Genomic DNA, 240,651 nt, shown 5'->3' on the forward strand with positions numbered 1-240,651 from the left:
ACTGCAAAGATTCATCTGGCCAGGACCAGACAGGTTCAGGGAAGTTCAGAAAGAAGAGCTCACTGCTGGGGTTGTGCTTGCTCCTGGCCTGCTCTGAGTGAAACACCTCTTTGAGGCCACTGGACTGGTCATTATATCCACCCAAGGGCTCACTGATGCTTAGGAATATCACCATGTTCGGTTCTCCAAACTCTCAAGAAGACAAAACTACTCCACTATCTCTGCTAGCTGGGATTATCAGGCCTGCATATATATCTTACCACACCCCATTACCTCGCCCTCTGGGCAAACCAGCATCCAGCACCCTCTGGAAAAGTTGCTTTCACAGTCCTGGAGCTTTGTCTCCCAGCAGCTGAATGATTTAAAATAGCTCTCTGTTGGTCCAGCAGTCAATATCTCTGAGGACATTCAGATTTAAATAGGACATCACCAAAGGACAGATTAAGGGTAAGAAGACCTGTGGTCATGTGTCCAAACAACACAAACAGGTAAAATCAGCTTTGAGAAATGCACCTGATAAAAACATCCCCTGCACAGATACAGACTGCACCAGGCAAGTCCACAGGCATGAGACACAGAAACACTCCTCACAGTGGTATTTGTGCACAAAGGGGTTTTGGGAGGTAGAATTCCCTCCTGCCTTTAGACGTAAGGGTATGGGAAGACAGGGAGGGTGACATCAGGGTGTATTCCCTGTGCTCTAGGTCCAGAGACCAGCGCTCCCCCAAGAGCCCCTGCAGGTGTCCCCTCCTGTGCTGTGCACACACAGACCCTCATACACGTGAGCTGCTCCAGGACACGTCTGCTGGGCTCCTGGCTAGTGAGCAGCGTGGATCTTCATGTGGAAGTTGTAATCGTCCTGCTCGGGGAAGTGCTGGCCGCACTGGGGGCAGGTGCCGCCCTTGTCCTGGCCGTGCGTGCGCCGCACGTGGCTGTCGTGGGCCGCGTGCGAGGCGAAGGCTTTGCCGCAGTGCTTGCACTTGAAGGGCTTCTCCCCCGAGTGCTGCCGGATGTGAGTGCGCAGGATGCTGGATGCCGTGAACGCCTGGAAGGGCAGGGATCATCGGAAAGGAGAGGGAGTTGCAGGTAATTTGCTTTCACATGTGCAGTCCCCGATTTCAGCTAACCCAGACCCCATCAGAAGCATGTTAACCTGAGAACTGAGTCCTGAAATAGCTCACATCTCAGGTAAGTGGAAAAAATAAAGAAAACTCCTACCAAGAGGAATCAGAAGGCAACAGCTACTGCTATACAGATATGGTTGAGTCCATGGAGATAGATGAAGCTCAGAGAAAGATTTCTGACCAAAGACACCGGTAAATATCTTCCATATTTCAGAGGGAAGAAGTCAATACTGCCCTAATTAGCTGTGCAGCTTCTTTATGTTTGGGAAACATAGTGCAGGCTTTCCTTCCAGTTTTTGTTCTTAAAGTGAAAGCCTTTGACTATTTTGGGATTCAGCTGCTAAAACTCATCCATGCAGTTCACTATACACCATTTACAGGTTCATTCTCCCTGCTCCATCTCTTCTCTTTCTGCAGGCAGAGTTTTCAGCCTGTTCCTCCACCACTAACACATTTGAGTAGTAAAGACAAAAAGACTTCTCCTCCATTTGGGGATAAAATTCTGTTATTAAAATTTGAACAGGAATGTTGTAAAGTTGCCCGAGTTTCCCCCATTTTTCTTATCCAAAGAGAGACAATTTCAGGCCCTTCACTATTTGCCGACCACACAAAATAAATACTCTCTAGTAAGTTTTCACAGCAAACATCAATTCATTTTAGATACCCTTTCATTAGAACCTTAGAGTGCAAAAAGATCACAGACTCCTATACATAAGTCTTTTGAGGTGTATGTCAAGGGCAAAACTATGTTTTGGGAAGAGAATGGTGATGTTGACCCAGCACTGTTCCTTAAATCTCACAGTGTTCTTGAAATAAGTGATTACTGATTTCCAGCAAAGGAGCTGGAAAAGCGAAGCCACTGTTAGAGGTAGAAGAGGAAAAGAATTGCAATTGCATAGGAGGAGCTGGAGAGGATTCATTAAAACAGACCCTGGTTTTCCAGCCTCAGAAATGATGGCTATGTCCTAGGATAGCTGCATCCTGCAGCCTGAGGACTAATAGTTTAATCTGATCCAATCCACAACAGTCCAACCAGAACTGACTGGGGACTGGTCAATTATCCCTAGAGATCTCTTTACAGAGCAACCCATAAAACTCTGCTACCTCCTTTTGTGAACAGAAGATTAAGGATGATAGTCCATCCTAATCTCTGCAAACAAGTATGTTCAGGATCATGGGGAGATAAAAATTTACAATAGCCAAAAGGAGTTTCCTCCGAGATTCTTCCCAGCAGGATATTTCAGCTTTGTGTTAGTCTAGCCAGGCATAAACAAAACTTCTCTCTCTACAGGATCAGGAGCATGTTACCACTGCTGATGGGGCTTCTGCATTGCATGGATACTCCACAGCACCCGGAGCCCTACCAATATTCACCCTCCAACAGCCTGTGCAGCCACATGCTGACTGCTGTGAAAGCTGTCAGCACTGTCACAGGGAGAGTTCACCTGAATCATCCCTGCTGTGATGAGCAGTAACAGCAGAGCACATCTTTGATCAGGGCTGTATGGTTCTCTTTGTGCTCTTTTTTAAGTCGGACTCCCATGCCCATCTGGTCATCAATAGCCCTGATATTTCAAGGTAAGCATGTACAAATTCATATTGTGCAGGTTCAGTTTATAGACCAAATCTGTTTATTGCAGTCCAGAAGCAGTGTCAATAACACCAAAAATTACCTATCTGATAAAAAAATAGGATACTGGATGTAGCTGCATGCTTTGGATGGTATTTGAAAAGCTCTCAAGCTTGCCTAGACCTTATTTCTGCAGCAGATCACTGAGCTGGGACCAACCACAAATTCCATGTCAGAGGGAGACCAGACCCTGTTTCTTCAGCCTCATCCAGCCCTGTCACCTTACCTCACCACTGCCCAGAATATACACCCACTTGTCTGCTCACCAGTCAAATACAAAGCATTTTCTTGAAAGAAAACGGAGAAGAAACCAAGAACAGCAGAGGGAGGGATGGGGCAGGGCTTTGCCTTACCTTGTTGCAGTAGACACATTTGTAGGGGCGCTCCCCAGAGTGAACCCTCATGTGTTTGTTCAGGCTGGAGGATTGAGAAAAGCTCTTCCCACACACAGAGCACTGGGAAAAAAAAAAAAAAAGAAAAAAGAATAAAGTTAAAAGGAAGCATGTAACTGCATAGTTAAAAGGAAAAATTAAGTATGTGGATGATGTGTACAGTTCTTATGTATAATCTAGATATACACATGCATTTATTTATGTGTAAACACAACGGTAATTTTAAGGTGCAATGAATTGAAATACCCAGAAATTTAGTCTGGTTTTAAGAACTGACTTACGTACTTATATATATATATATATATATTAAAACCATGCAAAATTTCAAAAAATTTGTATTAAAATCATTTCAAGAAAAAATCTTTATTTTTCAGAACAGACAACATTGATTTTCAGTAATAAAAATCTGAAAATTTCTGTAAAATAATTTTTAAAAATGTAGAAAATCAAGCCCCAGTTTTAATTTTTTCCCTGAAAGATAAACTATCTAAAGAATAAAATAATCTCAAGTTTACCAAGGCAAGGGAAAGGAAAAGGAATTACATGTTATTTAATACCTCATATTTAATGGAATATTTTTATCTGCTACTAATTCCATGCAGATATTCTGACATCATAATAATGCCATTTTAGCTATAGAATATTTTTCTGAAAAAAGTACACACTGTAGGATGATCTATAAAATGGGTATTTGGAGAATTTTGAGGACTGATTTAAGTGTGCCATTTCAAGCACTAGAACTTGCCCTTCCCAAGCTTTTAGAAAAAGTCTGAATTTTCCATTCCAAATGCTGCTAGAAAAAACTGATATAGAAGCAAGTTGTTTGGCAGAGATGAGTAAAGCATCTCAAAGATTTGCTTTCATCAATTGAAAATCTACTTCACACCAAATGTAAAACTTTTAAGCCCTGTTTGGTCCAACAGACACAGATAAAGTTGTGGTCAGTTCTCAGACTAAAGGGTGGGGTGTGGGAAGCAGACATGAGACATCTATCTCTCTCCTGATCCTGGAAAACCCAAGTGCCTTAAAACACAAGTCAACACCACAACACCACACTGTGTAAGAAAAGGAGCAGCATTCCTATACAAACATCCGAAAAGCCCATGAGAAATTTTGTTCCTTTTTAATCTCTCACTGAGGTTGTGAGGTTTATTTTCCCCGACTTAAATCCATTAAATTTCTTTAACCAAGCTTTGCTGCACATGACAAGCTCTTCCTGGGCAGTCCCACCAGGAAATTGTCAAGAAAACTGGAGGAGGAGAAGGAACGTTATCACCATCCTATCCGGACCAAAAAAGAAAATTTATAAAATAATTTTTATAGAGGCAGTGACTGAGAAGAGACCCGGGAGCAGGCTCACCTTGTGAGGTCTGTGCTTTTCGTGAACGTGGAGAATATGGATCCTCAGCCTGTCTCTTTTCTCAAAGGATCGGTCACAAAGGTGACAGGGAAATTTGCGGTCCCCCTGGTCCACGCAGCGGGTGTACTTGAGGTGTTTGTCCCGGTAGTACTTGTAGGCAAAAACTTTGCCGCAGCGCTCACACTTGAAGCTTTCCCCGGCTTCTGTACAGCAGAATGGAAAGTGCCACCTCTCCGTTACACCACGGCAAAAGGGATTCAGATCAAATCTGCATCCTTGACACAGCTGGGACCCCTAGGGGGAATTTTAAGTCTCTGAGAGACCGTAAAGGATGCTCTCAATATCTTTAACAAAATACATGCCGTGTCTCCTGAGCGTCCGCAGTGCTCCCCTCGCCTTTTTAAAGAGGGGAACAAAATAAAGCCCGCAGTCTGCTAAAATTATTCGGTTTAGCTACTAACTTCAGCAAAAACAGGGTTTCATCCTTGTATATCCATAAATAGCAAGAAACCATGTGAAAAAACAACTCAAGAGTCCCACTTAAAAACTTCTCCCCTTACGGAGCCATTGTGAGATATTGCTTATCAAGAATTGTCCGCAAATTTTACCTGCCATCCCAAAAGGAAAAATAATTTTGCACACCTTTTTCTGTCGTTTGCAAATAACTAGTGAACAAAATAACACGTTTATTTGGCTTTTTGTTTGTTTGTTGTTTGTATTTCAATTAATTTTTAAGCACTGAATTTAGGAAAAACACCAGAATTTTTTCAGAAGTTTATACAGCCTTTTCTGTCTTTAATAAAAGTAGCTTTAGCTTAAGAGTTAAGATGAAATGAGTAGTTTAGCATCTCTCTGAATTAGACACTTCAAGACAACAGGTACAAAATTTTCCATGCCAAATTTTCATGCCAATTTGCTTCTCTGCCTTTGTGCCGCACCCGGCCAAACCACCTCTTCCTTGCTCCAGCTCTTCCCTCACGGGCACAAATCTCTTTTTTCCATACATAAGTTTTGCTAATAAGAACATCATACTTTCTGTACATTACGAGTAGAACTACCATCTCCTCCCCTCACCCTGGCGTAAGTGCATTTGCCATTTCTTTTGCAAGCAATATTGGCATTACGGGATCGGAACGACTTCAGCCCGTCTCATTTACTGAGAGCATTAATTACACAAAAATCAGGTGTGCAATCCCAAGATAAAACAGGATCAAAACTGGAAAAACCCCGAAAAGCCCGTCTCCTCTCAGAACGGGACCCTGAACAGCGGCGCTGCGGGGCCGAGGCAAGCTCAGCCCAGGACCACCAGATGTTTTACAGTCAGACCAAACAGCACTTAAAATCCCCGAGGAACCGCGGACTGGGAGCGGGCTGCCGGAGGAGGAAAGGGCAGCTTCTTGTCGGCAGCCCTCGGTGACACCCCCGGACTCCCCGGTGCCGGGGGAAGCTGCTGCTGCTTCGAGGTGCTGGATACTGAAGAAGGGATGGCCAGGCATCGGCTCCCCGAGAGCGGGGCACACCCGAGGGACCCGGCCCGGGGATCGGCTCCCCAGGAGCAGGGTACACCCGAGGGACCCGGGCACACCCGAGGGACCCGGCCCGGGGATCGGCTCCCCAGGAGCAGGGTACACCCGAGGGACCCGGGCACACCCGAGGGACCCAGGCTGCGGGGCCACTGTTCCCACACAGGACCAGTCACCCACCGCCCCGTCGCAAAATCTGGGAAGCCTTGAAAGTAAAACATCTGGACAAAGGTGATGCCTGGGCTTCTTTACCTCCCTTCGTGTGGATCTAATCCAGGCCAGGCACAGGTCCGTGGGGAAAAGGGGCCGTGTCGCCCAAGGAGATGCTGGCAGGCTCACCTTCGGGGTGCTGCGGGGGTTTCTTGCCCTCTGCCATGCCCTTCAAGCTGATGGGGATGCCCAGAAATTGCACGTAGCAATCGCCGTACCACACCAGCAGCTCCTGCTTCGGGAAGATTTCCTTGCAGGTCTCGTAGAAGATTTGTCCCTGGCACTGGATAGCAGTCAAATTCTGCTCCTCGGGGAACCTGGCACAGTTCACCAGGGACATCCAGTTGCCAGCGGCGCCCTTCCCGTCTATAAAGTGGCTCAGGCCACCGTATTCAAAGATCTGGAGAGCAAAGGAAAAAGGGTCAGGTTTGACCGACCTTTCCGCACACGTCCCGCTCTCACCAGTCCCACCACCCAGACTGGGCCGAGCCCCTTTTGCAGGCTGCGGGAGGGGGGACGCCGAAAGCCTCGCCCGGCCCCGCGCTGGGGTGCGGGGTGAGCCCGACGGCGCCTCCGCTACCTCCCACATCAGCGAGTTGTCGTCGTAAGTCTTGATCTCGCTCGTGTTGACCACTTTGCCTTGGAAGGGGCCGAAGCGGACTCCTTTCGGGATGGGGTCCGTACAGAAGACTCCGAGCTGGGACACGTCCCCGTAGGCCACCCGGAGCACCGAGAGCCCTGCGGGTGACAGGGGGCTGAGCGCGGCGCGGGCGGGCGGGCGCAGCGCGGCCGGTCCGGTCCGGGCCCTACCTGCGGGCAGCTGCAGCGAGTCCCGGTCCGGCAGCGGGGCGGCCGAGTCCGCAGCGCCTGCAGGAGAGGAACCCCTTTTTCAGCACGGCACCGGCCCTACAGGAGCGGTCCTACCTCCCCGACAAAGGCCGCAGCCCGAATCATCCCCCGGCTTTTTGCAGCTGTGAACTCGTAACGCAAGAAAACCACAGGGAAAAACGTCCGACGTTCCCCCGGCAATGTTTGAGCTTGGCTACCCCTTTTGGGACTGTCCCCGAACCGTTCCGCACACCTGGCTGCAAGGAGCAACCTGCCGCCCAGTGTCACCCTGTGCCCCTCTCTCCCGTCGAATGCCTCCTTACCTGAGCTGTCGGGGGACACCCGGAGCCCCGAGATGGCGTGGAGGTTCCCGGCGGACTGGCTGCTCCGCAGTGTCCCGTAGAGCACGGCGTTGAGCTCCTCCTCGGTGAAGTGGTACCTGCAGCTGTGCCCCGCCGCCCTGTCTGCCCCCGGGCTGCGGGCAGCCCTGCGCGGGGGGCTCGGGTACGGCGACAGCGACTCCGGGCCCCCCGTCCCGAGGGCCGAGCCCTCACTGGGAGGGAAGGGGGCCGGCAGCCCGGGGTAGACGGGCAAAGGAAGGCTGGGGAAAGGGTCGGTGAGCAGGGCGGGCGGCTGGCTCAGAAAAGCGGGGACCCTGCTGAAGGTGAAGGGAGGCAGAGGCGGCTCGGGGGAAACCAGCCCGCCCAGGGGTTTCAGGGGCTGGAAGAAGTCGGGGGCTGTCTCGAAGTAAGGGGCGGGAGGGAGGAAAGAGGGGTAGTAGGAGGCGAGCCCGGCGGGGCTTATCCCGAGCGCGTCTCCGCCGTCTGCGGGGACCGACTCGCCGGGCAGGGACAGAGCCATGTCGGGAAGAGCCGGGCCGGGAAGGAGAAGAGGGATCTGCTGGGGGCAGACAGACACCTGGGTCTGCCTCTGTGCGGGGCGGGCCGGGGGCCGGGAGCCGTCGGGGTTAGCGGGCGGGGCCGCTGCCGGCTCCCGGGGCTATATCGGCCCGAGGAGCAGGGCGGAGAGGGTGGGCACAGGTGGCACACAGCCCTGGGGTCGCACAGCCCCGGGGGAGGGCGGGGGTGCTGCCCCGACAGGCACGGCTACCCCGGGGTGGGGCCACGGCTACTCATGGAGCGGCAGGGCCGCCCCTCCCCGCGTCGGGGCAGGGCAGGGCAGGGCAGGGCAGGGGGTGGTCCAGCCCTCCGGACCCACCTTCCCTGCCGCCGGCTCTGCCCCCCGGGCCGGGACCCGCCCGCAGTGCCGCGGCTCTGCCTCTCCGGGAGCGGGAGCCCGGGCTGCTCCCCATGGACCATCCATCACCTGCTGCGGAGGTGAGGGTCTGGGGCAGGACACACGGATCCCACACGGTGTCTTCGGGGGTTGCAGCGGTGTGGTTTGAGCATGGAAAGGCAGAAAACACCGCTGAAACTCCAGTGACCCGGACACACAGGAGCATTCACGGGCACTGCTGAGGTGCTTTTATTAGCCTGGGGCTTCCTGTGACGTGCTGAGCAGAACGTGGCTCCTGCTGGGGTTTTCATGGCTCCACGACCAGGTCTGTGCTAACCTGCCCAGGATGGGACCAGAAGAAGACATCTGGCCCTTGCCTCCTGCTGAGGTGTTGGGTGATCCCCCCGTCTGTGGTTTCATCCTGGGTTTTTACAGGGTTTCTCCCGCCTTCCTTCCAGGTGGATACATGGCAAAATTGCAATGGAAAGGGAACTTGGGGCTGGAGGATCCTAGGGGCCCAGGTGTTCACTCTGCAGAGTGTCATCCCTGCTGGCACAGGGAGATCTCTCCATCAGCCCAGGACAAAACCCCATACAGCATGTGTTACTGCAGAGCTGCCTCCAAGTAGCTCGTTCCAGCCTGGTGACACTGCACCTGCAGGCGTGGAGGGAAGGGGCAGGATAGGCTCTGCTGCACTGCAGAGAGCTTGGGGACCTGCAGCCATGGGTCTCTCTCAGAGAAAGGCAGCACAGAGCTTCCTGATGCACAACAGCATGAGCCAAACTGCACAAAGACACAGCTGGAGTGGGGAACACAGCCAGGCTTAGCTCCTGGAATTTTAAATGCCATTTCGGTGGTTACATTTGGTGGGCTATAAAAGTTAATTAGCATAGCTCCATGTGATCCTTCGTAAAATATTGTCTTTATCCCAAAGAAGGGATGTGTTAGGAAGCACTTGAAACAGCCCCAGACAGAGAAACCTTGGCTCTAGACACAGTCACTTGACAAGAGGAAGCCTTCCTTTCAATCCTGATTTCTTATCTGGCCTGAATGAAGTGCTCTGGAATAGAAAGTTTGAGAAAGAATCACTGTCTGCCCGGGGCAATAAGGGTGTTCAGCCCTCATTCCTTTAGGCACTGCAATTCCTACTTACCACAAGCTTTCATTTGCAATTCCCTTTATTTTTTCACTCAGGACATAAACACTAAGACTGCAAACACAAGCACACAACCCCACTGGAGAGAGACACAGAGCTGATCCAGTCTCCCTCAGCTGCCAAGATCCCTTCCATATCCAGTCCAACATATCTCTGTCCCCAAAGCTGAGCAGAAAACATTTCTGTAGACTGCATTAAATGTACCGGGCTAATTCTCCTACCTACAACTTCATTTTCCATCCCAGCCTCTGCAAGACAAAAGTACTGAATACACCAGGGAAGCTAATAAGCACAAGTCTTAGGGAGAAAGAAGGAATGCAGCCTTCTAAGACATACTTGAGATAGTCCCTTAGCTTAAATGGCCTGATTTTTCTGTTGTCTTTTCAGTTTTAATTTTTTTTTCTAATTTTCTCTGCTTTGTGCCAAACCTATGTTATTTGTAAAAGAGAATTGATGCTGTACTGCTTTAGGAAACAGTTTCAGCCAGGCATTTCAACATGACTTTATAGATGCATCAGTAGTATAAAAGTAGTACCAGCACTAATCTGATTTACAGGAACAAGTCTTTGAACTTTGATTGCACAGAAACATTTGAGTTACATTTAGAATTTCAGTATTGCCAGATTATCTGGAATCTTTTGACCATGCTGTATCCAGGTATCACAGCAAAGGGAGAGGGACTAGGACAGACATGCTCACACTACAGGTTCAGAAGAAATGAAGTCAAATAAGTGCAGCATGAAATTTAAAAAAATCTCATAATTAATTAAATTGTAGACATGACCAGAAACAAAAAGTTTCCTTTTCCTAGAAGCCTGATGACACAGAGTCCAGGAAAGGAAAAGGGCTTGAAGCACCATTGCCACTATATTGCAGATTAATCTTTAGATGCTTTAACATCCCCTAAGAGGTTAAAGGCATTTAGTGCATTAAAAAAGTCATGACCTCGGGGAGACACATGGGGGAAGCAGAAGGGCAGCCTTGCAGATGCTCCCCCAACAGTCCAGTCAGCACTGAGGACAGCCCCAGCCTACAGGGACTCCCTTCCCTGATTTTCTGTCTTATTACACAGAGAACTCTATTAGGTTCCCTTCCATACTGCAGGATTTTAGAGTGAATTCCTTTATTGCAGTGATGTGGGGATGAATGTTAAAGACAAGCACCAGGCTGCTTGCATAGCATTTAGTCAGTTTGGACATGAGTGAGTTCTTCATGAATCTTACACCCACTCTACATCTCCCTTACTCCAGGTTTTACTCCAGCCTGCCTCCTACACATTCCCAAACACACAAGTTACACCTATGAGCATCCTTGTGATGCTTCAAAGACCACAGTGCCACAGCACTCCCTGATTCTCATCTTCCCACACTGGGCTCCCTGTGCCCCAGCACCTACACCGACATCCAGCTGCAGAAGAGACATGGGAACCCCAGTGATGGCACCAGATGCTGCCATGGAAATAACCTGAATTGCAATTTAGATGAGGTCAGAGCAGAAACAGCTTATTGCTATGGCTATAGAAGAGGATAGATAGCAGAAGAACAACTGAATCTGCTCGTGGAATATTAAAAAAAGGGGAAAACAAATTAAGGTGATTCAACTTTTCCTGCATTAGCTGTATCTTTAGATACAGCAACATTTTAATGGTATTACCATTAGCCCTGTTACTTCACGAAAGTAATTAATTGCTCATTTCAAGTACACTGAGAATAGACAATTAACTGAAAAATACATGCACATGAAAAAGGTGGGGAAGCCAGTCTAAAATTTGGATCAAACCATTCCTGTCACAGGCATGCAATCCTCTTCCCTTTGTTGGGGTGGGCCAAAAATTAATAAACAAGCAAGAGCAGGAATATCTGTTGTTCTTGTGTTTCAAAGACACTTCACCAACAGTTTGCAGGGAGCTGTATCACAGTCAGGATCACTGTGGGACTTTGCAGCATCCTGACTAGTTGTGGAATTAAGTAATAAAGTATAGCCTGAAAATTGGATGGGAAAGACATTTTTCAAGCAATAGGAGAGTTTTCCCACATTTCCTCTTCTGTCTTCTCAGGAATATCTCCTAGGGAGAAATTGCTGGGCACATCACAGAAGTTGGAGCACCTTCACCTCCCCAGCAGTTGTATGGGACTGGGGGAGTGTCTCAGTTTGCCCAGTCTTTGCTACCTTCTTCATTCTAAAATGAAGTCTCAGTGAGTGGCAGTTGAATAGTTTAGAGCATTTTCAGTATGAACTGAAACACTCCAAGCAGAGTTCCTGCTGCTGTGTGAATGAACTTTGGCTGTCTGGTGGAAGGAGGGTCTGAATGCTCTCTCAGCTCCTTCCTTTGCACAGAGCCCCCCTTTCATCATGGACTGTTTCTGCCTTTACTGCCTAACTTCAGGGCAGTTGGGGGAAACACCAATTGGATGGCATTCAAACTGTCACTTGGCCTGTCCCCTGTGCCCAAACTGCTGTTGTTCTTAAAGCCAGAACCCTTTAATGATTTACAGAAGGATTCCAGCTCCTCAAGATTGGAGCAGTAACATTGATCCCATTGGAGCAGGGCGTTATCCGAGCATCCTTGGACACGCTGACCTCTTGTGCTCCTGACAATCACACTGGCTGACTCTGGGTTTTCCTGCCCACTCTCCCTCATGCCTAGGAACGATGGCAGCATTTGTCTAACAGCAGGTGCCATGGTTTGCAGGTTCACCCAGCAGCAAAGCTGAGCACAAATGCCAGAGACACACAGACACAGGATGCACACGTAGAGTACACTGACATGTTCAGTCACACAGACTGCCATGAACAAGGTGCTACCCACTCATGGCACCCATGTAAGACATAAACACAGCTAAGTTTCCATCTCTCCTTTAACTGGTAGAGCTCTATGTTCCCTGATGAAAGCTCGTCATGACCCCTCTAGGTTCACAAACACTGGTTCATGAGTGGCCTCGCTCTGGGCACAGCCCTTTTTCCTGCCCAGTACCCCTGCCCACAGTCCCAGCCCTCACACAGAGGGTCCTTTACTTGCTGGCTGGTGCAGCTGGATGCACCAAACATGAGTGCTCACACAATTGTCCCTTGGGCACTCTGTGTTCTGGTCATACTCCAGTGTACAGTTGTCAGATTTCACCCTTTCAGGCAGAATGTTCTGTTTCAGCCACCATCAAATTTTTCTCTAACTGTCCTTTAAGATCCTCTACTTGATCTTAATTTTTTTTTTTTTTTTCTCCTGAGGGTCTCTCAAACTTCTGATTAGGGATTCTGTTTTTCTTTTGCTGGTGTCCTTACACCAACTGAAAACTACAACCCACTGAAACTGGGGAATTACAGCCTCTGGACTCCAGGACGGTCCTTAAACTTAAACTCTGTAATGCAATCAAGTGTGTTCTTTTCATTCCCAAGGTCAGTACACAGAATGAGAGACTGAAGAGAAGAAACAAATATACAAGGGCTCCCTCCTGATCAGAACATCCGGCTTAAGCCCACCATGCTGGCTGAGGCTGGAGTCATTAGCAGCAGTAGCAAAGGAGTCTCAGGCCTGAACCTGAGTCAGAGAAGGGTTAATGTGGTCCATCACACCACCTGAGTCTTTAACTCTTGGTATGGTTTCTTCTTCAGCTGAGGGATGTCCCAAGAACCTGTCCTGAAGTGGCAATGAGCTCAATGCCTGAAGGACCACTGTTCATACAGGTTCCCTCACACTGTAATTCCAACTTGGACCTTTCCTGACCTACATCTCCTAAGGACTTCATCAATTTGTGTTCATTCTTTCTTCTTTTAACGGATGAAAGAGTAGGACCTCTTACTGTGACTCTGGACTGACCTGTGTTAAAGGCTGGAATTCAGCTGAAGTGCCACCAGGGATTGCAAAAATGTGGCATTACACACATACACACATACACATACATATATACACCCACCACATGCACAAAGCCAACAGAATCACTCAAGGCTGCTCTGAGTTCTGCTTTCTTCAGGACAAGAACCACTCCATGAGGAAGGTTTCACTGTTTCAGGAGACAGGGTGTGAGTTTGGTCAAGAGGCCCACTCAGGCTGTACTTGGCATCTCTATCTCCACATTCCACAGTCCAAGAACCAAGGCAGAGGGCTGATACCACTGGCTGCTCTCTGCCCTTGCCTGAGCCTGAGCCCAAGCACACATGACACAAGCCCTCCTTTTATACTGGAACAACACATAAAGAACTGTGAGTGGCAAGCAACAAGCTGGGGAACAATTCAGAACTGCCAGGCACCCCTGTTCTATCCCTGTGAAAAGTCAGGCTGCAAGACTCAACACACAGTTTACCATGAGAACGACCTTCAAAAGGCAGAGTCACTTTTTCTTTGGTCATGACATCAGGTGAGAAGAACTTGACAATATGTCATATGCACTGGTCTCTGTTAACAAAGCCTGATCTAGAAAGTAAAAGGCAGCACTTCTCTTTCATAAAGCCAGTTACATCAGAGGTCATCATTAGCTCATCATATTTTGATGCCAGGACTCTTAGCTAAAACTGTTCTATCTTCTTTTCAGTATTAATTAACTCTAAAAATGTCCAAAGGCAAGGTTCCCATTGGAAACATTTTGCCTCTTACTACATAGATGTTTTCTCTACTTGCCTTTGACTCCACATTGGGAAGACACTTCCTTGCTTTCTGTAATGCGGCATCGATTTCCTCTTATCACCACCATTTTGCTGAAAATAAGAGAACTGCAGTGTAAGTCATATTTTAGTAGGAATGGCAGGTTACCAGTGTTTGAAGGTCTTTAAAATAACTTTAACTTCTAAAATGTCTTAATAATAGTTTTTCTGCCTCATCCATTTCCCAGAGACAACATAAGATCATTCTTGTACATTACATTCTTGAATGCTACAAGCATTCTTGTAGCTCCTTTTTATTTTTTTTTTAATTGACCAATCAAACCTTTTCAACTGTCTTAAATCCACCATTTAGCATAGCAAGGAGAACAAGCCCATAACTCATCTCCACTCCACATTTGAGGTCTGCCTCTGCTGACAATGCCATGAAAGATGCCCATTTCATTCTGACCAGTAAAAAAAGTACTCACAATGAACTGCTCTCATATTAAGCCATGAGATAAATATTTTCAGTCAATATAGCCCTGAAAAGATGAAAGGACTTGCAAGTAACAACTAGCTGGAGTATAAATTCATTACCAAAGCCTGGTTTCTTTTTAAAACCTAGCAATCCATCTACCCTTCAGTGGTTTAGTGCTATATCTTACACCCTTCTACGAACAAATGAAGACACAACAGAAACATGTTGAAATCTCTAAAGCCATGTAAAACCCGAAGGCATTAAAATTTATTAAATGATGCAATAACAACAGAATTCTTTATTTACAATAGCATTATTTAACATCAAATAAGCAAATAGCATCAGCAAAGCAATATTAACTTGCATAAATGTATTTAAAATTTCTCTGAATATATCTACCTTTGCATAAACTGCTAACACTAGAAATACAAACATCAATGCAGGTGAACAAAGTGATGTTCAGAGTCAACTCCGTTTTGAAAATAAATCACAACCTGAAACACTGTAAGCTTTCTCCTGAAGAACCATAGTTTATATATTGCTTAATTTTACCCTTGTATAATCTTTTCATATACACACATCTCAGATGCAACTTCTTGATGAACTGTACAAATAAAACCCACAAATGACATAAAGGGAAAAAATTAAATGACAGTAAATGTTTGAAGAAATGTGTCCATCATCTCTATTGAACAACATAAAGATTAAGTGATGATGCACTTATTCCAAAATTGTACACAATTCACTATACAAATATAATACATCAGACAGCTATGTAGGAATATACAAGACTTAAAAACAGATCTAAGGCATTATGCTAGATTTTAGCATTTTGAGGTTCTTGCACATAGCTTTTACCTGTAGTAAGAAACTTAAAAGATTTTGTTTTAGTCTACAAAGAAACACCAGGGAGAAAATTCTAATTAAAATCAAAGCCACTACAGTAAATTTTCTTTTGTGCAGAGAATGCTTTTGCTCTTAGGCAGCATACTACCATACAAATACTAGAAAACTTTTAAATTCACACCAACAATTAATGGCTTAAGTTGCATTTCAAAACTGATTGTGTATCTTTGGGTTCTGCAAGTGGAGCTGTGCCACCCATTTCGTCTGTTAAGCCCATATGAATTCTGCTTTTAAACAAAGATTAAAAAATGTATTGTATAAACTGCAAAAACATTGCTTTTAATTAATACAGGCCCAAAGGGATACCGGTGTGGGACAATATTTTAAGGATTGAGTACAAATTAACTCCTTGTAGCAAAACAGCTCACTTCACTTTTTAAACTCACCACATTACATGAACACTTAAACAGGTCGTACGACCATGTATATATGCTTATTTTTCACATTATGCGCCTTTCACATTTAATAATGTAAATAGAACACTGATTAATTGTTCTCTTAAAACAAAATCCAAGTACTTTCTCCGACAAATTTACTGTATACAGGATGAAAAATACTGATAATGAAGGGAATTGATTTGGCTTTTTTGTTTCTATAGTGATCAATATGATCAGAAGATTCCTTCACTCGCTTTTCTCTTTCATTACTTAGAAGACGACAAAAGTCACAATGAACCCAAACGGAGCCAAAGTGATAGGTACAATCTCCTTTCTTTCAAAATGGCAATGGATGATGAAGTATCATAATCACTACAGATAAGGGTTTGCAGGTCTGTTATGAAATGGGACAAATTTAAACTGTTTTTTTCCACTGTGAAAAAGAATAATCTATCTGCAGAGGTTACGGTTAAGAACCAAAAAAGAATGGAATAGCAACAAAATTATTTTAAAACTCATTTACACTTTGTGGTGCATGAAATTAATTCCTTCAAATTTATACATTTCTCATGTAAGTAACTTTTTGTCAGATATATAATGCAAGTTCAACACCAATGTTGTAGTAATGAGGCTGTGGAGGTTAGGGCTGATGGTTATTTTTGTTTCCCATCAGCAGGTCAAAGAACGGCTCAGCTGACTAAACATTCTGTTTGAGTCTGGCAACAGAATGGCGACAGCTGAAAAAGTGTTGCTTCTCCAGAATGGTGGCTCTCTCTTCTTTAGAGACAAACACAGAAACAGCCTTTGTCATATTTTCCTCAGCCTTAACGTAGAGTAGCTGCTATTTTATTTGAACTCCCACCTGAATACCAAAACAAATTAAATGACAAGAAGACAAACCTTTCAATCCCAAAAGGCAGGGCTGATGAGATATTATAAAATGCAGTGCATTTTACATTACATCCAAAAATTTGCGTTCCGGTTAGAAAGTTTGTGGATTAGTGTCCTGGTTCCGGCCAGGATAGGGTTAACTTTTGCAGTAGCCAGGAGAGGGCATGGCTGGGACCCAGAGGTTATTCTGTAACACCTCACATCATTGCTGGCGGGAGGAGGGAGTCTCTTCCCAGGAGAAGGGCTCTCTTCTGGATCAGCAGTGGTGGAGGGAGCATCGGGCATGTCCTGGGTTTCCGTGAGAATCATTTGTCTTTTTCTTGTACCCTCTGTCACTAATATTGTAGTTGTTACTGTTTTCTTATCTCATTGCTGCTTCCAGTAAATTGTTCTCATCTCAACCCATGATCTTTACCTTTTGTGCCTCCAATTCTCCTCTCCAGCCCTCCACAGGGAAAGACGGAGGGGGAACAAGCGGGCTCATGGTTTGGAGAGTCTCAGTGGGAGCTCTAAATTAGGGAGTACCATTCCTAAACAATTAGGAGTCAGCAGAAACAAAACAGGTCAAACTCATCAATTTCTTAATATTCCAAGTCCTCAGAAACTGATGTCAGTATAGTAAAAGATTATTCAAACCACAGTGGGCAAGGAAAAAAACCAACATGCCTTAACAGTGGCCTGCTTAGTAACAGTTTTTCTAAGATTTGTTACGAAAGGATATAAACATACAAAAATCAAGAACTGGTTCCTACAGTGGCTGCATATAATATAGGTTAATTAAATGGTATTATGAGCAGAATCACAAGGCTTAGAAAATGAGAAGTCTCAAGCCTACAAATTAGGTCTAATCAAGGCATTGTGATCCTTTACAAAACACTTTTCCAGGAGACACACACGGCTAAGAAGATATCTAATTTAATACTGAAGTACCTCATTTGGAATCAACTTCACAACATGTATATCTCACAAAAATTATACAAGTAAAACACTTAAGTTTTCAACTTAAATTATTGCTTGTTTACATATAAACTGGATTTTATGTACCTTACAAAACATCCTTGTAGTCCACACTGCTTTAAAATAATCAGAAACATGATAGTGGTGAAGTCTGTAGTGATATCTGCTATAGGTATTACAGGAATTGTTATTGTCCCAGCTAAGGGGATGGGAACCAGAAATTATCATGCTTTAAAGCAGGTATCTTTGATATTATGCACCAATTCTGCCACTACCATAATCATTACATGCATTACCATTGAACTCTGCTGTTCAGCATCCAGTAACTGGCTGTGCAGATTGCTGGAAACACACCTAAGGAAATAACGGAGTAACCTGTTTTTTAATTCTATTAGAAAGAGTAAGATGACAGAGGTCAGGAGAGCCAGGTTAAAAAAAACGGATTTGCTGATTGTTAGGAATTTAATTAAATGAGAATGTAACCAACTTGTATGTTTGGATTCATGACTTGCATCATAAACACTACCACAAAACCCAACCAAATCACCCCTTATAAACAGCCCTCTCACAGAGTAATTTTCATCTGTTTTACAACTTTAACCCCATTCAAAATTGGTCTGTATAGTTTTCTGCATCAGTTGATCTTCTCTGACTTGCTGTCAGTAGAACATGCTTGTTGGAGGTCTCTAAATGTACCAGACGTTGCTTCTACGCCCTCCTCCACGCCTCCTCTCCGCCCCAAAATGCAGGCCTTAGTCTAAAACACCAGTTTTCAGACAGAACTGAATCCTTTGCACCAGACTGTGTAAGCCAGGGAAAACAAAGCAAAAAAAACCCCAAGGTCTAGAACTAAACAGAAACAGAACAAGAGCATGGTTGTTTTTTCCTTAAATACATACATTTAAATACATTCAATCTTGACATGGTTTATGAAAATTGCCTGTCAACATTTACTTTGCAGGAGAGATCTAAGTTGCACTAAGGTGAATGCAGTGAACAGACTGAGCAATGTCTGTACGCTAGCTTCAGACTGTCAAAGAAGAGGCTGCTCTTGGGCAACGATCCCCGGCTCCCCTCGGGAAGGCAGGGCTGAGTCCTGTTGGCAGCAGGCAGCCGCCGGCGCTGGCAGCTCCGCCGGGACAGACAAACAGACACAGCTCTTCAAACTGGTATGGGTTTGGGGCCGTAAGCCCAGTCAGCTGAAGAAAGGAGCAACCAAACCACCCTCAGGGTCAGCAATATTTCTGCAAAAGAAGAGAAATGGGGGAAAAAGAAATGAGTTCTTTCTGCTGGGATAGTGAAGATGGATAGGTCAATGAGATCTGGGATGCTGGAGTGCAACATCCACTGTTTTACACCTGAAATTTAATTGGAATTTATAAAGTTAAACTATTCTTTATGTACACTGATACAACTGACCAGCAATTTAGTTTAATTTCACTGCATTCTTAGATCCTTAATTCATTCCAATTATCCTGGATGTTGTTATAACTCAGGATCATCTGCCTCCTGTAAACTCCTGCTGAAGGCATGGCAATAGGGTTTAAAAGAAGTCTCATTCTCAGAACATGTGCAAAAACCTCTCTTAGTGCTGCATCACTGTCAAAGGAAACAACTGCCCTGGCTCACTTTTCCTTCCAAGACTCATAATGAAAAAGGGAATAAAGCTGCGCAGCTGCGCATCCCTAGAGATGTTTTTTACATCATACTTAATACCCTTGCAATGTCTTTACACAAATATAGTACAAACTGGTTTCAGCTGAGTTGATTACGCTCTTCCTTATTCACAAAAACATCAGGATGTGGTTTTCACAGTTGTTTTAAGACTACTCCTTCCAGTGGCTGCAATCTGTGCCTTTCTGTCTTCCTCTCCTTGTAAATGCCTGCTCCCATGGGGTGCTGTGGTCAGTTAGGTCAGAGAGTCAATCCAGCCAAACCCATTTTCCTCCTCCCCTGGGGTTGCTTTTCACTCACATCCCGTGGCTCTGGCCGTGGAGCAGCTCTTTGCTCACACTTCCTGCCATGCATGAGGAAGGCCTTGTGTGCTCAGGGACAGTGCTGGTGGCTAAGCAGCTTTCTCACCAGTCCACGAGCACACTGCTAGGCTGCCTTCTGGAAATTGCCTACACTGTGTTTGGACCTTACCACACCTTCCTCTGCATCCACACAAGGCCTAGAAACGTAGCTTTACTGACAAATAGTCAGTGTCAAGAACTATCCTGCAATGCAGGAAAGCAAGGTCTTATGTACATCCTATGTATGTCCTTTTGTACATCTCCTATTCCCAGTTTAGCTAGTGCAGCTGGAGCACTTTGGGTGTGACCAGCCACGGGCAGCACTGAGTCCTGATTGTGGCTCCTCCTTCCTTCATCACAGCACAGAGACACCACACTCACATCCCTTAAGCCCTCACTAACATGGACAAACTAAACTTTGACTCTTTCTAACATGCTGAGAGGCAATTCAGGGACCCTATGAGTGGTTTTTGAAGTGGAAACAAAAGTAAAAATTCAAAGATGTCCTTATTTCCAGGGTGAACATTTAGGAAACAGTATCTCCAGAGAGATACTAAATAAACACTCCCACTATACCAGGACTAGAAAAAAATTAAGTACTGCAAAGTTGCACATTAATTACACAGCTTGACCCTTTCTTTAAAAAAAAGAAGTTTTGCAGGAGTAGTTTATGGCTCAGTTGCATGAAAAAAACCCAGCTGTTTAACCTCTATTACAGTTCAAGGTATTTATAGTGCACATAAACTCCATTTTCATTTCAGTCAGAGGTACATTAGTAGAATAAATGTAAAATCATGAAGTGCAGTCTGATGTACCTTTCCAAAATAAACTGAGAGGCTTGAAGAAGTTGCTTTTCTTCCCTTATGCATTGCTACTGTCCCTTCCATTATCATGGCACTGACTCCCTTACTGTAATTTTACACCCCAGAGATTCCCTGCCGAAAGTCATGCCACTCATTTCTTTCCACCTGCACCCTGACTTCCCTCCACGATTGCCTCTACCCTTTCTGTCACACTCACTCTCTTTTTCTTCCCTCTTCAACAATTATTTAAAATCTACCCCCTCCTTCAGTCTGCTTCTGTTTCAACACCCTTATTCCCTTTCTTTCCTCAGCAGCACCTGGTATTTTCTACTTTGACAGCCAGGCTTCTCTTAGCACATTAAATTTAACTGGTTAGGGAATGCACTAAGTAGGAGACCTTCGAGCAACCTCCCAGTACATAAAAAGGCCCATAAGCAAGCTGGAGAGGAACTTTTAACAATGGCATATAGTGACAGGATAGTGGGCAATGGCTTTAAAGTGAAAAAGAGTAGGTTAAGATGAAATATAAGAAGAAATTCATTACTGTGAATGTGATGAGGCACTGGAACAGGATGCCCAGACAAGCTACGGGTGGCTCATCCCAGGAAGTATTCAGTGTTGGATGGGGCTGTGAGCAAGCTGATCTACTGGCAGGGGGTATCTCTGTCCATGGCAGAGGGTTGGAAGTAGATATCTTTAAGGTCCTTTCCAACCCAAACCAATTTATGATTCTGCAATAATGCCTTGGTATATAACAACTTCTGCTAGAGCAGAATACACTGCATCTTTTAATTAATCAAAGTGACCATGACATGGCTGCAGAAGAAACTCTTTACGTGCAGATCTCCCACTCTTGGAGACAGATATTTTTATGTTTATATGAGCAATGAAGGTGTGAGGAGAACTGGCATCCTCAAAGTTTTAAACACATATGAATACAAAAAAGACAGGGATACAATAAAATATCTGTATGGTTAGTTCTGCCTCGGTACTTTCACATTCTTAATTTTCATTCATGTTATTAACTTTTCAGAGAGATGTTTCCAGTCTCCCCTATTACTAAAATTCCTCTTTAACAGCAGGGAACATCACCGTGCCCTGACCCAGGAGCCACCACTAGGTGGAGCCTCCCCCGCGCCGCTCAGCCGCGCTCCGTCTGTCCATCCGTCCGTTTGTCCCTCCCTTCTCTGTGTCTGTAGAACCATCCTCCCTCACATTAGGTACTATTATCCAGGGCACTTGTAACTTTGTACGTAAAAAGATTCCATATCTGCTCCAGCTGCAGTATAGTCCCAGTTCTGCCGCGCCTGTACCCCATTTCTTACCCGTGCTGCATCTCCATCCTGCTTTATCATATCCATTCCAGGCAGCTGGTTTGGAAAGAGATTGCCTCCCCTCATAGCAGGATCATTAACCTGTTGGCAACAAGATATTAAGGAGAATGAATCAAAAAATATATTGGGAGGAGGGCTGGGAATTAAGAAGAAGCATTACAGATCATTACACTAGTTGCATGTACCAATGCCCACTCCTGAGATGATGCTAAAGTCAGGGATTGACAGGAGCCAGGCACTCCTCTTGCACAGCATCTGTCTCACATTATTCTGCTCCACAGTCAATAACAAATATTTCATTCTTGGTACTATGCATAGTATATATATTCCTGATGCTATGCATGTTTTACAAAGCAGGTTCCATAAATCAGGTCAGTGTTATCTGAAGAGGACATCTCTGCTATCAAAATTCTGAAAGCAGAAACATGTAACTACCTTCCTAACCTCAATGACACAATGTTTGCTGCTTGCAAACCATCACACACCTTTCTCAAAGCCCGATGAGATAGCATGTAGGCTAAATTATACCAACCACTGACTTAGTTTCAACAATACTTGTCTGTTTGTAAGCAATGGGAGAAAGATAACATTAAATGGCAAAATGTACAGTGGCATGCTTTCCCAAAGGATGGTCTCCACAGTTTTCTGAACACAGTCACACAGTCACAGAAAGTATAGAAGCTGGGCATTTCTGCACAACCAAAAGGTCTGTCATGTTTCGTTATGTGGAAAGAGTAGTTTGCCAAATTAACAGCATTGCTTTCTCAGTCAAAGGATTAATCTCACCATGTAGGAACTGGCCTAAAACACAGAAAAGAGCCCTTCAGCAAGATTCTGAAATATTAGAAGAGACAGCTTTCCTTAGAAGTTTTACAGGGAAGGAAAGAAACCTCTTTCTAGGAAGACTTTCTAGAGTCAATTCTCTCTGTTACTTCCCTCTTGACACCCTCACTCCTGACATATATATTAGTAAGATCCTGTCTCAGCCTTCTCTTGTCGAGGAAGACTGTCTTGAATTTACCACACAAAGTCTTCTCATTTCAGGTCCTTCTTACTGTTATTTCTGTTGCCATTCACTAATTTTGAAAAATGCATTCATATGCAGCCACCTAAAGATTTGTTTCCAATCCTGCCAGAGACAAGACTGCAATTTGATGGAAAAGATTGAAAACTTTAAATATTTTTGCCATAGGAATTTTAACTCCAAAGAAATTGATTAAGTGCTGCAAGCCTCCTAGTGATGCTTTCTGCTGTTTGGAGAGATTTTTAAACCTGAATGTGAAAATTTAAATTAGAAGGGTAGAGAATCACATTATTTTATTCAGAAAGAAAGATAATAGACAGCTTTGCAGCTCTATCTGCCTACATTTGATGAATCCATGTTTAAAAAGTGTTTTCTGTTACTAATCAACATTCATTAGAATGTGCAAGCACAAATACCTCTTCTGATTGTTCAGCAGACAAAGGGAGGTAAAAATGAAAGCAGAAATAAAAAATTTGTGTTCTAATTCAACAGCAGTTTTGGAACCAAATGATGACTGTATGATTTGCCTCATGGCACTTAGGACAGGTATGGAAAAGGAAGGTTTTCCAGGCCACTACAAAAGGAACAAAGGCATCAATGAAATTTCTACTGAAGAATCTCTTTCCCAGTGATGATGCAAGAATCCTGATTGATGTGGTATCAGATACAAAAAAATCCCAACCCAAACTTAAAAAACCAACAACCCCCCCGCTATTTTGTTACATGAATACATTTGCTTCAGAAGACCTTAAATAAAAACACCTCATATTAACTTTTCTGACTGAAAAAAAATTCAATTAGAAAAGTATGGAGAAGGACCAAGAAATGGGAAGGTTTTTATAATTTTCTGAAGAAAGGTAAAGTGGAGTTATCATATATGAAATCTGACCAAAAAAGAACAAATATGTTTTACAATTCCATTGCAATTAAGCAAAATAAATAATCAATCTCCTGTAAACCAAGTTAGGTACAAGGTGTCTAACAAGTAGAGTTTCCTACCACTCCAGAGCTCCTTTAATCTGGTATGCTGAACAAAATCAGAACATCATTTCAAGATAACTCTTCTTAAATGCCATGATAATTTTGGCCTGGGGAGTACTGCCCTGCGCAGATTATTACATAACTACTCTGAGGACTTCTAAATAGGGGCTTACTTCATACAGTGAAAAATCTCTTTACTTGCACAGGTTTCAAACTGCTTCTTTGATAGCTCAGTAAATAGTACAGATCCATGATGCAAAATATGTAACAGGTAAAACCATGGCAATAGTCCACTGTGCAAACAAGAAGATGAGGACAAGGGCACAGTAAGATCTCTGTATGGTGCAACACCAGGAAGGTTTACTTTCTTGATGCCTGGGGAAGCTGTTTTGGATATGAGAAACCTGCACACCTGGCACCTAGCATTTCAGCATTCCTGGTAGCAGCCTCCTAGAATAAACACCAGTAAGAGCAGCCCGAAGAGATTTAACTTAATTATAAGAGAGAAGATGCTAATGAGACATGATCTCATCCCTCAAATATAGACAATATATAAAAGATCCTGTAAGTATGTAATAATTACCAAGCCCATTTTGGCCACAATCTTTCTGCTTGGTGATGTTGGGAACCTAGGTGGTAAACAAAAGTTGGAGATAACACAAGTATGATCAGATAAACACCAAGCTTAGTATTTCTGAGCTCTGGATATATCTGCATGATACAGCATAGCGCCACAACAAGAGAGGAGAGAGAGCCAACAAAATCTGTCTGGTACCAGGGGTAATATACCTGCTTCTCACCAGGCACAGCTGTTTATTGTTAGGTAATAAGATCTAGCTTCCAAAATCATCCAACAGTAATAACGTTGAGTTTTTTTCAAAAGCGAGAACACGTTCGCACAGAGTTAACAGTGAATCACTGTTACTCTCACTGCGGTTAGAAAGAGGCAAGCATGTGAAGTTGAAATGATGTATTATGGAACAAAAAGTGACACTTAATAAGTAAACAGAAGTGTAGGTGACAGTATAAGAAAACCCCAAAGAATGAATGAAATGGCATCAGTCAGCAGAATTACAGAAAATACAGTCACTTTGAAAACCACCAGTTACAAGAAAAATTTCAGCAGAGTCTAGCTCAATTGCTAAATAAAGATGCACACACTAAAACACTGTGCCCTGAAAACAGGAAAAGAAGGTGTCAATTTTAGTATTCAAGTATACATTTTTAGTTATTCATGTTTCTCAAGAACGAAAATGCAAAGCAGTACAGCACGTTCCTGAGGACTACAAAGTACTGTCTCGTGGCCCAGAAATGGCCCCTCAGCTGTCAGATGGCCACCTCTGACCTAGACCAAGCATAAAACATTTGCCTGCAGATGACACAGTGCTGAGGTTGTAAATCAGGAGGAAAACAGGTTACTGTTACAGAATGAGGCACAGCACTTCCCTTTAACAAACATGATCTAAGAAATGCAATTTGATGGAGACAGGAGAGAGGCAATACTTTTGGGAACAAAGAATGCAGATTTCATCCATGTAAAATGTGTTGAGGAGAATTTGGGGGACGATCATAAGGGTTCCAGTGTGACATTGTCAACAAAAGAACCAAGGCAACCCATAGACTGGAAGAGAAATTACAAGCAGGATTTGACTCTACACAGCTTTGGTGCAGTCACTGTTCAATCATTGTCTCTGGCTACTCCATTCACATTTCTAGGAGGAGGTAACAACAACAGAGTTTAAAGCAGATCCAAAAAAGGGACTGATGGGCTGAAACCCAAATGTTGAGATGGATAAAGAACCTCAGCCTATTCAGCTTACTAGAAGTTACATAAATGCTATCTTGAAACAAGATTTTGTAGTCTAACAGGAAGGAAAAGCAGTGTGATAGCTGGCCCAGGGGAAACAGTAGCCTGCACAGAAATCTTTGAAATAAAACCAGATCTGTTTCTCCAATGCAGTTTGTCAATTCAACTTCCTAGGAAAAACTGGTTAGCATGGGTATGCTGAGAAATCAGACCATGTAATCACCTTTAAATCCCCTCTCTTTTTTGGTTTTACTACTGTTTTATTACAGTAAATGTGTGCAACTCTATTAACTTGGGAACTACAAATAAACAAAGTCTGTTATAACTGGGCCTAGCAACTGGGAATATCAGAGAAGGTGACAGATTTGGGAGTATCACAATTACTTTGGGTCACCAGTATGTAGCAGCTGTAAAAGACAAATGTGATGTGCAGCTATATCTGTCAGAGTATTCCAAGAGAAATGGGGAAGAACTGGTGTCATGCACATGGCTCTGGTGCTTGGGAAATACTGATTCAAACTAGAACAGCTGCAGGAAAGGAAAGGGAATTTAAAACCTAAGAGTCTGAAAAACTGTGGCTTGTTTGGCTTACAAGAAAAATCCCCAACTCCAAAACTAAACAATTCAACAATCTCAAGCTAACAAAACAAAGTTGAATGTCTAAAATAAAAGAAAATAGCTATTTAAGTTATAGAACAAACTCAAAAAAATGAATACTCTGTTTTCAAATTCAGGCTGGAAAAAAGTAATACATTAACAAGCAATCATCATAACCAGCTTTAAACTGGAACATTATGGTAACAGAAAAAAGTTTTAGCAAGAGATGTCCATAGTAGAAGATGTTTCCTGAAGACACAGGAAGTACTTTCCTGCCAATATTTCAAATAAAAGTCCGTAATTTCAAGCCTGTGTTTTTGAACAAGCTGTGTTTTGAACAAGCTGAAGGTTAGCTTTGAAACAAATATATGTTAATTAAGAGGATTTGTTTGTCAAACACTTATTAATGTACTGAGGGAGTTTAACTGCAGGTTGACAAACAGAAATGTTATTTTTTCTTATTTCAGATATCCTAAGTAGCAGTATCAAATCAGAATAAGTAAACATCCTCTCAGCAGAAAAGAACAGGTTACTTACCTATTGATTCAGCAACCTGTTTTATATGCACCACATTAAAAAAGTGCATTTAGTGCTTGTAAAGTTGCCACATGGATAGTTCTGAAAGCTGATTGAATATTCATTGTCTGGGACTACAAACACTGTGGCAGTTGAAGCATCTTCCAAACCCTGCCCATACTGGCAGCTTCCACTCTTCTCTCTAGGAAGCAGCTGCTTGCCATCCAGTTCTAGCCTCCACTGCAGGGAAAATCAGCAACTGCAACTGCCTACAGACACTTACCTACTGAGCACAGGAGCTACCATCAGCAGCACGTGCTTCCCATGGAAGTCCAGGAGCTACCTACAGTGTTCTCTACCTCACTGGTCACTTTGGGTATTTGAGTGCAGAGCTAAAACCAAACCCTTTTAACATCATCATTTCTCAGGACAACTAGTAAGAGAAACATAATGCAGTGGACCTGAAAAACTGTTGGAAGTAAAAGCAAATCTTCCAGCTGTCAACTCACATCCTTAGATTCTCACCTGCTCAGGACCCATGGAGGACAACCCTGATGTAGGCACAGAGGTCGCTGAGGTCATGCTGATCTGCCCTGTCATCTGGTTCATGTTGTTCATACCACTTGTGTTGGTTGCCATGGATACACTGATGTTCATGTTATTGTTGTACATGCTGGTGCTTGCTTGCTGCCCAAAATGTGGTGGGGACTGTTGTGAAAACATGCTATAGCAAGGAATGGAAAAAGCAATGTGTCAGACCTAGAATGCTGAAGCCACTAAGAAACTCTTTAAAATATATCTTAAGCTAGGATTTGTATATACTGTCATTTATTCCAACTTCAAAGGAAAAACTAGTTTTCAGCTGTATTAATATCTAAGGAGTAGATTTTCAAAATTTAAGGTCCCATGTCTGTGTACAAAAATGCATGCCTTTGCGTGTGGAACTATGGCAGAGTACAAATCTGTTATGCATATGCAAGAACAGCCAATTAGCTGTCTAAAGGAACTTTGTAGGTATTTTAAAGCAATGTTTGGAGGGAGAGGAAAACACCTTTAACCTCCAGTTTAGCACAGCACAGGACTGTTGAGCTGAAATTATAGACAGGGTAATAAACTTTCTTTTTTGCAAACTAGGCTATTTGCATATATGAATACCAGATTTGCACATACAATTATGGCAAGTGGGTCCACAAATACAGACATGCAATTGTGCAGAAATTTATTTACTGGGTCTTAGCATCAGGTTTTGAAAATGTGGCACTGTAAGAAATAACAAAGTCTAAGACAATTACCCTCTATGTTTCTTTAAGGGCATATCTGAACAACTTAAACAGGGGTAACTGGAAAACTTCATTCAGATTTTATTCAGTCCAAGTGCTTTCTGGACAGTATCTTCCTTCTCATTATATTGAAAGCCATATGAGAGACTTACTTACATTTCCTACAATGCACTTCACTGTTTACACATCAGTCTTTTCTAGTCTTTGAGCATAATTCAATAGCCAATGAAGGAATTATTTACTGACAATGTGTCTGTTTAGAGGATGTGCATTAGACTGAAATACTGGAAGGGCTGCTGTGTCTCAGTATCATGGCTGACTTTCCCTTCCCTGTGAAGCACTGCTCCCACAGCTGAGGACACATTTCAGGGTTAACACTCAACCTTGCCCTCTGTTAGGCTATTGCTGTGCACTCTGAGACCTGGTGGAGTGCAACAGCATTCTGGGCACAGGACCAAACCCGGAAAATCCCACCATTCTCCTCCTTCCCATTCCCTGTCTTTTCAGGCCACCTCACCCCATTTTTAAGTTGTTATCTGGATGGCTGAAACAGTACACTACAGATCATTGTGCATACTCAGTGGCTTGTGTAAGCACATTTGACACATCTCTGCTGTAGAGCTGCAGTTCAGCAAAGCCAACCATTGGACTTATGGAGCTACTCCTGCTGTCACTTTTGGCAGAAGCCACGACAGCGGCAGCTACGCCTCCTGCAGATGCTTCAGGAAGACCATGAGCAACAGGCATGGACAAGGATGAGGATAAATCAGCTGCTTTAGGGGAAACTTTACTTGGATTAGCCTCATCAATAAAATACTGGTGTTTTGGGTTTATTAAATCTTTGTCAACTAGCAGGAAAAAGATTTGTTGCTGTGCTGGGACAGTAAGTCTGAGAACTTCAGGATGACAAAAGCACCTGTGCTAGAGACAGCTGTGTGTACCCAGCGCCAAGTGATACAGGCTTCTCCCATCTGATAGCTTCTCCCATCTTCCAAGGAAAAGCTCAGATCATTGCCATCTGGAAGCTCATTGCTGCCTACTGATGTTGTTCAACATCCAACCCATTTGATTTGGACAGACTGATTATTGGAGCTACACCCACTGGGGTAGGGGCCTCAGCTGAAAAGGTGACTGCATGCATGAGGCATTGCTACAATGCTGTCAGGGAATGACAGCTCTGTGCTGACCCCCAGCATGTGCAAGCACTAATGGGCTCAACCTGGTTACACTCCAGCATTTAAAGTGGGAGGTGATAATCCAGTCACTGCAATTCCAGAGCAGTAGGGAATGCACAGGCTCTGGCTTAGCTGATCCAGCCATGTGGAAAGCAATGTGGGATGAAAGTCATATGCAGAAGAAATGCATCCACACAAACATTAGGGGCTGGAATTCACTGTGTAGCACAGGTGCTTCTTAAGGGCACACAGTGTTTGATCAGTTGTAACAGACAAAGCAATGCATTGAGTGGATGCAGGTCTTTTAGCTGTGCACTCACTTTGGCTTGTAGGAAGATAGAATTTAAACCAACTCGTCAAGCCAAATTGAAAAGAAATCTCTTTTAGGATAGATAGTTAACAACAAACAAACAAACATGCAAACAGTTACATAAAATGAGCCCATAAATAAGTGTAGACCATAAATGACCCCATTACTCCGTGTGTTCATTTTGGTTTTCTTCTGGATTTACCTGTTACCACCCATATTCCCTTGTGCCCACCCATTCATCTCCGTAGAGGACTGATAGGCAGGATTAGCCTGAGACTGCTGAATCATGGGGCTTTGAGTGTGAGCCAGCCTTGGTGACATCAGTGGACTCTGAGGAGTGGTGGCCCCTGTGAAGCCTGGATCGGGCTGCTGACTAATACCTGAGGAAGAAAATGAGAAATTACCCACTGCACATTCAGAGTTAAACAAACCAAGAGCTCATACCGGCTGATGTCTCTTTACACACACTTTTATCATCTGGTAAGTGCAGACAGCGAATTTTCTTTTGGATGGATATAATTTGTTATATCAGCGTAACTTTCACATAACATATTATTTAATATAATTATAACACATACAGTAGGTATAGATAAAAAAACTGTATAATAATAACCATATGGAGGTAACTGCCCAGAATAAAGTGGTTTGTGGCTTTGTAAAACAAAGAAAGGAAACGGTATTAATTATCATATTACACATTGGGTTAGGTGTAGGAATTCGAATGCTTTATTTAAAACTGATTTATATTACTTAAATTGAAAAGGTATTTGTTTAGCTCACTCAAAATTCAGAGTCCATCAAGCAAATACATACACATATATGTGTGTACACATATTTATCTGCATATATATATATATAAACAAACACACACACTGCACTTCTGCTGCTGCTCAAAGAAAGAGCAGTGCTTGGAGAATAACTTGTACTAGAGCGAGGAAAGCGGAACCTCCAAGGGGTCCAAAATGCCCTGCTTACCACTGTTCCCAGGGAGCCAGGCAAGAGCCTGTGGACCAGGGGCTCGGACCCAGCACTGAGGGGAGGGAACATGGGAGAGTAAGGCCTGACAAAACACATGGAGAGGGAGTGGAACCAGTACCGTAGTTCGGAGGAAATGGGAACTGCTGTGCATTTGCCTGCGGCATGCGTGGGTTGCTCATGGTTGCTGGGATGCCACCGGTGGCCACCATGCTGGGGGTCATGCTCAGGCTTTGCCCTCGCATCATCAGCGTCCGCTGCTGCACCTGCTGCTGCTGCTGCTGCATCTGCCGCTGCCGCAGGTGCTGGCTCAGGATCTCCCGCTGCCTCTGCGCCAGCATCTGCGCGTTGATGGGGCCCTGGGGGAAAACCACCACCCCCATCAATAACCCTTCCAAGGTAACCCAACCAGCAGAGGCATCTCCACTAGAGCAACCTCAAAGATTCCAGCTTTTTCCCCCCTCATCACACAAGTAACAAAAAATATAAAGCAGGAGAGAATAATCTTGCTAACATTTCTGCTGGGAAAGACTTCCAACAGTGCAAGAGTCAGTAACGGAAATAATACCAGTGTTTAAAGCTGCAGTGATTTGTACTTGCAAATAGAGCAGCTCATTAAAACCACACATCTTTAGGAAATGAGAAGCATGGTTAAAAATGCAGTTATATCAAATCTTTATTAAGCACTCATCCATCCCATGTAAAAATGGGAATGACTCTCACAAATAAAACAGTAAAATACTCCTGATCTCACAGATCGCAATATTTGTATTGAAACTGTACTTGCCACATAGCATTACTATTGTATTATATTGGGGCGAGAAAGCAAAAAAGGAAGCAACTGTCTTTTGTAAAAGGTATTATTTTTCTCACCTGTGTTGGCACTCCAGTTCTCAAAGACAGATTCATATTGGAGACACTGCTGATCTGATTTATCAGTGGCTGCCGATTCTAAGGAGAAGAAAAACAGAAACCACCCCAACACCAAAACCCAAAAGTTTTTAGAAGGAAAGGGAAAATAGAAGTATTACATATAGACTCATATGTATCTATTCCCCTGATCAGCTGGTCTGTAGACCGAGTTCTACATATCCAAGCAGTGACTAATTTTCCTCCTCAAATCCTACTACCATTCACAGAATACTGTTTCTTAAAGAGATAATACAGCATTAAAATAAGAACATAGGCACTATGCTGTTTATACCAAACATGCTCCCTTCATAGTTCCTGCTCTATTTCACTTTGGGACTGGACTGTTGAGGTTTACTCCAAATTAGATAACTAAAGGAGAAGTTATCTTTCCTCCTTAAATACAAAAAGCATTGATATCTCACTGATAGTACTAGAAACCTATGTATTTAAAAAAAACCCAAGAAAGTAGAACTTAAATTCTCAGAAGCAGAGCAAGGCCAAGGAAAAAAAAGGATGAGGTAACAGGCAGCAATAAAAGCAGTTAGATTGGCAGAATGATCAAAATACAACAAATAGAAAAAGACGTAGTAACCTTGCTCAAAGACTTGGTGAGATCTAGCCTTAAATACTGGTCATGTTCTTGCATCGTACAAAGAATAACATGAAGACGCCAAAAGAGAAGATCAAAAAAGAGAATGTGCAAGGCCCAATCTTGTCAAAACTCATAGTGGCTCCTGTTAAATTTTAGCTTACAAGTGGAACGAAGCAAGACCTGGTCTATTTGGAGCAAGTGTTAGCTTGCTCCGAATAGACCAGGTCATGCTTCGTTCCACTTTTACGTTGGTGACAGGTGGGCACGGCGGGGCAGTACCTGCTGGGCCTGGAGGCGGTGCTGCAGCTGGAGCCTCAGCTGGTTGGGCTGGTTCTGCACGATGCCCGCGGGCCGCAGGCCGGGCCGGGGCTGCATGCGCAGGGCGGTGTAGCCAGGGCGCTGCCCCATGGCATGGAAGCTTGGGTCCTGCATGGGCGCGTAGCTGCCCTGCGCCATCTGCGCCTGCGCCGCGTACTGCTGCGAGAACACCGGAGCCTTCTGCTCCATCAGCATGCTGGACTCCTGGCTCGGGAAGGTCTCGGGGTCGACAGCTTGGCTCTGCAGGAACACACAAACAATAGCAACAGTTGGTGGGACGCGGCTTCCCAGAGGATTATATGGGACTAATACGGACAGCCTGCGAAAACAACCTTCTGGGATGTGAATGTTTTGAAGCAGCTTTCTTTACCTCAATATAAAACTTAAAAACAAGCAGAATTGTATATTTTGCTATCAAAATATATTAACTGAGATAAATTCCTCCTCTCTCGTTTTCTTTGTTTTGCTGTTTTTTTTTTTTAAACAAACCTGACAATCTTTGTTGTGTTCTTTACACCGAACATTGTATTACTCTTCTAATTAATAAAACCCTGAAATGACAAATGCTAGATCAAAATCTGTAAATTAAGTGATGCCAGGGCATTTTTGCCATTGAATCTGAGATAAATTCAAATGTATTACAAATGAATAAGTAGATTTTTATCAGTATCTTTAAGCAAAGTAACGACTTCAAATAAAGATGCCTGAAACTATTACAGAATGTAATGTGAACAGAGTGCCTAATTCTTTCAGGGTGCTTTTGCACTAACTGATTATCCATTAGCATAAATAAACTAATACAATTCTAAATTCTATTCTAGATACTTCCCTAATACTTGCTTTAGCCAGAATAATTTTATAGCTTATTCCATACTGACCTTGAAAATGAAGTTAATCTAAATTTCAGTGCCCTCATGAAAGTCTTTAAGCTGCTGTAAAAAATGTTCCAAGGCTATTTAAAAAACATGTTTTAAAATGAAGCAGTTCTCTTATCTGCAAGATCCTTTAACTGTTTCCACTGAATTATTAATTAAATAGAAACATATTTTTTGCTTAGTTTGAAAAAAACCATTATTCATAATTTCTGGTGGTGGTATTCAAAAACCTAAATAATATTGCATGAAAGTTTCATACCACAAAATTGAAGTTCACCAATAAATTGTATCGCCAGTTCTACACCTCAGTGACTTCTGTGTTGTACCAAATAGGTTTGGAGATAGCTTTCTCATGTTCAAAGCAGAATTCCATTGGTCCTATTTCATATCTAAAATGCAGAGCTACTTCAGAAGTTATGCTCTCGGTGCTGATGAGTGCTGGGGAATGTAATGGGTATTGCAGACTCCTCTGAGAATATGAAGTCATTATACAAACATATACTGATTTTGGAAATAAAATTCTGATGCCAGAAATGTCAGGAACTAACTTTTACTCAAAATACCTTTATTTTTCTCACTTTTTTTTGCAGCATATAAGACTAAAACAGGCAAGAACTACATGGAAGTCAACAAAAATAACTGTGGGGAAGAAAGAATGAAAAAGCATAGAACAACGTGTAGTAAGCATGCTCGTAATTTAAAAAAAAATTGTTTAAGTGTTTGGAGTGAAATCAGCTGCTTCAGATAAAACTCATCCCTTAACACATTAATCAACTAAAGAAAAAACCACAGGTGAATTTACACATCTCAGATTTGCTAATCCAAAAGCTTGTTGCCCCCGTCACACTCAACTCTTGATCCTGCTCCTAGGTCTTCATGCTCTTATTTTCCTCTTTCCTATACTCTGTTGCTGGCCATGATCTTACCTTTGTCCCCCTACAGCTGTTCCTCTGATCACCAGTTTTTTGTTTTGGTCAGTTTAGTTGCATAAAGCAGGTCAGAAGAAGGAGATCTAGGTGAGGAGAGGAAGACTAAACCAGGCACTGAGGGAAGGTTTTCAGGTGATACTGAGCCATTAAATTACCTCCACCAGCCTAGCTCGCAAGAAGTGTTTTATAATGCCCTTCTTCAAATCCACCTCGACAACATAGCCTATAAAAGCAATATCTAATATATGCAAAATACCATGTCCAGTATACCTGGCTCACTAGTTCTGGTATTCCTAGAGCCCTGTCGATTTCTTCTAAACCATCAAAATTCCTTAATGCCATGTAAAGCTGATCCAGGAGAGCGCCCTCATCACTTGGTGACTCTGATGAAGGATGATTACACAAGAGATCATCTGGTGAGCTGCCAAACGGTTGCCTGTGAAAACATGAACACAGGGTTGGTTGGCAAACAGTTGCTGGAAAACATGAAATAATATCAGAGGATTAGTACTCAAACTGAACTAACAAGTGGAGACAGAAATTATTTTAATCGCTGCCAATTTTATTTAGAAAGTTATTCTGGATGGAAGTTATGCTACCCAAAGAAGTAACTATACAGTGTGATTAATGCCTGTCAAGGCCCTACAATGTGTTATATCTGACAAGAAAGAGAGCCCACCAAAGGTAGCCTGAGTGCTGACTGCATATTACAGGGTCAGCAGAGGAACACAGATGTCAGTATAGAATATAGTCACTGAAGACAGAAGGCTAAATAACTGTTTTAAAAAACTAGTTGTAACTGCGAATGTCCCATGTCAGATCAAGTATACTATCACAAGTAGTATTCATTCCATACACTCTGCCCTTAGCTGGTTTTCTATCAGGCTAAACAGCCAAAGAGGTCACAGACAGGTCTGTGGATTGTCTGAGCTCACACAAACTGAACATCTGGAAGAGCTGGGCAGGAGCATGAGGGATCAGGGAGAAAAGAGCATTCCCCTTTTTGTTTGCAGCAAAACACTGCTCACCCTAAATGCACACTTGGGTACCAGTTTATATACTCGGTTATGTGCCTTGGAAGGACATCAGCAAGAATTTGGGTACTGTCAGGCAGCATGTGATGGCTCTATAAACCCCGCTTACCTCACCCCTGAATTTATATGCGAAGCACACTCACAGTTACAAAGGCAGAATAAAGGTTTATTATAAACCCAAAGGACAAAACTTCCCAAGTAACACACTAAATCTGAAATAACACCTTATCTGCAGGCAAATGACATGTTTTTGTTCTGCTGTTCACACACCTGCCCTGCTTCACACATGCTACCACAAAACTGCAATAGAAAATATAAAGAGCAGAGCATTCTGCAGGCAAGGGCAGCTACAATATGCACATCACGGAAGAATCCCATCCCAGGTAATTACTCAGAGACAACAAAAGCTGTCACCCACGGAAGGAGGAAAAGCACTATATGTGAACCCTTTTTACATGTCTGTTTAGAAAAAACAAAGAAACATGTTTGTGTATTTAGTTTCCATAATGAGATATATGGTTGCCATGGAAGTCTAATCTCTATGTCAAAGCTAAGCAGGAGAGCTGCATCGTCAGGCTACACACTGAATGAACTCAAAGAATGGCAGGCAGGAAAACTAATAAAAATATATTCTTTTTAACTGGATCCCAGACAGTGAGAAAAAAAAAAGAATATGACACACCTTTAAAACATTGCACAGTATTAATCAAACTCACATACAGAGAAATTTCTTCAACTCTCATAGATGAAATTATAAATCAGTAAAATAGAAGTGTAAAAAAAATCCTTTGAGTCAAATTGCTTACAAACTCTGAAGATAACTTATAAGAAGGGATCTATTATATGGAAAAACAATCGATGAGGCTAGGAAAAAAACCCTTCCTGAAATTCCAAATAAGCATGAACATCCATGATAAAAAAACCATTAAAACATTTGTCAAATTCTGTATATTAAAAAATGACAATTACTTACAATTTCTCAATTTCTTTTATATACCCCAGTGACAATTTTAATTTTTAATTTAAGAATTATTTTTACTCATTTAATACATGGCAACAATCAGATTATAAAAATACCAGTATTGGAGATTAATAAAGCAAAAAATGACAGCATCTCCCAATTAATCACCTCCAGCTGGGGTGTAAATGATCAAAGTATTGTTACTTTCAGATGCAATGTAATGGGAATTTTCTCCACTATCTCAGCTATCAGGAAATTATGAGAAATGTAAATGTAAAAAAAAATTGAAGAATTAACTGCCTGGTTTGCTGACCAGACATGATCCTGTATTTTCCTTTAAGGTGCAATTTTTGAAGTGAATAATTACGCATTTTGCATATGATATGCTAAATGACGGAAAAACCAGGAAACAGCTTGAAAAATATGGAATATAACAAAGAAAATGCCACATATATGTATGGCTAATATTTTCTGACATCCTAATGAAAACTAAGAGAATGTAGTCAGAAGATTAACATTTTTTTCAAACACACTTCTTTTCCCCACATGTATCCACTTCATTTTCTTTTCAGTGATCCCCCAATTTACTACTCACACAACTGAAAATATTTTCAACATTTTTGCACTTGCTTGTCCCTTTTGCATTCCTTAGACATTCCATATATACATAGTCTCTCTAAAGTAAGCTGCAAACCTTTTGGAGAAGACATGGTTCTTTTTAAAGAAGTGTAAGCTGCTTATGACAGTTGTGCCATCATTTAAAAGTCGTGATGATGAATGAAGTTATTAATACATTACATATGAGTCAATGAGTTGTGACCAAACTGCAGTTCTGATTACCTGAGGAGGAGCTAACTTCAGGGAAGAGGCAGCCTTCCTTTCACTTCAGCTTTCCTTCCTCCTCTTTTATAGAATTTAGGTCAATTAAAAAAACCCAAACAAAACATAATTAACCATGCCCTCCATCACTTAAAATGCTACCCCGCTGCAGGAAGGGACAGACATTATGACTGCATAGTTGTGGCTAGTACTACTGGCACTCTTCCACATTTAGTGTTAAGTGTAATTGTTAACAATGAGAACAGCAAACTCAGACAGAATCATGCCCACATTAATGCTCCAGAGGTGAAAAATGGTGCAACTATACCTCAAGTGCTGGCAGCATTCACTGTGATACAGAACTTTCAATTCATTCAACACATTACATGGCAAAGAGAGCATTTATAAATATTATTGGAACACACATACATTTCATGAGCACAAAATAATACAAAAATTAAATTGATGGACATTTGGTGAATGCAAAACTTTGTTTCTATGAGGTGTATAAATTATAGACCTACAAAATCTCTCTGTGTTCTGATGTGACACCAAGACTCACCTGTTCTGATTACCAAAAGTTGCCTGCTCTATAGGCAAGATGCTGTCTGGCCACGGTGCAGTCTGATTTGGAGGTGCCTGCTGTTGGCTATACTGAGGTCCTCCTATGTTCATTTCCAATTCAGATGGCCCTAATCAAGAAAAAGTAACCATGTAACTTTTCTGAACAGAAGCTACTTTCATGTTAATTCTTTCAACTGAGTAACCTATGTTATGGTAAAAGAAAACAAAAGCATTAAGACTTCAGCAACATTACACTTAAAAGCATTATTCTTTTGTTAAAATTTGCTTTTAAATTATGAGAAAACATGAGTATTCTGGTTCAAAATTATAAAACAGCAGATACAACATTGTAGATGCAAAAATGAATATGACAAATATATGAAAAACAGTGAACATAGAGTCAGCATTATAATGCACCTGCTGTAAAAGTGACCAGGAACGATTATCATTCCACAGGATTTCATCTAAAAAAACTTCACTGTCTTAAGTGAACCAAGCCAACTTTATACCCTCTTGCTTTGGCCACACAACTGTGGAGCTACAGAATAGCAGGAACTGTCCATCTCAAAACATGTGTTCAAATTTAGCATTTTAGACATCTTCTTTCTCATGTCCACAGGAAAATTTCACTGTAAAATACGGTTCTTATCGAATCTATAAATGAAGTGAGGATTTTTTCTTTCTTTTTTTTTCTCCTGCTTCATCTTTAACTGCAATCCAGCATGCACCGAAAGGAACAGCTCAGCGTGTGACTTACCCATATTCATGACCTGAGATGGAAGCATCTGCCTTGGGCCAGGCTGGCTGCTGGGTCTCAAGGGGATGCTGGCCGTGGGGTTGCGGATCATGCCTGCCTGCACCGGGCGGTTCATGGCGCCAGCCGTGGGCGCGCAGGTCACCCTCACCGCGGGAGCCTGGCTGCCCCAGTCTCCAGATGCCATGGCAGGCCGAGGGGCACTGCCACCAATCATTCCTGCACAGAAGCCAAACACACTCAGGTACCAGCACATGAGCAGAACAGCCCCAACACTAGTGCTGTCCGAGGAGCTGCGTGTTCAGCAATGCCAATGCAGCTGTTTCCCTCAGAGCACACTGCAGCACCACAACTGCCCATCCAGATGTGTAAAGCTGCAGAATGATGCCTTACACTGCTCAGTCAAGGGACTGGAGACTGTGATACATCTTACAAGAGGAAGACCCTGTTATCATTTCCGAAATGCTGCTCGGAGTAAGTGTTCCCACATGTAGTCTGCAACAGGTGCTGAGGGTGTGTGGATAGCCTTAACTTCCTTCCTCAGGAAATGAATCACGTTTGCTGATGTGTGTCAGTGCTTTACTTTCCAAGTGCTAAGTGAGAATGGGGACTTGAGTAACAACATGTTAACACCAAACACACTTACAAATTACAGGGATTGAGTATCAATTCGTGTTCTGCAAACATCTTTTGGCAACTTCTTTCACTTGGAACCTAGAGCCTTCAGAGCTTCAAGGCTCACCCAGATAATCTCAGACCAATGTACAGTGCAGGGAAATTACTCACAGGAACTTTCCGATAGATGTTGAAGTTCATTACCGTTATTATAGGGGAAGTCCTCCCACATCTACTGTAAACAACTCATACGTTTTATTTACACTTGGAATATACAGAACACTACACTCTAACAGTAGCCAAAAAGCCTCAAGCAAAACCCAGCACAAAAATCCCCAAGTCCCAAAGATGGCATTCACAGTATTTATACATTTCCATTTTATATCAGTCAAGAGAGTATATAAAATACTGATTTCAGGTTAGACTACTGCTACTGGTTCAGATTTGTCTTTTCAGTTGCATTATGCAACATCCCTAAATGAATACTAAAACCACACAAACAGTTATTACTTATCAGTTCAATTATTTGGTGACATATAAGCAGAGAAAAACCCTCTGAAGAGGGTATTTGTTTCAGGTGCTGTACAAAATTTGCTTCAGTGTTATATCCTCAGGTTTGGTCCATTTGTGTGCATATTCTATCAGCTGAAAGATGTGCCATGCTAGAGCAAGACAGCGACACAATAATATTCTCTAACTTGTATACATAAGATGAATAAAATCCTCTAATACATATACAGAACATGAAAGTAAGAGGACACTTGAAAGAATACAAGTTGATCTCTAAACTGCTTAAATAAAATACTTCAGCATCTGGCTGCATGTCTGTTTTAATACTGATGCCAACTAAATATAGAAATTTGACACCAAATAGCCAGCTGAGAGGATTTACAGTGCCCATTTATTTACTCAGAGCTCTTAAAGTGCTTGTTGCACACTTGCACAATCTCAGACCATGCACTAGTTGAAATAAATCCATCAGCCAGACTTTTCTTGTCAAACAGGCTACATGTTTGTTCATTATTAGCTGAACATGCTGTTAATTGCAACATCTGATGGTTCCCAAAAAGGACCTAAGGCTACTAAATAAAGGATAATTGAGGGCAAAGCCAACATTTTAAGGGCAGCAGTATTACCCATGATTTTGTTTTGAAAGACCCATCTCTACAGGTAGGTAAAAAGCACTGCATAAAAGGCAGGACTAAAAATACGCAGAAAAAGAAATTAAAAATAAATATGCCAATATGTAACATCCCACAAAACATTATTTCGTCCAGATAATACAGAAAGCAATTATCTGCACTGATATCAACCCCAATGTTAACCTACACATGCCTGTTACTCAAGTATATTATTAAAAAAAAGGAAGATCATCTTACCTGTGCTACTGTTGCCTAAAGTTCCTTGACTTCCTATCATCCCTTCATTCCTGCCCATCAGTCCCGGTTGAGGTATCACTGAGTAGGGGCTACTCGTTCTTATGGGTGGGAAGGTTCCTGCACCTGTTGGATTCTGCAGTGTTATGTCAAGTGGTAAATTCTGGTTTGGTAATAACCTGCCCAGTTGCCCTGCTCGTGGGTTATTAAAAGCTAGACAGGAGGAGGAAAAAAAAAAAAAAAAGCAAAGTTACAAGAATGGAAACTTCACTAGGTAAAAAAACAAATAAAAAAAAATAAAAGAAGAAAAGAACCTAGACACAATTAAAGCTCTTGGGCTCAGCTATCTAATGTTGCATAATTTACCCACTCCATATCTGTCTGAGAAACATGCCTTCTTAACATTTAAATGTAAATTTCAAAATGGAACATTCTGACACTAAACAAACCAGGTATGATGTATATTTTAAAAAATTTTAAATTATGCAATTTAACTGACAGAAGAGCCACTACAGCAAAATACACCACTATGTGATGTGCATACTACTGCCAATTAATTTTATACTTGGTAGGACTGTAATTGCATGCAAATGCCATCCTGAGGCAGATTGTTAGGAATTACCTCAGTTTGCAAAGTTTTCCAGGATAAGCTGTGCCTCTGAAGAAGTTTTCAAAATTAAGGACAGACTGACTCTATATTGAATTCCATAACCCCATTTCAACACGTCCCTCTTAATTTTCTGCTTTTAAAATTTTTTTTAATTAATAAAACAAAATACCTCCATGATTCAGCAACAGCAAAAAAAAGCCATCCAGAAACAGAGCTGTGCCACCCTAATATCCTGGTAAAAAAGAACCATCCTTGGTGGTTACTGCCACCTTTATCTAAATACTTTCTTCTGGGTTGTGCTTTTAAAATCAGCCTCTGCAAATAAAACAGCAGACTGCCTTAGCAAAGTGAGTTTCAGGCTGCGACTGGCAAGCATCTGGCTCAGCTGGTCTTTGGGCAATGTTCCAATGCATGAAAGCATCCTCTGTGTGTGCTCAACAAGTTCTCAAACATGAATCAAACACTGACCTTGTAGCTTTGATTCCATTTCCAATCATACCCATAAAATACATGCAAGTAAATTAAATATTTTTGTGAAAGTATTGCTTGCAGTATTTTCTGATAGCTTCCCCTAGGAGCAGCTCTGATATAACAGCATCCTTCCAGAAAGTTCTGCATTTTTGTGTTCATCACATTACTGAGAAGTTAAATTAATACTTTCTTATTTTAGGTCAAATTAGTCCTACTTTTGAATCTGAAAACTTAGATGAGGTTTAGTAAGCTTGTTAAAATGCATAAAAATATCTCAAAACAGAGGTCTCTAAGTTTTATTTTTATTTATATCCAGACTACAGGAACTTTTACAGGTATTTATTTTTTTAATATAAGTTCTCTGCCAGGTGAATTTGCTTATATGTGTGTACAGAAAATCTATCACATCACATCCACCTAATTCCTAACTATGAGATTTAAGTTTTGTCTTGTCTGCCTGTTTAACTAAGCAAACAAAACTTACTTATGAAACAAAAACTACTTTCTCAAGACTAGGGCCATCACAAAGTCTAAGGACTGAAGCAAAATTAAACTTCGGTGACAGTTTCAGAACAGTTTGGTCCAGAAGTCTGACACATCTCATAGATAAATGAGTTACTGTATGTGCAGCTATGCCAGCACCCCCTAAGGAAAAGGAATACATAAGGGAATACAAAAAGGAATTCTGGAAATGTGGCACAAAACAACAACACAGTTGATGAGCTGTGATAGTGCTGAGATCACATCCCCTCCTGTTTATTCTACTCTTTGTCAGGATGGGACTGAAGGAGGCTCCCTATCCCCCATGTAACAGACTCTAGCAATTTGGCAGATCTAGCAGCCTTTCTGTTTTTCAACAGACAAAAATATTTGTCTGTTGAAAATAAATGTAATTCACTAAAACCTGCAAAATTAAAGTTGGTTATTTCTTCAGAAAAAAACCCAGTAAAAAAATCCAAATCTCTTTTGGAATTGTGTATGATTTCACATTCATTCTACATTCCTTTTCTGTATGCATATGAGAGACCCCTCACTAGTTCTGTGGACCTGTTTTCTGTATGCTCTCCTCCTGAACACAAGGCACAAGTTCCTAGGGGCATCAGGCACCACAGACACAAGACTGAGCTGTGGGAAAATATTTTAGGATTTTAATTTAGGTGGGCAATAGGATGCTGCTTTTATGGAACTGCTGCTAATCACCAAGCCATTCTCATTTACAGTCATACTGTTACTGTGTACTGCCAGTAGCTCTGAAAGCAGATTTAAAGCTAAGCTACTCCTAGAAAGCCAAAAGGCTGGGAGGAACAGAGAAACCTTGCTTCAGGAAGAATACGCTGAAGATGTCACATACACAGAGATTTCCTTTTGACTTCTGAGGCACTGCTGTTAGGACCTCTATACTCACAAAAGTACATTAAACCTAAGCGTCCTTCTCTGAGCAACACAGATGACAAGTGATAATTTAAGAATCTGAAGGAGTTTAAACACTAATATTTATTGATAGAATATTAGTATTTGTCTAAACACTTCTAAGTAACTTGAATGAATTTGAAAGTGGCTCAGTGTTCGTTTAATACTATCCGAATGGAAAAAAATATTATCTAAACCCTGTGTTTTACAAGAAAAAAACCTAGAGCACATCTGAGGAAGTAAATAGTTGTGGCCATCCTAGCCAACAGGAGCAAAAAATGAAGCAGTGTTTTTTTATGCTATTTTATTCAACATTAGTACTCCATAAGACTCCTGTCTTCCTTGCTTTGCATTATACTGTGATGGCACACCAACGTTTCAATGCAGATTTGTAAGCTGATTAATAAGGTTAAGGAAAGCTGTTAGCTGGAAGTGACTCAACTAAAAGCCACAATCTCAAATTAAAGTTGGGCATTCTTAATCTTCAGTCCTTCTACTAATCTTGTGGTTTTAGAAGACACTCCTTTGTGAGCTTAGAAAAGCTTCCCTTGGCACCTTCCGCTGCAAGAGCTGCCAGAAAGGAATGATCTGCATCGCGAAAAAATGCACGCGCTCTCCATGCCAAAACCCTGACAAGAGCAGTGTCACACATCCCCACAGCAGGGGATGTTTGATGTGAGGGTACCCCTGAAAACCTCTCTGAGGACGCAGACTCCCAGGGGGTGTGAGTAGACACAGCTCCCGTGTGTTCGGAGCTGGGACGACCGCAGATGGCGCTCCGTCACCGCGCACCACCAGCCCAGCACTGGGAGCTGCCCAGTTCCTCCCTGGCTGACCCGGGGCTCCGAGCTCGGGCTGCACTCACTGCTCTGTGAGATCCTCATTGCTGGTTTCTGGCTGGCCACTGCCGTGCCGGGGCTGCTGTCACTGGTGAGCTGCATGAGGTCATTGATGATGGCTTGCTTGTCAACCGAGCCTGCTGGCACGCCTGGGCGGCTATCTGGGAAAAGCTGTGGTAACTGGCTGTTCTGCAGGTCATCCAGAATCTCTTCCAAGTTATCCAACTCGCTGCCCGGCTGCAACAGAGAACACACAAACCCACAGTACAGGTCGCTGCTCGCCTGCTGTTGGCGTCCTGCTTGTGCCAAGCCAGGCAGCCCCCAGTGTCACACCTGCAACACGCCTGATGTGGAGAAAGCTCACCAACCTGCTGGAAGGGGCTGTGCAGGCCTCCCAGGGCTAGCCTGCCTTGCTTTTGGGGAGCCCAGTGCGGCACTGACACCCCATCAAAAGCCCCGTGTTGGGACGCGTGATTCCATACCTTGGGCAACAGGGAGAGGCTTCCCTGTGCACTGTGATCAGCGCTGACAGCAGGGATAACAGCAGATCCAGGAGTGCTGAAGTGGGGTTTTATGTAGGTATAACCAATATTTCTTTCAGCACAGTTATATTTCTAGTCTCTTTATGACTTGATTAAAAGCGTACAATTGGAAAGTTGCTTTATGGCTGTAACAATTCCCCATAGGCCTTTTCTTTGTTATATTCAAAACCAGAACACTGAACAACTCTACATAAGTTAACTGGCAAGATATATACATAGGATTGGGAATTGATTGTGCTCCCAACTTCCCATACCATTGAAAATAACTTCTCTAGAGTATGAAAAGAGAAATCTACATAAGAATTTACATTTTAATTCAGTAGAAAATTATAATGAAATAAAGATGGGAGAAAAATTAAGTTTACCTTACACTAACATAATTACTGACCTGCGTGTTTTCCTTAAATATATTAAATTTCACTGGTATTCTCTTTTGTCAGCTTCTCTGTCCAAAACGTTCCAGAATTAAAATAATTTTCTGACTGAAATGCAGAAATCTTCCCAATTATTTTCTCCAATACTAAACTCTTGATTAAGATAAAACTTGGGTAATAATTAATAACAGGGTGTCTAGTTTCAGTTTACTACCATCTTGAACAGTAAATATATCATAACAGTATTTATAACAAATATCTACTCAGAATCAGTGTCTTCATTAGGAAATGTGCAATGACAGAGAGGCAGAGTGAGCAGCCACCCATGAAGGATGGGGAACTGAGAAACAACACCACAAACGCGCAGAACTGAAATACAATTCTTCCTGGGTTTTTGTTTTTTGCCCTTCCCTACATCATGAACTTCCTAGTGAGAGCAAGTTTACACCAAGGATCACAGGATACTGTAGAAATACCTACTGAGGCTCTCCCAGGCCTGCTAGGAAGCACTACACATTAGTCTGTACAGAACTCCTGCTGCCACATCTAACCTGCTCCTGAGAAGTCCAGCTATTTTATTCAAAGGTAGCTAAAATGCCCCAAGGTTACACTGCTACTTGCTTTTTTTTGGGTGACTGACTGCAAATAATCACATTATTTTTTATTCCTTCTACATCATCTCCTAGTCACATAAATTGTAGTATATGGTGCAAAAGAGGAGGGAACTCACTCCATTAAAAGGCAGCATGTGGGTGATCTAGAGGCTGGTGTTGCTGTCAAAATGGTAGGAAATCAGAGAATCAGAGGACTGGAAGAAATTTAAAGCCTCCAGGCAAAATCAGTGTATGCCATTCCCTATGGAAGTTCATACAGTTGCTTGTTAAAGACATCCAGAGACAGAAAATCCACAGCTTCCCTGGAGAATTGGTTTCAGCACTCTGCCATCCTTACTACTCTTTTTTTTTTTCCTCAATCTCAATGCAAAATCTCTCACACTGAGATTTAGCCCCTTCCTTCCAATCATATTTTGAATCTGGAGAACATACTGTGTTCCCCTTTATTTTTCTAACTTTTTCTGTACTTGAAAACATGTGCCTTTTCTGTTTTAAGCTGAAATTAATAAACAGTCTCAACTTGGGAATTTTCTTCAGCAAATAACCTGTTTTCTAGGCCTCTCATTACTCTTGTTGCTCCTGTGGATTGCTTTCAGTTGATCCACACTTTTGCTGAAGCCATGTCCAAGACAGGACTTAAATTGAGTCCAGAGGACTTAAAATGAAGCCTTACAGCTGCTGGGTAAAGCAGACAATTTACTCTACACATAGCACATTTTGATAGCATATTGCAGAAAAGTATGTGATTCTTTCAATTACATGACATTACTGACTCTCACTCATCTTGTTGTCACTATGACCCCTAGAACAACTCTGAAAAAATCCTATTTAGTCAGTTCTCCCCTCATATTCTTGAGTAATGATAATAAATATCTTTATTATATTAATGAAAATAATAATGAAATGATAATAAAAATGTTCTAACACTTTGTGCCTGTATTTCTTCATTGCAGCTGAGTTTGAATTGTGTCCTCCAGTGTGTTTGCAGACATTCAAGTGCCACACTCAGCTTTACTAAGCTCTTTTGTCATGTCAGGTCATTTAGCTTAACTAAAACACTGAGCAACTCTAGATGCTGCACTAGTCCTGCAGCATCTCCATTTTGACAGTGAATCCTTCAGTAGCTACTGTGTGTGGAGGGATTTCCAAACAGCTTCCTCACCACTCACAGCAATTTCATCTTGACCATGCACTTCCACCCCGCCGTAAGGAAAAGGGCCAAAGAGACTGGCTCAAATCTAAACACCTTGGCACGCTGTTTCTCTTATGCCAACAATCCTGCTACCCTCTTGCTGAAGGAAAACAAGCTGGCTGGTTCAAGATTACCTGTTCCTGACAAATCCCTCTGATGACTCACTGCTTTCCAGGCAATTACAAGCAGCTGGGTGGACCCAGCATACAGCAGAAAAGGCTGAGCCAGGAGGAATCCAATGTGATTATATGAAGCCTAAATCACTGCACGGACAGGTGCTAAGCAGATTCAAAAAGGTGCTCCAAGAGACAGCCATGAGTGATGTTTATAGGAGCTGCAGTCTGAGCGATGGGAGATCTGGTACAAGAAGACCACAAGAGCCAGGAGAAGAGACTGATATAGAGCATCATAAATTATAGAAGGATGATTCAGTACTCTTTGGGGGAATTAAGACATATGGCCTTCATTATATGTATCTGAGACAACAGCAAAGGGAAGTTTTATATGTTGCGGGGGGGTGGGGTTTGGTTGGTTTTATGCAGGATTTTGTATCATCTTTTCTTTTAGTATTCTGGCTACTGCAATTCTTTGTTCAAACACTAGATATTAAAATAACCTTTTTTTTTTTTTTTTTAAAAAAAGCCAACCTCAAAACCAAACCTAAAAAACACCAATGAAGAATATATTGATCCAAACGTGTCAGAAAACTGCACTCCCTAACATGTTTTTAATTCCTTTCAGAAGTGGCAAAGAAAGGGCAAATACAACAGATGTATTCCAACAACACAAATACATAACCTTCTCCTTTATTTTGCTTAATAATCAGTATTAAATATTTCATCTTTATATTTTTATAAGGGTACTCAACTACTACAAAAGCTCCAAGAGATTTGGAATCAACACCAACCTATGATGTTAGGCTAAGTCTTTCCAGACTCAACCTCAAATGGCACCATATGTGCAGAAAATATTTACTTGGTTAGTTTCATGGGATTTTTCTTTTATTTATATTCTATATTTATTTTGCTAATGGTCTAAATTGAATTTTATGTAAATAGAAGGCACACCCTAAGCTCCCTATAAAACAATTATTTGTCAGGAATTAAAAAAAAAAAAGCACCTGATAAAGTGCTAAGCATCACAAGAAAGTTCTTGTGTGGGTATTTTCACTATGCCTAAGTAATCCAATTATGACAATCTCTGTGGAACTTGGACACTAAAAGCCAGAAAGTGTAAGACAAATAATTCTCAGGAATATTTTTGCATTTGAAAAAGTACTTATTTTATACCGTCATATAGAGAAATATAGATGAAAGTTAAGAGCTTACAGAATTTTTTCCGCTGTACTGAGAGGCAGCTGCATTTCAACATGAAGTCTGGTTTACAAAAGTTGCTGTTTCAAAGTCTAGCTTCCATGGATTGCAAAGGACTGGATAAGGACTCAAGTCTCCAGAAATCTACTTCCTGCCATGGGCAATGCCCATTGCTTGTACTGTGACCCTGTATTCTAAGGACTTAAACAGGATGACTTTTGGTGGGGACACAGCTTGAAACTACCTGACTTGCATAAATTTGAAGTGAGCTCATCTTCTACCCCAGAAATATGGAAAAAGCATTTGACCATAAGAGGCAAACAAAACCAAATCCCTACTCCAAACTGGCAATAAATTAAAGGATTGTGAAAAAAAAAGGAAAAGGAAATTAGAAGTGGAACCAATACAGTATTTTTCTCCCTGGTAACTGCAATGAATGCAAGATTGGCTAGAAATCCTATTAAATTATCAAGCTATTCTATGACTAACATTTGAAAACAGAACTCTAATTGAAAGACATTCAGAAAATGGAATCCCCATTCTAAGGTTTTGATAGAATTTCAAGAAGAAATAAACGTTCCTCATGAACTTAATGGATTCTGGACTATTAAACCAGAAATAGGTTTTTTAAAGATGAGTGGCATGTGTAGAGAAAATATGCTAGTATTGGGAACATACTGGTTTGCACATAAAGCATGAGCACAGCAGAATTGGTACGTAAGGAACAGCAGAGCAGTTTCTGAGTTTTAGGACAAAAATGTACATATTTGAGATGATTTCTGGAACGGCATTTGTGCAGACTGTTGCACTGCAAAGTCCCTGTCAAACAGGCTGTCTTTATGGTCTACTGAACAAAAAAGAGGAGAGTACACTTGTGGAGATTAGGATTTTATTCCACACTCCCTCAAGTGTTTCTCAGTGAACAAGCTACTTTAGCAAGGCAGTATCTAACATTGCTCATGATGTTCCTCCAATGTTCCCCTGTAGTTTCACTCTCCTTCCCCTCCAAGCTGTCAGCCAGTCCTTGCCACATCTGACCACCTCCTGATCACCACAGGGGCTGCTCCTGGCAGTGGACAGTCAGAGAGAACAGGAGAACAGGTTTACTGCAGAGGGACACTCTCTTCCCTTTCTAACAGTCCTGAGCCATATGAGAACTTGTGGTGTTTGACAGCAACAGCCCTGCTATGGTTGGTGCTGTAGGAAAACCCTCTGAGTGTCCCCAGCAGGTCTCTCTCATCCTCTCCCCTACAGGGGCTGTAGCTGGAACAGCAATCAGCCTAATAAAGCCTGATAACCATCATCCCAACAAGGAAGGGAAAAAAGGTACGGTAGTGCTGGAAATATTCTCTGCCATTTGAGAAAGGCTTCCTGTCAGTTGCTGCTCTCTGCAGAAGAGTATGTTTAAACACACTACCTAGAAGACTGCTATTTTTAGTACAGTCGTGCACTTCAAAGCATTTCCTGCTCAGAAAGTCACACCAAAAGTAAAAGGAGAAAATGCAATGGCTCTGTTGCCTCCCAACACACTGATCTCCCTTGTAGAGGCCATCCCACTGCTGCTGTGCTGCAGTTTCCAAAGAAACTGCACACTCCAGTGACTAATTACTTAAAAATACAACATTCCTCAGGGAGGAGAAGTCTTAAATAAACCTGCAAAATAGGTAACACAAGCACTTGGCTAATTTTTATATATGGGAGGAAGAAGGAGGGGGAAGGATGCAGGAGGATGGAAGAATTTAGCTCAAGAATCTGTGTTCTAGTCTTGTACTAAATAGTTCCAGCTCTGATCTAAATTTAGGCAACGAGCACTTCCTGTGGGAGACCATCTTCAAAAGCTGAAGAATTTTGATGCTAAATATTTTTACTGATTTTATAATTGAGGTAAAGTGGTTATTTGTTTAAGGGCCTGGCCTTCAGACAGTTAAACACATTATTCTATATTCCCCACCATTTCCTCTCCTATTCCATGCTGGACTTCTGTTTATACAGCTCCAGGTTTCACTGCATTTTTAAGTGGGTTTTAAAGTTCTATTTACAACCAACAGGAGTAACAAAAGCCCTTCTGTCATTATCCAGCAGTCTTCCATCTCAGTGACAAGACTGGCTCCTCCACACCTTGGTGCTGAGGAAGCCCTTACCACTTTATCACGACTCCTGCACTGCTTTGTGGTTTTCTGAACAAACCCAGCTCCTGGACCTTCCTGTACCTCTGGTTTTCCCTCTACTGGGAGACAAACTCTTTCTTCAAATTTTAAGAAAAGGCAATACATCCATAGCCCACACTTCAACCCCCTCAAATCCCTCCCCAACCTCAGAAACATAAAACCTAAAAATAACAAATGAATAGGCTATTCACTTTACGAAGTTCATACTTCAGGAGACCTGATTTTCAACTGCTTGAGGCTGGCAATGCTTGTAGACACTAAAGTCTCTTTCTTGGACGCTGGTTTTAATCTCATGTTTACATTTAGGGTGAGACACAACTTGCCTATGAAAAAGCAAAGCAGCTAGTTAAAACTGTTCACCTGTGCTTCACTTGTCAATGGAGATATCAGTAAAGAACAGCTTACCTAGTCTCTTTTAGATACATATTAGGATAAGATTAAAAAAAAATCCTGAAGTGTTTTTCTGTGTTTCCATCAGCAATAAAAGGAGTCTGTAGACTACCTTGGACTAGACAACAAAACTATAGAGGGCACAAAATCTGCTCTCTGAGAACTGGCTCATAAAGTAAACTGTTTCTTGTGTACTCCACAGAGATCATGAAAGAGGTAATTTTAATTCTTTTAGAAATTTAATTCTTGGGGAATAAACCATCTGAAGGCCATGATTTTGATCTAAGGATGAAGGGCATATACTTTTTGCTGATTACCAAATGTTAAAGTTTTGTCGAGTACGTAATACTGGAGGACTGAAGATCTCTGTTTTCAATCTAGCACTGACTTCAATGTGTATGATCTGAACTAGGAACTAAGATCTATCAGACATTTTTTAATAGTATGCCATTCTCGCGAGTTTAGCTGTGAATTTCTTGATATCTGTGTTTTTTTAGCCTAATGAACCATAAGTTCTCACAGAGAATCTAAACCCTACCTCTACAGACACTAAAAAATACAGGCTTCTATTGAAAACTAAACTAACATCCAGGCTTGAGGATAAATCAGTGCAAATTTCAGTGAGGAGAAATTAGTACAGTTTGGCTTAGTTTCCCCTAAAGCGTGGGAAGGATTGAAAAACTACAATTGCTCCTACATAGTGGCAATAGTTGCCAAATTTTGTTGAAACAAAAACACCAAAGTGACCTTAGGAGCTGCCTGGATAACTGAAATTTTAACAATGATGCATCTACACTGGAGTGGCACATTTGGCCTCTATGTTTTGTGGCTATAACCACTGTTGAAAGAACTGTCTACTAGTTATAGACTGCCAAAAGAGCAAATTAAAAAAAAATAATTCAGTGTTGTGACTTAGATATAAGACAATATCATCTATCCTTCCTCAGCCTCACCATACAATATAGAAAATATAAAAATGTATGTCTTTATACTCACACAATAAAAAGATACAATAGCTCACCTAGTCTGCACATTAGAAAACACACAAAACTTTTAAAATTGAAACTTTTAAAATTAAGGATATGGCTGTGAATGAGACACATGAACGTTTGCACTGTATATGAACTGATTGTGATTTACAAACTAAGGCTTCACACACAGGGCTGCCTAGGGATTAATGACCAGCTGGGAGATTTGATTGTGTAGGACAAATCTAAGGACCATTAACTCCACCTAGTTATAACGTTCCCAGAAAATGTTTTATACTAAAATTGATATTGTGATTACCCATTTTATAAATAATATAAACAGTAATATTAAAGTAGCAGATTGTTCTTGCTGTGTCCATTTTTCCTGCAAAGTTCGGAAAACTGGAGCACTCTTGGTGATGTGGACCTGGTGCTTTTGGAAAGTGAATTCTGATGAAAGCCAGTGATATAACACTTCTTAGCATAGGTCCCAACAGTATACAATTTATTATTGTGCACAGCAACAAGTAATCTTGCAAGAAAACAAAGAAATTCTGAATGCAAAATTCAATGCAGATAACCTTGCACAAGGAGACATGATCCCTTCACTGAACGATTAATCATCCGCAAAAACTTGAGGCTGAATATAAAGAATTTTTAAGGTAACAAGAAAACCCCATCAAATCCTCCAAATTGGCACAGAGGTCTATTTGCTTTGACTTTAATTTGGAGGTCAAGCATAGCATGAAGACCAGTAACACAAAGTTGTTATCAGTCCTTTCAAACAACTCCTGTTCTTGAGCATGAACCTGTTTTCCATGGGAGGAGCGTAGCTGCTGTGCTGGGCTAGGTCAAGGACCCATTTAGCAAGCACAACAGCAGTTCAACACCAGCCTGTGGGAAAAGCTGTCAATTAGTTACCACTAACCAAGAGTCACGAGCATTTTCTCTTTGCCTGACCACCATCTGGGAAAGGAACCCTGCATTATCCATCTCCTCCCAGGCAGAGGCTGTGCTTTTACACAGTGTGAGCATCACAACCTGGTAACACCGACTGGGAAACTGAGCAAAGACTGGATTTCAAAAGACAGGTAACAGCCTCCTGGAGTGCCAAGATGCTACTCTTGGAGGAAGTCAGGTGGCAGGAATGCAGCCCTGGAATAAGTCATTCACACATAAAGCAAAAATTAACTTACCTGTTCGTTAGGCTCAAAGCTTATCTCTTCTTTTTCCGTCCTCATAGCTATTAACTTTGTGCTACCGGAAGGGTCTGTCTTACTGTCCAACCGCTCCAGTTTTGGGGGTATGTCTGGTAAACCAATATCTTTAGTATCATCTTTATCTAGCAAGTAGCGAAGTAGTGCATTATTATTCTTCTTAGGACTCGCTGGCTCCTGTTTAACAGTCACCTCTGAACCAGGAGCTGTGCTACTGGACTCCTGGTTCAGTTCTTTGCCTGTGGCCTCTGCTGTGAGCTTGGCCAAATCTACAGGAGAACTACTGTCCTGCAATAGTCTGTGCAAAATTTTATGCTTCTCCTTGAGCGAGGTTCCGTGTGCTGAACCAGACCCAGGCAACCCTCCCGTGGAGTCCTTGCTAATGTCTCCCATGGTACTGGACAAAGGTGAAGGCTCCATCTGATCTGATTTGGTGGTCAGCAACTGTAAGAGCTTTGTCTGGCTTTTTCCGTCGTGCAGTTTATTCTGTCCATCAGGTCTCTCGCCACTGACAACTGGCGGCATGTTGCTATCGCTGTTGTCTTTCTGCTCTCCTGAATGGCAGCTGCTCTCTGCCTGTCCAGTTGTACCTTCTGATTGCTCCCCATATATTCCAAAGCAGTCTTTAGAGTCCAGGCTTCCCATCTTGCTTAGCTGGGGAGGATTCATATTCACAGGGGAATTTTGTAAATTTCCCATTTTTAGGTCAGGTGAAGCCAACGACGACCCCAGAGAAACGCCGTGGCCCTCGCTGAGGGCCTGAAGCGCGTTCAGGGAACTGTTGGTGTAGTTATGGCTATTTCCTGTGCTGCTGCAGACTCCCACAGGTGAATGTAAGCTTCCTGCAGGGGAGAACTGACTGGGTGGGATGCGAGGACTTCCTGCCACTCCAGGGCTCACGCGATGCCTTGGGGAAAGCATAGAGTTTGGCTGCCCTGGGTTCATGCCAGGGCTGCTTTGTGAGGGGCTATTCATTTTTAGTGCATAGTTACTACCCTGAGGAGTGGATGCTTGTATGCTTGACACATGGTTCATTCCCCCTGAACCACCAAACCTGCCTGCTGGCATGCCCACTTGCTCCTTTGGGCCATTTATGGCAAAATTTATATTGCTACTGATGGTCATATCCTGACCTGGGTTCCCACTGCACATGGCCTGATGGGCAGGGCTGCTGGAACTAATTGGGTTCAATATCTTCCCCATTCCTTGTCCAGTCAAATCCTGATTCATTCCACAGACATTCTGCTCTCTATGTGGCAAGAGGAAGAAAAACAGCCTGTTAGCTAAATGACAGTGGCCAACTTGCAATTACATTACGGAAAAAGAAGCAAAAACCCAAACCTCACTTTGAAATAACACAAAACCCCTACAATCAAAAATAAATCAACAATTTGACAGAAGTGATATGTAACTCTCAACATGGCTGAACATTGACAGTATGGTTTTTCAAGTACCTCATTAGAAAACAATGAAAGAGAGGAAAAACAAAATTAAACCTCACTTAAATGACAGTCATTAGAAGCGCTGATATGTTACAATTTCAGACTCCCTTTAATGTATCTCTCCTCTACAATTTGGCAAGAGTTAACTTCTAGAACTGAAAGAAATCTCATCTGAAACATATGACCCAACATGTTTTACAAGACAGCTGTGGACAGCTGTTTTTTGGAGTTTTGAATTTCTCTGAGTTAGCCCCACCACAAGGCTGGAATGGGCTATTTGCCCACCAAGTTCATAGTGAAAAGAAAGTTGAAAAAGTCACATTTTTACACTGCCAGAGTATTTCAATACTGCTCCAAAAAAGCATGTGAGCCAAGGGAACTACTGGATACTGGTACAGAATGAGAACAGTCTGTTAGCAATCCAGTCCTGCACAGGCATTTAGGAAAAAGGGAGAAGAAAAACAACAAACGAACTGAAACTCGTATTTTAGAGATGCAGGCCACAAGACAGAAGAAACAGAAGAGACACACACAAACACATACACACAGAAAAAGCTCTTGTGAGAGCACCTGAAGGTCACTTTTCCTCAGTAGATTTTAATTAGTTTATGGGAGGATGTAATACACTTTTTACTCTGTGCTAAAACCTAAATTAGGAATATCAGACATATTCCCAAATGCTAAAAGCTACAAAAGAGACAGAGCCAAGTAGGTTAGGAAGGAAAAAAATGAGATTCTGACCAAAAAAATCAAATCATCTCTGGACTTCCAAAACCAAATACAAATGGAACATTTCTAATATGCATTCTCCATGAGACAAAAACCATTCCTTTTTGCACAGTACAAGTAAGTGCAGATAAACCTACACTTTTGTTAAGGCATGGTAAGTGAAATAATTGAAGAACACAGAGTAGTGAATCTTCTTACTCTGTATTTGTTACCTTATGTATAAAGGCAAAGGTGAAAAACATTAACTATAAAAAAGGGGTGTTTTTAAACCTTATTACAAATACAGTAGTAGCAGCAGTCTGCTAAAAAAAGTGCAAGAAAATATATGAGTACCATTTAAAAATTATTAGTGCTTGCTTTTGAAAATTTAAATTTTGGCACTTAATAAAATATTAGGTCTATTCAGCAATCCAAAGAAAACAAATTGCAGACAGCTTTTGGTCAGATCAATCTACAATTTCTATAAAATGGTTTCAGTTATAATTATGTTTAGCACTGTTTTCTTCCTCTCAAGAAAAATGATACAGAGGATTCTAGAAAAATGGTATTGTAATTATAGCCAGCCAATAAAACCTGAAACAAAATCTGTACAAATACACCAAGACACGCAATTACTTAATAAAAATTGTATGTTGAATTGAGTGATTACTCAACCCTGACTTTAGCATATTATTGGCTGTACTTTTTAAAAGAACCCCAAACTAACAGAAGTGACATTTCTTAGGATTGGACATATGAAAGCAACTAAGCCAAGCACCGCAAAAGACAATGTACAAAGGGAATCAAAGAATTAAATAACACTTTGTCTAAAGTGCAGTCCTAGTAATCATAACCTGTTCTTCTAAGAAGAACCAGAACCAATAACAGAATGTGAACTACAAGAACTCTATGTTTTCCATACTTAATTACAGTTGGAAAATTTCTTTTATCTACTATGCAAAATACAGGATATTAAAATACTGAAATTAAGAACGTGGCACTGAAAATCCAGCATGCCATCTTAAAAATCTGAAATAATCTTACAGCCTTTTCCTGCTGCAAGCATTGGTTTCAAAATCATACTTTGTTTCCATGAGATCAGTTCTGGGTCAACTGCAATCTATCAGCCTTAAACAATCCATTTGCTATGGCAACATGGTACTCTGTGTGTCTCTTAGCAGTTCATGGATGTAAGGAAGTAGCCAGGATTACCTGTGAAGCATATGCAAGGAGATTACAAGCTGAGGTTCACTGGTCGTCTGAGAACGGATGAGCTTGCTCTTCGTTTGGGCAGAAACGATGGTGCCATCCGACAGGGAAAAGCGATAAACAGGGCTGAAGGCCAGCCCCTGCCTCAGCACTGCAGGCAAGAACAACACAGTTAAACTGATGAGGAACCGCAGCACAGGTAGCTCAGCTGCTCAGCATCTGACGTTCAGCATCCATACCGCAGATGCGGTGCTCATTAAGCAAAACAAACAAAAAAGAACATTCTGAAAAGAGATAGATGTGATGCATACAAAATAAAGGATCCTGCACGCTGTAGGGTGATCAAATGAAAATCTGTAAGGAGTGACAGGAATAACAGGAAGATACTATGAAGTACAATGTATTTCAGGAGCAGACGTTCTTGATGTCCATTTCACTTTTCATCAAATATGTGTCTAATTCCTTTTGTTCCTCAAACACTTTTTCATTGTACCATCTACACCATGATGATTTAATATAAATGTCTTTAGTTTTCAGATCATCTGTTTCCATTAGCCTGTATATTCTCCTCCTTACTGCCGGCCTAAATTGTCTTGAAACAGTTACACTCACTACTTCTTTAATTTAAAAAATGCATAAACTCTTACATAAGAACAATTAGAAATGAGAACTGGAAAGAGACATTATTACTTCTAAAACAACAAATACAAAATATATATAGCTCAAAAAAATTACAAACACAATTACCTAAACCAAAACTGGGGCACTGCTACCCTTTTGCAGTATTGACTGCATTTCAGGTTTGGGGTTTACTTCACTGTACATATTCTTTTGTTTACATATTCTTTTACAGTTTATTTACTGTACATATTCTGCAGCCCTTTAAGTTTTTAATGTAAATCTGCACTTCAACAAATTCAGTTCTCTAACTTCCACAGATCCCCGTGACACTTCTTTAATGAAAAATTAAAACATGTTATGGAAAAGAAATTCACCCAAACATTCTACTCTTCACTCTACTATTAATGAAACAAGTGTGGTCAACTTCAAATTTCTATCCAAAAGCAATCATATTAGGATTGCAGATATGACCAAAGTAAAATAACTCAAAAATTTCATATAATAATTTAGGGGAAAAGTAGGAACAAAACACTACAAATACATTTAATTTCCTATCTTTTCATACATATATATTTCCTGTGGGGTTCTCTTTTTTCTTTTTTTTTTTAAATTAATAGTATCATGTGATCTTTGTTTCATTGCTTGTCTTTTATGTTTCCTGTTGTAATTAAACGACATGGTTTTCCATGTGTGGCCTTTATTTTTCTGGTCCACAGAGCTACCGCATTTTCAGCCCTGCAAGACTGGTTACGATTGCTTTCCTTCCCAGTCCCCCACTGTTATATATTGTTCTGCAAGGTTTCAAAGTATTATCTAGGCAGTGAGAAAACAGGAAGCACAATTTAAACAACCAGAAGGGGTTTTTCAGAGTAAAAATGTAACAAAAAACAAAAACTTACAACAGTGAAACAATGCAAAACAAAATTTCACTGTTAGGTATGTCATTGTTTCAGTTTAACCTCTGGGCACCAGAAGGTCCAAAGCTCTTAACTTTAGCATATACCACATCAGGAAATTCCAGTACTCAATGCCAACAGGATACAAGTGAAATCTCTACTTAAATCATTTTCCAAACTAATTCTTTAAGCAAACAAGAATGTTTCCATATTCCTCTTGAGGAAATGCTATTTTTCTGACTGTGGCCAATAAAAACTGACCATTCTACATTTTACACTAAGAGATAATTTTAAAGCATGTTTTTTATTGTTTATCTTGCTAATGCTGCATTTTTTCACACTGTAATGCTGAACTACATGCAGGAGAGCATTACTTTCTTTGCTTCCATTCTCAAACCACAATGAGTTGAAAACTGCAAGCACAAAGATGCTACAGTCCAAGATATGACTTGTTTTTTTTCTCCATACTGCATGGCAGGGGAGTGAAATATTTCAGCCATTATTCTTCTTCACTGCTGCATCATTGTAGGAAAGCAATTCCAGAGGTTTTTCCTCCTCGTATCACTCATACTTTTCACTCTGACAAGAAGAGAAGAACCCTCTCATTTAGACTAATTCTACAATTTACATGATGATCCCAAGCTGCAACTGCAAAATGAGACAGTGTGAACTCCAAAACACACATATTTTCACCACCTCATAGAAAGCTTAAGAGAGGACTCCTTCAAACCTTAAGACTCAGTCCTAATTTATTTGGTCAAGAATAACTTGAAGACTGAAATAACAAGTGCTGGCATGCCATAACACATACCCTTAAATCATCTCCGGCACGGATGGGTCCTTACCTGCAATTGCTCTCTAAACCCCTGGTGTAACTTTAATTGCATACTGCCTTCTTCAGGTCTGTCTGAAATCACAGCACAAGGCTGCCAACTTTTAGCATTTCTACTGTATATACTCCAAAAACTATTATCTAAAATAACACAGCATCTCTGTGATCCCACATTTCTAAAATATCACCTGAAGATTTCAGGAAAGCGGAACATATTAAAAGAATATTTAACTAATGCCTCATGACTAAATCTCTTTTTTGTGTGTGTATTTGGTGGAATAATTTGATATTCCAGTTACAATTTAGTAACCAAGATGACATGTCTGCTGCTTAATGACCATGATAACTATTTGTTACAAACCAGCTGTAAACCTTGTTCTTTAAACATGAACCCAAAGAATGATGCTTCTGTACTGGAAATGTTCCAGCTATTCCCAATTGGTTTTGAAATTACTTTCCCATGGACTAGATAGGGTTATTTGCTTTTATTAATTTGGGTCTGTGTTACTAGAATTAGAAGTATAAGGGTTTTATGAAAAATCCCCACCGAGTCACTAGCACAGAAACCCCATGGGGACCATTCCAAAGTGCAATACTTTCCTACTTCTTACCTGCCATAATCTTTTCTGAGTAGATGTGCTTCTGGTATATCCTATAACACTTATCAGCTAGATACAGTGCAACAATGTAGGTTTCCAAACAGTATGAGAGGTGAAGCTTTGGGAATTTACACTCAGTGTTTCTCACAGGAAATGTGAAAGTCCATTTTTGTAGAGAAAGGGAATACAGGCAATGAACTGCAATGTGTGAGTTGAGGTTTTGAAGAATAATGGCCAGTGAACATTTTAGCGGACAACATGCAAGGGTCTTTCTTTCCAAAATGATTTCGACATTTAGAAGATTTCAAGCACACTCCAGGATGGCACACTGGTAACAAGAAGGCTAAAACAACAGTGAGAAAGCTGAAGACCTCCCTAGAGAGCCATCAGTGTGTTAAGTAAAACAGCTTGAGAAAGGGACTGTCAGTAGCTGGTGACTGTTCCCTGAAAGCGTAACAAAGAGAGGACAACTAAGAGACACAAATTGCAAACAGGTTAAATATATAAAATGCCAAAAGTATGAAATCTAACCTTCCTGGTGATGCCTCTTGGCAAAAGATATCTCTCCCTCGTGCTGTGAATGGAACCTCTGAATGCATCTTCTCACCAAATCCTCCCAGCCAGGCTTCATAGCTGCTCGCATGGTACTTGTGTCCAGTGAAGTTATTTTGCCTGATATTAGATACATTAGAAAGTATTTGTCATAGCAGTTTCCCCACTGAGGAACACAAAATAAAACTACAAACTTCTACTCCTATTTCACAATACCTTGAAGATCCTGGCGTGTAGTAAAGCTCTCTGACGAAGGAAGAAGTGGTCTCTCCTTCATTGGAGCTCTTCTTGCAACACAAATCAAGCAAGACTGCAAATCTTAAGAGAAAAACGTTACTTCAATTAATTTTTATGGAAAGGGAAGACTTTTGTTTCCACAAAGACTTCAGAAATACTTTTTAAATGTTCTTTAAGTCTATTTCGACCAAAAAATAGATTTTGTACCAATAAACGCATAGGCAAAACTTAGTGGGTTTGTATCTTCATTACTTTCTAAAACATTAAATAAAACAGGAAAGGTGGGTTTGTTTTCTTTCAGAAGAAAAATTAGCAAGGACTCCACCACAATCCATAAGTATTGGCACATGTTTATTAAGCTACCTGTAGTAGTTCAGCCACTCAGGAGGTAAGCAATAAAAAAAGAATACACTGCATGCACAAAGAGCACATTTCTCCAACACTCACCATTTTGTACCTTCCAAACCAAATTTCTTAAACTTGCCCCAAATGCTTGCTGTTCCTGAGAACTCCTCCTCACAATAACTATTTTTACTTACCTGAACACTTACAAAATAATCTGAGGAAATTTACCTGCTGAAGTAGTAAATGGTAAAGGAAATGGTGAACCACGATTGTCTTCAAATTCTAAGAATTTTTAAAAAATTGCCCTTTGAAAATTTCTTCCTAGTCAGCTACTTTTTTCTTACAATTGCAGCCATATGAAACTAGGATATGTCTCTTTGAGGTAAACAGAATTTCTCTCAGTCCTCTCAGTTGGTTTAACAAACGGTGCATGCAACTGTATACTCTCACAGCCAAGACAAAAGTACATCTCTACAGTTAGATAAAAAAAAACCAAACCTACGAATTTTTCCAATTTTCAGGACTTAGAGGTCACTTTATCAACTGCTCTGAAAGTACATTAACACAAACTGGAAATGGTAATTACCTTCACCGTCCTCCTTGAAAGAATTTGGTTGGGAAACAGCAAAGCACTGCATAGTTTCATATTTCTGATGTGCTTCCTGGTTATCATGGCCTTCTTCAGAATCAGCAAGAGGTTTTACCAGCATCCGACAATTAAAGGTATGGCTGTTACGCCTAGGAGTGTCACCAGACCAAGATCCCCCATTGACTGAGCAAAAGCAAAATCAGATAGTGAGACAAATCTGGTACCAGGCATTTCTGCAGCTTATTCACAGGAAATAAATGAAGACGCTTTACAAACTGGTTGGGAAACAAGTTCATTTAACAACAACAACAATTTAATTTTAATATTAAAGCCCAAACCAGTACATAACTAGGTCATTAATAAAATCAAAAGATTTTAAGAGCATTGCTAATTTGTTCAGCTATTATGTTTTTTCCAAGTGACTTAAAACGACATAGTAGAAAAGCAGAATAAAAGTCTAAATATTGGTGCATGTAAAAGTTACACAGTACAGCAAAAGATGACTGGGCAGATCAAGTTGATTTCTGAGACTGCAAAAAATAAATATGTAGGATCTTTCCAGTAAACTTGAAAAGTTCTACTAAAAGACATGGCTGCATTGTATAAAAATCTCTGTCCAGATTAGAAAGGGAAAGAAATGAAACTACTATGCACTTACAAAAACAGGAAGCAATACAATAGGGAATATATTGAAACACAGCTACAGTGGGAAAGGCTGAAGGGTTGAAATGACCTGGGTGGAGCTATGGATAAAACTAAAGCCTAACACAGTGCTTAAGACAAGTAAAAAAAGAAACAAAATCCTGAGATGCACAAATATAGGTACTAGACATCAGTCAGAGCGAATTAATGTTACACCACATTAGGAAATGGCAGGGTCATATTAAAAATACTCTTTGCTTGCCCTCTTCAGTCATAAAATGCAATAAGTGTAGTAATAGATTGACTTTAGCCATTTACATTTTTGCTTCTTTAGAGTATATAAGTACAGTAATAAAAGGCTAGAGTGAATTGAGTAATACTCTTTAAACTGCTGTGAGTAAAATGAGGAACCCAGTATTGACTATCTCTTTTCATCTCCTCCAAAACTCAATGACATTCAAACTAACATTAATATGAATCTAAAAATGGCTGCAATTAACAAAAACAGTTTTTGAAAGTTAAGAAGAATAAATATTGCTAAGACTAAAAACATTGAAATAAAAATTCTAGTGTAAGGAGGTCTCTGATTTTTCTTTTATATTCCTCCTTTCCTGGGCCATTCTTGGAACAAGCAGCCTAGACAAAGAACTAACAGAGAGTTCACATAGCTAATGCTGTCTTTTAGTGATTCACTCTGGAGATCCATTAAAAAGTATCAGCTAACATGAATTACTAAAAGCAATTTTAACAAAGAAGAACTTGAAAAGAGTGGAGGATGCTTTTGAGAATAATATTAATCATTCATAGTCCATATATATCTTAAAATAATGTATATGATGAAACTGTAAATAGTGTCAGGACATTAACTTAAGTTATAGAAATGCTGACTTATAAAACTGAAGTTAAATAACTGATGGTATGATATGAGGAAAAGTTATATACCTAACGATTTTGGCAGCAGGATTTTGACGAATTCATTGTGGTCCCCTACATGCAGGATGCTGTATATGCTTGTGTTCATCAGCTCTTCTTGGTTGTACCTCAGGTACTGTGTCACATTCTCAGAAACAAACACAACATTACCTTCTGGGTTCACTACAAAGAAGAACCCATCTAGGGCCTAAAGGGGGAAAAACAGAAAACGAGAGAAAGACAATAGCAAACAATCAGATTAACAAAATACACAGAAAATAATACTCCGTTCAGAGGATGTAACTGAATCTTTCCTCATCCATCCACGTTCTTCTATTATTGTCTGTAAGAGCAAAGGACACATTGCCGATTGAGTATCTAATCTTACTTTTATGACACTAGTGCAAAAGCACAGAAAGGTACACACCTTGCAAAGTAATGAAACCCACACACGGAAACAAACTAAATCCCCCACCACAAACAAACAAACAAACAAAATGGAAGAGGCTGCCATCAACCTATCTGCCTGTGTATGAAGCAAGAAACTTGGACCAGAAGAATGGTTCTGCTAAACCCACAGCCTGTTCACTCCTCTAAGCAGTACAGAAGATTGAACCAAGGAAAACACTACAGGACATCCTGGCACAAGGCAAGGAAAACCCTGGCAGGAAGAAAGACTCTTTCCCCATCCCTAGCAGTGCATCTTCATAGAGATGAGGCCCCGTGGAGCTGGGAATGTGAGGCATTAAAAGCAGAGAAGGGCAAAGGGAGCTGAGAGCAGGCAGTGAGCAGTGAAGATGGGGGGAGTTTTAGCCTCTACTCCTAGGACTGCTTTCATTTTTTAAAAAATTTGACACCAGTTTAATTCAGTCCACACATCATCTAGGGAACAGGAATCAGATTTTCACCTCCTCAACTTAGCTTCACGATTTTCCAAAAGACTTAAAGTTTCTGTGAGGAAGTGTCTACATTAGTATTTTCTGCTGATTGGTTTCCCTTCTTATCTCTTGTGACAGTGATGACCTAGCTGCAGCATTCTCTCCAGGATATCTGCCCTACGTTATCTGAAGACTAAGCCAAATACTACAGCACTTCTACCCAATGAAGATAAAGTAAAAATTTGAGTATTGGTAAGAAACTCTCATGCAAATTTTATTTTTCTTAAGATGCAAGCATGACTGCTGATAGTAGAAATGTATCATCCCTCTAATTTTATGTCACACGAGCAGATAAGGGGGGGATACAGTCAAACGTAAAAGCACCAAAGCTTTTGGTCTAAGCATACAGTTAACAATTCACACAGACTTCTGCAGCTTTGCCTGATTTATTCACCTCTCTAAGGATTGGCAGGAAATCACTAGAGAGTTGTTAGTTATTGTATCTCCAGGGACAGAAATAAATTAGAAAAACAGGCCACCCACAATTCATTGTGGGTTAAAACCAAGTAGATCCATACTAAATCCAGGCACAGCTCAATGCAAAACAGAACACAGAGGAGCTGCTACAGCAAGCACAAAGCATTTTTGATTTGACCCAACTTGTATACTGTACAACTCCTGTGTTGGTCTTAGCAGGTAGTTCTCGAGTCCACTGGTTACAGAGAGATGTTTAAAATGTTGCACATTACTGAGAAGTTAGCAAATCCAGACAATAAGAGAGAAGGCTAAGGATGGATTTTACTTCTGCCTTCAGCTACTTGGTAGAAGGCTAAAGGGAAGACAGAACCAGGCTCTAGATTAGAGATTCACAAGGGAAGGATGAGATGCAACCATCACAGTTGCAAGCCAGGAAACTTCATGGTGATACAAGAAAAAAGAAATCCACCATGAAGGTGGTCAGATACGGGAAGAGGCTGCAAAACCCCCTCTCACAGAGATATCAAACCTTGGCTGGACTTGGATCTCAGCCACCTGCTCCACTGGGACCTGGCTGCAGTGGTTGGTAGGAACACACAAGCTCCAGAGGTTCTTCCCAAACTAAGTTAGGTAAGTTAGACAATGACTCTGCTCTAGGGGAGGGCCAGCAGCACAATGCAAGCAGAGCAGCTGAGCCAGTGACAAATGCTTTCTTTGTTCTATTTTAAAATTACAACATAATAAAAGCCCCAAATAAATGTGTAAGGGTATACTTTCCCTGACTGCCTCTAAATTAAGATAAACTAGATCCTTTTTTCTTCTGTTGTCACAAATTCTAATCTCTGACATTGTTTTTTATCATTGCCTTCTTTTTCTTTCTGGTAATTCTTGGTTCCTCCTGTTGATTTACTTTCTTTGTGAGCTCCGTCCTTTATATGTATTTTCTTAACATTTATTACATTTCCCTGCTGAGTAGTATTTAGTTTAACAAAGATTTACAAATTTATTAATAAATTGAGTCTCCAGTATAATTTTCAGCATAATAATTTCTAGTATAATAATCAACATCTCTGCTACAGATTAGTGTCTTGGGCTGCATTTCACCACCACTTAAAGTCAGTGTAAGCATGGCCTTTTTGATTTAGCACCTCCTACATCACAACAGCAACCTGTACTGTCTGAGGCTATGAAGAGCTGGACCAGAGAGCTGAGTTGGCTGAAAACTAATTGAAGAAAAAAAAAAGATGCTAGCCACGTCAGTCCCCAGCTGGCCAACCACAGAAGCCATGGTATTTAGAGCTGGCAGAAGGGCGTGGGTTTGGCTGAACCATCCTGCTTGGCAGCTGTCCAAACATTGATTCACAGGGGCTGCAAAACCAAAGCTATCACAGATGTTTCTTGGAGTCCTAAGGAGAAAATCTTCAAAGGTGGAGATGGCAAGAAAGAGATTATGAGAGTTACTGGCATCCCACAATAATCTTCAGTTTTCTCTACTGTTTCCTAGAGTGGCAACTTCTTTGGCAAAGAAGTGCTCTCTGTGCTGTTCCCTCACAGCTGTTTCTTGTGTTGATCACAGACGTGGCCATCTGGGTTTAGAGTAACAAAAAGCCTTATATTTCAGTCTCTCATTTCTTTCTATTCTCTTAAGAAAATAATCTTGCAGGTAAGCAGCAGTAGGCTTTTGAGGAAGCTAGTGTACCAAGACATTTGAATATTTTAGAAGCCTCCACTTTTGCACTAATTTCTTAATTCTGTTCCCAGATGTGAGCCACTACAATCAAAAACTTTTCTTCAGAGCTATTGGGAAAATGAATGAACAAATAATGGACAGTATGATGGAAGAGAAATCAAGAAAACACATATTTTAGATTCTATATTGGAACAGAAAATACATTTGTGTTCTTTGAGATGCTGTCATCTCTCTCTTGACTATTTTTCCACTCTTCCTATCTACTTTATGCTTGAAGCTAGAAATATGTCAAAATACTCCTCAGAGGCAACTGCCTGATGAATTTTACTCACTTTCTTCAGTTGGAAACACTCCTTATTTTGAGGATTCTTCAGTTTTATTCTTTAATAAAAACATACAATTACAATTCTAAACCAAATCAACTAATAAACTGTTCATCAGCATTACCATTTTTATTATTACTTGGCAATGAGAAAAGGTAGGGGTTTTTTAAGAGGTTGTATAAAAGGGTTCTGTAAAGATGAAATAACTGAATTGCATTTCCTTAAGGTGATAAAGACACAAAGTATCTGTAGTCTTTCCGCAGCAAATATAGAATAACTTTCAGTCCTTTTAAAGTTTCTTGGTGCACAAGGACCATGGTTCATTAATTAAGCTCCACAATGTTTCATTGTTAATATGCAAAAGAAAACTAAACTAAATTAAATGGAACAACAGAATAAATGGGTGATTTTTACATGTCATGTTTGCTGCAGTAGCCAATCACACAAGATAAGCCAGGAAAAATATAATCTTCTTCTTATTTTCTGTGTGATTAAAACAGGTCCTTACAATTAAATTAATAGAAAATTAAAGACAAATTTTAACATAGCAGTGTAAGAGATGAATGCATAACCTTGTTTGATAACAAAAACAACAACATTCAATTCAGTGAGTATGTATAATAAATATTAAACAAAATTAATTAATTAGTTACCCCACTTTTCAAAGAACAATGCCTCCAACCTGTCTAATCTTACGTTTTGCAGTATGAATTTGGAGCCTTTATTTCATACACAATATAGAAAAATATGTCTTTATTTGAACAATTATGAAAAATAAAGCAAATACTTAAAACTGTTATACATGCATTCAGAAATGACAGAATAATTATGCTTCTGCCAAAGCTGGTTCCTTTAGCTTGATTCAGAGTTTGTGTTTTATGTTACCTAAAGTAACATTTATTCTTCCTTACAGATAAGGTCCACAGCCAGAATGGGATGAGAATAAAGAGTCTGAAAGTGAGTCTAAGTAGATAAAGCAGTAGCACATGAGGATCTCTGATAGCATACCCACCCAACATTACTGCTAACACACATTTGGAAGCCAGGCTTGAATCGTACAGCCTTTTGGGGTATCAAAATAAATGCTAAAATCAGACAGGAATCTTAACTGAACAAACTGAAACACACATCTTGAAAATCTCTCCTAGATTACTTTCATATTCTAGAGGGAAGAGTCCTGCCTCGAAGCTGAAATGATAAAACATTAAAGCAGTATAGCAATGAGATGCACTTTTAGAGGAACATTATTCACTTGTATACTGCAGTACACATAAGTCAATGTTTACGTGCAACAGGTCTTCCACAGCTGTTGTGGTTCAGAACAAATAAAACATGCACAAGCAGACACCCAAGACTTGCTATCAGCTGAAGCCCCTCAGGTTGTCTGTGTTGCAAAGAAGCAGAACTCTCTGCACTTTTCCCTACTTCAAGTTAAAGAGAATTTCATCACTGAATGCAAGAGAAATAAATATGCTGCCTGCTCTTTAATGACATAATCCCAAGCAGCCAGGATGGTTTGTCTCTCTTGACCATTCCTTTACAGCGACCTCTGACCACACCTTTTCATTCCATTCATCCTAGGAGGAGCAGAACTGCCCTAAACACAGAGATTTTGTGCTCTTTACCTCAAGCATCATTGGTCCAAGTGCATCCTTGTCGATGACACTCTGACCTGTAGACGATACATCTGCCTTTTGCACTTCATCTTCATTAGCTGCTGCTGCTTTTTCTGCAAGAGAGAAAAACGATGTGTTAAGCGACAGCGGGCTGATCTCACTGATACACCAAGAGCCCACAGAGTATTGAGAAGAGCTGTGAAATGCTTACAGTGCAACAGTTCTGAAAATGAGATTAGACAGTGTCCCATAATGATTCAACGGAAGCATAACTACCCTATTTGCTTCTCAGTTTTCAGGTCTTATGACACAAATGAAATAATTTCTCATGTTCCTCAGCTAGACATTTTATCAAACTACAGAGCCTAACACTGGGCAAAGACAAGGGCTCTTTATGAAGGTGCAGTGAGCAAAAACCAGGATCAAGGTGTAGCAGGAGACTGATCTAGAAGAGCGTGCAAGCTTACAGCCACAGAGCTTTTCCATGACCGCTATATTTAGAAGGAAAAACATAAGTCCACAATCTACGGTTTCAGTACTGAGAAAGAGCGGCCTCAGTTCTGTTCCCATGTCTCCGCCCACATTCTTACTATCACGTAATTTTCATACCGCCTTATTTACCAAGGTGTTATTAGAACTACATAAAATTTCAAGTGCTGCGTTTGAAAATTACAGGCAAGAAAATAATGATTTCAGGTTCCTGGAACATAATGCTGTATGTTAAATTTTGTTGTATACAGCATCACAGGTTATATCCAACTCCAAATGCAAGGGATATTCAAAGAGCCTTCAAACCTAGCGTGTTTATAATTCCTATCCAGCAATGAACTGCATCAATTTTTCCATTTCAATAATGATATTTTAGTTTAAAGATGAATTAATAAAAGTAATAAAGCTACTAAATAAAACACATATTCTAATACAGATTGTACAGTGTAAATTAATGAAACAAGTAATGTTTTGTTGTCAGTTCTATACTCCAAACAATATTTTACTACTTTTCAAGCAGTAGTTATGCAAAAGCCAAGGGCATCCTGCAATCTAGAATATTAAAAATAATTAGGGATTTCTTATTTTTAGTATAATGTAATTGATTACTTTACTAAACATGAAAGCACACTGATATTACAACAAGAATTTATGTCTTCAACAATAAACTAGAGGAACATTCACTGTAGGAATTACTGAAAGTACCATGTACAGATGGAATAAAGGGCCTTTGGAAAATCACCATTAGTGAAAAATAAAGCATCAGTCATGCAAACTGAAATGTGTCCAAGTGTACAGTATTTTCCACTATCCGTAGATCTGCAATAATGCAGGTTAAGTTCTTCTGAACTTTCCCTGGCATAGGTTTTAAGGTCAGTGTGAATATGTGCTGCTCAGACACAGAGTAAAGGAACTGCTTTTGTAAAGCCCTGGCTGTTCTCCTGTCAGTGATCACCCACTGGCAATAAGGCTTTGGTCACTTGAGCTTTCTCATCCTAGATTTCTATGGTTTCTTCTTTTCATAAAAGGACTCACAAAAATTTTAGCTGTCTTCTTAGGTGTTATACACTATATAACACCATCGTGAATAATGATTTAGTAAATTGCTCTGAAGATGGAGTTGCAGCTAACAGACTAATTTTAAATCACTCTGATTAGCATAATCTGATAGAAATAAATTCACTAGAAATAACTATTAACATTTCCTCTGCTACTTAAATTCACAAGGACATAAAATTAGTATTTCTGGTTTAGACTAGGAGTGGGATTTTTTTTCCTTACCTTTCTTGTTTTGGCAAAAAAGCAGAAATTAGGTGTGACAGAAAAACAATTGAACAATCCTTCCCATCCTACAACACAGCAGAGTTGGCACCATATGATGACACGAAACTGAAAACATGTTCTAAAAATTCTAAAAGTACTCTAAAAATAGAGCTGAGCTTTTAATAAAGCCAGTGATGATATCTGTTTCCCATCTGTTCCTGCTAGCATAAAGTGATCTCTATTTTCACACTGCAAAATATTAGAATGGACAGGGATACCAGTTTCTTGCTCTCACTTGACCACTGCTTCAGCTATTGATACCATCTTGATTATGGGAGAACATGGGATTATTCTCTGTGAGCCGGAAATAGAAGGGTTGCAGATATGATCCAACAACGGTGTGCAAGCACATTAATTACAGTTTCCTCCTGTCACCAGTTTACAGATACTTTTACTGATTATTTTTCACGTAATACAAAATATTTGTTGCTGATTTTGTCCCTCTTACAACCATGGAGTTTACACAAATCACCCATAACACTGATAAAACCAACTGCTTTCTTTAATGCACACTGATGAGGTTTTATACAAAGGAAAAAGAAGACTTTAAAAGAAGACTTGATTATTATAATAGTAATCAACATTACTGCAAGGCCAGGTCAGACCAGGATCTCTCAAACCTCACGTCCAGTTACTGAAAGCTGCTGCTTTCCTCTCCATTCCCTGTTTTCTCCATTTTGATCCCTGACTGCTTCTGCCTTGTCACCAGCTGTCCCTCACAAGCATTTGACTTCTTCGTTTTCTTTTCCTTTTGACATTCTTTTCCTCAGAGGGTCCAACATCTTTGTGGAATCAGTAAACTCAGTGCTTTCTCAAGGAAAAAGTGCAATGAATGGTGAAAATATGAAAATGTTACTTAAACGTTGCCTTTTATGTTACGCTTTTCCCAGAGATGGTGACAACATACACTACACTACTCGTGAACTTTGGCTAGGCACTCTGAAGAGCAGTATAAATCACAAGTGCTCCAAAGTTATGGACTTCCTAATTGGTTCTGTAACTTAATTGGGTAAGAATTCAAGTAGCTGGAGAGCTCAGAAGAGGCTACACATCCAGGCCACAAGCCACACTTAAGTTTAAGTGGCATTGTATAGGAAACCTGGGCCTCAGACAGCTTCTGAGTAGGACCAGCTGTAATTTACATCACTGTTATAAACTGCAGCTACTAATAATGTTCAACCATGTAATAAATTACCCATTTCTGACTGAATTACAAAGCCCCTCGTGTAGACTTTATCAGCACATACAAGACAAGTAAGTGCGAACTCTGTCAGCACTGTCGTCCTGACAGTCAGTCATGGGGGATGTCTTGAAATGCAAATCTTTCCCTCAGCAATACAGCATGTGGGGCTAAGTGACAACAAAAATTTGTTGCAGGAAGGCTGGAAAAAACAATGATTGATACATGAATTTCTAACGCCGACAAAATAATGCATTATCACAAGTCAGAATTCTTCATTTTTCTTAACAGTTCCAGCTTCTAGTGGTGTTAAGTAATGGAGCAAAAATGTAAAGTTTACTTTCCCTTTTTAACTTCTATCTTTTTTAACTTCTCAGGAGCCCAACAAAGAAATCAAAAGCACAGAGATTTCGTAAGTTCTACACTAGATTAATGATCTTTGCATGTCCAGGCTTAGGAAAAACAGCTGTAAAGGCCCAACCTTGCAAAGCCTCTCAGAACCCTGTTTTTCCAGCCCCACAAGAATTGTTGGTGTTAACCTCTGACTAACCACAGCCATTAGATTTTGCCACTGCAGCCACATGGAGAGTGGGAGCTGGTTCCCTGACCTCACATCTTCCAGTGATGCCTCCTGCTAGATCAGGGATGTCCCTATTAAAGGTCAGCCAAGTGTCACCAAGTGTCCTACAGGCACAGTGGCCAAAGGGCAGCAGAGAAAGAGTATGGACAGAGAAATATAGCCTTTTGCTGCCAGAGGAAGTGGAGCAGGATGGAAAGGGACTTCCCATGGCTTCACCCACACACAGGGAATTCTGTACTGGAGAGGACCATTGAATTAGAAACTGGTCCCATCCTTCTGATTATGGCTACCAGGGATTGAGCACATTTTATCTGAATTACAGTAGTGTAAACTTCATGCACATGAAATAATTATTAGCTCTCTTCAATTAAGAGTTTAGCCTAGAGAGAGAGAAAAAAATTAAATAAAATACAAGTACCCCTGAGAGACATACTACAAAGAATATATACATCCAATTATGTAGTATTTTAGCGATGTGTGTAATTTAGACTTTAAACTGTGGGTATATTTACAATTGCATAAGCAGTATTGTACTAAAATACATATTAATATTTTCAATTGGGCATCTTACTAGTGATCATAAATGGTATTTACTTTTCTACATTTAACATACAGAATAAAGAAGGAAAAAAAAGCCCTCAAAAATATTTTCTGATTAATTTACGAGTGGGAAGCCTCAAGCTTTATTTAAAGCTCATTCCAGATTCTGAAAGCAAACCTTTGTGAAATCACATTAGTTTAACAGAAATTCATAAGCTGGAGAAATAGAAGCCAAAAGCAATAGTTGGAAGTCTCTTGCTACATTTTAACTTAGCAAGCCTCCTTGGTTTTCAATCCTCCCAACTCAAGCTGTGTCAGTTCTCTCTGCATTTCTGACAGCAGACTCTGAAGTGTTACTGACGGGCATCACCTTCTCTTGGTTGTGTTTCAAACCCTGCTTTCCTACAGGTGGGCAGGCAGGACCAGCTGAACCACTCAAAAAGCTCTCTTTGTCTGAATTCAAGCTCTGCTCCAACTTCCATAAGGAAACCCGCTACAGAAATATTTCCCCCTTCGTGCTCTCTGCAAAACCAAAATGCATTTTTGAATTAAAGGAGCAAAACTTAGCCTCTGCAGGAATTTCAAAAAGATAAGCATAATTTGAAAGAGAAAATTTGCATCAACATAGATTTAGCTTATTTTTCACTGGAGCAACATTTAAGGTTCTTCATAGAGCAACAAGAGTGAAAAGGGGATGCTGGTGAAATGCTGGACATGGAAGAACCCATGCTCTAAAAACCACCAAAAATAAAGGTCAAGAAAAAAAACAACCCTGTAACAGGCAAATTCAAATTTATTATCCAATGCTGTTTAAAACAGCTTTCCCAGGTGCCCTATATATAATTCCTGTTCTTTGTAATTTTCTGGAATTGCTACTGAAATGCCACACTTATCTGAAATCGCATACTCTTTTTTGTACAATAGGTAAAAAAATATAAACAAAGAGATTTGTAATAAGTGACACTAGAAAGCTCAACTCTGCACTCTTAAAAAGAAATCATACAAATCAAGTTTAAACATGTAATTTAATTTCACACTGGAACTATCATGAAAACAACTTATCTTCTCCATTTTTTGTATGTATTAGACAACTACTTTTGTCTTGCCTAATTCATATATCTAGGTTTGTCCTACGTCATCCTTCTGAATTGCTGTGCACAGATAACAACCAATACAGAAAACTGCAGAAGTATCCAAAGACAAGGGTAGATACAGTACTAAAAACTAATGCTAAAATACAATAGAAAGAATATTTAGCAAAGGTTGTATTTTAGCTGACCTTACAGTTTTGAGTATTTGATTAGATAACATTTCAAATATTAGATGAAATAACATCTGTGTATGACTACTGCTAAGTAATTGTATTGACTGTGGTAACGGACAGGAGTGTTTTAGCATGAATAGGGTTGTACAGAAAGTGCCTTCAAATGCATCAACTTGAATAAAACACAGACGAGAAAAAAACCCAAAAAATTGTATTTGGTAATGTGAGTAGTTTTGGATCACTACACATGATGAAGTAAAGCAGTGAAGAACGTGCAAGTTATTTTGATGCTTGGTTAACCACAGGGAAAGCAGCTCTGCCTTGTAGCCGTGTAATTCAAAGCACTACGATCCATGGCTCGCTTGAAACTTGATATCCCCATGCACGTTCTTACCCAGTTACCACTGCCTCAATACAAGTTGTTTTTATTCCCTGAAAGCAAGCAATTTTTCAAAACACCAGTGCCTAAGAAACAGCAACTATTTCAGCAATCAATTTTAAGACCAGCTTATCCCATCCTTGTGAATAAAGTTAGCTACTATTTTAGGGAAGTGATTATATAGTGAGGTTGCTCTTTCATCACACAGCACACATCTGTCCAGAGCAAAGAAGCTCTTAGACTCTTGAATACATATTTTCCCCCAGAAACTATAGATCAGTCTTACAGGAAAAACTATGCAACATCTCAGAAAGGTTTTAGGAGGTAAAACAAGGGAGAATTATGCATCTGCACTGAACTAAAATTAGAAAAGCTGCCATATGGCTCTGTGAAGCCAGCAGCACGTTCTTATTCATTAGGAAGCATTCTGCTAACATAAAAACACAAGGCCTTCCTGTGCTCTCCAAATGTGTTTATCTTTTCAACATTAATGCATGATATATCATCAGGCTGCTGAAATCTCCTGCAGTGCATATTAAAAAAGCACAGCTGCACTTTTTCTCAGCACGTTTATTCACTGTGAGCACAGCTTTGCCCACCTCCCTGACACAGCCCTGTTGTCAGCCCAGCTCCCCTTTGGTTGGAAAGGGCTGCACACCCACTGCACGCTCGCCTGCCCAACTCATCTCCCCATGTTCTGCTCTGCTCATCACACCCACATGGTTTAGCTTCATATTTACTACTGCTGGTGGAAGAACACTTAAATGGTAAATGACCCTAGGGCTTAAGCTAAAAGCCCTTGGAAAGCTCTAAGTGAAATTACTCACTCAGGAGTAGCAGCACTTACAATGCTGCAATTTCTTTTTTCCAGCGCAAGCTGCTCCAACTGGTGCAGCTGCCCACCTATCCCACCTTCCCATGGTAAAGAAGCAGCACTAAGGTACTAACTCTATGGAAAGCTTCACATTCTTACAAAACCATCAAATATAGGTGAACATTTGTGGAGCTTTACAAGGTTTGAGTGAAGTCCCACTCTTAGAAAATTCAGTAACAGTAGCCAGCATATAAAATTTTCATGGACACTGAAAGGAAAACAAGCACTGAAAACCCATGATGGATTTAGGAAGAGCAACAAAAGGAAGCAATAACACCTAAAATTAATACTAGTTTTGTCTCTTAATAATTTTGACATTTTGCCATCATTCTTTTCTTTTACGAGTCAGCATTTTTGTCACTCAATACACTTTCTGTAAGAAGTACTGCCTGAGAAATAATTGCCCCCAGCTCAGTTAAACTGGAACAAGGACAAAAATAATGAAATTCAACTTACCAAGGAAAATATTTAACTGCTGGAGAGAAAGAAGCCTATCATCTCTGTATGTATTTTTTGCTAAACACTTTTATAAGCATTTTACTACCTTTTCTTTGGTTTCTTCCTCCCTCTCATTTTGCCGCCTTTGCTGTCATCAACATCTGTGACCTCTTTTCCTTCTCATTATTGCAAAACTCAATGGTCTGCTTCTTGGAAGTGAGGAAGAAAACAGGGGCAGCAGTGGAAGTGCCCACTCCTTCCTGCCCTGGCCCCAAGATCCAGTTGTCTCCAAGCCCATGAGCTGGGGTATGGCAGTGCTGCATTCCTGGCACACAGCACCACTCAGAACGCCAAGGCAGAATCCCCTCCATAAATACACTTAAATAACTTCTATGAAGATTGCAAACTCTTGGATATAACAGTGAGACAGTCAAAAGGGATGTTATTCACAGAAACAGCATTATTTACAGAACTTCCTACCCATTATCTGCTTAATGCAGTGGGCAAGAGATTATTCTCAGCTGGTATTACCTCAGAAGGTCCCTAGTCTCTGGTAAGTTAAGGACTGGGGACTGAAGTAAAACCCAGTATTACAAAACTTTCACTGCTGCTGATCAAGTTCAGACTGAAGTGTCCTATCCAAGACCCCAAATCCCCAATGGCTTGATCCAGTCCCAGCACACAATAAAAATATGGAATAATGTAGCAATTAAAATAATTTCTTCAGTGATACTATCTCTAGTATTTTTATTTATCAGTAAAGACACAGAAGGACAATTGCTATATTACCCTTTAAATGAAATCTAAACTGAGACTGAAAGGAATCCAGACTGAATCCAGAAACTATTTTTCACCCCATGCCTCATTTAAACTTGTGGTGATGTGTCAAACTACCACATTGTGAGTGGAAAGTTGTTTTTCATCTCTGGAACATGGAATTAAGCTTCCATCATGACCATCACCTGTCGAATCTCTGGACATGGTGCAACATTAACCTCTTCCACTACATTTTCAAAAAGGTGGAAAGGAATAGAACTGGGTATAGTTTTATTTCTGCAAAATTTTTAGACAGGTCTTATTACTAAAATATTTGAGTATGTTCAACATATGCCTTTATATGAAATGAAAGGTTGTGTTTAACTTGCATTCAGAAAAACTAAATGTACGTGTATATATTCCTGTGTTTTAAAGATATTATCTTTTCCCCAAAAAGACCACTAACACTGTATTTCCAGTGTATACTGACTAATAAGAGAAATATCTGAATAAATTAATCATCAAAGATGCCCTGCCCAGGAAATTTCCTTATCAAAAGGGCTAAAATCCAGGATGACACTGAGAATTTATAATTTTCACTGGTTTTAAAATGCATTTTTAAATACAGGAGTCTGGGATTCTGGTTTTGCATTTACATTTCCTAAGAATGGGTCGTAACCAATATAATCACAAATATCTGATTGATCACAGTGTAATTTATAGTATTTAACAAATGCCTAAAATACAGTACTCAAACAATAAAGGAGTACACGTGTTAGATTAAGTACATTGGCTGTCAGTGCCTTACCCCAAAATACCCTCAATTTAATCAGTCACTTATTATTCTGTGCTAGAATCAGATAAGCAGATTCAAATATATGTATCTGTAGCTGTATGCACAAGCACATCCAGGAAACGGTTTTGCATCTGTTGCTATTTACATGATTTCAAAACACTCACGTAAACTACTCAACTGTGCATGATAACAAATGCCACACACCCATCAGCATTGACTTAAAATCTGTTGCATTAATATGGCTGCATTTCAAAAGAAAGAGCCAAGCTAACTGACCTCTTCACTGAAATATTAAATACAAACATTTGGTATCACTTCATTTAACAAAGTAATTATTTTCTTTGGTATGTACGGAATTAGGATAGAAAATGTTACTGTGTTTTTTGGCATTTGCAATTTTGTAAGTGTTAGATATTTACCTAATGAGTAACCTCATCTTATTTTGATAATTCATCTCTCAAAACAGTATTAATATGAATGTCTAAATGGTGGGAGTCCAATGTTCTTTAACATTTTGGCTGAGCTGATGTTTTCAAAGACAAGAAACATGGCAGAATCTGATAATGTCGTTCAAAACAGGGCTCCACCATGGTCTCAGAAATAATATATTACTTTTACAAATGTTAACAGCCCTCCAATTGGTTCTGTGACATGTGAAAACATAGGCCAGATTTTGAAAATATAGATATAAGGGTTAACACTCTTTAGACTAGAATCTGCAGACGCAGTTGCCAAGCTAATTAAACTTATAGGTTTCCAAAACTTAGGCCAAAATAACATACTAGAAAAGTGTATTAATCTAGCCAGACTCTGCTTCTTGAAGCCTAACTCTTCTGTACTCAACCAGCTGTTAAAAGGAAACAGATGACTCTCTTTCTTCAAATGCCACATCGCCATGATTACAAAATATCTGTCTTATCTTAGGATGCTGATAATAAATCTTTGTGACACACCAGATCATCCACAACAACAGGCAAAGATCTTTTTGCTTTTATAAATTGCCATTGACAACTGCATACGTTTTCAAGAGAACTAATGTGGTCCACAAAAAAGAAATATGATGGATCATGGGCTCCCTGAGAGTCCATGAAAAGAAGTTTCCATAATAAAGCATAGGCCAAAATGGAGCACAATTAATTGAAGACAGCTAAGGAAAAACAGAAACAGGTTTAATTTAATGTGTCCATGTTAACATGGATTACAGGGCTCCTACTGTTTCTAATAGTCCAGATTATGGTGGATAAATCTTTTGCAAAAAAGCTCTAAATCATTAAGGACAAGTAAAGTTTTCTTCTATAACAGCCCAGTGTTCAGAAATAGAAGTTTGGGCCCCTCTTCTTACTCGTCTAAGCCACCATCACAGGCCTCAGCCAAATCTTCAAGGCAATTTAGCAACAGAAACTTTCCTATTACTGCAAGGACAGCAGATGGAAAAACAAAACCTTCTTAGAAGAAACTGTTTATTTCTGTATGTGAGTTATTTAAAGGAATTTTAAAATCCAAGTCCTTTACAAAACCGTGTTTAAGATAAACTTCATATATTTCAACAATGGCTACATTACTTCAGGTACATTATGAATACAGTGTGGCTGTGGGAAGAAAGGCAATGATGATTAACCTGCATTGTTCAAAATATTCTCTGAAATTAAGAGATCTTTTTTCAATGCCCCAGAAAATCTTGGCTTATCTTGTTGCTATGATTTACATCCAAAGTCACTTTTAACCTCAATTGCATTAATTTGTTCTGTCACATATGAATTAGCAGACATTTTAAAATGTCTGCTAATAGCACTGATAGGTACAAACGGGCTCCCTTCAACAGACTGAACCATTCTTAAAACTTAATTAATTAGGCACTACTGTTTCTATTTCTCTAATTCAGATTCATGAAGCAGGGATCAGCACCCAGTCTGAAATTCGTCAGTATAATCCATAAACAGAAAAATGATTGAACACTAATGGCATTGTTTTTTCTCTTTTCTCAGAGAGCTTTATCAGTTCTCTGCTGAGAAGAAACCTGGAGCTGTTTTAGCAGTTCCCCATCAGTTCCCCATGGGAGCTCAGAAGAAAGGATGCTCCACGTTGTGCCAGCGAGTGCTGCCCAGCCAGCTCTGCGGTCTTGCTGCTCTTCCCAGTCCCAAGACATGGCACAGGCTGGGAGTGAGGGGCCCTTGTTGGGCAGTCTGAATATGCTGAACATATGTGGCTTTAACCAGGAAATGTTGAAGATTATGGTCTGCCTCCAGCCGTGTCCCTCCTTGGCATGAAGGCCGGTAATGCAGGTCTGCAGCCAATCCTGTGCATTAGAAGTGACAATCCAGAACATCTTCCTCCAGTCTCCAATTTACTTATTTGCTTGCAAAAAGGAACATGGGTGCCTGCTCCTCATTTTACATTTTACCCACTAGACAACCAACAGGTGAGACCTTCTACATAACAGCTGTTATTTCCATAGTATTATGTGCTCACCTCAGCCTAAACACTTAAGAATACTGGGGCCAAAGTCCTTGTTAAATAAACCAACCAACTAACCCCACCAAAATCCCCACAAAAACAATAGAAGAAACCATAACCCTTCCTTTGGAAAGCATTTAAGCTGTTGAGATAAAGGATATATGCTGCTTGTCTGAGCTTCAAAGAAAAAAAACCAATGGCAATGCCCATGACCATCACATAGCTCAGGGAAAGGAAGAGTATTCTTGTACTATAATTCACAATGACCCTAAAAAAGCCAATATCCTCCCTCAGTTATATTTAATAAAGGTTTTACAGATTGGCTTCTCTGCCTGTATCACTGATATAAAAAAGTAAGGGGGAAAAAGCTTACTGGGTATATTTACATTTTAGATTGCCAACTGCAAACACATAACTGTATTTTGAACATTAACTACAATGGCCTGACAATCTGTACTACAATGTTCACTTAAAATCAGCACCTCTTGCAGATAGACAGATGGTGGCTGAACTCTCAAACTCAAGAGTAATCACAATAATCCTTGATTTTCATCAGTGTAACACTCAACAATTCATTAGTAAGTTTTGCCACATTCCCTAAACTATTTGATGATTTCTTAGCACAGTAACTATGAGTAAAAACGTTATTAGAGGGATGACAGAGAATGGAATAAAACTGCCACAGGTATGGTGTTGCTGGTCAAAAACCTATGGCTAAAGCCACACCAAAGCCAAGAGATAGCATGACTGGGGAAGACAGGAAAAACAAAACAGAACAATTATTGAAGAGAAAACAGTACAGGCTTAAAAATAAAGCCCTACAAAAAATGGGAGGGAATTCAAAAATACAAAGAAAATCCATTCAATACGAAACTCCAGTTTTGGCAGTTAATGACAGGGAGCATAGCATTCAAAGGAGTCAATGGGAATATGAAGAAACAGCTAAAGATACAAAAAACCCCCCAAACATTCAAGTATTTCCTTCAACCCAAGAGAGTGAAAGCCTTATACAAAAGAAACAGGACAGGAAGAATTTTATGTTATTGGCACAAAATACCTTGATATTTTTCCACCAAACATCAAAACAAATAAATGAAGAAAAATCTAAAAGAGGGTCATTCTGAATTTTCCAATCTATATTTAGAAATTACAACCTTGATATCTCTTCCTCCTCTTTTTTTAAATTTTTTTTTTTTTAATTTCCAAGTAGAGTAAACGTTATATTTAAACACACTTCCTCTTCAGTGTTGAATATAGGCCCACACCTAATTTCTCTGGAAGAAATCTCCCTCAGAAGAATCATGGGAATTGTAGGTTGTTCCAAGTCTTTCCAAGAAATTGTGCCTCAGGAGAAAAAGTACCAGCATAAGGCTACTGCTCTTCATGATTACATGTCTTAAGATGTCAAGGCACCAATCTAACAGCTTAGCCAGCTCTCTGTAACACACCCCAAACTACTTCATCAACTCCTGCATCATGACAAGAAGTTCCACTGAATATTCTGAAGAACATTCAGACTTCTTTGGGAGGGTTGACAGAACCTACCAATTTCTTCATTAAGTTGCTCCTAATCTCAGTTAACTTCCCATTGACAGTGTGGCCCTTCCGTAAAAGTCGGTCACAAACTCCAGCTCTTAGGCTGTGTCCTGCCTTTGTGTGCTGGAGCTCTCTGTGGCAGGCACACTGTGGAGCTCCATTTTGGTTCATGCCAGTGAGCAATGCAAGGTGCAGGGACATGAATTTCTGCTCTGAGACGACTTGGGCCTCAGTGAAGGGAGGTACCACACAGCTGCTTCATCCAAAGAAGCATGTGGATACTTATTCAGATAACATATCTGAAGCATCTGAAGTTATGGAGTACCTACTTAATGGATTTGTGATTTATGAAGTTATCCACTTTAGCAGAATTTAAATTCTGCTAAAATTAAATTTTTCTGTCTCCCCTTTGCAAGTTACAGAAGTACAGTAATTTCACGAATACAAGCCACAGCAATTTGACAAAAATTTTGGTGGAAACCCGGAAGTGCGGCTAATAGTCGAGGGTGGCTAATATGTGAATAATTTTCTGACATTTACAACCCCAGACGTGCCAGCCAGGGTGCCGGACCAAGCACCTGCCAGTAAAAGCCGGCATTTCACAATTGTTACAAAGTGTTACTCTGTTGCCCTGGTTCCCTGCAGGCAGCACGGGGGGCGGGGAGAGAGGTGGGAGAGCTCTCTTTCCTCCTCTGCCGCAGCCCAGGGGAGAGAGGGGGGGGCCCCGCGCCGCCATTGCCGCGGCACGGGGAGGACGGGGGGGGCTCTGCGCCTGCCCTCCGCCGCTGTGGCGGGAGCAGGGGGTGCTCCGTGCCCGGTCAGCACCGCGGCGTGAGCGGCGCACTCTCTCCGTGCCCGGCCGGCGCCGTGGCGCGAGCGTGGCCAGGGTGAGCGAACCCAGAGGCGGTGGCCAGCCCCGAGTGGCAGCGCCGGGCTGGGCCACCTGGCCCCGTCAGCAGCCCCTAGCAGGCCGAGCCTGCACAGCCTTAGTTGAGCCAGTAAACCCCCCCGCCATGCCGCGGTTCTGTTAGTATTTGGCAACTTTGTTGCATGCGGGTCCTTGCTGCGAACCACAGAGCGGCTTATATTCAGGTGTGGCTTATTTATGGACAAAGAACGAAATATTTGCCAATACCCAGAGATGCGGCTTATACTCAGTGCGGCTTGTATTCGTGAATTTACTGTATGTGTGTGTTTAAGTGTGCAGTGAATGCATTAAGAGTACCCCTTGTCTGGTAGAATACACAGAGATGTCCCAACACCCCATAATGATGAAACAGAAAGCATGTGTGTACTGACTCTAGTTGGTTGGTTGAGGGCATTCACTATGAGCTCAACAATGTTCATGACGGAGCAAGCAACTGATCACTTGCTATGTCATCCTTCAATCTTCAGTGTGTGATTTACCCACTGTGGGTTTTCATAAAAGAAACTGAAAGCTGAAGGAGTAATAGCTGACTTATTACTTGTTGCTCATATCCTTGGTGATTTCACATTCAAGGACCAACTATTTCCAACTAACTGTCCATACACAGAATATTTTACAGAAATAACAAAATGCATGACTTAGAACAGATGCAATTATCTTGGTTCTAGTTTGAACACAGAGAAGCCTTTGATCAATGCTTCTTCAATGTGCTGTGAATGCACAGGTTTTCAGGATTCAAAGGTGGTATGAAAGGCATTGCATCCTATTGTGAGTAAATATTATATTACTGTTTTTCAAGCTGCAGTCTTTAAAAAGAAAAGATAAAAGCTGTGCAACAAAAGCTAGATTCCTTAAAATAGATGATCTTTTTTTGACTGAAGTATCATCACTATTCACAGTGAATTAATTTGCTATTCCATAAATTAAGCTGTAGACAGAGAGCCAAGGTAACATGAAGTCTCCTTCATTACTTGCTTTATGTACTGCTGAGATTAAGTCATAGCATTCACTAATCTAAAGCACACAGCAAGATTTGATGTTCTACAGTCAGCACCTTTTACACTGCAAACCATCCAGCAACAAGGGACTAAAAACATTATCAGTAAGACTCAAATCAAAAGGCCACAATTGCTCTTTAACACCTAAGCTCAGCATATATTGTTTCGCATCTGAACTCAGCTTTTGTTTCTGAGCACACCTCTAAAGACAGAACAGCAGGTGAAAAACACTAGACTCAAAAGCTTAGTCCATGTTGTGAAGAGATGGATTTCAGTCTACATTTCTGTATTTTATTTTCCCCTCATATAAAAATGCTAAATGAATTTATGATATTTACAGTTCATAAGAGATTACATGATAAACTGCAAAAAAAAAACCCTGAACAAATCTGTAAAGTTTTGAAGTTTAGAGTGTTCAGAGACAATTTAAACGCACTGTGAGAACAATACGCTTACCAAGGAGGCAACAAAATTTCAAGAAGAGATGTGTCCATCTCTTACAAGGGACATTCTTACTACAATCCCAGTAGTACCTAGACCATAATATGATCATTACATATTAAAGTAACTAAACCAAAACTTTAATGAAGATATTCCTGTAAAGAACAAAGAGGGAACACTTGACATATATTTTCCAAAGAAGGTTAAATACAAGAGAAGCAGCTGAGTGCTTTACAGCATTCCCCAGCTTCAGAGTTATAGATCACAACCTCTTACACTGCAATCATCTTTGCAGCTATGTAAGACAAAGTAAACAGCTACACCTCTCTAGTTTGAATTATATTTTTTGTCTTGGATATTTAGAAGTGATGAAAGAAAACAAAGACCAAAGAATAGCAAATATAAGTAAGATGCAAAACGAACAAAAAAGTTTTCCTGTAGCACTGGCCAGTAATGACTATTTCTACCTGAAAAAGACCAGTACCCTAATATCTAACAGTAACATTTAGTTTCTCTTTAACTTTGACCCATAACTTGAGTCAAAGCTTAAAATTTTTGGTCTAAGACTTCAAGTAAATTATCTCTGGCATAGAAGTCATCCATCACTGACTAATCTGAAGCCCAAAGTCAGGAGGAATGTCTTGTTAGGCGACAGCCATCACATGACACCCTGCAACACCCAACACCACCACGACAGCTGAGGGCATTTGCCCAGAGCTCAGTTATTGCTGGCACATTTGGACCTGTGTGGGAGTCGGGCCCCACCAAAGACCCATGGTGAGACAGATCCTCTACAACAGGACATTTCAAAAACACTGTTCAGGCTCACCGCACAACTGCAAAAATGCTACTGTCACAGGGAGGAAAGGGAAATGGAAACTCCTGATCAGGAGGAGAGCAGGGTGGTGAAACCAGGGCTTTTCAACAGCTGATTTACTTTCACAGGTTAGTTTGCAGCCTGTACTTGATGATAATTTTTATCAGTTTTCTTTAAGTAAGAGAATCATAGAATAATAGATTGGCTCGTGTTGGAAGAGAGCTCTAAAGATCACTTAGTCCACCCCTCCTGCCATGGGCAGGGACATCTTTCACTAGACCAAGTTGCTCATAGCCCCATCCCATCCAGCTCTGAACACTTCCAAGGATGGGGCAACCGCAACTTTCCTGGGCAACCTGCTGCAGTGCCTCATCACCCTCACAGTAAAGAACTTCTTCCTTATGTCCAATCTAATTCTATCCTCTTTCTGCTTAAATCAACTGTCTCTTGTTCTGGCACTGCAGGTCCCAGTAAGAAGTCTCTCTGTCTTTCTTGTAAGCCCCCTTCACATACTGAAAGGCTGCAGTAAGGCCTCCCCAGAGCCTCCTCCACTCCATGCTAAACAATCCCTCTCTTAATTGCTTGATCCCAATGTGGACACAGTTATAATGTTATAAAGTGTCTTCAGCTATTTATTCAGTAAGTAATATTACATTACACTGCCTATATTACATTATAACACTGCCTCCACAGAAGAATATGAATGTAGTTAAAATGCCTTATCTGTAGATAAGGTCTAAGCTAAGCTAAGTATTCTGCATGATACACAAATAAAAGTAAAATAAGCAAACACCAGGAAGCTTCCCTCTTGATGGGTCTGCTGGCCAATGGCTACTTTTCATCAGACACAAAAAAGAAACTGATTATCATTACCTAAAACCACTTTGAATTCTTCAGTGAATCAGTAATTCTCTGGAGTCACGCAAGTAGTAAAGTCAACACAAACAGTGTATTTAGACAGAAAGCTTTACAATGTACAGAGGAAGATCAGAGAGTTTCAGTTAATCACTCTCAGCTATAGGTAGGGAAGACAGAAAAGCAAATTCAATAATAGTTATTGTTTTGGTTTGGTTTTTTGGCTTTTTTTTTTGGTAAATGCTCTGCATAAATTCCTAGACTTCAAGCACAAATGCCTGTGACACTTAATTCAGCCTTAAAATCCTATCAGACTGAAAATACAGTATATACAAATAGTGATACATAGCCATGTAGAATTCCTTCAAAAAGAAAAAGATTCAAAAATTAGCATAAAATTTGAATAATATGATTAATATAAAATACAATTACAGTAAAATTGACCCAGCAAAATATTTGCAAAACAAAAACCAACAAACAAAACACAAGCCTGCATATGGTCTCTTGCCTTAACATCCTGATTTTGCAAGATATTTATGCACATAACTTTGAACCTTTAAGTAGTTCCACTGACTTAACAGGGATTACTCATCTGCTTAAAGTTAGGCAGTTGCTTAAATACCTTGTGAAATATGAATCTAAATTCAAATCTGATAAACTCAAAGTAGCAGCAGCCAAAGCAACACCTCATTACAGCATTAAGACCATGTTGCTTTCTTTCTTTTCTGATTTTACTTGCATACTGGTGCTGGAGGCAGCAACACACTCTCTGCTGGAGTGCCCCCATGATTACATAGTACTGCTACAGGGAAACAAAAACTGGTTTTGCTATCAAATGTGAAACCAGAAAAAGAAGATAAATATGATTAACAACAAGCCTTCTTTTAAAGTTCATACAGGTTTCAGTGCATGTCTCTCTTCATCGAGCATTTCTCCCTCCCCCAACACTATTTTACTTTCACATGGTGATTCATTCTGTCCAAGGTCTGTCTTTTAAGGCTATTCTGAAAACAAGATCAGTTTCACAACTCAGAAGTGTACATTAGAAGCTAGACTGGTAATTGCCACCCAATATCCCTTCCCTGAACCACTGAAAAGCTGATCTACAGAACACAAAATCTATTCAGAAACTGGTGACACATGAAAACTGGACTCTGCAGGAAAATGGAAGTGACATAAAATCATATTTGAGGATACCACAGTAGATTTTATTCCACTGTATGTGAATCTAAGTAAGACAGATGGATGCCATCTTAAAAAAATGCTACGAATGACAGAAAGGCTTGGAGAATTGAAGGAGAGAAATAAGAGATGAAGACCTGGAGTTTAAAAAAAGAAACTCATGGGACTTGGAAAAAAACAAAACAACCCCATGTTTTATACTTTTGTGAGGACACATTCCTCAGCACTCCAACCAAAGAGGTCAGAGGAGACTTATCTGGAGAAACTGCTGAAGAAGCTTAAGGTGATCTTCAGTATCCTCTGTACCTATTGCATTGCTGATATTCAGACAGGAGGCTAAAAACACAACTATATAATGAAGAAAAGGAAGTTTAAAAGTCTGAAGCAGGAGCTGTTCGAACAGCGAAATGTGACGAAGAGTCTCTGCTTTAAAAGATGAGTTATTTACCTGCTGAGACTGGGGTCAGTACGACAGATAAAAGGAGTTGCAAACTAAGGGCAAGGGTTTAATTTTTTATAACCTGCTTTATACCCAAAAGAAGGAGAAAAAAACCAAAAAACAAATCAAACAACAACAAAAAGGCCCTACAAAACCCTGAAATAAAACCCAGCAAAACAGAGACAAAGCAATTAAAAAAATAATGAGAAAAAACCCACTACTATAATGAGGAGAGTCAGGTTGGTGACAAGAGTGAAGGAAGAGGACTACTGTTGCAATCAAATGACATTGATGTGAACAGCTGATTGTCAACTAAGGAAGAAGAAAACTCAGATTACTTTTATTTGGTGTCAGAATTTTGTTGTTGTCAGAGATGAGAAAACATTTTCAGCAGTACTTATACAACAGAAATTAGTGTCTTAAATGCTGAAGTTGATCCTTAAAATAAGATTGGATCCTAAAATCAATCAGACACTATTTGACTAAGTATATTTCTTAAGCACAATCAAATGGCTTTATAGTCCCTTGGCTGTCTGGCATACAAAGGAACGTTTATTCCCAATTGTCTTTACACTTGTCTAACACAAGCTTTTTAAATTAAGCATGTGCAAATCAGAACTTACTTGCTTGTACACATCATGAACACCTCTGCAACATATATGACCATTGCTTTTTCCAAGAAACTTAACACAGACTGCAAACAACAGGAGAGTTTACACTTCAATGACCATGTAACACTACTGCTCCAAATTACTTTTAGGTTAAAAATAAAAAACTGAATGAATGTTTTCCAAAGTGCTTGAAAACACAAGTCTCAAATCCCCAATAGAGAGAGTCATTTAAGATATACATGAATACAACTTCTGTTTCATCTTCATGCTATAATCACGATTTTTCATCTCCTTTGGACATTCACAAAATCTCTATCCAATCATTGTAAGATAATATGAAAAAAGTCCTAGTAAAAAATTAAGCTTTTGTTAAGAAACTTGTCATCACTTTCCCAAGTACTAAAACCATTTCAAAAAACAGATGAAAACTCAATGCAGTGGTTGCATCCTTCAAATATCTTAAATTCTTTTAATGAATTCAGCTTTACACATGCATTTATAACTTGCCTTCAAATTGTAATAAACAGAATCTCTAACATACCACAACTTAGGAATCTTTGAAGTAAATACTGTGAGAAATGATATAAAGATAACAGATAAAGTATTCCAAGTATATATTTGCATATAAAATAGATCAGGACAACATTATATTAAATTATATAGTATTATTAAAGCAAAAGATCTATTCCATTTTTCAGCTACCAGCCCAGCTAGCTTGACATGGGAAACAATATCAATCTGCATTTCATCCTTCCTTGTTTTCATTCCTAGAACCTTGAATGAAGTTTCCTTGACAAATCTCAGTAGCAGCTATAAAACTTGTGGCTTTCAGTGGCTTTACAAGGTATTTATAACTGAGTGTGCTTTTGGAAGTAATTACACCTCCATGTGCAATTTGAATTTTTAGTATTTATTTCAAAGAAACAACCTCTTTACTAAAACTTCCAAACAATAAAACTGTAAATTAAGTTCTCACTGATTTAATCTAATCTGCTTTGGAAGAAAAGCAGAGCAGACCCACTGTGTGACCACTAAGCAATATTAATTTTTCTGTGTCAGTGTAGAATCACTGAAGAGTTTCAGGAAATTCATTTAGCTTTGTCCTACAAGTATTCTGCGTAACACTAAAAATCAACAAAACAACTGTAATAAAGTATTATTTTTAACTTGAGTCTCGTGGCACTTTGTGTGAGTATAGCATTATTTTAATGACTTTTGTTTTAGAAATAGATAATACAAGTTTTTGACTGTTTTCAAGGTGTTCTAACAGGTCTTGACAGTGAAAAACCAATCAGAAAGATCTGGAACATCCTATAAGTTAATACACTTAAATGAGGAGGTTATCTAAGTGCAGGATTCCCAATGTGAGGTGACAGACTACCTATAAAACATGAGAGAGCAATAGCAATAGCCTCACTAGGTCTTCAACCTGTTTGCATTGTTTATGTCAGGTTTTTTGTGGCACTCGACTGAAGTACAGGTATACTGTACTGTTTGTGCAATTCGGACATTTTATATATGCAAGACATTTTTGTTAATGAAATGCCTGTTCCAAAATAATACTGCATTTCAGAGTATGCTGTCAATTGAATTTTTCTTAAAAGGAAAAGCCTTTAAAATTTGCGATTACAACAAACAGAAGAGCTTCTATGTAGGAATAGGTATCAAATCTTTATCAGCTCAAAGGAATTTCAAATATTCTGATCTTTATGCCTAGATTCTGAGATGCTATTAATGATCACTTTGAAGGTCTCAGTGTTTTGCAGTGCACCTTAAAGAGGCCTAAAGTCAGTCTGTACCAGCTGTGACTTTTATGCAGATACCCAGTTACCAGAACATCTAATTGTACTCAACTGAAGAACCCTGTGTAACAAATCAACATCAAAAAGAGCAATTTCGTGTCTTTATTGCTCAAGGGTTGCAAACTACTTCTACTTGTTGAAATAAACAGTGCTTGCAGCAGTTTAGTCTGTCTTTAGAACTGTATATTCAGTTGTTTTTGCAATGAGAGTTTATGACCTTAAAAAACGAACTGCACATTCAGTTTTGGCACAATTCTGGCCCAGGATGACTTCAATATTTACATATAACCTGGTCTGGTGAGCGTGAATATTTCATAACAGTATGAAAACTGCTGTTGTGATATTGGTCCTAAACAACAACACCCTGGCTTTGACAAAATTACCATGAATTAGAGCCAAAATTTCAGACTAAATTGTCTAGAATTGCTGACAGAATTACCAAACTGGACTAGCAGATTTTCCTCCCCAGAAAAAGACAATTCTTTGTCTTTTTCTCAGGTAAAGATAAGAAGTATGTGTTGTTTGGTGACAGCAAAAAAAAAAAAATCAATTTGAGAAAACAGTGTAGAAAATAAGGGAAAAAAGACGATCTCAAAAGGCAGCAAGGTGCACAACAATGATGGATACTGTGTCAGGTTAACAAGTATACTTCTATTATGGGGCATGGCAATATCATTAGAGTAATACCCACTTTAAAAATCATAGCCACCTAACAGCAAAATGAAGAGAACAAGCTAAGAAATAGGAACACTCCCTAAGATTAATCAGTTAGAACCACTTTGGAGGCAGGTGACACAATCTGACTCTTTCCAAATTTCATTTAGCTTTGAATACACTGATGTCTAAAATTGTAGTTCTGCTTACATACTTATATATTTAGATAAATATGTGTGAAACATGCAGTCACCACTTTTATAATTTTATATACCCAGTATGGAAAAAGAATTATTTTCCCACAGAAAAGTAAAAAAGTGAAAGATGTTTGAAGTGTTTGAAAACCAAAGGAATGGCTCTCAACACAGTTTAAAAAGAAATATAAATCTTCTGCATTGAAAGAAAAACTATATGCACCCACTTTAAGAATTTCAATCTCTCCCAAACACCTGCAGTGTGCCTGCCTAGACAGACCTGTGCCACAAAACCCACTTCCAAAAAATTTAAAGTTTCTAGAAGATCTGAGTTTTCTCTTTGAATAGGAAATATATCAAAAGAAAAGAAATACAAAACTAATCTTCTAGACAAAGAACAGGAAGAAAACTGTCACGTTCTGTGGTTTACATTTATAACAGGACCCTATCTAGAGATTAGAATAGTTTCAAATCTATTGTAGTCGAGGATATGATGTCATCATTTAAAGGACGCAGATAATTTAGTCCACAATATCTATTCATACCAACAAAAGAAAGCAAAACTAGTATGCAGAACACTTCCATACCCCACTCTCCTGGATTATTTCTCTTTTGCATGGATTCATCACCCATGTAAGAGTATGGGGTTTTTTTCCCCAAAATATCTGCTAGTTTAACTTTTGTGAAAACGCAAGTGATTTCAATTCCATTAGTTATACACATCAGTCTGATCAATTTTCTCTCTTTCTAAACAATTTTCAGTGAAGCTTCTTTAAAAAATACTGAATATGATACTTAACACACTCCATTCACATGACTTTACAGCATTATTCCTTACTGGTTAATGGAAAACATGAGAACTTGCTAAAGAAAGGTTGAAGAGACTATCAGGTTAGCCAAAAACAAAATAACAATCAACACAAAATATTCAAAGTCAATCAATTAGTCTTCTTACCTTGTTCTTTTATCTGACGAATTTGCTTCACAGTTTCTTTCAAGATTGCACATTTGTCAGGTTTAAAGTTAAAGTTGTCAATATCATTAAAATTTGCAAAAATCAGCTCTGCAAGTTCTTCAATGTATTTATTCTCTTGCTCACGATTGCGTTTCTCAGTGCTTCTTTTAGGGCTGAAAGAGGAGTTTATAAAAATGCTGTCTTTAATGTCAGTTTACTTGTCTTCTGGCCAGCTCAAAGATGATTTCAAAAGGTAAGACAGTAGTTTAACAAAAACAGAGAGAGAACTGCCCTCTCTCACTACCAAAATATAACTAACAAGTTTCTCATAAAAAGGTTTCCTCTGGAACAAGGAAAGGAGCATTAGAAAAGATGTTAAAAGATGTTACTTTTTTTTCCCCAGCAGTCTTCTTTTTGTTTCAAAAGAGGATTGGGATTAGAAATTGAAAACACAAGATTATTTTTGGGGGAGGGGGCAGGATTTGAATATTTACAAGTATCCCTCCCACATGGCACTGAGAATCCAAAGGGTATTATATAGTGATTGTGTATGAGAAAATAAAACAGCTTAAATAGTTACACTAAGCAACCCATACTCCCTGCTGTCTTGTGTGAATTTTTGCCAGTCTTAAGAAAAGATGATGAATGAGTGGTTATGCTTTAAAATGCATTTGTGTTGGTAACAGAACTGCTGTAAAGCTGGAAAATATTTTTCAATATCTAGATTATAATGTGTAACAGAGGTGGTAAAAAAAAATCTCAGATTGACAAAATGAGTGACTGAAGACTTCTTGCAGTGAAAGCCAAAAACCATTTTTACATCTCTCCTAAATTGTCGCCAAAATTCTGCATTTTGGCACAACACTGGATTCAAAAATAAACAAACAAATAATAATAAAATATAATTGTTCTCATTCCCCATCCCAAACCACCAGCAACACAGAATTATTGCAATAAAGTAGTTTGGCACTGACTTCTCTCTGCAAGAATGTTGTTTGTCATCTTCTAACTGAAAAACAGAAGCACATGTAACATTTTTTAACTCATTCTCTCAATATTTCCAGAAGTAAATGGTCTAACCTGGGTCCAACTTGATCAGGATCCTTGCGCTTTCTTGACTCTGCTCTGGATGGGTCAGAGGTATTTTCTCCCATCCCACTCATCTTGAACACATATCAGCAACTAAAAGGAAGAAAGTGCAAGAAAGGGTTATGGCAGAAAAGTCTTGAGTTCTCAGTTCATATTTCCAAGTTTCTCATTCCATGCTCAGCTAAGATTTTACTTGGCAAATCTATCATTGAAATAGAGCTTGTTTGAAAGGCACCAATAAAAACACTGTGTTTATGACCTCACAAAATGCTACACAAAACCCCTTGAAAAGAAAATTTGTGGTGAGCAAGTAAAGCATTATCTCTTTGATTGTTACCAGTTATGTAAGAACAGATAAGCATATTTTGTGCCTGGTTTGATGAATTTTTTGGCAAATTTGTAAGGTTGAATGATGAAAGACAAAGGAAAAGCCATAGTTGCCATACAACAAGTAAAACACAACAGAACTGAAATATGTGAAATAAAACATGTGTCCCAGCTGCATGAAAAGGTAGCACATGCAACTTTAGTTAAAAATCAGAAGATAATGCCTGCCAAAGTACATGTACAAAACTGCAGAAACACAACATCTGTCAGTACTACAATTTGCTGAGGAACTGATAAATATTTTGTAAATATAATCTACCTCATAAGGAGAATAACTTGTCAAGCTAACACAGTAAAATGACACAAGTTTATAATGTACAGCCTGTGGAAATTCTGCCCTGCTCCCAACTTGGTTTCCCTAAGCCCTGTAGAAGCACATGAAATTTGCCTTCCTCAGCCTGCATATTTCTCAAGTACCAATATTCAGAGGCAGAAATCGCCAAAGGACATAGAGAGACGATGTAAATGATCAAAAATTCATGCAAGATGGGGCAGTCCCAGCTCAGCACCTGCCTAGTTACTGCCAGTTTTGCGAGGATGATAGCAGAGAGGTGTTGCTAGACAGTTCAGAGAGCTCCTGTATTGTTTGGGATTAGCAGAAAAATAAGCATGAGGGACATGAAAGAGGTGAGCGTATCCAGGAGATGATTCATCCCATACTATAATAAGAGCTGGAGTCTGTAACTGTATGACCACTCCACTTTGGCATTAGGTAGAAATCAGGTACCAAAACAAGGGAGTTCACCACCTCCTTCAAATCCTTCATTTCTGTCCCACCAATTCCCCACCCTCTGATGGCCTGGTCAGCCAGGTAATGAACCTAATAAGGGAGCTGCTGGGGGTTAAGGACACAGCCCCCTTCCCTTTTTCATTTTGACATTTAAAAAAATCTAGCTGCCAGTCTGTGTGTTGGTAATCAGATGTTCACACTGGAAATCTCACTTTTCCCAATGAGCCAACTGAATGAAGATCTTGCAGATATTGGCAAACAGACCAAAGACTAAGGTCTGAGCACTCAGTGGTGAGAAAGGTTACCCGCTAAAACCCGAGCAAGCAAATTATTAATTGGAGCCATCTCAGATTCAGAACTCACCACCACCTAACATTTCCCTAATTTAAAAGTTAAAAAAATAAATTCTTTTTACTAAAGGTTTTTTTTTTTCCCCCACAGAATATTTGGAGTTGGAAGGGATCCACACAGATCACTGAGTCCAGCTCTTAAGTGAATGGCCCATACTGGGTGCAGACCCACAACCTCGGTGTTACTAACTCCATGCTCTGACCAACTGAGTTGATGTCAGTGTTTTTCTAACCAGTTTGAGCAGAGAGTGGAGTAATTTCCCTTCTTCTAGATACTGTTCATGTTTCATGAGAAAGACTGTATCATGCCTGCAATGTATTGCTTCCATCTGGTCTTTGACATGAATGGTATCAGATTGCATTTGAAAGATATCTGGATTAACTTATTCTCTAGCGAGTCTATACATGCATATGCATATCTACATACATATACATGCTGCTGTTATTCTGAGAAGATCCCACTGTAAGCAGAGCAAGAAGGCTGTGGTTCTGTGGTGGAGCAGACACAACTCTCAAAGGGAAGATGTACCATCACAACCTCCACCTGACAATATTTAAACAGAAGCTCTGTCAGTGGAAAGCTGGAACTGTCCTTGCAGCTCTGTCTCAATGACTAAATTTTTCACTGACCAAGGTGAGAAAAAATCATCAGCATGACGAAAGCTGTACATTTCCAAGATCTCATCTCTGATCCAGACTCAGATGGTGACCTAAAGTTCAGACAAACAATTAGGCTGGGGAATCCCTTCATTTCTTACGATTCCCAAGTAATACCAGAGAAATGTAAATCAGCTGTTTTTCTTGAGAAAAGCAAGCATAACACTTCACGAATACCTGTCAAACCTTCAACTGTCATCTTCTCACTCCCCTTCCTTCCCAAGTAGTAAGAAGGCAAGCATTTAGGGTGGACACCAACCTGCAAAACCCCTTTCTCCTCAAGAAAGCATACATAAGCTGTTACTGACAACTTTTCTACCTACTCTGTCACACCTGCTTCAAAGGGAAGTTTTATTTTTGTGGGAACCAAAGTTTCACAGTAGCTCCACCAATGCATAAATCAATTCTTCTTGCATTCACACTGATGCTATTCTGTAGGAATCCCACTAGGGCCACACTATCAGCCTTTGGAGGATATATTAAAACTAATCTCCCACCATAAACTTTAAACTTTATCCTTCTGTATTAGGGGAACAAAAGTGGTATCATAATCAAAAAACTAGCACCTTCTTCTGTCCCTATTAAACATAGCAAATAGTTCTACACAAATAATATATGTATTTATTTTATTCTGTTTGCACTTACAGGCTATTACATCTTTTTCTCAGCAGCATTATCAGTTTATTCTTAGAATGAGTTACCCATTTCTTTCTCACTCATCATAATTTATTTCTGGAAATCGACTACCTACTACCATGTTTGCTTTCTGTTCTCCTTTATGTCTTAATTAAAAATCATGCTCTACACCTCAAAGATTTTTATAGGCCATTTTCTTGTCTTGTAGGTGACTGTGCTCTAGAGCAGAATGTAAAATCCAGAGATAGGTGTCTTGGAAACTGGAGAGTTAGATGATATTGAAGCAATCTAAAAAATCTCAAAGGTTAAAATGAAAGTCACACATCCATATAATCGTCCACACAGTACTAAAATCAAAAGGATGTGACCCCAGACCCTTGTCTCCCTATGTATTTAGGGTCTGACAGGGGTAGTGAAAAGGTCAGGTATTCTTTTAGAATTCAGAAACTAAAATCTATTCCCTAGTTAGGAGAAAGAAGGAAGAATCAACTTTTAGGAGGTGTGGATAGACTCTTCTGTAGCACTATCTTACCAACTAAAACAGGCAGAAACTGGGTGATGGAGATAGAGTTTCCTCTTCAGAGAGAGCTCCCAAGTCTGTATTTCCCACCATGCAGGACAGGGACAACCTCCTGGGTGCCAGACTACCTGCCTGCCAAAGCTGGATGTCCATGAAGCAAAGAGGGCAAGGTTGATTAACTCCTGCAGAGCTGTGTCTTTAGGGGTGTGGTCTATACCACTGAACTCAAGAGTAAGTAGTTCAAACACTGTCTGAAGACACAAGGACTGAGGTTTAACTCCCTCAGGCTGAGGAGGGTAGCAAAGCTCCATGTCCCATTTCTCAGAAATTACTCTAATGAGTCAAAGAGGAAAGCACTCTCCCAGTTTCCTCATGTCTTTTAAAAAGAAAGCAGCTGTTTCACATATTTTTCCATGAGCTAATTCACAATCAAGACCAGTGCATACCACCAGACGAAGAACTTGAGGTTTAAGTACCTCTACAAATTTAATGTGGCACAAGCAAGAAACGAAAATTACATTTTTCTGAAGAAAGTACTTCTGGGCACATATTGTACCAAGGAGTAGGGCCCTGGGAAATTTCCAAGCAAGAATCAGAAAATGTCATGAATTTTTATTGAACTGATGGATGAATTTTAGACACAGAAATAAACATCTGTGAGTCGAAGCAGCTAAACAACATATTACACTTTTTGGTTTCTGCCTTAACTTCCTCCACACATATTAATTTATCTGCACCAAAATGTCTTGGTTATTAATTATTACCAACAGTTTTATACTACACAAACATTCCTAACACTAAATCATTCAATATTTTAACAAGACAACTCAGGAACTTTTAAAACACTTTTAGATATTCCTAGGCTCCTGAACCACTCATAGAACTTCCTCAGTTCAGAAAACAGAAGTCCCACATTTGAAGTCAGAATTTTTCCAGGAAACATGACAATTCAAAACTGAAGACACTATGAGTAGAATAACAAGTCAGAGACTCAAAGTTTTGCTCCAGTAAACCTCCCCTTAAGGGAACTACCTTAGATTAGAAAGCAGCTTTTATCCTGCTCCACTGATCTTTTTGTACATCTCTACAGGAATTTTCAGAGAGAAGAAAGATAAAGAAATTAAACCATTCAATCCATTCAGTGCTTTAGAAGTAGCAGAAATGGAGTATCAGCTCTATCATATAAAAATACAAAAATCAAGAAAATGTTGTTAAGGGTTATTTAGCAAGGCACAGAAAAACTATTAACCAAATTGGGAATTAATAAAAACAAAACCAGCAGTAATCACTGCTTTGAGGACAGATAGAAACATGCTTGATAATGAAAAGGATATCATCATGATACGTCAGATACTGAACTAAATAAGCTTTATTTTAAAAGAAATAGTCTTACAAAGCTAAATTTAAATGCATGTCTCACAGAATGAGTTGTCCTGCAAAACCAGGCACTCCCTTTTTCATTGTGTAAGCTGTTTGAGAGCTGTACTGCACTCCAAAACACAAACATAATATCCTACTGTGGAATTGGTATTTTGCTTTTAGTGGTGGTACCATATTCTTCTACTATTCTTTTTCCATGTGTCCTACCCCAACAAAACATCAAAACTAGAACAATAACTACGACCTACGAACTTCTAATGCTGACTAAGATGCTACTCAAGCTTTAATTCCACTGGGCATAAATGAGCAATGGAGCAATGGAAATATAAATACACTCACTGTAGTGTTTTCCTACAAGGAAGGAGGTAATTAGAGAATCAGATATATTATTACTAAAAATATCCAAAGAACTAATTTTACTCTCATACTGATGACCTGTACCAATGGGACATCTCAGGTAACTTAACACTTTTTTCCTATTTATATTTAAGACCAGAAGTGCATTTTCCCTCTGTTTCCATTTCATTACTACAGGCCAAAGTATCCAAATTACTTGTGAAAAACACTGGCTAATTATTCCAATTGTTAAATGGAAATCACAAACACTGAAAAATTAAATTAAAAATTTGAGTATATTACGTATTAGTAACTACATTCATTGACATCTAACCAGTTTCTACCAGATGTGGGAGACTGAAACAACAGAGCCTAAAATATGCTTAAATTATTTTTTCTTTTCTTTTTTCTTTTTTTTGTTGTTTTGTTTTTGTTGTTATCAGTAATAAAACAATAGTCTCTGCTCTTGTCGTGACGGCACATCCTCCTTTACATCCTCCACCAGCAACTGCTAAAGTTGGAGTATACAGAGAGACTTAACCTAATTATAAAGCAATAGTAAACATCCATCTTTCAAATGGGAAAGAAAAGCAGAGGCACCATGAAGTGGGAGACAGGAAGATATCTAGCACAAATCACTTGTGAGAATTTTTACATCTCTTCAACCCCTCAAATGTCACGAAGGAACATGGCATGCAGAGTAAGCCTTCCAACACTGATCCTCAGCACCACTGAATTCAGTTAATCATCCAGAGTCAATGTAGAAGAAGATAATGTGCATTTTATCTCTTATCAGAGCAGGCCATCTTCCAAACAAGGACTGTTAAACTGTCAGATTTATTATAAGCCTAACAAATGCAGTTAAAGAATAAATGAGGATTACACCTTCAAAGCTGCTATTTCAACCTGAAAAGTAGCAAACAAAAGGTAAAGTATCATATAGTGGACAATCAGGTAGAGTACTATACTACCACCCCTCCAGCCCATCAACAGATGAAACTAGAGTACATGCAACTGATACATATTGAAGAGACTAACTAAAGTCAGTGTTTTATTGAGTAACAAACAGAAAAATACTGTTTACTGACCAAAAATACACCACAAGTCAGTGAAAAGTCTGGCAAAATTTTTTCTCTAACAGCTAATTTGAAAAAAACAGTTTATAATTCTGTGGTTGTTTACTCAAACATATAGTCATGATAGTTCATCCTTTTTTCCTGTAAAGCTGCCATGACTAGAAAGCCTTCTATCTCAGTTTCAAAATTAGAAATGTACTGTGCAACATTAATTCTGGTAGAAGCCAGAGGAAAGTTGGAAGTCACATGCAAATTCTGATTCTTCACATTTTTTCCTGCTTATGAACTCTTTTTTCACTGGCTTCATTTCAGAACTGGAAAATATTTAATATTGATACATACTGCAATCTGCAACCTTTTCAGCAAAGGCAATGCTTGCTAGCCACTTTCCCAAGCCTCCAAAGGAAATTGCTGTCAGAGGCAGGATAAGATACTAGATCAGAGAGGGGGGGCCGCTGGAGCCTAAGGCCAAGCTTTCCGTGCTCAGCCACGGAACTCCAGCTCAGGAGGAACTTTAACTCCCAGCACATTCCAGTGCAGCACCTGCCAGAGTCCCAGGCAGTGAATGCAGCCTGCCTGCCCCTGGAGAAGCTCAGCCTTTTTTGCATGCAAACTTGCTTGGTTTGTGCCCAAAATTTTGACAAATCCAGACAGACTGTATAAGGGTTTGAAAATGAATTAAAAAACAAGAGGTGAAAATCAAGGGAAATACAAGAAACAAAGAAAAAAAAGACTGCATTGTCTGGTAAAACAAGAACTAAGCAAGAGACCCACTAATAACTGTGACAGAAAAGAAAGTTAAGAGATATATTAAACCATCCTCCTGAATCCCTGGTATAAGTAAGCCACATGCTCTACAACCAACTTGCTCCTGTCATTCACCACTAAACATCTGGAACTCCAAATAAAACAATGCCAATCTGCCAAAATAAACAAGATGTTCAATATCTTGGTTGGTGATGCTAACCTCACATTAAAAACATACAGTAATTTATTTAAGAGTATGCTTTTGTCTCAAAACAGCACTACCACTTTTACTGTAGATGAAACTGTGTAAAACCTTTGCCACCCTACAACAGTCATACAGTATAAAGCAAAAAGGGAAAACAGTTTCTAAGAGGAAGGTGATAGCATCAAGCTGAAACACTCTAGTCACCTTTAAAGGATTTGTACTAAAATCTGACATGCACCTGTACCCTTTTCTATCTTTTCTAGTCTTTCTATTTTAAAGACAGTCTATTACAGATAACATTAAACAGTATTTTTGGCAGTATTTACCAAACTCTACTTTATTCTTCAACTCCACAAATTCTAACTAATAAAAGAAACATAATTTACTTGGAAATGCCATTGAGCCCATGTATAAAAGAACTGAAAACTGGCTCCAACACCTACTACTCACTTTTTAAGCTGAAGGCTCCTTCCTCAATCTTTTCCCTCACTCCTGTGTAATGGCTTTAGAGTGGTGTATTAGACAGCAAGAAGACGACATATTCCATTTGCAGCCTGAAAGCCAATAATGCTCATGAATTTTTTACCTGACAGACACTTCAAGATGCCACTGGGAAGATCGTCTAATAAACACATTAGGCTGCAAATGGGCGGCAGCAGCTCTTTAACACATGCTGTAACAATCAAATAAATGGCTAACATTAATGTTCAGTGTTACAGACTGGGATTTAATATGACTTTCTGTAAAATCCACCTACATCTTGACGGAGAAAGTGGTTTTTCTCAGCTACTCAAACCCACAGGTTTAAGAAACCTCCAGTTCTGCTTGAGACTTTGCCAAAACCCCTCCAGACTGACCCCAGCACTGTAGGCTGGCTCCTACCTTCTGTATTCCCATAGGCTAAGGCTCTTAACAGAGCCACTCACTCAGCTGCTTATGGATTAAGCTACGTCAGCACTCTAATATGCCCAGGAATAGCAAAACCAGGCTCTAATAAAACAACAGGGGAAAAATATCACAAGAAGGAAGTACCTTTATCTTTTTTTAATTAATATACAATAGGTTTGATTAATTTTGACTTTTAAAGAGGAAAAGATCAGTTTTCACCAAAACATTGTCAAAGATGAGACAGGTATTACTACTGAAAAAAACCTTCAAGACTGTATTGTAATTTCAGGTCTGGGATTCTATTTCTCTAGTTATCAAGATATCAAGTATCGTCCTACTCAAGAACAAAATAATGCATGTTAATATCACTAAAACTTTCCTTTAAACACCAAATTAAATAACAAAATACAATGCCACAATATATCTATGTATCAGTTACTCTTACATCTTTTTGTTTGTATTAGGTAGGTAGCTAAGTTAAAAAACCAAGTTATTCTAAATCCATTTAGTCTTCTGTGATGCATTTAATAAGTATTAAACTATGGTTGCAAAAAACACTAAGCCTGCAAGCATTTTCACTGGAAAAGGAATTCAAATTCCCACATAAGTTGTTTATTTAATCTAGATTTTGCTCTTGTAGTTCACAATTATTAACAGATTATGAGACTGATTTTGAAGCCTAGTATTTCATATCTACTGTGACTTAAAACAAAACTTTGTGAATAGCATAGCTGATAAATGAAGCAAATCTAACAACACAGGAAAGGATAATATTATGGGAAACTTTGTATTTAAACAGCTTTCATTTCCAGTTGATGATACTTCTGGAACAGTGAGTTAAGTATACTTTGACTCCTACTGAATCTTCTTTGCCAATCTCAGTTTCAAAACTGTTATTTGTGCATTTAAATTCCCACACCAACTTTCCTCCCCAGAAACCAGCAAAGAGCAAGGAGAAAATCAGACTTGAGAGAGAGAGAGGAAAAATGCAGCAACTCTCACAAGTGTAAGGCACCGTGGAAAAACTCAAATCCAGGAACATTTTCTAATCTCATAATTGACACAAACGTATACACTACTTACAACACCAGAAACTTTGTACAGTTTGGTGTGATTTTCAAGAAGCCTATCTTAGCAATGAGAAAAATATGACCAATCACATAAACAAAGGCATTTACACATCTCTGTAAAGTGGGCTTGCCTACACTAGGATCTCACTCCAATTAACTGCCTGTCAAACACCAATCTGTTTACATTAGATAAAACATTTTCCATTGATTAAAAAGCTCAGGAAACATGATTCTGTACAAGTAGAAAGCAAAAAATAGAGGGTAAGCCAAACAGAAACACAGCACATTTCCAGACAAGGTGGATACAGTAATGACACCTAGTGTTACAGGACCTACACACAGAAATATTAAACCTATCATTTCTGAATTTGAGTTCCTTCATTTATCAATTTGAGTTTTAGTGACTTCACACAGCTAGAGTTGGTCCTCCTGGCCACTAGGACCAGTTTTGCATGTCTGCACACTCAGGTGCAATGTGATGTGCAACCCAGGCTTCAGCAAAAGATGCTGAAGTTGCACGTCACCTTTCTCATCTCTAACCTGGGCATCAAAACAGTGTTCCTTAGCCCCAGAGTAGATATTGTTACTGAAAGCACATAATCTTACTGAAACTTGTGTTGGACTTCAGTAACTCCAACTCTATGCATCTTCTCTGGCCTCATCAAAAACTGAACTTATGTTTTCAATTTCACATACCAAGAAGGTTTATTTTTCTTTTCTTCTCTACTCAAACACCTAGAAAGCATGTTGGAACTTCAGGTAAAACTGAATTAAACTCTGAGTTGCAGAAAGTGTACCTAAACATTATCTGTAAAATTTCTACACTTTTGATATTGTTATCATGGTGAAGGAGTAACCCACTGCACACACATGTACAAGATACATACTTCACACTTCCTTCTATAATATTGAGATGTTTTCACAAGCATGCATTTCATTTAACAGCGTATAATAATAAACTTTCAAATTAGGAGTCAAGAATTCAAGCCACTTTGTTCCTGAAGGTTGCAAGTTAATAATAGTCTGAAGCCAAACACACCTATATTCAATCTATACAAATGGTAATACTGAGCTCCACAGTGTTGGCAAGTTTAACAGCTGCCTGAGATGCACTGGACTTCACTCTGATGTCCTCTGTGGCCCCCAGAAGTCCAGAATGCTGCACCACTTCTTTAGATTGTATTCCCAAATTATCCTGTGCAGTACAGTGCCCAGTATAGTTTATCCCCCTCTCTTCCTCTGAAATGCATGCAGAGTGTCTGTCCTGGAGAACTCAGTGCTCTCCTCAGCCTCTGATGGCTTGCTGGATCCTGGTCCCAGAGGGTGCCTGCCTAGTGGCAAGGATGTGGTTCCGGATGTTGTGGGAGAGACCAGATGGAGAGTTTGGCCTCTTCCCATCCCCTATCTGTATGAACAGGTAGATTCCCTCAGCAGGTGCTTCCTGCTGATACTGGTACACATGCCAGTGTCATCCAGTTATATTAGAGCAGAAGTGTAAGACCTGGGAAGTAGAAAAAGCTCTTTTCTAATTAAAGTTGGAAGCAACCAATTTAATACATGTTTTTTGAGAGAATACAGCTATATGCATGAAAGACTGTATTTGTATCATCTCCCAACATGCAGAATTCCAGTTGTGTACTTAGAATAAATATGTGCTAGATGGACAGTAAACTTTTGGCAAAGGTATTGTGAGTGCTAACTACGCACATTTTTACTAAGCACAAAAATTAAAGCCACCAAATTATGTCAGAGCCACACATGAGTGTCTTGCCAACACTTAAAAAGTATTATTACCTTGATGTTCTTAATACACCCATGAGTTCAAGAACTGGTCTGTGAACATGAATACTAGCTACTAGAAACTTCAAATTTCACATCCATCTTCATTTTATCTGCTTTAGTAAAAAAATGCAACCAGCAATAACAGAAGAAGATGAAAGTTTAATTGTCATTTTAAAGCACTTAAAAGTACTAAACTCATAAAAATGTTGTTGCTTTACTTAGTCAACTGCCAAGAAATAAAATCTGATGAACACCAGCTTTGCAGTCATCTGTGTCTATGTGTATACACACACACACATATATATATATGAATACAGGCTGTGACCAAATAAAATATTTAAAGAATGGCTATATGAGTCAACAAAAAGAAACATTTACTTTGTGACTAAATTCCATTAGTCATGGAAGCTAATAGCAGGTATCTTGGAAGAAGGTACAAGGCAGCTGTAGATGATCCTTCCCCCCATATTGCTCTCTTTCTCTGACAATCAAGCTTAGCTGCAGTGTTGCTGTGCCTCCTCTTCCTCTCTCTGAACCTATCTTCAGTAGTGCCTAATTCCACCTTAAATCCATATATACCTTTGGCTTCCACAATGCTTACAGGCAACACCCTATAAGCTTTACAACAGCTCTCTATAAGCTCCCCAAAGCAGAAATGACACTGTAAAAAAACTGAACCGTTCTATGGGGATGCTATGACTCAACTGAAATAAATCAGAATTTTATCACTGACTTCACTGAAGCTTCGATTTTCCTCCTAGTCTACTAGAAGAAGATGTCAAACTGTTATTTCTCTCTTTTGTAGGTCATAAATCACTTCACGGGCCTGAAAAAGCTATGCTTGTATCCTGTGGCCCAAAGAAAACAAGGTTACTCTACTATTAAGGATGAATGCTAATTTTACTCTCATTGTAAAAATAAACTGGAATTCACTTTTGTTAATAATGAACCAGTTTCTGGTAAAGAATCATCACAAGTGCTAAGAAAGAATCAATGTCTACTCCGAGTATTTTTAATTTTGGATTGTAATGGAATATAATTACTAAAGAGAGGAACACCCACTACATTCATAGAAGGAGCTGACCAGAAGTCTGCAATACACTGCCTCAAAGCAAAAAATAACATACATTTATAACTACTTGGACTGAACACCTGGAAAAACTTCAGGAAAAGGACCAAAAATAATTTTATTCCATGCAGTTCTAACAGAAGTTTCTTCATGAGAATCTAGTGTTGCTCAATCACAACAGCCCAAGCTATCAGGAATGGAAAATCACAGAAGTACAGCATCCTAATGAAGTTTGTTTAGGGACAGCATGCATAGGAGAAAATTAAATGGTAGCACCAAAGAGGACATTCAGGTACAGCACACATAGCAAATTAAATACATTTATCATAAACTTTTGGGTTGAGTCTCCATTCATAATTTTTGTCCAATTCCTGCACTGTTTCTTATGCTCTGTATCCTCAGCACCCAGCCAGCCCTCCCCAAGCCTCACCTTCAGCTCTCAGGGCAATTATGCAGGGATCACTCCTGGGTCCTGAGACCAGCCCACTTCTGACAGAGCCAGGCTTTCACATCTTACACCTCACCTCCAGAGATCAAAGCTTTACCTGCTAATAGTAAATTTTTAGTCCAATCCAGGCATCCTTCTAGGCCTGCTACAGATGAACGTGAGCAGTAAGAGAAGCTAAAGGAGGAAGGCAGGCAGTAAAATGACTCCATCGGGATTTCCTCCCAAGTACAGTGATTATCAACTTACAAACACCCTTCTCATTTACTCAGCTCCAACAGCTTGGCTTGTAGATCCAGTCCTCAGTCCTTAACTCAGCTTTCCTATTAGAATTACAGCAATGTGCTAACAAACTTACTCTACTTAATAAAGTAAATTCCGAGAATCAAAGTTGCTTTCACACCTTCCCTCATTATTTTCTACGACTAGCCTAAATAAATAAATAAATGTCATTATCAAATCTAACCAGACAGTTGACTTCCGAATGACATTCATATTAAAAATTGTTCTAAGAACTGTGGAGAAAAAAGAATAAATTTCAAAGTACACCTCTAGTTCACACTTTCCAAGAAGGGTTTTTTTCTTAAAATATTGGCATATTTTGCAATGCAGTCACTTTCCCTCCTTCCTGGCACAAGAAATTTCCCATACAGAGATGACAACAAAACAGGGGTTAAAAAACAAAAAAGAAAGTGAGTAACACCTTTTAAACATTAACAGTGTAACCCTGTTGACTACAGAAGTATACATAATTCTGAAAAGTGGGCAAACAAAATTACTCTGGTCAAAGATAGCTTTATACATGCTAGATACAATAATTCTGTAAGAAATTACTTATGAAAGCAAACATCCCAACTTGAGTTTTGTGAGAACACAGAGCCACCTGAAGAACACAGTCTATACAAAAGGTTGATTTTGTTCCAATTCCCACCCCCTCCGCCACCCCCCAATACATTCTAAAAAGGAAATCAAAACAACTGTACAAGCAGCAAATTTGTTTTTTCTACAAAACATAGGTGCCAACATATCAGAAAGCACTACTCAGCCCCCACTATCTAGTTAGATCTTCTGTAATGAAATAAAGGAAAAAAACACAAGAAGCAGAGAGGAAGTTTCATTGTTCTTGTGGCTTCGACATTTGGTGCCGCGAACGTGACAGGCTCTCAAGCCTCTACTCAACAGCACTGCCTGCCCCAGGCCTCTGGACCAAAATGTTACTATGCTGCAATTAAAATAATCAAACTGAGACCAAAGAGAACAAGCAAATAAATAGCACAAACTTGTTTATGCTTCTGGCTCTGCCCTCACAGTATGAAATAAAGTCCCTTCAAACACAAACTACATTAATTTTAAAAACAATATTTTCCTTTCTCCCTCCTATCTCAAAGTAGCATGAGTTTTTCAAAGTCCTAAATAAAATAAACTAAGGCATTTCCTGTATGTATTTAGTTAATTATTAAACCGATTTTATGCATGATAGTCACCACCACTATTTCAATATGAATCCGGGAAAACACACTTTCAGCAAACTGCCAGTGCACTGCAGTAATGACTGATCATATGCATCCTCTCAACCTTGCCCTTAACTCTGGAGGCGAAATTTCTACAGAAATGACAACCAGTACTCCTATACAAATCCAAACACTTAATTTTAGCTTCTTTTTTTTGTGGTCCGGGGTTATTATTACTGCTGTGATATAAGGAGAAACCCTGGGCTTAATGCTGTGTACGAAAAGAAAATAAAGTCAACAATCCTGCAATAACTTCCCAAGCAGGGGAAGCACATATTGTCTTCACTTTATTACAAGTAACTACCAATAACCTTTTTGAGGGGGATATTATTAGTTAATTAATCTGCAATATTAAATGCTGTCCTCCCAAGGTTAAAAGAAAGGTAAATACTGCCAAGATATTTAATGACATCATCATGCATAACCATGAGATAAATACCAGGTCTGAAGATTAACTGAATGTCATTCTGTTTACATGATCATGTACTTGTAAAGAAAACTATTAAGATTAGAGAACAGAGAAAGTTATATAACAACTACCTATGTTTCAATATGCTTTGTCTACTCAAGGTCTTGGTCAGAAAGAGAAAGCTTTATTATAAAAATGTCTCACTTTGACATACTTTGTAGTTTTTCATGTGCATATAAATTACTGAATACTGAATATTAACTACTGCAATGAAAAAGACACTCTCAGGCTCCACCTCCTCTTGACAGTTGGAAAATATAGATGGGTTTGTGTATTATTCTGGATGCCAGAAAACTTGCTTACAAAAATATTTCCTGTGCACTAAGATATATTTAGCCTCATAAACCCATAAAACTGTCACAGGCAACCACAAGTACACCTGTAGCCACTAAAATGAGGGGGGAGGGGGGAGGGGGAAACAACAGAAACTGCAGACTTGAATTTACATTATTTCTCTGCAATTGTTATTTAGAAACATTATCTTTAAACTCTCTCACTCGAGCAGAAATTATTTGTTTCTCCCCCTCCCCCAAAGCAACACCCCCCAACCCCCCTGCACCCCCCAACACCCAGACACTATGATGCACACAGAGGCACACATACGTGCAAAGAGAAAGCACCAACAATGAAGTCACAGCACTTCAGAAACACACCTTGTCGTCTTCCAGCCTTTGCAGATGAAGGCAGATCTTATTAGTTTTTCTGCGTCTTCAGATCAAGATGTAGATAAATCCCCCACCCATCACACTGTTTTTTTATTAAAAACAGGAGGGTGAAAAAAAAAAGGAAAAAAAAAATAGAGACGATTACCAGTAAATTTACAGCCTTAAAAATATCAGCTCTCCATTATCCCAAGCCAGTGTTATGTCTTGATGTAAACCAAAGCACATGCTGAGTGAGGACGTGCGCACACAGCAGCTTATCATCTCTGTCATCTGCTTCTAATGACAGCTGACAAACTGGCCACGCTAATCCTTCCCTAACTGCTGATCAGAGAGATCCCCCTTTGACAATCCAGCATGGTGGAGTACTCGAAAATTCCTCCTGCTTCTGTTCTGTTGCTGCTCTAAAAAGCAGTTTCCTTTTCATTGAGATAATAGCCTTTTCTGCAGTCACGTGGCACCCGGGCTACATTAGCAGAGCTTGATGATAACAGAGTAACTCCCCTCCCTCCCTTCTGCTGATTTTAAGTGTACGACTCCTGGAGAAACCCAAACCTGGCACACTTGAAATCATTTTGCATCTTCCTCTAAATTGTGCTGTCGATGTGGAAGAGGAATATAAGGGCTCTCTCTACTTTTTGCACCAAAACTAATTAGCAAATACATTTTTAAGCAGTGCCTTTGTTGGGGAACACACATTGGTCATAAACATGTCATATGAGACTAAACTGAATATTAAGCATGCATGCTTAATACTGAGTATCTGGCATGCTAGAATTATTCTTTTTCCCCTAGAGTACTTTAATTTTTTGCCTGTAATTTTAGTTCTACTGCAATAAATACTCTTCTCTCAGCGACAACCTATGTTTCAACTCCCCCCAGCACCCAACTCTCCTGCAAATGCAAAAAAGCACAAATAACAAATGATCCACACTACAAACTCCAGTGTCAGTGTTTCTATATATTAAGTAGCATCATTTATCTTGCCTTAACTCACTCCCACAACAAATATCTTAAGCATTTTTTAAACACACTGTCAAGTGGCAAACCTACCTAATCTTTAGCTTCAGAGTTCCCTCCTGAAAGCCAAGCCCCAGGCGGGTTTGCACCTCACTATTCAGAAGTTTTCCTGCTTGTAAAAGTCAAAGTACACAGACAAGCATAATGTTCTATCCTGCCTTCACTGAAGTAGTTCACAGACTACAGAACAAGCCCTTCCTCTTCTGCATTAGCACCATTTCCCTATTACTTTGGCACACAGCATAAACACTCCCAATTTATTCTCCCCAGCTCTGTCCCCCACTGACAGCACTGGGCAGTGCAGCTGGACACAGACCAGCATAGCCTTACCCAGATATTTAATTGCTGAGATTTGCAAACTATTTGAGAAAGCTGTGGAAGCACTGTAAAATTATTGTCAAGGCCACAGAGCAACTTTTGCAGCTTTGTACCCACTCTTTCCCTATACGATCAAGAAACAGAATTTTCTCCTTTTGCTTTAGGGTAGATATTAGAAAAAAGGTTCTTCCCCCAAGGGTGGTTGGGCATAGGTTCCTCAAGGAAGTGATCACAGCACGAAGCCTGACAGAGTTCAAGGAGTGTTTGGACAATGCTCTCAGGCACATAGTGTCACTTAGGGATGGTGCTGTGCAGAGCCAGGAGTTGGAACTGATGAGCCTTCTGGGTCCTTCCATGTAATTCCTTCTATTTCCATCTTATCCCATTACACCACTTCATTCTCCTTAAAGACAACATTGATCATTAACTTATGGTTTCTCCAGGAAACAGGAAAACGCAGTTAGAGACTGTGGCTGCACTCACAGGAAAATAAAATGGAAATTGTGAAGAAATAGTGGCTGTTCTGTACATATGATTTTTGCCAGTGCTGCCCCATCACTCTTTATGTTTACCCCTCTCCCTGAGGACAGCTCTACTCAGGAAAGCAGCCCTGCCCAAGGCTCTGGGGAAACCTGCTCCAACGCTGTGATCAACATTACGAGCTGAGGTTGAACCTTCGTGCAGGAGAGCAGCTGAAAATGAAATGAGAACAAGGCCCCTTCTGGAGCAGCATGAATCCTGTTTTCTTTTCTTTTCCATGCTATAGAGGGAATCTGTGAGAAAGATCCTCAGTCCAGGAAGAAATAATCTGGTTCCATAAGGAGAATATATTCAGTAGAAAAACATATTCACAGTAAATTGGGCGGGGGGGGAGTATTTTTCCCAGGCCTTTCTCAGTATGTCCCTCCTTCTCAAAGCAGTACACTGCACGGGGTAAGCAAAATGAGTATTATTTGGAGTTACACACATCTTTCACCCCAATAGAACAGGAACTACTTTGCAGTCTTAACTTTAACTCATTTGCATTTTCCATATGAATTCCTTATCCAACGAAGATGCATCAAACATACTGGTTCAATTGGAAAATGATACTAATGGGACAAAACCTGAGAGGAAAGCATCTCTGATATTCAAGAAAATATATTAACAGGCAATCACCACAAGGAAAATGTGCTTTCATAGGAATCCACACACACAAAACACTTCACTTGTGAAGTACAAATCTAAGGAAAACATAAAAAGTGGGAGCATCCCAGTCAGATACCACAGCTAGAACTATCTTGCTAGTATTTTTACTGGAATCAAAAAATGAGAAATTTAAAGTCAAAACAATATGGTGAGCACAAACACAATAATCACAGTATTAAAGAAAGAGTTATGTGTAAATAAAAAGAAGGTAACAGAAAGAGTCATTGTAGCAATAAGCTAGGAGTTGAAGGCTGAAAAAGCAGTGAAAATACACAGATGTTGTAAAAAAGATTGCTTAGTGAAGAATAGTATACAGATAAAGCCAATGGAGAAGTGGGAACACTCCCCTGCGTGTACAGACTAATTCTAGACAAAAAAAATACACCTGACAGAAAACACTGCTCTGACTGGGAATAAGGGAACATGCAACAGCAAAGAAGGAAAGGCTCTTGGGCATTATCAGGCAGTGAATACATGCTTCCAATGAAATGACAGAGTGGTTGCTACCTGTTAAATCATTTTACAGGAATCATACGCTTAATTTGGGGAGGAGCAGGTGACATTCAGAACTAGTTCTAGCATTAGAGACTTCTTTATGCTAGGATAAAACACAGACCTTACACAAGAGAAGACATTCACCTAAGTTTTCTCTAAGAAATATATTTCATTGATAGTTAATTTTCTTTGCCCAGCTGCATGTGACTTTGCAATAGACATGGGGAAGATGCAGCTTCACTAAAACATTTACAACTTCTGTTCCAATAATTGAAACTGATAAACAGAACACTGCTTTCACTGCATGTATTTCAGAGTTTTTAAAAGTTCGTCTTCTTTTTCTTCCTTTATTTTTTCTTAAGAAAGAGTGAATTGGGCAGACAGGACATACCACCACAATCTGGTGTTCTTTGCCCTGCTAATATACTCACACCTGAGACAAGGACTGGTAAAGCCAACACCTTTTCAGTCTTTTCAATTCCAAACCATAACTTCTTAGTCCTTTCCCTGACTCTCTATACCATACCCAGGAGGATCCAATTCCACCCTCACAATCCCTTCAATCCCATCAGTCTGGATAGCCAAGGGGGTGCCCACATTGACTGCTATAGTAACAGCTCTCATTTGCAAAACAGCAAGGCATTTCAAACTGTAAGAGTTTGCAAAGCTGACTCACTGGGCTTTACTCAAGGCACAAGGCCACTGACTTTTAGGAAAGCTGACTGGGCAGCATTAAGTCTCACTCCCTGTGAGAAAGACTGGAAGAGCACTGCACCAACATAGAGAACAACCAGAAACTATCAGGACTGACTGATACGATGCACAATAAGGATATTACTGCTCAGATAAAGAACAAAGACAGAATAGTGATTTACATGTGTTACATTTCAATAAATGTAGATGCAAACATCTATAAAATACAATTTTCAAATATTAGGTATTTTTTTCAAACTCCTCTAACTGAACATTAACAAAAACATTGGTTTTTCAAGTCAAAACTGAAAACCTGTTGACTTTAATGTCAATGACATTGGCATTTTATCAATTTAGGAACTCCTAGTCGAAACTCTTAACTGAAAACCAGGATTCCTCCTTTTACCAGCTGATGAAAAATAAATAGAATACTGTAGATAAAACTAGTTTTTCTGACCTTCACATCTCCTTTTGAAGGACACAGAAACCGTATCACTGGAATTTGCAGCATCTGGCATTGCTCACAGTCAGTCTCTGTATTAGCAGTACATGCACCTACAGTGCTAAGAACCTTTTGATTTCTGTCCATAGGAGGGCGATGAAAAGACACTCCCTCCACTCTCAACTTATTAGGTATTACTGTTGACTTCTCAGTTCTCAGATATTGCTGTCGACTTCTCCGTACTTCTTGAAGACAGCTCATCAAGGCTCTCATAACTTTGATAAACAAGCACCCAGCAATCACTCAGAGCATTCCACGTGCAAGGATCTGCAACATCGAACTGGAGAATTCAATACTGAGGTGTGTGCCATATATAGCAATTAAGATCTGTATGGGCATGTCCACTGACAATTGTGGGGTTTTTTTAAGACAAGTTAGATGACTATAGTTAATTGAAATTTTTGAGTAATAGTTGATGAGGATTTCTTTTTTTTCTTTTTTTTTTCTTTTTTTTTTCTTTTTTTTGTAAATCTGTACTGCTTCAACTCCTTTGCCTTTAATTAAGAAAAGATACAAGAGAAGAAAAAGGGGCTCTTTCAGTGCAATCTGGAAATGGTCAGCTCCTGGCTCAGTTCTTTTCTCCTCCTGCAGACTAAGAAAGGTTGTTCTCCCCTGCTCAGAGCCTCTGAAGCAGAGTGCTTGCCAGTGCTCTCTATGGGTTACTGACAGAGAGATGATCTCTGGTGGAAATGTGCCTCATCCCACAGAGTTCACGACCATGAGTTGCTTCCATCCATGCTGAGGGTACACGAGAGGAACTCAGCAAAGGAAGTTTAGCAAGCAGAGAAAAGCAGAACTAGAATGGAAGTACTAGAGCATAGAAAAAAAAAAAGTTGTATTAACACAATATGTTACATAAATGTATTAACATCTAGTGCTACCATGCATTTTTAACAGAATGTAACTAAGTTATGAAGAGTCTGGGATTTTCTAAAAAAGAAATTACTTTATGCTCTACAGAATGTGCCTTCCAGTGAATATATTTTTAAAATCAGCTCAAACTCTTTATTTCACCTCATCTCAAAACAGAAGTATTTCTAAGGACTTTTAACAGTAAAAGGTTCCCAAAATCTGCAGACTGACTGCTGGCAAGATTCAATGGCTGAGATTTGAATTAGACAAGAGTTTAAACTAGATAAAAGTCAAACATGAAAATATTTATTATTAATAGCAAAACAAAATCATACTAATTAATCCAAGGATAAGGTAGGTTTTCTTCCATGTAGTCTTATCTATAAATAAAATATTTCTAAATGACATCATATGACTCAATCAAGGTAGAGGATTAAAGATGAAATAATTTGGTGAAATTTCAAGGTTTCTGATAACCAGGCAGGGCAGAACAGTGTAACACCAGCTGTCCATAACAGCAACAGTGTGTGAACCCAGCAGGATTTGATACATTGCCTGTGTTTCCCTTGAAACAGAAACTCGCTGCTGTGCTTACTGCAAGTGGGACCTCTATCTTTTAGTTCAGGATACAACAAATTATTTTGCCATGCCTGGTGATGAATACTTAGGTCTCTGCACACAGACCTCTTTCTTAAGAAAAGACTAACATTTCCCAGGAAGTCACAAAAATCTTATCTCATCAGTGTTCAGCAGTATTCTAACTGCCAGTGGCTTCAGACATTGCCTTGCATTTGAAAAGCCAGTTCCCATAAGAAGCAAGCAGGAAGGGCACAGAAACTGTATCCTGCAGATCTTGAAATTCTGGGCTTTCACATCCTTCCAAGAGATCTCAATGAAGAAAGGAGATGCCACTGATTACAACTAGTGTCCCTTGGGAGAAACGGGAACACAAGGACAGCTGCTTTTTACAAATCTGAGAATAAATAATCAGCTAATTTAACGTTGCATCATCTGCTCTCATCAATTCTAACAAGCACCTGAAGCAGCACTTAGTGATGCTGAGTGAATGGTGACAATGAACAGCAAACATTGATGACTGACCCCTTACCTTAACCACTCAGGATGTGGTACACAGTAAAGCAGGGCCGTGCTCCAAATTTTGGTGTTATTAAACATCCAAAATATCAGTGGATGAGATGAGGCACAAAACAGAAACTGAAGAGAGTTGGGTTTTCTATCAATAGATTTCAAGCAGTAATTTCCATCAGTAGTAGACAGAACGATGAAACTTCAAAGAGCCTGAATACTCCTGAGAACTACAAGAACTGGCACTATTTGGTGAGAAAACCAAAAGCCACAGACTGCAGCCTACCAAATAAAAAGTGAAAGGAAAAGCAAGCGCAATTGAAATTAATTGGACTTACAATAAAAAATTAAGTACTCTATTATGAAATAAGTATCAACTTCAGGACAATTGGCCTACGCTAATTTTTATAATAAGGTAGATGTGACAAAACTGGCATTTAACTTCAGTATTGTGTGAATTCAGAAACTACAAATCCCACTTGTGACAACAAAAGAGGAAAAATCCCACAACCTTTGTGATAATTCAACAGCAATGATTGAATGTACGGTATCAAGGAATATTTAACATCGTGATAGTTATGTGTTCAACAGAAACCAGATTTGCTCACTTATCACACAAAAATGCAGGTTTGCTATAAGCAGCAGTAATAACAAATGACACTTTAAAAACATGTAAGACAATACTAATTTCATTTAAGTAAAGAAGCAATAAAATTTAGGTATGCAGGTAAATATTTACATTAGAAATAAGACAATTCTTACAGAGACTTAATTCTGAGCAGAATTGCTACACAATCTCAACTAACCCCCAGTGTGGTTAGCACTGAATATTTAAGTCTACGAGAAGAGGAAACATGTCAGAACTTGGGTCTGCTGTTAACTTTTAAGAAGTTCAACACTGAATTTCAAAACAGGAATCTGTTTACAACTTTACTTTGTACTAGGTTTTCCCTAAAATCAGCTGCAAAGTCAGTTCATATGTAAGACTGAAGGGAAAAGATCAGAAGCAGGATACAAGCAGGATCAGAAGCTTGATCATTTTAATCTGAAATATTTAGAGCACATAGCAAATCCTGTCCCATCATGAGGACTCCTACACACATTTATGTCATATTGTACGTCAGTATGAAAAAGTCAAACCCAGTCTTTGAAAATAGATAGCAGACACATTACAACTGCTATCAACTGCATATAGCAGGCCTGACAGATCTTCCCTCTACGTAAAATTAGTGACCCATACCATGTTTATGCACAGTAAATTTTCCACAAAAGCAATCTCAAAAGTGCTACTTTAATGAAAATACCAACAATATGGACAGTGCGTTTCATTTTCTTAAAGACTCCATCTGAGTGTGTTGTACTGAAGCACAAGAAGATATGAGGTCAGTTAAATGAGGAGAAAAGTCAAGTTTGGAATGGCTATTTCATTGCTTTCCTTTTGGCAAAGAGACTCCCCATCTTTATCTCTCAAACACATGGCTGTCATGACTCATCTTGAAAAAGCAGTATTTGACAGTTCACAGGACTATTTCTTAAAATCATTAGCAAATAACCTTTAATACGAGATTTATGAGTAATTTAGATTTTTACAAATTACCAGGTTCTTAAGAACCTATATTTTCTAAGCTCCAAGTTAATAATGTAATAATATATAATATTGTTTAAGCCATTTGTCTTGAGTGAAGCAAATATCCTTTTGAGAAGAAATCAGCCAAGTTTAAATTAACAGTCCTTTCTGTTGTGTAATTTCTTCCCCAAAACTAAAGAGAAAATAGGCAGGGCATGTAACCTATCAAGACAAAAAGAGCTCAAAGAAAACATTTTGCAGGCAGTTTTACCAGCAATATGGCAAAGACAGAACAATTTGAGATAATCTGGACATAAAGTCATATTTTGCCTTCAAAAGTCAGAAATACAACCACAATCAAAGTCAAAGCAACTGTGAGAAAACTAAAGAGCTCTGTTTCCAAACTACATCTCCACCTGAGCAGCAGGATGCCCCAACAGGGCTGCCTTAAAATCCAAGTACAGTAATTTCACGAATACAAGCCGCACCATTTTGACTTATATTTTGCTCTCAAACCGGAAATGCGGCTAATATTCAGGAGCGGCTAATATGTGAATAATTTTCTGACATTTACAACCCCAGAAGTGCCAGCCAGAGTGCCGAGCCGAGCGCCTGCCAGTAAAACCCAGGATTTCGCGATTGTTACAAATTGGTTAATGTGTTGCGCGGTGGGTGGGGCCAGCTCAGTGCCGGCAGCGCGGGGGGAGGGAGGGAGGCAGGGGAGTTCCCTACTTCAGGCGGAGGAGAGGCAGGGGGCTCTGTGCTGACATCCGCACATCTCAGGGAGGAGGCGGGGGGCTCTGCCCACGCTCTCCGCCGCCGCAGCGGGAGCAGGGGGCGCTCCGTGCTCGCCTGCCGCCACCGCGTCAGGAGCGGGGCCGGGGCGAGCAACCCCAGAGGCGGTGGCCAGCCCCGAGAGGCCCCGCCGAGCGGCCCCACAGGGCTGGGCCACCTGGCCCCGTCAGCAGCCCCTAGTGGGCCCAGCCTGCACAGCCCGAGTTGAGCCAGTAAGCCCCGCCCTGCCATGGTTCTGTTGCTATTTGGCAACTTTGTTGCACGCGGGTCCTCGCTGCGAATGACAGAGCGGCTTATACTCAGGTGTGGCTTATTTATGGACAAAGAACGAAATATTTGCCAATACCCAGAGATGCGGCTTATACTCAGTGCGACTTGTATTCGTGAAATCACTGTACATGGCCACTACCATTGTCCAAAGGCAATCCACCCTAACTTGCTAAGCAATATTTCAATATTTCTGTCTAGTGATTTTGTTTTGTGACATGCATTTGTACAAACTGATTTCCAGATGACACTGCAATGCTAATTTTGATAAAGCCATGTAGGGTCCTGGACAAGGGAAGGCTGATTTTCTCTTTATTTCCTATGTGACCAGCAGGTCAAAGGAGGTGATTCTCCCCTCTTACTCGGCTCTCATAATACCCCCCAGGGAGTCCAGCCACTTCTGTGCCCTCCAGCATAGGAAGGACATGCATCTGATGGAATGAGTCCAGAGGAGGGCCACAAAGGTGATCAGAGGGCCGGAGCACCCCTCCTATAAAGACAGAGAGGGTTGGGGTTGTTCAGCCTGCAGAAGTCTTCATGAAGCCTTACAGAACCTTCCAGAGCCTAAAGAGGATTTACTGGAAATGGAGGAGGAACTCTTTACAAGGGCACGTAGTGACTGGACAAGAGGAAGTGGCTTTAACCTCAAAGATGGTAAATCAGGGTTAGCTATTGGGAAGAAATTCTTTACTATGAGAGTGGCAAGATGTTCAAGCAGACTGCTTAGAAAGGTTGTGAATGGCCCATCCCTAGAAGTGTCCAAGGACGGGCTGGATGGGGCTTTGGGCAACCTGGTCTAGTGGAAGGTATCCCATGCAGGGGAGTTGGAACATGGTGATCTGTAAAGTCACTTTCAACCAAAACTATTCCATGATTCCATGATTCTATGGGAGCTGTGGGGTTTGGATACTATTGTTTTGGAATAGCTACACAGACACCCTGATAACCACTCACATTTTTGAAAATGCTTCTAATTTAGTAGAGCCAAGGTTCAGAGACACTCACTTTACTCCCAGAAGAAAGCCTGACAGGAGTGGATACAATGAAATTTAAGTGAACTGAGGTCGTGAATTAACACTAAAGGGAGCTTTGTTCTCAAACTGGTGTGATCTCTCGATAAGCACGTTTGACACTGCATTTACTTGCTGAGGGATTTTTTTTTCCTTGAAAGCTTTTTGGGGAAAAAAAAATCCCACTTTTTAAATTTTACATGGGAGGGGGTACAACCAGAAATGTAAGCTCTTCCAGATCATGAAGAAAAGATATCTACAGTAAAATAAATTTTACAAACAGTGCCAAGAAACCTACAAAGAAAGGCAAATCCATGTCCCTATCAACCAAGAGAGATGTAATTTGTTAAATTGCCTGCTGCCTGGAGACTTAGGATTGAATGCAATTCTCAATACACAGTCTGTCAATATTACATAAAGGAATATACCGTGGGCACTGAGGGGCATGTGTGAGAACACTTTTTGAGATGAGCAACAGTGGAGAGCTCCCAGTGAAAGCAATGAATGATGTGTTGGAAATTAAGTAAGGGGCCAATTAAAACACCTCAACTTTAGAAAACCAGGTAATAGGGGACTACAGCTTCTGTCTGCAGTGCTGTTTTTCTCTACAGAAGTGCAGCTTTAAAAAAAAATCCTGTAGTCTCAATATTATTTTACAACTTTAAATATTTTATAATACAAGGGGAAAAAACAGCAAAGGAAACACTGAGCTGAGTATCCCCTACATAACAATGTCACTAACGTTTGTATTTGCAATGGAGATTACTGAGACAGATAAGGAGAAAAAAGTGAGAAAGTACCCATTTAGAGTTCAGGCTCTTAGGAAGCTTCCATGACACAGTATCCCTGCAATTTCTAATACAACACACTCACTTAATATCTGTGCTATATGTAAATTAGATTAATTACACGTATAACTATATAACCTGCAGTACCTCAGCATTATTAAGAGTCAGAGTGGTGGGTAGATAAGAAAAATCAGACTAGCCAAGACATCAGATTCTACAGCTGTGAGGAGGGCTAGATGAAAGTATCCAATAAATACAGAGACCACGCAAAACAATGCCTAAAGTGTAATGGAAGAGAACCAACATGGAAGGCAAAATAAATACTTACAAGTAGATGGCTTCTTTTAACTTAAAGTAAGACACTTTGCTATGGTCTAAAAGTAAAGACTTCTAAACTAAATGTATTGATATGTAGAAGTAATTTTTAAAAACTATTTTCTGAAAAAGATCCTACTTGGGAATATTGCTGCTTCATTTCACCATCACAATTGGATTTCTAGTAATATTTTCCCAATTTTTCCAACTGGATATGACTTCAGCTGAAAAACTGCCCTTTATCCAAAACTGCAGTAGAGAACCAAAAGTATCCAGGAGTCTGTTATCTCCGAGAGGAGTTTTAGAACTTGTGCAAGAACCCTCTTGCCTCTACTGTCAGCACTAGGAATCTGTATCTATCTCAAAGAATTAAAAACTCTTGGATTTAGCTGGATACAAATTTGACCTAATATTTGGACTTGAATTAAAGGCCAAGCACTTGAGATTTATGCTAATGTCACAGATCTCACCTCTAGGTAATTTAAGTGTGTTCTACTGAAGAGCATTCCTTACACTCTTTCAGAGACCAAAACATTTACAGAGAAACCAAATTATTGAAGTAGCCTATGTCAACAGGAACATGCACAGCAGTTGTACAAAACCTGTGCTAGCTGCCTACTGATTTCCAAGTACAGGTGAGAACGTTCACACTGAAGTGCAAAAGCCTGTTCTTGCAACAAGCCTATTCTTGCTTTCTGCATGCTTTATATTTCTACCTATAAATATATTCAAGATAAGCAGTGCATACACACACATATAACATATGCCTAATTCAATAAAATAAACAATTAGAAAACAAATGGCTACAAGCACTAGCAGTAATCTCTTACCCTGTAGTAACTTTACTATGATTTTGATGCTATGAAATGCTAATTTGCTTACTCCAAAAGTCAGTATTTGCCTCACCTATGACTATTCTTTTTGCTCTTCTCATATTTATTCTTTATTTTTTAAATGCTTATTATTTTGGAAACAACATTTGCACCTCGCAGACAAAGCTGGATATCAACAGCTAAAACTAATTCCCTGGAGGAACCAAAGTTTCAATATTATCACACACTCATACACATAAAATAATATTAGATTTCATACAATGAACACTTTTTGAGGTAGAGCTGTGAAGGTATGACTTTTATTCTCAGGGGGAAAAGGAACAGACAAGATATCTATAACCTTACAGTCTGCATGCTGTGCATGTCATGTAGCAATAAATAATTCATATTTTGACCTTATGGGATATCTTTTACTCATGGATTTCAAAGAGCTTTTGCAAAGGTGGATATATGTTTTATTATCAGAAGTTTATAGATCTGAGGATGAAGAGAGACATAAAATTACCTATTCAAGGTCATTTAGTAAGCCAGGTGTATTTAAGTGGGCAGTATCAGGAATTCTGCCTTTTTGGTTCAGGTTGCAACTTACAGGGACACTACAAGAACAGCCAGATACTGCCTTAAACTTCAATTAAACCTGTGAGAAAGCATGATGGCTGTTATCTCAGTAAAAATAAAGACAATCTAAACATATTCCTGGGTGAAAAAGGAGAAAAAAATTACTAAATCTAGGTATGTGGTAGCAGGATAGCATAGGAATTCTCCAGAATAATCTTATGCAAGCGTTCTGGAAAGGGCACTGGATTCACAGGCAGAGCTGTCAGGATCTGCTACAGAGGGATGAAAACACAGCTGTCTTCCTCCACAATGAGATTTTCTTGGAGATCATATCAGTTATCAGAATGAAACTGAAGAAAGTAGTAGCAGTTCTAGTATACTACAATAAAACTTGTATAGAGAGGTGAACAGTAGAAAATTAGAAAGACTGATTCTATTTCCAGCAACATTCCCAGAAGATACACTACCAGGAGTTAAGGTATGTAAACTAGAATTAACCACATTAACTATTCTAGAAAATACTCTTTATTTTCATTTGCTAAAAAAAAAGGGGGCATTTCCCCAATGTTAATAATTAACTCCTGAAAAATATTTAAAATAAAAAATAAATATGCAAAAAGCTTTATATAGAAAACATCTCCAAACTGATATATAAATATGAGAACATTTGTGAGAATGTAGCAGTGGGAAGACAGTTTGTTAGCTAACACCACAGCAATAATGCTTTGGATTAAATACTTAAGTCTTTCAATTCTCTGAACTGCCTTACCTAACATTAGGTATAGGGCTCCATTCATGGCCTTAACTATAAAGATTATGTGCAAGTTCTTTCTTGAAGTAATCTCAGAATGTTTTTTACTTTTCAGGATGGAGTTTTTATGTTGTCTAGGGCTGCTGAGAACTTAGAAGCATGTAACATGCATAAATTATCTGTTCAGCTGCCCTCTGAAGTGCAGCAGCAGTAGGACCCAAGGTCCTTATGTGTTGGCCAAAAAGATAAAGAAATAAGCCTTGGGTTGTTTCTTTGTATTGCTTGTGTTTGTTTCTTTTTCCCCAAAGAAAGAAGGTACTATAACATGCCACAGAGAGAGCTTACTCTGTTCTAAGAAACCAAAGTTTTGTATTTTACAGGGGTAAAAATTATCACCATTGTTATCACTACTGGTTTATAACGATTGGTAGCAGAACACTACTTCATAAAAGGTCAGCATTTCAAAGCTAGATTTAATTAACACCACCATTGAAATGTTTCCTTTACATAAAATTAGGTTTTGAAAAGAAAAAATAAATCACAAAAACTACACACTCGTTATCCTATATGTATCAAAATGAGCTGAACCCAAAACCTAGTTACTGGCAAATCAAACTACCATCATGGGGAGGAAAAAAAAAAAACTTATCCTGACTTGTCTATGTGATCAGAATGAAATGGAGTTTAAAGAGATACAGCATGCACTAAGAAAAGACAGATTTGCCAGAATTTTCCTGGGATTAATTAAAGGGGAATCATTTTAAATCCTTCTCTCCTTCCCAAGCCTCTCCAAGCTGAATTTACTCCATTTAGGTAACAAATGCAAAGTAGGCATGTGCTATTTTCAAATCAGAAAAGCAATCTGGTTTAGAGAAGAGAATTTTTTAAGCTTTCAAAATACAAAACCATTCAGAAGACCAAAAAAAATACATTCCTCAATTCCTTTGTGCAAGTGGAGTCCTTCAGATAGACAACAAAATGTGCCCCTCATGAATAATTTCCTGCACAAGATTTACAAGAAACCCTCAAAAGTCTTGATGTTCATGCCCAACTGCAAAAATATTTGATGTAATGGAGAGATAAGCTTCGTGTTGGAGCTGAGTCTCTGACTGCCCTACTCCACAGCTGCTGTGTGAACAGGAGTATCAGCACTGAGGACTGGGATAAATGCAAAAGGTGAGGGACAATTACCACACACTGCACGTGTTTCATCACAATTTGCCCCATACCTTCCCTGTATTTAAGCTCCTTACCTTTTTTTTTCACCACTACTTTCACCACCTGTGCTTAAGCAGAAATTATTATAAGCTTATTAGCTCTAAGTGGTCACGTCTACAAACATGGGGAAGGGTTGGTGCTTGGTGCCAATCAGCTTTCACTAATCTGCACCCTACCAGTGATCCCACTGCTCCTCAGGATTGACTGTCAGGAGGTCAAAACTGTTCCCTGAGCCAACAGGGGCGCAAATGTCATGTTCCTGTCTCCCTCTATGCTGCTGAAGGCATGTATTGACCTAACTCCCATGTCTTAAGGAAAATGAATGTGTCCAGTAACTTCTTGGATTTTGAAGGCATTTGTTATGTCACAGACATTGTGCAAAGCCAGAGATCTTCACAGCTTAGGAGAGGAGAAGAGAAAATCTCCTAACATGTCGTGCATCTACAAATGAAGAGTATCAAATTCAACACTTTCTTGTAACAAATATTTCACCTTGATTTTGATACTTTTTGTGGGGGGAAAAAATAGATCTAAATCTGAACCTTGTCTACGTTTCCACTAGCAACTTAAATGTATCAAGAAAAAATGTTCTTTTAGCTAGGTCTATACAGGCAAATTACTGCTTTTATCCTCCAATTACACAGCTAGCACTTAGCTTGGTAAGCAGCATGAAAATAGCTGTGTTATAATACATACTATAACTATATTCTATGTATTACTTTATTTGTAATGATTATACAATGGTTTACTGACAACTTAAAAACTTTGCAATATCTAAAATACTCTTGTGATCATAGTTCACTTACAGAAACCTAAATATTAGCAGTATGGCGGTGATGATGCCCTCCTGCCATGCTAATTTCAAGACCAAGTTAAACCAGGTAAATACTGACACAGGCGAGCAATACCTTGATACAGGACAAGGAAAGATTCCACCAGATTTGGAAAGTTGTCTTCTGGAGGCAGAAAAAGCCCCACCACTTGACATGAATCTGTATGCAAGGTGCGGTCTCAGAAACACAGCTTTTGTCACTTACTCTTTCAGAGCACTTACAAAGGAAAACTAAATTAGGTATTTAGATAACACTAAAAGGAAACTGAGCTTACCCTTATTGCACACAGGCGTTTCACCTACTTACCAAAGGTAGATAAGAACTTTTTGTGCCACTCATAATGGAAACCTTCGTACTCAGCTTTGAGCAATACTAGAAGAGTCATTTTAACTATTTTACTTCCAGCAATGATTAGGAAATATGAGCATCTCTCTTATACTGTGGCAAGAAATAACGATCAGAATTAAATGAAGAATATGCAGGCATTGTAAAGTACGGGTCAGTGTTACATGTTCAATATACCCCCCAGTTTGGTTGATTGCTTTAATAAGTTTTACATTTTAAAGCAGCATACAGAGTATTCATCAGGTAACTATAATCGTGCAGGATATTTCGGTACTGGAATACAAGCCTAGTTATTTACATAATAACTGTGAAAAGTGCACATCCTTCAATTAGATTTCTATTTTAATCAATGAAACTGTGGGAGTAATCTCATAATGTTTCAATAATAACATTTCAATTATAATGTTTCAATATCTTTTTATACTTCAAAAAGAACAAGACTATAACTAGACAAAACTCTGGATATTCTGGTTCTGAAAATCACTTTTTTTCCCAAGTATGAAACTCCCCTCTTTAATTAATTTCCCTTTCTACTTCATATATGAAGAATAATCTTTTTCTATAGAGTTGGTTTTGGTTTGTGCATTTCCCAAATACAACAAGTTCAGAATACCGCTACGAAGTTGGTACTTAGGCAGAAAGCTCACAGGACAATAACTGTCCCTGATTTCAGGTGGAATAGCTGTCATGCAAAGAATCCTTTAATTCATTAAAGTCATGAATGCAACAGACAACCACCTCACACTGAGAAATTAAGCTACTACCTTTAGGTTAAGGTTACTCAATTAGGTTTTAATGAGGTCTGTGGGGTAACCTTGCCAACCCACTATCTCTGGCAGAGGCCATTCTAACACCCCCAGCCCAGCTTCCGCAGGGATCACAGGGCAGCACCGTGGCTGTGAGCCCACTCCGAAGAGCTGGGCCATAACAGGTCCAGGCAAATTTTGAGTGCAACTCAAACCTGGTGATCTGAAAGCTGCACATCTGTAAAAGAGGGGAATGCACCAGCGTGATTTTTAACTGAGCTAAAGTTTGTTTTGTTGGTGGGTTTTTTGTGTGCAAGGGGTTATAAAACTGTAGAAGGAATTAATCTATGATAGTGTGCACTGTTTGACATTTGAGGAGAGTAGTTTTCATTTCACTGTATTTTAACAACCAGAAAAGTTTTGAAATCTTGTGTGAACAGATCAAACTCATGTAGCAGCAGTCACTGAGCCGTTTAAGTGCCTTAAAGCTTGCAGCAGCAGCTCTTTGCTGCAGGTACAGACATGGCTAAAATGAACACAATTCATCTCCAAAAAGAAATGGAATTACACCTAGCAGTCTATGTAAAGTGCAAGCTTCAGCATGATTTAAAAGAAAAAGAAAAAAAAAAAAAGTAAATCCAACCAACCACGCTTTATCAGTATTTTAAAATTCTCCCTTCCTCCAAAGAGCATTTTCCAGTATCTTATTTAGCTTACTACCATATGCTTGCAATTTCTATTCTCCATATAAGTCATTCTGAAAAACCAAAGGAAAATTTTTGTGAACCACAAATATAATAAAATAACCCCCTCCATGAAATGGTCTAAAAAGCTTGGATTGCTTCTGCTCCACCTCCCCACATCTGGCACTCGCATCAGATTACAGGCCAGAAGGCAACGCAAAGAGACGGAGAGGGAGATAGTGGCTGGATCACAACTAGAAGGAAGCGTGTCTTCTATAACTCACCCTTTTCCCAAATGCCGATACGTCAAAGTGCAATAGAAAATACAATCTGGGAGAAGTCTGCACACGTACGGATACACAAGATACACAAACATCTGACAGGCAGTGAATTACACAAAATATGCTCAGATGACTTCAAAACTCTCAGTCTGTGCCAAAAGTGCAACCGGCCTTCTGATTTTGTAACTGGCAAAATTTTCAGGAAATGGGCAATCATTGGTTTCTAATTCACAACACTTTCACTTCTTCGAATTTGCCACGTATTTCATAGGCACAACAAAACTGAAAGACATTGAATTATCTAAATGCCACAGTCTTGTCACATAAGCAGCTTATTGACTGTTCTTTTTGAAGTTTAAATTTTGCAAACTTTAAACTGGTTTAAAACTCAACCAGGAAGATGCATGAATCTACACAAGAATCCAAGGAGCTGACTGGAAGTGCTGTTTCCCAGAGCTCTCTCTGGAAACACATTCTCCTCATCCCTTCAAGCCTGCATCAGCAGCACAACAGCATAAAAACTTTCACTGAGTCTTTCAAGCTTAGCAATAAATCTACTGCAGTCTGAATTATCAAAATTATTCAGACTGTTCAAATGATTTTTATGTTGCAAATGGACTCGGCAAGCTGGTCAGGAACTCGTCGAGTCAAATACGAGCAACAAAAGTGGAATTCTTCTTGCTAAGCTAATTGATGTCCCTAGAAAAACAAAACGCCACTGCATATTCAAAACTTTCAAAGACGCACTGTATTAGAGTTTCAGAGCGCCTTCCCCTCAGTGCCTGCTTGTAATATGATCGTAATTGCTGTGAAAGGGCGAGAGACCGACTATACATTAAATCCTGCCATCTGTAGGTGCTTTACACAGTTCCATTTGCTGCTGCCGGGTCAAAAGTTTACCCCATTTTCGCTTGTTCATAACCAATCACACAAGCCTCTGCTATGTGTAATCTTTGACCTACTCTCAAAGCAATTTTTGTATTATATAGTCATATGATTACACTGAAAAAACCCACACATTTTATTAAGAATACAGTTCTTGTTCGTTAGCTTTGTAATTATTATTATTTCCATATTCAGTAAGCGTACTGTACCGACCTTGTTCTTCCCAGTTAACTCCCTTGGAGCACAATCATAGAGCCATGAATTCTCCAGCATTTCTGGCTAGTTGCAATCCAGAACCACATGCAAAACAGAGCTGGAAAGCATTCACAGTATCTGTCATTTTAGAAGTAAGGAGAAAGAACTGCTCGATTTGTACTAATAGGGAGAGAAGACGTGTTGCAAACATTTAAAGTAATGCTCATAGTGAAACTGAAAAATGTTTCTGAAAACTAGGATTGCCATAAGAATATCTCTATATATTTTCCTTAAAAACTAAATATGCAAAAATATACTTGATGGAAACATTTATGCTACTGATATTATTATTATTAAATATCAAGGGAACAAGCAGTTTCATGAACAACAGAATTAATTAAGTCTCATCTCCCACAGATTTATACCTCCTGGTTGGTTGACTTCGGTGTCTAGAAAGGTGAAAGCTTTGAAGGAAGTTTTTCCCACAGCTGAGACATTTGTTTGAAGCTTCTCTTTTCCCATCACTAGGATTCCCAGACAACTAATAAGATATCTCATGCTGCAACCTTTCCCTCTGTCAGGGTACCTTTAGGTGGTTCCACCTATACTCAGTGACTTATTCTCACAAAACCTGCAGGATCTGAATTTCGAGATCTCCACCATGCCAAAAAATGTGATCAAAATCAGCAACAGATTCAAAAGATACTGAGGGGAGTTGAAGGGATGCGTGTGCATCTACACAAGAGCATGGTCTGACCTCATGAGCTTTGTTTCTGTAGGAAAAGAGGTTAAAAATAAAGGAAAATATTTGACCTTCTTTCTATTTCACAGAAAGATAACTTAGAATGACTCAACTAAACAGCTGACTGTACTAATAGATCACCTAAAGGTAATACCACAATATTTAAATCCATCTTGTACATTTTGCTAGACAGTTTTTAAAGAAAAACAGACACACAAGCCCCATTTAACTTGTAATAGGAGATAAAACCGGATACTATTCCACAGATACGTATTTTACTGTAATCTATGAATTGTGATAGATTTGTGATGTTTTAAATTATTTTTAATCTAGCACTCATACAAGCGCGTTCAGTCTTTAAGAATACAAACACAAGTCAGCACTTGCATGAATAGCTACATTGCTCCATTTCACATTTGATTCTTAGTTGCTAAACCCTTCCTAAATCTAACAGAATATAAACCAGCCCTTGCCACTGGGATTAGTGAAGTAATATAAACCAGAGAATAATCAATCAAATAACAGAATTAAGCCACTTCCAAGCAGACAATAAAACATGTTCACATAAAAAAGTTCTAATAGTTACGAAGTCAAATAATTTTCTAAGAGACAGAATAAATATTACCCCAAATAAATAAATCAAGATGTAGATCTTAAGGCAACACCAGTCTACCGTCTCCCCTCTTTGATACAGCAAAGACCATAGGGACCTAGCAGCTCTTACAGCAAAGATCAAGACCTTAGGTGAGCAAGCACATCTCTATACATGAAGGCATATATTACTTCCATAAACTGATCAGTCTAAGTCAATGAGATGTTTGGAAAACAGAAAAAGCTACTCACAGCGCTTCATTTTTTGTAGAGAAATAAATACAAACCAAAGTAAAATAGAAGCCAATATTTTAAAGAAACTAATGCAGTTTATCTGACTGGTAAACATGTGGCATGTGCCAGACACTAGCTATTAGATATTACACAAAATTCTACACAACAAGATGCTTCTTATACATATTATACACATAAATGCAAAAAGTAAATAAACTGTGTGCACATATACACACAGCATTCAGACATCTGTTAACAGGACTGATATCACCTGTGATCCAGGCCAGGAACAAGTGAATAGTCTCTGGCCCAGGGGAAAGCAAGATGGATGCTGTTACAGGAAACCTACTCCACTCAGCTTATCAGCAGCAAAATGAACAGCTGAAAAAGCCCAGTATAAAAGAAGAAACAAAGGCAATAGAACTGCCTCCTAAGAACACAAAGGGGAAGGCTGAAGGTACCCAGAGGTATCTACAACATGTCTCAACACAGGGAAATTTTTCACCTTGGCAGAACAGTCTGATCTAGAGCAGAGCTCAAACAACTGGAGCAACAACTTATCAGGAGATAAAAAGACTGAAGAAGTGAAGTTGAGAACTCAGAAACCTGACTCAAACCCCAAGGTGATCCAGTAGCATGGAAATGCTATAAAGCCACTCAGGGTTTTACGTAAGTTTGTGCATCTTTTTTAATTTTCTTACAGTGCAAGAAGTTATTTTAGAAAGTCTGCAACTGAGCACGAATTTCTATTACTCTTTGTATTACTGGGGCAACTTGGAGAGTTTAACACCAATCTTGGTAATGTGGTTAACTCACTCATATGGGAGACATTCCTGATAAGGAGACACAATCTGTCCCAAGCAAAGAGATCTTTCATGCCAGAGCCCGAAACTTTGCAGGAACCTGATGAGGCTGATGGGAATTTACAAGTACCAGGATTTTATGTAGGTCCATAGAGCAATGACATGAGGGATCTGTGGTGCAGATTTTTTTTTTCTTTCAGTTTTATTTATGAACAACAATTCTGCTATACAGTTATAAACCAGGCTAATTGCATTAACTCCTTACAACCATGCATATACTTCCAATTGACTGTATTGGAATGAAGCGACCCAGATTATTTCTATAAATACACATGCACAAAATAATAAGATTCTTCTACCATCAGCTGAATTACAGTAAATTGAGATCTTAAAGATACCACCCAATTTGTAAATTATTTTACTATTTCTGAAACATTTTCATTAGTACAAGAGTTGAATGATTCCTAGATGCGAAAATTCTTAAAACAATGAATCTGAAAAAAGAAAAGTTGTAAAAACTATAAATCATATAAAATCTAAATCTTAATTTAGTATTTAACCTTATGATGATAAAAAAACACGACCAAGTGTGGAGACAATTGTTAGAACCATTTGCTTTGGATGATCTGCACAGATTAAAAAGGTATTCAGTGCTCTCATGTAATGGATATGCGTATTATCTCAGGATAATAAAAATTTAACAGACTGCCACTGCATGACAATGAAGAGTACACATACAATTTTATACATTTTATTAATATTATTATTGTTTTATATGTATACAGAGCTTTCCATCTTCCCATATTCTTTTTGAGTTTAATAGTTACAGTCTCAAATTAATCTTGCAGTTCTCCTAAAAGGAAATATAAAACTATAATATCAAAATCCACTCAAAAATTAGTATTTGACTTCTCAAATGGCAATTAGAAGTTTGAATTGCTTCACATGCAAATACGGTACTTTATATATGGCATAGAAGCTTGTAGTTGATAAGGGCTTTTTTAATGAAGTGTTCTAAAGGATGTGGTTTTCTATTAAAAGAGGTCATCTATTACAAGGAGTTGGCAATAGTGTTTCAGTGGTTGGCTGCAGAACCTCCCACCAACTAATTCTCACAGACTTCACTTCCTAGTCCTTGGGGTAGTCACCAATCTGGCCAGCCTGCACACGCTGCAAGTAGCCATCCTAGAAATATTATCAAGATATTATCATGGAAATAAAGCCAAACCACAGGAGAAGGGAGGCTACACCACTCCCTCAGAGCCAGCCCTGTAAACTGGATTGTGGCAAGCCTCCAATGCAGTCCAGTTGCTGGGCAGCATTAGCTGCAGCGAAGCTGCTCTCCATCTCCTTTGGTAAAAAGCAGAGCAGATGGAAATTTCCTGTAGGCTGGTCTTGGCCCAGAGACCACTGTTTGGACGATACTCGTCCAGGAATAAGAGCAATCCATTCATTGCAACAAGCTGACTGGCCCTACTGTCCTCTTTTACAACACAGCTCAGCCCAATCCCTTCAGTCAGTGATAAAACACAGCGCAATGTGAGCACATTTCACCGCCTGTGCCCGGGTAGGAACTAAGCCATGGAGGAAAATATGGCCATGTCACGCTAAGCAAAGAAACACATGAGTAACTCTGGCAAGCACCTAAGATAAGGCTCTTCTGAATGACTAAAGGTAATGTTATATTGATGTTATGATAAATTATTACCTACAGACACAGAGTAAGCAGACGCGGCAGCAGAAGCTGTGCAACCATACTCTTCAGAGTGGCAGCTGTATGTTCTTCTCTTAACAGCATTGGAAGATAAGAATAGAAAGAAATCCTTTACCCAATAAAAAATGTTATAAACCTGTTGTGTCCTGAAAGTTTCTAAAGTTTTTTAGAATTAAAGGAGCACTTCAATATATGTAACCACCATGGATTTTTTACAAGATTCAAAGGAGTTCTCAACTTTCTTTGGTCTTCCCTTGTCTGTCCATCACAGCTAAGACACTATGGAGCTCAAAGCAGAACTCTGTCCTGATTTCCCTTTGTAATCACTGGTGTACAAATCTTGTTTGTTATGCACATGTTGCTAAGAGTGCCTTTCCAAACTCCATTCAAACATGAGTCAAAGTACTGGTCATTGATGTAGTTCTTCTGGTTGCTCCAGTGACAACAAAATGGGTTTGCCAGCTTTTCCTGAAGAAATTAAAACATTGCAACAGGATGAAATAGCCCTTTTAAGGCATAAAGGCAAAAGGTGGTCACTATGAATTTATGATATTCCACTATCTGATAGTTGAATAGGAAAGCTAAGAAAGGGAAGATAATTGTTCTATATTATGTTTAGGACAGAGGAATCTTCATTGAGTTCTGCCTAAAGGTTTCTCACAGGACTTTGCAAAATGCAGTGCTACCTATCACACGAAGAAAAGGCACACTCTCTCAATCCCCGTACACAGCCAGTGATGCAGCTTCATTTTCTGCAGTATTTCCCTGCAGAAAATCTCCTGGGTGAGCAAACTTTCCCTGGAAAAGCTCCTCAATGGTCCTTTCTAGCAAGTAGAGTACATGGGGAATATTCAGTGGGTATTTGCTGCTTAAGTGCATTATATCAGCAGAGACAGAGAGTGTGACAGGCCTTGTCTGGATGAAAAATTAGGGCTCTCTTCAAAGGCTCTCCAAGCAGCCTAAAGCATATTTAAACCAACCCAAGAATGTGCAGGAACAGAAGAGGAGCTCCTTCTTATCCTTTTGTACTCATGCTTTTCTGTCACACTTAAGTGCATGAGTAGAGTCAAAGGAAGGATGGCTGAATTAACTCAGAAAAAAGCTGTCCAAAAAAGCTGAGCAATCAGTCCTCAAAAAATTAATGATAAAAGACTTTGAATAAAGCCAATTTGTAATGGAATGTAAGAAGGGAAGTCCCTAAAGAGAAAAACTGTCTACCAGCTCTGCAGCAGGTTTTGCTGCCCCATGCAGTTTACCATGGCAAGACGCCAACTTGGCAAGGCTCGCTCTTCTCCAAGGAGCCTGGCAGAGATCCAGCCACACTCACAGGTCTCATTGCTGCTGCCAAGCTCGAGGGGCAACTGAAGACCCTCTTCTGTGAATCTGCAGATCTGGTTATGACTGAGGATATTTGTGTTTCAAAATGTTCTTAACCAAGTCAAGTTCCCTCTGTGTTTATACAGTGACTGAACAGGCGAAACAGAATACTTAACCCAGCTACAGAAATGAGCCAGATTGTTAATTATATGGCTATTTGCACTTTGACTGGAAGAGGAAGTAAGCTGGTTATAACTACTTTGGGCCTTACTCCTGCAACTGCATTGAAACCACATTTATGACAGCTGAATCTATGCAATTTTATTTGAATGTAGGCGCTTCCTGTTTTTGAAACAAGTCGTGGTCTACTTGCCCTTACCTCACAGTAACGTCACTGAAACCAGAATGCATTAAATGTGCTCAGTTTTGCTGAGTTTCCAATCTTATTTTACTAATTATTTTTAAATGTGTAGATAAAATGCGTATTTTGGACTACTGCTGCCAAGCATATCTACTCCTAAGACCCAGCTGTGCTCCTTAGGCATCAGGAAACATGTATTTTTCACATGTGAAACTGAAATGCCCAGCTGTCACTGCAACATGCTCAGCCCCTGGTGACGTGGTCGTGGTCACTCTCAGATGAGGAGGCAGGTGCATCACACTCCCCCAGCAAACAGGCTGCACTCTGAACTACACATGCAGGCAGACCTAACTTTTTCCGTTCAATATGTAGTATTTCAAGTAATTTGTAATAGCAGCAATAATAAAAACTTTATTATTTTGCACAGAGAAGTGTTCATTCTTCATTGTGGCAAGTATGTGTTTAATTTTATAGACAGTGAGTGGGGGAAAGTAACCATTGCCTTACCGGCATAAATTGAAGAAAATCACAATTTGACTAGAGAGTAATTTTGAAAATATTATTTAACAACCCAAAGAGGCAGGAACATGTTTCCTGTCCTTTTCTCTCATTTTGCTTATTTATGTTAACTGGAACTCATAAACCAAACTTCTGCAATGAGTACAATTACATAAATCAGCACTCTTTCTTTTCCAGTACAGTCATTTTCCTTTGAGATTACAGAAGGAAGACTGATCCTACTGTTCAACCAGAAAGCAAATGGATATCCAGCAAATCCTGATGATAAAATGCGGTAATTCTTCCCAAAAAACCCACAAATATCCTGTTTAATTTACAGTGTATTCCTCCAGATTTAGTTCAGGACATGCTGCTTGAGAGTCAGGTATCCTTATAAATCCAAGATATTTACAGTCAAAATAGCCAAAATCCTTAACAGAGAGAAGGGGCAGTATTTCAACCACTTTTGCTTCGCTCCCCAAGACCACAACCTCATATTTCAGACCATTAGATCCCATCCTTTAGCTTTAAGAACTCACCAGTTTCACAGTGCTAACAGAGTGAACAACTACAGACCTCTTAGACTCATGCTGTAAGAAGACTAAATAAAAACGCAGTTTAGAAGTCCTTGTGCAAAAATCTCCAACAAGAAGAAACACTAAAGCTAAAATTTCCAATTCAATTACAACCAATTGATTGATTAATTGATTGATTTCTCTCAACTTTGAAAGTAAACACAGTACACAGTCAAGCAGGCATTTCTTAAAAACACTTCCCTTGGCTGCCTTCTCAACCAAGGCATGGTTTTGAAAGCAATTAACAACTACAGGAGGCTGGTCCTGCCATCCCTCTCTTCCAGGCCATCTTCAGCAGAGACATTTGTCTAACTCTGCAGTCAGGAAGTTCAAAGAGGTCAAGAGCCAGTCAAGTGACTCAACCAAAAATGCATCAAGCTGTCCTCTGGTCAGCCCAGAGCTGTGGCTGCAGTGGCACTGGCACAAGGGACAGGGGGTAACACCTCAGCACACAGGGTGCAAGCCACACTTCTGGAAGCTGTCAGATCAATGCCAGCTGCCATGATGTCACATTTATGGCATCTCCACAAAAACTGGCCGCATATTCAGCCCCTAACCTCCAAACAAGTGAGAACACACAAGAATCCAATTCATGATGTCCATCTACAGCTGCCCAGATTAGAGACCCAGTGAGTTACAAAGTCTCCACTCATCTTCTGACTGTTTTTTTTACTGAAGCCTACTGTTTCTACACAGAAATGCTCAAGTCCAGATCTTTGCAAACTTATTTCCCAAAGTAATGCGAGCATTTCTAATACGGAGAAGATAAAAAGGACTTAATGAAGGCAACCCAGATTAGCTAAATGACACATCATAGTGGAACAATTCTGCTGTTAAAGACCATGCAGATGTTACGACTGAGGCAAAGAAAGCCTTTCTTTAGCTACAGCACAGCTGCTGCATAGAACTTCAAAAAGACTTGGCACAGGATTTCAGCCACAAAACTTTCCCCTCACTTAATTTCATGAACGTCATCTGCAGCTTCAGTGAGCTGCACCAAGGACAAAACCAAAACATGGGGAGTTTGCAACATCTTATCAGCAGCAGGGCAGCTTTTTGCACTGGCAGTACTCACATGCACCTGACTACACATCTCCATTCTCCCTCAGCACAGCAATCCCTCAAAAGCAATGATATCCCACACTGCTGTCCCTCCTATTTATACCTCCATTATCTTCTAAATTAAAGAAGACAAAATACTACGTAATTAGCAAATATTAAAGCTTAAAAAACAGTTGTAATAAATAGATCATTTCCTTTTAAAGTAATATTAGAAAGTATTATCAATGTCCATTCACATCCCTCATACACTAAGCTACTCTATAAAGGGACACCCTGACCACAAAGCTGAAAATTTCGTAGCTTACAATCACCCTCAATGCACACGGATAATGCCAGTCTTGTATTTTCCATGTAATCTACACAGCACAAAAAAAAAGCATATATTCACTGTCTAAATTCAAAGTCCAGCTTTCCCCTTCAAATATGTCAAAATACTACAGCCAGTTATAGGTAGTACATAGGAAGAACTTGCATTGATTTTATATAATTTAACAGTAAAGCACACAGAACTGAACTTGATCTGCATTACATTTGTGATTTCCTTTCAGTGACGATAGTGTTAAGAGATATACCCGAGAACTTTAAGATGCATGTATGTATATGAGATTAAATTAAAACATTTCTAACATATGGTAACAAAATCTTGGAAAAACTGTTTTTAATTTCTCCCTTCTTTCCTCTCTTATTATTCATGACATCAGTTTGTTGACTCTATGACATTCTTAGGCATCTATCATGTGAAACCATAAACTGCCTTGTCACCTACAACATTTTTCCCACATCTGCAAAACTACAAAGAATTAGTCCAAATGAGGAAACAGCAATAGGAGCAACTAAAACTCTATTAATATTTAAACTGCATAAGTAAAACAGACTAGAAAAAAAAACGCAGAAATAAAGAAACAGAAATAGAAATAATAGAAATGAAAGAGGATTTTTTTACAACTTGCTGAACTACTTCATTATCAAGAACTTCATACAAAGCTGGAAACCCACAACTTTAAAGATTATTAGTAATATTGATTAAAAACAGTGAAGAAAACTCATTAAACCAAAGGTAAAGCTTGAAATACTAGAAACATTAACCACAGTATTACTGTATTCATAAAAACAAAACATTTCAGTATGACCTACTTAAATAACAGTAAAAAAGTAAAGAATATGGGCTCTAACCCCGTGACTCTACTGATCTTATAAAACACCATCTACTTTTCTGAATTAGCAACAGACTCATGAAATTGAACCAATTTGTTCAACAGATGTTTCAGTTACTCAAGAGAAATTTTGCTTTTCTGTTGCAGAAATAGAGTGAGCTGACTAAAATTCCACTCTTATTAGCAGCATTCGAAGTATATTAGCTCATAATTAGCTGCCATTTCCATTCCTTCTTTCTTTGACACAACAGAAAACATTTTCCACACCGGATTAGACGTGACACTGAAATAAAGTAGGCGCATTGACAAAACCAAGTCACCCTCCCTCTCTTGCCCCCGCCCCCCGTTTTATGGACATGCAGGAATGGCAGGGTTTTTATTTTCCTTGGCGCTCCTGTCTCACATTAGCTGATAATCTCCCCGGTGTAGCTGTGCCAGTGCGCTGCCCTGCAGGCTCACAACACCCCTGCTGTTCCAGTCCCATGCTTTCCTCCAGCAATCCTTTCGTAATGTGTGCTATTGCATCAGTCTAATTGCAACATAGCTCTCAATACTCTAGATAAAGCAAATAATTTCATTTTTAACTTCTGCTCATAAAATACTGATTGTTTCCCTGCCACCCCCATTGCCTTTTTTTGTTTATTTTCAAAGATTTAAAGAAAGACTTGCACACTGCACAGCAGTAGTCAAACAAAAATACCTCATGTTTTCTTAGAAAGCAGCACTTAGAAATATTGCTCAACACCTAAAGCATTAGTGCAGCCTTTCACAGAGCTGTATGTAGTAGATCCCCTGTGAGCAGGCTGGAAGGGGAACATACATTCTTGCTCTGTGTATTTAATATAATATTCAGCCATTATAAAACCTTAATAGTTTTTTACTTTCTCTCTTCCCTGCAATAGAGAGTAATAGCTTATCTGGCAAACACACTCACTATGTTTCTAGGCACTTGAAGAGACGCTCTTGGTTAATTCATAAAACCTGATTTAACATTAGATATTTTGCATTCAGGTTAGCTAAGTTGAAACAATATCTAGCTTAACCGTGCTTTGGCCAAAAAATCCTCTGTTATCTACTGATTACAACAGCACTGTAGCTAGCTATGGCCATCATACTGGAAAAATACAAACCCCATGCCTGAGGAAATGCAGATGAAATTCTGACTCCAAGCCATTCTGATAGTGGGCATTACAAACACTGTCTACTTAGTATCTGATACAATAACCAGGCACAAGAGTCATGTACCTACAATGAATGATGAATTTACAAGTCATGTTAATTTTATGCACATATATTATCTGAGTTGACAGCATAAAAAAAGCACCCCAAATCTTCTTGCATGATACAAGTGTCTACACTAAAACTAATCTCGATGCAAGCACTCATAGGATGAAATATCAGAAGCTAAGTCTCAGAAAACCTAAACTTTGCCTTTGTTTGCTTTTGTGGCATGGTATATGTCACAGTTATGTCATACAATTTCCACAGCACCTCTGCACCATTCAAAAACTTACAAAATTACTACTAATCAAAACAATAATCTGTTTAACTCTTGGCATTTGGAGTATGATCCTATACCTGATTTACTGCACACTACTCAAACTTTTTTTTGGAAGACAGAACAAGTGATTTCTTTGTGAATTCAATGCTGCAGCTGAGTGCTCCAACATAATGGTTAGTCCTACCCTTACTCTGTTACTCCTAACTTAGAATAACTGTTATTCCTAGCTTCCTAACTAAAACAGTGACAGCTTTAAGGTCAAAATTACTCTCCAGTTCTGAAGACAACTTTGTCTCCAGTTTGGCATAACTCAGACCTAATTTTTTCACAGTACTTAGCATTACGTTGTGCTTTACATAGCACCTTCAAACCTCAGCCCCCACTGCCTCACCTCCAGCCACAGTGGTCAGTACTTTTCCAGGTAAGATCCAAAGATCTTGAGCCATCCACAAGAAAGCAGGACACAGTGAGCAACGACTCACGAAAAGCTAGGATAGAGCAACTTACCTAGCATCACCTAGGAAGTCTGCAGCACAGCCAGGAAGGGAGCCCTGCTCGCCAGGGCAGCATGCAGCTGCACAGAGCACCAGAATGGCTCCTGCCTTCTGCAATCCCCTGCCTCGTCCACCACACACGTCCCGACTTCTGCTGGAAGTGAGGCAGGGGTACTCCAGAGAACAGCCTTCTCCAATGCATCAACCAGATTCATTCCCAGAGCAAGTCCATCCTGTGCATGGAACAGAGTGGGAGTCCTGCAGAGGGAAAAAAAACCAAAACAGCACATCAGCATTTAATGATTTAATACTTTTAAATTGAGGGGTTTCCTCACAAGGGGCCAAACAAAAGAGATTTGCAAAGATAGGCTCAGTTTTGACAATCCTTGACTTGGACACTGCCACACTGGAAAAACGTTTGCATTCACCACTTCTAGAAATAAGAAATTGAGACATCAGACATTGTCACACTGATACCTACAAAAAACCAGCAGTTGGTTTGAAATCTTTAGGTGTACCATGCAGTTTTTGTGGGAAAGTAATACAAAATTGGTTGCAAATGTGAAATGATTCTCTGCATGGAAATTAGCCATAGGTGATGATTGAAAACATTCTCAAGGAGTTTCCACTGAAATCAAAGAGTGTTTACTTAATATTCAATATGCCATATCTTCTGGCCCATGTTGATTCAAGCCCTGGTCCTTCTTCATTCCTACCTTCAGCACCCTTGCCAAGTCTCTCCTTACCCTGCCCCCAAAAGGATTTTCATCTCTCCCAGCTCAGTCACTGTCAGACTTGGTTAGAAGTGCCACACTCTCCCCTTGACTCCTCCTTCTTCCTTCATTTCCCAATATTAACTCTCACTCTCCCACCACATCCGTCTCCCCTGTTCAGAGTCTTGGGCATTCAGGGGCCAGGACCACACTAGGGTACCACGCATGCCACTGTCCCATGGGTTTGTTTCTGGCTCTCAGGCACTGGGGTACAAACCCAGCTTACCTCTCCTCTTCCAGGCCACACAGTTCTCACATGCCCAAGATCCCATGTGAGATCTGTCATTTTTTTAAAAAGTTATTGTTTGTTTCAACCTGAGAATTTTGCAGTGCTGACAAAGGCAAAGTTGTGGCTTGTAATCAGCTCTTCTTCCCCAGTGCCCTTCACAAGCGCTTCCCACACTTTAACTCCTAGTCTCTGTTTCAAAGGGAGGGACACAGAGCATTTCCAAAAAAAGATTAGCTTTTTTTGTTTCGTTTGTTCGTGGATTTTTAAAAATCTACAGTGAGAAACAACTTCTTCCACACAAGTTCACAAATAGCTAAATTATTTTGGCAGCAAAAAAAATTAAGCTCGTGGCAACTGCCTAGCCCCAAAGGCTAACATTTTGTGAAGTTATAAAAAACTCTAAGGAGCATCCTATACTGGGAAGGACCAGGCAGGCAGCCTTCCTTACGGCAAATTCTGGCACTCTCCTTTCAGCCCTTAACAGCTTAACTCATTCAGCTCACTCAGACAAGAACTGTGCAAATCTTATCACCTGAGTGGTCAAACTGAGGAGCAGCAGCTGTGGGTGGACAGTGCTGGAGTGAAGCCCATGCCATCCATGCAAGCTGCCTTTGCCTTCCCCACCAGTTTCCTTGCATGCCTGCAAACAGATCACAGGGCATTTGCCATTTCTTCGGATATTTTCATCCTGGAGGTACCAATAACTGCCTGAAAAGCTACAACTGCTCAAAAAGTACTCCTAGGCAAGGAAGACCTGAAGTAAAATGGGTTAGCATCATTCCTGATGAAGGTCACACAGAGCTAATAGAGGTAATTTAAGCAAAACCATTTGACTTTACTTTGCAGTAAATTAGGAGCAGCCCTTTGTATAAGTTACAAAAGGGAAGGATAACTTCACGAAGTACTATTGCTTGTGATCCCCTGCCCCTGCCTGGAGTGGAAATAACCTTCTTAAATGAAATACTGGGAAGCTTCTTCTCTCCTTTTCTCTATTTAGCTATTTAGTTACTTATCTCAGCATGAAAAACAAATGCAGCATGCTGTCAAGTAATATGCAAAATATAAAAGAAAAAAGGAAAATCTCTCAGAACAGATAACATTCTTTTAGAGAAAAGTCCAATTTACAGATTTTTATACTGAGCTCTTAAGAGCAAACAGACAACAACTTCCCGATAGCTCCTGTAAATATTCTGTACAAATAAGGTCCAGAAGAGGAGACCAGGAAAATACAAAAACATTCCCATGCTCACAGACAGATGCTAATTATGACATGGATTAAATGCAATATAACATTTATTTTTCAATAATAAATAATTATTCCTAAGGAATGATTAGCCATTCCTGTGAGATCATATTTAGTCTAGAGATATGTGATGCACCTAATGCTTAACCATTATGGCAAAAGGTATGGGACTCACATGCACACTCCTAGAAAAGTTATGTTAATTCTTATGCAAATAAACTGAGAAGCTTCTACTTCAATGTGTAAAACAAAATGAGCATTAAAACCTCACTTCCACTTTCCAAAATAACTAATAAATTATTTTATCATATTTTGAATTCAATTCAGCAATGAAGCTGGCTATGAAGCATCCATATTAGCTATATGTATTTTTTTTAAGCCAGAAGAATTATCTGATCACTAGTTACAGTTCAGATGAAAAATATAATTAGGTTGAATGAAACTTCAGTACTCCAATGTACAATCAAGGAAACTACACAAAACTTCTCGCTTAAAAAACAAGAGCAGAATTTCATGCACTATTTCATTTGGCAGAGTATAACATATTTGCTGTCAGCAAAGAACTTTTTTCAGTGAAGAAAAAGGAAAGTATCTGAATTCATACAGCATTTCATTGCCTCAGTGATTAGAAGTATCAGCCACTGTTAGTTGTCTCTAGCAAGTTGTAAGCAATGGCAATGGATTTTGTTCCTACAGACCACTATATTGTGTCTACAAAAGTCATCTGAAATCCAGCAGACCTCCAAAAAAGCTATGTGTTTGTTTAATATAAGCTAACCTAATTATTTTGTCATCAAAATCAATATTTATGGGCTAAAACACTACTTCAAGTAGGAAAGGTTTAATGTAAAACAAATCATAAAACACTGATAATGGATATGCTTGAAAAGGCTCTAGGATTGCATGTATTTACATAAGATTTGTGAATATATAAACACTCAGTTATATATGTCAAGAAAAAGGTGAGGCTCAGTGCAGTGAACTAAACATCTGAAGACTAAGCTCCTTTAGAACAGTGTATTCCTACAAGGACTTAAGACAGCTGGCTGAAGTGTACCAAGTATCTTCCCTGACTGCAAAGACCCATCCAAGTCCATACACTCATTGTTTCCATTTATTCTATTTTTTAAAGTAGTTTCCAGCACTTTTGAAATACAGATTATTCCCTGAAAACCTTCAACATCTTTTTATTGCTAATACAATTATCACAAAAGCCACACCACAATGCAAAGTGTGCTTGTTATGAACAACAACACTGGCATCCTTTGGTGAGGGATTCTACTCTATATGAATAAAACAAATTCTGTTATAAATTCTGTTAGGGAAGCAGCTCTTTAAATCATCATATGGAACATAATTTCCTACAATACTAGAACTTTCAATCATCAAAAGTCCCCAAATCATGATTCCTTTTTAATTTCAAGAAATATCTCAAAGAATTCTATAATCCTATATAACTATGAAATCCTATACACTAGCACCAACACAAAAACTACTTCATGCACTGATCAACATGTATAGTGTAGTTTACTCTTTCATTTCAATCTGTTCAAATAATGACACAATGAGTTCAGTATAAAACATTATGGTTCTTATGCAAATTAACAGACTCCCAACATTAAGGTTACTGCTCCACAATACACTGCACACAGCTGCTCACAGCTTGCCCTCACGCTGAAAAGTAGATTAAAATAGAATAATAAACTTCTACCTGTATTCCACTGATTTTACTGACTTGGGGCATAGCACTAAAAAAGTGAGTTACCAATTCTGGCAACAGCACCTACAGCTTCTTCCAGCTGCTGTGGCACTGCATCCCTTGGTTTTGTGTCTCACTGTCATATGAAACAAAGCTCTTGCATTGGTGCCTAGCACTGTTTAATTCTACACCACCCACGTCATGGTGGGGACATGGTTCCAGCAGGAGGAAGCTGAGGCTGGGAGCAGAACCCAGGGAGGGTTTGCAGCTTTCAGGGCCAGCTGGGCTGACCTTGTCCCTCTCTGCCACTGGCAGTCCCTTCTCCACTCCTCCAGCATTTCTGGTTTGGTGCTGAAAGACAGCGCCAGGGAGCCCCACATGCTGCTCCAAGAAAAAAGAAAATGGAGCCCACTGGATCCGCATGGACCCCAAGCCACAGCCACAGTGACCACAGCAGCCACTGGAGCTGCAGCTGGAGCCCAAGATGTGGCCACAACCACTGAGCTTTCCAGTCACACTCCTGCAGCCAGGCCAAGAGATAGGGTCACCTAAGCTGTGAGTTCAAGGTAATTCAGTTTCAGTCAAATATTCCTCAGGTCAAATGACTTTTCCATTCTTTAGCAAGTATTAAGGGAAACACCAGATGCAAAGAATCAACGTGTCATAGCTTTGTAGACATCAGCTCATGTTCCTCATACCCTTTTTCTTGGGATCTGCAGCAATTTCCAGCACCTCAAGCACTACTCTGACTAAAGCTTGGTTATGTCACAAGCACTTCTTTGAGACCAACATTTAAGCTCACCTCACTTCATGTACTCTACAAGAGAATTTGTTTTCCTTAGTCTATGAACAACAGTGCCAAAATAGCTAGAGAGCAAATGGTAAAGAGGTATATAGCAGTATGTAATCCATATGCTGTCTACTAAAATAAATCTACTTATATTCTGTTGTTTTCAAAACAATACACCTGGGTCATAGATTTATGAATATCAGAAGTCATATACTTATGTGACATTTAACTTATTTTTAAAGTAAATCAGAGCTATAAAAGCAAAACTGAGTACCAGCACAGATACAAGGATATCTTCCATAGAAAGCTAATAAAAAGTCCTTAGAATAAATGCATAGACATCTGTAGTATTCTCCGGCTACTGAAGTGGCTCTTAGGATATATCTCAAAGTAAAGGATGGTTCCTGGCACACATTTGGCTTTGGTACTGTACCAAAGCAAACCTTTTAAAGTTATCTCCTTCTTATTGTTGTGGTTTGGAGCAGAAATACACCGTGACCATTTATTTTTGTGAGTAAACCCCCATTTTTGCTACAGGGCTTTATGACTATTATAAAATTATGCTTTACTTTTTCAGCAAGGTAATTTTCAGAAATTAAAAACTACATTATATAATTCATACATTTTCCAGAGACACAAGAAGGTTCTCCACAGAGCAGAGAATAAAAAAATAGAACTGAGAAATATTATTGCTCCTGAACATAAAAAATGCATTTTATGCATAGGTTCCTTACCAAAATAATGAACATTAAACTCTATTAAACTCTATTATACTGTTTGTGCCTAATTTGTGAAATTATTTTAATTAAATGTCCTTTTTTACAGTATCTTGCTATGCCAACAGTGTGCTCAAAACTGCAGGTTTTGAGCCTCAAATCCATGATGAGAAGGAGCAGAAAACAATTTCTAACATATACTCTGTGAGGAAATGTGAGTTTGGTGCCTCAGTGCTTGACAGCTCTGAGTTAATACACTGATTTCTACTCCACTGCCTGGCTACATTTGTAAAACTTAAAAATCTCCTTTTTTGTATCTCTTATTTGAACCCACAAATCGTTCCTCTCATGGAAAACACCCCAAACACCACCACATTACTCTGGAAAGAAATGCTCAAAGTGTGCTGTCACACCAGAGTACTGAGCCAAACTAGCAGTTAACTATTAAAAAGTTCCTTGCTCCTTTCCTTGCATTCATCCTATGCTGCTCAGTTTATCCCGCCATGCTAAACTGCCTCAGTCACTTGTTGATGCTTCTCCCCTTTGTAAAAATAGATTAACTATTGCTAGCCCAAAGACTAGGAATCAGGCATGTTCACTGCCATGTAAGTACAGTAATTTCATGATTATAAGCCGCACCATTTTGGTCCGAACCCAAAGTGCGGCTTATAATCAGGTGCGGCTTATATATGGACAAAGAACGAAAAGTTGCTGTTTTAGTTTGGTGTCTGCTGAGAAAGGCAGGAGCTTCTCTTTGAAATGGAGAATGTAAACCCCCTCCCTCCAAATTATTATAATTTTGAAATCAAGGAGCTTTCAGGCAAAAATATGGAAATTAGGAATAACAGTTCTTTTCTAGGGAAATTAAAATAGAAATACAGTACTACAAAGAAACAAACTCCAAAGCCTGACAAAGTCAGAGTACAACCTGACACCTCGTCAGTCAGGCAGGGTGTTGGTAGCAGTCCCATTAAATGGTGGCTGCATCCTCCTGCAGTGACAGATGTGATTCAGTTGAAGCAGTGCTCCTGTAGAAGGTGCAGTTTCCCTCCGGAGGTCCAGTGGTGATGTGGAGAAATCCAGTTTTCCTCTGGAGTCCAGTGGAGAAAGGGGCTCCCTCAGTGTCCCAAAACCTCTGTTTTTATTTTGGTAAGAAATGCTGGGCTCTTCCCCTTGGCTGGAGCAACTTCCAATGGGATGCAGTAATTTTATCAGTCACACAGTGGGACTCAATGGGCCATTAGCAGAAAATGACTCGCTGGAGGAAGGATGGGTTGTGAAAAGATAAAGAACAATGCCCCGAGTGGTTTCAATGGATGGGCCATTAGCAGAACATCTCCCACAGAGATAAGGATCACTGCCCCCACCCTCAACAAATGGTGATGGAATAGATACCTTTTATCACACTCTGTATTGTAACATGCGGTTTATAATCAGGTGCAGCTTGTAATCATGAAATTACTGTACACTTGATTAAGCTAGACCAGCCCTCTGAAATCTGATGACTATTGCCATCTCCTGTCTCTTTCCAAATGAGGTTGAAGAATCTCTGAATATTCCAAACAGCACTTCCCAAGCTGTAATGTATGGTTGATAGCCTCAATAACTTCTCTATAATTAATCAGGCAAAACTATATCATACACCAGCATTGTAAGTGCCTAAATTTCACAAAGTGATAGCAGTAGCCAGTGAGAAAATTTAGGAATGGGAAAACAACCTCAAAAACTTAGAGAAGCACTTAGCAATAAAGCTTGCCTGTCCCAGGTCCCTGCACAAGAAGTGAAAAAAGCCCCCAGAACATCAATCTGCCCCACTTGTAATCCATGGTTTCAGTGGCACTTCTCTTACCTTCAGCCAGTGTGGTGGATACACTTCAAACTGCACAGTGCAGCATTTACAGAAGTTTTTTTTTTAAGTTTTTCAGCAAAGAGGGAGGAAAAATCAACACCAACTTCAGTATTTTGTGTGCCTGGTTTTATTTTTTTTTTTATTTCTTGCCAAGTATGTGGTTTTTTTCCCCCTTTAAGCCAAGTCACCATCAACTCACTATGATACCCATGGAAAGGAACAGCTTCTCTATCACAATCTCCCCAAATGAGGAATGGTTTTAATATTTACCTCCAGTGACAGTTACAACACAGAAATAGAGAATTATTATATATTAATCCTACAAATTTCTGAGTCACAGAAGAACACACAGCATTTAAATACATGATCCAAATGAGAGAAATCTACTCAATTTACTAAGAATAATACTATGCATATGCATTTATACAGATATACACACATTATATACAAAAATATAAAACATACATAACATATAATTTGTAATTTCTAAAAAAAACTGCCCCAAAAGTGCTACTCAATTCTTCTAAAAATCAAACCAGTTCCAGCACTATGACTAAACTTGGTGACTCATCTTCTTTGGTTCCAGGATTTGTCTGCAGATATCCCCAGAAATAAGGAAACTGCTTTTGTTTCTGCAGAACACAAATGGAATTAAACTGCATCTCTCAAAAGAAGAGAGAATATTTTAATTGTTTCAAGTGTTCGGTAAGTGGAAGTGGGATAAAGTTGAAAAGCTGCTATACCTACAGCTCAGTGCAACTGCAGCCCCCAGCTTTCACCAAGTAATGTTCTCATGCAAGGAAAGGTGCAAAGAAATTCTGACTACACATAAATTAAAGGAGGTAAAGAGAGTTTCACACTTTGCTACAACAATCAGTCATGCTCACTGCACCTATTCAGAGCACCCTGCACCCCCCATGCCACGTTTCTGTCCTCCATTTCACAGACTATTGACCCACCTCATCCACTCCTTGAGTCACATGAGCACCACTCCTCCCTTCAGCCCCTTTTTGGGAAGCTAAGGGCCATTAATATGAGCGCTACCTGACTGGTTTCTAACCAGGCAGGCCAGTTTTACTGCTGTCTTAATGACTGCAAAGGAGACAACCGCATTTTCCAGTTTTCTCAGTAGCCACTCCAGCAGGGGACACATGGAAACACTGGTGCACACGCCTGTCCACAGCCCTGCAGACTCCCAGCTCTTGCATCACACTGGCGGCTGATACCCTGCACATGCACAGGGCAGCTGAGCATGCAAACCAACCACCTCTAGATGTAAATTTATTTTTTTCTTTAAAAAGTGGCCAGCTGGCATGCCTAACTCTATCTCTCCTCTTGCATGACAGCAGGACAGATTCCAATTTCTATCAACAGACTGCAAAAGGTTTAGTAAAACCATCCTTCTGTAACACCAGCGCTTCCTACCTCATATCTCTTCTATTCCTCTTCCACCCCACTTCCCATAAACCCCAAATACTCATTTCCCTCTACCTTCCTCCTGCTCACGAGACAGGGAGACAGGTCTATCAGAGTGCCAACTCTCTGAGCTACACTAGGAGGATGTGCAGAGAGGGAATTGGGGATATTGTGCTGGAAGGTGTTAATGGCCACCATCAAATGGTTCTTTCATCTCCAGGCAATTACAGAGCTGGGCCTGCTAACCAGATGCAAGGGGCTCCTTCTTTTCCTCATGTCTTCCTTCTGCATCCCAGACAGACAGAAGTGCCATCAACTTGAGTCCAAGACCCTATAAACCAATTAGAGGTTTATTTTGAACTTAAAAAGAAGAAAAGGACTGTTTTGCCTTTATAGATGTCAGGAGTTTGCAAACCAACAGTGCAACTCTGAGACTCTTGTAACAATTCCTGTCTGCTTAAGAGGTGGCTGAAAATATGAAATTTGATTGCTGAAATTTAACAGCATTTGAAATTCTCTGAAGTTCTTATCACAATCATATGTATAAAAAAGAATTTTTAAAAGCTTCAAATACTAGATGAAAAGCACGTAAGATTGGTTAGGTGCTTTCTACTAATTAGTACTGCTTTTATTATACAGGGCATGAAAATGACAATTTTTTTCCAAAACTGGCAGTGAACAGCCAATTCAATAAGCTGCGTTTTTGTTTTCTGTGACAGGGCAGTGGAAAAATCTCTTTCATTTATTAGGTCTGCAGAGACCAAAACTGGCTGGGTGTCAAACCTGCTTTGTAAAAGCCCAGATCCATTCAGCCATGTGTAGATTCCATAATTCTTTATGACCTGTTCTCAGTATCAGCTTCACAAAAGATGAAACTTTGGTGTCTTCCAGCGAGTGTTAGTGCAACCCATTATAAAAGGAAGCAAAAACCTGAACTGACAGTTCAACACAGAAAGGGGAAAAAAACCCCCTAATGGTAGTGCCAAATTAAATTTGTTTTAGACTTTTTTTTTTCCCCACATGAGCTTTGCATAAAGACATAAAGAGAGGTCTCCTACAATGGTGGATAAGCAAGCTGTATAAATATGCAAATTTTAATAGCCCATTGCTCCATGCCCCATTGCATGCACCTATGCTTAAGTGACAGTTTCATCACCTCACCAGTGATTGCAGCGTATCCAGAATTTGTCATGGGGACAGACAGGGCAAGGTCTTAAGCTGAAAGGTCTGATGGCAAACTGAGATAGTAAAACAAACTTTTTTTAAAGGAGGATGGGGCTTTCAAGATAGAAGAAAACTAGGAGGGTGGAATGACTGACTTGCTTTTAACTACAAGAATGGCTAGATGGTTTTGATAAACTGAATAAAATGTGCTGCCCTGTAAAAAACTACTTCTCACATCAAATCAGGTGCCTACTATATTATATTATATTATATCCAGGGAAAAATATTAAGCTTCAATTTTCAGTAAACACACTCAGCATCACATCCTTGCATTTTTTATAGCAGAAGTTTATGAATAACAGCACTCGTAACACTATTTAATCTCAGACTGTGAAACTAAACTAATTATTTTATTCAAGTGAAATATTCTTGGCTATGCTAAGATTCCTCTGTCTATAGTGACAGCATTTGCTTGAATTGTCCCATTCTTTCAGCAATGCATTTTTACCTATTGCATTCTTTAAGGTAAAAAGAACTGCAAAGTAATTCACAAATGTTTCCCACGTTATTAAGTACTGTAAATAATCATTTTACCATTAAACCAAGGAATTCCTGTGAAACATGCAATATGCTTCACATATGCTCGAAGCCTGGTGTCTTCATTCCACACTCAGTTTGTAATCTTGCCTCTGACACATATGTAAACATTAGTAGTCTTAACAACACCTTTCTATGCAAGCTACATGTATTTATCAAGATAGATAAACATGCACACATGCACATGATTTTCCTCAAAGTTTAATAAAATCTTCAGGGTCTTTAAGTCACCGGAAAGTACGTGTGATTTTTATCACCACCACATAAACAGCCTGCTTTAATACTCCTCTCTTCAGTATGCAGTCTCCAGATCACAGGAGCACAGAGACTCTGAAGTTTCGTTTTCACAAGAGCACAGGAATGTTACACAGCACCATTTCTCATTTGGAGAAAGGAATCTGTGCTTCACACACACTGGTTTGCCACAATTCAAACTTCAACCATCATTTGCTGATGGTTTTAGGGTAAGGAGTAAAAACTTTAGAAGTAAACAAATGCAGCATTCATGAATACAACATAGAAAAAAATTAGAACTGTTTCAGGAATACTATGCTCATTTAACATTTTAGAAATCTGCTGCAAAACATTAAACTCTAACCAAATCTTTGTTCCTCGCTTGAAGCAGAACAGCTTTGTGTTGCCTCTAAAAATAGGGAGGGAGCAGTGGGGGATGGGAAGGGGACTGAATAAGAGGGTAAGTGGGAGCGAGAATTGATACACCATACTGGCAGTAATTTTAAAAAGACTAGTGACTGGTATTCTTAATACCATGGCTTTCCTAACTAAGTCAAGCACTTTCTCAATTACCAAATAAAAAAGGTCATCCTGTACTTTTTATTTTGTACATGCACATGCAAAGGAAAAAAGGAAGAGTTTTGTTTCATCTATTACCAAAACCATCATTCTGCAGTCAACACTTTTAATGAAATACAGGCCAAAGGATTAGTCAGAACAGATTCATGGAAAACAAAGGAAATCTGTATGAAAATACAAGTGCACAACATAACTAAATCCAAAAGAAAATCCTGCTTAAGTGCCTCCAAATATTGTCCTACAAGGGTCCCTGCAAGGGCTCCCACTCACCCCAGCTCCACAGCAATTAGCAGCAACTGGAGTAGTCACTGCCCTGAAGATGAGAAAGTATACTAACATCATCATTAATGCCCTGAATTAAGTATGCTAAGTATCAAATGTATCAGTAATACAGTCCATGTGTGTTAGAAGTCCTAAGAAAATTATTTTTTTCAGAAAAGGAACAGCCAGGGATCTGGCAGGGAAGGCTCTGGGTGATGGTACAGGGAAGGCAGCTGCTGCTGAGTACTGACCAGCTGGAAAGACAAGTTATTCCAAAGCTACAGTGTCACAAACAAGATAAGAGTCAAGTAATTCCTTTTCCTGTGTCTGTCACAGGAAAACTTGTGATGAGCCGGAGCATGGGCACGAGCATGGAGCGCCACCAACACAGCACTGCAGGCCTGGCCCTGGAGAGGCAGAAGCAGCACAACCCAACACTTTCCTTGGCTTAACATTAGGTCCATCTCAGCTGAGGCGTTATGTGAGTAAACATGACTCCAGGAGGCTTTTTTTCAGGGAGTTATTTTTAAATACCTGACCATATGAGCTTCCTTGGAATAGGAAAAAAGGGGAGGCAAAACTAAACAGTCATTACACATATATTTAAATATAACATTTAAAAAAACCACAAAATATTTAAACTTACTAGAAATGTTCGCTTTCATTTTAATTTTAAAGTTGGCAGTGGACCTGGACCAAAAAAAGGTTATAGTCTAACTGAGATGAAGCAGCGTGGATTTTCTAAAACCAGTCTTTATAATATATAAGAGGAAAAAAAACCCCAAACTTGCTCAGAATCTCTCACTTAGAAAAGTGGCAATTTGGGTTTGAGTTCTTAGTCAGAGATGTGCTAAAATCACTCAGAGCTAGAAGAGCTGAAGTAGGAAAGGCAATAGAAGTAAGTGCACAACAGGAGAATGTGGCTGTACAGAGCTCAGTTAACAACACCCATATCAACACATTAGGTCAGGAGGTTTGACACAGGAGTTTTCCCAAGAAACATCTGCACTAATGCCAAAAAGACAATTGAAAGTCTTTATCTACTTCGGTTTTAAAATATAGACATAAACACATCAGCATCTATTTAAATCATCTCCAAAGATGCAGTGGGATGCTCATGGTCACAAGCAATAAGCATTATCAAGAGAAAAGGCTGAGACTGAGAAAGAAAACAATTACATCTAATGGCATATTTTGGAAATACTGATACTGTTTGACTGCTGGAAATCTAAAAACAGTATTTTTCCAGCAGTACTTGTTAATATATTTAGAACAAAATTCTGTAACAATACCTAAAATTACAAAGCAAACAACTGCTTGAAAACACACTTTCAGTACAGAGGGAAGTATCTGTTTAGCAATCAACCTCAAATCAACTGTCCCCTTCTGTTTACTTGGGGTACTTTTACCTGGCACTAGCAATAATGCATGCAAAAATTTGCATAGTTCTGCCACAGTTGTAGTTAATTATCCATTGCTGAAGTCCTCAAAATTATTTGTCAAACAAAATGCTATGACAACGAATAGAAGAATTTGATAATGGAACAGTAAAATTCAAATATTAAAATTACATTACCTTATCTCCATATATGACAGTAATTAATAGCCATTGAAAGAATGGGACCTTTTCCTGGCATGCACATTACTTTTCAAGGTTTCTTAATTGCTTACTCCCTCATATTCCCTTAGTTTTCTAAGTTTGGACTTCTATATAATTAGAAGAAACAGATTTTTTTATTTCAAGGAAAGTACACTCACCCCACATCTCAGAGTGGAAAACACAGACAGCTAAGCCTTTTTTCAAGTAATAAACTCCCAAACCATCCCCCCCGCCCAAGCCAACTCACTCTTCCCCTGAACCCAACAACAGAAGAAAAACACCAGAAACACCCAACCCCAAGTGATACTGGTTAATACTTACAGGTTTACTCATTTTAATATTTGGATATTCAATACATTTTCATTTACTGTGTGCCCATCTGCATTTCTGGAAAGACAAAGCTCTTCACATGGCAAAGCACTAAAAAAATTATGCACTGTCTGCTGCAGACTAGCTTCCTTTCTGCTACATACACCCCATATACTTGAGATGATCTGATAAGTTACTTCTGGTTTTGCACAATTACTGCAGCCAATGAAGTTTGTGGTTGTTTATTAAAGAGAGAAGGAAGAGCTGCATTGGCTTTAAACCAAAAACTCTGTGACGCTGTATGAATTTTTCCTACAGTGGCCATTTTAAATGGCCATTTCATTATAAAACAGGAACTTCTTTTATGAGCTTCTAAAGTTTCTTTCAAACTACACAACTTTAAAAAACCTAATATTTAAAAAAAAGAAAAACAAACCCCCAGAATGAGCATGAGCACTCATACCACATGTACCACTAATCATCCACAGAGACAGAATAAACCTCTCTATTACGCACACATTTGAGTACCAGCAAGTTGTGCACTTAGTTGTATTTGCAACATCTCTACACATCCCAGAACCCTTCATTCTAACCAGTGTTTAGGTTAATGGTTGGAGTCAATTCTCTTTGAGGTCTTTCTCAACCTAAATGATCTAAGGCAATTCATTTTGGGTTCCCTCACCTCAAAGAGTTGATGAAAGGCTGAAGGCAATGAACTGAAAGGGGAATGAAATGAGACATGTAATATTTACAAGGGAAGATTTGGAGTTCCAACCATAAATTAGCTTTCTTCAAATTTTATTCCTTGGTATTTATATCCAGTTACAAGATAATAGTTAATTTGGCATGAGTGCAGCTGAGTATCTGCAGGAGACTAAAACCATTAAAACCATCTGCAGACACCAAGTGGAAGTAAGTGATCCTGGGGCTACTTCTTTCTGCTATTACCTTTGTACCTTGAAGAGGCACTGCTGCCTTCCCATCCATATAAACCTTTTTAATGTTAAATGGAGTTAAGTTATAAAACCAAAAGAGGAAAAAGCACAAAAAAACACTCATAAAATCACTTCACCCCATCAAAACTAGGTTTCACGTGACAATAAGGGTTCTGATCTTGCTCACTTTGTTTCCACATTAGTGTACCCCAAAAAACCCCAAACAACTACAGCACAGGAATAGAAAATCAAACTCTCGAGTTAGGACCTAACTGAGCTTGCCTGAGGAAATCAGCTTCCTCACATGGATGAATTATAATGCATCTAACCACACAAATTCTAACTGTGCTGCCCTCTGCACTCCAGTACAGTATTCACTGTATTCAATGTTTTGTCTTACTTCCATCGCCCATTGCATGACTGCACGCACCACTTGGTGCAGTATTCAGAAATGTTCACTGTCGAGTATTATTTTCATAAAGGAACTTTCTGTGAAGCTCACAAGTAAGCTGACCTGCTTCACTTAGAGTATCATTTGTGTTTAGGATCAGAATTATGTTTTCAACATGAGCAACAGGCAGTGTCTAAACGAAGGTGATTATTAGGGAAACTTAGGCCTTTATTTTCCACAGTACTTAAGAAATACATTCATTTAAATATTCAAACCACGTAATCTCCTGACTCAAAGTACAGCTTCTCCTTGAGAAGACTGAGCACTCAGCATTTTTGCAAATCAGACTGAAGCTGAGCACATGCAATCAAGATGAATACTTGGTGCCGACCTCCAAAAAAAGCTGAACGACATGCAAGCGTCACATGGGAAGCTGGTGGCAGAGCCCAGCACAGAATTCTGTTCTTTACAGCTGCCTCGGTCAGAAGACTATTTTTTGACTGCAATCCTTGCCCAATTCAGCTTTAGGCAGACACCTACCATGAAAACTTGGTGAAGATGGAAGCAACTGAAAATCAGATTTCATATTCATATTGAGATCTGCCAGCATATATTATACTAACAGTTTGGCTTTAAATATTACCTTCTCTAACTTTTTGCCCCTTTTATGTGGGTTGTCAACTTTACAGGCCACAATTTTTAATGCATTAATTTTTTTTATATATATGCAAGTTTCTACATATTTATATATCTTACATAAAAACAGGCTTCTATGTTTTATACATCTATAAAAGACTACAGACAAAATGTTATTGAAATATTAATCAGACTTCAGGATGGGGGATAGAGGAGCCAATTCTAGAATTTAAACAAATAAGGTGTGAAAGAATGAAGTACTCATTTTGGAGGGAAAAAGGTAATTTGATGAAAATTTTCTCCACTAAAAGTGAAATACATTAAAAACATACCGCTAATGCAACTCTGCTTTTTTGGTATCATATTTGTTGCTGAACTGCTCATTCATGAACTACTAGCATGAGCCTGAATACAAATGCAATGTTTGAATTACACAGCCCCAATTCAAGATGTCTGTGAACAAAAAAAAAAAAATTATTTCAAAAAGCCAGACATTTATCATGCTGGGGAACTCAGGGTTTCACATTATAATATTTTACACATTTTCTTTTGGGTTCCCTTTGAAGGACACACACTATTTATGTGTGTAGTGAGCAAACTGATCCCATTACAGAGAACAGATTAGCAAACCAGAAGATCTGTTGTGATTTATTTCTCTCTATGTGTATGTATTTCACTGAGCAGAATGACTGGAAGAAACACGGGCAAAAGGTGATAGTAAATTTTTTTTTTTTTTTTTAAACTACAGAGTTTGCTTGAGAAGAAAGTCCTGATTCCTACTCCTTGGTCTCAGGTCTGTTTCTATTTTGGTTTTCTGGGTTTTTCTCAGTGGTTCTGGATCAAAATAACAAAAACCAATATTTAAAAAAAAAAATTCATAAAGGAACATTGTACTGCCCTTGCACAGCTACTGCTGGGGAGGAGAGACTGGACAGCAACCTTCACTTCATAACCTGAAGTAGACCTGAGCTCTCTTTCTGGAACATATTGTATCTTAGCATATAACATGAAAACCACTACTCGTTCCTCCCCTCAAAAAAAATAGATATGATCTTGTCAAATAAACTGTATTGGTTAGTTTTAATTATACTTCTGTGTTTAATTATTTAATTAATAGTTTAATTCCTGGTTAATCAAGACCTTGGTCAGCCATTACAAGATTTTATCTAATACTGGAATTAGTATATTAGGACTAGAATAAGCAACATCCTGCCCAAAACAGTATTAAACTTCTTCTCAGTATATCTAAATTTTCCACATTACAAGTTTAGGTGTGAGTGTGGGGCTGCTCAATAAACAGAAAAATCTACATTATCAGTACAGATATCTCTGCAGATAAGCCCACGAAGTTATGGACAGGAGTTGACAAACTAACCCAGTATGTTCAACTACTTTGCTGTTTCATATCCTGCTGAGCCAGAACAGGAAAGGCAAGTGTTTCATCATCAGTTCAAGAGCTCAAAACATAGTATTATTTTTTTTTTTTTAATAAAAATACAAGAGAAACGCACTTTTCATTTTCTGTGGCCTTAACTGCAAAGCCAGAGTTTTCTCCTTGGGTTGCTTTGCTTTCTCTTTTGTTACTTTCTACTATCAAAATCTTCTGATTTAGATCTGGCTTCTCCCCGCATCCTGCCTTGCTTTGATTTGTTTCACATCATTCCCAAGTGCCACAATTCTCTTCATAATATTCATAGTTTCCAATCAGTTTTAATCTGGTGTCTCATTGAAACTTTTTTAAAGCAATTCTTTCTCAAGTCACATGGCTTATCATCTGTGTATTTCAGAGTTTTTGTAATGTAAAATACACAAATCCACACAAATTTATGTGCATCTAGCTTTAGAGATGTCCATCTCTAACTAGTCCAGCTTGATCATGCCTTGAAACTTGCAGCTTTTTTTTTTTTGGTTGTGTGTGCAATCATCCTTTTTATTTCAAACAATGGGATGTAATGTCTTTTTTTTCTATGTATGGTGCACAACATCTTCCATATGCCATCTCCACATTTAGAATGCCCAAAGTGATGGTACTATCAGAGGGAAACTTAGTATGTATTCCTCAGTTTGTAATCTCCCATGGTATCCTCCTTTTCTCCCCTTCTTCATCTCTGGGGAGGGGGAGGGTCAACCACTCTCATCTACAGTGTGACTTTAGCAGATCTTCATCTTACACTCTGTTATAAACATTTAGAATTATCTCCCACAGGGTTGTCTGAAAAATCACAGCTAATTAATGACACCATTTCTAACAAAGTCAGATGTCCTCAATAGGCTTAGGTCTGTTTCAGTTTTTTCATCATAAATCTGCATGTGAAGTGGGAAATATATATTTTTCACTTTCCTAACTAAGTGAATGCTTTTCTAAAAAACCTAATCAGTGTATGCATACTTTTGTTCTTTGCTATATATTTATAACCTTGATCAGATGTCAATATGCTGGAAACACCAGTCTAAAAAGTCCACAATGATTTCCCAAGAGACTCCTTAATTTTATTCTTGGTTCATTTTCATCTAGTTGCCTTTTGGGGAAGTCAGTTCACTTCTTTCACCACCATCTTCATTTACTTGGAATGAAAAGTAAACTGAATGGAACCAGGAAGATCTCACCCACAAAGAAAAAAGAAATCTACTTCAAATGAGAAGCAAAAAGTGGCAGAAACTGTGGATTACAAGTGTTTTGCAGCAAAAGTTAATCACAGCTGTACTCAAATTAGCACAGCTACAGAATTACCATCTGCATACCAGCACGCATGACATGACAACTTCATCACTTTGCTCAAATTGAAGTCCAACATCACTGGAGTCCTCCTAAATTATTTTGTTTTCAAAGACACGTTAAATCTCTAAATTATGTCAACACTCACTGCGGAACATGATCACACTCCCATTTAAAAATTGGCCGGCTTAGTTTGCTGATGACATCACTTAGGAAGGAAGGTGCTTTGTGTTAGAATGGCTGGCACCCTGCACTCTGCTTTCTGACTCCAGTTTATCTTACCCACCTCTTTTTCATCATTGCTTCTCATGCACACAAGGATCTGCCATTCATTAAAAGGACATTATTAAATTAGTATCATAATCTGTCTCTGACCCACATAACCTTAAAAAAACATCAGATGATCGACTTCAGTTTCCTTATTAATGATGTGAATAAAGCAGCAAAGCAAGACAATGCAATAATCTCAGTCCACGGATATATAAACAACAGGAGCCATGCAGATCCCTTTCATTAGTTAAGCAGGGATAAGAAATAATAAAAAATGAAGCTATGCTCTGAAAGTAGAAAAAGACCAACTTGAAGATTATATTTTATTATAGTAGCTCTAAGATGTTTTCTACATTTTAAATTTTATTAGAACTTCAACAAAATCATAAAATTGCAGAATCATAGAATCATTGCAGTTGAAAAAGACCTTGAAGATCATCCAATTCAACTGTTAACCTCACACTGCTGTATTCACCCCACTAAACCATGTCCTCAAGCACCACAGCCACAAGCTTTTTGAGCACTTCCACGGATGATGATTCCACCACTCCCCTGTTCAAATGCTTGACCACCCTTTTAGTGAAGCAATTTTTCCTAACATCCAATCGAAACCTCTCATGACACAACTTAAAGCCACTTCCTCTTGTCCTGTCCCTTGTTACCTGGGAAAAAAGACCTAGTCCCATCTCACTACACTCTCAGGTAGTTGTATAGCATGTAGGAGACTCCCTTGAGTCTCCTTTTCTTCAGGTTGAACAACCCCAGCTCCCTCAGCTGCTCCAAGTAACATCTGTGCTCCAGATCCTTCACCAGCTCCACTGCCCTTCTCTGGATACTCTCCAGCATCTCAAAGTCTTTCTTGTCCTGAGAGGCTCAAAACTGAACACAGGTTCAAGATGTGGCCTCACCAGCGCTGAGTGCATGGGGACAGTCACCGCCTGCTCCTGCTGGCCATGCTATTGCTGATACAGGCCAGGATGCCACTGGCCTTCTTGGCCACCTGGGCACACACTGGCTCATGTTCAGCCAGATGTCAACCAGCATCCCCAGATCCTTTTCCAACAAGCAGCTTTCCAGCCACTCTGCCCCAAGCCTGTGGTGCTGACCACAGATCCCCAAAAAATTGTACTAAAAGCAATAAATATTGGCTTATCTTTTGCATTTCTGACTGACATAAGAAATGCTTTAAAACAAAACCTTTCCAAGGTAGTGACAATATCAGAAACAGGTATCAGACAGTTCTAAGATTTTCAAGAAAGGCTTCATCCCATCACACAATAAATGAGTTTCTGATTTAATAGGAAAAACAACACAATTGCAGGCAAAGAAAATTCCACTTCTTCATAATTATCTAAACAAACAGATAACATTAAAAATAGGAAGCAGAAGTCTTATGGGAAAAAGCAAACAATCTCCTCATTAAAAAATGCCCTTTGCTAAGCACTTTTACATACATTAGAAAAGTTACAAGTCTGCTGATGCCATTATGCAACCCTTATGCACATATAAAAGTCGATTTTCATAAACAGCAGCGTATGATAAGAGACAATCAATTACCTAATTGGTATAACGACTCCAAGAAAACTCTTCTCTGTGTTCCCAAAAAGAGAAAATAATGGCATCAAGTCTCTTTGCAAAACAACAGAGATATGAAAGATTTAGCTTCATATACCATCTGTAACTGTGATGCCAGAATGATGTTTCCCAGAGAGCTGATCTCTTCTCTACAACTGCATCTAAACTTCTTTTCTCTGCTGTATACAGAAAGAAAACCTCTCTGATCTGACATCTTGACACAAGTTACTTGAAAAGTTTTACTAGCAAAAAAATTAAACTACACATATGAAGTACTACACCCAAATAACAGATGTTTCAACCACCCTACAGAAATCCACAAAACAACATTAACAAATAAACAGATTTGGAAGCTAGTTCTGAATTAACTCTTCTTCTTTAATCAGTTCTAGTCCATCATCTCAAGACTAAGCTTTGACTTACTTATGATAATGCAATGTATCTTGAATGCACCTTTGAAATGTAAACTAAAATTTTTAGTTAATTTAACATGCAAACAATGAACTGCTGACTCCCATGGCCACCTTGTTTAACACAGATTACTCAAGCTAAAGCTTTTGGTAAAATAATACATGCTTCCTTAAGAGTCATTCAACAAGTGCTATGACTAACAAAGCTTACTTTCCTACAGATTTGTGCCATGTGGTTGGCTGACCTTGTGAAGCTCTTCGCATGCCTGAGACATGGACAAAATCACCCTAACCTATGCTGACTCCTTTGGATCTCACACTTTTTCTTCCTCAGTTCAGCCCTTAACAATGTCTCTCTCCTTTTGACTTAACTTTCTGTTGTTATAAATATATTTTAAAGATATTTATTCCTCCTCCCTTTGAGATATTTGTCAATATTTACTGAAAAGAGCTAACAATTCAAAACTAACAAGTCATCAAACCCTGAGACAGTCAGACACTGTAATCATAATTGCTTTTACTGCAAAAACAAGTTTAAACATTGAACTTCTAAGGTTTCAACGACCACCTTTCAAAGAGAAGGGTAACTTAGTAGGATGGACATTAAGAAAAATTGGAAAGGGTTGTTAAACATTGGTAGTGGAGTCACCATCCCTGAAGGTGCTCAAGAAACAACTCAGCATAGTACTCAGAGACAAGGTGATGGTCAGTCAAGGACTGGACTCTATGATCTCAGAGGTCTTTCACAACTTCTGATATATAGGGAAAGAATAGCACCTTTTCTCTCATTTGTGTTGAACTACACACAGAGGAGAATCTGCACTGAATCACAAAAAGCCTGCATTTCTGGAAGCACATAGCTATGGCACTACTTTGCCTGAAAATTAAGAGTGATATTGAATCTCCTACTGGTTTTGACCTAACTAGCCCCTTGCTAAAACTTTAAAACAAATCAACTGTTCTTCAAGAAGTGCTAAACCTCACAAGTTAATGCTTAAGCTTCCCCCTAGGCTTTAACTCCATCAACCAGCAGTGTTAATTAGACTGAGCTAGGCAAATCCATCAGGAACACACCTTTAAAGCCTGGACTAGACAAGACTGAGCACTAATATAAATTGAGTGGATAAATTTATTAACATAACCACCTAGCAAATATCCCACTAGGCTTGTAAGCATTAATGCCTATAAAATGCAATAATATAAACAGATTAAAGGTTTATTGTAACAAAAAATAGTGATGACACATTATGCTAAGTGAATACACACCAGTTAAACACAGTATAAGCTTTGCCTTTAATTGGACACAGGCTACCATCTTCCACCATCACTTAAACAATAAAGGTCTAGCTTTATTATCTCTATGATATCATGATATTATCTCTATGATGAAACCTTCAGCAAGTTATTATCTGTAACTGGCTTTGGCTCTGACCTGATGATGACAATTCTGTAGGAGTGCCCTACTGGCCCTGTAGCCAGCACAAATGCAGTGCTGGTGAAGGGTACTGCACCCACAGCACCCTGCACACACTGTAAGATGGCCTCACTTTTTACCAAGGGATCATCTGTGCTGCACAGCTACCACAGATAATGGCAAAATGCAATCCATGTAAAAGGGTAAGACTGTGCACAGAAAACTGGGGTTTAAGTGACAAACAACAATTTGCACCAACTGCACCAACGTGAGTTCCTGTTCACACTAAGCAAGGCTTTAATTCTAACTCAGAAGAGAGAGCAACCTTGGACATTTCAGCAACACGTGGGTGAATGGTTATGGACTGGGGCACAGTGAGTATCCTGCAAGCAGAAACCTGTATTCTCCTCTTATTACAGTTTCAGGTGCAAAATTTGCAGAACCACAGGATATAACAGCACCCACAGAGTACAGACTGCTTCAGAGATGAATACAAGGAGGATTTATTCATTTAGTGTTTCTATTTCTAAAAAAAGCTATATAGAATAATTTCAGATTATTTTCAGTGCAAGTTCTCCAGCTTTTTGCAGTTGTGCAGTTTTATTTGAGGTTATCACACAACTGGGAAATCTTACTGCCTGAAACTCTGAACAGATTAAAATGCTGTGGTTTTTCTAGAACTATCTTATTGGAAACAATCCTTACATTCAAATCCCTCTGAAGATGTTAAGCATGTGCCAAGTAGCCTATTTTAGGCTTGTCTTCCACCCATCTCCTTTATAAGGGCAAAGTTTTCCAAGTGTGAAACAATCCAAAGCACTGGTTATATATTTTAAATGTCATGCTAAAATCCTAATTAAATTACCAAACAATTATTCAGTTATTTCCCCTTAACTTTTGCAAAACAATGTGGATTTCAGTCTCCCTCAACCCACACTACTGCCTTTCAGAGTTCAAATCCAAAACTAAATGCAATGGCCACACTACACAAAGTTTAACAAATGCATACTTTAATAGTTTTTTTGGGTTTTTTTATCATCCAACAAGTAGTCCAAATAGGTCACAGATTTTATAGGGGGAGAATTTTCAATGGACTATAGAAAACAATGTCCTGACAGTTCTTAACTACATTTTAGAAAAATCAGTATATATAAAAATTCTCCTGTAAATTTACTTCAATGTGGCACAAAAAATAAACAGAAAAGAAACAGCAGTAGCATAACAAAACAAGAAGTATTTCTACAGACTGACCTTCTCTTATGCAAGTTAAGTATACCAGATACCAGTTGTATCCATGTGGCTTCCCATGAATGATGTAACCAACAACAGAATTCCAGTCTTATCAGAGACCGGAATGCTTTCCCAAAGACAATGTACTCAGTTTTTCTTACTACTGAATCTTGCCTTGTCAAGTCATGAAACCTTGGCTCCAACCTGATGAATGCCCAGATTTGACAGAATTTGAAAACAGACAGATTTCGTAACACTGGCTACAACATCATGATTCTTTATTCATGAAACAAAACAATAAAAAAAAATTAAAGTAATGCAAAAAAAATGGAAAACAAAACCTTTAAGAGGCACTATACTCATCATTCCTTCACTGAATTAATATCATTCTAGAAAACTTAAGGCATGTTAGATATGCAGCTCTCATTCATCTGGCAGAAGGGACCTATTTCAAACTCAAAGTTATAATCTAAAGTCTAGCAGAGTTTTGGGGTTGGGACAAAGGAAGCATTGGTATTTTGGTTTTGTTTTTAATATATTGGTCTACAAATAAAAAACAAACAAATACACCACCAGCAGCCTCCAAAAAACAAAGTCAAGATCCTGAAACAATAACTATTTTCCATCCCTGACTACAGCTGAAATAGTCCATCCTCACAGCCTCCTGATCTTCAACACACAGTAACTGTGGTTGCAGCTAAAAAATGCTTTATGTCAACTGAAAATAAAAGAAGCATTCTGCTGTATTTTTAATTTTGCTGTATCTTTATGGCAATCTTTGCTTGCAGCCTTTGCAAGTCAACTGCTTCAAGCAGATGGGAAAACAAAACAGAACTTAAAATAGAGGTAAAAAATTGTTTTTAAGGCAGTGAAATGAAGAAAGCATTACTCCACTGAATCTCAGTCCTGTTAGAGAGCACTCTCATAAGATCCTATGGAATATAACTAGAAGACTTAAAACCTGAATAAACAAATACAGGCTAGAAGTACAGGTATCTTGCCATTTTACAGGACAATTCTTGGAATATTAATTTTCCAAGCTATGTCCAAATATCCAACTCATATTCTAACTCACCCTCTTTTTTAAGTTCTTATCTGTGATGAATTCACTCTTTCAACATTTGTAGCCTTCTTGTCAAACAGTAACAGTACATTACTGAACTTAACTCTTTAATATACTACTGCTGTGTGCAAAATGTTCTATATTTCATAGAAGAAAAAAAAATTGAATGAGGATACTGGGAGTTTCACTTCCTCTGCAGAGAATGTAACTGAGAAAACTGTAAAACCTAGGGATTTTTTTTATCATTCTGCACAATTGGGGTGGGGGAGGGAAAGGGAGTGCATATCGGCAATGCAAAAAAAAAAAAAAATGCTGATCTTTTTAATATTAAAAGTTTTTTCAAAAGGTCATTTTAGAACCACTATATAATTCCTCAAACCTCACTGTTGCCAAGTAAACCCGCAGAAAACAAAGTTTTGCCACCTATCCCAAGAGTGGACAACAAATACACATCTGGTTTCTTCATATTTTGTAGGACAATTCCCTATCTCCATCCAGGAAAGCCAGAAAGAATAAGCACATTACAAAGGAATGCCACTGCTTAACTCCTTGACACATTCTCTTTATATTTCAGTCTTCATGGAAACTAAAATCAGCATGGTTTCTCAGTAAGTTCATCATGCTAATACTAGACAGCTTTCTTGTGAAGAAATGAGGAATGCACAGGACATGTACCTCAGAACAGGCTGTACACACACCTTAACGACAACAATCTCTTCAAGAAATCTTGAAAACCTATACGGTTTGATCTTTCTGTTTACATTTTTGCACCAAAAGACATGGTTTAGAACACTGAAGTGTACAACAATTACTTAGGAGTAAACACAGGGAGCCAGGAATTAAACTGCAAAATCTTTCATGCAAGCAATTATCATGTTCTAGATCAGACTAAACTTGTTTCCACAGAAATGAACTATCCCCCTTAAGATCATATTTGAGGAGCTGGTCTTTAATGTAGCTAGAGATAACATGTCAGTACATAATAAAGATTTCAAGGGTTGAAATACTTAGCAAAGAGACCAGAGATTCAGAAGGAGACTAAATGAGGCTCTCAAGCAGCAACTTCAAGAGATACCAAGGGGTTGTATTTCCACAGCAAATGTTTCCTTCAGACATGAAACAAGTAACCTTAGGACCTTTCATTAACATCCAGCATACTACAGATGTATTTGATTTAGGAAGCTGTGTCAACATGACTTCAGTGAAGTTATCTTGCTTTTCAATAAACAGAGTCAAAATGAAATTTCTCACAAGGATTCTAATATTTCAGTTACATTAATTGCAAATTTATAAATCTTTTTCTAGTTCCCAATGCCAATTCTGCCCCACCCACACTCCATGGAGAACTTAGATAAACAAGCCAAACAGGCAAGAAAGTCTCACACATCTGAGCTTGGTACATATTAAATGCACTTTATGCAAACATTCTGTTATGTAAACATTTATGAATAATTTCTTTATATTTAAATTAAAAATTCAAATGGAAGTACAAGGCTGTACGACACAAGGGTTGTTTTAATTAGTGCAAAGAAATTAATTTTTGTTAAATGTCAGCCCATTTAAAGAACGAGAGCCTATGTTTGGATTTTGAGGAAAACAAAAAATCCACATGACAATACTGGTGAGAGAAGCAAGATGTCCATACCAAGTACACGAAGAAATGTGGACATGTCTCACTGCAAAAAGTCAGTTTTAGTTTTAGTAGTATTTTGGCATGGGTGGAAGTGAATTAGCATTACAGCAAGCAAATTCATCTGAAAAGTAAAACCTACAGACACGTAGTCTGTATTAGCAATGATACATACCAAGTTGTTCCAGCAAGACCTTGCCACTTAGAACAGAATATTTTCATAGTCCACAGACCCCAGAGACTCAACCCACATTTCCTGATTTCTACAACAAAGAGTGTCATTAGCTACCAGCATCATCAGGAATGCAGTACTACAGTAACCATACTTAGAGAAACCTTTCATCTAGTTTGGGAAAAACAAAAGTATGGTGAGACTGGTATGACAAGTTAATCAACTTTTAAGCTATTAACCTTAGCTTCAAACAATTCAGCTCAACTAGTAAGCACACAGTCATACACATACAGAACCTGCACTCAACTCAAGTTAATACAAGCATTAAATGTTCAGTTTAGTCTGCTTATTCCAATTCATGGCTTCAGTTTAGTCTGGTTATTCTAATTCTCTACTTCTTTTTGTTTTCATTTGATTCATCTATCAAGTAATGCATAATTTCATAAGATTTAGCTGCTAAATGGAAGTCTCAAAGGAGGTTCTCTTAGCTACTCAACTCCAGCACTAGATTCTATTAAGAGCAGAGATTCAAGAGTTATTTTACTAATATGCTGCTGCTCAGAAAAATCTGTACTATTGGGTTGGAGTTATGACTTTTCTGGGTCTTATCTTTTTCTCCAAGTTGTGTTTAACTGTTGATTTTAATAAAGCACTAAAATATTCTTCTATACTCAGACACAGTTGAGTCTTGTAATTCCTAGTAATCTTATGACTTTTAATTCCTTACATTCTTGTATGTAATTTTGCTATGCCACAGCCAGTGTAGCTGCAATGGGAGCCAAGATCTCTATTCTGACCCTATGACTATGTCTCTTATTGTTACATCTTTTGCCATCTTAGTATGTTTTACTAAAACAATACTACTGCATATATTTTTACTTTAGCTTATCCCTGTAATAAGCCTATTTCAGAAAGTACATAATGAGAACAATGTGCACAGATGAGGAACATATCAATACAAACAAAAGGAAGTCCCTTAGACTTCTCATGTAAAACACAGAAAAACTGCACCATATTTTTGAAAAAAAAAGTAGAGGGGGGGTGGTGAAAGGGGTATGAGAACCAACATGTAGCTGATGAAGAATATATCATTCCTATTTCACCTGACCAGAGAACATAAGATGGGGTATTCACAAAATGTCTTCCAGTAACCCCACAAATGATCTTGCTCGGAACAAAGCTCTGTTTCCAACTCTGTTCAGACAACTAACACCTTTCCTTACGTACCCAGGCTGGCTGTAGTACTGCCATTGATTTCTTGACTACATGTGTACACTGAGCTTCTAGAGATCACAGGTTAAGTAGTAGAGATAATCCTGCTGCAGTTATCTGTAATTTGTTCACATAAATGTTGATTATATTGGTCAGGGTGGTGGAATAAAACCACTTGCTTTTCTACAGCATGACTGCGGAGCCCTGTGTGCAGTTCAGCTAAAAAAGCGCAATGGAGGTGGTATTCCTGGCACACAACTCTATTTTCCTTAACCTGCAACTCCTTCTGTATTTTGTTTACCAGTGGCATTACATGAACAGTTGTATCAGTAAAAACTGCAACCTTCAGGTACCTTATGTTCTAAAAGTTCTTTTTTTTCCAGTTCCTAAGTTAATTACAATAATTCATGTATCTGCTTATTTAACGTCAGAGAATTATAAAGGAAAAAATATCTGAAGGACAACTGAAGTATAATTTTTGAAATCCTGATTAATTTTAAATATTTTAATATATTTCTAAATGAAAACTGTAGAAGTCCTCAGATTTCAGCAGCAGTCTTCTTCTCATCAGTCTGCTTTTCATTAACTATTTGATTCTCACATCTCTAAACTGCCACTTTAGAAGTCAAGCTACAATTAGTCACTGAATGATGAGATTAAGAGAGTTCCAGTTGCATCCTGATTATATCTACACACACCAAACAAATCAACTTTGTAATGAAAGTTATAAAATATATTGCCCTTAACTATTTGAACAAAACTTTTGGTTTTCAGCATGGATACCTGGGGAAGCAAGACATTTCAAATTGCAACATACCCATCAGTTTCAGTTTTTGGACCAGCTGGTCAGGACCCTCTTGAAAAAGAGGGAACATTCCAGATAGCTGAGAAGTTCATTGAAAATGAGGAGCAGGTAACTCAGACATCTTTAAATTCCCCCTTTTTTTCTTTTTAAGCAAGTTTGTTGGTCATTCTCAAAGATCCTATTCAGAATTAAAGCCTCTGTCTTACAAGGTTTACTAGAGAAGTTGATGACACTCTGCAAGAGTTTCCTATTCTCAAGACTGCTGTCTGCATGGCAGTGATTTCTGCAGATTTGAAAAAACTATAATCTTCTAGTACAGATCATAATAATTCTTTGTCCAACAGTTAAGTACATAATACACACATACCATCTAGCAACCAAAAAATTTATTATTCCTAAAAAAACCAAAACCATGATAGGCAAAAACCAGTAATTTCAATATTTGCTTTTAAAAGAATGAAGTTTCTAGTAATTTTAGGACATTTGTTTGTCGAAGTTGAATTTGGCACAGTGTGAGCCAGGCCACCGAGATGAAAATGCCAAGCATACCCAAAAACATCAAATCACAGTGTCTTTTCAACACAGTCTCAATGTCAAACAGCAACAATGAAAAAAAGAAATAAAACAAAGACCTATTGAGGTCAATGGGACATTTCAAATAACACTGCTATGTACTTTCTAATGAGACTTGTTAGCAACCCTACAGTTCAACTGCCTAACTACTTTCATCATAAAGGATCTTGAAAGCTTTTCAAGCAGAAGTGCCTACACCTCAGTGGTTTACAATATACCTTTGATATTCAGTAGAGGAAATCCCCATGGGCTACATAACTGTTTTCATTTTGTCCCATGAAATTCTGTTCAGTTTTTGGATGATGTATATGCTGTTAGAAGTCCAAATTTTTCTCCTCTCTTGCATTCCTGCAAATTTTTGGCAGCATACCATAGTCATAACCAGAGGTTACAAAGCTAGGTTCATTTTACCACCAAAGCAGCAATGGAAATGTCAGAATAATTTCAAATGGCCAGCAGAAAACTTTTTTCTCCTGTGTCCTCTCAATTTACCTTCCAAAAGACCCCATGAGGGTCAGAGGATCCCTTACTGCCAACCATGACATAGTGGTTCTAAAAAAACTCGAATTAGCACACAGCTAAAGCAACCAATACTCCACAAGGTGGTAACAAACAGAACCATTTCCTTCAGTCTTGGACAAGGGAAAATACTGTATGATCAACCATTATCAGGATTTCTCTTGCCCATCCAAACGCTTAAAACCCAAAGTGAATCACCCAGCATATCAAAAACTGATGGCAGACAATTTTGTAGATCAGTTGAAAACAATTTTGTAGTTCAGTTGAAAACTTTAAGGCATCAGTGCTCCAATTTAAAATTAAAACCTTATTGCTTCTCACTTATTAAACCCTGGAATGTTCCTGCATATATTACTACAGAATGTAAATTAGGTTACACACTCAAGACTTTGAAACATGGGAAATGGTAGCTTGACAGTCATCAGTGCTGCTTTGGATATTCTACTGTGTCATGCAAATGCATTATGATTAAGTTTTTTACCTATGTAATATCATTCCTTCATTATCTTTTTTACTGTTAAGGAAAACAACATGCTGAGAAAGGCAAATGAGTACAGCAACCAAATATAAGTAGAGCAGGACCCTCCCTCCCACTGAATAGCAACTTCCAGATGACGAAGTTACTCTCATTCACATATTCTAAATTCATTGCCATAGGAAAATCTCTTCTGGCAAAATGTTTTTCTTCAAGGTGCCAAGTACTTTTTCCAGTATTAAAGCTTTGGCCTAGGGAACCTTGAACTCTGAATTTCCTTTTTTTCCCCCCCCTCCCTTCCTGCTTCAGAACGTAGAAGCACAGAACAAAGGTTTATGCTGCAAGAGAGTCCACAGATGATGGTACCACCAGAGCAGAATGCACACTACATACCTCTGCCTCAAATGGAAGCACATACTTAGCTTCACCAACTTTAAGGACCATTGCTAATTTTATTTAGTGTCCCTAGACCTGGGACTGGGGGGACAAAAAAAAGTTGACAACTGTCATGCTTTTAATTTTCCCATGTCTACCAACTTCTGTTCTATCTTTTCAGGTCACAGGACAGACACAGAGCTGTTCACACTGAGTGAAGTAAGAGGGGTATACCGCGGCAATCAGCCACAGCCCTCATCCACAGCTGCAGGTTCAACTTATCCTACTACAGCAAGGTTCAGGGCTGTAGTTGTTACACAATCAGAGGATAATCTCAGAGAGGCCAGTACTACCTGAAATTTTCCTCTTGTTTCAATTTGCATGGAGTTATCCCTGCTGACCCACCCTCCTCCCCAGTTCAGGGAAACTACACCAGAGACACAGTGACATTGGAAACACAAAATGGCTGAGGTAAGAACCGACCTCTGAAGATCATGTAGTCCAATCCAGTGCTCAAAGCAGGGCCAGCTGCAGCATGCTGCACAGGACATGGTTGAAATGAGCCTTGAGAATCTCCAAAGATGGAGACTCCACAACTTCTGAATACAAGTAAGTTTTTCATTTATGACGCACCTAAACTACATCAAACACTATTTCAACATTCATATCCTGCTACAGTTTGAACTATGAAAGATTCATCCAACTTTGGGACTGTATATGCCTCAAAGACACCTGAAAGAAACATGCTTTGCTGAGCACAGTCACCAAACTCTCCAAGAAACACTTCCCAACTCTATATTCACATAATCTACAGCTAGAGCTCAGTGGTTCTATATGGTGTGAATTGTGTTCAAAGAAATGTCTACAGTTTTAAAAGAAAGACCTTCCAGAGTAAATAATCTTTAACAAGGAAGTTTCTTGGATACCAAAGTAAAGAAAGAAATCCACTAAGGAGAAAAAGTACCACTTTTTAAATCCTACAGAGACTAGACAGACATGGAGGGTAAAACTACACTGGAGGAAGACTTCAGACCTGTATCAGATACCAAGCAGTCTTAGAAGAAAACAACAGCTTTACCAAGAAGTACCAGCACATGAACATCACAGAAATAGTCATACTTTGATTCACCCAAAGATGAAGGATGAAGACCTGACTCCAAGGTACGTAATCCTCCAGGTATCTAATCTGTAACAACCTCACAGAACTGATGTAACTTTGACACAGGTGTGCCTGCTTAGAGAACTCTCCTGAATTCTCTTATCCCCTCGTTTAGCCAGGTCTGTACAGCAAGTAATGCTGAGCCACACCTAGGCACCTTTGATCTTTTCCTGCTCTAAAGAGAAGAGTAACCATGAGCCCAGCCAGATGGATGAAGTGGGTCAGAGTAGTTCTTCACGATCACCTGTCTCCTGGAGCTAGCTCTTGCAGCCAAAACACGTAACTGAGGTAACTTTAAAGCAGGACTCTGGTACTGAGACAGCATTTCAGAGTCACACCAGAGCTTCATTAACTTTTCCACTAAGAATCATTTTAGACAGGTATTGCAGGCTTCTCAGAAAGCCTCACAGAATTTCCAAAAGTCTCCATTGAGAATGGAGAGGTGGAATGCTAGAAAACAAGCCCTCTGCATAGCTGTCATCCAAGACGCATTTCAAAGACCAAATACTTTGGTTTTAACTACCCTGCCTCTTCAGGGCTGCCCCTAGGCCACCAACAAGACAGGACCTGCCTGCTCTCCTGATAATGAAATAAAAAACACAGGTGCAGTCACAGAGAGGACCCTCCAGCACACACTCAACATCAAGCACTTCAGCAGCCTAGCACTCACTTGGCACAGGAAAGATGTATAGCTGAAGCAGATCACAAGATGGGTGCCTAGAAAACAGGAGTCTGTAGGGCAAAATTTACATATGGACATTCTTGGGCTAAGCACCTACTGACTTCCATCTCACACAGACCTTGGTACCAAGAAACAAAAATCAAAGCAAACAATTCATGATTTACATCATGGTAAAATACAGAGAGCTTAACTAGAACTTCCCACTAAAAGTGACTCCTAACTACCTTCAGGTAAAGAGGAGAGCACAGCTATATGTGACAAGGGCATAGCTGATGCTGCTGTACCTTTGCTGGAGGGCAAAACACGTGCACCAGCCCTGGGCAGCTGTGCACATCTGGTATCCTGCATGAACAGCTACTCTGGGCAATCTGGGCATACACCCAGCATACCAGGTTTCAACTCAAACATTAACACAATGAAATAATTACATAACGAGAAATAGCCTTTTAAAATTAAAGCCAAAAGCCACTAGATTCAAGAGTTCTGCTAATGTCACAAAAATAGCATTACATTGAAAAAATGATGCTATTTTCAAGTATTTCTGATCACAAAGAACCACTAGGTTAGAAGAGACCTTCAAGGTCCCCATCAAGTTCAACCCATGCCCCAGCTAATCCGAGTGCTACATCCAATCTTTTTATAAACACATCCAGGGATGGCAACTCCCCCACCTCCCCAGGCAGACCATTCCAGTACTTTATCACTCTTTCTGGAAAAACTTCCTCCTAACATCCAACCTGTATTTCCCTTGGCGCAGCTTGAGACTCTGCCCTCTTGTTTCTGTCAGTTGCTGCCTGAAGAAAGAGACCAACCCCACCTGACCACAGCCACCTTTCAGGAAGTTGTAGAAGTGATAAGGTCACCCCTGAGCCTTCTTTTCTCCAGGCTGAACAACCCCAGCTCCCTCAGCCGTTCCTCACAGGGTTTGTGTTCCAAGCCCCTCACCAGCCTCGTTGCCTCCTCTGGATGCGCTCAAGCATCTCAACATCCTTCTTAAACTGAGGGGCCAGAACTGGACACAGCACTCAAGGTGTGGCCTCACCAGTGCTGAGTACAGGGGAGGAATGCTCCTGCTGGCCACACTATTCCTGACACAGGCCAGGGGCCATTGGCCTTCTTGGCCACCAGGACACACTGCTGGCTCATGTCCATCCTGCTGTTGACCAGCACCCCCAGGTCCCTTTCTGCCTGGGCACTGTCCAGCCACACCATCCCCAGCCTATAACACTGAAGGGGGTTATTGTGGCCAAAACGCAGGACTCAACACTTGGACTTGTTAAACTTCATCCCACTGGACTCTGCCCATCCATCCAACCAGTCCAAGTCTCTCTGCAGAGCCCTCCTACCTTCCAGCAGATCAACACACACTCCCAGCTTAGTGTCATCTGCAAATTTACTAATGGAAGACTGAATACCCTCATCCATGTCATCAATGAAAATATTGAACAGAACTGGCCCCAGCCAGTCCCTGAGGAACACCACTGGTAACTGATCCCCAGCTGGATGCACCACCGTTCTCCACCACTCTCTGAACCACATGTAAGAAAATATGAACCAAAACCTGAAAACCTTTAGTACACAAGCAACTCAGACTTCATTCTACACCTGAACACAAGAATAAATTTAACCACATTAACCTTCTTCTGTTACTGTCTGCAGTTTTGCAACTGTACTTTGATAATCTTCAAGTTGATATGTCCATAGTAATCAGTTACAAAAGCTGGACTTGCTCACATGTTGTAAGTGCCGAATCAAGGAAAAAAATTAGCATACCTGATTTCCAGCTCAGGAGATAACCCAATTTAATAAGCTACATGTTACTCTCTTATATGTTATGTAAATGTTTTCTTTAAAAAGAAAAAAAAAAAGGAAGAATGTATTTAATTGCTGCTTTGAAAATCAGGGCTCATGAAAAGTCCATATGTGGAAATGTATTTATTCTCATTTTTAAGTGATTCCACATGTACAATTACTCAAGTGTAAAAACCGACACATCTTCCAATACAGCAGACCAAACACTAAAAGGCTGGAAAAATGTTGTAATAGTAGGAGATTTATCTAAGAAGAAAATCATGACAGTCAGTGTTATGATTTTTACAGTATCAACACTACTAAAATGCATGTTCATGCAGTGGCCAAAAGAATTATACAATAGGCTTAGAAGTAAATATTAAAAAGCAGCAGGTTTCCAAACAGTGATCCAAAAAGCCATGGTTGGCACATGGTTCTGTTTAGGGCATTTTCCCTGTAAGTCTCCATTAGAAATGCACAGTGGTCTTGAATATACTGGAGGAGGAAAGCTGTTTCATTGCTAAAAAGTTCTGGAATATCCTGACTCAATTTGAGTCAAAACAAAACAAAACAACAAAAACATTTTTAAAAACCAAAACAAAACAAAAAAACCCAAAAAACAAACCAAGTGGAATAGTTAACCTTTTCTTTCATACATATTCAATAACTATTAGAGGTTAGAGGTTCTATCAAAGCAGTACCCAAGTAAAAACTAGTTATTATTTAATGTTTTTAAATATATCCAAGCTATTTTGGCAAATTGGCGTCTTTGGAGCCGTGTTTCTTTTTTATAGTCTGAAAGGTAGAGGCATCCTAATCAATTATATAACCCCTTTTAAATCTGAAAAGCAAATATAAACTCTCATGAGTTTTTTCAATACCTGAAGGCCCTCTCGTTAATTAGCTTTCTAAGCCAATTAAAAGAGGTTTTTTGATCAACACACAGACAATGTTTTGTTTCAATAACTGCTTAGGAAACACCATTCTATTCAATATTTAAATTGATAGTTTAAACGACTCACTGAAATTCTACAGTAGAATTCACTATCCTTGGCAACCAAGTAAGAAGCTTTTTTCCTTAAATAGCCCTAAAACTCCACACCAACAAGTAACAGATTTTTCAGAATTGGACAATCTTTCTTTTACCTTTACATAACACACAAGCACAGGAAGCAAGCAGGAAGATATTCCTTAGCTTGAGCCAGCCCTTAGCTTGAGCCCAGGTGCAGTAGCAATTTCTAAATCAGTATGGTAACACATACCTTTGTGCTAAACTAGCACAACAGCCTTTCAGGTAGACACAATGCTCATTTCAAAGTGGCATGGATCTGTACATACTCCAGAGTATGCCGCAGACCTTAATTTTATGCATAGTTGACAAATAAACCCATGTTAAAGAGTCTGTTCATCTTCAGAGACAGTACAACAAAAATACCCAAAATACAATACGTTCCACTAGTGTTCAATATTCAAAACCTGTCAGTGGTTAAAGACAACATGATTGTAAAGACACTCACAGAGTCACAAGGGGAGAAAAGGAAGGTGGCTCCAAAAGTCTTACCCACCTCCAAATGGACTTAAGGCAATTCAAATTGCTAACAATTTCACTATCATTATTGCTATTAAACTTCCTATGGCCTCATAATTACTACATCCTGGCAATACTATATTGCTCCAGAACTGAGCTTTTAGTCTTCCTGATACCTACTGTGTTTACCTTTTAGTTTGTCCACCTGATAAAAGGCCAATGCACTTTGCCAAGACACACACCTCAGACAGGCAGTTAGTATGTATGTGTTCCAGACTGCATTTTTTACTGATTAGTCAGATTTACACAGTACTGTCAAAATCTGATTTTTCCTCCTAACTCAGCTCCATATTGTACTATTCTTTTTTGCTGTTTGTAATGTATAAAATCATCCTATCAAGCATCCATTACGATGAACTCTTACACTGAAGAAGAGGCAAAAACCTTTACATATGTTCACAACCCACCCAGAAACAAAACCACAAAGTAAAACTTTTTTTCCTTAAGTTTCAGAAAGTGTTTATTTAAGGTTAAATTATTATTTTCTTCCTGTAACAGCAACTTTTTCAAAGTTAGTTAAAATGTTTGCTGTTACAACCTCTACAGGTTGCTAAACACTTTCTGGGTACAAAGTCACTAGTTCTGTGGAATGCTGCTCTGTGTACTCTGCCTCTGCCAGCTCAACTACCCTAGGTAACACACACACCATACAAACACCAGGTATAAGTGAGGAGTTAAAGGTCTGTGCTTTTAAATTTCGTTATCTACAAAACACACAGCAGGTTCCACTTGACCACTCAAAGCATCATCTTCTGGGTTTCCTACGATCACAGTAAGTGCCACGTCAGCGCATCCCTTCCGTGCAGTCAAAAAGGTTTAAAAGATAATCCAGTAATTCAAGTAATCACAGGATTTGTACAGAATTTAATAAAAAAACAGAACAAGGTTTCCGTACTCTATGATACAGTGAAAAGGCATGTCAGCACTTCCTCAGTTTTAGAATTCACTACTTTTTGTAAAAAAAAAATACGGATTTTTTTTCCTCTAAGTGTTATTCCAAGTAGTATTATTCTAAATAAGCACTGTGCTTCCATTAATTTATGGTATTAGTAAACAAATATATGTGGTAGCATATAATTTCTACCACTTGTCACACAAATGCAACACATTTCAGTTCTTGAAACAAGTGTCCCTATGAACTAGGATTTCAAATAAACACCTTGAAACATTCAGGTTCCTGTTACATATTGAACAACTAATACAACATATGTTAAAACTTAAGTCTGAGATTATTGCCTGAACATTCCTGCAAAACTTAAATTGAGCTTCATAATATTTGGAAAAGACCCAAAGGGGAGAACATAAAGCCTCCTGTCAAATGAGCCCTTTTCCAGGGCAACATATCCCATGTCTGACAAACCCTGAAATGTCCAAAGGGGCGACCAGCAAAGATTGCTAAACACACTAAAGATCAATACCTTTGCACAAGCAGCACAACCCGGAGAACTAAGCATGGGACCAGCTGCTGTAACCCTTCAGTCTATGTTCCTGCAGAAACAAACATGTATCTTCTGGTTTCTTACATGAACAAATTGATGCAGTTATAATTACAGAAGTTTTGTAAAATTCCCTAAAGAGTTCTCTATGTCCCAGTAAAGCACGAAAGTGTGTCAAGTGTGTCAAGGAACAAACTATTACTGTCTACATTTGTAGGAACCTAGGCAGTAAAAAAAAAAAAAAAAAATCAAAAAAAAAGAAAAGAAAAAGGCATAAATGACTAAGCCAAAATAACTAAAATGCTCACATAAAGCCAGACAGCATGATAGAGGTATAAAAAACCTCAATAACCTCAACAATCAGTAACCGCTACAACTGTCAAAATTAGAATTCTTATTAAAAAGATGGTAAGATTTTGGTTTGCTTCTGTAAAACATGTAAGAGTCCTCTAAACAACAAACTCCACAAAGCAAACTTTACATACAGACTATTATCAGATTTTTTTTCTTATCTTAAGGCAGCTAATGAGAGGTTTTATGAAACACCATGTACAAGTATCATGAGAGAATAGCTATATAAACAAATTTTAAGAACATTTCTCTTTGCAGTCCCTCAGAACACAAAAAATCACAAAGTACTATAACTGGGCTTAGAAAAGCCTTGCATATATATTAGAGGTGCCATCAGAATTCATTCCTTCAACCATGCTTAAAAAAAAGCTCAAGCATATTCTCATGATAGCAGATGTGTTCAAAACGCCATCAGGAATAAATACCAGGATATCCACAACTTATATTCTAAACAAACTCTTCCTATTACATAAAACTTAAAATCCACCGTTCTACAGCCAATTTGAATAGTACCCTGACCTCCCAAATTTAGATGTCTCATTAAGGTTTCCTACAAGCACATACAAAAAAAAAAAACAAAACAAAACCAAAAACAATTTTAAAAAAGGCGGGGGTGGGAGGAAAGGAATTTTAAGCAATAGCAAGACATGGATCCAGTTTTTATGTGAAAATAAGGAAATATAGTTCTGAAGTGCTTCTGACAGTAAGCAGTAAGCAGAAAGTGTCAGCCACCCCAAGAGCTCTTCCCTCTCAATATTGATTTCTGACCAAAAGTTAACTTAAAATAAGCTAGTCATACCTACCATAAGTACAAAAACATGTAATAACTACAAGTTAAGCTCAAAACAGGTAAATTTGTAGTGATCTACAGAAGTAAATCATCTTCTTCTTCAACCCTGCAAAGAAATTAAATGTTCTAATCAGCAAGCAAAGGTAGATAATGCTCAAACCTGTGCGTACCCAAACACACAAACGGAAAGAAAGGAGATGCAGTAAAACCTGTTCCAACACGCTGTACATTAGAAATCTGACTCTCATATTTCATAGGAGCCAAAGTAAATGAAAGATGCAACAAAAAGCAAGCTAAGAACAAGGTAGAACAAAAAAGTACAAAGCTTCCACACATTACAGTATTGAGGAAATCCACTAAAACATTTTTGTAGTTTAGAAAGGTCAAAAAGAAAAAATCTCAGATGATTTATTCTTAATTATATTTTGAATACACACTCACGTCCTTCGCAAGTGTCCTTGTATCTTACATTAAACACACTTTCCCCACAGATCTTGGAATTGGCCCTATCAGACAAAAATGTTTGGCTACGATAGGTAACTAAACAGAGAACGCGTAATTCAGAGGAAAAAAAAAAGTTTAAAAACGGACTTAAGAGTATTAGTAGCTTACCATAAGGATTTGAATATTACATATGGCAGTCTTCTGAAATTACAGGGCTGAAGAACAACAACTCAAAGAAAAACTCCAGGAAAAAGTAACTTCAAATACAACCAAATGCACAGAAAAACTACTTCTCCTTTTGTGTATAGGCCATTCAAAGATGGCTTTCCTATCACAGCTCTGTTGGGCTATTAGTGGGATGACAGGTAATTATTTACACACAACTTTTCAGAGCAAGATGGACATAACATGCAGTTAAGACAGGCAAATGAAAGGCAGCTGACGCCTGCACTGACACTCTCCAAAGCACTCCTGATGTGGAAAGCCTCTTTCACAAGAATTCCCCCTAATTTACAACAGGAAAGGAATCATCCCCAAGCTAGGGTGAGATTTTACTCTGCTATTGGTTATATTACATTCCTGGTGACAAAAGCTGTTGACATTAAGGTTGAATAGCTGAATTTGCGCTAGAAGAAAAACTGTCTTGCATATCACTTTCAACTTTTTTTTTTCACTACTGACAGTAGTTGAATAGCCCAAGAATTTTATTTAAAAGTTTAAGACAGTTTTTACCAAATGCAATTGAGGAAATAAGTCTTATACTCTGTCTTAAAAAGACTGTTTTTATTTGCTTTTCAGTGACATAGGCCAGTGGTACTTTGTCATTGCCTTTGAAATCATCCGCCATTTCTTCTTGAACTTTACAGTTCCTAGGAAATGCATGAACTCTGTGCCCAAATGTTTCAGGACTCATTTTCCCCGAAGGCCATTCCTTAACAGGACGAGCTCGCACATGTGGCCAACAGCTATATTAAGGATCGGGATTAGTATCTGAAAACCGATCAACATGTACATCACCGCTGGATAGAATGATTGAAATTACTGCAGCAGCATTCATCGATAGGCCCACAATCAGCTCCGAGCATCGCCAGCACGGCGCACGAGAACAAGAGCGGCGCTTTAAAAAATCAGTTGTTTTCCTAACAGGGTTGTCACTGTTGTAAGACGTGACTTGGAAAGCTTATGAGGTGCAACTGAGTACTTACTCAGCTGGAAGTAATAGAGTGATACTTTCACAAGAGCCTTTAAAAACCAAGTGTGCAAGTGATGTAACACCAGTAGATAGAAAAAGGACAGGAAAACAGCATGTAGAGGAGAGGAATAAAAGGCATTTATGTGAAAAGTAGAATTGTTACTCTAAGGGTTTTTTCTCCTAAATCTTTTGCCGGATAATAACAGTGCATATTTCAGTAACATCCATTTGTGATTACACTTGGGAGAGCACTAAACACTCATTTAATTTGTAGAACAGCACTAGATGCAATAGCCCAATCTCTCCGCTTCTGCCAGAGTTTATGACAATTTATTTATTTACTTGGTTATTGGAATCACAAGAGGCTAGACTTTTAACTTCTTCTATTGACCAAATCCTGAGATATATGGAACGAATATAAACACTTAATTCACATAATTATGTTGAAACAATGCCATACTAAAACAAACACAGAAATTCATGAGTATTGAAATCACCTGTTTCAGCTCTCAGTTTAGGAGACCTGGAAACAGAAACCTTAGAATACACTTGCACATGAAAAATAAGCGTCAGTCTTAATTTATTACTGCTATAAACAGTACAACATTTATTACTGATATAAACAGTACAACAGAAATTCATGTACTTTGAAATTGTAATATCTTAGAATAAAGCATGTCCTTAAAGTATGGTTATAAAAATATCCATCATAGTATCTGTAGTCAAATGTACAAATTAATGTATTTACAAAGGAACTAACAGGCCATAACAGTTTCTTTGCCAAAAACATTTGTCACTTGGGTAGAATAAACAAGTATCTTAAGTTTTTTAAGCCTTTCTGGAGTACAAAATTCTCATTTCTCTCCATGACTGTGTTACATTAAAATGCACAAAAATTCTGCATTTAGGAAAGGGAGAAGATTTTTATACAAATAGAATTCTGAATGGCGTTCAAATGTATGCAGATAACATTTGCTGGCACAAATTAGATCCTATTCATTTTTATGGTTTCTGTTACCAAAGGGAAACAAAGGATGACAGCACTCCATTTTGGTTTCTTAAATGAAGAAAAATGAAAAGTATCATAAGAACAATTCAAAGTGGTGTTCATTTGGAAAGCTGAGGAAAAGTATTTTTCAAAAGAAGAAGTGTTAACATTTCAAACCATTATTTGAAAGCTCTTAAGAGAGCTGAGACAAGCAAGGAGGATTACAGCAATGACATTAGGTGCAAACATAAGAATCTTGTAAAGTACAGTGAAGCAAAACAAGTGTGGATGTCAGTGGGACATTATGTAAAAGGAAATAAATTAGTCAAAAATCACATTTATTGTTTTAAAAATACCCATTAAATTTTATCCCATCATTTTCAGCAGCCTTAAGTGGAAAACCTTACCATCTTATTGCTGTAACCACAAGTCTTTTTCCTACCATTTTGTCTTCTCCAGAATCAAATCTCATTTGGAAGAGGATCATAAGTGTATTAGGACAAAAACAATGGCATCCAGTTTCTATTCCTTTTTGCTTATCTTGCCACCACGTGAGAATGAGGAAAAGGGTGCACTGCTGCAACTACAGACAGCTCAACGTCAGGTTAGCAGCATTCATTTTCTAACAGGCAGAGGTCATCAAAGAACTAACCAAAACCATTTCCTTTGCAAGTACATTCTCAAGAGAGTGCTGTTAGAATAAGATTCATGATGAACCTTTGAGTGAGACTGAGGATCACCTTGAGACAATGCACTGAACAGTCCTGGTGCTTACTACAGGTATTTAAAACCATTATCTGCCTTGGGGAAGTTGGCAATTTTACAACTTGAACTCTTGTCACCACAGGAAAATGCCACAGTAGTGACTATTCCTTATTTCAGAATCTCTCCTTCATCAACACAGTTTGTAAAAAAAAGTCCAATACCATAATCTTATCCTCATATGTAACAAGAATTTATCAGATGTCTCGCTATCTTTGAGAAAAAGAAAATAAAAGTCTGACTTAACTCTACCCCACTAAACTTCTGACACTTGTTAAAACATTAAATAATGTTTCTTACCCTCCACTACCATTTCCTAAGATATTCTTCTGAAAAGGGGCTGAGAGCTGCTGTGAGTGTATAGCATGAGCTATGTGATCACCAAAGGACTCCATTGCATTTAGTTCCTTCTTAGGAGGCACTTAGGAAACAAGGCATCAGAAGGTACTTCACCTGTTTGTCCAGGATTCATCATATATATTAACAGAATCTAGCTAAGTCAGTGAAAAAAATTTAAGTAACATACTTGATTATGGATACTAGGATTCTGCTCCTTAAAGCAGTATCCCATGAGTTTCTCAAGGGTCACCAAAAGGCAATAAAAAGAAAAATGGAGTGTTAAGTTCTTCAGGTGGTCGAAAGTTTCTCTATGAGAATAAGGTACCATTCTTTTTTCTAAAATCTAAAGAATGGTTGAACCTTTTTAGGTCATGTTTCTGGTAAGCTTTTACTTTCTGCACAGCAATTTAAATTACAAGTACATTTTGTGGTAAAATTTTAATCTACTAAAATATAAATGTGCACAAAAGAAAAACAATTAAGCTTCATCTGCAAAATATATTAAAGCTGCCAATATAAAGTGCATACATGAAAAATTAAGCCTGTAAAAATATATAATGAAAGACATCTGGCACAAACGTCAGCCTTCACATGCTTGTTTTGTCAGCTGTCAAATCATGGTAATATACGATGGTAAAAGGCACACTGACAGCAACATTCCTGGTATTTTAAAGAACAATCATAAAATGCATGCATCTGCATTGCTACCAAAGTAATTGAACAGGGCTGGTGGTCCATAGAAAAATATTCATACTTAATGCTTCTGAATCTCAAATGAAACTCTGTCCCAAATTATTTCTTTTCCACACAAGGTTTTTTGAAAGAGTTACCTGGAGTTATTGCATGAGTTATTACTCATGCAAGCCTTTACAGCTATTGTAGGTAAATACTGTTCCTAAGCAGCAAATGACATGGGGTCAAGGAATGCTTGCTATTCATTATACACTTACCTTTGTCAATAAGAAAAGTATTTTAAAAACATATGCAAGAGGGAGGGAAAAAAAAGCCTCACAATAATTGCCTGCTTGATTCCTTCTCAAAGAGTTAATTATTTTGGTATATCTTGTTGATTTTTAAAAAATAATGCTTTTCCTCTACAATAAACAAGAGTTCCAGTTATTACTCTTTGCACTTGAACACATGAAACACTAAAACCTCAGGATGTGGTCCCATTACCATCTTCTTATAGTCCATACAGACTAGCAAGAAGTTGGAAGGAAAATGAAAATATACTGATATAGGTTTTGAACTTAATTTGTTTCTTCATAAAATAATGATTGAAAGCAATCATTGGTACCATGGGAAAAGAAAGAAAGTTGTCCAAGACTATGCTACCTATCTGAAAATTTTATATATCATTATAGTCATCATCTCCTGGAAACCAAAGAAGCAGTATTAATAAGAGTTAGTCATAAAGACTCCAACTTAGCTTCCTGTTAAATATATAATCATGTTGCAACACAAACACGTTACTTTTAAATAACCATTCCTTAAAAAGTATGCCTGATTTTTTTTCTGCTGTAGTCAGGAAGCTAAATCAGGTCTGCATTTATTCACATACCAGGCACACTGTGACATTTTATTTAAATACTGAGGAAGGTGAATGAAGAAAGTTTTCACTAGAAATTAAGTTTATTTAGTTCAGTTGTTGGGATCCTTTTAATCTGCAAAGTTAATTTCTGCCTTGATGTTATGAAGCAGGAAAGTTTTATTCTCTCTGAAACTGACTTTCAAGACAGAAGGGAAGAGAGGTGAGACTTAAGGGATAAAACTACAACTCTTGGCTTTCAAAGACACTGCATCAGGCAGTGGGACTCACTGGACTTGGTGAATCCCACTGGAAGCTGCAAAGTGATGGGCTTTCCTAAGGAAAGCCTCATTAGAAAAACTTTATTAGGTATCATTTGATAAGGTAAGTTGAAGCAAAGTCTTCCAACCACTGAAATTCAGAAATAATGAAGCCTAGGTTAAAACTGGCTGAAGTACAGCTGACCTCACCAAGAGTATCAGACCTGACCAAGGGCATCTTCTACCACAGAGAAGTGATGTACACAAAACTGGCCACTAACACCTCGAGTTTGTGACACTTGCCTCTACCATGCTACCATTCAAAGAACTTTTCCCCTCTGTCATGTTACTGAGTAACATTTAGTATAGACTAACTGCATAAATCTCACTGCTTTCACTCATCCAAACAGCAACTAAGCACTTATAAAAAGTTCTCACAGTGGGGTAAGTCTACAATCCCTTGTGGCAAAAGAGAAATATATACATATACCTCGCTCTTTTCAGTAAGTTTTTGTTATCATCAAGGCTATTAAAATGAAGTTTTCCACATGAACAGTAGCTCAGTGAAATATTACTGCCACTTCAAATGCTTTCTGTATAATATCAAATACTACCAAGATATTTAATCAGATTGATTATCTGAGGCTGAAACAAACAACTTGCACCACTGACAGTCAAAATCATTATGTCAGATGTGGGGAAGGACAAATGAAGGCCTGTAGTGATCCACTGCCAGAGAACACTATGCATTTTCTTTCTGCCTCTACCTTGAAAATCGAGAGATTGAGGAAAAAGAATGTTAAGACATTATGGCTAATTCATAGATGAAAAATGAGACTACCACCGTCAGTAGTAATTTTACTTTTTTACAATGAAAGTATTTATAATTTGCATATTTAGCCTGAATTTCTCAGCGTATGGACTTTTTCACTCTTTTCTATAAAGAAACGGAGTTGTAAATTTTTAATACCCATATACATTTCAGAAGTTTATTATTGTACCTTCTTTTTCCTACAGATTTTGAAGCACATAAGACAGTGTCTTCCTATAACTTATCTTCTGATTTTTCATACTAAAAGTCTTAAATCTCATGATCGCCCTGCTGCATGAAAAGGTGTTGCAATCCCAGCTGACAAGCAGAGAGTAAGGAGCATGGAAATTTAGCTTGACAAACATGCACTTGACTGACTTTGTGCCTTCAGCCATCCATAATTTTACTCTCCCATAATGATTTTCTGATGCCACATGAGGGCTGTCAATAGGTAAGGTCCTTCTTTCACTAACAGGCTGACAGTCATACACCTGATGATGTTATTTCTTACACCTTGTAGAAGCACAGTTCCTTTGGGGCAGTGGAAGAAAAGGGCAAACACACACACATTATCCCACAAACGCACATAAACATGTTTTATCTCAGTCACGATCACATGGGTTTCACTTCCTTCAGAAACCAGACTAAAAAGGACAAAGGTAGGGAAGATACATAAACACACAACTACCAGATTCATTTATTCTCACACCTTTTTATCTCTCTCCTGCTCACTTCCTCAGAAATTTTTGGTAAACCTTCGCCGTTACATTGTACCGATCATCAAAGAGAAGCTCGGGAAACATTCTGGCATCCATGTAATTCTTGTAAAAACACTAGGAAGTATAATCCTCTCAAAACAAGGATCCTAGGGAACTAGGGAAGCAGTATTTTGGCTTTTTACCAACTATTTCACAGCAAAGGTAATTAGTAAGTTACATACCATTGGAAGCAATACCAGCACAAATCCAGCTTCCCTCACTGCTTGCTCTCTCTTCTAATGATGCCAAGATCGTGACAGGCTTACTTAACATGGCTATTGTTTCTAGTTTCAAACCCTTATACTTAATTAACTTTCAGCACTAGATGATCTGTCTCAAATAGCCAAACAAACCAAAAATACTCCAACTCCATTACCTCACCTTTTTTCCCCCCTCGCTATAGCAACAATGCAGCAGAAACACTTCAGAAGGATTTAGCTTGTGTTGAATGGCTAGGATTTGGTAAGTGCACACGATAAGCTACTTTTGAAATAAATTACACTGCACAACATATGCTTCAGTAACAGTAACCATCCAGATTCTGGTCAGTCTTTTCATATCAAGAGAACACTATGTATCAGGAGCAAAAGTCTGTGACAGAAGTCATCTGAAAAAACAGCAAGATGAGTAGAAAGTTGCATTTCATGCATATTCAGTAGTCTTCCATCACCTGACAAACTGGAAGAGTTGTGCCTCTGTCTCTTGCACAAAAAGCTATTGCCTTTTGGGATCAAAAAGTATCAGACACTTGCAAACGCTTTAAAAGTTTTACATAATACATAATCACACATGCCTGTACACACACATACATCCCCATCCTAAAGGAATTCTGCGATTTCCATTCAAATGCTGAAAAGACTCAGAAGAGCTGAAAAGATTGAGACAGTGATCAGCATCTCAATACTCCTTTCAAGAACCAACAGGAAATGATAACTAATGAAAAATTCCAAATATTATTAATATAGGAAAATATGTCCAGCTTTGACAACCAATGCAGTCATGGAATAAACACTTCCATCTTCAGTAGCTGCTAAAACAAACACTCTTTTACAGGCTTTGACAGAGAACAGAATTCATTTCCCCTTTACAGCTGCAGTGTTTCAAAGTCAGTTAAACATCAATGTGACAGCCTTACTTGCAAGAGCTCAGACATTTACTATATTATCTTAGCTGGACATGAGCAGAAAGCAGAGACTGTGAAGGCACAGAAGGCACAGAAGGCAGGGGGAAGGGAGGGAAATCAAGATTGTTTTTCTTAAACACCTTATGAAGTGTTCATCTTAGTTTTTGCCAGAGAGTTATTTTTCTTGTTCATTTATTCTGCATTTAAAGACCCAGCTAATACAAACACAGCACAGATCTGGAAGGCAAAAAGTTCACTAGGATGGAGTTTGTTTGCACAGTTACCACTGAGCTACCAACTTCTCACTCTGTGAAAGTGTGCTTCTACAAAAGAAGCCCAGTTGATTGAGCTATTATCAATGCCTACAAATTAAACTATCTTATTTGCTGCAAGTCATCACCCTACTGATTTTCTCATTAATATCTAGAAGACACACAGTTTAGTCTCTTACCCTAATTTCTGCCATTGACTTTCCTGTACAACCCCTACCTCACAAGACCATTGTGAATCTTAATATATATTAATTTCACGCAGAGCAACAAGCATGTTAAGTACTTAATAGTAAGCAGTTAGGAATATTGGCCAGATGTCAAACCAACCCTAACAATGGCACAGGCCACTAAATTGAGGATCATGAACAAAGATTAGACACTAAATAACTGTAGTAGCCATTTGCAAATTGAGGTTCTGTGGAAACCTGGCTGCTCACATGATTATGGTCCTGTCTACTTCCAGGTGTTCAATTACATTAAACGAAATTAAAAATACATCAATACATGTTCTTACTACTGTTTTCACATGAAAGCAGTTGTTGCCATTGGGGGAAATGATGTGATCAGAAAGAGAAAATGTCTTATGAATTACCTACACAAATGGTTTGCTGAGTGACTAGTCCTTTCATGACAAATGATACCTACAATACTGAAAAAGTTTTCCATTTGGATTGTGAACATATTTATCACTTCTCTGTGCATGCTATAAACAAGCTTGAAAAAAAAAGAAAAATCTGCATTCCTTCTTTTATTCTTAGTGGTGTTTTGTACATAAATACTGAAGAAAAGGCATGTCTGAAATACAGCTTAAACTACAGATCTACTGTTAAAAAATAAAATGGAGAGAAAACATTAGCTAGCAAAACCAAAACACTGTCACATGAAACACTCTGTGTAAATTATGTTATTACATAGTATTCTTTTTTTCTTCTTTGAGTCAAGTTGGGATTTTAGAGAAAGCCTGAGGATTTGGGGCCATATCATTTGGCAAAACATGTAACTTTATATTCAGGAAATCTCCAATTCTCAGCTAATCAGAGTTTGAGGCACCTTTCACCTTCTGAAGGGTAACTTCACAGTTTAGGGGAAGACAAATCAAGACGGACTTCATCTGTCAATAATAAAATCACTCTTCTTCACTCTTCATCTGAGGATTTCTATTTCGCAGTAATACTTTTAAGTTTCTGTCTGGCCATTGACTGACTCCCCATACTCCCCTAAAACATTTTGGTTAATATTTCCCCCTTAGGAAAAACAAGAGAAGAAAATAAAACACTTCCTAACAAAAGCTTTTTTATCTCTGCTTCTCTAAGACACCCTCTTCCCCAAAAGCCCAAGTGAGTGACCTCCAAGGAATACTGCTCAAGCCAGACTCAGAAGAGCTGGCCTGTAACTCTGCCTACCACAGAGAGATGGTGTGTTTTGATTTAACCAATTGCTTTTTAAATCTTAGATTTTGGAGGGTTGCAGAGGTTTTCCGGTGCTGTGCTGCTGCACTCTCCTTACTCCAGCACCACTATTTTTAGTAACCAGCAAATGGGTGGCTGTAGGACCTCTCCTATCACCAGAAAACCATCCAGCTTGAAGCAGACAAGCAGCCCAGCTCGTGCATGCTAGCAATTCTTCTGATAGAGGTTTGCAAGCCCAGCCCTGCCTGCTTCTGCTGCAACTAGCACTTCATCACATCCATTTTAATGTAGTAGACAGGTCTTTTTTTTTTCCTTTTGTAAACAAATCTTTGATTGAAATACTGTAAAATAAAGGTGCATCCTTCCTCTATTTATAAACCTTATTGCACTATGTTAGTTACACATGTGTCAGCTCTTAGCACAAAAAGATTTTCATAACCTAAAAAAATTCCTTTCCTCTACATGTGTATAAAATTGATGATTATGCTGTTTTTTTACCTAGTATTTCCTCGCAAAATTGTAAATCTTCAGACTTGGTCAAGACTTTGATTTCCATATCAATTGCCAACTTCAGAAACATGATACAAGACATTAAAATGCAACTTAAAATCGATTTCAAATTGATACATATCAAACTACACCATAATAAATATAGTTGCATTAATTTTAAAAGAGAAGAAAAAATTCCCAGAAGCAACAGTAAGTAAATTCTGTTAAATATGCAATTCAAACTATGTATAGACCCAGTTACTCAAATCACAAATCTTAAGTGAAATACAGGCACGTGGTGTGTGGCAGATTGGCAATGGAAAGTTCTGTAGGACAGGCTACACTCAGAACAGTGCTGGATCTGAGCCCACGACTCATTTCAAAACTGATGTCAAAAAGCCTTGTGAATTTTCTCAGTATAAGCAATGCACACTGCACAGCTTGTCTTCATTCAATACTCCTCATCATTTAAAATGATGCATTATGCTAAGCTTTTCATTGTCTTAATTTATATCCCATGACATCACAAACTATACATGTTTTTTAAAAATTCAATTTAACTCATAAGACAGAGAAATAAGCAATCTGTGAGATATGACTAGTTTTGTTATATGACTTTTAAAGGGGAAGTGTGGCTGAAAAAAATGTAACAGAAACATGCAACAAATTTCTAATATAAAACAGTGAAAAGTAAAATGCTAGAGCAAATTAATTTTCAGCTGAAATCCCCCTGCTTTTACTCCCCCAAATTTAAGTTACTAAATAACTGCCAAATACTCCCTTCATGTATGACACAGCATAAAACAGTTGAGTACTTGTATTTCAGTAATTTGCAAATTAATTTTAAATGTTTTGGCAGGATAAACTTTACATGCATAAACTTGCAAAATATACAAGCTGCTTCTTTATCTACTTATAAAAAGCAGAACTCCCTTCAGTTCCAGTCACATGAATTTAATTTCATAACCAATTTTATTACGAAAAAAATACAGATTGTTCCTGTTGGGGCACAAACATTTATGCAAATAGAAGAAACACAAAATAAAAACTTCTCCACTTCTCCATGTGTAAATAACACTGAAGAAAAAACAAATAGTAAAGCCTAACCCCAACTACTCCCCAGTAAAAGAAGACATTTCCCCCTTACCCCTCAATTATATTAATATCCAGTTAGAACGCTGATGGTCAATAAAAAACCAACAAAAAAACAAAGAAAAAAAAAAACCTCAAAAAACCTCCCCTAAAAATCCCCAAACCCAACATAATCAAAAGGAAAACAAAACAAACAAACAAAAAAACTCCAAATCATCACCCTACAATTTCAACCTTAAGTTAGATCTTAAAAATAAGCCTCATTCATACAAGGCCTTAGTCATCAGGTCAAAATCCTAATTTAAAACAACAAATTTTCCCTTTTGGTTCCATTATAAGGTGATAGCTAGCACCTCTAGTAATTTAAAGACATCCCATTTTCCTTGAGGTTAACCAGACAGCAAATCAAATAATCCCACAGAGGATTCAGAGCAGGCTTGACCCATTACTGAAGTGTTAAATTAGAATTTCAAAGAGTAACTCCATAGTCACCCTTCGCAGGGATAATTTTTAATTCTTCTCCTGTGAAATGTGAAGTTAAGTCAATACTTGGTGTTTTATCTCATAACAAAAGCAGACAAAAATACTGCTAACTCAAAATAATCTAGGTTGATTCTTGTTTAATAAAATAGCAAAAGGCCACTGCTTCAATGTTTAAATAGGCAAGTTCTCTCTAGCATTTTTTTACAATTTCAGTATTAATTCACATTGGTAGAGAGAAGCAGGCATTTTATTTACATTTTATGAAATTAAATATATAAATATACTTGTTTTCTCAACACAATCCACAAATGCCAATGAATCTGAATTTTGCATATGGAGAAAATAATGAGGACTGGCCCCATTTTACAGCTAAGTAAATGAGGAACTTAAGCTCAAGTGATTTGTTTACTGCACTTCTGGCAAACTTGGCACTGAAGAATAAGCTCCTGGCTCTCTAGCACAAGGTCTAGCTCTCTCCCTGTTGTTACCTATGAAAGTTCATTCTCATGGGTATAATCATAGGGAAATTTCAATCACATCCAGGGGCAAATATTCCAAGTTCCCAAATTCTAACAAATGCCCCTGCCACCTTCTGTAAACTATTGGTTGAATAAAAAACAAACAAAAAAAAAGCTAAGGCAACGATACGTTCAATTTTTGTAGCTGACCCTAAGTTAGCCTAAATAACTAATTTCTGTGCCTCTTCAACACAACAGCAAAAGTTTAGCACAGAAAGAGCCACAGAATCTGTCACTGGCATGGCCTTAGAAGTGGTTGGTATCATCTGGTGTCCTAAACAAATCAACAAGACAGAACTAAAAACTGATACTGCAACCTGTTCAAATTACAGCATAGAAAAAAATCACACACAAAAGCACCACACATTTTTAATTATTAAAATATGCAATAAAAATTCTCATGTTGTTGCAGATATGCACCCTCACAGAAAACCATGTTACATTAATTTATTCTCCTCCTCAAGACATAGGTCTGTGTAAAAAAACACCAGTTCCCTTTTACTGACTTCCTTCTCTGCCGGTGGTAAGCAAAATCAGTTAAAGACCAATAAAACACAATGTTGTCTTTACATTCAGCTAATGCAAGTGAAATATTAGAAGAAGCAAGTTTGACCCAATATTGGAGTTTACATTTTCATCTTTCCTGTACTGCCAGTTAGCTCAAACTTTCTTCAAGAAACCTTATTTCCCTTCTCAGAATCTTGTCTCTCAAAAAAGTCCCTACTCCCCCGAGGAAATTCTAAGGGCAGGTTCACGGTCATCCTTTCTCAGCTTCCGCAATACAACTTGAGTAAAAATTATTTATACAAGTGTAACAGAACTGAGTACAGCTCATTTACCACTATGCTTATACAGCAATATTTCCACAAAATCAGAACAGTAAGAACAGTCTCCAAATCATGTCAACAGCAAGAAAAGTTACAGCATATGACCCGGCCCACCATAACACAAAGTACTCCCTTAGCGGGTTTAAATTTTTAAGAGTTCGATTCTACCATTGCCAGACACTTTAGATATAGTTCACATTTTTACTTCTCAATTGCTGTGAGCTATCTAAATAGGTCTCATTTTGATCTTTTCAGTTTTTCAAAAATTCACCAGTTTTACATGAGAAAATACCTCACACTGACCTTAGTAATAGATTTGTAAAGAAAAGATGGCATATGCAGTGGCAACCACGTGAAACTTTAATTATATTACATCTTTGTAGTCAAATGCACCCATTTAATTATGGACAATGATACATCTGATACAAGGAACAGAACTGTGCCTATAATGAATTTTTTATTTCAGTCACTGAACAGGAAAAACACATATTTTAAAACTGTTACAAGTTGTGCAAATAGTCAATTCACCAGGAAAAAAATGCCCTTGTTTCGGATAGCTTACTTCATGTCGAAGTAGGGTAAGCTATTCAAAGCATTAAGAACATCCACAAGGGGATGTAATTGCTAAATATATCTGTGAATGTATACCTTAGCTTCCTTTGCAGTACCTTGTCTGAGAAGAAAACCTTATGGGTAGCAGATAAATAAATTACATCTATAAAAGTAGGCAAGAGAAGAAACTACTGTCCTTTACTGTAGGACACACGAAACAGGATGTTCACCTCCCATGTAGAAAATCTGTTCTCTGACGAAGTATTTACACACCAATAAAAAAGCAGAGCTATTCCAGAGGCAGCCAAGCTCTGCTCAGAAACACTGAGTAGCCCAGAGACAGCAGCCATCTCCTAAGAGGCAGGAGACCCAAAAGCAAACCTCTGCTCTGAATGAGGAACAGAGTGATGCCCTCCTCCATCTTGCAGTGCACCCACATCCCAGGGTTCAGAAGGCAGAGTCATGATGCTATCCACCCTCCAGCCTCTCCCTGCTTCAGCACAGATGGGTGTATCCCCAGTGCCCAGGCCTGCTAGTGCTTTTGCAGGCTCAGCCCCTGCAGCCATCCTGGGTGAAGCGGGTGACACACTCAGCCACAGCTGTAAAACACTGGCAACATGCCTGTCCCAGCCTGGCACAACGGGGAGAGGCAGGGCCACCCTGGGCCCAGCAGCAGCCACGGAGTGAGACCAGAGGCTGGGAAGCAGGGAGCCATCTCACCCATAGCTGTCCCTTTACCCAGGTCACAGGCTGTGTCACTGAGATGGTGGCCCTGTAAGAGCCTTCTTCTTACACCCTGCAGTAGCTCCCACTCAGAGCTGCACCCGTAGCCCGGCAGGTGGCTTCCCCATGGCTTCCTGACTGTTGAGTCTTGCTGTGACTCTAGCCTTGAAATCCAAAACTTTTTATTTCAGAATTTCCTAAGTTAGCCAGTACAGCATTTCTGATTAGCAGGGACTTTTTACCCCTTCCCCAATGAAGCTACTTATGAAATTCCAGCCAACTCATTAACAGCTTTAAGCCACCCAAAAATAAATTTTCAGTAAGCAATTCCCCCTCAAAATACACACAAGTAAGTCTAACTCTCTAGAAAGAGTCTCACAACCATGGATCAAGTTGTCCTGACACAAAACATGGGACTATCCCAAAGCGTTACAAGATTGTATCAGAAGACCACAAAACATTTTTCCTGGAAGCTGGGGGCGGAAGGAAACAGCTCAGAAACTGAATGATGAAGCAAATAAGAGGACAAGTAAGTGAGAGGCAACTTTGATAACTACTGTTACTGGAATCAAGTTCAGCAGCAGCAGGTTGTTACTGTTTTTTTTTCCTAAGTGCCCACAGTACCTAAAACAGGACCAGAGCACCGTATGCATGCCCATATTCAAAAATAAATACATACCATAGTGAAACACATGTGCTATATACAAAGCATATTTGGCACTAACCAAAGCTGAAAATTATTAAGGTAAATCTATTTAACAATTGTGGCACATAGCCTGTGATCTATAGCAGTGGTGGTACATGGTTGGGGTGTGACAGTGGTGGAATAGCAGGTGATATCTCATATAAGATGGCCTGGTTTGAGATAATTTGAGTTTGGGGTTTTTTTTGCTTCCATAGATTTGTACTGAGAATGTTTTAAGTGCAGTAGCAATAGTGTTATTATACAATTTGACTCGCTGGTATTGGTTCCTCAAATATTTCAATGTTGATGTAGTGGGTTGACCGTGACCGGATGCCAGACACCCACCAAAGACTTCTCTCTCACTCCTTGCTGCAGATGGACAGAGGAAACAAAGTATAACAACGAGTTCATGACTTGAGATAAGGACTGGGAAGGATCACTCACCAAACACCATCATGGGCAAAACAGGTTAGAATCAAAGATATTAACGGAATTTATTGCAAACAAAATCAGAGAAGGATAATGAGAAACAAAACCTTAAAAACACCTTCCCCTCATCCCTCCTTCCTTCCCAGCTCTGCCTTCTCCTCCATCAGTGCAGGAAGAGAGGGAATGAGGGTTATGGTCAGGTCATCACCCATTGTCTCTTGCCACTTCTTAGGAAGAGGAGTCCTTTCCCTGCTCCAACATGGGGTCCCTCCCATGGGAGACAGTTCTCCATGAACTTCTCTAAAAGTGAGTTCATCTCAGGACTCTACAGCTCTCTATGAACTGCTGCAATCTGAGTCCATCCCATGGGCAACAGTGGTCCCCAAACTGCTGCAGTGTGACTCTTCCATGGGTACAGTTCTTCAAGGACATGCTGGTCCCCTGTGGGTCCTCCACAGGGTCACAAGTCCTACCAAAAACCTGCTCTAGTATGGACTCCTCTCTCCATAGGTCTGCACGTCACTGCCAGGATCCTGCTCCAGCATGCGCCGCCCACAGGGTCACAGCCTCCTCTCAGGCATCCACGTGCCCCAGTGTGGGGCTCCTCAATGGGCTGCAGTCAGATCTCTGCATCCCTGTGGATCCCCATGTGCTGCAGGGGCAGAGCTGCTTCACCATGGCCATCACCATGGGCTGCAGAGGAATCCCAGCTCTGGTGCCTGGAGCACCTCCTGGCCTCCTTCTGCACTGACCTTGGTGTCTGCACACTTGTTTCTCTCACATATTCCCACCCTGCTCTTCTCTGCCCAGTTACAACTGCACAAGGACTTTTTTTCTTCTTCTTAAATGTTACCTCAGAGGCGTTACCACCATTCCTAATTGGTCCAGCCCCGCCCAGTAGCAGGTCCATCTTTGGAACTGCCAGGGATTGGCTCTACTGGACAAGGAGGAAGCTTCTGGCAGTTTCTCAAAGAATCTACGTGTTACCAAAGCTTGGCCATGCAAACCCAACACAGCTGATCAAGAGCCTAGAACCTGGATATTGACAAAAGAGTAAGCTCATGAGGAAGGAAAGACTAAAATCACAATCAGGGACAAGGAATATTTTAAACATTAGTAGTCATGCATCAAGCTCCATGTACCATCAGTTGCAGATAAACCCTATTCCACCACAGGATATATTCTGCAAGTTACACACTGTAACTCAAGACAGAAAAAGTTTTACATGAGTCTGTTCAGCAGGACTAAGCAATAAAAACACAGTTAACCAGGATCTGTGAAGAGAAGCCAAGCAAAAAACCACAACTGAAAACTGAAAGGCCATAAAAATTAACCCAAGTGAAATTTCATGTGTGTTGGCCACCTACTTTTAAAGAAATGTTGATGGTTTTATCCCATTTTAAAATACTCAAACTGTGTCACCACACAGTAGTTTGAAGCTCACAACCAGAAGAAAGAAATGTAGGGGATATCTCACTCTCTTAAAGCAGTAAAAGAAGTACCTTTAGAATGAAGGACAAAGGAATCCAAGGCAAAAAGGGATCTTCAATTCTATGTGTTACTCATAAAGATAATGTTTTAAAGTTTAAGTGAGAACATTCAAATATAAGCTAAGAAAAACATGCTGAAAAAAACATGAATAGAAACATTTTAATTCCTCCTGACACTACTACAGCTTCCCTCAAGGAAAAGTCAAATTGCAATACAACTATAAAACTAATTCTTTTCTCAGTTCTAATTTTAAATATTCCTAGTTTGCCTATTGTTGTCATTTTGAAAGATAGGAAGTTTGGTGTATAGAGACCGCTGTAGTTTATTGATTTGGGATTACTGAAGGAAGAAAAGCACCGATAATGAAAAAAAGGCAAGAATCTGGACCAGAAAAACAGATGTTGGAATAGGAGAACAGAGCATATTCTTCATTTATCATGGCCACAGTTGCAAATAGAGTTTTAGCAACACATTTACACATTGGCAAATACTGTGTACAGAAGTGTGTCAGTACACTTTTTTGGTTGTGGTGAGATGCTTAGAGGAGGTTTCTGTAACATATTTGAATAGTTAGAGCCCTGTACAATGATACTGTAATACTCACCAATATTTCTAAATCATTTTCATAACATTGAGCTTCTGCTACTGATCTAGGACCTGTCATCTGAATTTTTCAACATCCAAAGTCTGTTTTAAAAAGAAAATCTGTAATTTCTTGCTAGTTCAGTTAATATAAAAGCAAATTAATCACAGAGAAACACATTGTACAACATTTTTTATTACAATCATCTACAAATTTCCTTACCATTACAGGAGATAAGTCTTCTGAGCCTAACATCCCCACACTTGGTATTAGAAAAATGCACCCACTTGAACATACACAAATATCCATGAACCTCAAAGTATTGTACTATAATGCTGTCAAATAAACAGACTACTGGAATTCAATTTCTAGAAAGCCAAGGCAAAATCTACTGGCCTTCATCTAAAATACCAGTGTCATTTTCAAGCCCTGTATTTAATTAATACTATTTACTGTCAAGAGCCAAGCTGTGCAAATATTTCACTCTTCCCAATTCAGGGACTAAAGGCAGGCCCAGAGGAAAATCTGCCCAAGTAAATGCATCTCATCTTCTTTGATGATGCAAGTGCTCAGTTGTCCTGTTCTTGACCCCTCTAGAATTCTGAGGCTCCAATACTGGTGATACAATGTCATCAATCTATATATAAAATATACATCGATTTTCCACAGATGATAATGACAGCTATTTCTTCTGCTAATGCTAATACAGTATAACTTTGTCCATATAAAAAGGTTCCTATCAAGGTAAGAAATGAAAAATCTTAGCAAAGTCCATTACAAAGTCAAAACCAATATTTAAGAAGTGAATAAAATCAAGTTAGCAATCCCATTTCCTAAGTATTTTTTATTTATCTCACTGAAACTGCAATGTTCAAAATAATCTTCCAGGATATAACTACATACAAAAGGCAAGCTTCAATCAATTGAATGAGCATTTTCAACAGTCCTGGATATATATTAAGTTTGGTTCCATCAATGCAGTAAAAAGTTCACTGACAGAGCACTCCATTTAAATCTGTTTACAGTAGTTAATGAGTTTTATATACATAAGAATAGTTCAATCCAGCTTTACAATGAACTTGAACATTGTGGCCTCAAAACTATGAAAATACTTTAAAAGTACTTTCACTACTAACAAATCTAGTTCTGCTAGATGCAAGCATAAGATTTCTCACTGCAGTACTCCAGATTTTCATAAAAATTAAAGGAAAGAAACGCAATACACTACATTTGCGTAAATTTCAACTTTTCCACAAAATAATGTTTTTCATAAACTCCCAGTTCCAATTTTAGGAGAAAAAAGCTTTTAGGGTGCAATTGTATAAATCTCAATAGATGCTCATTTCCCAATACTTCAGTTCTCATCGTACCACCCACACAGAACTTCACTCTCAGATTAGGAGTATCATTTCAACGCTGATTACATTAAATTCACCATAATCAAGCATCCACTTTTACAAGCATCTTCATAGGCAATTCATGTTAACTAATGTCACTACTGAACAGCAGTGACTGAACACAGAATAATCTTATCGCATTTCATGCAAAACACGACTCCATGGTTTTGAGGTCTAGCAATGAAAACACATTCCCTTTATTTATCACAAACCAATTCAACGTAGATTAAGTATCCCTCACAGAAAAGACCAGATTCATTAAAGATTACACATACCTATGTTTTATTTCAGCTATTTCAGAAACGCAGTTTCTATGGGAATTAGGGTGCTCTGAACAGACTCCACAGTTCTAGGAAAGCACCATTCCAGTCCTGCTCTGCAAGCTCACAGAAGTGAACTCTGCCTTATTCAGATCTGATACTTGGAATCTACTGTAAGTTCCTCATTTGCATCCTTAAATTGATACCCAAGGCTCTTAAAATTTGTTTCAATATAAGGTAGTTTTATTTTCAGTACTGCACTTTATTTTCTGACAGCATTCCCTTTCCATGAACATGTATTAGGAGAACACAGTCAAAAATAAGACATTTGTCAGAATTTTCTGTATCTACTACAGTTGTAAACAACAAGCACTATAACTCAGAATAAATAGACACAGAAATATTTTCTATCACACTTGACACTAACTACAACACAAACGACAATGAAATCACTACAAAGTTAGATGGAAACAGACTCTCCAGATCAAGAGTGACAGAAAACTGACATTTCTCTAATCTATGTTCTTTTTGCTGAGAAATATTCCTTACAAAGCAAACCACTTCACAAAAAAAGGCGAAAGAGATTAAAAAAAATGTTTTCTGTCTGGTAACTTTTAGACTGGAAATTACAACAGATTTTTTATCTGTATGGGTTTTTTGCAAGTCTAAACTTATTATCATTCTAATTGCATCCCTTTTTTGTTAGCACACAGCAGCTTGCTTCCCATTACCTCAACTAACATGAAAAATAGACCAAATAAGCTTTAACTAGTAGCTTCATTTCCCAAAAAACTTGATACAGTGGTAGACAAGCTGAATGTGCACAATTTCAGCCAGAGTCGTGGTACAGTCTCACAACATAGTCAAAACCAACATCTATAATTCCACAAACAACACTAGTCAAAAGTCAAGGCCAGGATTTCTTAAATGACACTCCAACTTATGTATCCTTCCAACACTAGTATAATTTCAGATGGGTATACTGGTTAAAATAAACAGCTACAGCTCTTTGATCCTGCAACAGAGAAGGTGAATGTGCAAATACGTCAAATAATAGGACTGAAGCCTTGGACACTCAAAAATCAATGGAAAAATTTCCAAGGATTCAATGGAACCAAAGTTTCAAACTATTCCTTGGCTTATGGAACCTACTTTTGCTGAACTGTCTATAATAGGAACACAGAGATAACCACACACTTTAAAGCAAAAGGATATTTTGAGTGAAAACTACCTCTCTCTGCTTCATCCTTGCCTTGTAAATCCTTTCATGACACCCATTTTTTTACAGTGCTTTATTCCTCAGTGTCATCATCACAGACTTCATATACAAATTTTCATGTCATATTTGCTCTTATTAAAGGTTTTGAACTTCCTAAACACAGCAACTGTTGTTTTGGTCAGCATCTGTAAAATTACCAGACTACTTTCTATCATTGTACCAACCAAATCTAGAGTTTTGGTCAGAATGCAGCAACACTAAGGAAAAGACAGGGTTGTTTTTTTTCTCCACATATATTAATTAGGAAAAAACCAAGCAATTATATGGAAATTGTTTTTTATTTTAGTATTTCCCTAATGCATTTGTTTTTTAATCAAAAATTAAAATTAAGACAACTGAAAATAAACATATGATCAACTTGACAACAAAATTTCATGTTCTCTATAGAATCCTGTCAGTGACATTTTTCTCTTTATTACACACACCTAACTCATTCTGAATGCTATTCACTAGGAAAACAATATTTTAGAGTCTTTCATTTTTTAAATTTGCTTAAATGATTACAAAAGCAGATCGTTATTGAGAAAATCTGCACAAGTACATTATGATTATGCAGTCCAGATAAGTAATGTGAATAAATAATTATTAATATGGTGTAAGTAAATAAGTAGTAACATCTCTGTGGTTAAGTTAATATAAAACAAAAACAATTTATTAACCAGAATTATAAACTTCATTGAATAGAATAAACTCCAGAGTGTTTTACCTGGACTGAAAAAGGAAAAGAGAAAAAAGCACTAGAAAACTGCTTAACCTGTTTTCTCATTCACTGGTGCTAGAAAATTAGGAAAGTTTAAAGAAAAGCATTGTTAGTTTGCAAAAACTGCTGAACATAATTAACAAAAGAGGAAATGATACTTTATGTGGGCATACATAATTTTACCCATATTTGGATGCCATTTTATAAACAGTCATCCCCCAAACAACTAAAAACTCTTTCAGCAGGCTCATTTCCCACCTCTATATTTAGTGTACAAGCCTCAAAAATACATATTTCTGACCTTAATAAGTCACTCTACATGTTAAAAGACAACATTTATTCATGAGTACACTGAAAAGGTTCTCACATAAAATCTTAAATGCATATTTGTTGTAAAAGACTTATACTGAGTGAATATACTGATATATCAAACATACCTAAAATAAAACCACAGCATTTATATTCTACTTTCTTTCACTGCACTACCAAACTATTATTAGTCTGCATTTAAACAATCCGCAGGGGTCTCTTTTTCTAATTCTCAGTGGTATTATCCCTTCTTGAGAGCAGAGTTAAACAGGCACAGCACTGCCTGATGGAGCCATCAGACAGTAATTCTTGAGCAACAAGCAGTTTAAGTCATCAGTGTCATTATACCAATTTCAACCCTCAATTTAAGTAATTTATTAGTGCACAGAGTTGGATGGAAAAGCTTGTATTATTTCATATTCAACCTTTGCCATAAAGAGAGACCATAATCAGCACATCTGAAAAATGTCAATTCTTTAGTTACAGTATAAAATATCAAACAAACCTAATGAGAAAGGCTGAAGGGATCAACAGGTGACATTCTCTCTGAGCAGAAAGTTCCATTTCTGGTTGTGGCACCAAAGCAAGGACCCTCTGCTTCCACAACCAGTCTCACCATTATTTTCAGAGTTTCTAAAATGTAGTATTTCCATTCTGTGTACAACATCACATTACCTAAAATCAAGGTTTCTTCTGCTGTATCCACACACTCAATTTAAGACATTTCACATCAAACTCCCCAGTGAAGAAGATAAAAGTGCAACACAATCCAATTAAATGCAACAGGATATAGACAACTCACCAAGAGTCAGCGATGCAGACAATGATTTCTAGGGGCTGTGTATGCAGGGGGCCTCACTACTCAGATACATCTCAAGCATGCTAGGAACAAATTTGAGAGAAAAATATTAGTAGGGTATTTTTCTTTTTGGAGGTGGGCATAGAAAAACAAAACTATGATGTTTAGCACATTGCTGTTTTAAGCATAACACAGTAAGGGAAACACAAACTTTGCAGAGTATTATCTGCCTTTCCAGACATAACTACAACCCCCTTCCAGCTGCACAATCACTCCAGTCACACAACTTCCTTTCTACCTGCTGCCTACTGCAAATTCTCAGTGATAGCAGCTAAAATGTTTACATTAACTTACACACTACGCAGCCTCTATTTTCACTAAAGAATCTGTGAGAACTCTGAAAGTGCTTGGTTCCTTTTTTGGTTGACTGCTTGATTTGATAGCACTTTAGTTTCAAATCTCTGAAAAGGAGAAACTAGTGTTCTTTCAACCATTACTATAAGTTGCATGTACAGAAGCATGTTTCTTCTCTCAGCCTCCACTTAAAATACTCCTGACCCAAGCGACAAGCAAGACAGTCTCTTACTTGTATGGAATCCCATAAAGCAGTAAAAAGTTCCACAGAACAGAGGCCATACACTGCACAGAAAAACAATTTCTTCAAGGGAGGAGGAGTGTGCCACTGCCCACACAAATACTGTACCCAAATTTCTGTTTGTAGGTCAAATAGCACTTTATGTCAAACGTATCCAAGCAGACTACCAAAGAAGAGTTTTCTACTTTCCTATTCTGACAAACAAAAAGGCAGAACATAAAGCAAATGAGAACACAAATAAAACGAAAGATACATTACAAGAGTCATCAGAAAAAAAACCAACATACACTAATTATGCCTCAAGAGTAACAGAATTTAGAATCAACCTCTCTCTTTGTCATTTCTGCCATCTTACAGAAACCTTTTCCAAACAAACTCTGCATAAGTTCTTTCAGTCACAGACAGGATACCACAACAGTAACAGACTATTTAGGGGCACCACTAACAAAGAAGTATTCTTATATAAAATATACACAGAAGATAAGACTACATTATTTCCTCAGGAATGTCCAAAAAGCACACAAGCTCTGTGGATCACAAACTCAGGGCTCCGAGTGGGTGCTTGTTGACAGAAAAAATCATCTTGTCTTGGAATAAATTTTTAAGTAAACAACTAGCTCTTTTGGCAGTTCAGAGAGACACCACAGAGAAGTCACAGCCTCAGCAGCAGATGGGGGCTGCAGCCCCAGCCTGCAGTGGGAGACCTCCACCCCTGAGGAGCAGTAAACAGGAAACAGCCTGTGCAAACAGGAGCATTCCCCACTCATCTCCTGTCTTTTACCTGCTGTGCACCACTGAACGAGTACTCTACTATCATTTTGTTTCTTGACAACTAATGTGGCTGCTCACTTTTATTTTCCTGCTGTTTTTCCCTATTTTTGCATCCCACCTCCTGGTCTCTGTGGCCTCCAATACAGCCACTCAAGGAGTCAGTGCACAAGCCATGTGGCTCCTGACCATTACAGTAGTGTCCACAAGGCCCCACTGGAAATGACAAGCTTTGCTGATTTTTATTTGTTCTTTTCATAAAATGTTTAACCATAATATTGTCTGAAAACAAAGACCATGCATTACAGCTTCACAGTAGAAGCACTACCCTTCAAACACAAAAATGTGACTAACAAGCTCTTTCTTCCCAAAGAAACCTCATGAATTATAGAGCAACTAGCGACAGGTTCATGTACCTGAATAAATCTATTATCTAGTATATTTCTGATTAAGTTTCTCTAAATCAGACTGTCAGTGAAGAAAAGAAGTGATGAACGTGAAGTTATGGACAATGAAATTATCTGTCAGTCCTTTGCCTTCCCTTCTCAAGCCAAAGGAGGCTGAAGAAGAAGCCAGCCAACTACCACCTATGCAAATTTATACCAAATCCCACAGGAATCAGGAGCTTCTTGGGATGACCCCCAGAACACAAGGGGAACTACTCCTGCATGAAGCTGAGTCTCACAGTGGCATAGCTCTGTTACCAGTGGTGCACAGAGGCCCACATGAAGAGCAGGTCACCTCCAATACACACATTATCACCATTACCTACGATATAAAAATGGAATACCCCACACCCACACCTGCCATTTTCCATCATCATCTAATCATCCACCCCACAAAGAGTAAAAGAAAACTGTTTTAAAGGTCAAAAAACCTCAACTAAAACCAATTTATATGGAATAGAGTAACACACTGTCTTCTGACTTCAGAACACTTTACATCTTTATTTTCCATTTGTGCACAGTCACTTCTTTCCTTTCTGGTTTCTATTCTGGGTACTTAAGATGCATTTCCCTCCTTGGTCCATAAAAACTTACTTGCGAACAAAACACACAACATCAACACTACAAACTGCAGTTCAGCTCAAAGGGAGTGAGAACTGCCACTTTCAGACACTTGGAAGAGATCATCCACAGCATGCAAGCTCAGTGAGCGTGAACTTGGTGAGCTTAGTGAGGATTTTCTCATCTACATCCAGTTTTCAGGTTCCATCATTCCTAAACTAAGAAGAAAATGAGCCACAAATGATCTCACCATCATGCAGTCATCACTAGCTTCACACAGAACTGTAGCAAGAAAATATTTTGAGGCCTCATGAAAAATTCAGTATCTTTGTTTCAAAGTAACACTTTAAAAAATCCAGCAAAACAAGCAAAAGTATGTTTGCACTGCAAATGCCAACAAAAATTGGCAAGCAATTAAAATAAAAAACCTTTAAACTATGCTATTAGAGCTACATTTTATAGCCTGTAAAGTATCAACGAGTTAATTTTTTTTTTGCACCCAAGATAATGGCAACAATTCTTCTGGACTCATTTAAAGAAAATAATACATTTCTAGCTGTAAGTTTTAATTTTGGAAAAAATATAAAGATTTATACTGGAAGAAGAGCTTTTCTCCTTGAGAATATAATTGAAAACTGGAATTTATTTATTTATTTCTATACACTCAATATTCCTTCACAAAGAATCTATTTCAGAAAATGGATAGAAGAGGATGAAGACATTGTTCATGTATCTGGGGACCAAGGTACAAATCTGAGTGAGAATAGCAAGTGAAATTAGTCGGCAATAATCACATGTATTTCTCAGAATATGCAAGAAATTGGTCAGCAAGTCCTGACAATAATTGTGAAAGAGTAAAGAGAAAGGGTTGAAGAGCTACTTTGTGAACTCGAAGCATGGTGTAAGCAGAACAAAGAAAAATAATCTCCACTATAGCCCAGATAGTATTTGGAACTCTCAGATTCACAAGTCTTAAAACTTATGACCTTGGGTTTTCTTAGGGTTTGGGCTTGCTTTGGGTTTTTTGGGTTTTTGGATTTTTTATTCATTTCTATTCCATCACACAGGCATACAATGAATTTTTAAGTTCATAAAAATAGGTGTAATAAAAATGTCACTATATACTATCAAATTTATTCATAGGCAGACTTTCCTCTATTCTCAAGAAGTTTTCTTTTTAAACGCAGTTTAGTATCTCCTACATAATCCATGAGGTACAAATAGGTGACAAACTGCATTGTTTTTAATTGGAGTGATTTTCTTCAAAATCCATGGGCTGGGCTCATTAGAGATCAATACTGACAGCAATGAAAAACTAAAGCTGTTCACACACAGATGAATTACAGCATAGGCAGAGTAAGAGTAAAATTCCATAATAATTCTGACTTAACAAGCAAAATGTTCTTTCACTTTCCATGCCCATTCTTCAATCCTAGACTTCTCCACTGAGGCAGCCAATAAAGCAGCCAATTGTGATATGCCCACTATAAATCCTACCCAAGAGCAACAATATGTCTTACACAGCTCACTAAAAAAGCATCAAAATAGCAACTCTCAGTCAACACTACAGCAGATATATGTTCTCACTATGTCCCCTCATAGAAGCTCATGTGATCCATACCACCTAAGATTTATGGATAAATCAACACATTCAGTAGATATTTTAATTAATTTGCTGCCTATACTCTCTACCCATTCATTAATCCAATAAAGGTTTCCATGTAATGGGAACCATTCTAGCAAAATACAAGTTCTCCTTTCCAAACAGAAAATAACTTCTTGAAGTTAAAAAACAAAGAGGAAAAATGTAAATAGGATTTACTGAGGACACTGCATCTTAGCAGCAAAAAGCAAATGCATATTCCAAAGAAGCTTCTGAAACTAAGTAATGGGAGCACACTCACAGAAAGAGTGAGAATTACTATCAGTTGTAACTGCTAAAATGAGACCAAAGGAAAAATAATATCTGTCAGTAACTGTATTAATGGGAGATTGTTATGGAAGCCATTTAAGGAAATGCAAGACTTGGAACAGCATAATGATGAAGCTGCAGAAGGAAAAAAAATGTGCATATTGTTAATATGTTGCGGTATAGCTTCAGACATTTAAATTAATGAACTAATTTCAAACTTCAAGATGTCAAGCACTCCAATGACGATACATTTTCCATAGGAATTGTTTCCATTATATATCCATAAAACTCTTAAATAAAATTGCCATTAGTCTTTAATTTGAATAACATGCAATTTCCACAGAAAAAAATTGAGAAATCACAAACAGTTACAAAACGCAGTGCAGCAAATCTACCACATTCAAGATCTATTTTTCAAGCTACTCATCAACTCAAAATAATTGTATAAAATCAGCAAAAGTATTCCAGATGCTCAGGAAAGGCTGTTCTAGGCAATAGGTAAGTGCAGGACTGAATGAAAGAAAATTAATTTCTTCCACTCATGTTTCCATCATATAAATGATATCTCTGAATACTCATAACACTGACAAAATTGCTTTGTCTTAAAACTGCCTAAAAAATTCCCTGGGTTTTTTCTCTCTTTTTTTTTTTTTCTAATTCTGTATCCTAAATTGATTAAACTATACAACCTGTCATTTTTCATGTCAGATTTCTACTTGGTATGTTTTGAAAAGGCTATGCTACTGAATCATTAAAATAGGGAGTGTTTGCATAATGTAAATACTGCTGACAAACTGCTAACTGTAAAACTGGTAAGCCGCCTTCATAATATGTAGCCACTGATGCAATATTAGAAATTATTCTTACTACTCAAAGTTCAGCAATACATATGACTGTTTAAAATGCTATTCCAACACAGAGCAGGAGTCCTGGCAACTGTATTTTACTCCTTGAAATCATAAAATATAATCAAAATATTATCTATAATAAATACATGAAATATATGTTATCTAAGCTCCATTATCCTGATGGGTAAAAGCCAAAGAATACTTCTGTAAGGTTTAAATTCCCAAGAGAAGAAGAGCTCAGATCCTGTCTGCAAGCACACAATGGAATCACAGCTGACGATGCACATCTTTTTCTGGATGTCTCCATATGCTCAGAAGGGTTTTTTCCCCTCCTCTCCCTCCCTGTTTCTCCCTCTCCGCCTCCCTTGCTCCCAGCATTACATTGAAGAATTTGTCATTATCTGCTGCCAGAAGTATAAGAATGTTTTAACAACTAACAAAAATAAAGTAGTGCAGTGAACTTCACCTCATTTAAAAATAAAAATAGGGGATCCTGCCAGAGTAGCTGTCTGTAACTAAGTTAACTAACAGCAGAAAATGGGTGGATGAATGGATGCTGTTATATGGCTTCTATAAAGTAATTATCTGTGTTACTCTGTTCTTAGCTTAAAATGCTGTGTCACACAGCAGAGTATATACAGTAACAACACATTTAACCTCTGACCTCTAAAGCCAAACATGGACATAAATGAATATCGAGCATTTTAATGCCAATCAGAATATTGAAGAAATGTGTGGAATTTGTTAAATATACCTACTTGCATGCAAACTGCATTGTTTAGAGAGGCCAGCCTCAGCAAATACGTACAAAGAACTGAACATGGCAAGAACAGTTTTAGTTCAGTGTTCCCTTTCTCCAATGCAAATCTATTAGTGCTCGGCAGACAAAGAGAGTTACGTTTACATTTAAATTTGGTAGTAGTCTTTGGTTCATCTATTTCTTTCAAATGAACTGACAGCATCCTCAAGGCTTAGACCTCTTAAGCCTCTGCAATTCTGGTGTCAGGTGCTAGAGAAACTCCAGCTGAGCACAGAAGCCCAGATTTTGCCAGTGACAGGAGACAGTGACATCAGCAACAAAGGCAAGGAGCAGAAGACAGTGGGCATTGTAGCAGCAGCTGGCTCGCTCACTGACTTTGTTCTTCCTGCTGCAAAATCTGGGCTCCCTGCAGATGGGCTAGCTCTTACTGGTTTTTTGGAGGACAGAGGGAAAAGTTGGGAATGCCAACACTACAGACAGTTTACATGCCTCTTTCAACAGAGCCTTTCAGCTTTGTAATGAGCAAGCTACACCCTAGATGATTATAAAAACAAACATTATTCTTAAGTAATTAATTTTTACTTCAGAGTCTCAATTTAATGCAATACCCTACAGTATATGTGAATAAATCCCTCATATCTTCTAGTGCTTCCACCAGAAATAACCTTTATTTTCTCTCTCAAATAACACAATTCCAGTTAAAAAACTTAAATTGATTCCAAAAGTAACATTCTTGATGGCAATATTCCTTCCTGAAACATCCTGAGTTTCAAATTTAGTACTGACACCACCAGGACACATAATGAGAAACTTATACACTTAGTAAAGAAGTGCCTTCAGACATTGCAGAGATACTGAAGAATCACATCAGACATGGATTCTCTCCCTAGTGAAGACCACAAGCCTGAGAAAATACAAAGTTGAGAAATCTTCAGGTTGTATGTGAAATAAAATAGTACCATGACTAAAAAGATGAGGTGATTGCAGCACGTTTGACATGTATTTATTACATAATGCCCACTGAGATAAAAATGTATCAAAAATAACGTGATTCTTCAAGACATTGTGTGATGTTAAAAAAAAGAACCTTTCTTCTTAAAGTTGTACTCAATGTTTTTGAAGGTTGAGTCCACGGCAAAGTATTTTCTTCAAGACTGCAGATAACCAAGATTTCCTATGAACATTAAGTTTCTCACACTTATGGATTAACCATTTGGGGGCAATTGACAACTTTCCTTATCTCATATGAGACAACAGAGCCAACTTCTACGTCCAGTCCCCACAGAGCTGTTATCACAAATGCAAAAGTAAGGGATACAAACATGTGAGTGTCCATACGTGCTTGCATACACGCTTGTACATAGAAATATGTGCAAACCTGGTATATCCTACTCATGACACCACTGTTGACGTAAAAAAACAAGCGTTCTGGAAAAAAGTAGAAGGCACCAAGTGTGATAAAACAATCAGTTTCCTTCCACACTAAGCTGTGTTTAAGCAAACAAGATCTCTGCTTTGGGGTGTAATAGCTTTGGTACATTAAAAATTATACTCAACGTGGTAATTTCTCAGAGAGCATCCAACACAGTGGACCGGCAGCTCCCTCCCTTTGGGCACTGACAGAGGATTACTCCATGAGAGGAGCCCACCAGGTGGCCCAACACTGCCACTGGGTTATAAGGAGCCAGGAAATTAATTGACTAGAGTTGTTTTCATCGTTCAGTACATAAAAAACCCAAAGGGATAAAATCCAAATGACTGCCTTCAGCCACAATGGTAGAACAACAACGAAAAAAATGCTTTAAGTACAAAGACTGGCAGTCTTAAATGCTTACATATTTACAGTGGCAATAGAGCTGTGCTGTAACTGCCATAGCCAGGCACTATACGCTTAGCTGAAATTATACTTAAATATTATGGGTTGAGTTCTAAAGCCTATTCACCTGCCTCTTACTACTCTGAGAAAAAAAAAAAAAAAAAGAAGAAAGAAAGAAATATAAAAACAATTTATTATTATCAAACAAGCAGGCTGTTCTCCTTTCACAAGGAGACTCGCCCGGCTAAATTACAAGTATATTTATACAGTGTCCCACATACATACACTTCAGACCGAAGTATACAGGCTAACTCAAACTAAGTATATATCAAGATATACAGATAGCACGACTTCCCGGTGACTACCAGCAACCAGCCTTTATTTTTTTATTTCCCTCCCCCCCACCTTTTTCTGCCAGGCTCTCGGGCAGGTTTCCCACAAACTACACAGCTTGAATGCCCCTCTCCGGCACCAGCAGCAGCGCGCCGTTCCCGAGCTGGGGGGAACGCTCGGGCCCAAGCGGCGGCAAAGGAGCGAGGGGCAGCGAGGGAGGCGAGGGACGCGGCTCCGGTTACGCCTCGCCCCGCAGCCTCGCAGCCGCGCGGTGCCCGCGGCGGCGCACACACCGCCCCCCGCGGAGGCGGGGAGGGGCCGCGCACTCGCCCTCCCCTCCGCGGAGGCGGCGGGCACCTCCGCACCCCTCCCCCGCGCCTCACGCGTGGGGCTCCGCTGGCCGCGGAGCGCCCCGCCTGCGGCCGCCGCCCGCTGCGGGGAAGCGGGAGGGAGCGCAGCGGCACCCGCCCAGGGACCCCGGCCCCGCGCCCGGCCGGCTGCTCTCCTCCCTCCCCTCCTCCTGCCGCCGCTCCCCGCCCCGCGCACACACGCAGACACACGGCACTGCGGCGGCCGGGCCCCCACCCCTCCCCGGGCCGCGGGGAGGCGGCGGCCGGGCGCCCCGGGCTGCGCTCGCACGCAGCTGCGACGCCCCGCCGCCCGCCCCCGCGGCCCGGCCCGGCGCTGCGCGGCGCGCACGGGCGGGCACAACCCCCGCGCAGAAAGTTAGAGAAGTTGCCCGCTTCGCCCCCTCCTTCCCCTCGCGTCCCCTGAGAGCGCGGAGCGGCGGCGAGGCGCCCTGCGCAGGGGCAAGGGGAGAGGGCGCCGGGCGGCGCGGTCCCTGCCCGGCGCGGAAAGGGGGGCGGCCGGCTCGGCCCCGCGGACGGAGCGCGGAGCGGCCCGCGCCGCTGCGCAGAGTCGTTGTCAGCCGGGGAGGAGGCGGCGTGCGCCGCTCTGCTCCCCAAATCACCCCTTTTGTCATCGGGGAGAGACCCTCCCTCAAGTTTCGCTATCGCTGCGTGGTGGGGGTGAGGGGGAACGTCCTGAACAGTCCCTTCAAAATCGCTCCCCGCTGCCCCATCCTGCCCCGGCCAGGGCAGCCGCTGACCCCCAGATCAGCCCCTCGCCTTCCCGGTTCCTCGCACTTTCCCCCCCAGCCAGGGGCGCGGAGAGGCGGCACCCGACCTCCGCCTGGCCTGGGAGCAGGAAACCGGCCCCATCGGCCCGGCAGGGTGGGGTGCCCTATCCCCCCCCTCCTCCCTCGCCGAAACAGGGGGACGTCCCGGAGAAGTAACCCCGCGCGCCCACCCCCCACCGCCGGGCGCGGGGGTGCGAGCACGATGCCCCGGCAAGGGGCGGCCCCGCTGTCCCTCGGCTCCCCACGGAGGGGCCGCAGCCCCCGCCCCGCTCCCCCCGCCGCCGGCGCGGGGGAAGCCGCCTCGCCGCGGCCGCGGTGCCGCCCGCCAACGCCGCCCCTCCGCGCACCGGCGCGGCCCCGGGCGTCCCCCCGGCGCTACACGGGGCGGCCGGGCAGGCGCGGGGGGCCCGGCACAGCCCCCGCCGCGCCGGAGCCGTTACCGGGGTCAGTGCCGTCTCCCGCCGCTGCCGCCGGCGCTGACCTTCGCTTTGTAAGATGAAGCTGAAGCTGGGGCTGCGGCCGCCATGTTCCTTTTTAATAACTGCCTGCTTGTTTATTTCAATGGAGACCCTCCCACCGCTCGCCCTCCTCCTCCTCCTCCTCCTCCCCTTCTACCCAGAGGAGGGCTGGACGGGGAGGAGGCAGGGGGAGGCACAAGTCACTCCCCCCTGCCCCCGGGCACGGCGGCAGCGGCCGGGCCGCGGGCGGGCCGCGGGCGGGGGGAGGCCGGGCCGGGCGGGCGGCAGCGCGGCGCGGTCCGGGGGCCGCCACCGCCCCTCGGCGCTGCCGCTCGGCGAGCGCGGGGCTGCTCGCGCCCCGCCCGCAGGGACAATGGCAGCCGCCCCGCTCGCAGCCTGCGCAGCGCTCCCGGGAGCTCCTCCTCGGCACCCGAGCCGGCGAGAAAGGGGAAGGCAAAAACAAAGTCCTTCGCCCTCGCAGGGAGAGACTTTGGCTGTGGCCCTTTGCTGTCCGTCCTTGGAGGAACCCCGCTCGCAGGCGGGACCGGAGCAGTCAGCCCTCTTACGGCTTACAGTGGCCCATATCCACGAAAACAGGGAAGCGAGGCGGGGGGATACAGTCTTATTTCCTTTCTTTGCCTCCGGAAAAAAAAAAAAAAAGCCACACGCTATGAAAATCGTGTCAGCTGTATCTCACTCACGGGAGCAAGAGGATTGAGATGTAGGCTTTCCCTAGACTGGAGGAGTGAATACATGAGTTAAAATTTGTTAAGGGCGGGAGGGCGACTGTTAAACATTGCCCTTTAGTTCAAGAAGCAATCCGTGATGCAGAAATCCTATCTTACAAGAAAAGCTTTACATTTTCACACAATGGCGAGTTGTACTTTACACTGCAACGTTATTTTTGACGTTTTCTAGCCTGGATGTGCAGCCCCAAGTTGTTCTATAGCTATCTCCAGATTATATATTGTTCCTGGTGGTATAACTAACTCTGCTTGCAATTAGGCTCATCCAATATTTTTTTGATCATAATCCTTGTTTTTGAGACGGTTACATTTTGCCCTACTGTGCTGCATACAATTTCCCATACTTGTCTGACTTCATTTTTTTAAAGCTGTTTTCTTGCATTGGGCAAAAATAGTTCAATTGTTTCTCCAAACAAATTAAAGGAAAACTCTTTCCCACTCTCCTCCCCCACGTTAACGAAAGAAGCCTTTGCAATCAACTAGCTGAAAACTTGCAGTATTTTCTTCTGCTAGTGACAGAACTCAGAAATGGGAGGGATGGCCATCAGAAATCTATTTGAATTTAGTCCCATTAGAGATGGGGATGGAGGGATTGTCGTTCTTATATGCTCAATTAGAGCTTTGATGTGACAGTAACCAAAGATCCAATCCACATTATTGCCACTGTTTTAGCTGGAGTACTTTTGGCATCATCTTCGGAAGACAAGGCTCCAGCGCTGGGCTGCAGCAGCTGGAGAGGACAGCCTTTCTGTATGTCCCCTCCCCAAGTATTTGGCAGAAAAATTTGTCTTCAGGAAGCTCTTCCACCCTACCCATACACAGGCAGGCAAAAAAGAGATTGAGGATTAATTCTGTCTGTAGAACAGTCAGAACAGAATATTACGTACCTTGAAATAACATAGCAAGTAAGAGTAGCTTGCATTTGTGGGGGGGGGAGTGAACAAAAAACAAAAACAAAAAAAAACCCAAAAAACCAAAACCAAACAAACCAAAAAAACAAAAAACCACCCAGCAAAAAAATGGGGTAAAGAGTCCTGGAGAGACAGAACTGTTCCTCTGACCTCATTTGTCATATCTGTGCAAATCTCTGTAGCAAATAAGCTAACAGTTAGATAGGCAATAATCTCATTTACCTCACAGTTGTGATTCATTCTCTGATGCAAAGTGGAACAGTGGTTCACTAGAGGGAAAAAAAGAAAAAAGTATCTTTAATTCTGTGACCATAAACAGACCAATTTAGAATTGCACAAATAATTTTAATTCCAGCATTTCTTGTTTAGAAAAGCTTGATTGTTTTTTTTTTCCTGATGTCTAACTTCCTTTAAAGTAACCAAAAATCTATATTAAACTGATACGTAAATCCACCAGGAAAAGCAAGGGAGATCTTTTAACTTGCTGTGGTAGGAGCATAAAAGACAGTTCGCATAACATGGAGTTTATAGTTTCAATATTGACAAAAAGCCCTGGCTCCTATGTGGCTGAGTTTCCTAGTCAAACTGTGTGGGAGAGGATATTTAACTACACACATATGCTCAGATCCACTGAAATTTGTTACAAGCTTCTAACTCATAAGCAAATACATTTTGTCATCCAAAGCCAAAACCCAAAGCCCTGGTTACAAGTGTCATTGTATGCAACGACCAGTAATTATGTTATTCCTAACTGCTATTCTTTAAAGGGAAGGGACCGTTTTCCAGATGGGAAATGGGTTTGATAAACACACTTCAGTGCAGATTTTATTCAGCATTACAGCTCTTCTCTGAAACTTCTTCAGTGTCACCATTGCTGCATTGTGCTGACTGGAGCTGGGCTTAGTTTTTCAGCAAAACCTTCATCCATTCTAAACAAAAGTAATACAAGCTCCCTGTTGTCCTCTTGTATTCACTTTCCTCCCCTTCATTCTTCTGCTTGCTATTTTGTTTACAGCATCACTTTATGCACTAATTTGATTATTCACTATAATTTGCAAACCTTTCCTGGTGTGAATTAGAGAAGTTTTTAATTATTTTGAGTTTTCAGTGAGATTTGGTTGAATTTCCTCTCATAACTCCCCCCCCCCCCCCCCCCCCCAAATTAACAGGAGAAAATTCCTGGTCAGTACAGTCACATATTGTCAATGTTCTTTTTTCTTACCTTTTCTATGAACCATATTTCTTTAAAAATTGGTACACAGAGTAAAACTAGCACTTCCAGGTGTTTCTAACTAGTTTTCAAATACCCAAAGTTATTTTTCCATAAGGTGAAAGGTTATGAACAAATTGTTGGTAGCTTATGAACTTGGTAGGCCATTCAGGTATGGCTGCTGTCTCATAAAGCTCTACCTGCAGCTTATATGCATAAGGAAGAATGGTTTATGTGCACCTGCTGACATCTGGGCAATATATAATGCAGCTGTTGGTACACAAAGCCTTTTTCATGAGCAGCTGCATTTACTCTGTAGAATCACCTTGCCCACCTTTATGGGCAATTGAACCCCCACTTATTCATTAACCTTCCCAAGTGGATTTAAATATGGTCTTTGTGAAACCAGTAAGATTTTTGTTGACACAGTATATACCTAACTCAAACCAAAAAAAAAAAAAAAAAAAAAAGGAGAGAGAGAGAAAAAAAGAAATGTAAAAACATGTGAAAATACTCCACAAATCTAAACCTTCTTCAGGATTCAGGGGACCTGTTGAGGTCTTCTGGTTGAAGCCTCATCTCCAAGTAGGGCCAATTTTGAAGTTATGCCAGGTTTTCTAGGATCATTACCAGACCATTTTTACTGTCTTTACAGCCTCTTTGAACTACCCATTCCATAATTTGAACATATTTGTGAGTTGTTGTTTTTTTTCCCATAAAGGGTCATTGGTCTGTTCCAGCTTATGCCTGTTGCTTCCCACAATGAAAAGGTTACTGTGGACTTCCTAGAAGGCTCTGTCTTCTCTGTATCTACCCACTAAAAACTGAAGAGAAAATTTAAATTTACACCAGCCTTCTCTTCTTCAGACTGATAGCCTGACCTTCTCAGTCTCTTTTTGTGCATTATTGCTGCAGCACCCTCACCATCGTGGTGGCCCTCCTCTGGATTTTCTTTTTTATGTCTCTTTCACACACTGGGTACCTGAAAACTGTTTTGCAGATGTGGTCTCACTCCATGGGTGGGAACAACCACTTTTCTCAACCTGCTGGCTATTCTTTTGCTGTTGCAGCCCAGGATGCTGTTGACCTTCTTTGTTGCAAGGTCAACTGCTGACTTGTTGTTCCCCAGGACTCCCAAATTTCTATCTGAAAATCCTTTCCTACTGCTTTAGCCTCCAGCTCATGAAGCAATAGCTATTCTGTACCAGGATGCTGCGCCACCACTCATTGGACTTTGTGAGGTTGCTGCCAGCCCATTTCCCAGCCTGCTCAGGCTGCCCAGGGCATTGACCACTATCTCCCACTTTGCTGTGGTTTGCTCTTTATTTCATCACTGAAATCACTGACACAGTAACCATCACAGTATCCACCCTTGAAGCACACTGACCACCAGCAGGGCCTGCTCCCGCTGACCGCAGCCCTTGAGACCAATGGTCCAGTCAGTGTTCCACCTTATCTTCTACTTACCCTATTCATACCTCTCCAATGTGGTTAAAGGAGGTCTGTAGTTGATTGTGGCTTAGGCTTTGCTAAAGTCAAGATAAACAACATCAGCGGCTCTCCACTACTCTACAGATTCACTTATCTCATTATAGAAACCAGTCACAGTGGTCAGGCAGAATTTGCCTTTTGTAAACCCTTGCAAAGAGAGAAATGGATACACTAACTTGCTGCCTGCCCCCAGGCACCTTATTGCCTTTCACACACCTGGAGCGGGTGTCCAGGAGGATTTACTACTTAATCCTTCCACAGACTGAGGTCAGGCTGGCTGGCCTGCAGTTCTTTGGATCTCCCTCCCAGAGGATGGACTTGACGTTTGTCTTTTTCCACCTTCCCCCATCACCACTACTTTTGCTCTACCACCACACCACCTCCCTGGCATGACACACACACCCCATAGTTCCTATAACCACAGTGACCCTCTGACCTCCATTCATATCTCCAAACTATTGCTGATTATCCTGCTACCATTAGCCCTTTACCACAATCTGCCCTTTCAAAATAACACATTGACTTACACAGCTTCCTTTGAAGCATATGGGATCTGGCTCAGGTTCTTCAAGGACACTTAGGTTTTATCATGATTTGATACAGTGCTGCAACGGCCTCATTAAGAGCTTGCAGTGAAGAGCATATCCTAGGCATATAGGATACTTACATGGTTAGAATTTTTTTTTCCCTAGAAAAACTTCAGAGATAAATATATATATCTTTTGCACCTTAAGTAACAAGCTCCTAACTAAAAAAAGTGGTTAATTAGACATCTTGTATGTTTATGCCTTATTGATTCAATAATCTGCTTCACAGTCATATTTGTTAAAATAAAATAATCTTAAAATTTTTTAAATACAAAAAAATCAAGATAAATTTGCCAAATAAAATGTTTTGAAGAAGGTTATAAATGCACAGGCTAAGACTGACAATTTTAATTTATATTTGTTCAAATATTTTTATGTTAGAATAAAAGACTCACTTTAATCATACTACTTTGGTAAACAATTCATGTTAAGACAAAATAATGTTCAGCTGAAGGAAGTACACCTGTAGAACTAAAGCTATAATTGTACCAGAAGTGTGTTTATTTGTTTCATATGGTAGTGTCATACCAAAACCCTTGCCTTTTTACCTTGTTGGATGCACCTCCATTTATCTAGCCCACTTGTTTCTGTTACTTTCCTTCAGCTATGTATAATAATTGTGACCAATTGAAGTGCTGGATCAGACAAGGAAAACCTGCCTCTAAAGCTCTTCTTGAGCACTGTGAGGAGACTGCTGAGCAGGTGACAGCAAATTCCAGCCTTGAGAAAAGGTGTAGTGCCTGTTTGGTACTCCTGGACACAGTGCCTGGTGATCTCCAGAGGTCCTTTTCAGCCTCAGGAATTCTGTGGCTCTGTGATATTTTTGTGGGAAAAAAATTCTTTATGCTATTCTGCTTTATTGTACACTGCTCTCCAACTTGTTCAATTGTTCTTTTCTTTAACCACCTTTTTCCCCCCCTTTTGCCCTTATTTTCTCTTTTGTCTTTGTTTTTGCTTTTATTTTGCTTTGTTTATCTTTTATTCTCTCTCTCCCATATTCATATTCTGCTGCAGCATGTGTTCAACAATAGTTATGCTGTGACATATTCTGTGTATTCATGCAGTCTATTAAAAAAGACATTGCCATCTCTCCTATTGAGGATTAAAAAAGCCCAGCTCACCCCTGTACTGTGCCTTTAACCAAAACGGTAAACATCCCTCAAGCATGCACATTAAGGGGCAGAACTGAGTACTTATAAGAAATAGAGGTAGAAATGTTTCATTATGGTTTTATTGGTTAAAGAGCAGTGTTGTCTTCCCCTTGTAATTACACTGTTGAATTTAACTTACCTTTTGTTTAGAATTGTGCAACACTGTCTTATTCCCTTGATTTCCTGCGCTTGAATACACAAATTTTTGTAACTTCACAAGATTTCCATATTGAAGAACATTGCTAAGGGAGGGCATAGTTAAAGGCCGTCCCACCAATACTAAATCGAGATGTACACATTAACAAGCCCCCTTTGTGCTACTCTCTTTAGGATGTGCTCTGAAAATTGATTCTAAGGCAGATTTATTAATTCATAATTAACAATTACTTCTCATTGTTGACCATATACATTAGAAAACCCTCCTAAATCATGAGCATGCAACCCTAAATGGCTCTACATCTTCTGTGTTGAAAGTACTTTCTAAACTTACTATTAAGATGATTACACCTTGAGTCTGATCAACCTCTGCTCACCACTGGCCACTTACTATGTGAATCTAGAGTTATTTACACATGTAAATTTACCAGCTCATGTAATTAGAGTCCAGAAGATAGAAAAAAAATCAGAGTGGTAGTGAAGCATGTTTTTAACTGGCAAAAACTAAGCATGTCTGTACAAGCAGCACATTTCATGCAGTAGACTTAAAATCTGCCTCCCTCTTTAGCAGTTCCTAATGCCATTGTGAAAGAAATGAAATTAAGATGGAAGGATGACAGTGATTTAGTCACGGAACCAGTTAAATGACTTTCCAAACTGGAGGCCACAGATAGCTTTTTGATTTACAGATAGCACAGAAGCTTGATCTTAGAAACTTTTAAGTGAAGTAAATAAAGTCCAGAAAGAATGAAGTAAATTTAAAGAGTCTGGCTTCACTTCAAGAGAGAGTTAATAGTTTCTAGTTATACTTCTGTAAATTCAGACAATCAGTTTCTTGCTCTACTTTTTTTAATCATTGGGGTTTTTTTAAAATTTATTTTTATTATTAAAACAATGACATTTTTATTAGAGCTTCTCAAGCTCATGCTTTATGTTTGACTTCCAACCCTAAACCCTAGAATAACAAAATTTTGTATATAATTATTTTAATCTAACAAAATTAGAAGAAAAATATTGTCCCTGAGTTTTTTGGACTATGTGACAGGGCAGAGGTTTTCCATTCCCTGACACTACCTCCATTTCACCCTAATGGCATGGTCTCTGAAAAGTACTTGGCATCTAACTCACCAGAGGTATCAGGAATGGGGAACAGTCATTCTTGATGACCGAGCCAGAGAGTGCAAAATTACCAGAACAGCTGAAGATTTCCCCAATCAGTTTTGGACATCTGTCCTCTTTCCCTGAACAACTCCTTGGTTTTTCAGACACCAGTGGTCTCCTTGAACTGCCTTCCCTGCTTTAGGAGTAGATACTATTGCCCTGTGAACCTCCATATGTAGGCTGAGATGACACAGCAAGAAATTCTGTGAGTTTCTTTCTCCTTTCCCGCACCAGGAAGAAAAGGTAACAACACTGAATTCTAAATAATCACTGGTCATCAAAATTGTCGCCTTACTGAAATGAGTCTGCTCCAGCCTCCTCGCACACACAAGGAGACAGCTCTGTATCAGTAAAAGAGAGTTCTCATTTCTGAAGTTGTAATTGTATATTCTCATCTCTCTTTTTCTTAGACAGAGGTTTTGGTTTTACTATACATGCCCTTGTATATTAAATATAGCTCGTCAGGAAACAGTAGAGTTAGGAAAAGCCAAGGCTGAAGAAGAGAGAGGCTACGATTGTACTTATCTTGATATTTTTTCTTGTGCTATCACACTGCAACTATTCACCTTTCAACTCCTCAAATACATTTGTAATAGTCATAGCAATGCTTAAAAATATTAGACAGTAAAGCTGTTTCATTAAAAGAAATTGAAGAGGAAAAGGAAGAAGAAAGAAATGGATACACTAACCGAGGGCTGGTATTTGCATTAAGACAAAACATGTTTGACTAGGTGCTTGAAAGATGATGCAAATGTACCGAATGGTTTGGAAAAGCACAATTTGTAATCATGTGTGTACTTACACACAACTTAACCAACTCAGCCTTACCATTGTCTGGTGAGTCCAACCTGACAGCGAAGGTAATGGGCTCTGTCAATATCTCTGCTTGCACTCTTTAAATCAACAAGTGTTTTGCAAGAGCCACTGTAGCCCCAAGGTTTCGAAGAGAAGCGATGTAAGGCTGTTCCACCTCCCCCACCCTTGCAGTCCTTTCTGCTGTGTCCCTCTCTGAAGGCAAGTTACAGCCTAAGCTTTCTCCTACTCGTTTTGATGTTTACACTTAAGAAAGATCCTGTGTTAGACAATTCAAGTATATTTGATGGGATTCTTATAAATACTGTGCTTGCTGAGATGTAAGCTTCCAGGACAAATTGTCCTTTATGCTCTCCTCTACTAAGTCTCAGCCATATGTTTAGTAAATGGAAAAAAAAAAAGTCCTAGGAAGGACAGATCGAGCTGAGACAAAAGTGTCCATCAGAGAGAAGCAAAGTATTAAGAAGCATTTAATTTCTTTATAGAAAACTAATGTATTCCCTCCTAGTTTAAATACAGCTGGGGTGCTTAAATATATAACCTGAACCCAGAAAAAAAAATGTAACAAGATCATGGGGCTGAAAGAGGTCAGGAGGCCATCTGTGTCCACCCCCCTCCTTTAAGACAGGATGATCAACACCTGTCTCACTCCTAATGGATCGGTCTAACCTGTTCTTAATGACCTGTAATGAAGACATCTCAGCCTCCCAGGCAAAGCATTGCTTTAAACTTCTCCCCATAAGTTTTTCTAGTGCTTGGCAGGGTTTCTTTTGCTGCAGTTTAGCCCTTTATCTTCTACTCAAATCTACCACAGATATGGAGACTATTTTTCCCCTCTCTTTTTGCTATTGTAACCCTTAAGCAGAGCTGCAGCAGTGTTTCTCTTCAGTCTGTTACTATCCAGAGCAAACCCTGTTCCTTCCCACTCTCCTTCCAGGGCACCTTGTGCCAGTCCCTGCTCACTCAAGCCACTGTGGGCTTTATGCTGTTGGTACAGAGAAAGGAATTTATTTTTTATATTGAGCACACTGCTTAGTTTGAGGCCTTACTGGTGCTGGAAGCATTACTTTGCCATTGCCATAATTTGCCATGCAAGCTGTACATCACTTTCCACATCCCAGTAATTATTTTATTTCCCCCCCATCCCTCCAACAATGTGGCATTGCTCACTGTTGTTCAGAGATCAGATCTACCATCCTCACTTTAGGATTCCCCTAATTTTAAAATACAGTTTAGTACATTATTACATTCATTGCATTGATGTAAAGACACACCACTTTAGATGAAGACCTTTCCCAGCCAAAAACCAAACAAAACATGTCCTTAAACAAAAATTGAAGAAAAAAGTCTAACAGAGCTATTTAAAATACAAATAATTGTACATTTTGGCAAAATCAAGGTTCTAAATCAAAGCATGATAAAGAAACAGCGCTGCTAATGCTTTTGAGCAGATCTCCCTGAATTTTTCAAACACGATGGAACATGCATTATTTTCTGTGCTGTCTGTATTTCTACAAATCAAGATCGAGACTATTAGAGCACCATCAGAAAGCTACCGAAAAAGCTCAATAGCACCTCATTACAGTCTTAAGACAAACATTCTGATATGCAGGAAAAAAACCCCAAACCTTCCAAAATGGAGAAGGATACTACTTATATGTATGAAACTGAGATGGTCGCATTTGCTTAGGCATTCTGTTCATAGCCATGTACTTTTCTAAACAGGTCACATAACTACAGGTTTAAACACAGGGCATTACACTTCTGCTGCAGCAGTGATTGCCTCTTGAACACGATCCCATTTTGCTAAGGACTGTACAAGTTTATTGCAAAAAGATTTTCCCTGGTCAAACATTGCAAACTAAATACCAGATAACGAATGGGTGGACTGGGAAAAAAAAAATCAAAAAACCAAACCCAAAACACCCCATCCCAACCTACAAGCCCCATCCTCACCCTCCAATAGAGACTGGAGTTAAAGGGAACAATGAAACGCTGGCCAAGTACAGGGTTTGGTATGATAGAGAGGTGTCCTACTCCAGCAGCTGCTAAACTGTTGTTGAGTCACTTGGTAGAAACTAGAGCAGGGTAAACAATGCAACAATTCAAAAAATTCAGGAGACACCCTTAGGTAAGTGATTTGGCAAATATATTTAGCTTTGCTGGGGATACTCACTGAGACTACTTACATGCCTAAGCACCTTGCTAATCAGGAGGCTATTTAAGCTATTTGGAGTCAGAAACTGAAATGTGTTTGTTTGGGCCTGGTTTTAGCTGGTTTTTGCGAGAGGAAATCATGCATACAATATGCCTTCCAAACATGCATTTAGTTGAATTTATTTGCTACCGATGTATTTTTTAAGATTGTTTTTCATACTCATTACTGTCGATCTATGTATTTATTTTTTAATGTTAAAATTATATATATATTTTTTAAATCAATCCAACACTTCACTATTCATTAAATACTTATAATTTTGACGCAAAGCACGTCTGCAAGCAAAAAAGTTTGTTGATTTTTTTTTTTAATTACTTGAATTTCGTCCCCTACTACTTGGATAAAATCTTTCATTTTCTTCAAATACCAGTCACAGAGGAGGAGCCCTCAATTATGCTACATAGAACAAGCTATATTCAAGGAAAACAATGTATAATTGTGTATAACTTGTGTATAATTTTGAATGTGTTGATTAACTTTTCATACATATGGTTTGGTTTTCCATACTGGCTATCTTGCATGCAATTTTTAGTCTATAATCTACCCATGAAAACGGAGTAAAATATTACACATTCCTATTAAATTGGTTATATACCTTTTCTATGGAGGAACTGCTTGTGATAATCATTCAGGAATTCTGTGATTGATTGCTTTAAAGTATGTTCAGTTCCACAGCGTTTTACTTAGCATCCCCTTCACTGACACATTATTTGTGAACACTTGCAAATTTTAGAGGAGTAAGAAAATGCATTGGTTAGGGAAGTCGGGTATTACATTTCTGTTTAAACAGCAGAAGGCCTCTGCAGCTATGTAGTAATAAATTCCAATTTTCTCATTTTGTGAGCCTATTTTCCTTATATTTTCTCACTATTCTGTCAAAAACTAAGAGAAATAAATTATAATCATGGAGATCAGGGAGAACATGAACAGGAAGTAGTAGGCTTGCCTATAAGTCTTCCTAATTCACATAACTCAAACAAGAAAATCAAGTGAGCTGGCAAACCCCAAACAATGGAATGAAGAAGTAATGCAAGAGTAATTTCTAATTGATGCTGTTTATTTTTTAGAAGCAGAGTATTTAAACATCTGGAATTTCATCTGAACACCACAATTCAAATATATTGCTTTTAAAAGAAATATGTATAACTTCTAATACAATGCATTATTTTTAGAAATGTGCCTATACACCTTATAGACATAAAATTACATCTATAAAATCACTAGCTGTAATTATTCATAGCCATTGTAAGTAAACATGCTGAAGTCAGGGCAAAAAGACAAAGTAGTAGGAGTTTAGAGAAGAAAAGATAAAAACATGAATTTCTGAGTAGATAAAATTCTAATAAACATGACCACTTTCAAGAGATAATTTCCCTTCTTTTCATGCACCATGCCAGTTTGGTGATTGGAGTCAGAAATTCTGGAAATGAAATGCAAATTAAGGTGAAACTGAAAATCAAGTTGTTTCTTACACAAGGAAATGTGCATATATTGTAGATATCCCATAATCCATAACCAAATCATGACTGAATTGCTACTTCAGAGCAAGTGGAAAAATTTATTGAAAAAAAAAATTAAGTTCCTGAATAGTCAAGGTATGGAAATATCTCTTTATACCTGCAGCAATCTCAAACTTCATTTGTATCTCTACCCACCTACCTATAATCCCGATAGAAATACATGAGAAAATCCTGTACAGATTGCAATAAAGATAGAATCTACACTGAAATATGGCTTGATTTTATTGAAAAAAAAACCTGCCAAAAGGCAAAATGTGAAGGTTCAACCTGCACTATGTTTTGTAAATGCAAGTATTATTCTAAATACAAGCAGAAAGGAACCTCGCCCTAACTCAAATCACAGTGTCTGCAACTACCACTTACTGGAAAAAAATAAAAAGAGGGCAAGAACACTTTGTAGTTCTTGTGTAACTGGTTCATACACAGGTAGGAAGAAATCTGCATCAAACCTCTGCGTCAGCTCTTTTTCCTATGAGTGCTGTGTGTTACCCTTTCCTTGCCCCATGAAATGGGGTGGAACTGCAGGGCTGACGTCACTTAGAGCAAACTAAGTCGTACAGCACTAAAAGCAGACCACAGACAGCTTTTCTTTGGCTGTACCCTATGCTTTTTTCCAGCCAGCAGCAGTCATCTCACTGTATTGCAAGCTCTTCCTACTGATACTGCTCCTTGCTGCCTGCTCTGAGGAGGAAATGCTGCAACAAGCAAGGCAATGGAAGCCAAACAGCTTGCAGTGTATCAGCTCCAAACTGAAGGCTTGAAATTCCCTAAACATACTAGTTTTTTATTAAAAAGCACAGAACAGCTGTGCTATTTCCAAGTCAATTGCTGTGTTTTATACACTAGTAATCAAGCTCTACTGTCACATCCAAATTCCTGTGTGTTTGGGGGTTCCAGGGATACTGAGGTATTGTAAGTCAGGCAAGACTTTAGGCACTGAAGGTATTTGTAAATACTTCAGGTCCTTGTGAAACTTCTGAGAAAAAACTACTATGGAAGCCAAACTTTCAAAGCTGACAAAAACTAGCTATCCCGTCATGGTTTTAATTGTAAGAAAAGCAATACAAGCATTCAACTTTTAGAAAACAAAAATAAAAATACTGCTTTGGACTTCTTAGCCAAAATAATGAGATGTTATGTAATACTTGGGTCAAGGTGTTCATTTTAGTTCAAGGCATGACTGAGACATGAGTATGCACCTCTTGGATTATAACCTGGGAAGATTCTAGAGGGGTACTCTTGCCCCAGCTGCTGCACTCCTTTAAATCAATCCTTACCTTTATTTTATCTTCTCTTGGTCTTCACTTCCTCTTTCACTGAGACTGTTAAAAAATCTGCAGGCTCCCTTTTCAGCAGAGAAGCTGCTTTCTTTTCCACCTTGACCAAGAGGGGAGGCCGCAAAGGGGAAGGATGTGATCACAGGGGTGGCTGGAGCTTGGGACACCTGCCTCAGTGGGTGCTGGCAAGTGTAATGTGGTTCCTCAGCTCTCCAAAGCCAATGCTCAACCTCAGCAGTTCCTCACAGGCACCAGGAAGAAAAAAAATTGCACTGCTGTCAATTCAAAGTAATAGTTATGTGAGGAAACAACACAAAAATAATAAACCTTCTGATATTTACTTGTTTCTTGTTTTTAAAAGGAAAGCAATGTTGCTCTCCTCTCTCTTTTTATTGTGAAACTTCTTTTCTTGAAACCTGGACACCTGTTTGACAGGGAGGGAAGGCTGGAAAAAAAACGTCCCTACTCAATGGTAGCAAAGGACAACCCCTCCTTTCCTACCAGAGGCAATACATTTCATCAGAAGCTGCACAGCATTGGGTACCAGACAGCAGCATGCCAGAGACAAGCAGCCTCACTACCCAGTACCTTCTCATACATGAACAGGCCCGAAATGAGCATAAGAAAAATGTGTCTGATGCCAATGGGCCTGATGGACAGAGATGGAGCTCACAGCAGCAAAGCTTACTTTGCAATTTCCTTGTATCCCCATAGAGCATCTTCCATAAGCAATTAATTCACTTATGAACTAATTAGATGTTCAACACCTTTGAAACTTTGGCCCTAATTGTTGTAAAAAATTAACAAAGTATACGAATTCTGTTTGTAGAAGTGAATTTCCCACAGAGTAATAACTGTTTTCTTTGGGCTTTAATTCCTTAGTTAATTTGATTGCATGAATTAAGATGTAGAAGCTTCATTGAGAATATAGCTAGTTGAAGTTTCTTCAAGGTCTGTTTTTTAAGGATACAAAAATTTCTGTTTATGTAGCTTTGTTTGGGAACCTAACATTTACTGAGATAAATGGTAAGGTAATTATATTCAATGTTACTGAAAGAAAATGACAGAGAACGTTATGTAATCGTTCTATTTCTGCAAATCCATGTTTTTTAGTTGCTAGTCTGCAATCTGTATTTTACCCAGTAATATCCCAATTTCCTCCCTAAGACAAGCTGCAAATTGAGTTTATAGTTTATTTTAATATTTCCTGCCATCAAATTATATGGATAAGAAATCCTGTATATTCGTGCCATAATCCCATTTCTGCAGAAGAAAAGAATATATGACCTGTAGTATAATACTGTCATGCAAATGGATTTGAGTCTCCCTATCTTAGCTTGCCCAGACTTTGAAATCTTTTAAAGTAAACAACATATTTTTTTAGGTTAGCTGGAGAATGAACTTAGAAACTTCACATGGAAAACTGAGATATCATCTTTCAAAATGAACAAAATAATGGGGAGTAAAAAAACTATCCTTGTTTAACATGGTTTTGCTTAGAGTTCCATTAAGAAATGAAGAACAGTTCTCCAAGCCCTTCACTGAAATACTACAATATAACTTCAGACACAAAGCAGATCTTTGGGTTTTACTGAGCACAAATTTTGTGACATGAATGTTTAATTTCATTAGAAGATGAGGCTGAGATTCAAAGAAAGAATTATAGCTGCATTAAATTGCAAAAGGAGAAAAAACCAATCACTCTGGAGGAAGGAGAATATAGGACAGGAAAGCAAGGTATCTTTATGAGATTGGTGAAAGTACTTTGATATCCTAAGAAAAAAATGTTGAAAATTGGTGTGAATAAGTAAAAGCAATGAGAAACATAGTGGGACAATCATAACTCCCAGTCCATAACTCCACTATAAAAACAAGGTGAAAAATACTGAATTTTATCATGATAAATAGGCAAGATAAATCAACTGAGAGATTTAAAACTGGCATTTATGTAGTTTTAACACAGTCAAAATAATCAGTGTAAATCCAGCATAGCACAGAGATTATACATTCATCGAAATTTCTTCAATTAGTTACTTTTTACTGCAAATACATAGCAAGAGGAAACACTTGTTACTTCTAATACTAGATGATATGCAAAGTACACGGTACAATCTGGGGAAATGAATGCAATGATGGTCAAGATATAACAGTTGGTAATTTCAGGGTAGTTGAAACTTTAATGTGGTTTGTTCTCCTGTCCTCAATGCTTTCTGAAAATCAGGTCCCCTCTGATGTTTTCTCAGAAACTGGGGCACATAGAATAACTAGCAATTTGTTAAAACTGTGGCCTGAAAATACCTTCAGGAAACAGACAACTGCACAAAGTTTGATGAATATTTTGGCTGATGCCTGAGAAAATTTTGGGCAGAGGCAGAATAGAGTGGAATGTCCCACAATGAATATTAACACACGAGTCACAGCTCCTCAAAAGAAAAACTAGAATGCAGCCTCCTATCTGATAAAACTATGAAGTAAAAAATTCCAGCTTATCTATTAGATGGAAAAACAACCTCCTAGTGCATCAGAATAATCACTAACAAGCAAAACCTATCAGATGTATTGAATGATTTGGGAAAGTACCAAAGAAAAAGCCAGGAATACCCAATATCTTTCACTGCAACAACCTAACCACAGTGCTGTGTGATGCTGTCAAATTCCTCTCTGACCATATTACCATGATAAGTTAGTACAATTAATACTGATAACACAGGATGCAGTGATGCTTTAATTTCTGTAGAGCATTATAAAACTATAAAATGCTACATACTGTATTTTCATTACTACTGTTGTAATGCTCTTTATTTTTCAGCCAGAAAGCTGCAGCTGCATACCTGTTAATAAGATATACACAACAATCAAGACTGCTGTCCAGAAAAAGAAAGATACAACTGTTCAAAGGTATTTGAATATGTTCTGGAGAAAGTTAAGACCAGAAAGAAAGTATATGAGGCCCTATATTTGGGTCTACTCACATTCTTCATTTTCCTTTATCCTTACATCACGTGTCTTTTACAGCCCATGGTCTGGACTTGTAGCCATATGGGTGCTTACTCTCTAAGTTAAAAGAAATTACTAGAGAGTATTCTGGAGACCATTTATCTCTCTACATACATTTTCCAGACTCATAATGAGTAACCTCATAAAGGAAGTGCTCGAATGCTTTGATTTTTATTGCAAGGCAGCAGATCATAAGAGAAAATGATTGTTCCAAGTAAGATTCAGCAAGGATCTGAACATACCTGAAAGAAATATCAATTGCTTTAAAAAATTGATGACACTATTTTATCTAAAATGCTTTGAAAATGGAAGTAACACCTGTAATCCCCAACCTGGTTATCCTCATGAAATAATAGCAGGGCCTGTTTCACAGGTTTGTGTGATGGTTGGTGATGTGTCTTGTTAATCTTACATAAAGAGTGACTTCAAGCTGACTTACATGGCTTGAAAGCCATTTAAAGACATCTTTAAAAACCAGAAAGGTTAGCACTGAGAATGTGAGTTTATTTAGCTTTCTATGAGCTTAAGGAGGTTTATAAATTGGTTTCATCTCATTTAGCAGCTTCATTAATACAATGGCAGAGCATGTTGTAAACAACATGCTAATCACATCACATAATGCTAAAATGAGAGGGTCTGATGGCATTAATGAGAATGGAGATAGTATTAAAAAAAACAAAACAAAACAAAACCCAGAGAGAATGAAAACAGTGTAAGAAAATACAATAACAAGCTTTGAAAATTACTATAGGGAGAGTACAGGTAATGCCAGTGAAGGGAAGGCGGAGCGGCGGAAGCAGGCGTGCCCAGGCAGCCCTGCAGGTGACACCAGACAGAGATTTGGAGGCGTTCCTCAACGTGATGCGGTAGCAAAAAAAGATGTAAAATTCGGGCTGCGGCTGTGGCATTTCTCTTCTAATAGAGCAGAAAAAGACACTCCTAGCTAAATCTGGCTCAGTTTTCACTCCCAGAAGACATGCAGCATGCTGGCATAGATTGAAACAAACTGAAGAGAAGGGTAGAAAGAGAGAAAAGGTCTTAAAGGTTGCAAGAAGAACATTAAACTCTTAAGAGATTTTGAAATTTCCCCTTCACAAATGTTGCAAGAGGCAAAGTTTGAAAACATTAGATAAAACATGATGGAGGGAAATGAAGAAGGGGGTTGGCAATGGTATATTTTTTGATTGAGTCAAAGCATTCCAGCCAGAAACTATTCAAAGTCACTTGCAGATGAATGGTGGCAAATTAGAAATGGGATGTCATTCTCTCTGCTAGTCCCATGGAGAAAGGCTTCATTTTGCAAAGGCCTCGTGCCAAATGACATCTCCATCAGTCACAACAAAGGAGTCAAGATCTGAAAGGAAAAGACAAGCAGCTCCTTTTCAGATATATGTGCTCTCAATAATTCTTAAATTATTTCATGAACAATATTCATCATGAGGACCAGGGGCTCATTATCTCCATTTTTCACAAGAATTCTGACCAACATTTTAATAATGTGTCATTCTGAAAGCTGACACTAAAATCATATTAAATAATTTGAAGTGTAAAGCCACAAACTTTGCTGTTTAGCAAAGAGCACCACTGCCATTAGATTTTGGTACTCCCTCATCCTGCCAAAGCTTCCTTTAAATTGTGCTGTCCCTGACTCTATTTCAGGACTTTTCAGCTCTTCTTTCTCAACCAGGTAATGGCTGCTACTGGCAGGGGATGGGCGATTCCTGGCCTAGTTTCTAATAAATACAACTGCTACTGCAGACCCAGTAGGGTTTGTGTGCACTTCTTCCTCAGTGCTGCTGTTATTCTCTGAAACTTTGGAGTAGTCATGTTGTAATAAAACCACTCTTCCTTATGCAGAGGGAGAACCGTAAAACTTCATTAATATTTTTTTTTTCCTTTCTTAAGGGCTAAAACCAAAACAACATGGTTCTCATCCTTAATTTTATGCACTGAGACTTGAAAATGGTGACTCACCAGAATTAAAAAGCAATGCAACTCTGTCTTTTGAGCCAAGATAAAAAGACTCATCTGCTGCATAAATCTTGGGATCCTACTAGAAGACAACATAAAAGTGGAATTGCTCAGTCCAACCAACATACAAAACAATCTCAGAGAATGCTCACCATCACAGAGCTAAGTTCCCTCGCTCCTCAAAAACCCTTCCACTGGCTGTTACCCATGATGTTTGAAACAAGCACTCGGCTTATCCCTGATTTGCAGCCTGACTGCCTCCTCCATGGCACCTCCAGCTGCTGCTCACCCTGAGCAGCATCCCCAGGACTCCACCCTGCCAGGCTGTGCCCCGCAGGATTTCACCCGTGCTCTGGTTTTGGGCTGATCTAACGAGTCCCGCCCAAACACAGGAGTAGAAAAAACAGAGCTCTGGCACTGTTGGTAACAGTGTGGTCCTCTGAAGGAGTGCAAAGGCAAGGAGCCGTCCCACCTCCTGTCAGCTTCCTGATACCTGAGCAGGCACCCACGTGTTCACACACCTGCCTGCATGCACACAGTGTGACAGGCATTCAAAAAGAAGGTGACAAATGAGTTCTGATCTCTCTCCTCTCAAAAAAGAGGGCCATTCCATGCACTGTTATATGTACTGTGTTGGCAGATCAATGGTAAGCATCATCCTGTTTATAAATCAAACCAAGATTGTTTTCCTAATTACATTTACATCACTTTGGGTTTTAAATTTTCATCATAAACAGGGCACATATTCTGGAATGACATCAAGGACTTTCTAATGACACAGAAAATAGTCAGATAACTTTGCAGCAATATTGACTTGTGATGCTTGTGGGCAATTAAATAAAGCTTTTTTCATCAGGGCCCTGCATATAGGGGACTCCAAAACAAGACAAACAAGAAATTGTTTATGAAGTATACTTTTATATTAACAATTAGGGAGGGGGGGAAAGTAAACAAAACCAAATTTTAGCTAATGATATTTACTTTTGTTCTAAGCTTCTCTGACACTAGCTCAGCCTCCCCCACTCTGCCTCTCCTTGCACTGAATTCTGCCTGATCACATGACCACAAGTCAAAATGAGATCAAATGACGCAGAAAACTAAAATTGAACTTTAACCCCCACTTCTTCTCACCAGTTATTTCCCCCATGCACTGGCAAGGAAAAAACCCTCCAATATGAAGTAGAAGTCATTCTCCCACAAATAGTGAAGTCAAACAAATGGTGAAGCCAAAAAACCCCCAGACAAACACCTAAAATGTTTAATTTGACACAAAGACTTTCCTTTTTGCAGAGTTCTGCCAGGCAGATTATCTGCAACGAGAAGTAGAGCATTTAGAATGAAGAGCAGAAATAGAAATGTAGGCGTGGAGACTGCTAGCTCAGAAGAGTCTTTTGTCTGGCGATACTGTGACTAAAGATAATCTTTGTTTATCTTGTATGTTTAACTTGTGTCTTGTATACCCAAAATGTTGGGAAAAAAATGTGGAATTACAAGTGAGTAACTGAACAAACCCATAACACAGGGTATAATTTCTAGGCATGGTGAAGGCAGGAAAAACAAACTCAGCAGTTATTATACTGTATTTATTCTCTTTTTTCTTTATAAGCACTCCCAGACTTGTGGCACAATAATGTTACAATTAAAGCATACTTTGACTAACAATTTCACAGCAGAATGGAACGAATTATGTGACATTCCTAACACAGCAAAGCAGAGCTGCAATGCACCCTGGCTACGCAAGTACAGCTTATAGCTAAAACTTTACAGGGATGAAGGAGTGAGCTCAAGGCTGCCGAAATCTGAATAGGATTTAAGTATTTAGTGTCACCCAATCAGTGAAATATGATTAATGAGTCTGGAGGAGTACACTGCTTTTTAGTCTCCAAAGCAAGGCGGACATGGGGGGAAATGTATTGGAGCTCTTCAGCGATAAAAGCAGCAGCAAAATTCTGCACAGTTAAACTACACGTTCAATCGCAGCTGCTTATTTCTCCTCTGTGTGATTAGAGCCTCCCATTTCCCTCATTACAGGCTTGATATTATTGAAGCAAAGCCAACAGCAAGTTAGCAAGCCAGCAGGGGATCAAATTGATTATACAGTTAGCTGTGAAAAAACTGAAATTCTTTATTAAGGGGAAATGAAATACAGTTAATTTATGCTTCAGCTGAACCCCTCCCACACTACACTTACTCTGCTGGTACTCTGAATTTTCTCTGAAGCTACAAGACAGCTGAGAAATTACAAAAGCCTTATTGATATAAAAATAAGTCAGGCCTTCAGTATTTTTTAAAGGATTTTTCTATTACTAATTATCATAACTCAGTATATAGGACAACATGACATTAAAGCCGAAAAGAAAGGAAGGTGGAAAGCCTTTGGGTTTAGGTAGACTGGAAGATTTGCTGTCTGTCTTTAGCTGGTGCTACAGAGGCAGCCCACAAGCAAATGTAAACATCACCTTATCAGTAAAGCAGCAACTCAATTTTTGTGGTATTTCAGTTGTAAATCTCTTTCCCAAAATGAAGAAAATAATCATTTGGGAACAGAAGTAATTTTTTTGAGAATAAGAACAGGCCTGTTAGCTTATTTCTGACAAGGACAGACTGTGAGATAAAGCTTGTTTCTAAAATGAGACCTTGCAGAAGACAGCACCACGCTTGCCCCATCCCAAGCAGTTACAGCCCAGCAGCTCAGATCTTCCCTACAGAGCTGAAAAGTGCTGAGAGCTCACGAGCAGACAGTTCCCCCTGCCCCACAGCCCTTTGCTCTCCAGCCCCAAACATTTGCCCTTGGCAAAGCCCTGATAAATAGAGCTGTGGATGGAACTCTACTGAGGAACATCCCCTCTCCAAACAGCATCACCTCCCATTGCTCTCAGCAGTGTGGGCCCAGACCACCAGCCACCCTTCCCAAAGACAATCACTGCTTCTTTTAATCTATTTTGCATTGTCCCTTTCCACCCCCTGGCAGGAAAAGGGATACATCCTCTTCAGAAGGCACCTTGGCTTCTGTCCCACGAGGCACGAAGGATGTTGTAACTTGTGGAAGTTTAGCAACCGAGCCTACCCAAGGGTCCCATGGAGGGAAATGCTTAATGAGACTGCTCTGCAGGAAGTGAAAATACCATACAATGCATTTTTAATAAATTTGTCAGGATTCACAGCCCTAATCCTTGCCGTTGACAAGATTTGCTTAATCAAATTGCAAGGAGGAGCAGCCCTCTAATTGCTGCTCTCCTTAGATAGGCCTTCTTCTGCCTCACTGGACTTTCTTCTGCCTTCTTTGTGTTTCTGATGCTTTCTTCATGTTGCAACATCCCTGTTAATAAGCTTTTTCTCCCAATCACTGAGGAATGCTTTGAGATTTCTCCCTGGTTTCCAGACAAAACTTCTACCAATTTTCAATACCTGTCAGTGTCTTTTTGGATAAAAAGATCATGATGGTTTTGGCTGGGGTAGAATAAATTCTCTTCATAGCTGTTACAGGGCTGTGTTTTGGATTTGTGCTGCAAGCTGTTGATAACACAGAGATGTTTGAGCTGTTGCTTATCAGGGCTTGCACAGAGTCAAGGCCTTTTCTGCTCCTCAGTCCATCCCTCCAGCGAGCAGCTGGGGGTGCCAAGGGCTGGGAGGGGACACAGCTGGGACAGCTGACCACAGCTGGCTGGAGGGATAGCTCATACCACATGGCATCGTGCTCAGTGTACAAAGTGGGGGGAAGAAGGAGTAAGGCTGGGACATTCAGAGTAATGTTGTTTGTCTTCCCAAGTCACCATTATGTGTGATGGACCCCTGCTTTAAAGGATGGATGAACACCGGCCTTCCCGTGGGAAATGGTGAACTAGTTCCTTGTTTTCCTTTGCTTGTGTGTGTTGCTTTTGCTTTATCCATTAGATTTCTTTATCTCAGCTGTTGAGTTTTCTCACTTTTACCCTTCTGATTCTTTCCCCAGTCTCACTGAGGGGAGTGAGTGAATGGCTGTGTGGGGCTGAGTTACCAGCTGGGGTTAAATCATGACAAATATTCAAGGGTTTTATTAGAATAGAAGCAATCAAGCTTGATTTGCACTACCCACTTTAGCAATATTAATACTAAAAGAGAAGTAAAAATAAACATTATGCTTTTATTTCCTCTTACTCTTCTCACCCAAGAATTGAATAAAATAAAGCTCTTCTTTTCCACTTTCTGCTGTAATATACACTGGCTGATCTGAGGAAGTGCTAATAAATGCAAGTGAAAGTTTGCACACAACTTAAAATGCAGAAGAGCTTATTTCACTGAAGGCTGCATGTTTACCAGGAAATGAGGTGGACTCAAATTGCCCTTGTGACTGCTTGAGACATATACTCATTAAAGATACCATTGAAGTAATATGGAGGAGGAAATAAATTGCTTGAAAGGACAGTGCCAAGACTGGTAAATCTAAAATTTACTACACAGTCATACAGAAGCTATTCTGGGAGCCACAATCACCTCTTGGAAAAATAAACACATTTCCACAGAACAGCAATTCCGTATGTTGCACTTGGCCATCTTGACTGAAGCCAGTAGGGTAATGACTTTTACAAGTGGCAAATAACCAGTCTCTTGGCAAAAACAATCCCTAACCTCATGAAATACAGAATATTTTTCTAAAAGGAAAACAAAGTTGAAATGTATTTTATATAAATATAGATATATATAATTGTTGTTTATGAGAAAACTTCTACAGTAAGTCTCTGGTACACAAACTCTGATATGAAACAATCACTGACATAAAAATGCTGCTTTTATGCTGACAGGTGGTTTTCAAAAAGAAACAAAAAACTCGCTTCACTAACAGTTAAGTGAAACAGATTTCCAATAAATTCTCTGTGACACTCTGAAAAATTTTTTTCCTGATTCATAGCAGTTATCTATTTCAAAAAGTATTATTTTTATATGATGCAAAAAGCACCATAGGGACACCAATCACTGAAGCACCCTGGATACATCACCCTGGGATGTAGCCAGAAAGCATCCAGAAAGTTGTGTGTGCAAGGGTATATACATCTATACATACATATATACTCTGCACACAGAATCCTTTTCTCCTATATTTTGATGTTTAATTTTGCTTTTCCTTTGCTATGTGACTGGTTTTTACATTTATATATATAAATATATATATATGTATAAATGAAATTATATATAAATATTTATGTAACTCAAAATATTTCCATTTTGCAAAGGGAGCATGGCAAAAAGACCTGTAAAGACTTAGGGCTCTTCTCAGTAACCTAAGGCAAGGCCATGAAATATTCCTGTTGTGAAAATCAGTCCTCATATGGCTGTGGGGACCCTTTATCTAAGTGGTGTCATCTTAAGGCAAGGGCTTGAATTATAGAGCCTGAGTACTGATTTGGAGAGCCCCCATTATTTGCAATAGAGTTGCAAGACACTGTAAATACTACGTGACCAAAGAAACCTCATCGTGGCACAGAAAAAACACAGGGGACAGAGCTTTTCTGTTAGGACAAGTTGTTTTTCTGGGGATTGAACTGCATGCATGTAAGAGAATCATACCACTAAAATGATCTATCCATGTGTAACAAATGTGCCACCTTCGTTTTCAGCATGATAAAGACAACCTGATCCACACATAGTGCATGTGCCATTTAACCATCCCTGGTCTGTGGACAAGAATTTGCAAGTCCAATGCCTCTAAATTCCTTTAGGTGACCCTGCTATTGGTCTCAAATGCAAATATAACGTACTTTGAAGGTGGAAAAAATTTCTTTTGTACAAAGAAAACAAAGAAAAGTGATTTACAGCATATATGAAGCACATCCAGAGCCCATTCTAGCCAAATGCTCTGTGTGTTACACAGTATTGTTTCCTAATACTTTCACAGTTGCTTGTAATGCTCTTTGGCTAATAAGTTCCAAATGCTTTTCAAAGATTCAGACATTTCAAAAAATCATTAATGTTTTTGAGTGTATTTTTCTGTGAAGCCATGCTGAAATTATGAAAGGAACATTTAAGAAGATGGCCTGGTGATGAGTGCAGCAAACAAACAGGCATCTCAAAAGCAGCTGGCATCAAGAAGAGTGACAAAAATCAAGGCATTAAAAAGTCCTCTGTGAGTTTCAGAAATCTGTGGTCTGTGAGTCCTGTTTCCTGCACCTTTAAGACATAACAAGTCATTGTTCTGCATCAGAGAGCATCCGTCTGCAGCTGGGAGCAATACGCATCACTGACACCAACCACTGCTTTGCCAGGTGTAAAAACCTGGAGTTAAATAATTTTATCCCTAGGTCATTCTTTGAGTCAGTTACAGCGCAGAGCAGAGCTGCCTTTCCATCACCTTGCTGACAATGAAAGACACAATAGATGCAAAGCACTCATCTTTCTCACTACCAAAAGTGAAACCCCTTTACTCGGAATTTCCTTGCTGTGACAAAAGTGAATGTTTTATTTCTGTTTTCAGTTTACTAGAGTTTGAAAGGTCATGTAAGTCTACTTTTATGAATATTCTTAACATAATCTGTATCAACAGTATCAACACAAGAGGATTCTGAAAAGAGAGAGGTGGAGAATAATGCTTTACCATTGTAGCAGTATTGTATTAACATCACCTCTTGAGAGAGGTTAATGCACTGTACAGGAATCTGGGCTGTTTTGCTATAAGTGGAAAGTTGCTTAAGTAGGGTGTCTCTGCAGTGATGAAGGATGCAGCAAAAAGGTGGAGATTTAAAAAGCCAGATTTGGTTCTCAGAAAGAATACAGCAACATAAGAACAAGTACAGGAATTTGAAGACCCTTTTTCTAGCTGCTATATTTTTGTAGCTTTTCTACCCTGTACAGAATAAAGTCTTCAGCATTTACAGCACTAAAAGCCTGGGAAACTTTAGACAACTGGAAAACATAGAAAACAAAAACCCAAAACACAGACCCAAATAATCTGAAGCACTAGAGCAATGCTGATTCACTTGGAATCCTAGGTAATACCCATCAAATCTAAGAACTTTTATGGGGATTCAAACCAGGACCTAGTAGGGAAACAAAAGTAAAAGAAAAACCAAGGGAAAGAAGTAAGTTTGAAGCAGTGGTAAATTCCCAGATGTACTCTGGGCTACCTGCATTTTGAGGTACTAGAAGTTCCTCAAGGATTGAAGAGGTGTAATCTCCAAGCCAATGGGGGCATTATGAAGTTTAATGCTGACTGTTCCATTGGTGTAAATGTGCAAAGTGGGAACGTGGAAGATTGGAACAAGAGGAAAACAAACAAAACTGTCTAACATTCATACAATTTTTATAAGCTTTTGCTTGCCTAGAAATAGAGAGCAACAGAGAGCAACTCTGTTTAGCCTGTTTCTGAACAGCAACTGGAGATGAGCTAGGATAGTCACAGCATTAAAGCATCCAGCTGACACTTGAACAACGTGTCTAAAATGAGCATATCCAGAAGCACCTAGTGGCTGAGGAAAAAAACTTTCCCCGCTTTTGCATTACAAGTCCTATTTTTAGATCACTGGTATTTTAAAATAAGGTTTTCAAGAAGAGTGTTTTTTAAAAGAAACAGATAGCATTTACAGAACAAGACCAAAATGTGAAGTGCTGGATGACTGTGGGTGAAGGAAGAGACTTTGGCACAGGCTGCTCAGCAAGACAGCCTTGCCCAGACTCTTGGCCAGGCTCCAGCTTTGGAAGCTGTCCTCAGACTCCTCCGAGATGACTATCGGCTCCTCTTCCTGCTCAAAGCTGTTGAGCAATAAAGCTCTGAGTTGTCAAACTGATACTGCTCTTTCAAGCAGAAATGCTGGATTCAGTCATCAGTGAAATAACCCTCCTGACACTAAAACTCCCAGAGCAGCTCTGGAGTTAAAAACATAATTATAAATGCAACAGTTTGGTTTTGTTAAGATTTTTGGTGTATACTGGTTTTGTTATTGTCTTTACTTTTGTGATCTTTCATTAGTAATGACTGACCACATAATACCGGAAATCTTTCACTACAAACAGGAATAAGGTTGGGCACTTCACAGCTACATTTTAGGAGCGTGAGAAATATTTTGAAAAATGGCTTTATTCCTTCATTGTGTCATCTCAGTAAAGCAAGAGAAGAGAGGATGTCCAGGCACAACAGAAGCACTTAAAGTCATGAGACTGGCAAAGCCAAACTTGAATGATCTCTCCTTGTCCCATGGAAGCACTGCTCTCATCATGTTAACATTTCTCCAGCATTCCCGAAAGTGAACTAGGATGTCCTTTGAGTATTGAAACAAACTATCTTGCCTATTGGCCACCTTTTTTTTGTTTGTTTTGAGGTGCAGTTTTTTGGGGGGTTTTGTTTTGTTATTTTAAATCTTGGTTGGTTTGGTTGTGTTGGTGTATTTTTGTTTGGACAGTTTTTGGTTTGTGTTTGGGGTTTTTTCTTTTTGTACGTGTGTTTATTCTCCAGGAAGATCAAAACTTCACATTTAAAATGTTTTGTTTTCCACCAAATTCAAACTTCTGTTCACCAGCACTTGTATCTCAGCACTGATTTCTTCTGGCTGTCTTGTTGGTTATTCCACTAAGAAGTATTTCCCCTGTATAACATTTCTTGATTTCTTAGCATTACTCCTTCCCATGTTCTCCAAGTGATGCTGTCAGGAACGTTCTAGCAGTGTCTTTGTGAATCAAAATTGGTATTTTATAGGAGAAAAAAACCAAAACCAGGAAGGGTCTAGCTTGCTTCTAACTTTCTTAAAACCAAGCCAAGATGACTGTAACAAGAGATGTGCCCCTATTCTCTTTTTCTCCTCACCACTGCCTTTGCTACAAGAATGAAAGCCACACTATCACACCTGCAGCAACACCAAAGTGCCTGAGGACACAGCTCTCCTGGTCCAGTGCTGCTGGAGGGAACCTGTGTTTTCAGAAAGATCTACACAAGCTACCATGATAATTTAGCTTCCTGCAAATAAACTGTAGAAGGGAGAATGGCAACTGAGCTAAGCATGCCTCAAAGTTGTGCTGAGGGATGCTTGGAATTAATATCAGGAAAAGTTTCTTCACCTGGAGGCTGCCCAGGGAAGTAGTTGAGGCACCATCCCTGGGGGTATAGATGAGGCTCTTAGAGACATGGTTTAGTGGTGGGCTTGGCAGTGTCGGGTTAACAGTTGGACTCAGTCTTAAACCTCTTTCCTGACCTAAATGTTTCTAGGCATCTGCTGTTGAATTAAACATCTATCACTTAAGTATCCAAGCATCCTTGAGAAACGAGACAGAGAAAAACAATTAATAATCCAAACAGCTAGAAGCAGATAAAAAACTAGTTTTTATACAAAGAGAATGCTAAGGCCAAGTTTTTCTATGTAAAGAAAAGCAGATCAAAACTACCCAGTCTTTCTGATCTAAAGCACATTTCTCGTTGTGTTACGAAAATTTCTTCTTTGAGATACACCCATTGGGAAGTTCCAGCATTTTTGGTCATGTTGGCTGTCAAAAATGCATGAAGCTTTGTTGGTGGGAAGGATGATTTTCTGTTTCCAGGCTCAGACTCTTATTATAGCTTAGATCAAACCCTGTAATAAAACACTTTAACAGCTGCCAATTCTATCATATGCAAATACTTAAACTTCTACTGAATCCCCCAGCCTAATCGACATCTACAGCCTTACTTAGCCCAAGAACATTGCCAGAAGTACATTTGTTCCTCATCATTTCATATTCTAGGCATGGACACGATGTAAAGTTCAGTTGTGTTCATCTCATAGCAGGAAAAGGAGTGCCTCAACGTAACAAGCTCAGAAAAAACAAATTTGAATATGTGATATTGTCTGAAAACTGGGTTTTAAATTAACAGATCCTCATGGGGTTTTTTTTTTGACAACCCCTGTGAAAGCTTGGAAAGAGTGTGGAGTACAACTAGATGCTCTTTTTAGAACCTAGAGTAAACCCCCCCCAGATCAAGCTGCCTGTGGCCCCTCCCTTTGCCCCCCCTACAATAAAAGCCATAAATTCCTCCAGAGGGAAAGGGCACTGCTGGATGTCCAGAGGTTGCACCAGGCTAGCAGGGGCTGCTGCAGCTATGCTACTGCAAAATGCATGTCATTTCTCATTTTTGCCAGAGAAGAGAACCCATGAATGGTGACAAGGCTGCCATTAAGAGTGTGATGTCTCTGCATTACAGACCAGCTCTCTGGTCTTCCATGAAAAGGAAGGTATGTAAAAAAACCCACCAAGTAAGATCTACTGCATGAAAACAAAATGTAAAATGGCATATAAGGAAAAATAAAACAGAAGAATGGAAGTGTCTTTGATTTATAACACCAACTTTAAACTTTGTTTTAGCCTTATACTTTTTGGTAAATCAAGAAAGCTCACATAGACTCCAGGTGCAGTTGGGATGGGTGCATATCGACAGTAAGAGTTTTCTGTTAAGCCATGTCAGTAACTAATGACAGGTCACTGAGATTTTTTTTTAACTAATTGGCTAGATAAGGAGGCAGCAGATATTCTGCCTATCTGTATCTTCTAACCCCAACTTGTATCCTGTATCTGACCCCAACAGTGTGGATACACACAGCAGCCTACAAATACCTACAAATCTGAGAATTCTTAGCAGTGACTTGAAGCTGCTTCCCAGCCTCACACCCTCAGAACTCCTCTCCTCCAGAGAGCCACTTCCTTGCCTGCAGGAGACCAGGACACCAGCCCTCCCACCAGGTTCTCACCCCAGCACCTCAAGCTGAACAGCAGAGCAGTTGTTCTCCACAACACTTCCCCCACCAGCTGTCAGTCCTCCTTGCTCCTTATCTCTCCTTTCCACACTGCTCTCACTTTTTGACTTTCAAGCTTTTTGTCTCCAACAGTCCCCCAGAACAACCAGCCACTTCCAATCTGCTGCTCTCATTTTGCCTTGTTTTATGACTGCTCTTGCATAATCAGATGTAATGTTCCTTAGCCTGTGGCTGGTGGAGGTAACCAGACCTCCTTCTTTGCCCGTTTGGCTGCCCCTCTGCAGGTGCTTGTATCCCAGCTCAGGAATCACCTAATGAAGTGGCCAGTGTCCAGGACAAACTCTTAAATAGATTAACTGGAATATTTTGGTGGGGGCAGGGAAGGGGGAACCCTGTTACCAAAAATGAAGGAAAAATGCACCAGCAGCCTGCAGGAGCAAAAGACAGTCATTTGCTTTCTGAACTCATTTGGGTAAATTATGAAATAAAATGAAATAAAATTATATTTCCAATTGCTGCCTCCAAGGGAGCAGAAGGGAATCCAAGGGGAAAGCATAGCTCTGGACCATCAGGAGATATAGCTGCAGTTTTCAGTTCTGCTGGAGAAATCCTCTGTCAGAAGCACTGTCTCAGGCAGGCTGTGGGCTGTACTTTGGTGGATTCACTCTGCTCAAAACCACTCTGCCATTTTCAGGTGAAAGTTGACGTAGTTGGAGGTTTATAATCAACTATATTCTGCTTTATATTTTCTACTTACATTCTTTTTATCATACACATCACCAAGAGACATAGAAAAAACAGAAAGAACGGTGCTAAGAAGGGAAAATATAGACTTTTAATCTTGTAAATAGGTGCTAAGCCTTGCTAGGGACTGCAGTGATCCCAGTGCAGATAAGCATCGCTCCCTCGTGTGGTTAAAACTCACTATTGCTAATTTAACGGCACTGCAGATCTTTGCATGAAAATTCAGGGAAGAAAGGATTATTTGCCGGGATTTGCATCTCAATGCACAGTCACACACCGGTTCACGCATACAAAAATACGAGTACAATAATACACCTTGCACAGAGTTCGCTCTGAACAGACAATTTCATCCTGTATCGTGTTAAAAGGCTAAAAAAATCGTCTCCCTCAAAAGACTGATAAAAACAGCAAAGAAAGCTGGGATCTGATATGGAGAAATCTACAGCTCCTTACAAAAGAGGCTGTAAGGAATAGAGTTTTTCATATGCAAACACTGATTGAATTGTTGCCCTCTAAATAACCAATAGTTTAAACCCACGGAGTAGCTTGAAAACTGTGAAACTACTGGATCCCTTCACAGGATTAACACAGACCCTTGAATATCTTCTCAGAATGTGCAGAATCCTATATAAGACTTTCTGTGAGCATTCAGAGAGCCCACAGACCTCATCAATTTACCTGTTAATTCACACCTGAATGGCATTTATGAGTCCAACACACACAGTGTAATGACAGAGTCCCCTCTTGCAGACAAGACGTGTTATTAATGCTGTTCAACAGAGATGTACCAAGGCACCCTAATGCCTCAGAGCCCCCTCCCTTGCCCTGGTTTCCAGCTTCATAGCACAACAGCGGATGCCTCTCATTTTGTCTCAATGCAATGGACCCTTCTTTTGCAGCTTAGCACAATAAGCTTGCATAAACAGGTCCCTACAGAAAAAAATCCCCAAAAAACCTCCGGTACTACTTCGAGTCAAGCTGCAATTTAGTCAAGAGAGCAACGAATTATTTTCTGTGCTTTCATTGCTAACAAATCACATATATTAGAAGGTTTATATGAAATACCATTTTGCAATAAATTCCTCCTCAAAAACATCGGAGAGTGAAAATGGGAATAAGAGACTGAAATTGTTGAAATTTGTGTTCTATTAACTCAATAGCAAGGCATTTGAATAAGAAAGCATTCTTCCATTGTATAGTATGAAAAAATATACTTATTCACAGGAGTAACAGCCAACTCAGGTATTTCCAGCTGATATCAGGAAACGTTCAAATTTATCTAAAATACATAGCTACTGTTATGTGTTGCAAAGAATGGCTGGAGATCAAGAATTACTATACCTTGAACACAGGACATACAATGTCATTTAATCCCAGGCAAAAAAAAAGATATGTGCTCTCTGGGACTTTTCTACCCCACCTTCTCATTCAGAATGTTTGTTGCATTCAAGGTGCAAATGTCCTTGAAAGAGAAAAATAAAGAGAGCATAAAGGTGATATTTTAGGAACAAACTGCATCTACATATATCTGTGCTTTCCAGGAACTTGCAGCTGCTATTTTTCCCTTCGTAATGACTGTGGCTGGTCTCTGTCTTACAAGAAAACTGGACCCATCCCTACAGGAGTTTCCCTCCAAGCAGCCTCCCCACCCTCCCCCATCCTTAAGGAACCATAATTCAAGCTTAAATACTTTGGAAAGAAATTCATTTTCCTGCAGCATAGGAAGACTGATGCACAAACATTAGAGCAATCTAATTTTAGATCATTCAGACAATACGCTGGATCCTTACGCACATTTATTTAAGGCTATTTATAGTCCTCCAGACACAGCTGGAAGTATAGTCATCCATTGTGGAGCTATTCTGCTGTGCTGCAGTTTGGGAGGGAGAAAAGGAGGGAGGGATGAAGGAGGCAATCAAGAGTCTGATTGTTCTGGGGAACACAGGTAGAGAGGTGTTGGGTGAAATGTTCATTTGCAGGCTGAATGGAGATCAAAAGTTCTGGCCGCTTAGCAACACTGCTGCTGCCAAGAACTGTAGGGGCACTGGAGAACTTGGAAGTCCCAAACTGCACCAAATTACAGGCCCAGAGACAAGTGCTGCTCGTAGCTGCCGGCATTGAAAAGGGACCGTGTGCCAAAGCAGGGGGAAAAAAACCTCAGAAAAGTTTTTAGTCCTCTGGGGACATTTTTGGAGTAGAATAAATGGCTATACTGTACCTCAGAGCTTGAATGTTGGAGTCAGCATCTCCCTCGAAGGCATGTGACTTCCAGAACAAAGTTCTTCTTTTTGCTGTAGGCACTTGCAAATTCATCTGAACACTGGCACCCCACAGTCTCTAGGTCTTGGTTATTAGAATGCCTCTTAAATCCCAAGCTTCTTCAGTTCTTCTTTTTAGTTCATCTTTTTAAAAAAAAAACACAACCAAAAAACCCCAACATATCTTCTAGTTCAGATGAATTTTAACAACACATTAAGGCACCATTTCCAGTGCACACATCCAGTGGTTGAACTGTAATTCATGCTCCATGGTGTCACAAAATCCTTTGGACCATCAGCTCCAGTTCTCCTGCTGTAAGATTAGAACATACTTCTTCTGTAAGATTAGAACATACTTCTTCTCCAGTTTGCCCTGTCTGATACACAGATCATCTTTTATCTCATCTAGATGCAAGTCCTGGGGCCTCTAACAATTCTAGAGCAGATGTGCTGTGTTAGCTCATGGTGTCATTCAGATATCCAGGTCAAAAGACTCCCACTAGAAAATATGGACAATCCAAAGCACTATAGCACAACATCTTGTTTTCATCACAGTATGTTTTGAGTAGGAAAATCTGCTTTTGAAATTATTGGTGATTTTTGACAACCTTCCCTATGGATCTGGCTGTACAGAACCCAAGGCCCTGCTGTTTTCCTATAGAGCAGCCACTGCAAGGCACAGAAAAGTACATTTGTAGGTCACAGATCCTTAACTCAGTGGCCTAGTATCTATGTGAGCTAAATATGATCCACTATTTAAAGAGAAGAAAGTAGTAAGTTTAAAATCATGATTCCAAGGCTCATAAAAAAATTGGGATCTTTGCTCTCAGATCTAAATCTGTTTTTGGAAGCACTAGCCCGCTGATGTTGGTGTGATCAGACTGTACTGCTTGGGACTCCAAAAGTTAGTTCCTCACTCGAAGAAAACAACTTTGCATTTTATGAAATTGCCATGGACAAAGATGAGTGACTAGTAAAATGGGAAAAGGACAAAACAAACTATCATAATAAGGTAGCTCTGTCTTGAGGATTTTTGTTTCTAAAAATTGTATTGTAGATTAGTTATGACCCTTTAAGAACTAGCTGATCTCCAAAGAAATCCAAACTACTCCCAGCAATGATGGTGGGCCAGCAGTGCTCTTGCCAAAAGGGGTTAACTGGTTATGCTGACTTCTTGGAAGACCTCATGTTCCCAGACCTTCGAAACATCCAGTGCTTGCTACTGAAATACTGCAGAACTAAGGTATTAAAGCCAGCTTCACTTGCATATAAATGGTACTGTCAAAGAGTATTTTCCCAAATCATATGAAAAATATTTTGATAGAAACAACCAGAGCAAGAACAGAGAACAACCACTGCACAGGCACTACACTATAAACCAAACCAGCACACCACTAGAGTGAGTGTGGCCGAGGAAGACAAGGTTGAATTCAAAATAGTCTTTCACTTCTGTGTTGGCAAGTCACTGTTTATTTTCCTTGTGAGGAACTATTGTATCCCTAATCAATTAATATCTCAGCATTCTAGGAATACAGTTATGCAACTCAACTGACATGTAAACACCTGCAGCTAAGATTGGGTGCTGTCCAGAGGGACCTGGACAAGTTTGGGAAGTGGGCCCATGGGAGTTTCATGAGGTTTAACAAGACCAAATGCAATGGGTTGGGGAACAGCTGGTCTCAATACAGATCAAGAGCAGTCCTGCTGAGAAGGACTTGTAGGTGGTGGATGAGAGGCTGGACATGACCCAGCAAAGTGCAATCCCAGCCCAGAAAGCCAAAAGTGCCCTGGGCTGCAGCCAAAGAGGGGAGGGAGGGGATTCTGCCCCCTGCCCTGCTCTGGTGAGAGCCCACCTGCAGTGCACCCAGCTCTGGGGTCCCAGCACAGACAGGATATCAGTCTGTTGCACTGAGTCCAGAGGAAGCCACCAAGATGATTAAAAGGAATCTCTAAAAAGGAAAGGCTGAGAGAACTGGGATTGTTCAGCCTGGAAAACAGATAGCTTAGGGGTGACCTAACTGGGGCCTTTCCTGAAGGCAGCCTGTAAAAAAGCTGGAGAGGGACTTTTAACAAGAGCATGTAGTGACAGCAAAAGTAGAGATGGATTCAAACTGAAAGACAATAGGTTTAGATAAGATATTAGAAATAAATTCTTTACTGTGAGGGTGGTGAGGCACCAGAACTGGTTGCCCAGGGAAGTTGTGGATGCCCCATCTCTGGAGGTGTACAAGAGCAGGCTAGGTGGGGCTCTGAGCAACCTGCTCTAGTAGAAGGTGTCCCTGCCCATGGCAAAGGGGTTGGATCTTTAAGGGCCCTTCCAGCCCAAACCATTCTGTGATGTGAAATATGTATCAGAAAAAAGTGGTTCAAGAAAGAAAAAATGCAAATCTAGAAGTGAATGAACTGTTAGGATAGAATTCCCAATAAACTTAACATACAAGGTCAAAAATTAAGCATTTAGGTGAACTAGAAAAGTACAGAAAAGTACAGATAATCACATGTAGAGAACAATTTCTACACAAGAAAATACTAAATAGAGAGGGAACCCTCAGGCTTGAAAAAGAGAGGTCTATAAAATCAAGCATAATATGAGAGCGATGAAGAGGGAATGATTATTCACTACTTGAGACTCACACAAGGAAATCATCAGGTTTAAAGCACAAGCCACAGGAAATATTTTTTCCAAACAAGGCATAGTTAAATTGTGTAACTTATTGAGTATTGTGGATGCCAAGTATTTAAATGGGTTCAAGAGGGATTACACAAATGCATGCAGAATACTTCTATTGGTGGCTATAAAAAATTAAAAGAAAAAAAAAACCCACAGTTTTGATGTACCAGATGCTTCAGAAGCCTGTAAAGTGATAACTGCCAGAAAGCAGGGGGATGAAACATGAGGACACTTCTCACAGTTTTGCATCCCCTCCCTAAAGGGCCATGAGTGCCAGACTGGAGCACGTGGTCTTCTGGGTTTGTCCAGCATACAGCTCTTTGCAGAGAAGCCTTACAGCTGTGGAGACGAGAAGTCTGCTGGGCTTCCCTGTAAGAGGAACCTCCAGGGTTAATCATAGCTTCTCTGGCCTTCACTGCAGCTCATTCTCCTGCCTTCACTGACTTGTGGGGCAGAGAAGGGGAAGAGGGGAGAGTGAGAGAGCAGAAGCCGAGCGACAAGAGAACTATGGCACCATTCGTGCTGCTCCACAAGCTACACAATTTCCTCTACCTTCTAAAAAATATTCCTCCAGAAAGCTTCTGAGAGTTTTCTTGACAGCACAGACAGTTTACAATGTCTGAACTTTTTTAATGGCATGCAATGAACAAAATTTAAATAGCAGTGCCAAGAATTAGAATGATTTACATCATTCTCTCCAGGGTGGGGCATACTCTCTTCTCCACTCAGAGGCTCCTAATGTTCCCCATGCTGCTAAGCTGTGTTTATCATAAATTAAAAGGTTTCCATTTCAAATCTCTGAAGCTCTTGAAGCAGAGCAGGCTTGGTGGTGGGGAACAGGGGGTATGCATTCAAGTCCTGAGGGAATCAACTGCTTCCAGCACAATCTCAGCTCCTGGCTCCTGCAGCATTCCTGCAGGTCTCAGTGCAGCCATTCATCTCCAAAGTGATAGCCAAAGCAAGAGGAGAATGCTTGATATTGTACCTTCTCAGTGTAAGCATTGCAAGTCTTTGGACCTGTTTCCAACTGCATTTCCATAGATGTGGAGCCACACAAATTGATGTTTCACACACCGTCTGTCTCAGAGGGCAGTGTGGCAAGGCCAAGCCAATGAGGCCAATCAGACACTCAAGCCATCACCATCAGTTTAATGAATTACAAAACAAAGCACATTCACAGTTCATAACATGATTCAGATCATTTGCCATTTCTTAACAGGGCTACCCAAATCCAGATGTACAGGAAAATTTTGCCCAGACTCCACCAAAGTCCCAGGAAATTCCTGAAGGAGAGCCATATTTCTTATTATTTTTCCAGAGATAGATTTCCCTGCACTGCTTTCCAGCAGCAAAAGCAATCCTAGCAGGACCCAGAACAGCTAGAGCCAGTGCAGGATATTTTTTTTTTCTGGGCAAACTTGGGTGAAACTACCCCAAAAACACCTACAAAAATTATTGGACTGTGCTGTTTTCCATTATCACACCAAAACACTTTTCTACATAAAAGAGGGGATGTATTAAAGAACAAAACATTTCCTTATAATTGTAAAAAAAAAAAAATAGATTCTGTAGGCTGTAACTTTCAACTTGTATTTTCTGAGTTGTTTTAAAAACTGCAGTTGTTTTAAAAGCTGTATG

At 39.4% G+C, this 240,651-nt stretch overlaps 2 protein-coding genes across 4 annotated transcripts; both read right to left on the minus strand.

The window, feature by feature from the left end:
• Positions 1–817: 817 nt before the first annotated feature.
• PRDM14 (PR/SET domain 14) lies at positions 818–7,928 on the minus strand. The gene is made up of 8 exons (XM_042780011.1): positions 7,656–7,928; positions 7,391–7,586; positions 7,050–7,106; positions 6,820–6,977; positions 6,369–6,639; positions 4,507–4,709; positions 3,108–3,209; positions 818–1,045 (listed from the first exon to the last, which is right to left on the minus strand). The coding sequence occupies exons 1-8, from the start codon at positions 7,926–7,928 to the stop codon at positions 818–820; spliced, it is 1,488 nt and encodes a 495-aa protein (XP_042635945.1).
• Positions 7,929–14,737: 6,809 nt separating this feature from the next.
• NCOA2 (nuclear receptor coactivator 2) lies at positions 14,738–204,629 on the minus strand. 3 transcript variants are annotated; one of them, XM_033053141.2, is made up of 24 exons: positions 204,467–204,629; positions 194,812–194,891; positions 134,663–134,907; positions 90,451–90,552; positions 89,371–89,543; positions 66,895–66,998; positions 61,932–62,109; positions 60,345–60,530; positions 59,393–59,494; positions 59,156–59,296; positions 55,680–55,827; positions 52,297–53,566; positions 43,566–43,776; positions 40,213–40,422; positions 38,222–38,437; positions 37,463–37,592; positions 34,357–34,522; positions 32,244–32,522; positions 31,334–31,411; positions 30,582–30,819; positions 29,688–29,865; positions 27,246–27,444; positions 21,787–21,876; positions 14,738–18,887 (listed from the first exon to the last, which is right to left on the minus strand). In XM_033053141.2, the coding sequence occupies exons 4-24, from the start codon at positions 90,531–90,533 to the stop codon at positions 18,876–18,878; spliced, it is 4,392 nt and encodes a 1,463-aa protein (XP_032909032.1). In that variant the 5' UTR covers positions 90,534–90,552; positions 134,663–134,907; positions 194,812–194,891; positions 204,467–204,629; the 3' UTR covers positions 14,738–18,875. The 3 variants fall into 3 exon arrangements, with proteins under 3 accessions (XP_032909032.1, XP_032909024.1, XP_032909039.1); XM_033053133.2 differs by having other exon boundaries at positions 204,426–204,629; XM_033053148.2 differs by lacking the exons at positions 134,663–134,907; positions 194,812–194,891; positions 204,467–204,629 and adding an exon at positions 105,371–105,778.
• Positions 204,630–240,651: the final 36,022 nt, after the last annotated feature.

This window comes from Catharus ustulatus, chromosome 1 (genome assembly GCF_009819885.2).
Source record: "Catharus ustulatus isolate bCatUst1 chromosome 1, bCatUst1.pri.v2, whole genome shotgun sequence".
Classification (NCBI taxonomy): Eukaryota; Metazoa; Chordata; class Aves; order Passeriformes; family Turdidae; genus Catharus; species Catharus ustulatus.

What these genes read in the sequence shown, in the direction of transcription:
- NCOA2 (XM_033053141.2), bottom strand. Translation starts at nt 90,533, where the DNA reads ATGAGTGGGATGGGAGAAAATACCTCTGACCCATCCAGAGCAGAGTCA. An exon ending in TTTCAAGGAGGACGGTGAAG is followed by an intron (nt 59,495 to 60,344) that starts GTAATTACCATT and finishes TTTTCTCTTAAG; the next exon opens with ATTTGCAGTCTTGCTTGATT. An exon ending in ACTTTTGGTAATCAGAACAG is followed by an intron (nt 34,523 to 37,462) that starts GTGAGTCTTGGT and finishes ATGTTTTCACAG; the next exon opens with GCAACCGTTTGGCAGCTCAC.
- PRDM14 (XM_042780011.1), bottom strand. Translation starts at nt 7,928, where the DNA reads ATGGCTCTGTCCCTGCCCGGCGAGTCGGTCCCCGCAGACGGCGGAGAC. An exon ending in GGTGTCCCCCGACAGCTCAG is followed by an intron (nt 7,107 to 7,390) that starts GTAAGGAGGCAT and finishes CCTCTCCTGCAG; the next exon opens with GCGCTGCGGACTCGGCCGCC. An exon ending in ACCCCCGCAGCACCCCGAAG is followed by an intron (nt 4,710 to 6,368) that starts GTGAGCCTGCCA and finishes TCTGCTGTACAG; the next exon opens with AAGCCGGGGAAAGCTTCAAG.